Source organism: Sus scrofa, chromosome 9, assembly GCF_000003025.6.
Source record: "Sus scrofa isolate TJ Tabasco breed Duroc chromosome 9, Sscrofa11.1, whole genome shotgun sequence".
NCBI classification, from domain to species: domain Eukaryota; kingdom Metazoa; phylum Chordata; class Mammalia; order Artiodactyla; family Suidae; genus Sus; species Sus scrofa.
The window spans coordinates 45306841-45591932 of NC_010451.4; the positions used below are offsets into that span (position 1 = coordinate 45306841).

At 47.9% G+C, this 285092-nt stretch overlaps 7 protein-coding genes and 1 long non-coding RNA gene across 29 annotated transcripts; 2 read left to right on the forward strand and 6 right to left on the reverse strand.

Annotated features, from left to right (window-relative positions):
• IL10RA (interleukin 10 receptor subunit alpha) lies at positions 3687–17717 on the forward strand. 2 transcript variants are annotated; one of them, XM_005656637.3, is made up of 7 exons: positions 3687–3846; positions 5902–6016; positions 6691–6875; positions 8042–8211; positions 8825–8972; positions 11135–11256; positions 15198–17717. In XM_005656637.3, exons 1-7 carry the CDS (start codon positions 3780–3782, stop codon positions 16119–16121), a joined length of 1731 nt encoding a protein of 576 aa, XP_005656694.1. In that variant the 5' UTR covers positions 3687–3779; the 3' UTR covers positions 16122–17717. The 2 variants fall into 2 exon arrangements, with proteins under 2 accessions (XP_005656694.1, XP_020918566.1); XM_021062907.1 differs by lacking the exons at positions 3687–3846; positions 5902–6016; positions 6691–6875 and adding an exon at positions 7322–7615.
• LOC100622439 lies at positions 18901–142710 on the reverse strand. 6 transcript variants are annotated; one of them, XR_002335662.1, is made up of 6 exons: positions 86092–86373; positions 33085–33201; positions 31529–31562; positions 30682–30819; positions 21926–30048; positions 18901–21557 (listed from the first exon to the last, which is right to left on the reverse strand). It is a non-coding gene; the product is annotated as an uncharacterized LOC100622439 (long non-coding RNA). The 6 variants fall into 6 exon arrangements; XR_002335661.1 differs by having other exon boundaries at positions 18901–20615; positions 21275–30048; XR_002335659.1 differs by having other exon boundaries at positions 18901–30048; positions 86092–86364.
• TMPRSS4 (transmembrane protease, serine 4) lies at positions 93423–130096 on the forward strand. 4 transcript variants are annotated; one of them, XM_005653708.3, is made up of 13 exons: positions 93597–93992; positions 107382–107415; positions 111758–111871; positions 114704–114856; positions 116449–116578; positions 119263–119364; positions 120311–120351; positions 122814–122973; positions 124004–124170; positions 124887–124985; positions 125172–125314; positions 126667–126816; positions 127690–130096. In XM_005653708.3, exons 1-13 carry the CDS (start codon positions 93990–93992, stop codon positions 127699–127701), a joined length of 1308 nt encoding a protein of 435 aa, XP_005653765.1. In that variant the 5' UTR covers positions 93597–93989; the 3' UTR covers positions 127702–130096. The 4 variants fall into 4 exon arrangements, with proteins under 4 accessions (XP_020918568.1, XP_005653765.1, XP_013832933.1 ...); XM_021062909.1 differs by lacking the exon at positions 127690–130096 and having other exon boundaries at positions 93423–93992; positions 126642–126775; XM_013977479.2 differs by lacking the exon at positions 107382–107415 and having other exon boundaries at positions 116481–116578.
• On the reverse strand, positions 144633–168766 carry SCN4B (sodium voltage-gated channel beta subunit 4). Of its 3 annotated transcripts, XM_013977487.2 has the most exons (6): positions 168537–168766; positions 168194–168288; positions 159724–159896; positions 158484–158712; positions 156669–156798; positions 144633–148439 (listed from the first exon to the last, which is right to left on the reverse strand). In XM_013977487.2, the coding sequence occupies exons 2-6, from the start codon at positions 168216–168218 to the stop codon at positions 148346–148348; spliced, it is 651 nt and encodes a 216-aa protein (XP_013832941.1). In that variant the 5' UTR covers positions 168219–168288; positions 168537–168766; the 3' UTR covers positions 144633–148345. The 3 variants fall into 3 exon arrangements, 2 of the variants coding, with proteins under 2 accessions (XP_013832941.1, XP_003129950.1); XM_003129902.4 differs by lacking the exon at positions 168194–168288 and having other exon boundaries at positions 168537–168765; XR_002335656.1 differs by lacking the exons at positions 168194–168288; positions 168537–168766 and adding an exon at positions 160767–161032 and having other exon boundaries at positions 147818–148439.
• SCN2B (sodium voltage-gated channel beta subunit 2) lies at positions 178154–195738 on the reverse strand. 2 transcript variants are annotated; one of them, XM_013977493.2, is made up of 4 exons: positions 195617–195738; positions 183283–183449; positions 182777–182987; positions 178154–182098 (listed from the first exon to the last, which is right to left on the reverse strand). In XM_013977493.2, exons 2-4 carry the CDS (start codon positions 183430–183432, stop codon positions 181899–181901), a joined length of 561 nt encoding a protein of 186 aa, XP_013832947.1. In that variant the 5' UTR covers positions 183433–183449; positions 195617–195738; the 3' UTR covers positions 178154–181898. The 2 variants fall into 2 exon arrangements, with proteins under 2 accessions (XP_013832947.1, XP_003129961.1); XM_003129913.5 differs by lacking the exon at positions 195617–195738 and adding an exon at positions 191348–191637.
• On the reverse strand, positions 199656–230464 carry JAML (junction adhesion molecule like). Of its 10 annotated transcripts, none has more exons than XM_013977439.2 (11): positions 227911–228050; positions 222890–222952; positions 222709–222793; positions 219332–219486; positions 217768–217993; positions 212763–212875; positions 211032–211269; positions 207011–207149; positions 204598–204658; positions 202690–202776; positions 199656–200160 (listed from the first exon to the last, which is right to left on the reverse strand). In XM_013977439.2, exons 4-11 carry the CDS (start codon positions 219410–219412, stop codon positions 200068–200070), a joined length of 1038 nt encoding a protein of 345 aa, XP_013832893.1. In that variant the 5' UTR covers positions 219413–219486; positions 222709–222793; positions 222890–222952; positions 227911–228050; the 3' UTR covers positions 199656–200067. The 10 variants fall into 10 exon arrangements, with proteins under 10 accessions (XP_013832893.1, XP_013832895.1, XP_005653755.1 ...); XM_013977441.1 differs by lacking the exon at positions 227911–228050 and adding an exon at positions 227749–227898; XM_005653698.3 differs by lacking the exons at positions 222709–222793; positions 227911–228050 and adding an exon at positions 228148–230464.
• Positions 229184–257370, reverse strand: MPZL3 (myelin protein zero like 3). Its single transcript, XM_003129905.4, has 6 exons — positions 257230–257370; positions 245858–246024; positions 241296–241506; positions 239066–239231; positions 237538–237601; positions 229184–232078 (listed from the first exon to the last, which is right to left on the reverse strand). The coding sequence occupies exons 1-6, from the start codon at positions 257300–257302 to the stop codon at positions 232052–232054; spliced, it is 708 nt and encodes a 235-aa protein (XP_003129953.1). The 5' UTR covers positions 257303–257370; the 3' UTR covers positions 229184–232051.
• Positions 259525–271328, reverse strand: MPZL2 (myelin protein zero like 2). Its single transcript, NM_001244821.1, is given in 6 exon segments — positions 259525–260750; positions 263223–263298; positions 266341–266488; positions 269243–269453; positions 269727–269893; positions 271142–271328. Coding segments are annotated over 5 exon segments (648 nt in total). The 5' UTR covers positions 271200–271328; the 3' UTR covers positions 259525–260750; positions 263223–263234.

Consider the following 285092-nt stretch of genomic DNA (forward strand, 5'->3'; position numbering starts at 1 on the left):
CTGTGCCTTCCAAGCTCTTTTATTCTCAGCCAGGAAAGAGGCAGGCAGACAGTGAAGGCACGTGGATGCTAATTAGGTTATGTAACCAACGGCACGAAGGCTCCTCTGGAGCTGGGCTGGCTCTTGGTGGCTCCTTCCCCTTACATCCATCGTTCTCCTTGACCCAATGACTACCAAGTGGCCCTAGGTAGCTTCCTTTTCTCTGATTTCTTCTCAGGATTGGTGCTGCTGAGGTCTCTCTCCCTGTTGTGTGTGTAACTGACACAGTGATCACAAGGTCTGGAACTTCCCTAATCACCACCAGAGACAGAAACTGCAAGCCGTGTCTGTTACCACAGTCGAGCAGCTGGATTTCCTACTGCTCAGATGCCCACCCTACCCCACTGTGATGTCCCAGCAGAAGCATCATCTGAAGACCAAGATGAAGTAGAGTGAAAAGGGAACCATCCAAAGCTCAAAATTTGTCCTAAAAATTTCCCAGTGTGGCCATGGGGGCAAGTGTCTACCTAGCCCTGCCCACATGTCCTCTGCTCCCACCCTCCCTCTTTCCGCAAACTTGGCCCTGAACTGTTCCTCCTCTCCAACTCCCACTGGCTCAACTCATTAGACACTTATCTTTCCAAGATCTCTTCCAAGATGGGAAAGGGCATTGTTTATAGGGTAGTAAAAGCATGAGCTCTGAAGTCCAACAGACCTGAGCTACAATTTTAGCTCTGCCATTCACTGGCTGAGTGATGCAGACAAGTGATGTAGGCCCCAACCTCACTCCCCCATAATCATAAAACATTAATAATTATATCAATCTCACCAGGGTAATAATAAGGTTAAATGAGACATTGTTTGCATGCTAATCAGGGTGGTTAGCACAGCTGCTATAACAAAAATTCCCAAATCTCAGAGGCTAGATACAACAAGAGTTCCCTCCTCCGAGTTCCCTCATGGTGCAGTGGATTGAGGATCTGGCACTGCCACAGCTGTGGTATCGGCTGTGGCTGCAGCGGGATTCACTTCCTGGCCCCGGGAACTTTCATACACCTCGAGTAGCTGCCTCCCTCCAAAAAAAGAGTTCTCTTCACTCAAGTCATAAGTTGATGCAGATTGGGTGTCTCTCCTGCATAGCTCCTCTCTAAGAGGTGATTCAGGGTCCCCGGCTCCTTCCATCCCCGTGGAGTCCTACACGGGGCTCCCTCCACTGGCTGACAGAATAGCAAAGACAGAGTCAGAGGCTGGGCGGGAAGTGGCACCCAGCAATTCAACTTCACTTTGGCTAAAACCCAGTCACATACTCCACATAATTGCAAGACAAGCTGGGAAATACGGTTGTCCTGGGTACCCAGGAAAAGGAAATAGAATTGCTCACCATCTAGCAGGTCTCCGCTACAATATTTAAGCATTTAGCACAATGACTGATACACAGCAAAAGTTTAATAAACAAAAGATACTGTTATAATTACTTCCTCCTATTACTTATCCTGATACTGGTATGAATACTAGAAACCACTGAACCTTAGGTGGACTTTTCAGAACACTAAGAATGAATAACTGCATACAAACCAAAACAATGTATTAATTTCTTTTTTAAAAAAAAAAGAGAGATGGTAATCATAGATGTGACAAAGCTCCTGTTCTAGGTGCTTTCTTTTAAAGATACACTAGAATAGGCCACATCCAAATGCTGACTCTGCCCTTAGCAAAACAGTCACCTATGTCAGCCATGGTGGTTTTCTCTTCTAATACAGGAGTGCTGATTTCGCCACTTTACAGGGTTCTTCAAAAAATAGATTCCCTCATGTCTAAACATATACTTCCCTCAGTCTGGAACACTCTCCCTATCCACTCTTCACCCAGCTACCTCCTATTCACTCCTCAGGTCTCAGCTTGATGTCACCTTCCCCAGGAAGCCTTCTTTATCCTTGACCCCATGTTTCCTGTCCCTGCGTTAGCCTGTACTTCCCTTCCCAGAGCACTTACCACAACATGTTAAAAGTCTCTGTTCACTTTCTCTGTCTAGCTGAGTGTGCATTTCTTGAGGGAAGGGGCCTTGTATTCATCACCATTTCATCCCCAGCCTCAATAATGTGCAGGCACATAATATCCCCAAGCTCATAATGATTTACAGTAAATGTATGTCCTATGAATAAATTAAGGATCCTGACCCTTCTTCAAATTGGTAAGTCAGGAGTTCCCACTGTGGCTCAGCAGAAACAAATCTGACTAGTATCCACAAGGAGGTGGTTTCAACCCCTGGCCTCGCTCGGTGGGTTAAGGATCCAGTATTGCTGTGAGTTGCGATGTAGGTCACAGACACAGCTGGATCTGGTGCCGCTGTGGCTGTGGCGTAGGCCAGCAGCACAGCTCTGATTCAACCCCTAGTCTGGGAACCTCCATATGCCACGAGTGCGGCCCTAAAAAAGGACAAAAATAAAAATTAATTAAAATAGTTTAAAAAATGGTAAGGCAGTATAGACTTGTAAACACAACTCAACATTAAACTAGAAGTAAAGACAAATTCAGATACAGTGCAGTGTACGCCTCCTTATAAAGGTCAAAGGGAACTAAAAAGTCATTTCAGAGAGTAGCCACACCCTGGGTCATGCCTGGGTACTTCTGAGCAATTTGCTACCTCTTAATCTCTCAGATGAGCAACAGAGGATGCAAAAAAGTATCCTCATGCATTAAAAACCCTGGGACTCTTCCTCTGGGCCAGGGTGAGAGTGTGGCAACAAGAGCTGACCACTGAGGGTGGCCACGACTGACCATGCATCCTGCTGGGTTTGCATATACTTCCCCACTATCCATGCAGCTGGTGTATCCCTAACCTTCACCCACCACCATCAAAAAACAAGGTCTTTCTAGTTCCACTGTAGACCCTCAGACACAGGATGGGACTGGGAGGCTTCCCCATATACACAGTCTGAATCATGTCACCACCCAACAAAGGTGAAGCAGCAGTTTGTCTGGGTGCCCTGATATCTCCTGATATCTCCTGGGTGCACCTGGAGTGAAGTCAAGCTGAGCCAGTTGACAGAGGTGATGAGTGACTGCTGAGGTTTACCCAGTTTTCCCTGAGTGCTATTACCCAGCAAGGAAAAAAAAAAAAAGCTCTAAACATGGGATTTCAGGCAAATGAGAGAAACCAAAAAAGGCTGGAAGATGTCATAGGCGCCCCTTCCAGAACATTAAGCAGGTAGAGGACTGCCTATTTTACTGCTGGTTTAGCTCAGAGCTCTATACCAAATACTCTGGCAACACCAAAACTCACATGTGTCCTCTCACACTTCGCCGAGCGCCTGGGATAATCTCCTTCCCCAACTCCAAGCGGCCATGGATCCTAAACCTACTTGTCCTTACCTTACCGTCTGTTCTGACACCCTCACCCCACTTTCTGCGCCCACAGGGGCAAGGCAGTCCCGAACCCCCTGCGCTCAACACACACACACACCCCTCCGGGCTACCCAGACTGCTTTCGCCCGCTGGCACTGGTCGTTCCCAGGGGGTGAGCGTTGTCCCGCACCCGCCCCAGGACAGCAGGCACCCGCCCTGCCCCTGTTTCCTCTCCACTGGCCTGAGTTGTCCTCGCTCGGCTGCTGCTCTGGCTCCCGGACGCCGCGGCTCGTGGGCGTGGCTCTCGAGGCCCCGCCCTTCTGACGTCAGCCCCGCGGGGGGCGGGCGGGGCTGGTGACCCGAGCTTTCAGTCTCAGCTCAGCAGAGCAGCGGCAGGAGGCGCGCATCCCGGCTCCGGCTTCTGCTCCCGCTCCGGAGGATGAGGCGCTCTCAGGATGCTGCCGCTCCTGGTAGTGCCGCTGGCGATGTTCCTGTGCCTGCTTCTAGGCTCCTGCGCGCACGGTAAGGATCCAGGGTCTAGCCCGGCCCTGCCCTCTCTGCGCCCGCCACGCTCCTTCTCCCACCCGTCGTCAGTCACCCCTACGTTGAAGTTCTGTGTACCACGGAGAACCCCGTCTGGCTGGCCCTTGCCGGAGAGGGGCTCCCATTTTCTCCCGCCTCCCCTGATCTCCCTCATTCTGGCCAGCCTGGGTCTCAGGCTCGCCCGTTGTGGAAGTGGAAGAGGCTGAGATTGATGGGGGAGTGGGGAAGTGTAGGTAGAGAAGTTAAATAACCCCACCACCACCACCGTCCACCCACCTCCCTGTGAGTCATAAATTTATCCTCGACTTTTTTCTGCTTAAAATGCTGGGACCGTTTCTCCCTCTGGGGAATTACTTTGATTCAGCCTGAGTTTACCTTCCCTTAGCTCTCTGATTAACCCCTTGCTGCTCCATGCCATCTCACCCCCATCTCAGCTCTTATCTCCCACTATCCCTGTCACCTCCATCGGATCATCCATTCTCCTTCTTTAGCCTCTAATGCTCTGGCCCTGACATCTGCCTCCCTCCTCCCTACTGCTACCCCTTAGCTGTCCTAACCCAGCCAGAAAGTTTCTGCAACTGAGAAGAGCAAACCCTGGAGAGAGAGAAAGAGAATGAAAGGGTGGGGAGTTGGAGGGACCAGGAGCAGAGGCAGGGAGAGCAGGGCCTGAAAGCACTTCTACAGTGACGCCAGAATACAAAGTAAGATATGTGGTCACCAGTCACATGACCGAGAGCTGGAGTCGGGGACATGCAGCCCAAACACCACAAAGACCCACTGCATTTTTTCACTTTCCATCTAGTGTTTTGAAATCGAGACATAGACTTGAAGATCAAAGACAGTACAGGAAAGAAAGCAAGGGACAGGAACAGATGTGCTTACTAAGTGAGAATGACAGAAAAAAAAAAAAAGCAAGCATTATTAGAAAGATGAGAAGCTGGAGTACAAGGGAAGCCTGGGAATCACTGTCAGATGAAGAGACAGTAAGGGATCAGGGAGGAGAGAAGAAGAACTGACTGTGGGTATTGGCCTAGACCTTCATTGCACTTGATCGGCAAGACTCTTAAAGTAGATGTACTTATCACACATTCTTAAAATGAGAGCACAGGTTCAGCGAGGTTAAATAATGTCCCAAGTCACACTGGCAAGTACTAGTTTGAGGTTCTTGAAGTTAGAACTTCCCGTGGGGAATGGTGTGGGGGTGGGAGGGGAAGACAGGAGATGGAGGTGGGCATTGGTATTTAGTATCTCACCTTGGAGCCAAGGGTGTCAGCTCTTTGCAGGAACATCCTCAGCCCAGTCTAGAACCAGGACTGCCTGTCCTCACATGCCCTGCGGCTGGGCATCTGGCTCTGGTAAAGCCCTCCTCAAAGCTGGCGAATGGGGCAAGCCCTCAGCTTGGGGTTCCGTGAAGAGCAACAGATAGATGCCAAGACACAGGGTATCTGTGTACCCAAAGAACTCCAGAGAAGAGGGCCTGGGGTTAGGGCAGGGGCTGAGGCCAGGATGGGGCCAGGTGTGGGGCTGGATCAGACACAGGCATTGGGCAGAGCCAGGGACTCTCTCATCTGAGAGCTCATGGTGAGCCTGCCTTAGCCCTTAGCCCCTGCCCTCTTGCCTGGGATGTATCTTACCTTGCTTGGCTCTCCTCACCCAGCAGCACTTCTGCTTCTGACCACAGACAGCACAGGACAGTGATTAAAGGACATGCACTAGCTCTGGGATCAGACACCTTTGGCTTCAAGGGCCCACTTTACCCCTTACTATCCCCATTGGGCCTGGGCAAGTCACTTGACCCTCTGAGCCTTCATTTCTTCTCTGGTAAAATTGGGGTGATCAATGTCTTCCTAGTAGGACTATTGTAATAATTAAATGAGACAATATATGTAAAGTCCTTAGCTGAGTGCTTAGCTCAAGGTCAAGTGCTCAGTAAAGGGGAGCTATGAGAATGCTTGCCATCATCATCAACTCCTCCCTGAGGGAGGGAGTGGGCTCTGCTGGCTCCAGTACTGACACTCTTCTCCCTGCGGACAGAACTGCCCAAGCCTCCATCTGTGTGGTTTGAAGCAGAATTTTTCCACCACGTCCTCCATTGGACACCCAGCCCGAATCAGTCTGAAAGTACCTACTATGAAGTGGAGCTCCAGAGGTAAGCAGAGGGGACGATGGGGAAAGGAGAGAGGTGGGTGAGGGAGTGGGTGAGTCCAGCCCCTTCTACCCGCTTGTTACTGAAGTGCCACCAGGAAGGACCCTGGCACATACCCATCAGTTGACAAGTACTGATTGAGTCTCGTATGTCCTGAGCAGTGTGCTGGGAGCTCTGGGGTGAGAAAGCCAAGGTGTTGCCTTTACCCTCAAGATTTTTCCATCTTATTGGGAAAACAGGAAAAAAGCATCCATAAACAGTTGGAGAACAAGGAAACCCTGAGGACTGCAGATGAAGCTGGGAGAAGGGAGGAAATGGGCTGTGTTGCAGGGGGTCGCAAATCTTCCTGGAGGAGCTGGGATGTGAGCTACTCATGTTCCAATATAAGGAACGAGGACCCCTTTTTTGTTTTTTCAAAGGGGTATTAAATCATGTATTGGTTACCCATGGTTATGGATGATAAGTAAACTTCATTCCTGTCTGTAACTTTATCTGGTACCATAATTCAGTTTAGATACATTGCATAGGCTATGCCAACAATTGGGATGCCCTGGGCTAGAGGGAATACCCTGAGTGCTGTACCATAAGAGCTCTCCCCTGGCCTCTTGCTTCCCTCCTGAAGGAGGTATGTCTGAGCATAAGTTCCCCTCCTAATACTTCCCCTAATACCTCCCCAGGTATGGAGATAAGCCCTGGAAGCCCATCCCCCATTGTAGCCAGACCCTAATGCTGTCCTGTGATCTCACCATGGAGACCCTGGATCTGTATCATAGCAATGGTTACCGAGCCAGAGTCCGGGCCGTGGACAAAAGCCAGCACTCCAACTGGACCTCTTCCAACACCCGCTTCTCTGTGGATGAAGGTGCTTCTCCTCCTCTGGGCCTAGAACATGGTCTCTTCCAGCCAGAAGCTCTAGTCTGGAACTTATCTCTCTGTTCCCATAGCTTGCCATGTCTGCCAGGCTTCCTGGCCGGAGACCTAGTTGCCCAAACAAGCTTGAATCAGGATTTTGCAGGTTTAGATGAAAATAGCCAAGTCGTTCAAGATTTAAAAGGGGGAGTTTCCATCGTGGCTCAGCAGTTAATGAATATGACTGGCATCCATAAGGACACGGGTTCAATCCCTGGCCTCGCTCAGTGGGTTAAGTATCTGGCTATGCCGTCAGCTGTGGTGCAGGTCAAAGATTCAGCTCAGACCCTCTGTTGCTGTGGCTGTGGTATAGGCTGGCAGCTATAGCTACAGCTCCGATTCGACCCCTGGCCTGGGAACCTCCATATGCCATGGATGCGGCTGTAAAAAGCAAAAAAAAAAAAAAAAAAAAAAAAAAAAAATTAAAAGGGAACTGGAGTTGTTTATCCTCCAGAAGAGAAGTCTTGGGGTGAGTTGGGGGTGCATAATCACGAGGTCAGTCTATGCACTTTTAGGGTTCTATGAGAGGAAGTGAATCCCTAAGCGCTCAGCATAGGACAGCAAGCAGTAGGCAGAATTTGGACCAGATCCTCCCCACTTTAGGACTGAAACTCGGCAGTCAGGGTGTGAGGCTTTGGAGCAGGGAGGTGCTCCTGAAGCAACGTTGGGAGTTTCTCTCTGCAGAGACTGAAGGCAAGGCTAAGCCCCAAACTTGCTGGGATTCTCTGATTTTGCAGATCAGGACTGATCAGCTTTATTCGTGGGGCAGGCCTGCTCTGCAGAACGCAGGATCAGAACAATGCTCTTGGAGGTCACTGGCTCCCAAACGGCGGCCCACAGGCCACTCCTCCACTGGCTGCAGAACCAGTACCTGAGGAGTGTGTTTAAAATAGTTATTTCCAGGGCCCAGCTTCTAAAATTCAGGTTCACTCTGCCTCGTGTGGGCCCAGGCATCTGTGTTTTTAACCTGCTCCCCGGAAATCCTTAGGCTCTGCTAGGTTGGGAAACCTGTGGTCCAGGTTTCAGGGTGGATAAAGCTTGACCCTGGAGGCCAGGCATGGATGGGGCGCCCAGGCCCTCCCCAGCCTGCAGGCCTCATGGTTCTGTCTCTCCACTCAGTGACTCTGACGGTTGACAGCGTGACGCTCGAGGTGCACAACGGCATCATCCTGGGAACGATCAAGCCCCCCAGGCCCAAGATTGCCCCCGCAGGTGATACATATGAGACCATCTTCCACGACTTCCGGGAGTATGAGATTGAGGTTCGCAAGGTACCAGGACCCTATAAGGTATGGGATTTCCCAGGGCCACGCCTCCCCGTCCCCTGGGCTGGAAGTGCTTTTTTTGTGCACCCCTGGGGACCTCTTCCCACAGAGTCGAGAGAGGTTGGGAGGGGAGAGGAGATGGCCTCAGCCTGCAAACCTGTGTTTCTGCCAGGTGGCAGGGAAGACAGTGCCTACTAGGTGTAGGGCAGCACAGGAAACATTTTATAACAATTGTTTCCAATCCCCTTGCTGGTAGAAGTGTTGTTCCATTTTATAGGTGGGGAAGTGAGGCTCCAAGAAGCAACGTAAATGCCCAGCACACCCCCCTAAGTGGGGGGATCTGGATTCTGCAAACTCCCCCCTCTTTCCCTGCCACTACAGTTGAGTCCAGCCCCTCTTCTGGGAAGGTCCTCCATATCTATAAACCCCCTCCTTTTCTCTTTTAGTACAAAATAAATCATAGTGACCACAGAGATCTTAGGCTGCGCTGATAACTCAGGGTTTGTTATCTTAGAAAAAAAAGGGCATTGAACGGGTGGGCCTGGAGCATCTCTAAAGGCCCCTCCAGCTCCCGCTTCCCATGCCAGGGACCAAGGCATTAACATTGTGTTCATTGTGATGGCTGTGTTCGTTTCAGTTCAAAGAGAAGGTACAACATGAAAACTTCAGCCTCCCCATCCTGAGAGGGCTGGGAGAATTGTGTGTCAGGGTGAAGCCGTCCATCATCTCCCGAACGAACAAGAAGGTCTGGTCCAAGGAGGAGTGCATCGTGCTCGCCCCCCAGTGTGAGTCTCGGCAGGGCTGCTGTCTGGGTGGGAGGGAGGCAGGAAGGGCTGCTCACCCCCAAAAAGCACCTGTCTTGAGGGCTGCTTGCTGATGACACAGGGCATTGTGCTAGGCGCACATAGCTCTCCATCCTTTTGTGCCCATTTTAAAGGTGAGGAAACTGAGGCTCAGTACCTATGAGCAACTTCCAGGGTATGGCCACAGATCCAGATCTCCCAGTCCCGCAGGCACTTTCACTGGAGCCCAGCTGCGCTCCTAGGACCCCACCCCCACCCCACTCCAGGCCCTACTCCCAGTCAGCTGTGGTGGTTCCTGTTTCTTACATTCCTCTGCTCTCTTTTTTTTTTTGGAGCTGAGGGCACCAAAGGCTTCTCAGAACTACCCTCCCCCACCTTGAGAGGAAGCAGAACTGAGCTGACTCCTCTCCATAGCTGCAAAAATCAACAAATACCAGGCCAGGCTCTCAGTCGAGTGCTGGGAAGGGGAGGGAGGGAAAGGGATATGGTTGGTGAAGGCTGTGGTCCTGGCCACAAGGATCTTACAGGAAGGAGTGTACCCGGCAAAAGCTGCATCTAGCAACTTAGCACAGTGTCTATCAAGTGCCCAGAGAATCATGGGAGTGCCCTCACAATGTGGGCAGCGTCCAGCAAAGACCAGAGGAATTCCTTCCATTTCTACAGTATGTTTCAGTTTATGGCAGACACTCACAAGCTCATTGTTGTTAAAGCCTCACTCACCTTGAAGCAGAGTAAAGCACTATCCATGTGCCAGGAGGCCTTAAAAGCATTTTCAGGAGTTCCTGCTGTGGTGCCGTAGGTTAAGAATCCGGCCGCAGAGGCTCAGGTCTCTCCAGAAGTGCCAGTTCAATCCCCTGCCCTGCACAGTGGGTTAAAGGATCCTGCATTGCCACAGAAGCTGTGGCACAGGATGCAGCTGTGGTTCTGATTCAATCCCCATATGCCACAGGTGTGGCCATTTAAAAAAAAAAAAAAGATTTTTAGCATTCACTCACTGTTATGGCAATAGATTTGTGTATAGGTCTGGGTTCAAATGTCAGCCACTTTACCTCTTATGAAATATATCTCATTGGGCAACTTAACCTTTCTGGGCCTCAAGATGCTAATCTATAAAAATAGGGACGATAATAGTATTTGCCTCCTATGGTTGTTATAAGGATCAGATGCCATATAAGTACAGTTGTCCCCTTCCCCAATCAGAGGGGCCTACGTTCCAAGATCCCCAGTGAATGTGTGAAAGCATAGATATATTCTGTTTTTTCCTATGCGTATGTACCTATGATAAAGTTTAATATATAAATTAAAGAGAATTTTAAGAAAATGTCCAAATGGCCAACATCGCTATTCATAACACGTTGGGACCATTAAGAAGTGAAATAAAGTTTACTTGAACAGAAGCATCAGATATCACGACGGTCCATCTGATAACTGAGATAGCCACTAAGTGACTCAGGGGCAGGATCCGCTGGACAAAGGGATGATTCACGTCCCGGGCAGAGGCGGGTAGACACAGCGGGACAGTGGGAGATTTCATCACGCTACACAGGATGGAACACAGTTTCACGTATGAATTATTTCTGGAGTTCTTCCATTTGCTATTTTGGGGCAGGTAACTCAAACTGCGGAAAGCAAAACCACAGACGAGGGGTGACTGTCACAAAGGGCTTGGTAGCTGAGAGGTACTGCCTACTTCCTGACCATCTATGAGGCAGGCACCATCATTGTGCCCATTTTATAGCTGGTAAAACCGAGGCCCAGAGAGGCTGAGTCATTTGTCCATAGCCTCCCAGCTCATAAGTGGCGGATCTGGGATTTGAACCCAGGTCTGGCTGCTCCCAGGACCTCCCATCTTACCTGTTTTATCATCCTGGCTCACTGCTCTATATGCCATTGTGTGAGGTATGTGCAGAGAGCTGGAAGCTCTCTCGTGTGTCTAGCGAGGGAATCCTTCAGGGAAGGAAGGCCAGCAGGGATTCCCAAGAACCCAGACATGGCCTCAGAGTTGTGGCCTCCGTGTTGCCTGGGGGATTGGGGTCACTCAGTCACTCACTGAGAGGCTCCTGAGAGTGGCCATGGGATCCCTGGGGACCGCCACTCCATGGACCACAGATCACAGAGACAAACCCGTCTCTCTGGGCCTGCAGATTTCACTGTGACCAACCTCAGCATCTTCTTCACCTTTGTCCTGCTGCTGTACGGAGCCCTGGCCTACTGCCTGGCCCTCCAGCTGTACGTGCGGCGCCGGGGGAAGCTGCCCACCGTCCTGGTGAGTCTCACAGAGAAGCCACTGCTACATCCTTCCTGGCCCCCCCCAGGACTCTGTGGGAGTCAGGGACTGCCCTCCTGACATTCTCAGAGGCAGCTTGGGGGTGGAGGGAGGACTTTGCTTGCCAAGCTCAGTGCCAAGAATGTTGCCTTCTAGTGGTCCAGATAAGACACTGGGTACGGAGTCATTGCACACACCCCCACATCATTCTTTCACTGTTAGCTAATAATTGGCTGTGGACCAGCCCCTTGGAGTCAGGTACAGTTATTATCTTCACTTTGCAACCAAGGAGACTGAGGCTTAGAGAGACTGTTCCGTGCAGGGGAGCCCACAGCCAGGAAGAGTCAGGGCCAGAGCCCAGCTTTTCCCAACCCTAGAGGCTGGTGATGGGTGCTCTGGGAGAGGACGACAGAGGGCTGGTGTCAGGGTGGGAGGGAGCAGAGTGGAGAGGTGATGCTGAGGAGGGCTTCTCAGAGAAGGCCAGCACCTCCGGCCCATCCTAGAGGGTCTCCTTTTACCACCCAGGGCTGACGAATACTGCGTTTATTCAGCCAGCTTCCTAAATGCAGTTTGCGACATTGAGCAGCATTTCCAAACCTCAGCCCATCCATGGCCCGAGATTCAGACTGGACCAAAGATGGCCCCACAGCTGACATTCCTGTGCTGGTCCAGGACTTGGCAGGAAGGGTGAGCTCTGTCAGGGAGTAGGGGCCCAGGGAAGCTCACAGCTGGAAGGAGTCCCTCCACAGAGACCCCAGGATCTCCAGGAAAAATGAGAGAGGAGTTCCCATTGTGGCTCAGCAGCAACAAACCTGACTAGTATCCATGAGGACGCTGGTTCAATCCCTGGCCTCACTGGTGGGTTAAGGATCCAGAGTTGCTATGAGCTGTGGTGTAGGTCACAGATACAGCTCCAATCTTGTGTTGCTGTGGCTGTGGCGTGGGCTGGCAGCTGCAGCTCCGATTCAACCCCTAGCCTAGGAACTTCCATATGCCACAGATACAGCCCTAAAAAAAAAAAGCAAAAATAAATGTAAATAAATAAGTAGGTAAGTAAGTAAATAAATAAAGGGGAGAGACAAAGACCCTCTGAAATGATTTTGAATAAGAACTCCCAGGATGGGGATGCAGGGGAGAGGTGAGGGGTGGGGCTGCCTGGTGAGTGCACCCCAGGGCCTACCCTCAGGGGTCGGTAACAAGAAGGGGGGGTAGTTCCCATCGTGGCTCAGCAGCTAACAAACCCGTCTAGGATCCATGAGGATGAGGGTTCAATCCCTGGCCTCGCTCAATGGGTTAAGGATCCGGCATTGCCATGAGCTGTGGTGTAGGTCACAGACAAGCCTCAGATCTGGCATTGCTGTGACTGCGGCATAGGCCAACAGCTGCAGCTCCAATTCAACCCCTAGCCTGGGAACTTCCATATGCCATGGGTGTGGCCCTAAAAAAAATAAAGAAAGCAAGCAAGCAAGCAGAGGGGGTGGGAGAGGGCTGGTCCTGGTACTCTGGATGGGAGAGTCTTGCTTGGGCTGGAGGAAAGGTATCTGGAAGAGTGAGGTGGCAACTGAGCTGCCGTCACTAAGCCCCTACAACATGCAAACTGTTGTGTGGAAAGCAGCTGAGTAGTGTGGCCACTGGCCCCAAAGGGCTTGATTCCTGTCTGGTGGGGCGGCCCACATATGAACTATTAACTTTAATGCAGGCCAGTGAAATAGACATAGACGAGATGATAAGCAGCCTCTGAGGGTTTTGCTTGCTTCTGTATGTTTGGATTACAGAACTGAGTTGTCCGTGGGAGTTTTCTCCTCCTCAGGATAAATCCAGCTCAGTTTCTTTCCTCTGATGATCATGGTCATAATTAACTCTATACGTAATTGTGCACAAGGACTTTCACAGGCACTGGCTTCTTCTCATCCATTAGCTGCTTTGATTTTTCAATAGTATGTATATCTGTATAACTATAAATAGAGTAAAATCCGTTGAATTATTTTAAAAAATGTATCAAAGGAAGCATTATTGAACAAGTGGGGGTTACACATTAGGACAGTTAAGGACCAGTCCCAGGTTTGTTCTTTGCTGCTGTGTGACTGCAGGCAAATCATTTAACTTCTCTAAAGTTCAGTTTTCTCCTCTAGGAAATAGAAATAATGGTTATTCTTTAGAGAATGATTGGAGAGTAAAATTCAACTCACCAAGTGTGTCTGAGTGCTTTCTCTGTACCAGGCACTGTTCTAAGTACATTACGTGCATGAACCACAACACGAGGAGGCGGTACTGTCATCATTTCTATTTTAAGGAGGAGGCGCTAAAGGACAGAGAGGATAGGTAATTCGGCCAAGGTGACACAGCTGATAAGAGGCAGAGCTGGGATTTGAACCCAGGAAGTCTGGTTCCAAGATACATAATCACAACCTATGTGATATCAATAGAAAGTGAACCAGTAAGAGCTGCCTTAGAATCATCACGTCCAAAGGGAATCAGGACTCATGTGCAACAGTGAGTCAGTTAAGTCTGTCAACAAACCTTAGGAGTGCTTACCTTGTGCCAGCTCAGTTTAAGCTCTGGGAACAAAGTGGCCAACAAGACCAGATGGCTCCTGCCCTCCAGAAGCTTCTCTCCTGTTGGGGGTGGGAAGTGAATATATGTATATGTGCACATGGGGGCACAGAAGACAAACAAAAATAACTCCTGAAACTAAGTGCTAGGAAAAAATAAACTAGGCTGATGGGAAGAGAGTGTCTAGAGCACTGCTTTAGCAGGGGTGATTGGGAGAGCCTCTCTAAGGAGAGGATATCTGAGCCAAACCTGAATAATAAGGATATAGCCATACAAAGGCTAAGAAAAGAGTATTCTAGCCAGAAGAAGCAGCCTGTGCAAAGGCCCTGCAACGGTGCTGCACTGATGTGTTCTGGAGCAGAAGGAACACCAGTGTGGCTGGTGCAGAAGAGCAAGGAGGAGAGGGGTGCCAACTTCCCTGGGACTGTTGACAGTTAATGGGGAGCAGGGCCTCCTCCACTGCTAGTTCTGTGCTTGTTGTGCTGTCTCATGCTGCAGCCATGCTGTGTTGTATGGGTCACACTCAGGGAGTGGAGAAATGAACTTGGTGTCTCACATCAGGCATTTTAAAAGACAAAGTGGGAGTTCCCATCGTGGCTCAAGGGTTAACAAATCCGACTAGGAACCACGAGGTTGCGGGTTCGATCCCTGGCCTTGCTCAGTGGGTTAAGGATCCGGCGTTGCGTGAGCTGTGGTGTAAGTTGCAGACGTGGCTCGGATCCCGCGTTGCTGTGGCTGTGGCATAGGCCAGCGGCTACAGCTCCGATTCGACCCCTAGCCTGGGAACCTCCACATGCCACGGGAGCAGCCCAAGAAATGGCAAAAAGACCAAAAAAAAAAAAAATTTAAAAAGACAAGTGAACAGAATGGGACAGGACAGAAGGTGATAGATCATGGTGCACAGGTTCTAACAGTAAATACTATTTTGTGAAATTGGTTTTAGCTATGTATTAGTTATATATTTATGGGCTATTTCTATGCAGGTTATTACGGAACACATTTCCTACTGGGGGGGAGCACATTTCTAGATCCCGATGGGGTCCAGCCTGCTCTCAGGTTTGAGAAGCACAACTGATGGAGCCACCTAAGGCGAGTCACCTTGCCCTGCGGTCCCTCTGTCTGTCTGTCATTCTCCCTGAGCTCCGAGAACACAGGTTCTTCGGTATCTGGCCTGAGTCAAACCGAGAATTGGCAATCGGAGGAGAACTCAATTCTGAAACAAAACAAAACAAAACAAAAAAAAAAACAAGGGTTCCTCAGTTCATCCAGGCTCCGCAGTAACCCCCTCTGTCGGAGCAGTGCCTCCTGGACCTGTGTACCTGGTCACCCTGGGGTGGCTTCCTGCAAGTGGCCCTCCTGCCTCTCTCACTCTGCTCTCTCCTCCTCAGGTCTTCAACGATCCCAGTCCCTTCAGCCTCACCGGCCGGCTTGCCCCCTCGGAGACTCAGGATATCATCCACCCCCTTGACGAGGAGGCCTTCCCCAAGGTGTCCCCAGAGCTGAGGAACTCGGAACTGCACGGCAGCACGGACAGTGGATTTGGCAGTGCCAAGCCATCCCTGCAGGCGGATGAGCCCCAGTTCCTCCTCTCTGCCCCCAACCCCCAGGCCGAGGAGACTCTGGGAACGGAGGCGCCCCTGTCGCCAGAGAACAGCTGCAGCAGTGGTGGCGGCAGCAGTACTGACAGCGGGATCTGCTTGCAGGAGCCCAGCCCGAGTCCTGGCACAGAGCCCAGCTGGGAGCTGCCAGCAGGGAGCAACAGCCGGAACCAGGATGACAGTGGCATTGGCCTGGTCCAGAACTCTGAGGGGAAGCCTGAGGATGCTCGGGGTGGCTCAGCTGTGGGCCACACTAGTCCCCTGGGACCTGAGATGCCGGCAGAAGACCCAGCCGCAGAGGCCTTCCGGGGCTACCTGAAGCAGACCCAGTGCACAGAGGAGAAGGCAGCCAGTGCCAGCGGCCTGGAAGAAGAGTCTTCCTCAACAGATGGCCTCGGTCCCAAATTCAGGACATGCCTGGAGGCTGAGGAAGGCTGGCCTCTACCAGCCTTGGCCAAGGGCTACTTGAAACAGGACCCCTCAGAAATCTCTCTCACTCCCTCAGGGGCTCCAGCTGGACAGTGGAACCAACCAGCTGAGGATTGGCCACTCCTGCACCTGACCAGCTGTGGTGACCTCGGAACATCTGGCTGGAGCTTTGCCCATGAACTTGCCCCTCTGGACTGCGTGGAAGCCCCGGGTGGTCTTGTGGGCAGCTTTGACTCAGACCTGGTCACCCTGCCACTGATCTCCAGCCTGCACTCGAATGAGTGACACAGGCTGAGGGGCTGCTTTCGATCTCAGCCATACCCTGCCTGGACCCAGAGGGGGGGCCCCAGGAGACAGAAGGGAGGCACCAGGCTTTCCTGCAAGCCCAGCAGGGCTAAGCGCTAGCCAGGCCCCACAGGGGTCCAGGCGGGAGGACACTATCCCACTAACCCAGCACAGGGTACGTGGGTGGCATTGGCACGATTTGCAGACGGGGCCCTGCAGACTCTGGCAGAGGCGAGACAGGCAGGACAGAGGCCTCCTGCTCCTTGGGACTCTTTCTGTATTGCAAAGGATTATTCGTGCGGGGAATCATGGGGTTTTTTGGAGTTGTGGTGAGGCCACTGGGCTGAAGTCAGCTCAGAGAGCCAGGCCTCCTCGCCTAAGCCAGCCATGTGTCAGGGCCTCCAGCAGCATGGAGGTGGGAGGATGGAGGCTTCAGGACCTGGCTGCAGGGGCTGTTTCCAGGGGGAAAGGAAAGAGCAGGGGCCCAATGGGAGCTGAGCTCTAGAAGGGGGCTTCTGGCCCAGAACCCGTCTCTCTGGAAGCACCCTCCTTCCAGCAAACAGAGCGGCATCTCCAGGGGCCCTTACCTCACTCTGCTGCCCCTGCCCCCATCTTGCTGACAGTACCAGAGAGAACACAGGTGTTTGAATGGGTCAAAACTCAGCCCTCCAAGTGATCTCTGGGCTCAGGCAACACCTCATCCACCCAAGACGGTGAGAGTTGGGACCAGCACTTGTGTTTGTTGCTGATGTCCAGCTCGAGGACAGGGCACTGAGCTGGGACCTCTGTTCTCCCAGTGGTCAGTTGTGTGACCTTGGGCCAGCCTCTTCTCAGGGGGCCTCAGTTATCCTATCTGTGAAAGGGGGACACAGTCTATGGGGTGGCCTCCATGCTGGATATTTACCAAGCTGGCTGCTGGGGTAACATCTCCAACCCCGTCTGACCGTGGGCTGGGAGGAAGCAGACTGTGGAACCCACGTCTTCACACAGCCGGCTTCTTTCCCCTGCCGAGAGCTCCGATCTAGCAGGAGTCCATGGCATCCCGCTGAGAGAACTGCCCGACCCTGGCCCGGAAAGGGGGCAGGTGAGAGCTCTCCCTCTCCACAGTTTGGAATCTGTCTTCGAAGCCAGTTTACAGTGCCTAGGCAGGGAAGCTGGGAACGGTGACACGGGTTCTGTCCCCCCAGTTATCCTTGGCCTTGCATTCTCCACGGCATTCTGGGACTAGACATCAGGCCCAGGGAATCCAGCCAGGAGCCCCTCCACTCTGCCAAGAAGCTCATTGGTGCCAGGCTCAACTCCCTCAGTATTTTCTTGCAAGGTTTATTTATTGATTTTGTTCATTTATTTATTGAAGAGGCAGCATATTTCAGGAACCCAGGCAGTCTCATTCCAACTTCACTCTTTCTAGCCGTGCAACCTTGGGAAAAGCACTTTTCCTCATCTCTTTCTTCATCTGTGAAACCGGAAGATGTTACCTGGCTCGTTTCATTCATAGGAACGTAGATGTGAATATAACTTGAACCCAAAGCTCTGTAATTGAGTGATGTGTGTTTTTTCTTCTAATAAATTGTCAGGGGAGTTCTCTGAGGGCCGGGTAGGTTAAGGCTCCTGAGTTTTCACCCTGTGTCTCTCATAAGTGCTGCAGCACCGTTCGATCCCTGGCCTGGGAACTTCTGCATGTTACAGGTGTGGCAAAAAAGAGACAAGCGGGAAAAATGAGAGAGAACCTGAAATAAACATTGCAACTCTCATTTGAAAAAACAAATCGTCAGGACCGCAATAATCTCGGGAAACCAGTCAGGTTTCTGATGACTGCAGCAGTGGCTAGTTGGAGGCCTCAAGTTTTTGATGATGGAAAATGATAGTGCGTTAGATGTGTGATGTCACTTTAAGGTCCCAGGACTGAGAATTCAGCCTCAATCCAGGTGTAAGTCCTCATGCAAACATTTGTCGATGACCTTTGGCAAACTTTTCATCTTCTCTAAGTTCCGGTTTCCTCATCTATAAAATGGGAATAATAATTCCTCCTGGGGATGTCAGGAGGTTTAAATGGGATCACACATCAAGAACTTAATTCGCCGAGTGTGTGGTGGTCTGTGCATAGGTAGCTGTCATTGGCTTTTAAAGCTGTAAAAGGAAACAGTTTTTCTTGGAAACTGGGATGAAAATGAAAGTGATCGTGAAAATATATGTAAGTATATAACACAATTGCTGAAATGGTATGTAAGGCAAGATAACGAATGCAACGTAATGAGGATGTAATGTAACGAAAGAGAGTGAAAATGAGAGTAGGCAGAGGGTTCTTTAAGAAGATCGAAAAGGAAAGAGTCGAACGTAAAACAGTGTTTGGGATGTGAATTCTGACAACCTGCAAGGAGACCTCGACCGTCCCTTCCTTCCAGGAAGACAGCAAACCAGGTGTCCCAGAAGCCCGGCCAGCTGCTCCCCTCAACCTGGAAGCATGTCCTAGGGGTGCTTCTCATAAGCGCGGAAGCCATTGACATGCAGTTCTGAAAGCAGCCTGCTCCTTCCACGAAAAGCCACACGTGGGTTTGGTGCTCTCCCCAAGCTCAGCCCAGTGGGTGGAACAGACCCAGGGCTTGTGGTCTGAGTCTGGGGGAGACCTTGTGCTTTGCTGCAGCCTGGATCCTCCAGGTGGTGGCCGGGAACGCAGCGTCTCCTTCCCCCATCCCCTCGCCCTGTGGTCTCCAACGCTGCCTCTCCCCTTTGACGCGGAGAAAATAACCCCTTCTGGGGAAGCGCTGATTCTATCATCTTCAGAGAACTTGACTAATCTCATGCCATTTTTTTTTTTTTTGGGACCTGCTCAGACTTTTGCCCCGAAGGCCCCCTTGTCAGATTGGTAAGGGGGGTGACGTTGGTCGCTTTCTCCTGGAAATGAGTGTTGGAGCGGCTCCCGCCACAAGGCAAAAGCCTGGAGGCGGGTTGGAGGAAGGCTGGCTGAGACGTGGACCTGAAGATTCAGACAGTAAGAGGACTCCTCCTCCAGGAACCGGGGCCAGTTTGGGTGGAAGAGAGCAAGCAGGGAGTAGCCGAAAGGAGAAATTGGAGTCCAGGGACCTAGCTCTGGCCGCGGGCCTCCCTTCTGTGGGATGAGTGTGCGTTTGGTCTGGGTCTCCTCTACTTTCAGGCTGCTTTCCAACTGCCCAGCACAGCCAGGGCCTTGGGGGAGACAAAGGGTTCCTCCAAACAGTGGCAGGACACTGCCAGGCTTCTTGGGAATTCCGCTTAAAGTCCCCCAGAGAAGGCCCCGCTCGTCTTAGACTGAGGAACCTCCTTCAAGGGCTTTTCCAGGCTGAGGAATGTGTGATTCTGCCTTTCTGTGAGCTAACGGAACTTCCTCTTAGTAAGGAGGGAGGGGAAATGGGCCAACATCGACTGAAGAGGAAATTCTATTGAACTGTGTTTTCCCAAGTTTGTAAATAGCTATAGTCAAAGAGTCTGCCTGGTCTTCCCCCAGAGATCTCTATCCCACCCACCCCACCCCACTCCCAAAGGCACATGGTCACAGAACACACACGACCCCCTGAAACAGTCCCACCCATTGCACTGAATGGAGCCCACAGGACAGTGCAGAGGGAGGGTCTCTGAGCCCCAAATGCACATGGCAGAGATGCACATGGCTGTTGCCCTGCCCACCTGGGCACACTGGTAACCCTGTGAGGTAGTTCAAGCAGTTAGGGTTGATTTCATCAAACCCCAATCTAGAGGACACTAGGTACTGGAAGGCGTGACTCATCCATTTCCTGTAGTGCTTGTGGCTTTGGGGTTTTCTTTTAAGGCAACTCCACAAAGTTTTTATTAATCACATTATCATTTTTATTAGTGACCCACCACACCTTTCCTCACTATCAGCTTGATCTTCACCTCAGCTCCCATAAACATTGGAAAACGGTAAACACTGACAAAGAAGGGTTGGGCGAGGTGAAGTTTGTTTTCGTTTGTTAACTCTGGTCAATGCACAAGGCATGAGTCAGAAGGGACCAGGCAGAATGCAGGGAGAAGTGGTTAGAAACATTCATTGTCAGCATTTCATTTCTCCAAGAAACATATTATTGAGCATGTACTATGTGCCCAACATGGCACTCAGTCCTGGGCCCAGAATGGTGAACAAAAGGTGCACAGCTTCGAGGAGGGTGCCGTCTGATCCTGAAGATCATCACTGAGTTAATTAACAGACTAACAAATCTACTTTTATAATCAGTGGTAAGTGCCATGAAAGAAACAGACATTCCACACAAGGGATGGAGGCAAGAGGCTGAGAAATCGAACAGGAGGTAGTATTAGTCAGCTCAGGCTGCTGTAACAAAATGTCGTAGGCTGGTTGGTTTCAAAAACACCCAATGATTTCTCACTGTTCTGGAGGCTGGGACGTCCAAGGCAGTGCTGGCAGATTCGGTTCTTGGTGAAGGCTCTCTTCCTGACTTGCTGATGAGGCGAAAGACCTCACGTCGGCCCCTTCTCGGGCTCCTTACATGGTGGGATGGGACCGGGGGAGGGTTGGTAAACGAGCTCCGGTTTCTCTTCCTCTTCTTATAAGGACACTTTTTCCACTTATAAGGGCTCCACTCTCACAACCTCATCTAACCCTAATCACATCCCAAAGGTCCCACCTCCTAATACCAGCACATTAGGGGTAACATATGGGGTCAGGGGTGGGGGGACAGACACAAATATTCAGGTCATAACACAGGCATAAATGATAATCCAATCAAAATGACAATATTGAGCAGGGACAGTGGGAAGGGAGAAGAAGCTACCGATTCAAAATATTTTGAAAGGAGAAATGGCAAGACTTGATTGCAAGCTGGAGTAAGAGAACAGGAATCAGAGGTGCTAATCAAACTTGAAAGTGGATGATGGGAAAAGTGAAATATAGCCTTGGAGGGGAGACATGGGCATGGGGGAAGAGAGCTGGTGAGTTCTGGCATCAATATGACAAGTCAGCCAAGGAAAAGTTCTCCAGCAGTTGGCAAGGCAGGCCTGGCACAGAGTGACAGCTTAGAGCTAAGGATGAAGATGTAAGAGGCTTTGTGCTGTGACCCATAGCCCAAGGTGTGGAGTTGAGGACACAGGGGTAGAGAAGACCCCCCAGCTCCCAGCAGCCAACATACAGTTAGAACGCTCACCTGATGACCTATCTCGAAGAAAAGCAGGCTGCCGTTCCTTTGCTCTCAGTCATGCCTGTGCTTGGTACATGACTCACAGACTTCAACCAGGAGCCTCCCTGGTGCCATGTTGTTCCTAGGACAATTGCAGCCCATCACCAGCGTGCAGTTGATCCGTAAAGCTGGTTAGCACTGGAGTAGGCACGGAGAGTGCTGGTGAAGACTGGTACATGACACCACACCTATATACCTCTACCTGCACAGGGAAGGAGGGGCTGGTGGAGATTGAGGCCTCATCATGGCCCTGAAGAGAACAGAAACATTCTTCAGGATCCTGCTACCTAGCCACGCCAACCCTGGCAGTATTCTCTACCCTCCCCTTCCGACCTTCCCCTCTACTCATCCCCCAGGGCAGTTTCTCAACATATTACCTGCATTCAAACCACCTGGGGGTACTTGTCTTCCTAAGCTTCTCCCTGAAGCTCAGAATTTCTAAGACTAGTTCCCAGGGCCTGCTTACTAAACAAGCTAAAAGTGATCAAGTTGCAGGTGGTTCCCATATACATTAAAGTTTGAGTCACTCCTTTGGAGAATAACTTGATTTGCTGCTTGTTCTATCAAACTCCACCCTTCTCTCCCCACTGCCACTAGATGGTGTCACCCAGTCCATACCTTGAAATGCCTTCTGGATGCTGATGACTTCCAAATGCCGCAGCAGGACTTCCCCCTATAGCTCCATTTGGATGTCTAGCATGCATCTCAAAATTATAATGTCAGCAACAGAACTCGACTCCCTCCCACACTCATTCCTTCCCCAATCTTCCCCTCCTGAGTAAATGGCATCACCCTTTACCCAGTTGTGCACAGTAAAAACCAATAGTCAGCCCTTCACAACCCACAGGTAGGTCCTATCAACTCTACCTTCCAAAGAGATAGTGAATCCAACACTTGGCACCACTCCCACATGATCGTCCCAATCAAAGCCTCACTTGGACCACCGTTTATCCCCTTACTGTTCCTGTTTCTACTCCTGCTCCCTTAACCTAATCCAGCGTGATTCACACAGAGTACCTAGTCTAGTAGTACAGTAGCCCACATGATATTTATGAAATTACGACTCAGGTGATGTTATTGCCCTGCTGGAAGCCCTCCCCTTTGCTCTTGGTCCAAATGATAGATGAAATCCACATGAGCTGGTATCTGCCCACTCTCCCCCTCTCCTCGGCTTCAAGCTAATTTCCATCTCAGGGTAGTGGTCTTCATTCCCTTCTAGGTCTTCTGCATTCCCCCCTCATTTTATTCAAGTGTCTCCTCAACTGGAGCCTCCTGGGAGAAGTCTTCGCTGAGCACCCTGTAAGCATCCTCCCATCTCTAGTCCGTCCCTCCATCCCCAGCTTTTTTCTTTCAGAGCACTTATTGTTATCTGAAAGAGTATGATCTATTTATATATTTATTCGCTCATAGTCTGTCTCTCCCAGTAAAAGATCTGGGAAGGCGGAGACTTTACCTCTCTTGTTCACCCCTACATCCCCACAACCTAGAGCACAGAGTAGACAGACACTCTGTATTTGCTGAAGAAATGAATGAGCAAGTAAATAAATCAATCTACACTTAACAATGTAAGGTGATAAGTGCTGCCATAGCCTTGATTGTCCCATCCAGAAGCAAAGCCTGATTCAAGGACTTGTGGGCAGGTGGTTTATTTGGAAGGTGATCACAGGGAACAAGACTGAGATACGAGGAGAAGGAAAAGCCAAAATGAAAACACGTGGCCACGCTGGTCGTGCTGGTCCCACTGGGATGTTCCTCAGAGTATATAGAGGCCTCTTCCAACTGTCCCCTGAGCATTGACAGGAGAAGTCCTGATCCGTCAGCTCTTTAACTCCACTGGTTGAAGCTCCTCCAGAGATGTTGACCCCTCTGAACCCTCGCACTGTGTGGGACCCCCCACCCCCACTCCCAGGACAGAAGGAGCCAGGAAAGCAAGTGACGTGTGGTGGGCACTGGAGAAGAGAGCTGTCCGGCACAACATAGGTTGGAGCCCAGTCAGAACTGGCTGGAATCCGAGGTGGATCCAAGAGGACATAAGGGGTCAAAGAGGCATCAGCTGAACGTGCTGTGAGGGAGATCGCACAGGGGTCGTAGCGGGGACATTTGGTCCAGCTAGAGTGTTCAATGCACATTTGCTGGACTGAATTGAAAGGAGTAAGATTTATTAAATTATGCACACTGAGATTGAGAGACTCTCCCCAAACTTGAGATATTGTAAGATCTGGGCCCACAATTCAAACCCGGGGCAAAGAAACCATACATGTCGCAGAACAAGCACTGTGTGGCATGATGCAACAGAGTGAAGGAAGCGAGACACTCGGGGGAGGCAGTGTCTATCAGCCCACTCAGGCTGAATGGACCGGTCCATGGACAGGCTTCCAAGGCAAGGTGGTTGGTCTGGAGATGCCCCCAAGGGCAAACGGGAAGAGCCAACAGACCTAGGCAGTGGAAAGAATGCTCAAGAGGAGAACAGAACTCAGGAGACCTGCCGTCTACCCTCACCCAGCTCAATCATATCATGTCAACCCTGGGACTCAGTTTTCCCATCTGCCAAATGGAGAGAGTAATCTTCAGTCAGACTCTTCTCATGAATGCGCTGTCACTGAATGGATTATATTCAGTACTCATTTGCTATGAGCTCTCAGAGAGCAGAAACTCCTCCCGATTTCTCTCTGTAGTGTTCACACCCAACCAATGGCAAAGGTACGGCGTAGGTGCTCAGTACATTTTTTTTTTTTTTTTTTTTTGTCTTTTTGCCATTTCTTGGGCTGCTCCCGCGGCATATGGAAGTTCCCAGGCTAGGGGTCTAATCGGAGCTGAAGCCACTGGCCTACATCAGGGCCACAGCAACGCTGGATCTGAGCCGTGTCTGCAACCTACACCACAGCTCACGGCAACACCGGATCGTTAACCCACTGAGCAAGTGCAGGGATCGAACCCGCAACCTCATGGTTCCTCATCGGATTCGTTAACCACTGCGCCACGACGGGAACTCCCCTCAGTACATTTTTGATGGATAAACGGAGACATGAACGAAATGAATTTCCTCACAGGGAAAAGCATATGATCGAGGTTGAGGAAGTATACTATTCAAACATGACATGGCCCTGGTGATAACAGTAGCCTGAGGCTGAACAGATATTTGGGAGACATTAGACTGAGCCAAAAAGAAAGCAGGCTGCATGTGAATTTTATTGTATTCTCAGGCTTGTCATCTTCTTGGTTTAGGCACATTATACCGTGATTATTCCCTTCTCTGCTGTTTTCACCCTATGGCTCTTAGGTGTTGGAGGGACTAGGGGCTGCAGACTAAACAGGAAGCCTAGATCGAGGGGATGTGGTCAGGAAGCAAGGCAAAGGGCCATGGAAACTTTGAATATGCAGCCATTCACCCCTTCTGCAAGCATTCATTGAGCACCTGTCATGGGCAGGCCCTCTGGGAATACAGCCAGCAACAAGACACGATCCCTCTCTTCCTTGGCTCACCTCTGCAACACACACACCATGCTCAGAGGCGTCTCTGCCTACCTCCTCCCCTCCCCCAGCACTGTGGAACTGAAGTCACCCACACTCTGAAATAGCCTTGCAGGAGGAAGGGACCTCAGAGTCCTCAAGTCCAATGGCAGCCCAATACAAGCAAGGCACCTGGGGCCCACCAGCTACTGGGACCAGAAGAGAAGATGAGGCTTCTTCCATTTTCTACCCCTCTCCCGCCCCGTGGCTCCCTGCTCAAGTATGAGAGAACTCCTCCTAGGCTTTGGGGAGAGGGAGACAAGCCCCATGACTCTGCAGGAAAAATCCAAGAGGCGGAGTCCACCAAGGTCTCTGGCGCTGCTCCACCTGTTGTTTTGTTGGCCTGCTGCTGCTCTGGGCAGACAGAACATTCTCACTTCTGGTCCTCAAGTGTGAGAATTCACCAGGCCACCAGCTTCCTGTTTTGTACCAGATCTTCTTAAATATCACGCTTCTAGATGTTTTTGATCACTAAGCAGTTTAAAAAAATATAGCAATGAGAGTCCCATCTGCCCCCACTATGAGGTTCTAAGAACCCTGAGAGGGAGGGGCACCGTAGATGCTGGCCCCTCCATGGCCACAGCACGAAGCAAAGTCATTACCCCTTAAGGGAAGCTGCAGGAGTGCAGAGCCCCCTCCTCACCAGCCAAGCCTCTTCCTGGGTTTGGCCATCCCTTAGGTTGGCCTAGAGAAAAGTCTCTGTGTGTGCGCTTTCTGCAGATCTGTATCGGCTGATGATCAAAGGGTGGAACATGACTGAGGATGGGAAGGAAAAATCAAAATCTTTGGATCTTCAGAACGCACAGACCTGGACTCTGGAGGAGGCAACACCCAAGATTCCCTGAAGAATCCTTCAACATACTTTCCTGAGAAGTTCCTGGCTATGGCCAGAGCCTGCAAGCCACCGTAAAGAACTCAGAAAAGGTCTAAGATCTGAATTTTGCCTGAAAGAAGTACCCATCAAATAGGAGAGAGTGAGGTTAATCTCAAGAGGCACTGGATTACCTCTGGGTGCCTAGAACAGTTCCTGGCCTATTATAGAAGCTATGTGAATGAATAAGTACAAGAGAATGATCAAGAATTAAATTATGGGAGCCAGAGTATTTGTAATAAAAAAAAAATCAGAAGACAAGAAGATCCATAGATCTCCAGAAGTCTCTCTGGAGAAGTGAAAATTGAGCTGACATAAAGAAAGGGCAGAATTTGATAACCTGGAAGTTAAAGGGGATAGAAAAAAATACAAGGAGGAAAGAAGAATGGGTTAGTGGGAAACTCTGAGCTGAGGGCAGGGCATGGAGAGCCCAGGCTTCCGACAGTCTCTCCCCCACCCCGCAACCCACCCCCTCCCCGCTGCCCCGGGTGGACCAGGGGACCTGGAAAAGAGATTAGAGACCAGGGGGAGGGGCCTGCTTCCTTGGGGGCCCCGGAGCTCGGGAGCTGCTAGCTTGGGCAGAGGCTAAAAGTGATGGAGGCTTATAAAGAAAATATGATCTTGCCTGGCCTTAAGCAAATCATTTCGCCAGACTCTGAGCCTCTGTTTCCTCACCAGTGACAGCATTTGCACTGATCTGTGTTTAGCAAATGTTAGCATCCGTCTTCCTGCTCAAGAAAGGTTCAATCAGGAATGGTCCAGTCTTGGATGCTGGTCAGATTCTGCCAACATCAGAGAAAGACTGAGTAATAGGATCCTAAACCATTAGGGCCTAAAGGAACTTTCAGCTGCCACTTGCTGAGTTAGAGTTATAACTACACTTTGTACTTGCTTCTTTTGTTTACCAAATGCCTCCTAAGCACAGGGTCTTATGCTAAATACTAAGAGTAAAGGGATTAAAAAAAAACAAAAAGCAAAAAACTAAAAAAACCCCAAAAGGTAAGACTCTTTCAAGTAAGAGAGGAGTCTCGGAGAAGCAGTCCAATGCCTTGATTGCCAGATGCTGAGATAGAAGCCCAGGGTGCTGAAGTGACAGCGTAGACGTACCGCATGGCAGGACCAGTGAAGGCCAGGCCCTGTTCTACAGTTTTCAACCCTCCTCCCCTCAAGTCCTGAGTTCAGGCTGCATCTGTGAGGCCTCAGACGCTACTCAGGCTCAAGTGCAGTCAGTGGCTGGCTGTGCAACCTCTCTGGGTGGCCACCTCTACGAGCCTCTGTCTCTCCACATGTCAAATGAGACCAATAATCATCTCATGTCACAGGGCTGCTATGAGGCTCAAGGATGCAGTAATGGGCATGGAAATGCCTTGTACTCTGTAGACTGCATACGGCATCAGCAGTTCCTGCCCTTCCTCATGTCACCTGGGCATCTTCCTCTAGGACAAGGCAGCCTCCACGGCCACACTGGGTGTTTCTCCTCCACTCAGCAGGATATTATGAAGCACCTCCTATGGACTTCACTTTGAATGGTTACTAAAAACCTTTGCAGTATGCCCACTATGGCTCAGCGGTAATGAACCCAACTGGTATCCATGAAGACACGGGTTGGATCCCTGGCCTCGGTCAGTGGGTTAAGGACCCAGCGCTGCCGTGAGCTGTGGTGTAGGTCGCAGATGCAGCTAGGATCTTGTGTTGCTGTGGCTGTGGTGCAGGCCAGCAGCTGCAGCTCCAATTCAACCCCTAGCCTGGGAACTTCTGTATGCCTTGGGTGCAGCCCTAAAAAAGATAGATAGATAGATAATAGATAGATAGATAGATAGATAGATAGATAGATAGATAGATAATATATAGACAGACAGATAGATAGATAATAGATAATAAATAGATAGATAGACTGACCAACAAACCAACCCACCCATGGGATGTAACCCCCTGTCCCCAAGGGCTCATCCTGGTTGGGTGGCAGCAAGTCTAAGTCCTGAGGGAAGCCACAGGGCAGATGAGACTTGAGCCAGCCCTGGAGAGTAGATGTGGCTCGGAGGGGTTGGGGTGGGGGGTGAAGCCATCCCAGGCAGAACAGCCCTGGCAGAGATGCCAAAGAGCACCAGGGTGGCAGTGGGGCTGGGAACGGCCGGCTCAGGGAACTGCTGGCTTTCATGACCGCCTCCTGGCTCCTGGGGCCAGTGAAGTGAAGAACAGTTAAGAGGAGGGGGAGGTTCCAGGAGGTCCCCCAGCTCACCATGGTTTGGGAGCCCAGCCAGTCCCAGACCAACTAGACCTGTAGCCAGACTTCTAGGCCTATGTTCCCTCACCATTTCTGACGGAGCTGGAATCTGCCCCCCAACAACAGCCTTGGAGTCCTAGGGTAGGGCCTGGGGCCCAGGGCGAATGAAGAAAGCTGTGCTGGCCAGTCAGACAACGGAAGTCAGGAAAGCAAGGGGGAGGAAGAGGAACGAGGGGGGGACAGGGACACGTCAGAGGACCCTAAAAGAGGAAGTGGCCCAGTCTCAGTTCCGCTCCCAAGGGTAGGAAATACCCTCCATTCTCCCAGCCCCTTGGCAGCTGTCCCTGTCTCCTCACCTGAAGCCACCAAACCAGGGGCTAAGACCACCTCGACCCAGGACCCCATCCTTTCAGCTTTCCCCAAGGGCGCTGAGTTCTGAGCACTTTCAGGGCCTAGGGCAGCCCGGCCTGGGGTGTGGACCCAGGATCCATGCTGAGCAGGGCTCAAGGTAGAGTTTATGGAGGCTGGACCCCCCTGGGTTAAGAAATGGCGCTCAGCCCTCTGAACTTTGAAATCCAAGGAAGGACACCAAAGTCAGCCCATGTCCCCTCCCCTCTCCTCTCCTAACAGGTCTTCAAGGAAGGGAGGGATCTAGAGCCACTGGGAGCTCTTCCTCCACCACCACCACCCGACGACCTACTCAGGAATGGAAGGCTGGGGCCTTCCAGGTGAAGCCCCAGTTTATTAAATTTGAGTCTGGTTCTGTTGGGAGCAAGGCCCCCAGACCCTGGGGGAAAGTAAGGGGATAGGAACTGGTTAAGGCCTTTCCTTCGCTCCTTCCTTGGCAACCGGCTAGAACCCAAAGCGAGAAAGAGAGGCTAAGATGACAAAGGATAGGACATCTCTGCCCTTGGCCTATCACTGCCCCGGGCCTCTGCAGCTTGTCGGCCTTGTTACTGGGACCTCAGCAGGAAGACCCGTGGCTGGTGGTTCTTAGTGCAGTTTGCAGCAGGGGCAGGGCTCCTCTCAGGCCCTGCTCCATCGGTCGGAGACGAAGAGTTCGGAGACTAAGACCTCAGTCTCTCTGCACTGAACAGCTCTGCAGTAAGCACCCACCAAGCTGACATCCAGTTTGGGGCCCCACCTCGGGTCCAGCAGGGCACAGACCAGAGGAAGAAGTGATGACTCATGGGCAAACTCTTCTGCTGTCCACCAAGCTATACTTGGTTCTTGATTTCCCATGGACATTAACTGGCTGTTGTTTTTTTTGGGTTTTTTTTTTTTTTTTTCTTTTTTTTAGCCTAATCTAGGTTCCTCTTCCCCACTCTCACCACTTCTAGTCCACTTTCCACATCACAAGGCAGGCCTTGCCCAGGAAACGCAGAACTCTGGAGACGGAGGTCTCCACAAATGCCCACCCATCGCAAAACCTGGAAACAAGAAGGTGACTCTAGACCGTTCTCAGCCTTGCCCTGAGTTACTTGGGAGGCATAGAGGCTGGTCAGCAGCAGGGAGAACAGACCCAGGTGGGGGACAAGTGTGTGTGAGGGCACGGAGCGGGGAGGGGCCGGACTGATGAAAGTGCCACAAGTGCAGTGGGGGGCAGGGCAGAGTAAAGGCCTAAGCTCAGCCCTCGGCTCTTAGGGGAGGCTAGCTTCTGGTAGGAAGGTTAAAAAGCATCTGGAAACACCTCCCTCCCACACGACTTTGTCTGCTGAGGATATGACAGGTTTTCTGGCCCCGGTGTCAGCCCTGCAGGGGAAGTGAGAGGGGACACCCCCATGTAGAGCCCCCCTTTGGAGTCTCCAGGCCCTGCCCACATGGAGCAGAGTTGGGAGGGCTCTGCTTTCCAGGGTCCCTGGAACTCCTCCCACAGGCTCAGGGGCCTCCTGGGAATCAGCCCCTCCTCCCTGGGGAATGGCCGACTCATTTTTTCCGTAAGAAAGCCACTGTGACTCCACCAGACTTGGTCCCCAGAGGCCTGCCTCTCCTGAGGGCTCTGATGCCACAGGCTGGTGCTGTCCCCAGAGAAGACTCCTCAGTGTCCACAGGAGGGGTCCAGGCCAGGCCTTGAAAACCCAGGAGGTGAAAGCGGGGGAGCCCGCGAGGGGCAGGTGCTGAGCCGGGAGCTTCCTCCTGCAGAAAAAGAAAGGAGAACGTGACAGAGAGCAGAGGGAGGAGGCTGGGGAGGTGCTGAGTGTGGGGTCCCCAGGGGAGGAGATGAGGGTGAGAACCCGGGGTCCATGTGCGACTGCAGGAGGGAGGAAGTGTTTTGAGGGAGAAGCAGCTGTGATGTGAAGAGATGGGCTTGAGGACAGAGGAGGAAAGGTGTGGCCCAGCCGGCCTGGAAGCAGGGTGGCTCCTATGCTTCGAAAGTTCAGAAGCTCTAAAGTGATGCTTCTTGGAGAGGGTGGCCATCTGGAACCTCCATCTCAGAGCAAAGGGTTGAGATAAAAACTCTATTCTAGAAGTTTCCATCTGATTAAAAATAGCGCTTTCTCAGGAAAGAATAACAGGGCATGGATCAGGTGGATGAATGGAAAAGGAGCAACCCAGGGCTAGCAGGAGGTGGGGACAGCATGACCCTGGACCTTCGTCCCTGAGATCACCTCCTAGAGCTCAACAGCACCCACTCCCCAGAAGGTGGGGGAGAAACTGAATTAGCTCTGGGTTCCATGCAGTCCTTGGTGCTAGGCTTGGTGCCAGGACCATCTGAGGACCACACTAGGACATTGAAGTCACACACGAGCTCACTAACCTTCCACTCACCTCACTGGGGCTCCAGAAAGCTGACACTCCCCCTGCCATCAGACTAGCCTGTCGGAGAACTTCATGTAGCTGCCACCTGGACTGCTGATGTGGCCACTGATGGTGTAGGGTGGCCCCACCTCCAGATCCTTCAGGTTCCTGAGAAAGATGACCCAATCAAGTTATTGGGGCTGAGAATGCGGCCTCTTCCTGGGACCGGAGCATGGGAAGAACTTCCTGGCAGTGACTCTCTGACTCACTGACATCCCTTCCCAAATCGGAGTTACCCCATCTCTTGGGCCAGACGAGGAACAGGCCCGTGTGGCAGAGAGCAGATGAGATGCCTTGTAGCACCAGTGGACTTTCAACCCCTACTCCCTGGATCCCCGACAGTTTTCATTTGCTCTTCTCTTTTGACACCATGTTATGGCCAGGCATGATTTGTAAATCAGGCGTGTGTCCACCACCAACAGTGAAATGCTTGAAGTCAGAGGCTCCGCCAAGTAATCTTTGGACCCTTAGAAGGTAATACCATAATACCTGCCGGAACAGATCCTTACCAAATAAATGATGAGCGGATGTACAAATGAATGAGTGGGGATGGATGGAAGGTGCCTGCCCCGGGGGTTGAATGTTAAGAGGATCGTTGTCACCAAGATCTTTACATGGCCCTGTCCCTGTTCAAGTTCTCCTTCATGGAACTCTAAATGGACTCTGGCTCCTTCCTTTTCTCTCATTTGCTTAGGGGCATGCAGAGGAGACGGGGAAGGGAAGCAGAAGGTTTGAAACGAATCCGTCTTTGATTCTTTCTCAAGCATATCTAAATTCTCACCCCCATCCCACCCAGATCTGCGCTGAACATACTCACCGGATTTGGTACAAGTTGAAGACAAAGTTAGGCCCTGGAAGACAATCAGAAAAGAGAAGGTTAGGACCTCCAGGGAGAGTGGCCCATCACTCTTCTGGAAGCGCATGGTACTCCCTCACCCCTGTCTGGGAGGTGTGGGGTGGCTGTGCTGGGCCTCAGGATGCCGTGGGAGGGTCCAGGTGCCTTCAGTGTCTGTTTCCCGCCCCACAGCTATGAGGCATCTTCCCAGAGAGAACACCAGCTTTTCGAGGGTAGATCCAGCAATGAGGGACCTCTCCATCATGGACACAGATTACCCTGGAAAGGAGGCAATCCCAGCTTGGGGCCCCAAAGAAGCAGACTTTGGCTTGACTTCTGGCTCTGCCACTTTCCAACCCTGTGACTTTATTTATTTATTTATTATTATTATTATTATTATTTTTGTCTTTTTGCTATTTCTTTGGGCCGCTCCCACGGCATATGGAGGTTCCCAGGCTAGGGGTCGAATCGGAGCTGTAGCCACTGGCCTCCGCCAGAGCCACAGCAACGCGGGATCCGAGCCACGTCTGCAATCTACACCCCAGCTCACGGCAACGCCGGATCCTTAACCCAATGAGCAAGGGCAGGGACCAAACCCACAACCTCATGGTTCCTACTTGGATTCGTTAACCACTGCACCACGACGGGAATTCCCCAACCCTGTGACTTTAGCCTCATATCCTCATCTATTAAAAAATAGAGATGAAGGAGTTCCCACAGTGGCGCAACGGGATTGGCAGTGTCGCTGGAGCATTGGGACACAGGTTCAATCCCTGGCCCAAAAGAGGAGGATAAGAGTCGCACCTGCGGCTTGGATCTGATCCCAGGCCCGGGATCTGATCCACATGGCCGCCAAAAAAGAAAAAAAGAAAAAGAAAAAAATGGAGACTAAGAATTTCATCCCTGCCTGGAAATTTTTTGAAAAATCATATTAGGCAAACGTGCAATGGCACAGAGTAGGTGCTCAACAAACATCTGTGGAAGCTGGTGAAGTTAATTGCAGATCCAGGAAATGTTCTCTGCCTCTCGGCCCTCCAGCACGCCCTCCCGGCTCTCCCAGGTCCTGTGGGAAGTGCAGATGTGGGCCAGAGTCAGGAGTGCCACAGCGCATTCCAGAAGACACCCAGAGGGGCTGAAGCAGCAGCAAGCTTAGGGGAGGGCCCCACGACCCCAGGCAGGGGAAGGGAGGCACCAGGAGCCAGAGGATGGACACCAGGAGCTTGGCCCGGTCTAGCCCATCGCCCTTTGCCTTGAGGCCCACATAGGCCCAGGGGGGTGGATTTCTCTGAGCTATGAGGAAGAGGAACCTGACTGCTAGCTGGGGTAGGAAGAGCCCCCAAAAAAGGCCTGAGCACCCCACCCCCAACACCTCAAGTACTCAGCCACCCACTCAAGTCTTCAACCACCGTGGCCACCGCAGGAAATATTTTTGCATGACGCCATTCTGAAGAGTTTGCCGCCCCAGCTGGCCTGGCCAAATGCTACAGGAGAAGCGGGGCTGGGCAGAGCTGGGGCCACAGGGTCCAGTGCTCACTCACCCTCCCAGCAGTACCCACGCTGGTACCACTTGGCCAGGCTGTAGCCCAGGATGGACACAAGCAGCAGCGAGAGCCCCACGCAGAGGATCAGGCCCAAGGTGCTGATGGAGTCGTCACCTGCAGAGAGACACACATCCTTTGCCCAGCTGCCCAGAGCCCTCTCGCGGCCTGGTACAGGCCAAGTGACCTGCGCCAGTTTCCAAATTTCCTCCCCTCCCTCCGCACCGCCATCAACACGGCTGCCCCTAGGAATGTGGATCTGGGCTCAGTAGTTCAGCTACGCTCCTCTAAGATGTGCTGGTGCAGCTCTGCCACCCAGTGTTTTGGAGTTAGCTTGTTTCTCCAAAGTGACACTCCTCTGCCAATAGACATGGGTTGGAGCTGGGAGGCCTTCCCGAAGCTACAGGGCTTCTACCTGTTGAAAAGGACTGCGCCGTTTGGGGAGGAGCCCGGGAGGTCTCTCCTCTGCAGGAAGCAGGAAGGGCAGCCTGGAGGACCCCCCGACCCCGCCCCAGAGCAGAGACACCCAGACCCTAGCCCTCGCTCCTCAAGGTTGTCATATGCGGTGACAGGGTGTTAACCCTTGGGTTCTGTTTGCTGCTTAGACTCATCACTTCTTCCCTTTTTGTGGTGCGAGCTCTTAGCTAAATTTATATTTTATTTGTAAAGCCAAACCGAGAAAAATAGAAAGAGAGGGAGGGAGGGAGTTTTAAAAACCTGCTGAAGCCAAAGCAGAGCCGAAAACTAGTTTCTCAGGGAGCAGGCAGAGACAACCCACCCGTGCCGGGGCAGGGGAGGAAGGGGAAGGGCCACCCCACTTCCGCTAGATGAGGGGCCAGGAGTGCAGAAGAGTAAGCTGACTCCCCAGCTACATGGCTTGGTGTCTTGAGGCTCCAGGGGTGTTGCCAAGAAGCCAGGAGGTGCAGTGCTGTGCACAGCCTTTGATAAGGGAAGGCTTACATCTGAAGCCCATGCCCATCATTTGCATAATATGCGACCTGAGCAAATCCCTTTCCTGTTGCTAGACTTCAATTTGCTCTTATGAAAAATAAGCTTAAGGAAAAATACACATGGAGCTCTTGTGGCGATTCATGGAGATGCCCCTTAGAAAGCACTTCTGCAGAGGACCTGGCACACATGAAGTGTTGAATAGATGTTAATTACATCATTACTCTTGCCATTATCATCACATGATGTGATTGTTTTTTTCTTAATGTCTTCACCTGCGACATATGGAAGTACCTGGGCCAGGGATTGAATCCAAGCTGCAGCTGTGACTTACATTCCAGCTGTGGCAATGCCAGATCCTTTAACCCACTGTGCTGGGCTGGGGATAGATCCCATGCCTCAGCAGTGACTCAAGCCACTGCAGTCAGATTCTTAACCTACTGGGCCACAGCGGGAATGCCTGTGCTCTTAAATATTTCACAGTTCCCCCTACCCAAGCCTTTCCCTCTCATACCTCTTGGCCTGTCTTCCCATTAAAGCAGCAAGGTTATTCTCTGAGAGAATATGACCTCCAAATACAGAAAGAAAGGGTCTCTCACCTACATTTAGATTCCAAAAGCCCAGGCTCTTAGCGAAATGGAAGGGATTCCCAACAGAGGCAAGAAATGAACAAAAGCAAGATGAACCTGCTGGCTATAGCACGGAAAAAACTCCAGCCTGGGGGAGGGGGAGGGAGAGGAAGAAAGTCAGGGAAGAGAGATGGGAAATGAGCACTGGAAAACATTGAAAAGATATGAGTGGGCCCCAGAGAGAAAGTCCTTGTTCCTAATCCAAAGTCCCATCGGGGCTCAGTGGTAATGAACCCGACCAGTATTCAGGAAGATGCAGATTCGATCCCTGGCCCCACTCTGGGTTAAGGATCAGGCGCTGCCATGAGCTGTGGTGTAGGTTGAAGATGAGGCTCGGATCCCAATTTGTATGTGGCTGTGGAGTAGGCTGGCAGCTGCAGCTCCGATGTGACCCCTAGCCTGGAAACTTCCATATGCTGCAGGTGCAGCCCTAAAAAGAAAAAAAAAAAATGTAAAGCCCCAGGGAGCCAACACAATTCCCAGATGGAGCCGTGGGATCCAAGAGCTGGACTGAGCCCCATAAAGACAGCAAGGGCCCAATAAGGAGAGTGCCATGGAATATCTTGGCAGATGGAGCTTGGGGCAAACTTGAAGAGTTGCTGTACCCTCTCATGCATGGAGCAACCAAATGATTTCTGGTCCCCGAGAGAGATGGGGAAGTCACAGAGAGGGTCCCCAGACCTGAAGGACCCATACAGCTGTGATCTAGGGCCATCTCTGCAGCACCCTGTCTGGCTGATGCTCAAAGCCCACTCCAAGTAAGTGATCACCATCACCATAGGGGTCAGTGTGGGAGCATTAGGGACTATGCACCTCTCCCCCACTCTTTAGGTCCCCAAGAAAAGGGGGAAGCGGGGATCCCCAAAGCCACAAACAGCATCTTTTCTGTGCCAGGCAATTGTCTTACAGCAAGAAATAAAAGATAAAAATCCTTATCTTCATGAGGATTATATTCCAGTGGAGGGATTCAGACAATAAATTTTTTTAAATTATATAATATATTGGGAGGCAACACAGGCTAGGGAGAAAGAAATAAAGCAGAAGAGATAGACACTGTATGGATAAGCATTATCTTCAATAAAGCAGTCAGGAAAGGCCTCCTGTACACTGTAAAAATTGAGGAGAAGCCATACTGTAGATGAAAAAATGAACAAGGAAGGTAGATAACCAGGTGAAAATGTTCTAAGCAGAGGGAGCCACAGGTAGGAATGAGGCAAGAGCAGCCAAGCAGGTTCTGGGAGCATGGGGTAGCGGGTGGGGGAGAGCAGCAAGAGGTGGGAGGAAGGAGCCAGATAATGCAGTGCTTTGGAGGCAATCAGGGGAGTTTGATTTTTTCCTCTGAGCGAGATGGGGAGTCGTGAGAGGACTTTAAGCAGAAAAGTGCATGATCTGAATTTTTTTTTTTTTTTATGGCCACACCTGGGGCATATGGAAGTTCCCAGGCTAGGGGTCAAATTGGAGCTACAGCTGCCAGCCTACACCATAGCCATAGCAACTTAGGATCCAAGCCACATCTGCAACTAACACCACAGCTCACAGCAATGCCAGATCCCTGACCCACCAAGCGAGGCCAGGGATCAAACCCGCATCCTCATGGATACTAGTCGAATTCACTCCTGCTGCGCTACAACAGGAACTCCATGATCTGATGTTTTAAAGGACCACTCCAGCAGTGAGCATGTTGTTAAGAATAGATGCAATGGGGGGTGGGGTGGGGGATGATGAAGGGAGACCAGTCATGAGGCTACTGGAAAGATCCATTGGAGGCAAGTAGTGCAAGCAACTAAGAGGCCAAAGTCAGAAAGAGTTCAGCTATGAGGATAAGAGAGAGCACAACAGTGACCCAAGGGCTCAGGTTTTGGGTTAGTGACCACAGGTACGTGGACACATGACTCAGTAAAGGCATGAGTAATATTCATGGTGTTTGTGGAAGCTGGGGTTTTGAAAGATTTCATCAAAGTCTGTCTAGGAGTACCCTCAGGAAAGCACCAGCAGGGAAATCACAGCCTTCTGGAGACCCAGCTGGCAAGGGAAGGAGATGCACTCTCTCTGCTACCATTTTGTCCCCACCCCTAATAGCTCCATCTATTAGGTGCCATCTATTAGGTAGCTTGCAGACACATTTAATTACTATCCTATTTTAACTTCTTTATCTTTCTAGGATGCTCCTTTAACTGACACTCTTCATTTATTCTCCCTTTTGCATAAATTTAAGATTTTATTGTAAAATACTTCATGCACACAGGAAGTACACAGAAAAACATGATGGACATCCATGTGCATACTACTAATCTTCAAAGAAGTCTAAAATTTTGCCATTCTTGCTTAGTAGTTATCTCAGTTTCAGGATAGTCTTCTTTTACCTCCCCCTCTAAGTAACTTTTCTCCCAAATTTAGTATTTAGCTTCCCTATGCATGGTTTTTATACTATTATTTCATGTTTCCCCATTAAAAAATTATATATGGCAGGAGGTGGGACCCAAAGAGAGCCCAGCATTCCAGGTTGAGGAGAAAGCATTTGGCACCCAGGAGACCAATGCAGCTTGAATTTATGGAACAAAATACCAAAGAGGAAGGGCTGTGTAGAGAGATTTCCAGACATCTGCAAAGAGGGCCCCTGAAGGCTCTGGCTGTGGCTTGTCCTTTCATTTTGCTTATGGTGTGTCTTTTTTGAGCAGAATTTTAACTTCCATTATAATTAAATTTATCCGTAACTGTGGTTTTAAAAATCTTACTTAAGAAATCCATCTCTACTCCCAGATATACTTCTTAATTTTCTTCTAAAAGTTTTAAAGTTTTGTTTTTTCACAGTTACAAAAGTAATCTAACTGGAATTCATTATTGAATACATTATAAGATAATGATCTAATTTTCATGTGGAAAATTAACTTTTTGTTCCTTCCCCAATGAGCTTCATTGCCAGCACTTTCATATATCAGGTTTTACATATATGTATGTTTCTTTTTCTGGACTCAATGGTCTTCCCTTGGCCTAAGTGTCTATCATTATACCACTCCTACATTATCTTAATTACTATAGCCTCATAATAATCTTGATAGTTGATAAAATAAACACTCCTCTTTAGTCTCTTTCAAAAACATATTAGTTATATTCTGGATACTTTACTCTTCCTCGCAAATTTTATAATCAGTTTTTTAAGGTAAGTGGAAACCCTCTTAGAATTTAGATTGGGATTGCCGTAGATTTATAGGTTCATTTGGGTAAAACTGATAGTCTTCAGATTTATAAATATGACATATATTTTCATTTATTTGTGTCATCTTTTATAGGCTATCATATGTTTCCCCCCTTGAAGTTTTTTACTTTTAGGTTTATTACTTACTGTTAACTTTACTCTTAGAAACTGTATAGTGTTGTTGCTACTGGAAGTGTGAGCTTGTTTTGTATGTATTGATCTTATGTCCAGCAATGTTGCTAAACATTTTCTTTTTTTCTTTTTTTTTTTTTAACATTTTCATTCTAATAGTTTTCTTGTCTAGGTATTTAGGCTATCATATTGTCTGCAAATTAGGACAATTTGTTCTCCTACTCATATTTTTAAATGTATTTTTCTTGTCATATTTCATTGGTTAGAACTTCCAGTGTAATAAATAATAAATAATGTTCTAAATTTACTCCTAAGTATCACTTTCACTTCATTCTGTAATATTTTTACCTATGTTTGATCTAAATGTTTTGTAATTTCAACCGGGATTTTCTCTTTAAACTAGGGATTTTTTGGCAGTGCTCTTTTAGTTTCCAAATATATGGAATGAGGCCTTTGTCTTTTTACTGGTCATGAAAACAGATGTTGATTATAGCACTATGGCTGATATACTCTTTATAAGAAAAGAGAGTAATAGTTAAATTACTTAAATAATGGCTCAATGTTTTCATTTAATTCATGAAATCAAAATAGAGCTTTTGGAAACTCATTCTTTTTTTTTTTTTTTTTTTTTTTTGTCTTTTCTAGGGCTGCACCCACGGCATTGGGAGGTTCCCAGGCTAGGGGCTGAATTGGAGCTAAAGCTGCCGGCCTACACCACAGCCACAGCAACTCAGGATTCGAGCCACATCTGTGACCTACACCACAGCTCACAGCAACCCCAGATCCTTAACCCACTGAGCGAGGCCAGGGATCGAACCTACAACATCAAGGTTCCTAATTGGATTCGTTTACCACTGAGCCATGATGGGAACTCCAACTCATTCTTTATAAGGTAAAACATCTGAGATTATTGTGAATGCTATTGAAAATTCAGTTTAAAAGTCTAATGTTAACCATAAAGTTGTTTTTGCATTTTTCATACTTTTTTTCATTATGGGTTTCAATCTTCAATATTGTTTCTGACCTATTTCCTATTCAACTAATTCTCTCTCTCTCTTTTTTTTTTGTTTTTGTTTTTGTTTTTGTCTTTTGTCTTTTTAGGGCCTCACATGGATGTTCCCAGGCCAGGGGTCCAATCGGAGCTGCTGCTGCCAGCCTACGCCAGAGCCACAGCAATGCCAAATCTGAGATGCGTCCATGACCCACACCACAGCTCACGGCAACACCGGATCCTCAACCCACTGAGTAAAGCCAGGGATCGAACCTAAACTTCATTGTTCCTAGTTGGATTTGTTTCCACTGCACCATGACAGGAACTCCCTTAACTCACTCTTAAGCTGCGTCTAATTTGCTATTAAGCTGTCCTTTGTATTCTTAATTTCTGTTATATTGTTCATGTCCAAAATTTTGATTTAATTATTTTGATAACTTCTAATTATTTGGTAAAGTTTTTCATCAAGTCATTTAATTCTATATTATTTGCTACAACACTTTCCTTTATTTTTTATTGGTTGTTCCAAGGGCTCATATGAATCTATAACTTGTTACAGTCACAGATAAGTTAAAAGTAAAAGAATAAAGATACATCATGCAAAAACTAATCAAAAGAAAGCTGAAATGGCTAAATTTATATCAGACAAAATAGACTTCAGAACAGGAAATATTAACAAGGATAAAGGACATTTCATAATGATAAAAGGGCTGATTCATCAAAAGGACATAGCAATCTTAAATGTGCCTACATCGTCATTATACAGCTTTAAAAGAAAAAAGAAAGAAATGGATAGAACTGAAAGAAAAGCTAGACAAATCCACAGTAATCATTAGATAACACTTTTCTCTCAATGATTGATGGATCATGAAATCAGCAAGGATATTGAAAACATGAACAAGACCACCAGCCAAACTGACCTGGTAGACATTTATAGAACACTATATCCAACATCTGTTAAGTACACATTTTTTTCAAGTATACATGGAACATTCATCAAAATAGATCATATACTAAACTATAAAATAGTCTTAATAAATTTTTCAAAATTGAAATCATATGGAGTATATTCACTGGTCACAGAATTATGTGGAAATGAAAACAAAAACAACAGGAAAACTTCTCACTATTTGGAAATTAATACACATGTAAACATCTCATGGGTAAAAGAAGATATCACAAGAGAAAATAGGAAATACTTAGAACCAAATAAGAGTGAAAACATATCAAAAAATATGGATACAGTCCAGGAAGAGCAAGACAGTGGAGTTCACAGGAGGAATGTGAGAGCTACAAAGAGCAAGAACCCCAGAGATGTGCACAGGGTACCCCTCAAGTATTCAGTAAGGCATGGATTAGTGTTTGTGTGTGAATGACTACCTAAAGCTGGAGAGAGAACCATCTGAAAAGATTAGTGGTAACAGTATCTAGCTTCCAAATAGGACTGATAATAGTGTTTGTTCCCATAATCCAGACTGGAAAAACCCATCATTCACAAGGCATTGTCTAGAGAAGTGAGGAAGGTCTGACCTCAATAGTGGGACATAATCAGCCCTAGACTGAGCACTGCTCTGGACATACCAAACAAATCATAACATAAGACCAGAAGGGACTGAACTGCTTCCAAGTAACTTAACTGCTTCCTGGAATATTTACAGGAAAACAATACTATCTGCATTCAACATGGTAAAATTCACAATGTCTAGAATCCAAGCAAAGATTACCAGACATATAGAGAAGCAAAGAAACATGACCCATAATGAAGAGGATAATTAATCAATTGAAACCAACCCAGAACTGACAGGATATTAGAATCGGTAATCAAGGACATTATAACTCTACTCCACATGTTCAAAATTTAGAGACATTCAAGATATCAGAGTACCCAAGCCATGAAAACCACAGTATCTAAGATAAAAAATACAAATAGATGCAATTAATAGAAGATCAGATATTACAGGAGAAAAAAACAGTGCACTTAAAGACATAACAAGTTCTAAAATGAAACAGAGAGAGAAAAAAAGAATACGACAAATGAAAACACTATCAGTGAGGTGTGGGACAACTTCGAGCGACCTAATATATGTATAATTAGAGTCCTTGAGGGAGAAAAGGACACTAGAAAAAAAATTTGAAGAGATGTGGCCAAAAATGTTCCAAACTTCAAGAACATATCAAATTGTTTATTCAAGCAATATGTTTTCTTCCCTGCAAGGAATTCTGGTACCCATGGTTGATATTCATTATATTGGGGAAAGCCTAGACTATCCTTACAAAAGGAAGGATTACATTTCCTTCCAACCAACTCTCCATAAGGACATTCTTTTCAACTAGAGTGTTTGTGTTAAGGTGGAAGGTATGTAGCACAAGGTTATAGTTTTGGGTAAGAGCTAGGGGTGCATGTTTTCTGCATGGCTCATAAATGGCACAGCCAAGGAGTTCTCATAGTAGTGCAGTGGGTTAAGAATCTGACTGCAGTGGCTTGGGTCACTGCAGAGGTGCGGGTTCAATCCCCGGCCCAGCACAGTGGGTTAAAGGATCCAGTGTTGCTGCAGCTGCAGTATGGGGTCGCAGCAACAGTGTAGTTCCCAGCTGCAGCTCAGATTCAATCCCTGGCTCAAAAACTTCTGTATGCCAAGAGTGCAGCCATCAATTTTTTTTAAGTGGCAAAGCCAAATATTTAGAACTAAACAAAGTAGATGCCTAAGTTGGGTGTATTTCCTTGGTAGAAATTGAGAAGCTTGACCCTTTCTCTCTTTTGCACCATCAATGCCTGTGCTAAGGTGGGAAAATCTTCAGGCATAGCCAGAGATTTCCTCACAAATAGTTTTATGAAATCTCTTTTATATAAGTAATTACAGATGAATACAGACTCCTTTCCTGAGATTTTACAGATAAATCATATTTCTACCAATCCTGATACATACTATTAAAATGCAGGTTTTATATAAGCCTTGGTAACTATGAAATGAACATAGTAAAAGTTATTTCCTCTCCACAAAGTCTAAGTTTAAGGAAAGGTCAATAAAGCGAATTTATTTTCAAAAATGTTGGTACAGATGAAAATTCTCTCAGATTTTTCAAACAGGCCATCAGATAGGTGGAAAAATCCAACATAACTTTTTTTGCTTAAGTTAGTTTTTACTTTCTTAGGCTGCAATATTATTGCTACTATTATACCATTTAAGGAAACTGTAAGTAGAGCTCATAGATGTTAAATAATAATCCACATTTGCAGAGCTCTACATTCCAGAGCCACAGCAAGAACCCAGCTCCTCCTGGCTCCAAAGCCCATGCCCATTCCACTATCCTTTATTGTGTAAAATTACTTGCTCTGGGGTGTTCCCCTCATGACTCAGTGGTAATGAACCCAACTAGCATCCATGAGGATTCGGGTTTGATCCCTGGCCTCACTCAGTGGTTTAAGGATCCGGTATTATCATGAGCTGTGGGGTGTAGGTTGCAGACACAGCTTGGATCCCTCATGGCTGTGGCTGTGGCATAGGTCAGTGGCTACAGCTCTGATTTGACCCCTAGCCTGGGAATTTCCATATGCTGCAGGTGCAGCCCTAAAAAAATAAAAAGAATTACTTGCTGTGTAAAATTATTAGATAGAAATTGAATAAGTTTTAGGTGACATCTCCAAAATTATATTGCTTTTGGAATATTTTATATGAAATTTCTTTGTGTCAGTAGTTAGATAACAGAATTCACCGATGATGGAAGCCACCCCTAAATCAATACACCCATTACCATCAGCTTACAAAAGGATTCATACCTCCATTATATACGGCAGGGAGGTACAAATCCACATTGCCCAAAAACAGTTTCAAATCACAAAGGTATTTGTTTAAAATGAGATTATTCAAAGTGGGAGTCTTATTTTGTACCACTCATCATTGTTTTTTGATGGAGGTGGGGCACTTCCCTCCATTTTCACCCTTACCATTAAAATGCAGATCTTGTTATAGCTCAGTAGCCATGTGGTCAAAGGCTAAAGAGGAGTCAACATAATTGTGATTCTTTTATTAGTCCTGATCCCACAAGGACCATGGGGTTCTAGGAGAAGAGATGCATTCAAGGCAACACTTTCCTTCCCTTTCCACATGCTGATTGGCCCAAGTTGGCTAGTGGGCTGGTCAATGTCTGTTAAAAGTCATAGTTATGGTTCTCGTACTCCACTTCCCCTCCCTCTATATGTCTGGAGCAGTAGGGAACCAGTCTAGCCATCATCCCTCTTCAATTATGCCCAGGCACTCTCATTATGACAGTTCCCTGCCCTTACAGGCCAGAGTGTGGTAAGGTTCAGGATTTGGATTGGGGCCAGGAAGGAGAAAAAAATGTCCCCAAAGTCTTCAGCCCTCATCATCAAGCCAGCCAAGTTTGCAAGACAGGTCTGCATAGACTTGACACATAAGACCTCTGATATAATGCCACTTTGTTTTTCTTTAACATGTGTCTACTGTTTCTCCATATCTCCCTCAGGGATTTTCTGTAATCTATGGTACAATTTCAGCATTCCTGGGTGTAACCAATATGTCATCTTAATTCATCAAAACCCCTTTAAAAAAGAAATGTAGGAGTTCCTGTCATGGCTCAGTGGTTAACGAATCCGACTAGGAACCAGGAGGTTGTGGATTCGATCCCTGGCCTTGCTCAGTGGGTTAAGGATCCAGTGTTGCTGTGAGCTGTGGTGTACGTTGAAGACACGGCTCAGATCTGGTGTTTCTGTGGCTCTGGCGTAGGCTGGCAGCTGTAGCTCTGATTCAACCCCTAGCCTGGGAACCTCCATACACCACGGGTATGGCCCTAAAAAGACAAAAAGACCAAAAAAAAGAAAAGAAAAAAGAAAGAAACCTGTATATACTCATTTTACAAACAACCCTAAGCTTATCCTTATGTAAAATCTTGACCTAGGAAACTCAGGCTTGTAGTTTGTAAAAAGGAAAATTGGCGGAGTTCCCGTCGTGGAGCAGTGGTTAATGAATCTGACTAGGAACCATGAGGTTGCGGGTTCTGTCCCTGCCCTTGCTCAGTGGGTTAACGATCTGGCGTTACCGTGAGCTGTGGTGTAGGTCGCAGACGAGGCTCGGATCCCGCGTTGCTGTGGCTCTGGCGTAGGTCGGCGGCTACAGCTCCGATTCGACCCCTAGCCTGGGAACCTCCATATGCCACGGGAGCGGCCCAAGAAATGGCAAAAAGACCAAAAAAAAAAAAAAAAAAAAAGGAAAATTGGCATTATGTTTACTTAGAATGATGGAGAAAGAGGATAAGATATAAGAGGAAAAGAAGGCACTGAGAACAAAGTCAGATAAAGAGATAAGTTAGGAGGTGGGGAGGGAGAAGGAGGAACTGAGAGAAAAAGAAGAAGAAAGAGGAGGAGAAGGGGAAAGGGGTGGGGAGGACGAGTGGGAGAAGAAGGGGGGGAGAGGGAGGAGGAGTGGGTGGGGGGAGAAATTAGTGGATATGTAGCTTGGGATACATATAGTAATTTCCCTTTTTGAAAACAGAAGCAAGACACAGGAGAATATAATCAATCAATATGACAGACAAATAGAATATAAATGGCATAGCAACCACACAAGCAAAGTGCAGTATAAGCATAGATAAAATCAAATGAACAAAAGAGGCCCAAAGGCCCTCACCAAGAACAAAACATCACTCAAAAAATAGAAATTCTTCAAAACTGCTTCATTCTTTAGAATCACTTCCTTAAAACATGCACTAAAATAAAGGAAGTTTATAGAAAAAGAAAGATTAAGAAAACAAACTGAAGAACACAATATTATTGTAGAGATAATACATTCAATAGAAAGAGCAAGTAATAGAATAGAAATCATTAAAAACTAAATGACTGACAGAGAAAAAGCTTGAGAAAAGCACAGAGGATGGAAAGAAAAACACAAAGAGATTAAAGCAATAAGAGGAAAAGTTAGTATTTATGAAAGACAAAGATAATCCAACTAAGGAAAATGGGTAACCCTGAGGTAGAGAACCCAATAAATTAAGTAGAAAATATTTTCAAAGATATAATATAAGAGAATTTCCCTAAAATGGGGATGGGAGTGGGAAATGGCATCTGCAGATTAAGTATATACCAGGTGCTAGGAAAAACTGATTCAGAAGACTCAAGATCAAGGTACATTCCAATTAACATGTTGTTCCACTTTCACCTATTATTTCTCAACTTCGAGCCCATCCTCTAGACTCAGTTTTGTGATGCTGTAGCTGGGACTCTGCAGACCACATTTCTCCTTTGCCAACTGGGGAGGTTCTGCCAATGGAGGATGACAGAAGGAGACCGAAAACCTGGAGGAAAAAGAAGGACTTGCCTGGTTCTGTCTGCTTCCCATTGTTTTCCTATGGGTTTCATACAACTGTCAGCATCACCTATTGCTGCTTTTTTACCCCAGTAGTTTCTTCTACAAGCAGTTGGGTCTAGTTTTCCGGGGTTTTTTGTTTGTTTTGTTTTGTCTTTTGGGGGCCACACCCACAGCATATGGAAGTTCCCAGGCTAGGGGTCCAATTGGAGCTGTAGCCACCGGCCTATGCCAGAGCCACAGCAACTCGAAATCCGAGCCGCATCTGTGACCTACACCATAGCTCACGGCAATGCCAGATCCTTAACCCACTGGATGAGGCCAGGGATCAAACATGCATCCTCATGGACACTAGTAGGATTCGTTAACTGCTGAGCCATGACAGGAACTCCCCTAGTTTTCAGTTTTTTTCTGAATTCATAAAACCAGTCTCATTACTCCCTGCCCTCCACTCCAGAAGCATGAGCACCAGGCTGCCAAAGCCCCTTTCTGAAGTCTGAGGTTCTCCTCCACACTCTGTGTTATAATACTTCCAAGTTCTTCCCTTTGTGTTCCCAGTCCTAGGGTAACAGCTCTTCTTACAATTGCTACCTCCAGGGGACCTTAGTGTTCTCTAGCTGCCTTTTCAGTTACCTAGTTAGCAATTCTCTATAATACATTCTCTCTGTTAAAAATACCTGGTGAGCAGGGTGGTGTAACATAATTTAGGCTGACATCAGATTTCTTCACAGCAACCTAATGCCAGGAGACAATGGATCCATGTCTATACATTGACTAAGAGGGGAAAAGTGAAACCTCCAAAATATTTTATCCAGCAAGGATATTGTTCAAATATAAAGGCAATAGGCAGACATCCTCAAATACAAAAGAACTTGAGGAACAGAATATCTACATGCTGTTTTTGGTCCCAACTGCAGTCAGTGGGGGGAGTGGCACCATGGTGGCCCTGAGCAGCATGAAGAGGGTGTCTGTGGAGGAGAGCTGCTTGATGCAAGGTGTCTGATTCCAAGTGGGGTGAGGAGGGTGTCCATGAGGAGTCAGGGATAAGTGGAGAGAGAAGGGAATCAACATAGAGGTGAAGGTAGTTAAACATAGGGTAGCAGACCCCAAGCAAGATGATAAGGGCATCAGTGCTGGAGAGGGGAGCAGTAGAGTTAGGAATTGATTATAATAGGGGATTGATCAAAAAAGTCAATATATTGAAAATAATGGAAGCCAGGTTTCTCACTGTTGGCAAATGCAAAAATGGAGAAACCTAGAATAAGGCTTGTGATATTATATTGGATTGGAGTTATTGATGTGAATACAAGTTTTTCTACATGTATAAATAGATACGGAAATACACGTTGATGTGCATGCAAGCAGCTCTGTCTTCTCAGGGGGCTTGGGAGCAATAATGCTCAATAGCAATGCACACATCTACCACCAAAATCTTGGCTTCTAAATACCATTTTTTTCACTCTAAGAAACCAGGGCTTCTTGGATAAAGGGCTGATTTCAAGAAGGACAGGGAAAATACAAGATGAACCTGAAAATCTTCTTGTGCCTCCCGCTTCTAAAAAAGAAAGACCTAAAGAATATTGAGGACATGTTAAAAGGACATATAAGCCAGGTTCTATTGACCAAATCATGACAGGTTAAATACCAAGATAAATAATTTCCGTTACAATCCACTGAGTAAAATAGAAACCATAAATCTATGCAGAAATCAATTAATTGTAAGTTTAGAGCCTAATGGGATATTTACATGGTTTCAGAGTCCCTTCCCGCAACATGCTTTTTAATTACAAAGAGAAAGAAAAGTAACTTTACAGAAGGGAAGCCTGGCAAACATCACAATAATGAAGTGATCAAAGTAAACGTCATCAACATGAGACCAAAACAAAGGGTGGTCCCCCCGTTTGGATGCACTATGAAGGGCACAGCATCACTCCTATGACATTGTTACCAAATATACAGAACCTGAGTCCAGGAGTAAAGAGACATCACACAAACCCAAACTGAGGGCTTTTTATGAAATAGCTTGCCTGTGATCTTCCAGTGTAAAGGTCATAAAAATCAAAAGAAGATTAAGGAAATATTCCAGACTGAAGCAGGCTAGAAAGACATGAGAACTAAAGGCAGCCTGTGGTTCTGAACTGGGTTCTCCTGCTATAAGAGCCATTATTGGGGCAATTGACAAAACTCAAATAATCTGAGGATTAAATGGAAGTAATACATTAATTTTCTGATTTTAATCATCGTATCATGGTTAAGCAGGGAAATATCTTTGTAAGGAACAGACTCTAGAGTAATTGGGTATCATGGGGCACTAGGTCAATAACTTTCAAATCATTCAGGGAAAAAAGTTTTGGTTTACTTTTTTTTTTTCTTTTTAGGGCTGTAACTGCAGCATATGGAAGTTCACAGGCTAGGGGTCTAATCAGAGGTACAGCTGTCAGCCTACACCACAGCCACAGCAACCTGATCTGTATCTGCCAACTACATCACTGCTCGTGGCCACACCAGATCCTTCACCCACTGAGTGAGGCCAGGGACCCAACCTGCATCCTCATGGATACTAATTGGGTTCTTAATCAGCTGAGCCATAATGAGAACTCCAAAAGTTTTTGGGTTTACTTTTTTAAACATATAGTTCCAACTTTTCTGCAGATACGTAATCATTTCAAAATAAAATGTGATGATTTTAAAAATATGGTTACTGATTTACAAACTCTCTAAGAATTTTATAAATGTAAAAGCAAGATTTAAATGAATACAATATAATGCCTTTTGGTACACTTTTCAAGAGAATATATATTTCTCTTTTTTTTTTTTTTTTTTTGTCTTTTGTATTTTTAGGGCCACACCCGCGGCATATGGAGGTTCCCAGGCTAGGGGTCGAATCGGAGCTGTTGCTGCCGGCCACAGCCACAGCCACCGCAATGCCAGATCTGAGCCACATCTGCGACCTATACCACAGCTCACGGCAACGCCGGATCCTTAACCCACTGAGCGAGGCCAGGGATCAAACCCTCAACCTCATGGTTCCAAGTCAGATTTGTTTCGGCTGCACCACGATGGGAACTCCAGACTATACATTTCATTAAATGCACATATACAATTTTTCTGAATAGATGCAGAAGTAAGATTCTGTGATGATCTGGGAGAGGATGATAGTGGGAAGGAGCTTTAACTTTTCATTTTATATCTTCCTGCATGATTTAAATTTTATTACCAGGTACATATATTAGTCTAATTTAAAAAACAACAAGAGTTTTCTGGAGAAACTCATGGACTTGGAGAACAGACTTGTGGCTGCCAAGGGGGAGGGGAAGGGAATGGGATGGACTGGGAATCTGGGGCTAACAGATGCAAACTACTGCCTTTGGAATGGATAAGCAATGAGATCCTGTTGTGTCGCACTGGGAACTATATGTAGTCACTTATGATGGAGCATGATGGAGGATAATGCAAGAAAAAGAATGTATATATGTATTGTGACTGGGTCAATTTTCTGTATAGTAGAAAATTGACAGAACACTATAAACCAGCCATAATGGAAAGAATAAACATTTTTAAAAAATTTTCTGGAAAACGGGATTATGTGCTGTTTTTGTTTTTCTTTATATTCTCAAGCAATCAAAAATTAATAGATAATATATAATGTTAAACATTTGCAAAAACACATTATAAAACATACTTTCCTATTATAATTAGGGCAAAAGTTTAACAAAGATAGATATCAACGGTTAAGTTGTTTCGAATAATTTTGGTGGCAGAAAGTCTATACCTGTTATTTAAAGCTTTTTAACTTAAAAATCTGTATGAGGAATTGTTCTTGGCTACCGCTTAGCAAGGATCCTATTTTTTTTTATTATACTTAATTTATAACATTGCATTAGTTTCTGGTATACAGCAAGGTGATTCCTTTAAACAAATATATATAATATTTTTCATATTCTTTTCCATTACAGTTTTATTGCAAGAAATTGACTATAGTTCCTTGTGCTATTGAGTAGAACCTTGTTGTTTATCTATGTTATATATAGTAGTTTCTATCTACTAATCCTAAATTCCTAATTTATCCCTCCCCCACCCCTTTTCCCTTTTGGTAACGGTACGTTTGTTTTCTCTGTCTATGAGGCTGTCTCTGTTTCACAAATAAGTTCATTTGTGTCATACTTTAGAGTCCTTGTAGAAATGTGATATTTGTCTTTCTCATTTTGATTTATTTCACTTAGCATGATAATTTCTAGGTCCATCAAATGGCATTATTTCATTCTTTTTATGGCTTTGTAATACTCCATTGTATACGAACCACATCTTTTTTTTTTTTCTTTTTTTCCTGTCTTTTGTCTTTTTAGGGCTGCGCCTGCAGCATATGGAGGTTCCCAGGCTAGGGGTCGAATGGGACCTGTAGCTGCCAGCTTATACCACAGCCACAGCAACGCAGGATCTGAGCTGAATCTTTGACCTACACCACAGCTCATGGCAATGCGGGATCCTTAACTCACTGAGTGAGGCCAAGGATCGAACCCGCAACCTCATGGCTCCTAGTTGGATTCATTTCTGCTGCACCACGACGAGAACTCCTAAACCACATCTTTATCCATCTGTCGATGGACCTTTAGGTTGCTCCGTGTCTTGGCTATCCAACTAGCAAGGATCCTAGAACACACAGACTTCAAGGCAGTTATCTCAGGTCCATGTTGCTGAGAAAAGAAGCTTCTTGTTACTTTAGGTGCACGCTTCCATTACTTCGCTCACCACAATCTCATCCTGGGTGATATGTTTTAAAATCTACTCTCCTGCTTAGTTCTAAGACCTTTGACAAGCATTGTCTAATGATTTTGGAGGTAATAAACTTAAATAGGATTTAGACTTGATACACTCCTGTGTGTCTTCTTCCATATTCCTTCATGTGCTGCCTCATTAACAAAGTCCAGGGGCTGTTCCTATTGCTGTTGCCTTGACTTCCCGATAATGTCCTTGTAAAATCAAGAAAGTCTGGAGCAAGACTCACACTTACTCAAATATGGAATAGTTAAAATAGATTTTAGTTTTTAGCCGTCTCTTGATAAGAGATGAAGGGAGAAGCCTCCCTCTCTCAGGGCACTTAAAGATGAAAGTTTCAAAAGGCACCTCAGAGGAAAGTTTACATGAAGTTTCAGAAGACTTTCAGACAGCAAGAAATTGCTTGCAGAATTCTAGAATTACTTGGCAATATAGAACAGCGATTAAGAGTCTGGGTGCTGGTGCCAAATACACATGGGTTTGAATCTCAGCTTTACTATTTACTTACAGTGTGTCCTTGAGCACGATATATAATCTCTCCAAAACTCAGTTGAATTATCTATGAAATGGAATTAAATTAGCTACTGCCTGAAATTACTGTAGATTTTTTTGGGAAATAATATAATGTCTACCACAAAGAAAGCACATAAGTATTAATAGTAAAAATTGTTCTTGTTGACTACTTTTGAAAAAATAATTGCTCTCTCAATCTATATTTCTAGTCTCATGATTCCAAATACAGATTAAAACAGACTCACAGACTGTAATGTCATGGGTAACAATAAAAGGGAGACAGAGGTTTTCTAAATGTACCATGACATTCATCATAAAAATCTTAGGAAGGAGGACCAGGTACCTTATCACAACACTAGCCCAAGGATGGAGCTGTCCGTGAAACTTCCCATGGGACATGTGTCGCCCCCCAACACGCTGCCTGTTACTAAAGACTGGATCGTAGTTGTAAGTGGTAAGGAGTTTCTTCTGAAATTTGAAACTTTTCCTCTGGTTCCATATCGGCTCTAAGCAGACCCCTCGGGCTACCCACACATTCTACGCTCCACAGAGCACTGTCCCCATACTCAACCAGTGTTGATGGAGTCTCTGCTTCTGTGTCAAGTCCTGTGCTAAACACAGAGTGGCCAAGGCAGATAGGAGCCCTGCCTTCCTGAGCTCACGCTCTATGGGGAGAGGTATGTTAAACAAGTAATCAACCTAAGTTGATCAAAAACGCACATTCTAGGAAGAAGTACATGTGGGTTTGCCCTTAGCACCAGGGGACCTGAACTGTTCTGGGACATGTGGAAGGCTTCCCAGGAGAGGTGGCATTTAAGGAAAACCCAAATTGGGAAAAGAGAATAGCATTGAAGGCAGAAAAAGGAGAAAGAAAAGATCATGGGATATGCACAACAAAATTTGAAAGACTAGTGTGAGATTAGAGAACATGCTGGGGGGTGGGCAGCGGGGAAGGGAGGGGTGAAGCAGGAAGTGGGGCAGAGAGAGAGAGCAGCATGAGAAGAAGTGAAAAAGATGAAGGGGGTCTTGGAGTCTGTGTTAAGAACTTTGTGCTTTATTGTAAGAACAATGGAAAATTATTCAAGCATTTAAGCCGTACAGTGTTAGGACCACATGTGCTCTTTCTAAAAACCACTCACTCTGACTACCACGTGCAGAATAAATTAGAAGAGAGCAAAAACAGAGGTCAGGGTGACCAGTTGGAAGCAAGAGAACCTGGGTAATTATTATCCTTGCCAAGGAACACATATGATATATAATCCAAACATCCAGACATCTGAACAGGTAGCTTTAGTAGAAGGGATATAGTATTAAGACTTACACTCAGTTAATTAAAAAACTAGATAGGATTTCGTTGCCTCAGACCAGGAGCTCTGCAGCAGTCTCTTTAAGGTTGCTCTAGAATAAAGGAGCTACAGAGGTAAGATTCTAGCCTGAGAGCATGAAGGGATCTACTGACCCACTCCCAGGGAAACTGGTGAAAAATACTTTGAAGAAAAACGATCTTTTAAAACTCTGGGAGCTCCTGTTGTGGCTTAGTGGAAAGGAACCCAACTAGTATCCATGAGGATGCAGGTTCGATCCCTGGCCTGGCTCAGTGAGTTAAAGATTTGGGGTTGCCATGAGCTGTGGTGTAGGTCAAAGACACGGCTCGGATCCTGTGGTGTTGCTGTGGCTGTGGTGTAGGCCAGCAGCTACAGCTTCCATTTGACCCCTAGCCTTGGAACCTCCATATGCCGTGGGTGCAAGCCAAAAAAAAAAAAAAGACAAAAAAAAATAAAAAATAAAAACTCTGGAAACAGTTCCAAAGTTTCAATTGCTATTTAGCAAAGGAAGAAACATCTATTCAAGAAAATTTATGGAAGCTTGGTAAGAAAAGCAAGAATCTACGGTATTTGAACCAAGACCATGGCCTCCCTCCACGCTCTCAGCTCAGCAAGGTAGAAACTCCCCTGCAGACTGCTGTTTTCCATAACACAGGTCTCCCTCTACCCCACAGTAACCAGTTAGAGGGCTTGTTTTCCCCAGAAGGAACAGGACTTCAGCATTTCTCAATCTGTCCCCAGATACTGTTGCTGAGGCCAAGTTCCAGGCAAATGCAGTTGAGAAGTGGGGTCTCGCTCTTTTGCCCACTCTCTTCTCATGAGATGGCGGCTCTACCTTGGGTATGGCAGGCTGAGAATATTGGGGCCCCGACTGCCCTTGACTTAGCTCAGGAGGCAAGGGTTTCACACAAGGAGAGGCGAACCAGGAGGATCTCAGACTGCTGCCCACACCTACGGATTGTTCAGCCCCTAGAGAAGTAGCCTTACCCTAACCCTAACCCTAACCCTGACCCTAGGAAAAAGATTTGCCATTGTTCCCATCCCCAGCTCCAGAGCTCCAGAGATTTTTCCTGGGGGGAAAATGGGCCACAAAACAGGGAGCTCATCATATCTTCCCAAAGAAACTGACTTTCTTTGCAACAGAGCATGGAAAAGTTCAAACCTAATGTTTGCTCTCAAGACAGTGGAGGTTGTAGAGAAAAGGAAATGGAGAGATATTCATGGATTTAATGAAGACGTAGCCCAGACTATAGGCTGGATAGTTAATAGGAGAGAATCAGGGAATAAAACAGCTGAGAGGAACCCCCCCCCAAATCAGAACAAATCTCAAACACATACTTCAAAAACTATTCCTTCAAAGGAGTCACAATTTGATCGGATTCACTTACAGAACAGTTTATGCCCCCAGAGCACTGTTGAAACCATTAGAGTGACCAACCAGCAATTAGTGAAATTTAACAGATGGGTAGGGTCAAGAAAAGCAAGAAAGAGAGTCCTGCAAATACCACTGCATCCAAGGGTCTGCAGGCATCCTCACAGCTACATATCTCTAAGGAGCAGCATCAGGGGCCAAATACTGGTGGAGAGAAACAGACTAAAGTAATCCAGCCAATCACACACACCAAAATAAATAAATAAATGACTAAGAAATAACAAGTCTGGAAGGGGAGGGACTAGGACCCAGAATTGCTAAAATATATCATCTAAAATGTCAAGCTTTCAACAAAAATAAATATATGAGGCAAGAAAAGAAATAAGAAAATATAAACCATACAGCAGAGGTGGGGGGGAAACAGCAGCAACATGAACTGCCTGGGAGAGCAAATAGATTTTGGATAACAGAGAAAGATTTCAAAATTGTCATTATAAGGACTTCCTGTTGTTGGATAACAGATTAAGGACCCAGTGTTGTCTCTGTGAGGATGTAGGTTCAATTCTTGGCATCACTTAGTGGGTCAAGGATCGGGTTGCCATAAGCTGCAGCATAGGTCACAGATGCAGTTCGGATCTGGTGCTGCAGTGACTGTGGTGCAGGCCCCAGCTGCAGCTCCAATTTAGCCCCTGGCCCAGGAACTTCCATATGCCACAGATGCAGCCATAAAAAGAAAAAAAAAAAAGAAAGAAAGAAAGGTCATTATAAATATGTTCAGAGAACTAAAGGGAAGCATGTTAAAGAAGTAAAGGAAGGTATGATAACAATATCACATCAGATAAAGAATATCAATAAAACAATAGAAATTATTTGGAAAAACAAATTCAAATTCTGGAATTGAAAAATATAATAACTGAAACAAATATAATAACCTTAGACGGTTCAACAGTAGATTTGAACTGGCAGAAGAATTAAAGAACTTGAACCACTAGAGCAATATTGATTATGCAAACCAAAGAGAGAGAGCCAGAGAGAGAAAATGAAGAGTAATGAATTAAGCCCAGAGAATTGTGCAATAACATACACGTCATCAGAGAACCAGAAAGAGAGGATAGCGAGAAAAGACCAGAGAAAATATTCCAAAAAACACAGTGGCAAAAAATCTTCCCAAATTTATTGAAAAATAACATACACATTCAGGAAACGTAATGAACTTCAGATGGGATCACCACAGAGAGATCCGCAAATACACATCAGAGTAAAATATGCCAAAAAAAAAAAAAAAATACAAGGAAAACAGCCTGAAAGCATCAAGAGAAAAACAGTTCCTTGATTACAAGGAATCCCAATAACATTCGCAGCTAGCTTCATAGCAGAAACAACATAGGCCAGAAGGAGTGCTCAAATTTAAAAAACCGTCAGCCAAGAATCCTACATTCAGCAAAGCTATCTATCAAAAATGAAGGTGAAATAAGGACTTTCCCAGATTGAGGAAAAAAAAAAAAAGCCAAAAGAATTTGTTGCTAGCAAACCTACTTTACAAGAAACACTAAAATGTATTCTTTGGGCTTGAAAGCAAATAATTCCAGATGATCACATGAACACACACACACACACACACACACACAGAGTAATCATGTACCAATAAAGGTAATATTTCTTAAATTATAAATGCATATGTTTATCCTTCTTTCTCATAAGTGATTAAAAAGCAATTATATAACATACATATAATGTAATGTTAGATCTATAACATATAGAAATGTAATAAATTTGTCAATAGCAACATAAGGGAAGTGGGTAGGAACGAAGCTATTTGGGGCTAAGGAAATAAATGCAGTTAGCAAAGTAATAAGTATAACACTGTATTTTGGGTTTGTAACATTAGTAGAGGTGATATACATAACAATAATACACAAAAGAGGGAAAGAGAATAGAGCTACATAGAAGTAATACTTCTATACATCACGGGAATTAAGCTAGTATAATTCTGAAGCTAATTCTGATAAGCTAAGATGTATATGGTAAGCCCTAAAGTAGCCAACACAAAGTGAAACAGTAAAGAAACTAAAATGCTATATTAGAAAATATCTACTTAATGCAAAAGAAAGCAGCAAAAGAAGATCAGAGGGGAAAAAATACATGGGTCATGTAGAAAACAAAAAGTAAAATGGCAGGTGTAAATTCACTTACAGCAATAATAACATTAAATATAAATGGATTAAACAATCAAATTTTAAAAGGGCAAATATTGTCATACTAGATTAAAAAGAACAACATGGCCCAACCACATGCTGTCTACAAACTTAGTTGTATCTCCCCTGTAGAATATTTATAGCTAAAGCAGTGATTAGAGGGGAATTTATAGCTGTAAATGCATATTTTAAGAAAGAATAAATATCTCAAATCAATAGCCAAATTTTCCACATTAATCACTGAAAAAAAAAAAGGGAAGAAAAACTAAACCTAGAGCAAGCACAAGAAAAGAAATAGTAAAGACTAGAATGGGGGAGTTCTCTTGCGGCACAGCAGGTTAAGGATCTGGTGTTGTCACTGCAGCGGCTCAGGTCACTGCAGTGACATAAGTTTGATCCCTGGCCCAGGAACTTTCACATGCCATAGGTGTGGCAAAAAAAAAAAAAAAAGAGGAGTTCCCATCGTGGCTCAGCAGTTAACAAATCCCACTAGGAACTATGTGGTTGCTGGTTCGGTCCCTGGCCTTGCTCAGGGGGTTAAGGGTCTGGCATTGCCGTGAGCTGTGGTATAGGTTGCAGACATGGCTTGGATCCTGCGTTGCTGTGGCTCTGGTGTAGGCCAGTGGCTACAGCTCCGACTGGACCCCTAGCCTGGGACCCACCATATGCTGCGGGAGCGGCCCTAGAAAAGGCAAAAAGACAAAAAAAAAAAAAAAAAAAAAGAGAGAGAGAGAGAGATTAGAGTGGACAATAATGAAATAGAAACTAGAAAAACAATAGAGAACATAAAGGAAAATAGAAGTTGGTTTTTTGAAAAAAGCAACAAAATTGACAACCTTTAGTTAGACTGACCAGGAAAAAAGAAAGAAAAGACTCAAATTACCAAAATCAGAGATGAATGAGAGAACATTATTACCAACCTTACAAAAATCAAAAGGATTATAAAGGAATATTGTGAACAATCAAACACCAACAAATTATATAACTTAGATGAAAGAAACAAATTCCTAGAAAGACACAAACTTCTAAAACTGGCTCAATTAGTAGATGCAAACACTTACATTTAGAATAGCTAAGCAAGAAGTCCCACTGCATAGCATAGGGAACTACATCCAATTTCTTGGAATAGACCATGATGGAAGATAAGACAAGAAAAAGAATATATGTATATGTGTGTGATTGGGTCACTTTGCTGTGCAGCAGAAATTGGCACAACATTGTAAATAAACTATAATTTAAAATGTAAAAAAATAGGAGTTCCCATCATGGCTCCATGGTTAATGAATCTGACTAGGAACCACGAGGTTGCAGGTTCAATCCCTGGCCTCACTCAGTGGGTTAACGATCCAGCGTTGCTGTGAGCTGTGGTGCAGGCTGCAGATGCGGCTCAGATCCCTCGTTGCTATGGCTCTGGCGTAGGCCGGCAGCTACAGCTCCAATTAGACCCCTAGCCTGGGAACCACCATATGCCATGAGTGTGGCCCTAGAAAAGACAAAATAAAAATAAAAAAATAAAATAAAAATAAAATTGATTCAGGAAGAAATAAGACAACTTAAGTAAATGTAACAAATGAAGAGACTGAATTAGTAATCAAAAATCCACAAAGAGGAGTTCCCGTTGTGGCGCAGTGGTTAACGAATCCGACTAGGAACCATGAGGTTGCGGGTTCGGTCCCTGCCCTTGCTCAGTGGGTCAACGATCCGGCGTTGCCGTGAGCTGTGGTGTAGGTTGCAGACGCGGCTCGGATCCCGAGTTGCTGTGGCTCTGGCGTAGGCTGGTGGCTACAGCTCCGATTGGACCCCTAGCCTGGGAACCTCCATGTGCCGCGGGAGCGGCCCAAGAAATAGCAACAACAACAAAAGACAAAAAGACAAAAAAAGAAAAAGAAAAAAAAAATCCACAAAGAAAAACCTAAGCCTAGATAGCTTGACTACTGAATTCTACCAAGGATTTAAAGAAGAATTAATACCAATTCTCCATAAACTCTCCAAAAAAAAAAAAAAATAGAAGGGAAGGGAACACTCCCCAACTCATTTTTACAGGGCCAGTATTATTCTAATACCAAGACCAGACAAAGAAATCACAAGAAAAGAAAATTATAAGCAAAATATCTCTTATGAATATGGACACAAAATTTCTCTACAAAAGACTAACAAACTTAATCCGGCAACATATAGAAAGAATTATACACCCATGTCCAAGTGGGATTTATTTCAGATGCAAAATTGTTTCAACATCTGAACTATCAATTAATATAATACATTATATCAAAAGAATAAAAAACAAAAATCACATGATCATCTCATTAAATACAGAAAACACATTTGACAAAATCCAACATGCTTTCTCGATAAAAAAAAACTCAGAAAACTAGAGAACTTCCTCAAACTTGATAAAAGTCCTTCATAAGAAACCCACAGCTAACATCAGAACTAATGATAAAAAGATTGGATGGTTTCCTTATGAAATCAGGAACAAGACAATGATATCCATTCTTGCCACCTTTATTCCACATTGTACTAGAGGTTCTAGCCAGGCAGTTAAGACAATAAAAAGAAATAAATGGCATCTACATTGCAAAGGAAGAAACAAAACTATTTCTACACACAGATTGTATCTTATACATTAAAAATCCTGAGAGTTCCTGTTGTGGTTCAGAAGGTTAAGAATCCAGCTAGTATCCATGAGGATGTGGGTTCCATCCCTGGCCTTACTCAGTGGGTTAAGGATCCAGAGTTACCATGAACTGTGGTGTAGGTCACAGATGTGGCTTGGATCTGGCATGGCTGTGGCTGTGGCCGGCAGCTGCAGCTCTAATTCCACCCTTAGCCTGGGAACTTCCATATGTCACATGTGCAGGCTTAAAAAGACAACAACAAAAAAATCCTAAGAAACTTACTAAAAAACTGCTAGAACTAATAAACAAGTTCAGCAAGTTGCAGGTTAGAAGACAAAATATACAATGTACAAAACTGCTGTCTCGGAGTTCCCGTTGTGGCTCAGTGGTTAACGAATCCAACTAGGAACCATGAGGTTGTGGGTTCAAGCCCTGGCCTTGCTCAGTGGGTTAAGGATCTGGCATTGCCGTGAGCTGTGGTGTAGGTTGCAGACGTGGCTCAGATCCCGCGTTGCTGTGGCTCTGGCATAGGCCAGGGGCTGCAGCTCCGATTAGACCCCTAGCCTGGGAACCTCCATTGCTGTGGAAGCAGCCCTAGAAAAGGCAAAAAGACAAAAAAAAAAAAAAAAAAGCTGCTGTCTCTTCATACACTTGCAATGAACAATCCAAAAATGAAATTAAGAAAACATTAATTCACCATAGCATCAAAAAATAAAATGCTTAGAAATAAATTAAAGAAAATGCGTAAAATGAATATTACAAGTCATAGATGACAAAAAAAATAAATAAGACCTAAATAGATGACAGATACTCCATGTTTATGGATCAGAAGACTTAACCCTGTTAGGATGGCAGTTTTTCCCAAACTGATCTACAGAATCAATGAATCCCAATCAGAATCCCTAAGACCTCCTTGTAGAAATTTACATAGAATTGCAAGGGACTTGGAATACTTAAAACAATCCTGGAGTTCCCATCGTGGCTCAGTATTTAATGAATCCGACTAGGAACCATGAGGTTTCGGGTTTGATCCCTGGCCTCACTCAATGGGTTAAGGATCCAGCGTTGCCGTGAGCTGTGGTGTAGGTCACAGACCTGATTCGGATCTGGCGTTGCTGTGGCATAGGCCGGTGGCTACAGCTCCAATTAGACCCCTAGCCTGGGAACCTCCATATGCCGTGGGTGCAGCCCTAGAAAAGACAAAAAGAGAAAAACAAAACAAAACCAAACCAACCAAACAAACAAAAAATCCTGAAAAATAAGGAAGAAGCAGAAGGACACATACCTCCCAATTTCAAAACTTACTACAAAGCAATGGAAATCAAGACAGTGTGGTAAACATCTAGATCAGTGGAATAGAATTGAGAATCCAGAAACCAACCCAGGCATCTATAACCAACTGATTTTTAACAAAGATGCCCAAACTATTCAATGGAAAAAGAATGATCTTTTCAATGAATGATGCTGAGAAACTGGATATCCATGTGCAAAAGAATGAAGCAGGGACACTTACCCCTCAGATCATATAGAAAAGTTAACTCAGATGGGTCTACTTTTGAGTCTCTCTCTTTCTCTCTCTCTCCTTTTTTTTTTTTTTTTTTGGCTGCACCCACAGCAGATGGAAATTCCTGGGCCAGGGGATCAAACCCACACCACAGCAATAACCAGAGCCACACCAGTGATGACACCAGATCCTTAACCCAGTGATCTATCAGGGAACTCCCCAAATGGGTCTACTTTTGAACCCTAATGCAAGAATTAGAGTGGGTAGAAATGGTCTCCTGAGAGAATGCCATTTCTCAGGACATAAAATAAAAATGAGTGTTGGGCCATTTTCTCTTTAAGTGATGCCACCTGATCAGAAACCATTTTTAAAAGGGATGGATATGTGGTCTCCTTTGAAGCACACAGGAAGATAAGCATCACCCTTATACTAATGGTGGGGTTTATGAAGAACCAGGAGGAGACCACAATGTCAGAGTTACAACTATTAAGCTCTTAGAACAAAACATAGGAATAAGTCTGTATGACCTTGGATTTGACAAATAATTCTTAAATAACGCACTTAAAGCATAAGCAATGAAAGAGAAATAGATAAATCAAACTTCATTAAAATTTAAAACTTTAGTGCTTCAAAAGACATCATCAATAAAGCGAAAGATACCCTACACAGAAAGGACAGAAATATTTGCAAATGATGTATCTGATAAGACCTCTTATAACTCAATAATAAAAAAATTTAATGAGCAAAAGATGTGACTAGATATTTCTGTAAGGAAGATATATACAAGTTCATAAGCCTTGAAAAGCCATGAAAAGATATTCTTAATATCACTAGTCATTAGGGAAATAAAAATCAAAACCACCATGAGATACCACTTCACATTCACTAGGACGCCAGATTCCAAAAATCAAACAATAGGTGTCAGTGAGGGTGTGGAGAAGCCAGAACCCTCATACAGTGCGAATGGAAATATAAAATGGTACAGCCTCTTTGGAAGACAATCTGGCAGTTCCTCAAACATAGTGTTACTGCATGATCCAGCAATTCCACTCCTAGATATACACCCAGAGAGATAAAAATATACACCTACACAAAAGTTTGTACACAAATGTTTATAGCAGCATTATTCATACTACTTTAAAGGCAAAAATAACCCAAACATCATAGAGATAAATAAATAGATAAACAAATAGATAAACAAACAAACAAATAGATAAAATTTGGCATGTCTCTACAATGGAATGTTATTTGGTCATAAAGGAGTTCCCATCATGGCGCAGTGGTTAACGAATCTGACTAGGAACCATGAGGTTGCCGGTTCGATCCCTGGCCTCACTCAGTGGGTTAAGGATGGGTTAAGGATCCGGCGTTGCCGTGAGCTGTGGTATAGGTTGCAGACGCAGCTCGGATCCTGAGTTGCTGTGGCTCTGGTGTAGGCCAGCAGCTACAGCTCCCATTAGACCCCTAGCCTGGGAACGTCCATATGCTGCGGGAGTGGCCCTAGAAAAGGCAAAAAGACAAAAAAAAAAAAAAGTTATTCGGTCATGAAAAAGAATGAAGTACTGATACACGCTACAACTTGGATGAACCTTGAAAATATTACGCCAAGTGAAAGAAGCCAGTCACAAAAGTCCATATATGATATGATTCCATTCATGTGAAAGTCTTGAATAAGAAAATCTATAGAAACAGAAAGTAGATTATCATTTGCCTAGGAAGAAGAGATGGAAGGGAAGGGAAAGAGGTTTAGAGCTTAAGGGGTTTTTTTTGGGGGGAGGGGGTGTGATGAAAATGTTCTAAAATCGATTGACTGTGTCCTAAATTGTGTTGAGAGTGAAGTAGTGGTAGGAGTAAAGAGAGATTTTCCATTTTTCACCTTAGTACGAAATTGAACCACCCTTTGTGGGTCAATGGTAATGAAACCTGACTAGTATCCATGAGGACACAAGTTTGATCCCTGGTCTTCCTCAGTGGGTTAAGGATCTGGCATTGCCATGGGCTGTGGTGTAGGTCACAGACATGGCTTGGATCTGGCGTTGCTGTGGCTGTGGCATAGGCCAGCAGCTACAGCTCTGACTCAGCCCCTAGCCTGGGAATCTCCTAAAGCTCCTAATGCCTCTGGTGCAGCCCTAAAAAGACGGATAGTCAGACAGACAGACAGAAAGAAAAGAAGAAAGAAAGAGAGAGAGAGAGAGAGAGGGAGGGAGGGAGGGAGGGAGGAAGGAAGGAAGGGGAAGGGAAGGGAAGAGAAGGAAAGGAAAGAAGGAAGGAAGGAAAGGAAAGGAAGAAAAGGAAAAGAAAAGAAAGAATTAAACCACATATAATTGTCATTTTTCTAAGTCAAGTACAGATATTATCAGAGATTCCCCTGTGGTGCAGTGGGTTTAGAATCTAACTGCATCGTCTCTGGTCGCTATGGAGGTGTGGATTTGATCCCCAGCCCTGTGCAGTGGATTAAAGGATCCCGCATTGCTAGAACTGTGGCTTGGTTGCAGCTATGGCTTGGATTCAGTCCCTGACCTGGGAAATTCCATATGCTGCAAGTGTGGCCATAAAATTTTAAAATAGAACTGATGTCATAAATTTCATACCACTCTAATTTTCTGCAACAGGAATATTTGTATAATAAAAATATTACTGAAGAAAACTAACCAATCACATAATAACAAGAAAAGAACCAGTATCTCCTTTTTCAAAACACAGGGGTTGGGAAGGGATGAGTAGATGAAACACAGAGGATTTTTAAGGCAGTGAAAATACTCCATATGACACTGTAAGATTAGATACATGTCATTATATATCTGTCAAAACCCAGAGAATGTACAACACCCAGAGGGAACCCTAATGTACACAATGTGATTTTGACATGGCAACATAGGTTTATCAGTTGTAACAAATGTACCCCTCTATCACAACAGCCAAGATATGGAAACAACCATATCTGTCCATTGACAGATGAATGGATTAAGAAGATGTGGTCCATATATACAGTGGAATACTACTCAGCCATAACAAAGAATGAAATAATGCCATTTGCAGCAACACGGATGCAACTAGAGATTCTAATACCAAGTGAAGCAAGTCAGAAAGAGAAATATAAACACATGAGATATCACTTATATGTGGAATCTAAAATACAGCACAAGTGAACCTACCCACAGAATAGAAACAGACTCACAGACATGGAGAACAGACTTGTGGTTGCCAAGGGGGAGGAGGGAGGCAGCAGGATGGACTGGGAGTTTGGGGTTAGTAGATGCAAACTATGATATTTAGAATGGATAAGCAGCGAGGTCCTACTATACAGCACAGGGAACTGAGTCCAATCTCTTGGGATAGAACATGATGGGCAATGATAAAAGAAAATGTGTACTTATGTATGACAAAGCCACTAGGTTGTATAGCAGAAATTGATACAACATTGTAAGTCAACTATACTTAAATTAAAAAAAAAAAAGTACCCGTCTAGTGGTACATGTTGATAATGAGGGAGGCTATGCATACATGGGGTCGGGGATAGATACGGAATTTCTGTACCTTCCCTTCAATTTGTTGTGAAGCTAAAAACTTCTCTAAAACGGTAAATTCTCGGAGTTTCCGTCGTGGCACGGCGGAAATGAATCCAACTAGGAACCATGAGGTTGTGAGTTCAATCCCTGGCCTCGCTCAGTGGGTGAAGGATCTGGCGTTGCTGTGGCTGTGGCAATGGCCAGCAGCCATAGCTCCAATTCCACCCCTAGCCTGGGAACTTCCAAATGCCACAGCTGCACTCTAAAACAACACAAAACAAAAAGTAAATTCTCAATTCAAAAAAAACCAAACAAACAAACAAACAAAAACACTAGAGAAGTTAGTCTGCTTACTGCCCTTCCCCCACAAACCTTAACCTCACTTTTCCCTGTCAATCAATCCAGTTCATGAATGAGCTGACAGCGGACCTCAGGCAGACCTTCCTAACCCCTGGCCACAAGAACACTCGCTTTAGTCGTGTGGGATCATGGAATGAGACTCAGAGTCGAGCTGTCTGGAGGGTGACATGTTGTTACTTTGGGCAAGATCAAGTTTCAATCCTCACCAGTGTCGAAGTGGAGCTAGAAATAGTACCTTCGCATGGTTATTGTGGGGAAAAGTGAGATATATGTGCAAAGAGGGGGGGTAGGAGGGTCCCCAACACGTAGTAGACATTCAATAAGTTACTTTCATTCCTGAAGATGAGATTTTCTAGAGCAGCATCAGAGGGGTAGCAGCTTTGTTTCTATCTAACCATTACCTTGGACCCCCCTAGGACAGAAATCAGCTGGACACCAAGCCACATGAGCCCACACAGATCTCCACCTACCAAAGTTGTTCGAAAGTCTACTTTTGAACAATAATGCAAGAATGAAGGTGAGCAGGAGTCCCCTGGTGGCTCGGCAGGTTGAGGATCCAGTGTTGTCACTGCTGTGGCACAGGTTCTATCCCAGACCCAGTAACTTCCATATGCCACAGACCAAGCTTCAGAAAAAAAAAAAAAAAAAAGAACAAGCGTGGGCAGAAAGAATCTCCTAAGAGATCATCATCTCCCATGACATAAAATGGGGCTGAGTGTTGAGCCTTTTTCTCTTTAAGTGATGCGCCACATGATCTGATACCACTTTAAATGAAGTGGATATGCGGTCTTTCAAGCACACAGAAAGATAAGCATCACCCTTTGCGCCGATGATAGGGTTTATGAAGAACCAGGAGAAAGAAATTCTAAGCGCTGGTCCCCACCCCTGCAGAAATATAATCTTAACATCAGTGGTTCCCTGCCTACGAAGCCCTGGGCCTACCCCTGTGTATCTTTGACCTCAGCTTGAGGCTGAGCCAAGTGCTCCTTACGATTTAGGTGAGTCAGGGCAGGTGGAGAGAAGGTGTTCCCAAATGCATCAGAGTCCACTATGGATCTTGCAAAAAATGAAGGTTCTCCAGACCTGTCTGGTCCAACTCTGCAGAGGGGGAGTCCCAAATCTGTCATTCTCAGTAAGCTCCCCGCAATCCCATGCCCAGGGAATTCTCTTGCAGCCAGGCTGCCACCGTTAGGGTCTGAAGAACCAAGAGATGGGTCACTCAAAGTCTATGATAGGAGAGTTGGTACAGGGAGTTTCCCAAAGAAAATAGTTCTGGTTAGCTCACGTTGAAGAGGAAGAAAGTGAGACTCATATTGAATATACTTAAGATTAGACACAAGGCTGCTCGGATTTGGAAGTGTATGGTTTTGAGTAAGAGTTTAAGATAAATAAACACTTTAGATTTCCTGGTAGAAGCCAGTCCCAAGAATACTGAGTTTTAGTACTTCCCTGAGCAAGATAAAGTCAATGAGAAAATTAGAAATGAGCCTCATCCCTAATCAGTGAGCCTTGAGAGCAAACGGAGGACTGAGAGTCAGTCCCCACTCCCAACAGGGTGATCTTGAGAGATGGGATCCAACAGGTGTTTGACAACAGAGAGAAAGAGACAGGGAGGGAGAGAACTGACTGAGCCGGGCTGCAAACTGGGCTGCCGAGGTTGGCAACCTAGTGCCTTCCGGATGGATGGAAACTCAACTCTCATTTCCTTGCTCTTCCGGAATGGAGTCTCAGTGGTGTCCCCATAAAGCCAAGATGCCAGCCAGGGGGAAGCATTCATAGCACATCTGCAGCCAGGGGACCCCAGACCTTAGACTTTCCTGCCCAGAGACTGAGGGTTGGGAGAGATGGGGGAGACTGCCTCTGCTTGAAGAGTCTGGCCCCCATGAAAGGGAGAAACGAATACAAGAGTTCAGCCTCCCCCAGTTCGGAGTGTAAGCTGTGGTCCCTCAACTTGGGGGAGTCAAGGCAAAGGCATCATTGCCTTAAGCAAATGATACTGTGAGCTGGGGATCACTACAGCCCTACACCCTTACCCAAGACACCAGTTTTGTTTTGTTCTGTTTTTTTTTTTTACAGCCACACCCATGGCATATGGAAGTTCCCAGGCTAGCGGTTGAATCGGAGCTACAGATGCCAGGCTACACCACAGCCACAGCAACGTGGGATCTGAGCCACATCCGCAACCCACACCACAGCTCACAGCAATGCCGGATTCTTCACCCATTGAGCAAGGCCAGGGATTGAACCCACAACCTCAAGGACACTGTTGGGTTCTTAACCCACTGAGACACAACAGGAACTCTGAGAGTGCCAGTTTCAGTGCCTAAGCTTTGCTGAAAAGAATCGGTATCTTGGGAAATGTGGGATGCAAAAAACAATTTCTGAGTGTTTCAAGGCCTGTCAACGGTCCCTTAGAAGGTGGCCACTCAGGCTCAGATGGAACCTGGCCAAGGACCTCCCCCCTCCCTCCACATCAGTGCTCCCCAGAGTATAAGTGCACCCACTGGTAATATAGGAGGTGATTATGGTGGTTCCTGGGACCATTTTTAATCATAATTATACATTTACAGGTTCAGTGTGTTTCAGAAGAGAAATTAGGACATCAAATCTGAATTTTATGGGAGTTCCCGTTGTGGCTCAGCAGCAATGAAACCAACTAGTATCCATGAGGATACGGGTTTGATCCCCTGGCCCCACTCAGTGTGTTAGGGATCTGGCGTGGCCGTGAGCTGTGGTGTAGGTTGAAGAAAGGGCTCAGATCTGGTGTTGCTGTGGCTGTGGCGTAGGCCAGGGGCTACAGCTCTGATTCGATTCCTAGCCTGGGAACTTCCACATGTCGTGGGTGGGGCCCTAAAAGGAAAAAAAAAAAAAAAATCTGGTTTTTGTGGATTTAACTGCTGAGGACAAGGTTAAAGGAGGTATTTAATTTTAAAAAATAAGTTGGGTTTAAGAAAAATGTTAATAATGGTACAAGTGCTTTGGGGAGGAGGCAAAGGTCATATATTAAGTGGCTGAGGAAACACTGCTCTGGATGAAACATAAGAGTAACAGCCAAACACCAGCCCATCTCAGAGGAGGAGATGCCTTCTGGGAAGGAATGTGTCCCAAAGGAATAAAATGTCACAAGCCCTGGGCCAAGGCAGGAGAAGGGGAACCTGCCCCTCTTATTTCCTTCCACCTACAGCCATGGCTGAATAGCTACAAAAAAGAACAAGAAAAAAAAGTAACGGTTTGGTTAATAATCAAAATGCACCATTTTATAAGCAAAATATATTTTTAACTCAAGAAAGTGTTATTTCACTAACCATCCCACAGGGTGTTGCAAGCATGACCTGAAGCTGCAACAGGAAATGGCCCCTTGATGTGGCCCACAGGCCTGGACAGCAAGCAGCGGCAGGGTGAGGGCCCATCACCAATCTCAGCAGGGGGGCCACTGCCCTGGCCCTGGCAGCAACAGGGAGCCATGCCATAGCGGGCCAGCAAAGGGGGATAGGGGGATAGTTCTGCAAGAGGTGGCCAGGAGGGCTGGTCCAAATAGGGAACCAGAGATGCCATCTGGGAATATTTCAAAGGGAAGCTGTAAATCTTGAATGTTTTTTCCACCTTTTTTTTTTTTTTTTCTGGCCCAACCTGTGGCACATGGGAGTTCCCAGGCCAGGGATCAAACCCAAGGCACAGGCGCAACCTATGCCACAGCTGCGTGGCAACACCAGCTCCTTAACCCACTGAGCGGGACTGGGGATTGAACATGTGCCACCAGAGAAACAACGCTGGATCCTTAACCTACCGAGCCACAGAGGGAACTCCCTCATATTTCTTATTTTTAATTTCTATTTCTTCGGTGTGTTTTATAACATTCATATATACTAGAGTAGAAGTATAAATATAATTTATAAATACATAAATACCAGAGTGAACACTCAAAATTGTTTATGGATAGGAGGCAGGATCAAAAATTTGGCTGCTGTACGTCTACATTCCTCCCTAACTGCCGCTGCCTGGGTTGCTGTCAATAGTTTCTCCACGTAAACTGTACCTCCCACACTGGATGCTGGGGGAGAGGGGGTTGGGGAGCTGGTGGGGGCACCTGTGCCATTGAGTTCAAACCACTTCATGCGTAGTGGGGTCTCTGGGGCCTGGAGGGTTCTGAGGGGCCCAGGCTCCTTGGAGGAGCGGGTATGGGAAGCTCTGTAAAGTCTAAAGTCCTGGAAATAACACAGGGTCTGCCTTCAGAGGGACCTTCACTAGAGCCCACGTCCTAGCACAGGCTGGCTGTGCAATCTGGAGTGCCTACTCTGAACAGCAAGTTTGTCTTCTGTCCAATGAAGAGCTCAAGAGTGATACATAAGGAGTTCCCGTCGTGGCGCAGTGGTTAACGAATCCGACTAGGAACCACGAGGTTGCGGGTTCGGTCCCTGCCCTTGCTCAGTGGGTTAACAATCTGGCGTTGCCGTGAGCTGTGGTGTAGGTTGCAGACGCCCAAGAAATAGCAACAACAACAACAAAAAAGACAAAAGACAAAATAAATAAATAAATAAATAAATAATTTAAAAATAAATAAATAAATAAAAACTGCATTAAAAAAAAAAAAAAAGAGTGATACATAAGTCGTGGCCTCTTTGCAAGGCTCCCAAGAAGTAAGAGGAAAGGGGGCTTGGGGAATCCTAGAGCACCTTCCTTTCCAGAACACAGAGCGTCCCTGGCATGGGGTGGCCCCAGAGGCTCCCAGGTACAAAGTCTGTGAGGAGGGGGTGCAACAGGGCCAGCGAGGGGAACCTGACAAAGCCAGGTCTCTGCCCAAACAGGCCAGAAGTCATGCACAGCCCAGGTGAGCTGGGGCACCGGCACCCAGCCGCCCACACCAACCATCAGCCACCCCTGCCATCTCCAGGTTCCTGTAGCTGCTGAGAAAGTTCAAGGGTAAGTTGGCTTTCACTCTTTGACTCTTCTTATTCATCTCAGCCAGACCTTTGGGGGTAGGGGGAGAGGTGAGGAAGACAGCTGACATGCAGTCATTCTGAGCACCCCTGGGGTCCTCCTGCTCACAGCCTCCCTTTCCCCCAAGCCTCCACCGGCCCTCCTGACTCTTGTTTCCTAAGAAACAAGCACAGGCTGATTCATGCAGGTTGCAGAAAACAGGATAAACCCAGGCTGCTTTGTAGGGTTACAAGTTCAGAGGCTTTGGGGTTTTCTGGATCTAATCTTGAAGCATCGAGACACATCTGAATACTTGGATGATTCCCAGCTTCTCTTCCTCTTGTCACCCTGGTCACGCTGATGTGCACTGAACCCCAGACCAGAGGCTCCCAGCCCTTCATGCACCATTTGAAGGAAATGGATCCACTGACCTCCCCTAGTCCGTTCCCATCCCATCCGATTCCTCTGAGTCCCTGCAAAAGAACTTCTCTGGGAGGAGAACCAGGCTGTGGCTCGTTCCATTCTCGCATTTCTGACTTTTGCCATTTGGGGAAGCCAGAGAGCAGGTTCTGCTATGCACTTTTGCGGGGAGACACGAGGAGGGTAGAAGCAGGCTCCGTGCCACGTCCAGGGCCATGAAGGCATCAGTGGAGATCAAGGCCCGGCCTTCCACTCTAGCTTGGGGCACCAAAGCAGAGAAAGCATCCTTTCTGATTTTGAACAGACAAGGTCCTGCCTTTTACCACTCTCTGCTGAGACCCTGAAACAGACTGTGAGCTTCCCACACACAGGTGCACAGCTGCTCATCTATCTCTGTGTCTCCCTGCACAGCTCAGTGTCTGGCACAGGCAGCTGCTGAAGGGACAAGGGCGTAGCTGATTCAGCTCAGTCCTGCTGGGGCTAGCACAGTACTGCTTGATACAAGCTGCTATTGTAAAAGTTGCTGTCGTGGCTAAGCGGGTTAAGGACCTGCACGTTCCATCTCTGGCCTCAATCAGTGGGTTAAGGATCCAGCTTTGCCCCAAGCAGCATAGGTCACAGATGTGGCTCAATTCCAGTGTTGCTGTGGCTATGGTACAGGCTGGCAGCTGAAGCTCCAATTCAACCCGTAGCCTGGGAACTTTCATATGCGACAGGTATGGCTCGTAAAAAGAAAAAAATAAAATAAACAAATAAAGCTGCTGGGATTAGCTAGCACCTCTCTCCTCCCACTGCACTGGCTGAGATGCCCAGATTAAACGCGGGGCTTCAGAACCCTCAGAAGATCTTGCAAATCAGTGCTGAGTCTCAGAGCTCCATTTCCTGGGTAACAGCCTCAGATCAAGGTTTTACCCAGGTGTGAGCTCTCCCAACAGCCCAGGAAAGGGGTAAAGGTGAGAACCCTCGCTCACCACAGTGCAGATAGACAGGGTCAAAAAAAAAAAAAAAAAAAAAAAAAAACAACCTGTCAGCTCCACCCTACCTGTGTGAGCCCTCACCATGGGAGCAGAGGCAGGAGGGGAGAACACCACAGCCAGCCAGGTCATCTGTGGTTTCACTTCTCTGGTGAATCAGTTCCCTGTGCAGGAGCCCAGAAGAGCAACCTTGAGTTGAAATATTGTTGAGCCAATTGCAAATGAAGGCACAGGGTAGTGGGGCCGGGAGCAGGGTGTGAAGTCACACCTGCCATTGGTTCAGCCACGCCACATGTCCTTTGGCCCAACCAGCGAGCCTCCGAGGAGGGAACGGTGTACCTGCCTTGCAGGGATGGATGCAGAATGACTCAGAGCTGAAAGCGCTGGGCCAATGGGAAAAGCCTCCACACCTGTGCATTACTTAGAGCGTTAACTAACGGGAGCTATGGTCAGATTCAAGGCATCGCTTGGAACAATTTGGGGGCACTATTTGCATAGACTCAATATGAAAAGTCATCCCACCCACCTCCCCCTCCTCAGCAGAGCGGATCTGCCTCCCTTCCTCCAGAGAAGACCCCAGACTCTGATTTCCTGAATCCAATCTTGAATAGCTCCTCCGGGGTCCAGGGCCCCCCAGAAGGGAAGGAGAAAGGAGGGAGAACCAGAAACAGTCTGCTGCCAGGATTTTCCGCGAAGCTAATAAGCTTAGGTGTCAGGACCCTCACCTGCACGGACCCTTCCCAGCCTCTCGGCTTAATTCTGTGTTCCTGTTTTAAAGAAAGTCTCCAAAACCTTTTAAACTCCAGGCCCCCAAAAAACGGGTCTGCTCTGGCTCCCCAGTAGGACTCTTCTCTCCTCAGAAATAAGCTCTCATCATCCCCCATATGACAGCCAACATCCTCCACCAGCCAGCCTCCTCCCCCTGGATATCCACCCATCTTGCCAACTCGGACAGGCTGACAGGTTCCTGCTTCCACCACTCGGCTCAGGACACCCCCAGCCAGGACTGCATTTTTCCTAACTTTTTGGCCTATTGCACTGGCTGCTCATCCTTCCAGACCCACAGCAAATACTACCGACAGTAGGAAGCTGTCCCCAAGTCCCAGTGCCCTCCGCCCCTGGACTCAGCATGTCCCTCTGTCACAGTATTAACCCATAACATGGAAACTTCAGTTGGAGAGTCCACTTCCCCAACCAGGCTGTGTGCTCCTCTGGGATCCAGGCACATTTATCTGATTCAGATCCTCAGAGCCTACCAGCTCAGAGCTGGCTCCTCCCAGGTGCTGAGCAAATATTTCTCGAATGAATGGATCAATGAATGGCACTGCAATGACAGAATGATTTTAAAAGGTCAAGTTCAGTCTGGTTCCCACCTGCAGTCACTGCGCTCACTCTCACCACTCTCTTCCTGAGATCTTATTCTGCATCTTTGGGAAGTGAAGCCCTGAGAAACCATTTCTGGAGCCTTTGCGCCCCCTAGTGGTTGAATGGCCACCAGCCTCTTCCCGAAGAACCAGAGGCAACAGGCAGGGCGCAGTCCTTGGAAGTCCTGCACAAATGTTTGACCGCCTCCACCACTGACACACGCCTCCCCGCCCCTCCCGAAACAATGTGTCCACCAGGTTTTTATTCAGGTGGAGGAGGCTCAGGTCCTACAATTTCTGTAAGTCTTTGACCTTTAAGGTGCTATGACGACTATGGTCCAAAGACCTCACCCAGGACCCAGTTGCCCTGACAGTGTTGTGGCCACCACATCTCCCCAGGAGATCTCAGAAAAGGGAATGCCATCCTGCTTCCTGTGTCTCTGGTCTGGCATTCTTGCCTGTTGCTTTCAAGGGCCTCCACCTGGGATGTGTGCCTGGGCCAGGATGAGCCATGGAGCCCCAGTCCCACAGAAAGCGAGCACAGCAAAGTCCTGCTCTATTTCCTGGCTTCTGAGGAGCCCATCAGCTACTTTATTCCAACAGCCTTCCTCACTCTGTACCACATCTTGCTGCCACCAACCCCAGCCTTGCCACCTGGAATTGGGACTGAAAACTTTGTTTTGTCCGGGCCATGCAGTGTTGTATTCATACTTGAATGCAATGCCTTTCAATGACAGATGCCTTCTGCTGGTGTCTCCCTGCCCTCTGTTAAATATATCTGCAGATCTTTTTGACTTACAATGGAGTTACATCCTGATAAACACATCACAGTTGAAAATACGTCAAAAATGCATTTTTTAATTTTTTTTTTTTTTTTTTTGGCTGTGCCCTCTGCATGCAAAAGTTCCCAGGCCAAGGATCAAACCTGCACCACAGAAGTGACCCAAGCCACAGCAGTGACAACACCAGATCCTTAACTGCTAGGGCACCAACAAATTCCAAAAATGCATTTACTATACCCAACCTAACAAACATCATAGCTTAGCCTAGCCTACTTTAAACATGCTCAAAACAATCACATTAGCCCATGGGTGGGCAGAATCATCTAACACAAAGCCTAGTTTATAATCAAGTATTGAATAATTCATGTAATTTATTAAGTACTGTACTGAGAGTGAAAAACAGGCCAGTTGTCTGGGAAAGAATGGTCATTTCCTCTTGTGATCCCCTGGCTGATTGGGAGCTGTGGTGGCTGCCACTGCCCAGCATCATGAGAGAGTATCACACAGCCCATCACTAGCCAGGAAAAGACTGAAATTCAAAATTCCAAGTTCCTACTGAATGGGTATCATTTTGTACCATCAAAAAGTTGAAAATCAGAGTCTCCACTGTGGCTCAGCAGTAATGAACCCAAGTAATATCCATGAGGATGCAGGTTCAATCCCTGGCCTTACTCCGTGGGTTAAGGATCCAGTGGTGCTGCGAGCTGTGGCGTGGGTCTCAGACATGGCTCAGATCTGGCATTGCTGTGGCTGTGAGGTAAGCTGGCAGCTGTGGCTCCAATTCAGCCCTGAGCCTGGGAACTTCCATACACTGCTGGTGCAGCCCTAAAAAAAAAAAAATGTTGACAATCTTAAGTTGCAGCTTTGTTAGGTCAGGGACCATCTGTCATCTGTCATCCTCCCCGTCCTCCGTCCCAGCGTCTCAGCCCCTGAAGGATCTGAGTTAGAGACTCCTGCCCCGTACAGTTCATTCGCATCCTCCTCTTCACACCATTTCCTGTCTGCCTACAAAATCCTACTTAATTCTTTGCTTTGCTTTTTTTTAGGGCCGCACCTGCAGCATATGGAGGTTCCCAGGGTAGAGGGAGAATCGGAGCTACAGCTGCCAGCCTACACCACAGCCACAGCAACGCCAGATCAGAGCCACATCTGCAACCTACACCACAGCTCATGGCAAAGCCGGATCCTTTAACCCCCTGGGCAAGGCCAGGGACTGAACCTGCATCCTCATGGATCCTAGTTGGGTTCGTTAACCACTGAACAACGAAGGGAACTCCCAAATACTACTTAATAATTGCCTCTTCTAGGAAGGCCTCTCTGATTATTCAATAATCATGTACCATTGTTTGGACAAACAGTCCCTGCATATGGAAATAAGAGCTATGGCCCCAGACCTCAGGTGGGGAGGACAGAGGAGTTGAAATATCATCAGTCATTATTAGGGAATAAGTGCTTGATAGGTAAGCAAGGGGCTCTGAGAGCACCAGGGGCCATCACAGAGCCCTGACTGGGGAAGTGTCAAAGAAAAGGGGACAGGTTGGGGAAGGGGTGGGCTAAGGGTTTGGTGCTGGCATATGCACACTGCAGTACATGGAATGACTGGCCAGAGGGGACCGGCTGTATAGCGCAGAGAACTTTCCCAACATTCGGTGATGATCTGTATGGGGAAAGAATCTGAAGGAGAATGGATGTGTGTACATGTATAACCAAATCACTTTGCTGTACAGCAGAAATGACCGCGACATTGTAAAGCAACTGTACTGCAATACGACTTGAAAAAATAAAAAAAAAAAAAAAGAAAGTGTTCCTGGATGAGGTGAGGTGCCATCTGCACTGAGTTGTAAAGAAGGACCCAGGAGTCAGGTGCCAAGCAGAGGAGGTGATGAAGGAAGAAGGTGTCCAAGCTGAGAGGCTGGAGAGACCGTGGGGCACTGAGGGTTCAGTGTGGCCAGTCCAAGCCTCTGACAAGACAGGTCACAGGTCCTTGCTGCTCCATCAGATAGAGGTATGATTATACTGGCTCCTAGAAGGTCACTCAGCCACTGTGTGAGGAGGTTTTCTGCGAGGAGCAAGACCAAGCGAAGGGGACCCTTCAGGCAGCCATCAGTGGCAGCCAGGAGGGAGAGGATGGGAGCCTGATGGAGGCGGGGACACTGGAGGGAGATCGGCTGGGTCAGTGACCTAGGAAGAGCGGGGTGTTGCTGTAGGCAACAGGATGGGGGCAGGGGTCACTATCAAAACGAACAGACAGGAGGAGGCAATTTCATTTTGCCCGTTGGGTTGAGTTCCTTGCAGGACCTCCAGAGGACAGGGCCCCTGGGTGGTGGGGACAGAGACTCGTTGCTTAAGCCAGTTCTCTGAACGAGAAAGCTTAAGGGGAGAGCTATCAGCACCCAGGTGATAGGTGCAAACTTGGACTTGGAGGACATCCCCGGGGAGAGAATCGAAACAAGAAGAGAGGGCCCAGAGGGAGCCCAAGGGACAATGACATGGGAAGGTCCAGCCAAAAGGAGGAGGGCAATCGAGGGAGGAGGAAGGCTCCAGAAGACAGGCAGACCATGCAGTCATGGCACACCGCTGGCAGAGGTCACAATACACCGGTCAACAGGGACCTTGGCCAAAGCAGTCTGGAGGGATGAAGGGGGCAGGGACCAGATCACCCCGGGGGTGGGGGGTGAACACAGGGTGCCATGAGAAGGCGGGTGACAGGGGTCGGCCAGCCCCCCGCCCCCAAACTGAGCAGAGAGGGGAAGGGAAGCAGCCTGGCAGCAGAGCTGGGGCACGGCGGGGAGAAGAGTTGGGGGAGATGTGTTTGCAAGAAGGGAGGTTCCGCAGACCTGCGTGTGTGGGAAGGGAGGTGGGGAAGATGCAGAAGGAGCGGCTAAGGAATGCTCGCGTAGGGGACAGAGGGGTTCAGAAGGCTTTGAGGGTGTGAAGAACAAAGCTTCCATCATCGCAGCTGAAGGACAATCAGGGAGGGCTCGGATCTAGATGTGTCTGTGGTTGTGGGAGGGGTGAGGAGAGGACGGAAATTGAAGATGCTCCTGTCTGAGGGTCCCTGCTTCCTCTGAGCTGAGGGAGGTCAGCGTGTCTGTTGAAGAACCGGGGGCAGCATGAGAGACAACCTGAGGAGAGCCCTGGAGTCTGAAGGAGCCACTGCCGCTGCCACTGCCGCCACCACCACCACACCACTGGGAGGGACCTGACCATGGACACAGAGAGGTGGCCGCGGTGGGGAGCGCCCAGCTGGGAGCTGGAGATGGTGCTATTGCTGTGGTTACATCCGTGAGCCTAAAGGAGTTTTTTCAGCATCCCAGGTGCAGGACAGGTGCAGGTGGTTGTTGGCTTGCTCCAGGGCTGGCTTTTCGCTGGCCAGCACGCACACGGCGCGTGTAGACACACGTACACTATACTAAATTTGCTTGGCACTAACCTCCCCCCACCTCCATCCCTCCCAGCAGTCTGAAGGGGATTCTCTCACTAGGAAGGTGGGTAATAACAAGAGAAAAAGATAATGTGCATTCACCATGGCCAAGTTCAGGGCCAAGGCTCACACTGGTACTTGCCCCCAGGCACAGAGATCTGCAGCATCTGCATCTTAAAGGCCAGGCCTATAGGAGCAGGGATGGGTCTGCCTGGAAACCAAAGGCCACTGGAAGAACTCAACCTATGGAATGTGAGTCAAATGTGAATAAGGCCCAAAGTCACCCCTATTTTCCTTTCCCCAAGAAATCCCCCATGATGTCAGCTTTGTGGCGTAATTCTTGTGGAATTAAACAGGAACCGCTTCAACATAAATCATTACACTTCCATCTTCAGTTGATCTAAGCCTAGAATTTGATACTTGGCTGGAAGAGTAGGGTAACCATAGGTGCGGGATTAAACTCTATTGACCTAGCAGGGAGTGGGTCCTCCCTAATAAGAACAAATTTTATAATTGTTTCTTAAAAATATCTCAGGCACCATGCCTTGGGCCAGCCACCCTATTATGGGGGCTGTTATATTGAGGCCAGGAGGGCAGTGACCCTGAAGTGGAGTCCCTTCTCCTTCTGGGCTCGCTTTGGCTGCTAAGTTCCCCCCACTCTTAGGTGGAAACTCTGAACAACAAACCAGCTATGAAAGTGTCATCATGAGCTATAGGTCCTCTCCAGCCCACACTTGCCACCACCTCAGAACATTAGCGGATGTTTCTGTTTAAACTTTGGCCAGCTAATGGAGTTCCCATCATGGCTCAGTGGAAATGAATCTGTCTAGCATCCATGAGGACACAGGTTCGATCCCTGGCCTCACCCAGTGGGTTAAGGATCTGGCCTTGCCATGAGCTGTGGTGTAGGCTGGCAGCTACAGCTCCGATTGAACTCCTAGCCTGGGAAGCTCCATATGCTGTGGAAAAAAATATATATATGCCAGCTAAAAATGAAAACTTCTACCTGCACCAGATCCCCAGCACCATCCCATGACGACATGACTCAGACCCTGCCCTATAAAACTTAGCTCTCCCTAAAGGCCCATCTCTCTGGTCAGTAAAACTTGCTTGGGGCCTCACTGCTCCAGGTGGCTGTCTTAGCGTCTCTCCTGCATGCTAACACCCATCAGGGCTTCCCCAAAGCCCCCAGAATGGTCCACAGTCCCCCTTCCGGGGTCACCCCTCATTCCTTTGAGGTTTCCCTCCTCCTAGCCCACGCTCAAGTTCAGTATTCAGCCCAGGACCAGGCTTTGGGGGGTAGGATCAGACCCAAGGCGGGGAGGGGCAGGCCTGGACAGCTGGGGCAGCCGCGGGCAGGGGACCAACAGGTAGCCATGGCCTGGGCACAAGGAGAAATGACAGATGTCAGGATGGGATGCCCAACAGGTGGGTGAGAGGCAAGTACCAGGGATCAGGGCAGCCTGAGTGCAAAATCCCAGAACAAGGGCTTGCAACAGAAACCAAAAACCAGAAAACCACTTCTAAGAACACGAGAAAACTCAGAACGTGGGGAAACAGTGCGGGTTGGGCGCCCATCTGTAAAGAAGTAGCAGAGTCGAGAGCCAGTGGGGCCCCCCCAGATCCACCCATCCCTCAAAGCTTGAAGTATCGAGGATGTCCTGCCTCCAGGCCCAGTATTGGACTAAGAGCCCAAGTTTAAGGACCTGGGGAAGACAGGTGGAGGGTCCTTCTGCAGAAGAGGCAGCAACAGGTTCAGGGCCTCTCCCCCACCTTCCTGTCCCTAACACAGAGCACTGTGCTTCTGAGAGTTTGCTGGTAATTTTATAAAGGAAGCCAAGAGAGAGGTCAAGAGAGGACAAATAGGGCAGGTTACAAATTGAGCAGAAATGTTACTAAAGGCCCTGGGAGCCTCTCTCCCAGCCCAGGCCTCCATCCCCTCTTCTCACCAGGCAGAACCTTATCTGGGGAGGCGGGGGCCCCCTGGTTCCTCCACATGCACACGGTGTCCGTCCCAAGGCATGGACTCAGTCCAGGCCACGGGTGGGGCATTAAAACCTCTGGGAGACCAGCCATCCTGAAACGGTGCTAGAACCCAAGAGGGTCATGGGACTTCTTCAGAGGAATTGTCATCCCATCACAGAAAGGACATGAGGAGCGAGGAGATGAAGAGCCCTGCAGCCTGTGACGGCGGGGGCACGTGCACAGTGGGCCTCGGTCTGGGGAGGGGGTGAGGTTTTCTAACAAATGTGCCAAAGGAAGGGCAAAGCCCCCAGCGTGTAGCCCACACACCTGTCTGGGTCCTGGCTCAGCCACTTACTGAGGGGTCACCACCCTGGTTTGGAACAAGCAGCAGACTTAAGGTGTGAATGAGAACATGAGTGAAAGAACCTTTGCCACTATTGTTAAAAATACAAAAATAGGAGTTCCCACTGTGGCTCAGTGGGTTATGAACCCAACTAGTATCCATGAGGATACAGGTTTGATCCCTGGCCTGGCTCAGTGGGTTAAGGATCTGGCATTGCCAGGAACTGTGGCGTAGGTCACAGATTCGGCTCGGATCGGCGTTGCTGTGGCTGTGGTATAGGCTGGCAGGTGTAGTAGCTCCAATTCGACCCCCAGCATGGGAACCTCCATATGCTGTGGCTGAGGCCCTAAGAAAAAGGGGAAAAAAACGCAAAAATATGTCATGGGAGCTCTGTTGCCAAGAAGAGCAAACTGACAGGTCCTGGGGTGCACTGGGGCCTACAATGTCCCCCCCACCTCTGGGTCCCAGGCCCTGTGGATGTGGCTCCACCTCCATTCCTCTGCTGCCTCCTCTGGAAAAACACTCTGGGCTCCCCCACACTCTGCCTCACTCTGGGCCAGGTGAGACCTTGGAGCGCCGTCAGGAGCCCCCAGGTCTGGCGCACAGGGTGAGGCTCTCAGCCCCTGCTGGATGAATTGAACAGAACTGAGGTCCCACCCAGAGCGGCAGGGGCCCTGTTGCCGATCGCCACCTCCCACTCCACCTGTGACAGGGAAAGTGGAAAGAGCATTCTCACTGGCCAGGGCAAGCGAAGAAGAACGTGGGGGTCGGGAGGAATTTGATTAGCATTTTATCTCCTCGCCCTGAGCTTGGGGCACTGCCCGGGCAGACACACCTGCACGGGACAAGTAGGCAGGGCCGCTGGGAGGCGCCAGGGCCCTGAGCTGCCGACCCAATTCCCACGCTCAGGGGGCTCTCCTGAATCTCGCCCACTCTCGGGCACCTCCCCTGGGAAGCCTGCCTGGAGCCTCCACCCGGAGCCCAGGTGTCCCCTCACCTCACCACCACCCCGGTCATCAGGGATGCAGGGAGAGGCTGAGGTCTCCCTCCACCAGCAGCTCAGCCCCTTTCCGCACTCAGTTCCCTCACCTCTTCCACAGCCCTCTTGCAATGTACTCTCGGTGCTGATGGAAGAGCTGTAACATGCTAAAATAAGATCTTTTGGCTTTGGAAGGCATGAGTCAGGGTTTTCTGTTTTGCTGCAGCCAACTCTATAACCAATTTGCTGTCCCGGGCTGGCAGAGGAGGGGGCGGCTAGCAGCCCTGGGAAGCATTTCTGGTAGAAATCCAGACGTGGGAGTCTTGCTCTCCTGAGAGATTGTCCTTGACCTCCTTTCCCTTCCAAGTTTAGGATCCTGCATGCTCCTGGGTCCCAGATGGGGAGCAAATAGCTGCCATTGCTCAGCTGGAGCTCATTCTATGGAACAGGAGGGCGAAAAGGCCCCCTTTCTTTACTCCTAGCAATCTCCTTCTCCCCTCTCTTCCTCTAGTTGCTTGCCAGCTCCGGGCCCCCTGGAGGGCCAGTTCCTACCTGGCTTGTGAATCTCTTCCTCCGCCTGAAGGACAGGCACAAGGCCTCCTATTCCTGCCCCCTGCTTAGCTGCCCTCATCCTTTGCAGCCCCAGGCAGAACCCTGCTGGCCTCCTTTTAATCTTCCCTGATTGATCCAAAAGGGAGGGACGGAGGAGTTTGCTTGTGGCGCAACAGGTTAAAGATCCAGCATTGTCACTGACGCAGATTTGATCCCAGGCCCTGGGGGAAATTCCATGTGCCTTGAGCATGGCCAAAAAAACAAAACAAAACAAAAAAGAGAGGGAGGGAGGGAGGGAGGGAGAAAGCACCTCCACACTGCTGCTCCAGCTCTGTGTCCTCCCATCACATGCTCCTGGTTACAGGTTTGGGGGACCCCAGTGGGGAGACCCCAGGCCACCCCAGAAGCACCTTTTCTGCTGAGCCACCCATTCTAGCATCCGATCCCAGCCCTGCTTGTCCAGAGATGGGACCGCTTGCACCACCATCTCAGCGGCAGGCTCAGCCCGCCCACACTCAGGGGGCTGGAGGGGGCCTGGCTCTGAGCCCACATCGCCCCCATGCCCAGGTGGCCCAAGAAGGGAGAGGTCAAGAGACCAGACTTTGGTCTTTGGGAGTGGCCTGCAGACCTCAGATCTGGGCCTGTTTTTCCATCTGCTTACAGAAAATTGGAAAAAAATTGGAAAAAAATTACTTCACACCATCCCTGGCAGCACAGGATGACATGGTCCCGTAAAGCATTTAGCAGAACCTGAGAAGTACTCGCTCAATAAGCAGCATTTCTTGCTACGATTAAGTAAATGAATTTTTTTTTTTTTTTTTAACTAGCAAATTACTCCAGGGACTAGTGTGACAAGTCCTCACCTCAGGTTATCTTCTTCCTGCCATCAATGTCCTGGGGAAGTTGAATCAGTGACGAGTAGATGAACACACACTCTGAGCAAGGCAAGGGGGGAATTTCACCCACGCTCTGGGAAGGCACCCCCGGCTTCCACTGAGGGTTCTTCTCTGCTAGTGCCCCCCATTCCCAGGCCCCGCTCCCACCCTGGGTGGTTTGGATCCTCCATACTCTGGGGTCCCCGTTTTGACCTTTTCTTTCTCTAGATGTGTGAGTGTCACTGACTAAGCCAAAGTCACCTCAGTGCCCTGGGCCTCCAAGATGGCATTTCTCTTCCTGTTATGAGCTGACTTCACAAACGCTGCCCTCCCTGGTCAGGGGCTTCCTGCCTTCGCAGCCCACAGCCCGGCTGCAGATGCAAAAGTAACAGTGCCGGTCACCACACTCGGGGCGTGACTGTCACCATGTGCTCTCACCCCGCGCACCACCTGGGTCCCAGTTCCTCACGACTCAGTCCCCCCTTGGAACAATTCCATCCCATCGACTTAAAATTCTGCTGCATCCCAAAGAAAAAGCAAGTCCAGGGAAGCGCCCAGAGCTAATACATCAAATTGGGTACCCTTTCAGTTCACAGGGGCCAGGACCACAAGTCAGCCTGGCTCCCATCCAAACCCTCCAGAGGGCCCCCCTCCAGCAGAAGCAAAGCAGACAGCTGCCTCGGACCTCTTCCCACAGCTCTGCCGGGTGTCAGGAATGGAAACTGATCCTTCACTGGGGCTCTGGCTCTTTTGATTTTGTGACTGAGAACCAGGCAGATGGGCAAGGAAGAAAAAAAGACGGAGCACAGGGGCTTCATTCAGGCAGGCCTCTCTCCATCCCTCCCCCTCTGTGTGCCTGACCCCTGCCCTCAGTCTCCTCCTGCCCCTGAGCTTCTGCCACTTCAATGGCCTCCATCTCTTTCCCTGTCCATCCCCCTCTCTGTCTGTCTTCGGGCTTTTGTTGTTGTTGTTGTTGTTGTTGTTGTTGTTGCTGTTTAGGGCCACACCCTCAGCATATGGAGGTTCCCAGGCTAGGGGTGGAATCGGAGCTATAGCCACCGGCCTACGCCAGAGCCACAGCAACATCAGATCTGAGGCTTGTCTGCAACCTACGCCACAGCTCACGGCAAAGCTGGATCCTTAACTCACTGAGCAAGGCCTGGGATCAAACCCACAACCTCATGGTTCCTAGTCAGATTCGTTTCCGCTGCACCACGATGGGAACATCTATCTTCTGTCTTAATTCCACTCTCCTTTCTGTTCCTCTAGTTGGTAATCATCTGTGTATCTTTCTGCTCTCCTTCCTGTTTTCTCTGTCTCTCTCTCATCTCCACTTTTATTTTTAAATCTACTTTAATTACTCAATCTTTTTTGCCTATCTAGATCTCCTTTCTTTCCCCTTCCAAAGAAAAATACTAACGCAATTCCTCAGAAAACTAAACATAGAACTACCATTTGATCCAGCAATCCCACTCCTGGGCATCTATCCAGAGAAAACCACAACTCGCAAAGACACATGTACTCCCATGTTCATTGCAGCACTACTTGCAATAGCCAAGACATGGAAACAACCTAAATGTCCATCGACAGAGGAGTAGATCAAGAAGATGTGGTACATATACACAATGGAATATTACTCAGCCATTAAAATGAAGGAAATCCCGGCATTTTTAGCAACACGGATGGACCTAGAAATTATCATGCCTAGTGAAGTCAGCCATACAATGAGACACCAACATCAAATGCTTTCACTGACATGTGGAATCTGAAAAAAGGACAGACGGAACTTCTTTACAGAACAGATACTGACTCACAGACTTTGAAAAACTTATGGTCTCCGGAGGAGACAGTTTGGGGGGTGGGGGGATGTGCTTGGGTTGTGGGATGGAAAGCCTGTGAAACTGGATTGTGATGATCATTATACAACTACAGATGTGATAAAAAAAAATTTAAAAAGAAAAAAGAAAATTAAAAAAAAAGAAAAATACTAACGTGTGAGATAAGATAGCCAGCAACCTTCCATCAACCTTCCATACCCCACCTCCTTACATACAGACCCCAAGGTCCTGCCAGAGGTTCAAGGTGGTGGTTCCAGTGGCTCATCTTCAAAGTCATCACTGATAAAAACTCTAACTTGGAGTTCTCATCATGGCTCAGTGGTTAACAAACCTGACTAGTATCCATGAGGACTCAGGTTTGATCCCTGGCCTCACTCAGCAAGTTAAGGATCTGGCGTTGCCATGAGCTGTGGTATAGGTGGCAGACGTGGCTCCGATCCCAAATTGCTGTGGTTGAGGTGTAGGCGGGCAGCTACAGCTCTGATTTGACTCCTAGCCTGGGAACCTCCATATGCCATGGGCACGGCCCTAAAAAAAGACAAAAGACAAAAAAAAAAAAAAAAAAAAAAAACTGCTAACCTTCTCCATGTTGAGCCCCAGGTGGGCTCTTGGTCAAGCACACTGAGCAGGGGCAGCCCAGATTACAGTACCCATTCAGGAATGACCAGACCGGGTTGGAATGAAATCTCTCTCTTTGAAAGCAAGACCCCCAGTGGAGCCCTTATCAGTGGTGCCACACCTGTTCTACCAGGGAACTGCAGGGCACTCACAGCCCACCCCACCCAGCCCCTTTCCCGCCCTTTACTTTGCTTATCTTAGCTCCAGAAGGTGACAACAGGGACACACCCAGCCTAAACAGCCCTTCCCAATAACTTTGGCCAGGAATCCCGTGGGTAAGTAGCCTACTCGTCATCCAAGATGGCTGAGAGGAGGAAGGCTTTGGGGGGGGGGGTGCAGTCCCAGAAGTGAAATGTGGGGGCTGGTCTGGGTCTGATCCCTGGGCAGTGGTCTGGCTGGAATCATGAAGGCTGGACAGGAGTCACCATTACTGCCTGACTCTGTGTGTGTGTGTGTGTGTGCGTGCGTGTGCGTGTGCGTGTGCGTGTGTGTGTCTTTTTAGGGCCATAACCTCCTGCACATGGAGGTTCCCAGGCTAGGGGTCGAATTGGAGCTGTGGCTGTCGGTCTAACCACAGCCACAGCAAGGTGGGATCTGAGCCACGTCTGTGACCTATACCACAACTCATGGCAACACTGGATCCTTAACCCACTGAGTGAGGCCAGGGATCAAACCTTCCTCCTCAAGGATGCTAATCAGATTCATTAACCACTGAGCCACGATGGGAACTCCAAACATATGTATATTAATTTATGTGTAGATCCGGTTTACCTCTGCGCCCCCCATTAGCCAATATCTGAAGGACAACCAACCTTTAGAAAAAGAGTATTGCTAAAGTTCTCGGTGTGGTTTGTGGTAAAGAACCCAACTAGTATCCATGAGGATGTGGGCCTGCTCCATGGCCTCACTCAGCAGGTTAAGGATCCAGTATTACCATGAGCTATGGTGTAGGTCAAAGACATGACTCGGATCTGGAGTGGCTGTGGCTGTGGCTGTGGCAGCAGCTATGGCTCTGCTACGACCCCTAGCCTGGGAACTTCCATATGCCTCAGGTGCAGCCCTAAAAAGCAAAAAAAAAAAAAAACAAAACAAAAAGGAAAAAAAAAGAAAATATTACTAACATCAAGAGATTTGAATCAATATTTCAAATTATCCTGATAATTTTGAATAGTTTTAATTAGCTTCCATCCATAATGATTAGATTATTAGAGTTGTGGGGGGATTTTGTTTGGTGGGTTTTTTTGTTTTGTCTTGGGGTTTTTGAGCTTTTTTTTTAGGGCCATGCCTATGGCATGTGGAAGTTCCCAGACTAGGGGTTGAATCAGAGCTGCAGCCGCTGGCCTACGCCACAACCACAGCATCGTGGGATCCAAGCCACATCTGCAACCTACACCACAACTTACGGCAACGCTGGATCCTTAACCCACTGAGCGAGGCCAGGAATCAAACTTGTATCCTCTTGAGTACTAGTCAGGTTCATAACCCACTGAGCCACAACAGGAACTCCAGGTTTTGGCGGCGGTGGTAGGGAGTTGGCCCTGCCCATGGTGTATGGAAGGTCCCAGGCCAGGGATCAAACCCACACCAGAGCAGCAACCCAAGCCACTGCAGCGATAACACCAGATCCTTAACCCACTATGCCACAAGGAAACTCCTGAACCACTTCTCCTCTCAACAGCAGTAGCTAAGGAACTCCTCTAGATTGTTAGAGTTTTAACTCAAGACAAAAGATATCAAGGCCCCCCCTCGAAGGGTGGGGAGCAACGGCCTTGCCCTTTCCTTGCCATCTGCCTGTGCCTGGACCTACCGGCCTTCTCCCCAACTCCCAGTGTCATTTCAGGAAATTGCTGAACACTTGGTCCATTGTGCGAGGGCAAGTGTATAGTTAAAACTAAGTGAGTTCACCCATAAATCCACTTCGTGAACATGAGTAAGCGTGTCACAATATGCTAAAAAGGAGCAGAGATGGAAGGACCCCTCTGCCCATTGTCATGGAACTCCCCATCCCCCACTTCCCTCAGACCCCCCGCACCCTCCGCTCAGACATACACAACATGCCTGACGTAAGGGCTAAATGCAGGCGCCAGGGTCCCACAAAGCAAATATTAGAAAAGCTCAAATGTTTTCTCGGTGTTTAGCTGAAAAATACACGTAAATAGAAGTTTCAATCATTTTGTCTCCTATCCCAATGGATCCTCTTGTATAACCCCTGGGTTTAAGACCCCTAGTTTTGGGAACTTCCATTCTGGAAGGCATAGGCCTGTATCCAAATTCCTCATTTTGTGGACAGGTTTTGCAAAAGAAGATGTCCTGTGAGTTTCTCATCTTTGAGGCCATGTATTATGTATCTTCCCAGCCCCAGCCCCAGGCTGGCGGAGAGAAGACGCTCAGGAACTATTTACAGAATTAACAGCACACTCCCCAAGTGCACAGCCTCCCCTCTGCGCTGCGAATGCTTGCCTTCCCTTCGGCCCCTGCTCTCCCACCCCACCAAGTCCTGTTCATCCCCATAAGCTCAGCTCAGATGTTACCTCCTCTAGAGTAGCTGCCCACCTCCAGCTCTGTTTGCTCTTTCAGCGCGCCCTCCCTGCCTTCCCCATTTGAGAACCAGGAGGGCAGGGAAGGTGTCCAATTCACCTGCGTGCCCCGTGCCTGGCACACAACATGCGCTCAGTAAATGGCTGATGAATGAGAGACTCCCACAGAGCCAAGGGTGAGATCAAGGGACAGTCTGGACCAGAGACTTTCGGGTTCAAGAACTTCAGTTCTGGGTAATCAGCATGCAGAGGCTGAAGGCCAAGGGACACTGTGTGAGGGACATCCAGGACCCAGTCTGCATGTTGAACCTCAGAGGGGCTGCTCACTGAAGGCCTTTCAGGTAGGAGATGAATCTACCCAAAGAGGCAGGCAACCCCAGGGTGTGGGACTGAGCTTCCACCAGCTGGTGGCACTGTGTCTGCGTCTGCCAACCCCACTGAAGCAGAGCAGCTTCCCGGAGCCAAGCAACCTCTCCCAAGCATCGCTCTGCAGCCAAAAGCACTGAGTCAAGCCAGAAGCACCAGCATTATCAATAAGTGATCATCTGCGGGACTTGGCAAGGCCCGGACGCGGACAATCTAAAAGCATCCCATCTTCCAACAGGGTCAGCCCAAGGAACGCAGTTGTTAATGGCCCACCATCAACTCCATCACCCACAAAGAAACCTCAGAATCATCCCTAATCACCCCCGCAGCTGGTGCCTTGGAGTCTGCGTCAGCAATGTCTCTCAATCCCGGCAGCCCAGCATCTGCGCCAATCTTGTGCTTTGGGTCCGCCCGCCAAGCTGTGTGCTGTTGGGTCAGTTACTGCTGTTCCCTCAGCCATAAAATAAGAACATTGAGACTGGGTTCGCAAGGTTCTTAGGGCAAAATCACTTCTCTTACACACAGCACAGAGCAGGGGACACAACACAGAGTAAAATGTTAATAAAGAATATCTCTTCTTTTCTTCCTCTTCTCCATCCCCGTGGACCACACCTTAACGCGGGGCTTTCTCCATCTTTCCCTGAACTGTTGCAACTGCCTCTTACCTGTTCTCCCGACGCCTCCCCTACACGGCTGCCAAGAAGTATCTTCCTCTGAGGCAAGAGTTATACTTTAAACTTACTCAAGCAACTTTTAAGTACCTTGTGTGCCAGGCACTGCGCTGGTGCTGCAGATATAAAAATAAATGCGCTCTCTCCCAGGGAGCCCAGCACAGGGGCCCACAAATACTTGTGACTGTTTTAGCTAGAAGGTCCCTAAGCAGGGACTTGAACTGATCTGATGTTCTTTCGAATTTGCCTCTCCTCTCCATCACCCCTCCCCTGCCTTCCTTCCAGCCCTCCCCCACCCACCTTCAGCACAAGGACAAGTAGCAGGAAGTCTCAACATAAAGAGACTGTCCAGGCACAGCGACAGAAAGAATAAACAGGCAAAGATGATGATTCAAACAGCTGCAAGAACGTGGCTCGGTAGCTCTGGTGGAGGAAACGTTTTTGTTTTGTTTTGTTTTGTTTTGTTTTGTTTTGTTTGAGGGGGAAGGGGACAGAGGGTCATTTCCCACTCAATATTTCCCTTTATGTGGCAACCTGAGCAAAATCATATCCTCGAGCAGTATTGGTCCAGTCTGTGCTTGAAGGCCAAGGGAAAGCTCCAGCATAAGCTCTCAGCCTCAGCCTGAGACCTCCAGTCCCAGGCAAATGGACTCAGGGATTCTTGGAGGGGCCTGTTGCCAAGGGGTGATGGCCACATCGCCACCTACCTCTGCTCCCAGACACTATCACATCCACAAACGCAGACAGGCACACTCTTCGTGTAGCTGAGACGGTAGAAGCTACACAGAATAAAAGCCAGGGAGTTTCCGTCAGGGCACAGTGGTTAACGGAACCGACTAGGAACCATGAGGTTGCAGGTTCGATCCCTGCCCTTGCTCAGTGGGTTGACAATCCGCCGTTGCCGTGAGCTGTGGTGTAGGTCGCAGACGCAGCTCGGATCCCGTGCTGCTGTGGCTCTGGCGTAGGCTGGCAGCTACAGCTCCGATTAGACCCCTAGCCTGGGAACCTCTCATATGCTGCGGGAGTGGCCCAAGAAATAGCAAAAAAAAAAAAAGAGAGAGAGAAAAAGAAAGAAAAAGAATAAAAGCCAGACCCAAATAGGATTAGACAGGTGAATTTGCAACAAAACATCTAATCCGGGTCAAGGATCAAAACCCTTGTTATAACCCTTGTTAAACAGGGCAGGAGCAGCCAGGATTTAGCTGCTCTGTGTGTATAACCACTCAGGAGGGGAAAGGACACAGCAAGCCTAAAGGAAACAGGAAGGAGCACAAGGAAGAATAAGGCACAACCCCTGCGGTGGGCCCTGTATCACAGCAACAGAGTACCACAAACGAGGCAGCAAAAACAACAGAAACTACTGTCTCACAGTTCTAGAGACCACAAGTCTGAGATCAGGGTGTTGCTGGGGGGCCATGCCTCCTCTAAAGCCTCTAGGGAAGCATCCTTCCTTGCCTCTTCCAGCTTCTGGTGGTCCCAGGTGATCCCTGGCCTGGGGCAGCACCCTGTGAATCTCTTGCCTCTGTCTTCACCTGGCCGTCTTCCCTGTGTCTGCACATCATCCTCCCTCTGCGTGGGCTTGTCTGTGTGTCTCTTCTCACTGCTCATACTGTGCTAAGCATCCATTCTACTCCAGCATGACCCAACCTTAACTCATTACCTCTACGACTGACCCTCTTTCCAAAAACGATCTCACTCTGAGGATCTGGGTGGAATGAATTCTTGAAGGGTTACTGACTTGGGTCCTTGGACACTTTCATCAATAGAAATTCAGAAGAGGCCACATGACACATTCAGGCAAGGTTTAGCAGGATTTGTGCTGCAGCAGGAGGGAGCAAAAACAAGTAACAGGTGCCCTTGCTCCCTCCCTGAGGGATGGTAAGCTGGTCCCTTAAATGGGGGAGGGGAGGGAGGAACCAGCCCGGTAGATCAGGCAGAGGGGTGGCTTAGGTGGTTTTCCCCACCCCCTTGGTAGCAATGCATGCAGGGGTGGTGTGCAGTGCCCTGCTCTTATCCCTGGAACCTCAGCAAAGGCAGTTGGGCTTTGGCCTTTTTGTATCTTATTGTTCATACATTGACCAGCTGCATATATGTGCTGTTATTTTCAGTTCCTTGTGGTTTCTTTGTATTCTACTGTTGGAGGAGACATTTATCCAGGTGCAAGCACTCAGGTAAAGGGCCCCAGGTCCCAGTCTGTCTCAGGGGCACACCATTCCACCCAGTACAGGCATCTCCAATCCAGCAGGTGGATATACTACCAAATGCCAATAAAAATTAGGAGTTCCTGTTGTGGCGCAGTGGAAAGGAATCCGACTAGGAACCGTGAGGTTGTGGGTTCGATCCCTGGCCTCGTTCGGTGGGTTAAGGATCCGGCATTGCCGTGAGCTGTGGTGTAGGTGACAGACGCAGCTCGGATCTGGCATTCCTGTGGCTGTGATATAGGCCAGCAGCTGTAGCTCCAATTCGACCCCTAGCCTGGGAACCTCCATATGCAGAGTGTGCAACCAAAAAAAAGCAAAAAAAGAAAAAAAAAACAATTTAGAATAAAAGACCATGTGAAGGGGCTTGGGCTGAGACATTGTAGCAGCTGTGTCCCTTAGCAGCTGGGACAAGCTGCTCAACTTCTCTGAGCCTCAGTTCTCTGGTCAATGGCACAGGGTTGTTCTGAAGGTCACATGAGAAAAGATGCTTTGTTGCCATAAAGCCCTGTGCACAGACATGTGCAATGTTTTTTCACCAATCCCTGTACCTTCTCCCTCAACAATGCCTGAGAGGACACTGATACTCACTGCCTTTTTTCTGGATCCACTGCCTCTGGCATAACAGCACCCCCGCCACCCCCAGGCCCGTTAGCCTGCCTCACTGGCTTCCTGAATGAACTGGGCTGTCCTGATCTCATCAGCAAGCATTTGCCAAGGTACCTCCACAGAAAGTCGAAGTGGGCTCACTTTATGATTCAGGACTTGAGGAGGCCTCCTTTAATAGCTGGGCCAGAGTGAATTGTTGTGTTGTCTTAAGCCCCTGACCAGCTCGCCCTCTCCTCTGGTCCAGGCTCCTCCTTGCACCCAGCAATGAGCTTTTGCGCCTCTTTGGAGATCTGTTTGCAATTCCATCACTGGAGAGGTGCAAAAGCAGAGTACGGGGAAAGGAGAAACGTGGGCACTGGACCTTCCCGGCAAGGTAGGGAGATGCAGGATGAGCCAAGCACATGACAAAGCAAAGTCAGACTGCACCTGCAGCATGGTGCAGCCCTTCCCAGAGCGGTGCGTGGACGACATCAGGGTCTCCGAAATTCTCACAGATCCCACCTCTGCAGGGAACGGGTCCCTTACACTGAGAGGGCCCTGCACGGCGGACAGAGCCCTCACACAAGCCTTCTCCCCGCCCATCCTCACAAGCAGTTATTTTAACCCCACAGGTAAGTGAGGCCAAGCAGTAAGGGTCCTGCCCTCACCCCCACAACTGGCAAAAGATGGGGCTGGAAGAAAAAACCAGCATCATGTATGAAGCAGTAAATAAAACCAATGGCGTGTGGAGACAACAGGCACACAGTGATCAAAACATACATTCTGGGGGTTCCTGTCGTGGCTCAGTGGTTAACAAATCCGACTAGGCACCATGAGGTTGCAGGTTCGATCCCTGGCCTCGCTCAGTGGGTTAAGGATCCGGCGTTGCTGTGAGCTGTGGTGCAGGTGGCTGACTTGGCTCAGATCCTGCATTGCTGTGGCTGTGGCTGTGGTATAGGCCAGCAGCTGTAGCTCCAAGTCAACCCCTAGCCCGGGAATTTCCATATGGCACAGATTCGGCCCTAAAAAGCAAAAAAAAATTACACTGGCAAAGTGGAAACTGCCTCCTGGGACCCAGGCAGTCCGGCTCAGAACTTGAGCGAGAAAGCTCCCAGACTGTTGCCAGCACGTGCCCACGGGCAGCACCCGACTCCACTCTATTTCCTAGAAGAAGCTGAAACAAAGGTGTCTGTCACTGAAACTGATCTCACATGACTTGGGCTCAGAGGACCCCTCTTCCTTCTGCTAGCTGGAAGGAATCTCGAGGATGCCTGGATGTCAAGCTCCAGTCTCTGAACTCAGCTCTGACCAGAAATAACAGCCTCCCCACTCCCGAGTGTGGGGAGAGACCTAGAACAGAATTTCTCAGACTCGAAGGTGCATCTGAATCACCCAGGGACCTTATAATACAGATTCTGACTAGGTTGATCGATCTAGAGGGCCTGTTACCTTCAGAAGCTCCTGCTTTCGCTGGGGGTTGCAGCATGTGGGCAGGCTGAACGCTCCAGGGCAGGAGTTTTTTATTTTCCCCAACCATGTGTCTAACACCACAGGAGTGCCTGTCATGGCACAGAAAACATTTAGGATGGATGGGTGGATGGACAGATGGACGGACGGATGGACAGATGGGTGGATGGATGGATGGAGGCTGATGTTAAGATCAAATGTACAATCAGAAAGAACTGGCAACTGACATACTGTGCTATATATAAATTACATATCTAGGTAAAAACGTCCTTGGGGGAGAAGGAAGGAAGGAAGGAGGGAAGGAAGGAAAGAATGGAGGAAGAAAAGAAGGGAGGGAGGGAAGGAAGAGAAGGATGAAGGGGAGAGAGGGAGGGGAGAGGGATGGAGGAAGGAAGGAAAGGAGGGAGGGGGAGAAAAGAGAGGACAGTGGAATATGAAGAACTCTCCAAAACCCCAAAGAGTTTTCTTTTTACCTCTACTGGAACATCTTTTTAACTCCGTATGTGTCATATCCCCTCCAGTAGACTATGAGGGGCGTGTGCAGGGCTGTCTTTTATCTCCTAATCCCCAGTGCCTGGCTCTAGCAGGAGCTCCATAAATACACATTTTGTGAAATGAATAGGGATAAGAGCGCCATTCACAAAATCGCAATCGCTTTTAGGTGCCAGACACAGATATCTCATTTAATCCTCGTCACAGCCTTATGAGGTCAGTCCTATTATCCCCGCTTTACAGACGAGGAATGTGAAGTTTAGGAGGATTACATAAAATGCCCACAGTCATACAGTCAGTGGTTGGGATTAGGACTCCAGGCTACTGGAACCCACGCTCTTGACCAAGGGAGAGCCAGGTTTTGTGAGACCTGAAGCTAGTACTTTTTTTTTTTTTTTTTTTTTTTAAGGACCATACTCATGGCATATGGAGGTTCCTAGGTCAGGGGTCAAATCAGAGCTACAGCCACAGCCACAGCCACAGCCACACGGGATCTGAGCCATGTCTGTGACCTACACCACAGCTCACGGCAACGCTGGATGCTTAACCCACTGAGGAGGCCAGGGATCGAACCCATGTCCTCATGGATGCTAGGTGGGTTCTTAACCCTCTGAGCCACGATTGGAACTCCTAAAGCTAATATGTTTTGAAGGACTCTCTCTAAGAAAAAACATACCCCCAAAACCTGTGGCAAAATTTATGAAACAGTATGACCAGGTGAACACATCATTGGGCCCCTTCCCAGCCTTGGGCTCAGCAGCTCAGGCTGCATCAGCTTTGGGGCAAAACTGCCTCTGATCTTGACCCATAGGCTGGACACAAGAGCGAAAGGAAGGAGGGAGAGGAGAAAATGTTGGAGAAGGAGAGGAAGAGACAAAAGGGGAGCCAAAGGAAAGAGAGGAGGGAGAAAAAAGAGGGAAATCTAAAGAGATGGTTGGGGAGTTCCCAGGTGCACAGCAGGTAAAGGATCTGGCACTGTCACTGCCGTGGCTCGGGTCTGATCCCTGGCCCAGGAACTTCTGCATGCCATGGGAACGGCCAAAAATAAATAAAAAAAGAGATGGTTGGAGAAGAGAAAGAGTGGTCAGAGGCAGGACAGGAAGGGGCTGAGGGGGAGCCAAGGCTGCCTCTGGATGAACGGGGCGGAGGGAGGTCACCAGCCAGCTGTTCCCACCTGCACCTGGGAGGGGGGCCTCTGCTCTCTCCAGGCATCTCTGCCTCCACCTGCACACTGTGCAGCCTCCTCCCCCGATAACACCACCAGCCCTGCCTCGTCCTGCCCACATGTCCCCTTCCCAGGCCTCTGCTCAGGCTCGCAGACCCACCCGGGAGCTGGGCCCAGAGCTGGAGCCAGGAAGGCTGAGTAATCATGCCCCCAGCAAGCCGCACCCAGGAGTCTTCTTGCCCAGGCAGCTACCTCTTTCCTGGTTCATCACCTGAGCACCTGGCGAGGAGACGCAAACCCAGGGCCCGATGCTTAGCCTGGCACAGAGAGGCAGCAGGGCCAGGGAAAACCTGGCCCAGGATGGCCTGCGGCCTCCCACTGCCCAACTGCCAAGTCCTCCGGAAACGGAGCCTGCCTGCCTGGATCTTCACAGCCTGCCCCCCCGCCCCCAGTCACCTGGCAGAGAGCACAAGCACTTGACTTTGCCCCCAACTTGTGGTTCTAAAGGCCACCACCCTAGAGTGAGGAAGGGCTGCAGCCACGTTGACACAAGAGGCCCTCCAGACCTGCTCAGCTCTCTGCTGCCCAGAGCCAAGTCCAAGGCCCCACGTCTTGGAGCAGCCAAGATTAGGCCAAGAGGCAGGTAAACCCAGCCAACGTAGCTCCTTCCGCTCAGAGGCCACTGTCTTCCAGGCACCCTACCTCCCCAGGCCATTTCCCGGGGCTTTCTGACCCTTGTGATACATTCAGGCCGGAACTGGGCTCAAGCCCCACCTCTGCCAAATACCCACTTGATTTGGGGGCCAGTCACTTCCTCTCCACGAGCCACGATTTCTTCTACTCTCAAATGGAAACAAAATATTCCTCAGGAGTTGCAGTGAGGATTAAAGAAGGAGCTCATCCATGGAAGGATCAAAACACATGTCAAACTGCGCTGATCTCTAGGGAGGGTCAAGGCTGAGAAATGGAAGATCTGGATTTGTTCAGATATGGATACTAATTTCCAGGATGATCTCGGGTACTTGGACTTTAGTTTCCTGACCCACAGAGGGGATGGGAGAAGACAGTTGCCCAAATCCCTTCCAGCCCTGTGGGTCCGTGGTTCCAAGGTATCACCTTGCACACCCGCCGGCCAGCCCTGAGGATGAGGCAGGATGGGAAGCACAAGGGACCCTGCGAGGACGCAAGACCTATGTCCCAGCCACAGCACCAAGGGTAACATTCAAAATATTAACACTGGTGAGGCAGGGCACGGAACGCTCAGAAAGGATGCTCCTGGACCCTGAGCGGGAGAGATTTACTCCGAGGTCCAGAGAAAGGAGAAGAAACCCTTTCTCCGTGGACTCTCCAATCCTGTTGCTCCACTCAGGGCCCCAATCCAAGTCCACTGAGCAGTACATTCTCTCATCCCACTCTCCAAACTCCTCCACCTCCCACAACCGCAAACAAAAAGCCCACACAGTGAGTAAGAAGTCACTTAACTGGAAGCGAGATTGAAAGGGAGAGATGGGGGGAGGTGCCTTCTGACATCACCCACAGCCAACACCCGGTTGGGTGGAAGTCATTCAGGCGGGAAGGATTTTGCGACATCTAGGTGTGCCACCTGCTCTGAGGCCAAAGGGCCTGTGAATGACTCCAGGTGTTGTTCCAGCCCCTGAGATGGGTGTCAGGTTACAAGACGCATAATCATTCCAGTTTGGCAACTTCACCTGTGGGGCTGTTTTAATCGACCTGCCCCACAGTCCCCAAACCACTCCTGGAAGACAGATAGCAGTGGGACACGGCCAGCTCCCCAGGGGGAGAGAGATGCTGGACGCAAGGGACCGAGGCCCACCCTCCACTTAAGCCTCCTCCGACCAGTACAAGCTGGGCATCGCTGACCTGCACGCCAGCCAGGGCCCCATTCTGGGGCCCTGCTCCTGACTTGGGCTGCTGACCTCAGCTCCAGGCTATAGAAAATTCAGGAAGATCACAGAGCTGGCATGGTGAGTGTGGGACCCTCTGCTCCGAAGAGGTGGGAAAGGGAGGGTCTCCCCATAGAGGAACCTTCAGGCAGCCTGAGAGGACATCAGCTGAGAATTTTGCAACACCATCCAGGTTAAAAAGGAGGTCACATCTGACTCGTGCCCATACTCCAGACCCTTATAGATGTCGGTAGCCACCTGCCCTCCTTGCCAACAGCCCTAGCACCAGCACCGCGGTTGCTGAGAGGCAGGGGCCAGGGCTACACTGCCTGTTCTCCCCACCTAAATCCTGCTACTGTCTTGCCCAGTGTTTCCTGGTCTGTTGGCTGGAGACTGGCACCATTTTTCCAAGGGCAAGAGGCTATTTTGACACAAGGTGGCCCTCTGCTACCTCTCTTAGGAAACTGACTCCTTTTCTTTAAAAAAAAAAAAAAAGAGAGAGAGAGAAAGAAAAGGAGTTCCTGTTGTGGCTCAGTAGGTTAAGAACCAGACATAGTGTCCATGAGGACACAGGTGTGGTCCCTGGCCTCACTCAGTGGGCTAAGGATCCGGCATTGCCGTGAGCTGTGATATAGGTTGCAGACCCAACTCGGATCCCGAGTTGCTGGGGCTGTGGTGTAGACAGGCTGTCGCTGTAGCTCTCTTTCTACCCCTAGCCTGGGAACTTCCGTATGCTGAGGGTACAGCCCTAAAAAGAAAAAAAAAAAAAAAAAGGAAAAAAATTAAACCATGGCAAGCTGCCTCAGGGGGTCATGGAAAGCACGTCTCTCCTTTGGGCTCTGCCTCCCTTCCGCCTCTGATACCCAGAGCTTCTCCACTGTCTTGGGACAAAGAGAAGCAACCCCATCTCTCAGAGAGGACAGCTGAGGACAGGGAGGGGAGAAGAAGAGAGCTGGGCCTGAGGCGGAACCCAGGGAATCTTCCTTCCCCAATTGCTGGCCAAGATGCTGCAGGTGCCCAAGAATCAACATGAAAACAAAAGAGGAGGGAAGGAAGGGGAGGTGGGGTGGAGGGGACATTCTCTTCAGCAGGGAGATGGGTGACTGCTGGGGCCCCTCTGGGGATGGTCTCCTGATTCCCACGTACTTTCTGTGACACTTGCCTGAACAGTCTAGCAAACCTCTAGCTCCAGGGCTGGGGTCAGAGAGGGGAAGGGGCTGGCCTGCTTTCCTCTGCAATTCAGCCAGGACAGAGTAGCATCAGCCTCCCAGGTCCCATCCCAGTGCCCTGGAAGCACAAAGAAGCTCCATCCCGCCAGGGCCCTCAGGAAAGAAGAGGGAGCAGTGCCAGCCTGCCTGGCTGTCAGTGGCTTCTTGATGGCACTTAGAACAACACAGCAGCAGGTAATTTCTAGGGCCAATCACTAGAACAGTCTCTGTACAATCAAAAGGTCACATGGCCAATTCCCTTGTTAGCTTATTAGTCTTGAGACTTTACTCTTTCTGAGACTCACTGTCTCCCTCTATAAAATAGAAACACCCACCCCACCCCCTTTGCACACACACATAGGGTTGGTGGGAAGATCGAATGGGGGAGTGATATCCGTGAATAGCCTCTATAAACCAGGGAACCCTGGAGTTCCCACTGTGGCTCAGTGGTAACAAACAAGACTAGTATCCATGAGGATGCAGGTTTGATCCCTGGGTTTGCTCAGTAGGTTAAGGATCTGGCATTGTCATGAGCTGCGGTGCAGATGCGGCTCGGATATGACATTGCTGTGGCTACAGCTCTGATTTGTCCCCTAGCCTGGGAACTTCCATATGCCAAAAATGTGGCCTTAAAAAAACCAAAAAAAAAAAAAAAAAAAAAAAAAAGTACTAATCCAGGGAGCCCAGTACAGCTCTGTCAGGATTTGTGACTAAAGGAGAATCTGCTCCAGGGAGGCAGGGGCGGGAGGCGGCCAGCACTGACCCTCCACTGGCCAGGGAAGGAGCCGGGCACTGCTGAATGTGTGAGCGAGGGCAGGTAGGCACGCTGGGGAGGAGGAGCCGGGCAGCAACACGGACACAGTCTAGGCTGGGACCCAAGGAACTTCTGGCCCTGGAGCTAACATTTAAGCCACCCGTGCCTGACAACCCTGTTATTTCTAAAGAGGCCCAGACAACTACAGCTCCCAGCCCCGGGAGAGATGGGACAGCCCTCCCCTCCCCTTCCCCTCCTTGTCCCCTCCCACACCTGCGGGCCACTCTCTGGACAAAGAGTCCAGCACCGTGGCTCTTTCTTAATAATGGTTCTCCTTTGACTCTATCCCACGGGTGTGCCTGGGAGGGCTCCGGGCAGTGTCTGAGCCCAGTCTCCCCTCCAGGGAAATGTGTCCTTTGATATCTGATACCTAGAGCTGAGCCCTGGAGGGAAGCTGGGGACCCTGGGACTGGCCAGCCTTGCCTTAACTCCTCACTGCCCAGGAGGCCCAGCACCACCAGAGTAGAGTGTTCAATGCCTGAGGTCTACCCAACCCTTAGGCTGTCCTGGAGGAAGCAGGTCCTCCCCGCCCTCGCCTCCTTGACCTGCCAGCTGGTGCAGACCAAAGGGCCCCCGGGCTTGGCCAGGGCTCAGGAATATGGCAGGTCAGCAGGCCAGCCTGCTGGCCGCGGGGGTCCAGAGGCATGGGCAGGGTCCACCTCTGACAGAGGCCAAGTCCAGGAGTCCACTCAGCCCTGGTGGCACCTTCCTGGGTTCACAGAGAAAAGAGATGAGCAGTCGAAAGACCCAAGAGTACAAGACAGGCAAAGAAGGGCTAGGCCCCCTCCTGTGCTCTGGGCCCCCTCAGAACTCACTGTGACCCCCAGACTAGCTCCATTCTTCCAATCACCATTCAATCTGCCCCTCCTACTGGAAGGGGGCACAAGAGGGTACAATGCCTAGGTTCTGTCCTGGAGGAGCTCAACATCCAGAGGCAGGACATCTTCTTAAGCAAAGAAGCCTAAGGGGTTGTGAAGAATCCAACACCAGAGCCAAGAGAAGGCAGTAAATTCCCTGTGGGGTGGCTGGGGAGTTATACCAGCAGAGAAAGTACTTGCGCTAGACCTTGAAGGATGAGCAGCCTTCCTCAGGCAGAGAAGGTGGGAAGGGCTTCCCAGGCAGAGGAAAGTGCGTGTGAACAGCAAGAAATAGTGAGAGTGGGGAATGAGGGAAGGGGGCTGTGGCTGGAGCAACGGGCACAGAGGGCACAGCTGAGGCCTGAGCCACATGGGGCTGTCATACAGGCTCTACATGGAGCCTGGGTTCAAGGTCCTCACCCTGCTAGGGAGCTCAGGGGGGCCAGGCCTGGTACAGCTCGCCATACCCCTGAGGCAGAGCTGTAGGGATCCAGCTCCTTTTATTCATTCACCCCAAGAAACGGGCAGCACGCCTCCTCTGTGTCCACACTAGATGTGCCAGGGTGAGAAAGCAGATGGGGGGCCTGTGCACGTGGAGCTCAGAGACTAGAGGAAGTGGAGGGCGGGAGGGGTAGATGGTTATCAAACACACAAACCCATGTTTCAGTAACAACTGAGTTACGGGGCTGTGATGAAACACGGAGGGCACTGTGAGAGCCGGACCAGGGTGTAGCCTTGGTGGAGGTCAGCGGAGGCTGAGGACTGCACAGGAGCTGGGATGCAGGGAGAAGGGCCAGGCCAGGTGGAGGAACCGTATGTGAGAAGGCAGATGTGCATCCCCCAGGCCCTCTTCCAGGGCTCTTCCCCTGCCCTTGGGGTAGAGGTCTGTGCCTCCTGCTTTGGAGAAGTGGCTTAGGAGCCAGGCCCCGTCCATGCCCTCAAGTGCTTCCTCAACCTCTCCACCTTCCCTCCCCACAGCCAGGAACCCAGAGGTTGTCTGTAACAAACGCCCTTCTCCCCCCAGCCTGTCCCCTTGACAAAGAATCTCAAGAGCTGAAAGTGGGGACGTGAGGAGAGAGGCTAGTCCAGGGCAGAGGGGGAACACAGCAGAAAGAGATCAAAAATGGCTCAGGGACTCTGCACAGACTTTCCAAAGCCCTGGAACCAACCCAGGATGGCCAGAGACAAATGGTCTCAGGTCTGAAACTCCCTCAGCGGGCCTCTCAGATTTGCAGGCAGCTCTCCTCCCATCAGGCTGTTTTCTTGCTCAGATGAAAACATTTGCCTCTATGAAACACCTCAAATGCCCAAGCCATGATTTCTCAAGACAATGATTCCCTAAAACCGAAAATGCGTTCATCTGCCACATTCCCTTATAAATCTGTTGCTACCAGACTGTGAGCTTCTTAAGGAAGGTCTGAGTCGCTATTTTTTTAGCCTCAAACCTACAGCACAGGGCCTGGCAGAGAGCAGGCACTTGATGCATGTTTGTGAATGAAGGACAAATAAATTGACCAAAGACTGAAACCCCTAGAATGAGTGCCTCTGATTTATCTCACCGAAAACAAGATTAGCCAAGTCCGATTGGAAAAGATGCCAGATGCTGCCGGAAGTGTTACCCAGCAGGATTCATCCCAGATGGGGCCGGGGTGAGGGAGGGGCCCGCCTGAGTCCAACCAGAAACCCCCACGATGGGGAGGAGAGAGAATCTGAGCAAAGCCAATGTGGCAATCCCCCTGCAATTGTGCTCAGCTCCACCTCGAAGCCTGCAGCCCTAACTGTTGCAATTGCAGCAGAGAAATTTGTCAACAAGCCTCAAAACCGCAAGACGTCGCCCCTTCCTCTCCCGCCCAGAGCAGCTGCCAACTTCCTGGCATAATCCACAAGCAACCGGAAACTCTCACAGGGCCACGGGTGAAAGAACACTGGAGGAAGAGGCTGAGAGACTCAGATGGCACCTGTCCAGGGGCGGCAGCAGTGTCTTCTGTCACAAAATGTTGTGCACATCCATCTGGCCGGGCTCTGCCTGCTGGCGTGCCTGAGCCCACAAATGCTTTCAGCATTTCCTGCAGTCTCAGTTTCTTCCTTGAGAATGTGCATTCATTCATTCGGCGCGTTTTCCTGAGCATACACCACATGCTCCGCGCTGGCAAGACATAGCAGATCAGAGAACACCCCAAGCTGAGGTTTTGGGTATACTCCATGGATGGAAGAGAGGCAGGGGAAACTACTTCCCCCACCCCGGGCAGAGCAGATGTGACAGAAAGGGAGTGACGAAGCTGAGGTCACCTTGCCCACCTTCATCCTTTTCCCACCCACCCTGCCACTGGGGACTTGACGCATGATCACACCTCTGACCCACAGAGAAGAGGGTCCTGCCAGGCAGTCGGGAGGACCTACCTGGTGAGCAGGAACCACTGGCACCCTAAAAAGAATAATACCAGCAGTCACCTCTCATCTCTACCCAAACACAGAAAGGGCAGCATTTTGTGGCTTGCAAAGCACATTCACAGCCAGAATCTCCCTGAGTCTTAGCTCCTGCTTGCCTCCCACCCCCTGAGCAACCTCTGGGGGCTCCGCCAAATGCCCCAGGAGGCCGCAGAGCCCTGAGCTGGCCTTGCTTTTGTCTACTGTGGAAATTTCCTTCACTGCCCAGCTTCTACTCAAAGACCTTCTGCTGCTTCAAACAACTTCCCCTTTGCCAAGAGAAAGCCATCTTTCTGGAACCTCCCCGTTCATCTTCAGCATCCTCTTTGCCTCTACCTTGAGGTGGCCTTACACATTTTAAAGGACCATGTCTGTGCCACCCTGAGTCTTGATGTCTCTGGCCTGCATCCTCCACCCTTTGTTCATAGAGAGATCATACAGGTCACATGACACCATTTCAGGTGCCCTCAATGCCCTGCTCACTCTCCGCCAGGGCACCCTAGTCCTCCAATTCTGCTGAAGTCAGAACCCTTGCCCTAATGAAACCACTAAAATAGCTACCCTTTGCTGAGCTCCTATTACACACATGTCAGGCCTCTACTAGGCTCTTCCTCATTAATAATTAATGATTTTTCAGTATCTATTATGTCAAGCACTTGCTAGGTTCTACATAAATATTGTTATTAATTATTAATAAAAAATAAGACAATATATATTCCTATGGGCACATAAGCCTTTGCCTCCTTGTTCATTGCTGAAACTTCAGCCCCGGAACAATGCCTTACTAAATGGATAAAGCAGTATCATTACTGCTGTTGTTGTTATTAATATTTATTGCATTCGTACTATATACTAGGCAATGTGCTATATGCTATGCATATTTGGGTCTTAAGAGGAAAACTTTTTTTTTCTTTTTTTGGCCACCCGGAGGCATGAGGAGTTCCCAGGCCAGGGATCAGATCTGAGCCCTAGCTGCAACCTAAGCGGCCACTTCGGCAATGTGGGATCCTTAACCCACTGTGCCAGGCCGGGAATTGAATTTATGACCCAGCACTCCCAAGATGCTGCCAATCCCATTGCACCGCATCGGGAACTCCAAAGGAAGACTTATTGACTCACCCTCTCTGTCTTTCTCCCATACACACACACACACAAACACGCACAACTGAAACTCCCAGGGGTTAAATAACTTGCCTGAAGTCTGTGCTCCATCCGCTATAAAACACAACCTCCCCTAGCAAATGGCAGCCCAGCAAGAAGAAACTTCACCGAGCGCTCCCACAGTTATGTGAGTGGGCGGGAAAGGGGGAAAGGCGCTTCAGGTTATGCAACTGCAAAGTAACAGGGGCAGAGCAGTCAGCGCAGCAGCACCAAAGCACTATTTATAGGATCACGCTTTCAGGGTTCACCGGCAGAGATCCGGGAATCACTACAGACTTTGGCCAGGAGATGGCAGCTCTTCGTTGCAGCAGCCAAACCGGCCCACCGGAGGCTGGTTCTCTGGCAGCATCTAGAACAAGGGAGAAGGCTCAGTCCTGCCCTGTGCAGAGCCGACACGCAGACCCTCCTCCAGTGCTGTGGGGAGTCCTGCTCACAAGCCTCCAGGGCATTGGAGCCAAGGGAAAAAGACTCCTCTGTAAGTCAAAGCACTGAGCCCCGTGCATCTTCTCAGTTCATCCTCACCGACAACCCTGTGAAACTGATCACATTCTCCCGTTTCACAGGTGAGGAAACTGAGACTCAGGCAAACGAACTTGCCCAGGACCAGGCTCAGTCCAGAGCTGACTCAGAGCTCAGGAGGTTACAGAATCAGGGACAGCTCCCCCCTCCCCACGACTAAAGTGATTGCGCCCCCCTCAGACTGCAAACACCAACCACAGAGAACCATGAGCAAGTCTATGATGATGATGAGAGGACCAGATGGGCTTAAAAGGTGCATCATAACTAGCAGGTGACAACCCTCTCAGTCTGATCACACCTGAGTTCCAAAGGAGGCAACCGGGCCCAGGAGATGTTAAATGATTCACCTAAGGTGAACAGTAGCTCAAAAAATAGCGCAGCAGGTAAACAGGAGGGGCAGTCTTTATCACACCAAAGTCCACCTTCCCTCCCTGCCATTTCTCTCCCTGTTAAGGTTTAAAAGGACAATTCAGAACAGGCAAAAGATAATGTGGTTTTTCAAAGGCAATATAAACTTTATAGGGTTCTTTTATAAACCTCAGCCAGCATCCGGCTGTTCTATAGTTCAGGTCAATTGCAAGATTTAGGGAGTCCTGCCAAGCTTTAAGATCCATTAGCCCTTCCCAAAGGCAAAGCCCTAAGGGTCCCTGCCAGTCCAAGTGGCCTGACTCCGGAGGGCTCTCATGTATAGCTTCGTCTCCCGATCCCCAGCCCTCACTTCATGTCCCCTCTGGCATCACAGCCAGGATCTTCTCAGGAAACTCATAGCTTCATCTCCCGATCCCCCAACCCTCACTTCATGTCCCCTCTCCAAACCTTACCTGTCATAGCTGAGGCACCCCAGAGGCAGGGTACCCTTTCCGGCTTGGCAAAGGCATCAAAGTGCAGGTGGCGAAGACACAGCTGCTTGCCGTTAGGCTGGGGGTGGGATGCAGGTTCAGGGGTCAGAGAACAGGGCACCTGAGCGAGCCAATGGTCAAGGCCACTCTGTGAGCTGACTCTGCACAGCTTCTGGGTCCCCTGGCTCACTCAAAGAACTTTCCCTTCCCCTTCCCCTGGGATCCCCCCACCCCAGCACTGTGTCATCAGCCTTAGCAACTTAGCTGCCACCTGCCAGAGCCACAGAGGACCTGTATATTCCATCGCCTGGCAACAGCAGCATCCCTGCTGTAGGTGTTCCCCGAGAGACCAAGGGAAGCTGGGGCTTTAGACCCCATGGGAGCTTAAAGCTGCCACAAATCAGATCAGTGCCAGAAAGCCCGTTCCTCTAGGCCCCTGCTTTTCTCCCTTCTTCTACACCCCAAATCACCCCAGTTCTGCCCCTACCGCCTTCTTTCCAAAACAAGGAAATGCAGAGTCGGCTTTATGGAAAGGAGGAGAGAAATAATGCCCAGGGGCAATCTGCTTGGCAAGGAAAGCAGACAGAGGAACTGGCCAGGCTTTTTGTTCCTTTGGCCTCTGTGAACTGTTGTCTCTCTTTGCCTCATCATTAGCCTGGTGGTGCCTGTTTCGGTGTGTTGTGAGTAACACTCTTATCTGCTTCACCATCTCTGAGTTCCCAATTACCCAAAGGAACCTCGAGGTTCAGAGAGGTTGAGGAGCAGGCCTAAGGCCGCCCAGCAAATCCAAAGAAGGGCAAGACGAGAACTCATACTCCTCCCTGGCTGGGTCTCTGTGGCTTCTCTACAGTACACTTAATCCTCACCCCAAAACAGGAGCTGCCTTGTGTTTGGGTTCATCATCTCTGAGAGCGTCGTCTGTGATTTGGAGCTGAGCTAAACCTAACCAGGAGTTTCTCCAGGATCAAAAACAACAGGGGCTAATTGGGAAATAAAGGAAGGAGAGAAGCAGGTGAGAAAGGTGCCACGCCAATGGAGGAGAGGAAAGGAGAGAACTAATATCAATAAAGCCCCTACTAGGCACCAGGCCCTGCAATAGGCCCTTTCCTCAATACAATCTGGGAGGAAGTTCTCCTTACCCCAGTTCATGGATGAGCTAGCAGAGTCAGGAACCAGGGGAGGTGGGTGTGCTTTCAGCCTGAGACATGCTGGGCATCATCTCTGCCGTTGATTGCTTGCTAATTATATGCAACCAGACTTCCTTGCAAGGGAGTAAAGAATCAGAAGGACCCAGCACCAGCTGATGACTCCCGGAGAGGTTCCTGAAATGGTGGGGAAATTAAAATAATGGTCCACCGAGTCCAAAACTTGTCCCCAAGGGCTGGATTTGTTACTTGCTCTGAGGCCATAGCGACCACTGCATCTACAGGAGTCTTGGTTTTTCTCTTCTGTGAAACGGGGATCATTTCTCAGAGTTGTTGTGAGGGTATTTAATCCTCACAGCATTTATGAAAGAGATACAACAATACCCAACTGCAGAATTAATTGTCTGGGTCTTGGATTAATGTCTTTCTGCCTCCAGTGACCAACTGAGAAGCAGAGAAGGAAGATTCTCTGAGCAAATCAGGTGATGGGCGGGTGTTTTTCAGTCCTCTAATTTCCACCCACCCCTGTCTCCTCCAGCTCGGGCCCTTCTGGGTATTCCTGTCCTCCTACTGCACTCCAGACAGCAGGGGCCTCCTTCCCATAGGATCCTGGGGTCAGACACTGGTTGGGCTGGACCCGTGAGTCAGGGCTCTGCAGCAGCCTGGATCAGCAGAGCAGCCAGGCCTGACCCAGCCAATGCCCCCAAACGAAAGGGGAAGGACCGTGCCTTGGCGTGGGCTGGGCAGGGCCTGGGGCTGTGGCAGTTGCAATTGCAGCATTTGAACAGGGGATAAACAGAGACGCCTCCAGCAAAGCAGAAGGAAGCACAGCTGGTCTTTGGTGGACTCTCAGCCCCTTCCCTCTATCAATTCCAGGGCAAGACACTTCCTGTCTGGCCGGTTTTCTCATCAGAAAACAGTGACGTTGCCTGTGATGGTCTCCAGAGCCCTTGGCATCCTGTGATCATGCAGGGACTCACTATAGTGTGGGGGGCGGGCTGGATCCCGAGGACTTACCTGGTTCCCACATCTCTCAGCCCCCCTTGCCTCCTTTCTCCAGCTCAGGATTGATTCTGGACTGAAAGGCAAGGCAGCTGCCCTGAGTCTTCATCGCCATCCTTCTCAGGAAAGTCATTGACATGGATGTTCCTTAGCTGCCACTCAACTAAAACGCACCCACCTCCCTGCCCATTATCCCCGATACCCCTGACCTTCAGAAGTTCCCCTTCCTAGCAGTTTAGCAACCCATCACCTCTGATCTCTTCGTGCTGGAGATGTTTGCCAGAGAGGCTTCAAGAAAAGCCACAGAGTGAGCCACTAGATGGAAGAACTTGGGCAGCATAAGAGTCAGCAGAACCGGCCAGCCTGCCTTTTTATCTTCTTTTTGACCCTCAGGTACACGGCCCTGGGTAAATCATAATCTTTGATGCATGGCACTGTTCACTGTTGGTCCATGCAGGGCTCCCTGCAACTCACCACCTAGTTCCATGGTTTCAGCAATGAAATAAGCCTCCAGGAGTTCCCACTGTGGCCAAGTGGGTTAAGGATCCAGGGTTGTCACTGCAGCGGCTCAGTGCTGCTGATGTGCAATGGGTTCAATCCCTGGCCTGGGAACTTTCACATGCCATGGGGTGCAGCCAAAAAACAACCAACCAACCAAAACAATGTAATAAGCCTCCAGAGAGCCACCACCCAAAACAAAAGCTAGGATTTAACAATAACCTACATCTAACCGGGGGAGCCCCCTGCTGGGGGAGGTTGGCAAGTCTTTTTTGTTTACTAGTTTAACAAATCTTGATTGTACATTTTGATAGACCAGAGACAGTGCTAGAATCATCCTGAATCCCATGCTCATCATTTCCTTATTCTTTATGAAAAAGATTCTGTGCCATATGAAAACTTTTGGGACTTAATTTTTCCTTTAATTTGAAATTGCTTAGGCTATTCATATTACTTTGTGGCACCATAGATCATGTGTTTTGAGTGTAGCATAACATTCCGTTATGTGTCTATACCACAGTCAGTCAGCCTGAGACTGAGCCTGTGATATTTTCCTCAATGCTTTCATTCAATAAATTTTGATTAAATACCTGCTATTATAGGAGATACCAGGAATGCAGTAATGACCAAGATAATCACAGCCTCTATAATTTTAGCTTTCAGGGTTTTTTTCCTCTTTCTCTTTTGTTTTGAAAAGCTATGGATTTTTCTCCCTATAATTAACCACTATGCAGTTGATAGCGATTGAAAAACGTATTAGCCAAGGAGTTCCCATCCCGGCTCAGCGGTAACGAACATGACTAGTATCCATGAGGACTGGGGTTCAATCCCTGGCCTTGCTCAGTGGGTTAAGGATCCAGCGTTGCTGTGAGCTGTAGTGTAGGTCACAGACACTGCTCAGATCCTCTGTTGCTGTGGCTGTGGTGTAGGCGGGCAGCTGTAGCTCTGATTAGACCCCTAGCCTGGGAATTTCCATATGCCATGGGTGAGGCCCTAAAAAGACCGGGAAAAAAAAAAAAAAAAAAAGGAAGAAAGAAACAAGGGTACTAAGGTCACTTTAGTTCAGAGATGAGGAATTCAAGAAAATAGACCAAAGCCTCTTTTGTTTCCTCTCTCGGCTTCTAGCACAATTCCACAGGCATCAAAGACATACAGTCAATATTTGTTGAAATAGTAAACCAAAGAAACTTGCCCTGTCTCCTTTAACCAATGCAGGCATGTGTGTGCAGGCAGACTCCATGAAAAGGAATGATTTGATGGGGGAAGGGCCACCGATTGGATGTCCCTGATACCCCTCCAACCTGCCCCTCCTGCAGCCTTCGGCATCCCAGCAGATACCCTCTCACCTGCTCACTAAAAACCCAAGAGCATCCAGTTTGTTGGCAAAGCCTATTGCCTTTATCATCCACACACAGGTGGAATCTTTGCACCAGCCGTCATTTCTCCCTCCCTGCTGTAGCCACGCTGAGCTCCATTCTGTTTCTCCAACGCCATTCTGACTCCTGCCTGCCTGGCTGCTTCCTGTCACTCAAGTCTCAGGCCAGAGGCCCTCCCTAACCTGACCCCTTCCTAGACCTCCCACTCTATGAATCCAGCCAGGCGCTGTCTCCTGTTATCCTGTTACTCTCTGTCTAGCCCCATCACTCTCTGGGTTTATCTGTTGACGTCCGTCTTCCTCTATTCTCCCCCGCAACCCCCACCTCCCCCACCCCAGGGATACAAGCTTCTTGAGGCCATGGTGTCACCTAACTTCTTTGACTCTTCTCCCAGCCTGCTATTTCTCATTTGTCTTTGAATCCACAACTCCTAGAACAGTTCCTGGTACAAGGCAGACGCTCCACAAGTATTTGCTTAATACTTAGACCTAGGGGATGCTACCCACTCTGCTTATTAGACAAGTTATCAATTCTTTTCACTTTTGAATTCGAGTTCGGCAAAAGGACTGTGTAAACTGCTATGTGCTGACTGTGTATAGATGACTGTGGGTAAGATTCTCACCCAAATCTGTAGCTACCGCAATGGGAACCTGCAAGTAGTTCCGGGCCCTGGGAATGGTGGAGGAGAGACGGCCAGGGAGGAACTACAGTGCAGAGCCAGGTTCAGTTTAGTTTATCAGTCCTTTACTGAGCCTCTGCTAGGTACGAGGTGGATGCAAAGCACTGAGGACACAAAGGCAATAAGAAATAGAGGAGTTCCCGTCATGGCACAGCAGAAACAATCCGAGTAGGAACCGTGAGGTTGCGGGTTCGATCCCTGGCCTCGCTCAGTGGATTAAGGATACAACGTTGCCGAGAGCTGTGGTGTAGGTCGTAGACACGGCTCGGATCTGGTGTGGCTGTGGCTGTAGTATAGGCCGGCAGCTATAGCTCCAATTAGACCCCTAGCCTGGGAACCTCCACAGGCCGCAGGTGCAACCCTAAAAAGACAAAGGACCAAAAAACAAACAAACAAACAAAAAAAAACACCTAAAAAGAGAAGAAGAAATAGAGACCACTGAGCACTTAGTGTCATCGGGCCTTTTAATGGAGATAAATAGAGAGAGCTCATTGTGGTTTAAATTTATACTGGCCTGATGAATGATGAAATCAGGTATCTTCTGGCATTTATTGGCCATGGAAGCACCCCTTTTGCGAAGTGTCCATTCAAATTTTTACAGAACTACAACACCACCTTTAAAAGTTGACAAATGATTGCCAAAAACACCCCATGGATCAGAATCATCTTAAGAAACTCAGCGATACCCACAACAGCCCAGCTGCCAGTCATTCTTACAATTGCTAACTAGTTACTGCAGCTAGTAACCCTGTTGTGCCGGGTCGTTGAGATGCATAACTGAATTTTCTATTTTGAACCAATTATTTAGACATCATAGAGTCCCATCCCACCCCCAGCTTAGACTCAGCAGGGAGAGGGAAAGCCAGATAAGAGCCCCGCCCTGAGCTCCTAGCCCCAGCCTGAGAGGCTCCCTCACTCCACTCACTGTTTTTCTTTCAATTACAGGATCCCGCCAGTGATCAACCCCTGAACAGCCTTGGTAAGCTCAGGTCCGGCTTTCCTCTGTTTACCTCAGCCCAGTCTGAGTTTCAATCAGTTACTCACTCCTGGGGGTGAGGAGTAGGTACTAAACTCCTCACCCCCACCTCCAAGTGCTAAATGCTATGGGTGCTAGAAGAGCATAGGTCCTACTGTGCAGCACAGGAAACTATATTCAGTACCCTGTCATAGACCATAACGGAAAAGACTATGAAAAAGAATATATATATATACACATATGTGTGTGTGTATAAAACTGAATCACTTAGCTATATACCAGAAACTAATACAACATTGTAAATCACTATGTTTCAATTAAAAATAATAATAAAAATAAGTAGGAAGTTCCCTTGTGGCACAGTGGGTTAAGGACCTGGCATTCCCCCAGCTGTGGCACAGGTCACAACTGTGGCACAGTTTTGATCCCTGGCCTGGGAACTTCCACATGCCATGCGTGCAGCCAAAAAAAAAAAAAAAAAATCGTAAGTGGGGGAAAAAGTAGGAACCTTAAAAAGTACCTTAAAAATGCTATGAGATACATTCATCCATCATTCAACACATATTTATTGAGCAGTGTGTGTAAGCTCCGGGATTCGCTCTAGAAGTGGAAGGCAGGGTCTCTGGGGAAACAGGACCATCAAACCTAAAACCCCAACAGCAGTGATTCTCTAATCCATTTATCGAGTTATCCACTCTGTCATTCACTCAACAATACTGTGAGGGCCTGCCATGGGCCAGGCCCTGGGCTGGACATGGGGCTGCAGCAGTAAGTACAACAGTCCAAGCCCCTGCCCTCGAGGAGTTTCCCGCACTGACCAGGCTGCCAAGGAACGAGCTGGACAAAGGCGTTTTCACTGGTAGCATAGAAAATGGTAGTGTTTGCCCGATTTACACAAGAAACATAAGTTAATAAAGTATTCCCAAATGCAGGGTGTCTTCCCTTCAAGCATTTTCTTAAGCCATTGATAACCAACACCTGATAGCCCGGCTCCGCAAAACAGTGAGCAAAGAACAGGTTGCTCACTGACAGGTTGATAAGGAAACCACCGACCTCACTTACGTTGACAGCTTATTCATTTCAGGGTCACAAGTTAATTAGGATCACAAACAATATAATGTCCAGCAGGTAAAACGATGCCTAGTTTATACTTTGGAATTGAATATGTCACTCTTCCGTGGTGTCCCCAAAGAATACCAGACATACAAGTGCTCTACCCCTGAGTAAACCTGGGACCTGCCAAACAGGAAAACAACTAAGGCCTCTCCGGAGGGAGGGGTCAGTGCCACGTGATCAGGAAAAACAGGGGGGTCAGGCACGCTTTGACAAAGCCCCCCCCCACCCCCACCCCCCGGGAGAACTGCCACAAAGCAGAAGGAAGTGAGGAGGGTCTCAGTGGTGGAGGGAAGAGCAAGAGCAAAGATTCCCAGGTTAAGAATGATCATGGGTTGAGCAAGGCCTGGGGAGTGAACCTGCCCGCGTGCAACTGAGGCTGGCGGGCACCAGCGATGGCAAGTCCATTTGGCTAGGAGAGGGAGGCCCCATCACACTGGCTTTGAAAGCCTAGGAAAGAGTGTGGTCCAGATACGGACCATGGGGCGCCCTTGAGGATTCAGGAGCGAGAACGTGATGGGATGAAAGCAGTGTGTTGGGAAGCTTTGTCCAGCAGGACAGGCTGGAGGAAGGACCAGGGGCGGGCAGGGAGCCCACGCAGAGCTCAGCGGGCTGTTAACTTTCCGTGGGAAACAACAAACCAGGAAAACCTTTCCCTTCATGGTGAACGCTCTCCCTGAGAACCTCTGGGGCGCAGAGACATTGGGTCCCGGACGGGGGAACTTCATCCAGGGACTCCCGATAAGTCATTCGCTTCTGAGAAAACAAGCCAACCTTGTACACTGCCCCCAAAGCAGGTGCTCGGTGAACAGATCGAGCATGAACGAATGAACAGAATGTCTCCCTGTCCACAGCCACAGCAAAGAGGACAGCTCTGAACACTCACGGCTGACACTTTAAAAACAGCAGACACCAACATTATTAACTTACGCTGTCGCCAAGTCCTGATAAGAGCAGGCAACCCAAGCCCACATCCCCAGGGCCTGAGCTCCGTGTGGGAAGTTTCGGCTCTCCCTTTTGAGGAAATAGACTGTCCCGAGCTTCCCATCAACAGACCCAATGAGATCAGCACTTACCGCGCACCAGGCTCCAGCAAGGTCTCATTCTCTGCTTTTGAAGTGCTGAGAAAAGATGTAGAGACGGACACACAACCAGCCTTCACTCCCGGCAGAATAAAATGAGGCCTGTAAGAAAGATAGAAGGGGTGTGCTGAAGAGAACAAGCAAAGAATAATTCATTTATTCTTTCAACCCATGTTTATTGAGAGCCTACTGCAGTACGGACCAGGCACTGTTCTAGGCACCAGGGACTCAGCAGTGAGCTTAAGACAGATAAAATATCCCCACATTCATGGAGACTTCATCTCAGGTAGGGATGGGAAAGGATAGGTGATATGCAAGATTTGTAAAATATGGAGTACATTAGAGGTGACCTATGCTCTGCAAGAAATGAAAGAGGGAAGGGGGATAGAAAATGCTGGAAGACGGAGTTCCCATTGCAGCTCAGCAGTAACGAACCCAACTAGTATCCATGAGGATGTGGGTTGGATCCCTGGCCTCACTCAGTGGGTTAAGGATCTGGCATTGCCGTGAGCCGCTGTGTAGGTCACAGACCCAACTCGGATCTGGCATTGCTATGGCTCTAGCGGAGGCGGGCAGCTGCAGCTCCAGTTCAGCTCCTAGCCTGGGAACCTCCATATGCCTCAGGTGTGGCCCTAAAAAGCAAAAAAAAAAGAAAGAGAGAGGAAAAAGAAAATGTTGGAAAACTGCATTTTAAGTAGGGTGGTGAAGGAAGGCCTCAGTAAGGAAGTGCCATTTGAAGAACAATGTGATGCAGGTCAGGGAGCAAGCCGGGGTGCAGGTGAGGGGAAGGGAGCTGGCCTACTGGTCTCCAGGGATATTCAGGGTCATTATAATTCCTGCCTTGGTTCTCCATGGAGAAGTCCCCGTGGCACCTTGCCAGATTATTGCCTGCAAGGAGAGGGGACCCCAAAGCACTGACCTCTGATACTTTAGGAGAATTTAACTTTCCAAAGCCTTGCTGTGTTCCATCTCCTTGGATAGCCACATGAAACAGACAGCAGAGCTATTATTACCTCGGGTTTAGACATAGGCCCCTCTCAGTCTCCCTGGCCCCAGGCCCTTTCATTCCAGTCCCTTGCCACCCTGATGAGGGCGTCCTCGTCCTCAATAGTAATGTGATTGTGTCTATCTGCTGCTCAAAAGCTTCCCATGGCTCACTGGCTGTAGGATAAAATCCAAACCCCTGAGGAGTTCCTGCTGTGGTGCAGTGGTTGAGGAGCGAGCATTGTCTCTGTGTCAGGCGCTGGTGATTGCTGAGGCGCAGGGTGGATCCCCAGCCCAGCACAGTGGGTTAAGGATCTGGTTGCAGCTTGGATCCGCTCCCTGGCCCAGGAGCTTCCATATGCTTCGGATGCAGCCAGAAAACAAAAACAAACAAATCCAAACCTTTAGCATGGTGGTCCAGACTCTACAAACTGCCAGCCCTGCCCCCACGACATGCTTCACCCACCTTCCGTCGCAGACACACCAGCAACTCACAGCTCCCCACGCCCAGGCTTCACCCAGTTGGGCCAGCTCCTCCCTCTCCCGTCGCCACCTACAGAGGTACATTTAAGTGCCTTCATGGTGTCTGGTTGTACTGGCAACTGTGTCCTTGTTTGCCTCTTCCCTCAAAGTGTAATCGCCTCCGAAGACAGGACTGGCTGATGCTGAACTCACTTGGAGATGGAGGCTGTCAGGACACCTTTGTTCACTAAGGTTTATTAAGCTTCTACCAAGCACAGCCTGTGCTGGCAGCCCCTGCCCTCCTGAAGCTTATAGTTTAATCAAAATACAAGTCAAGAAAGAGGATAAAAGACAGTAAAAGGGAAAGGGTCCGTGCCTCTTTCAGAGCAGACGCAGGTCAGACTGGACAGGGCGAAACATCCTAGAACAGGCTGTCAAGACAGGGGAAGGCGCCATGGGCTCGAGGGACACCAGTGAGAGATGGACAAGCCTGGGCAAGTGAAAGGCAGTGGCAGGGCCTGGGGATGCACATGCCAAGAAAGCTAAGCCTAGACTGCAGGAATAACCCCCCAGCACCAACCAAAACTGCTCCCAAAGTTTCCTCAAGGCTCAGCACCACAGGCCAGAGTCAGGGGAGGCTGTGGGCCTTGGCAGGGGTGGTGTCCGAGTACTGACTGTAAACTCTTGCCCCCCCCACGTCACAGATGTCGCCCCCCAGCGCAAACCCCGCACCCCCCTGCAGACCTTCAAAAAGGTGGGGATCCCCATCATCGCGGCACTGCTGGGCCTGGCAGCCATCGTCGTCGTGGCTATTCTCAGTAAGTAGCAGCCCCACTCCCCACCCCCCACGGCACGTGGCAGCTCCCACCCACCCCTCCCCCTCTGCCGCCTCAGAGCACCTCCCCACCACTCCCACCCCAGCAGAGTCAAGGGCAGGTGATCTGCATCCCGCTCTGTATCCACCCCTGCTCTGAAGGGGGACTTCCTCTGAGAGAGAACAGGAGGAGAACTCAGCCCCACCCATCGCAGGCGGCTTCTGTCCCAGGTGATTTCTGGGGAGAGCAGTTTGCACTGTGTCCAAACCCACACAGGCAATTTGCAAGCAGCCGCTCCTGCTGCCTCCTCCTCCCAAGTCTGCAGGCTGAGAGCTGAGAGGATGCTGGCAGCCCTGCAGGCTGGAGAAGCAGGGGCATGGCTGCCCCCAGGGCAGGGTCAGAGATGAGGCAGGAGGAAGACGGCCAGGCAGACAGCGCCCCTCCCCGCCTTTAGCTCTGTCTTCCCCAGGGCCTGAGACTCTGTGTGATCCTGGGCCAGCCCCTCTGAGACAAAGAAGAGTAAAGTGAGGAGTTCCCATTGTGGCGCTTCGGAAACAAGTCCGACTAGGAACCATGTGGTTGCTGGTTCGATCCCTGGCCTGGCGCAGTGGGTTAAGGATCCGGCGTTGCTGTGGCTGTGGTGTAGGCCAGCAGCTGCAGCTCCAATTAGACCCTTAGCCTGGGAACCTCCATATCCAGGTGCGGACCTAAAAACTAAAAAACAAACAAAAAAAAAGTGAGTGAGCCCTGACTCCCACAATCCCTCTCTTTCAGTCCCCACATCCTGAGACTGAGTCCTCACCTTCACCTCCAGAGTCACTGCAGGCAACTGACCACAGCTTTCACCCAGGGAGTAGGGCAAAGGGGACCAGACTAGGAATCGGGATACCTGGGACGGGGATCCCAGCACTGCCCCTTGCTGCTGTGTGACCTTAATTAAGTCCCTCAACCTCTCTTAACCTCCATCTTCTCACTTGTAAAACATTCTGCCTCCCTCAGAGGGATATTAGAGAACCAATGAGGTAAGATGTGCAAAGTTCCTGGATAAAGATCAAGTTGTGCAAAAGTGGAGGTGGTGACACAGCATGTAGGGATGTTTGCACACCAGGCCAGGACGGCCTTCCAGGAGCCCTCGGCACCCTCCGCCTCAGCCAAGATGCTCAAAGCTCACCTGGTCCAACCCTCACTCTCCACTTGAGTGCTGAGGCAGAGAAAGGAGGCGTGGCAGTCGGGCGCGTCCATTTCCACCTGCTGGTGATGGAGATGCGGATCCAGAACCCAAACACCACCCAGATCCCTGAGCGCCCCACTGGGGTGTGAGATGCAGATAACCCCAAATCATTCCTCTTGACCTTGGCTGGCCCACAGGGGTGATGGGTGTACAGCGGTGTCAGCAGATTTGTCATCCTAAGCCCGTTTTGCTCAGACTAAAATTCAGATGAGCTTGCCTTTTTGAAGCACGTGTCTTGCCATAGTGGCGAGAGAAAATGGGACCAAGTTCAGGGTGAGCCAGGACAGGTACCAGCACATAATTTAGAGCTGGGCTCTCCCTGGCCTAGAAGGCGCCACGTGGCTTCCAGCCTGGGGCCTCTAGTTTCTGCAACCAGAAGAGGGAACGTGAACTTCCATCCTGGCCTGGCCTCCCTCAACCATCTGACTTCTGCAAGCTCAACCACAAGTGACCTTGTGTCTTGGCTTCACCCCAGGACGCAGAAGTGACCCTTCCTCACCCTGCCTCCTGACCACGAACCAAACTCTGAAAGTCTGGCAAACATCCGGCCTGCTCCCTTCTCCCTGGCTTCTCAAATCAGGAACATAAGGGCCAGCAGGTCACATCCTGAGCTCCCCCAGGGAAGGCATGGAGAGGCCACAAAGAGCTTTGGAGCCAGACAGACTCCAACTAAAATCCTGGTTCTGCTGCTTGAGTGCTGTGTGGCCTTGGGAAAGAAAACCTAGCTCTCCAAGCCTCAGCTTCCTTCTTTGCAATGTGCGTTCCTCCTGGTCCCTGCCTCCTAAGGTTGTCAGGATTCCATGCAGCACTGCGTGGAAAGCTCTTAGCAGTGATAAGCAGGGCTGTCATCAGACTTGTTACCGCAGCTCTTAGGGCCAGCCAGGGATGACGCTGGGCTGCGGAGGGGAGTGACAAGCTAAGGGAGAGTTCTCTTGGGCAGGAAGAGTCAGGACAGTTTAGAAAAGTGTTGAAATATCTGTTCCCTTGGGATTTAAAAATACTCTCTCATTCCCATCATCTAAGACAGCAAAGGTGCAATAGTAGCTGCAGGCAGGAGGCAGGAGGCAGAAGGCAAAACGAAGCAAAACTCCAACTTCTTAATGGGGCTTTCACTCCCAGATAAAAACATCTAACTCCAGAACTGCACTTGCCAGCTCTGAGAAACTTTCTCAACCACCAGCTCACCAAATTTTCTCCACAACCCCGTGAGGCCCAGAGAGGGGAAGCAACGGGTCTAAAGTCACACAGCAGGTGGCAGAGCCCGTGCTCAGGTCTTTGGACTCCAGGCCCAGGGTTGTCTCCTCTGTCCCCAGACACACTTGGGGTTAAGAAGCTAGTGTTTCTAAATCGCTCCCCACACATTATCTTGATTGACTCCTCAGCCACCTTTAGGGATGGGACAGGTGTTATTATGCTATGTTACAGATGAGGAAACTGAGGCTCAGAACCACGTACACCAGCTATTAAGTGGCAGAACTGGGCCTAAAACCCACATTTGCCTGTCCCCAGGCCCAGGGTGTTCTCAGGGAAACACAACCTCTCCTGCCCTTGGCCACCTGCTTGACCATCAACCGTCTCTGTCCTGCCCCGCCCTTGCCTTCCAGTCAAGGTGATTCTGGACAAATACTACTTCCTCTGCTGGCAGCCCCTCCACTTCATCCCGAGAGAGCAGCTGTGTGACGGCCAGCAGGACTGTGCCTCAGGGGAGGATGAGCAGCTCTGTGTCAAGAAATTCCCCGATGGGCCCCCAGTGGCAGGTGAGTCCAGGGGCAGCCGGGCCAGGGGAGTGGGCACAGCAGGAAGTCGGCCCAGGTCCCCTTGGTTCTCTGTATAGTACCTGCCACCTGACTAGTCAGTTTCCGTCCCTGTTGGAAGGTTCTTAAAAACAGGATCACAGGAGTTCCCGTCGTAGTGCAGTGGTTAACGAATCCGACTAGGAACCATGAGGTTGCGGGTTTGGTCCCTGCCCTTGCTCAGTGGGTTAAGGATCCGGCATTGTCGTGAGCTGTGGTGTAGGTTGCAGACAAAGCTCAGATCCTGCATTGCTGTGGCTCTGGTGTAGGCCAGGGCTACAGCTCTGATTCGACCCCTAGCCTGGGAACCTCCACATGCCACGGGAGTGGCCCAAGAAATGGCAAAAAAAAAGACACACACACACACACAAAAACAACAACAGGATCACAGCTTGTCTAGTCTACTAGAGCTCCAGTCCTTAACATGTTGCAAACACTCAGTAAATTCTGATCAACAAATGTTGGCTGGGGGACAGGAAATTGTAACCGAGCCTGCTCCATTCCTGCTGTACCTGGATGACCTTGGGGAGTGCCCTCCTTTCTGTGGAATCTATTACTGCAAGGACCACAAAGCCTTTAACCAACTATGGATCTTTCTATTCATTAAATAAGTGTTTATTATAACATGTTGTGTAATAAGACTGAGTTGGGTCTTTCAATAGGATATTGAGATGTTTCAAACGTAAAAAGCCAGTTTCCTTCTTGGACCGGGCTATCCCAGCTTGATCCACCCACCTAGTAGTTGGGCTCTGAAATGAAAAGCCAGCCTAGGACATGGGTGATGAGGGCTTTTGTGGGGCAGGGCTGAGTGGTTTCCTGTGTATTTTCTCTTTTTTTGATCAGAAGTCAAGTGCCTATGGACCCTGCTACCCTATTTCCAATAGTATTTCTTTTTTTTTTTTTTTTTTTTTTTTTTTAGGGCCGCACCCTCAGCATATGGAGGTTCCCAGGCTAGGGGTCGATAAGAGCTAGAGCTGCTGGCCTACACCACAGCCACAGCAATGCAGGATCCAAGCCACGTCTGCGACCTATACCACAGCTCATGGCAACGCCAGGTCCTTAACCCACTGAGCAAGGCCAGAGATGGAACCCAAATCCTCATGGATGCTAGTTGGGTTCGTTAACCACTGAGCCACGAGGGGAACTCCTCCGATAGTATTTCTCGCTCTGACCTTCCATGGTGAAGGAACTAGGTCCCTCATTGAGAAGTTTTCCCTGACTAGGCAAGCCGTGTAGACCAGGGGTAGGGCAGCCATGTGATACATCATCAAAACGTATACATGAGACAAGCAAAAAGGGGAGCTATTAATAATTGTGCCAGGGCCAAGGTCAAAATGGAGATTGTCCCCAGGACATCCACATTAGCAGCCTTCAGAATGAGGCTCAGTCAAGCAAAGCTCAATGGAGGAACTTCCCTTGAGGTTGAAAGGGCTGGTGTTCCATGATGTTCACCAGTTCCGGGGAGGGGGAGCTTGGGCTGGTCACATGATGAGTTCTGTGGAAGGTGCATCAGATGGGTCCCTGCCCTGAGCTGACCCAGGTCCCTCCTCTCCCAGTCCGCCTCTCCAGGGACCGATCTACCCTGCAGGTGCTGCACCCAGCCACACAGACCTGGGCCTCTGCCTGTTTCGACAACTTCACGGAAGCTCTGGCCAAGACAGCCTGTGGGCAGATGGGCTATGACAGGTACCCAGCCCAAGGCTCTGGAGGCTGTTATCTCACTCCTCCTTCTCTCTCTCCTCCTTCCTTTCCCCCTTTCCTCCTTTCCATCCCTCCTTCCTCCCTCTTTCCTAAAAGTACAGATATTAGGGTCAGACAGAATGGCTTGGAAGCCCTTTCCCTTATAAGCAGCATGAACTTAAATCTGCTTAGCCTCGGTTTGTTCAAGAGCTAAGGGGGGAGTTCCCCTTGGGGCTCAGCGGGTTAAGAATCCCACAAGTAGCCAAGAGTTAATGAGGAAAACATGACAACCTCATAGGATGGTTATAATATACTAGGGAGAGTCTCTCGCCCCTCCCCACCCCACCCCCACCCACAGTTCCAGCCCCTTTGCAATCCTTCCCTTTTCTTTCCTCCTCAATCCTCACTCATTCTTGGCTTTGCAAGACACCGTCCTTGCCCCAGAATACAAAAGTCTTATTTACTTCTTCAAAGTCCCATTGGTTAAAATTTAGTTCAAGTGAATCTGATATCATTGGGGCTTCTTCAGCAGTTGAGCTCTCTCAGCAAATTTCTAAAGCAATTGTAAATCTTTGGTGGATGAAAAAGTATATAATTATAAGAAGGGTAATTAGCATTACAAATTGATATTCATTTGATCTTGGCAAAAGCCAAAAAGGTAGTTATTATTCTATTTTAGAAGGAGGTTCAGAGAAGGTAAGTAATTTGCTTAGGTAGTAGCTGGGAGCAAGAGGGCTGGAATTCATGAGCAAGGCCTTCTAATTCCTGGGTATCAGAAGTTTTAGAAGCGTCTCTGTTTCTAGGTTGGGTAATTCTCTCTTCTCTGGAGGTTTCATCTATAAGGGGTTGGGGGGGAGACAGTTGCCCACTCAGAGCCTAACTGAAGAGGATGGAAAAATACCCATATATTCAGTTGCAGAAGGATAATCTCTTCCTGGCAGGCCCCAAACTTCAGGATTCTAAACTGGACCCGGAGAGTAGGCAGAAATGATCAATTCTAGGCAGACATCATCCATCCATCACAGAACCCTTCCCATCAATCCCTAAAGCAAGGTCCCTTTTCAATAAGTGTTCGGAACAGCCATTATTGATCCATCAGACCTATTTGCCCCTTCTGCTCTCTGGTTATCAGGCTTCTGCAGCTCTCTGCCGTCCACCGGGGTGCAATTCCCAGTACCCTCTGGAGAGGACAGCCTGCCCCCCTCCATTTTCCAGGAGAGCTGGGAAGGCATGCCCTGCCCCTGCCAGCTCCCCTCCCCCAGCAGCCACCCCAGCCCAGCCTCCTCCCCACAGCCGGCCCTGCCTCCATACTGCAGAGCAGCCCTGCAGCGCCAGCTGGACCCAGCCTAGCAGGCTGCAGCTTGGTTACGAAACCAGGGTGTCTCCGGGGGTTCTTAAGGTAAAAGGCTCCTGGAATCTCTGTCCTTCTGGAGTTCTTTAAGGCACCAAGCCACCTCGCTCTTGAGTCTGCAAGACGAGAGCTGGTCAGAACTACTCATCAGGATGTAACTCTGAACGGACACTAACTCCCCTGGGACCGACCATTTCCCACATAGTCCTTCCGTCTGGGTCCCTGATTTCCTGGAAAGGAGGCCCTTCTTGTCCCAGGACCACAAAACCCTAGATGGTTCAAGGTGGGAAGGACTCTAGAGATGCATCTGATCATTTTATAGAGGGGAAAACTGAGGCTTAGAGAAACCCAGAGACAGAATGTGACCTTCCAAGGGTACACACCAAGCTAATATCAGGGCCGGGACAAGAACCTTGGTCTCAATTGAGGGCACGCAGCACAAAATCCAGCACTGCTAGACTCCCATCCTCCAGGTGCCGTGCCTGGATCATCCAGGAAGTACCAGATTGCCGGCTGGGGAGGTGAGAATGTGCCAGGCAGCTGGTGCCTCAGGGTGACCCAAGTCCTGCACACAGAGCTTGTACTAGCATGGCTGGATGGGGGAGGACAGGAGAATGGCCAAGAGGCAGATTCAGTACAGGAACAATCAGAAAGATGGGATTAATCAGGGAAGCCTTCCTGGAAGAGGGAAGACATGCCCAAGGTTTGAAGGAAGACAAACGTGGATTATTGGAGAGAGAGAGGGAGAGTGGTCAAAATGAGAGAAATGCTTGTCTAGATGCATGTGAAGTTTGATCTTGGCCTGTCCTATCTCCAAAAGGACCATAAATGTAGCTCACCACCAAATTCAGTGCAGTTGCCTTGTTTGGAGAACCAAATATCCACAGCCAGTTCACTCCAAGGTGAGGGGGAAGCTAAGCTGCCTCCTTTGCTGCCTTGTCCCCTCATCAGGAACCAGAAGAAACCGCTGGGACATTTGGAATAGGGACAGAGCTGGGAGTTACGAAAAGCCATCTGTAACATTTCTCCAGAGCTCTGAGTTTGGGACCAGGCTTCCCTGCCCAAGAAAGCAAGGCCACATCCACACTATGCCCAGGACTCAGCCCCGGGATGCCAAGGGATGTCATCTAGCAAGGCAGACACCACCCTCACTAACCAAGACCATGTCCATGCCCCAGCCGTGCCCCACCCGGCCTCCACTGCCACCCACGCTCTTGGGACTGGGTGCCACTCCCACCAACGTGTTCTTAACTCCTGTCCCACCTCACTCCTCTCTCCCCCCCCTCCTCCTCTCGCTCCCCCTCAATCTCTCTCGATCTCTCTCTCACAACACGAGCAGCAAACCCACCTTCAGAGCTGTGAGGATTGGCCCAGACCAAGATCTGGATGTTGTGAAAATCACAGAGAATGACCAGGAGCTTCGGGTGCAAAACTCAAGCGGGTAAGTGAGAGGACACGCCTGGCCCACAGAGGTGCACACGTGGGCCCTGCTATGAGGGCTGCGGCCAGCCCATGCTGGACAGACACAGCAAGGGAGACATAAGCCAAACAAGGGGAAGAACTGGCCAGGCAGACTGTCATCCACCAAGAGCTAGAGCATCCTATTTCTAAGAGGTTTTCTGAGTAGACTCTTTGTGTTCATACAAGAGGCAGCCGGACAAAGCATGCTGTCCACATGTCGGTGGCCTTTCGGTCAAAAAGGAAAAGCACATTTGTTTCCTACAGCCTTATATTCCCTATAAAGCCCAACAGGCAAGATTCCAAAGGCCACTTTGTCCTTCCTGCCACTCACCCAGGCCAGAGTAAGCCCTCCCACATTTCCAGCTCTCCAGAGGACAAACCGCATGGCCTTTGTCAATGGCCTGTCCCCATGCCTACCACCTCGCAGCTGAGCCTGGCACCTAAAGGAAAACTGTCACCCTGCAGCAGAGTGACTCAGAGAGAATGCAGGTTTCTTAGCATTCAGGGAGGCTGCCGAGGGCTGCTTCTTCACCAAAGAGTAAGTCTTGAAAAGGACAGGACTGAGAGCAAAATGATCGTTTGCCTGGAATTTCATCGAAAACGCATTCCTCTTCTGCGTGGAGAGCCCACAGTGCAACAGACACTGTCCCAGCCTCTGCTCTCTTCTGTCTGGGGCTGCCAAGAGCCCAGGCTGGGCTGTGACTGGGGCAGGGCCAAGCACATAGCAGCGGGGATGGAATCGCATCGAATTAAATCACACTGAACTGGGTGGTAGCGCAATGCCTGTAACAGCCCCCAGCATGCAGGTTCCATATTTCCCGGGTACTGGGAGGGGACCTGAATCAATGGTGCGAGGGGAACTGGGGTCCCTGCCTCCCAGCCAAGGGACAAGCAGAAACCACAGGCCGCCTCTGTCTCCCTTCCAGCCCCTGTCTCTCAGGCTCCCTGGTTTCGCTGCACTGCCTTGGTGAGTACACTCCATCTCCAAGGGTTTGGGTCCTGGGCCAGCAATAAGCAGGGAGGAAGACCTTCCCCCTCAGTCCCTAAATCTCTCAGATTCCTGGTGTCACTCTGTTTTGTCCCAACTTTCCTCCCTTGGCCTTGAGCTTGTAGGTCAAAACTCCTTCAAGGGGTTGATGTTAAGAAGTCCCTCCCAGAGTTCCCGTCGTGGCGCAGTGGTTAACGAATCCGACTAGGAACCATGAAGTTGCGGGTTCGGTCCCTGCCCTTGCTCAGTGGGTTAACGATCAGGCGTTGCCGTGAGCTGTGATGTAGGTTGCAGACACGGCTCCAGTCCCGAGTTGCTGTGGCTCTGGTGTAGGCCGGCGGCTACAGCTCTGATTTGACCCCTAGCCTGGGAACCTCCATATGCCGCAGGAGCGGCCCAAGAAATAGCAAAAAGACAAAAAAAAAAAAAAAAAAAAAAAAAGTCCCTCCCACTGTCCACACACTGCCCCACAACCAAGGTGGGGCTCCAGGAGGGAGGGTAGGAAAGCCAGAAAGGGCAAGACTGGGCCCCCACCCCCTCCCACCTCGGGTCACAATCAGCTCATCTATCCACAATCTGATCACCCACATCCTGCTTAGCAAAGATGCATCAAACAGTTACAATGTGTCAGCACCAGAGTTTCCTGGGGGCTTAGCAGTTAAGGATCCAGTGTTGTCACTGCCATGTCACAGGTTCAATCCCTGGCCCAGGAACTTCCACATGCTGTGGGCATGGCCAAAAAAATATATGAAATAAGAATGTGTTAGGACTGCCAATGATGAGTAGAAGATCCCAGACAAGTAAGAGAATTGGTCCCTGTCTTCAGGAACTAGTGGTGAAGCAAAGACATGCTTCAGAGAGAGGGACACAGGGGGTCAGGAATCCTGGGCATCAGTCCCACTGGCTTCCAGTGTGACCTTGGATAATTCAGTCCAAATGCCCCAGAGGATCCTGGGAGACCCCCTGGCTCTGAGAGGCGATCAGAAGGAAAAACACACACTGTGGCCCCACTCATTCCACCAGCCTGGTGGGAGAACCGAGCAGAGCCTGGCAGGATGGCCAGAAACCGGGCAACCTGAGAGAAGGAAGGTCATCGTGGCTCCCTCTGCAGTTGCCCTGTTGGGATAAGACTCTTAGTCATTATCATGTGACCCCCGCAATACCTAGTGAGTGGGGGCTGACACTGGTGGCTGGTCAGTGAATGAATGGTCACATCACCTGATGTGCTGTGCTGGACGGCACCGAAGACACAAAGAGGCTTAAGCCCCAGACCCTCCCTTGAGGAGCCTTCGGGCTCCCTGAGAAGACAAGACCAAACCACAAGGGCATGGAAGGCAGGCCAACGCCCAGGCAGCCTGTGGAAATGACGAGAGAGGGAAATCTCCACGGACTGGGCGGCCCGGAGGTGGGGGCCAGGATGAACATCTCAGAATGAACTGCAGGCTCTGGGAGGGGAGGGACCACGTCTGCCTCTCCGGGCTGTCCACCCGTCTCCTCCCAGAACCCCAGAGACACAGTAGGCGCACAACTCAAATCTGCTGAGTGATCAGTAATTTTGATAAACAAGAGAGGAGACAGCATCTCCGGGACAGGGCCTTCCTGGAGCAAAAATAGAAAGATTTTTTAGGGAGCTGCCTGCAGATCGATTTGGCTGGACAGCAACTTTATATAAGGACAGCAGGTGGCTGCCAGGAGGGAGAGTTTCGACTCTACCATATAGACAAAGGGGGTGCGGAGGGGTGTGAGTGGGGGAGGGAGGTGACAGGTAGAAAGTGAATGTGATGGTGTTTGAAAAGCTCCTGCCAGGCATGGTCCCAGAGAGGGTGGTAGCCTTTCCCCCTTAAAACCACCACTGTGGCCGCCACTGACAGGCTCGGAGAGGCTGAGAACAGAGCCGGGAGGGGGAACTGGAGATGTTTATACACTTGCAAGTCAGATGTAGGTGCCAGGAGACGGGGATGTGGAAGAGGGCACAGGATGTCGGATTGGGAGACTCTCTGGATGGGGGGAAGGGACTTGGAGAAAGGTGAATTCGGGATGGGAAGATCCATATCTGGAACTGTCTTCCCACTCTCCAGGCCCAAAGCAGCCTGTGGGCGTCTGTTTACTGCTACGCAGCGGGAGCAGAATTCTGTGTCCCTGTTGAGTTTGAAGGCCATGAATTCCCAGCACAACGGACATGCCTATGTTCACAACATAAACTCTTAAATGTGTCCAAAACTAGAAGAAGAAAAAAAAAAAAAAAAAGGAGCGGGAGATTGGGGGAGAGCCGGAGACCCTCAGTCTCTCCTGGAATAATTCATCATTGCCCTGGTCGCTCCCCTCCCTGGGTCCCAGTCAGAAGGGCCCTGCGCAGGATGCATCTGGGGCTCTAAGGGGAGGCAGCCCCAGCCCCCCCAGAGCCTGACCCCTGCTTTCTCCCTCCTTCCCACCGAGCCCAGCCTGCGGGGAGAGCCTGAAGGCCCCTCGGGTGGTGGGCGGGGAGAAGGCCTCTGTGGATTCCTGGCCCTGGCAGGTCAGCATCCAGTACAACAAACAGCACATCTGTGGAGGGAGCATCCTGGACCCCCACTGGATCCTCACGGCAGCCCACTGCTTCTGGTAAGGCCCACCGGGGAGGAGGTCTCGGGGGTCAAGTCCGTGGAAGGGCCTGAGTTGTTTTCTGATGCCCTCTCCCCTCCCCCACCCCAAAGACCAGGCACCAGGGTGTGGCCACCCCAGTGGGCCAGTGGATGTGATGTCCTTTGTTAGGCCTTGGGGGTCTAAGCAGAGGGTGCTGGTCACCAAGCCTGACGTCTCCCCTTCGAGGTAGGAAGCCATCGGTACCCAGTGTCCTCAGTCCACCTCCATGTCCTTCACTAAACAAGAGCTCTTCCCATCGCCTGGCATCCTGAGAACCCTCTCCCTCTGTGCCAGTCTTCTACGAAGTGGTTCTGGTCCAGGGTCCCTGCCACCCTCCCATTATACCCAGAAACAATAACAACAACCAAACATAGAGACTCTCTTACAGGCCAGCAGAGAAAAGCCTGCCCAAACCTCTGGGGAAGGACCACTCCAGGGCCTCTTCGTTTTAGTCACTCATTCAGCAATTATGAGCACCTGCTAGGTACCAAGCACTGTATTACCTGCCCACCTGCATTAAACTCCATCTCTGGCTTAGAGGAGCGCACAGTGTAGACAAGGGATTTGTAACTGTTTTTGAGACTTTGACAAAAGCTATAAATATTTCCCTGGAAAACCATCCCTGCACACCCAGCTGTGTCCAATGCTGGGAGGAAGCAGTATGGAATGGAACCAACCACAACGAAAGCACCACGGGAGGAACATGGCCAAGAAAAAGCCTTGGAGGAGAGAGTGTCAGGACCCGGAGCTCAGGCCTTGGGAACAGCCCCTTCCCCAGGCCACCAGTTAGAAGTTTCCTTGGGCAGGTTTCACCAGGGAAAAGGATCAGATTGCCCTTTAGAATCTGACCTGAGGTCGGGCATTCCTCAGACTGCCCTTCTCCACCAGCCCCACCCCCACCATCCTCACCTCCAAAGGCAGGGCCATCTGGCACCCCAAGCCCCAGGGCCCTGCGCACCCAGCCTCCTCATCTTGCCTCAGACCTGAACCCCACTGTCTCTGCCCCCAGGAAGCATCTCGATGTGCCCAACTGGAAGGTGAGGGCCGGCTCAGACAAACTGGGCAACTTCCCATCCCTGCCTGTGGCCAAGATCTTCATCACTGAGCCCAACAGCACGTCCCCCAAAGAGAAAGACATTGCCCTTGTGAAGCTGCAGCTCCCGCTCACGTTCTCCGGTGAGAGACGGCCTCCCTGCCGTCAGGGAGGGCTCAGGCCCTGGGCATATCCACTTTTCAAGTCCTCAGTTTGCCCCCTGTTTCCAGCAAATATGTCAGCCTCACATCACTGAAGGCAGGAAGCCCCTCAAGCTGTCAGCTGACCCCCCATCCTGAGGTCTGTTTTCCCCACGTGGAGCCCCTCGGGTGAGAATCACAGATCACCCATTCCTGGAGTTTGTGAGGGACCTGAAAGATGGTCTGACCCATCCTCCACCCGACCAATGGCAAGAGCCTGCTCAGTCTCCCTGCCCAGGGGTCCTGGGGCCCCTTTGCCCTCCTCAGGGGGCAGGGAAATCTTCCGTTAGGGCAGCCCGCAGAATCTCTGTACAGCTCTGCTCAGTAACTCATGCTTATCTTGGGTTGTACTTGGATCAGCATGTCTCATGGTGGGTTGCATAGGACATGGGTTCCTTGGAGAAAAGAGAAAGTTTGGGAAAGATTTTTATACTACAGCTCTTTTCTTGGAGCGCATTAGTATATCAATGATATGAGAGGTCTTTTAAAAATTTTGAACAGTTCGTTGTGTTCAAGTCATGATTTGATAAACTTATCTGAGCACAGACACTTTTTCTTGTGCCGCTTCTATTAACAACCCCTGGAACGTGTGCTATAGAGAGCTTAGCTGCCAGGCTCTCCTCAACCTCGGGTCCCCTCTTCCTCTCTGCTCCTGATAGGCACAGTCAGGCCCATCTGCCTGCCCTTCTCTGACGAGGAACTCACTCCAGGCACCCCAGTCTGGGTCATCGGCTGGGGCTTTACGGAACCTAATGGAGGTAAGTCCCAGGCTCAGGACCACAGCACTGAGTGAGCAGCTCCCAGAGGTGATGGCAAGGAGGACCGTCCTTCAGAAAAACCCATCCTGGAGGTGCAAGCACCCAGGTGCCAGGCAACCCGGAGAATTTTCCTGGGCTGGGGGCAGAGGGCAAGAATGGGAGTGTGAGTGTGTTTTCACCCTCCAGGGAAGATGTCTGATCATCTGCTGCAGGCGTCCGTCCAGGTCATTAACCGCACTCGGTGCAACGCGGAGGATGCGTACCAGGGGGAAGTCACGGAGAAGATGCTGTGTGCAGGCCTCCTGGAGGGCGGTGTGGACACCTGCCAGGTAGGGCCTCCAAGGATCGTGAGGGAATTACAGAGAGAGGGCTGTCTGCCCTGAAGAGATGAGAGAGTTCAGGGGCCAAATGCCCCACAGGAAGTCTTCTTGCATCACACTCCAGTGTGTGATGGAGGGAGGAAGGGAGAGGAAAGGAAGGAAGGACACTAGTCAGATAAAGATCTAAGAATGGATGGATGATGGATGCCTGGATGGATAGATAGATAGACAGACAGACAGACAGACAGACAGATAGATGCAGGAACATTTCACACATAAACTTGATGGTTCCCCCCCACACACACACCTTGCTCTTACTTCCATCATCTGCAGCAGTGTGAGCCCACAAAGGGGAGGAATCCCAGGTCTGTTTTCTCCATAACAGTCCTAAGCTGCTGAACTAAACTAGAGAAAACCCATCTCCCACAGGCCGATCCCTGGTGCACTACCCCTCACGCCATCCCCAGTGGCTAAACATTGAAAATATTCTCACACACACACCCCCCCCAGGATCTCCTGAACCATTTCCAAGAAAACCACAAACCCTACTCCCACCCCCACCCCCATCTGCCGTCATCAAATTCCTTTACCTAGGAGGCATCTGCTGATGACTTGATCTCTGATGTCAGGTAAATGCTGGATTTGGGGGACAGTATCTTCCCTCAGGGAGCTCACGGTAGTGAGGGTGGGGTTGCAAACAAAACAAAACAAAACAAACAGGCAGTTCCGCTATAGTGTTATTAGGTTCTGAGGGCGGGAGCCCCAGGGGCTGTAATTGTTGGTAAGAAGGACACGCAAACACGCACGCTCTTCACTGTCTGACGTCTTTTTTTTTTTAATTTGGTTGTTTACTTGTCTCCTCTCCCCCACCGTACTTTCTCTCTCACTCACTCTCCCTCTCTGTCTCTCCCCCCACTCCTGCCCCATTTGATTCTAAGCTTTTTTTTTTTTTTTAATTGATTCCCGCTTGTCTAGAACAGAGGCTGGCATGATACAGGCCCTCCTGAAATGGGACTTACGGTACATTTGGGACCTATTAGGTTAAGCAAAGACAAGCCGGCTTCCTTAGTGCAGGACCCTGTACAGCCCTCACCGCTAGCGTGAGCTGTGGATTTCTGGCAGAGGGCTAACTGCATGCCCACAACCTACTTAACCGCAGGCAGAACCCTTTGGACCCAGAAGGGAAGGATGTTCCAGGCGGCAGGGAAGAGCATAAGCAGAGGAATGAGGGTAGAGCAGCAGAGAGTGACGGAGAGCAAGGAACGGATGGGCCTGTGCAGGGAGGGGAGGGAAGAAAAGCACCCCCCTCCACCACACTTCTGCCCACCCTCCCCAGCAGCCCCTGCTCTGGCCTCCCACAGGGTGACAGTGGTGGGCCTCTGATGTATCACTCTGGCCGGTGGCAAGCAGTAGGCATCGTGAGCTGGGGCTATGGCTGTGGGGGGCCGAGTACCCCTGGAGTATACACCAAGGTCACAGCCTACCTCGACTGGATCTACAATGTTCGGAAGGTGAGCCTGTTTGCCCTCCCTGCTGTGCCCTCCCTCTGTTCTGCTCCCCTGAGGGTACCAAAGCATCCTTAGGTTTTATTTAACTGGCTCTGAGAAACCCCTTTCCATCCCAAATAATCTTCCCTCCCAGCAAGTGATAACCTGGGATTCCACCATTAAGAGCTGAAATTCCTTAAATCAGAGATTCACGTTAAATGCAAATACCTTCTGGCATGGAACACCCCCAGCTTTACCACGCTCTCTTCTCTGGCACTTTCCTGGAGTTTCCCCATGGCTCCGCAGGTTAAGGATCTGGCATTGTCACTGCTGTGGCTCAGGTCACTACTGGCATACCCATTCGATCCGCGGCCCAGGAATTTCCACATGCTGCAGGCAGGGCCGGAAAAAAAGGACACGTTCCAGAGAACATATTCTGATAAGAAGGAAGATAGAAAGGCTTACGAGGTTTTCTGGCAGCAAAGAGACAGCAAAGAGCTTCAGAAAAGGAAGATTAGGAGTTCCCGTCGTGGCGCAGTGGTTAACGAATCCGACTAGGAACCATGAGGTTGCGGGTTCGGTCCCTGCCCTTGCTCAGTGGGTTAACGATCCAGCGTTGCCGTGAGCTGTGGTGTAGGTCGCAGACGCGGCTCGGATCCCGCGTTGCTGTGGCTCTGGCGTAGGCCGGTGGCTACAGCTCTGATTCAACCCCTAGCCTGGGAACCTCCATACGCCGCGGGAGCGGCCCAAGAAATAGCAACAACAGCAACAACAACAACAACAGACAAAAAGACAAAAGACAAAAAAAAAAAAAAGAAAAGGAAGATTAATTTTACACGCCACCATTTTGTCCCATTTCAAGTCATCTGATTTCTTTGTTGGTCTCTTTGATTCTAGTCTGATCCATGATGCTGCTGCCCACCTGCAGTGCTGGAAACTGCTTCCCTCCTGCCCTGCCCACCTGGGGATCCACCAGAAGTCAGGCACAGAGCAAGAGCCCCCTTGGGCCCATCTCTCTGCAATCTCGGCATTCCTTGGCACAGCAAAGGACCTCCACTCCTGTAAGAGACCCCACAGCCCACAGGCACCCAGGAGAAAGTCAGCAGCCCCAGCTCAGATACCCTGACGCTTCCAGCATCCCAAGGAAGGAGAGACACAGCCCACAAGCCAGCCTCCAGGCCAAGGTCTTGGAAGACATTGCTAGGCCAAAAAGGAAATTTCTACTGAAGAAAAGAATGGACATAGATGCTCTTCTCAGAGCCCAGATCACCACGAGCTAGAGTGGAGGGAGGAAAGGGTGTGTGCCAGCCCTCTCCTTCCCTACCCATCCCCAAGCCCACCCAAACGAGGAAGCATTTAGAATGTAAAATGCACTGTCCTGCTGTTTGCACTATCATTTCTTACTATTGTTATTACTGCTACCTCTATGGCCACTGTTTATTATACTGGTGGGTGAGCTCCTTGAGGCTGCATGGTGAGAGCTGAGCTCAAACTACTGACGCATGATCTGTACTTTGGCCTGGGTAGGAAAAGGTCTTGGGGAGATGATTGACACTCAAAGCAGAAGAAGAGGAAAAATGGAGACCAGATCTGATGGGTAGAAGCAACAGTGACCAGCCAACTGGTAAAGCCAGCATCAGTCAGTAAGTCTCCTTTGCACACACGTCTCATCCCACTGTCCTTCTCTCCTTCCTCCCTGCCGTGATATACCCTCAACTTGGGAGGAAGAGAATTTGGACCTTCAAGGCTGACATTACATCCTGGCTCCCCAAGTGGCTAGAAGGAGGTATTGCACCTCTAAGTCACAACCTGGAAAGCCCTGGCTGTGGTTTTTATCTTTCGCTTTTTAAAAAAGTCATTTATGGGGTTCCTTAGTAGCCCAGTGGTTAAGTATTCAGCATTGTCACTGCTGTGGCTTGGGTTCAATCCCTGGCCTGGAAACTTCCACATGCAGCCAAAATTAAATAAATAAAAACCAAAAATAAAAACAAATAAACAGGAGTTCCCGTCGTGGCGCAGTGGTTAACGAATCCGACTAGGAACCATGAGGTTGCAGGTTCGATCCCTGCCGTTGCTCAGTGGGTTAACGATCCGGTGTTGCGGTGAGCTGTGGTGTAGGTCACAGACACGGCTCGAATCCCGAGTTGCTGTGGTTCTGGCATAGGCTGGCAGCTACGGCTCCGATTAGACCCCTAGGCTGGGAACCTCCATGTGCCGCGGGAGTGGCCCAAGAAATGGCAAAAAAAAATAAAAATAAAAATAAAATAAACAAAATATTTATCATCTGCCAGGTATGAGATAGTCTCCATGCTGGGTTCTGAGGATATAAACATGAATAAATTCCTACACTCAAAATGGCCAGAGAAGTTAGCCCAGTTGGTAGCTTGATGAAGGCCCAGGTATTCTGAAGACCCTCTTGCTACAGCTGGGTCAAATCCTGGATAAAATAGACTTGTTAGGGAGTTCCCATTGTGGTACAGCAGAAACTAATCTGACTAGTATCCATGAGGATGCGAGTTTGATCCCTGGCCTCGCTCAGTGGTCAAGGATCCGGCGTTGCTGTGAGTTGTGGTTGTAGGTGGCAGACACAGCTTGGCTTCTGAGTTGCTGTGGCTGTGGTATAGGCCAGCAGCTGCAGTTCCAATTGGGCCCCTAGCCTGGGAACCTCCATATGCCGCACATGCAGCCCTAAAAAGCCAAAAAAAAAAAAAAAAAAAAAAGACTTGTTAATGGTGTATTAGGTTCTTAGTAAATAATATAAATCCTCAAAGGCAAAAAAAAAATCAAAATACAATAAAACTGTCAGAATCATGAGCTGAAACTAAGGTGGAGATCTGGGAGCAGCTAACTATAATCTTGGGGTCCCCTAGGGACAAAGACTTACATGAAGGCTGAGATCAGAACTAAACCCAGACTCACTGCAGGTAGGGAAGCTGAACCTGGGACTCTCACATGCACCAGAGACAATCAAAGGAGGCATATGTGGTCCCAGATGGCAGATCAAATGCAGGAGGAAAACATCCCAAATTTAGAGCCTTGGGATACCCCAAGATCCTCCAAATAGAAGCTCACAATCAAAGATCAGTCAAGATTTTAAACAAGAAAAACCACCGTATGCCGCATATGAAAATCATCAAAACCAGAAAATAGAACCTCAAGGATTTCAGATGTTAGAATTATCAGGTAATTACAATAATAACTAATAAAGTATTTCTATGTCCTGGGCACTATTCTAAGTATTTCATCATCCCCCAGCACAGGAGCTTTCTTCTGACACAGGCACAGCCCCCTCCAAAAAAAAAAACAAGTGCTTCATCAGGTACTGATTCATTTAATAATCACTCAAACCTATGAAATAGGTACTGTTCTTATCTCCATTTTATGGCTAAGAAGACTAAGGCATGATGAGGTTAACCACCTTGCCCGAGGTTACATACTCATAAGTTGAACATGACCATTCTGACTTCAGAGTTCATGCCATAAACTATCACAATAATGATATACTGTGAAATATATCCAATATGAAATGTTTACATTAATTAAAAATGACTATTTTCCCATATTTTAAAAATTATTTTTAACCGTGGTAAAAACCCATATAACATAAAATTTATCATCCTAACCACTGTTAAGTATACACTTTAATGGTATGGGGAACATTCACATTGTTGAGAAAACATCACCACCATTCATCTCCAGAACTTTTTTCACCGTGTGAAACTAACACTCTGTACCTATTAAAGAATCATTCCCCCCCCCCGCCCCCTGCTTTCCCCCTCCCCCCAGCCTCTGGCAGCCACCATTCTACTTTCGGTTTCTATGAACCTGACCTCACATGACTCAAGATATCTCATATAAATGGAATTATATGGCATTTGCCCTTTTGTGCCTGGCTTATTTCCCTTAGCAAAGTGCCTTCAAGATTCATCTATGTTGTAGCATGTGTCAGAATTTCCTACCTTTTTAAAGATGAATGATATCTCACTGTTTATACCACATTTTTTTTGGTCTACTGTCAAAAATTGGGCTGCTTTCACCTTTTGGAAATTGTGAATAATGAACATGAGTGTACAAAACCTTGTTTTCAATTCTTTTGAGTATATGCCCAGAAGTGAAATTTATGGATTATACGATAATTCTATTTTTAATTTTTTATTGTTTCCCATAACAGCTGCATCATTGACATTCTGATCAACAGTGAATAAGGGTTCCAATTTCTTCACATTCTCACCAACACTTGACATGTTCTGATAAAAAGTGTTTTAATAATCAAACAAAAATGATAGGCAGATTTGAAGAAGAACCAACCAAATAGAGCTCTTAGAGATAAAAAGTGTCCTGGAAGGAACTAAGCTTCTAAGTTTCTGGGCTCCCCTTGGACCACCCGCTGCCTGGCCTAAAGGGGGGCCCTAGGCCTGGTTAGAGCAGCCACATTATGACTTCATGGGCATGGCATCTGCATGCCCAGAGGACACTGAAGGGAGTTAGAGGAGGAGGAGGCTGAGTCCAAGGGCATCTTAGAGCTGCTGCACCTTCCTTGCCTCCTTCCCCACCTCCCTCCCCAGATGCCTCATTGGGTGAGAAAAATAAACTTTAACTTGTCTAAACACAGAGAAAAAGAAAAGAAAAAACAAGTATAATTATAAATAAAAAAAACTGAAGGTTTGGGGTAAATAGCATTTAAGACACAGATTGAGAGAATTCATGAACTGGAAGATAGATTGAAGAAGGTACTAAGTTTGCAGGAATTCCTGTTGTGGCTCAGCAGGTTAAGAACCTGACTAGTATCCTTAAGGATGCAGGTTCAATCCCTAGCCTCACTCAGTGGGTTAAGGATCTGGCATTGCCACAAGCTGTGGTATAGGTTACAGATATGGTTCTGCTCTGGTATTGCTATAGCATAAGCCTGCAGCTACAGCTCCAATTCTACCCTTAGCCCAGGAACTCCCTTATGCTGCAGGTACAGCCCTAGAAACAAACAAACAAAAAAGAAATTACTAAGTTTGTAGCAGAAAGAAACAAGAAAATTTTAAAATAGAAAACAAGGCTATGAACAAGAGAGCCTGGAAAAATAAGGTCTAATACATCCAGCGAGAGACTCCAGAGAGAGAGAGAATGGAAAGAATGAAAGAGAAGCAATATCCAAAAATTTAACAGCTGAGTCTATCCAGAACTGATTAAAATTAAAAATTCTTTGGGAAAGAGCACACTTTATTGGGAAGAGAGTGCACATGTGACCAGCACAAAGGCTGCCCGAGGCATCCTACAAGTCACGCTCACAAGGCACACAGGACATTTTGTTCATAAAGATCAACTGGAACATAGACTCCTCTGGGCAACTTCCCTGACCTCACCCCTCTGAGGGGTCACAACATTCTCACCGTTTTCTGGAAGGCAGCTGTGATCTGCTAGAGATATGCCGTATGCCACCATAGTTTATATTTATACAACCAAGGAGGAAACATTAAAGTAAATCTTCACTCCTAGGCCCAGTAGAGTGAATCTGCATAATAGCAAAGAAGAAGAGAAACACTTTAAAGCAGGTAAAGAGAAAAGCCAGATCCCCAATAGTATCACAAATGTACCACAATTAGACGAACAGCAGACTTCCTCACAGCGACAAAGGCACAGGAAGACCGTGGAATTGTATTTCAGTGTGCCAAGAGATAACAGTCAATCCAAAAATTGTGAACCCTACAAAACTATCATTTTAAGGAAAAAGGAATTTTTAGGAAAACAAACTCTGAGAGTTTACTACCAACAGATCTTCTCTAAAGAAACATATAAAGTATATACTTTAGGGAGCAGGAAAACGATACTGAAAAGAACTGAGATGCAAGAAAGACTAGCAAAGGATGCAATTGGTAAAAAAAAAAAAAAGTAGATGAATCTAAAACTCTGTTAACAAGAAATAACAATAACATCTATTTTGTGGCTTAATTTTTTTCCTTTTTTTTTTTTTTTTTCTTTTTAGGGCCGCACCCATGGCATATGGAGGTTCCCAGGCTAGGGGTCTAATCGGAGCTATAGCTGCCGGCCTACACCACAGCCACAGCAACACAGAATCCAAGCCATGTCTGTGACTACACCATAGCTCACGGCAACGCCGGATCTTTACCCCAAGGAGCGAGGCCAGGGATCCAACTCACAACCTCATGGTTACTAGTGGGATTTGTTTCCACTGAGCCACTATGGGAACTCCTATTTTGTGGCTTAATTTAAAAAGTCTAATTAAAATACACAATAGCAACAGCGTGTAAGTCAGGAGGGGTTAGTTGGAGTTAAAGTATTCCAAAGTTCTTAACGTTTTCAAGAGGGAGTTTTTTGGTTTTTGGTTGTTTTTTTGTTTTGTTTTGTTTTGTTTTGTTTGTCTTTTTGCAATTTCTTGGGCTGCTCCCAAGGCATATGGAGTTTCCCAGGCTAGGGGTCTAATGGGAGCTGTAGCCACCAGCCTACGCCAGAGCCACAGCAACGCAGGATCCGAGCCACGTCTGCAACCTACACACAGCTCACAGCAATGCCGGATCCTTAACCCACTGAGCAAGACCAGGGACCGAACCTGCAACCTCATGGTTCCTAGTCGGATTCATTAACCACTGCGCCATGACGGGAACTCCCAAGAGGGAGTTTTTAATATTAAGTTATGTTACATAAAGTATATGTATGATATTCTTTTTTCTTTGGAGTGCTTTATTTTTATCTTTTTTTTCCAATCAACAGTTGCACCGCTTTTATTGGCAATCAGTACTCTGACAGGAACACTGATGGCCAGAGGCCTGGCAGTGGTTTGGAGGGGTTGGCTCTTAGACAGCGAGTGAGCAGGCTGATGTGAGGAGGATGGGCAGAAGAGGAGGCTCCCCACTCCCCCATTTCAGGAGGCTCCCCACTCCCCCATTTCAGGAGGCTAAGGAGAGCCAAGGCCTGTGGGCCTGCCAGGTCAGGAACCTGGAGAGTGGAGTGGGGCCAGAGGGACTGCCTCAGCATCCGTCCTCTTCCCAGGTCCCCGAGTCTCAGGCCATCATGGCCTCAGTAGTGACTCAGATCTCCCAATGTTCAGCAGCCAGGTGATGTTTCCAGAATGACTCCTGTTCTCTCTCCTGTGTTGGGTAAGTTCATTAGCATGTGCTCACCACCTCCTGAGATGGAGCCCATGCAGGTCGGGAGACCTGAATTCACTGCGGAGAATCAGCTGCTCTTACACATCCCTCTCCCATCTTGGATGCTGGTGTATGTACTGTATTCTAAGTGGCCAAAAGAATAACCATCAAAAGAATGGAAATAACATGCTTAACTTCAAAACAATAAGAACAAGAAATAGATTAAGAAAAAACAAACAAAATATCCAACAATCTCAAAAGAAGGAAGAGGAAGAGAGCTAAAAGAGAAGAAAGCATAGAAAGTGGACCAAATAGAATGCAAAAAATAGGGTGCTTAAAATAAAAATATCGTAATCGCAATAAATGTTAAATTCACCAACCAGTACTTAGAGAGAGGTACAACGGATTAAAAATGTAAAATCAGGCTACATGTTATTTATAACAGACCCACCCAGAATATTACATTATAAACCATTAAAACAAAAAAGATGAAAAAAGATATAGAAACTTGGACAGATTTAAGCTGGGGATCTGATACTTTTTAAAACAGGGATTTAGGACAAAAAGGAGAAACTGACTTTAGGATAAAAAGAGTCACTACATAATCATAAAAGCTTCAATTCACCAGGAAGATATGGTAAGTTAAAACTTCTCAACAAAAAGAAGAAAAAAATGCAGTCCCTTTGTCACCACTAGGAGTTGGCCATCACACCAAGTCTTTGTTCTGAAATGGTATATAAAGAGAAAAGAAATAAGCATTTTTCTGTTTTGCCATAGAAATCTACTTCCAGGTAATAAGATGGCTCAAGATGGTGAGGGGAAGCTCTTCTTTACAGAAAAATATAGCTAACTGATGTAGATGCTGATAGAAAACAACTTTTTGCATCTTCTAGTGAAATAACTGATCAGCAAAGATCAGCAATGGATGCTAAAAACCACTAAGCGACAGGTTGATGGAGAACAGGACATTTACATAATGTTCAAGTCACACCCTCAGAGCTTTCTTGCTAATCTCAAGAGGAAGACCTAACTTCAAAATCAAGGGATCAGGCTGTTAGCACCTCACCCACTGATAGTAGAATAACAAGATTTTGCCTCCCAACATTAAGATGAAGTACATCTCATATTGCATCGCCTAAAGGCAACCTATCAAAAATGCTAACCCAAACCTTTGCATCCAGTTTCCAATTTTTAGGAGATGTAAGATTTAGAGGATTAAGTTAAATGACACCACTTAAAAACTAACAGACAAATCCAGAAGGTGGGACATTCTACCACACAAATGACTCAATCTCTTCAGTAAGTCAATGTCATGAAAAACTCTTGAGAGATATAACAACCAAATACAGGGTGTGGGCCTTAATCAGATCCTGACTTGAACCAAGTAGCCCCAAAAAACATTTGGGTGAAAGGGTAACTGAGGAAATACAAATACAATCTGGGTATTGGATGATAATAAGGAATTGTTAATGTAACTATGACATTACACTTAAGAAAAAGATCCTTAATTTTTAGAGATGCATGCAGAAGTTTGGGGTACAATGACGCAATGTGCAATTCAAGAGGAAAAAATTGAAACAAATATGGCAAAATGTCAACAGGTGCAAAATCTAGGCAATAGATATTCTTTCTACTTTTGTGTATATCTGAAATTTTTCTCAGTAGTTTCAAATTATAGAAACACAAGATAAAAATAGCCTCAAAAACTGAGAGAGAGTTCCCGTCGTGGCGCAGTGGTTAACAAATCCGACTAGGAACCATGAGGTTGCGGGTTCGGTCCCTGCCCTTGCTCAGTGGGTTAACGATCCGGCGTTGCCGTGAGCTGTGGTGTAGGTTGCAGACGTGGCTCGGATCCCGCGTTGCTGTGGCTCTGGTGTAGGCCGGCAGCTACAGCTCCGATTTGACCCCTAGCCTGGGAACCTCCATATGCCGCGGGAGCGGCCCAAGAAATAGCAACAACAACAACAAAAAAAAAAAACTGAGAGAGGGAGTCCCCACTGTGGTGCAGCAGAAACAAATCTGCCTAGTATCCATGAGGATGAGGGTTCGATCCCTGGCCTCCTCGCTCAGTGGATCAGGGATCCTGATGTTGCCCTGAGCTGTGGTGTAGGTCACAGACACGGCTTCAATCCAGCATTGCTGTGGCTGTGGTATAGGCTGGGAGCTGTAGCTCCAATTCCAATAGAGCTGTAGCTCTAGCCTGGAATATCCATATGCCACGGTGACAGCCCTAAAAAAAAAAAAAAAAAAAAAAAAAAAACTGATAGAACTACAAGGAGATATTGACAAATCCACCATCACAGAGAAAATTTTCAACATCTCTCAAGTTATTGTTAGATCAAACAGATGAAATGAGTAAAGCATAGATGATTAAACAATCCAAGTAATAAGCTTGAATAATAGACACGTGTAGAACCTTGCACTCAATGCTTTGAACATAAGCATCCTTCTCAAGCACGTTTGTGGGGAAAAAAAAAAATACAGCACATACTAGCCCATAAAGTAAGTCTCAATCCCTAGTTCAAAAGCAGTATGGACACCCACCACACCCAATTTTGTGCTCCCATCAATTTCCATTCAGCCTTGCCTGCATCCCTCATCCTCTCACCTCTAGGATGTAGTTACTGGCCTGGCTTCCTGCCCTGGGCAGGGTCGAGGGGGGAGGAAGTGTCTCAGCTTTGGCCCCTTTCATTCCCCTGCTTCTAAAGCCCTGGCAACTGTCACCACCTCTTCTCCTAATGCCACCATGGTCTCCACCTCCCCTGGGGCCAAGGCTGGGCTTTGGCTTGGGTGGTCTTCCTCATACCCTCCAGCACCCAGAGCCAGCACACTGTACCCATGGCTGCCTGGAAAGGCTGAGTAACCAAACATGGGAATTATTGTCAGTGGGATAAATGTTGAATAACGGAAAACAGGAGACAGGAGGGAGCCAGCAGATAAATTATACCACCTTCTTCCCCAGGATAAAACTATTCAGAGAAGCCCTGGTTCCCCAGAGAGTCCCTGTGATTCAGCAACCATCTGCATGTTGCTTATGGAGCTTGGGTCAGCTCAGTAACACATCACCTGAAGTTGGCTTCTCTTTCCCTGCCTCACAGCCCTTTCCCACAACACCCGCTTCCCTGGAATTGAACCCCAGAATAAGTGTTAAGATGAATTTACATTTCTAAGAAAACTGGTCAAAGACTATCAAACAGCTAAGTTCTCTGAGTGCAGTGCGGTTACCCAGCAGGACCCCTTTCTGGGGCAGACCCTTCCCCCACACCCTCCACTTTAGGCCCCTCTGAAGCGTCATGATCTGACCTCTGGGCACAGCGGCAAGAACAAAGGATTTCTGCACCAAGAAGTTTGTAACAACTAATCACACCCGTCCCCTCACCTTGCCTTTAAAAATGCATTGCAATTTTGGTTCCAGGAGTTCGGGATATTTGGGGGACATGAGCCACCCATCTCCTTGCGTGGCCCTGCAATAAACCTTTCTCTGCTCTGGAACTCCTACATCTCAGTTTGTGTGGCCTCACTGTGTGTCGGGCACGCAGACTTGCAGGCTCACGCTAACAATGCTATTAAGTTATGAGACAACAACAAACAACAATCTTTGAAATTAAAAAGCATCTGTGATATTAAAAGCACTTCTAAGTAATTCATAGGTCAAAGCAGAAATTACAAGGAAAAATTTTACATAAAAGAGAAAGATACTGAAAAATAGGAGTTCCCGTCATGGCGCAGTGGTTAACGAATCCGACTAGGAACCATGAGGTTGCAGGTTCGGTCCCTGCCCTTGCTCAGTGGGTTAACGATCTGGTGTTGCCGTGAGCTGTGGTGTAGGTTGCAGACGTGGCTCGGATCCTGCGTTGCTGTGGCTCTGGCGTAGGCTGGTGGCTACGGCTCCGATTAGACCCCTAGCCTGGGAACCTCCATATGCCGCAGGAGCGGCCCAAGAAATAGCAAAAAGCCAAAAAAAAAAAAAAGAAAGAAAAATATATAGTATATATATTCTATGCATACACAGACACAACGCACATATACATGGAATGTTTTAGAGGGACATTCAGCAGCTAACCTGAAAGTGCTTGTGCTCCTTCTGATCTGGATTTGTGCTGAGATGGGCTGACCTTTGCACTCGACACTCCTGAGTCTCAGTAGTTCCACAGGGAGAACAAGAGGGCAGCAGGATATTGTCACGGGACTAACACGGAGACTCTCACAGCTGACCCGCATCGTCTCTGGAAGGGAGGGTGTGGTGAGGAGGCTGGGGGCAGGGAGACGATCGGCCCCCTTTCTACAAGGAAGAAAGAGAGCCGTATCCCAGAAAGACCCGCCTGACACCAGAGCTCAGACCTGGTCCAGAGCCATCTCTACAAGAAAGTCCCCACCCAAAAGCAAGCCATTGCAGGGACCAAGATGGAGCCCTGAGTGCAAACGTGGGCTGGGAACCTGGAGAGGCGTGAGGAAGGGGAGGGGAGGACACAGCCCAGCCCATTGGCATGGGAGCGGGGCTCAGGGGAGAATTTTCGGATGAAGTGGGCAGCACTGTGATACAGGTGTGTGCACGTGCCATGGGTAAGGGATGTCTGAAACAGAGCTGCAGACGGAATAAGCTGTACCCATTCCTGAAGGCGAGCGTTGCTAGAGGGAAAAGCAAGCACAAAGGAACGGGGGCAGGGGAGCGGAAGAAGCTCTATGTTCAGAGAACAGTGTGAGAAAGGACAGAACAGGAAGTTTAAGGGAGAGATTTGGGGTGACATTGTAGTGGAAAGTACCTGAGCTTTAGAGGCAAACACACCTTAACTCAAAACTGTGTACGTGTGTGTGCAGGTGTGTATGTTTATCATAAAGGTATTGCATAATTACAAAAATTCCAGCAACACTGAAGGTTTCAAGTAAACAGTTAAAGTTCCGTCTTCCATTCCCACCCCAATCCCTGATCCCCCTCTGCAGAGGCAATCTCGGTCTCAGTTGTATAGGTATCTTTTCAGACTCATTTCCTATGCAAATACTCAACTTCCCTGTCTCTACTTCCTTATCTGTGAAATGGGACGAAAAACAATGGCTCCTCCCTCATTGCTGTAGGGGTTAAACTGTTACCACTGGGCCCTGGGACTCCTTAGTAGATAGAAATTGATGAGATCAGATGAGGAATTCAGGCTTTATTGGAACTTGTGCTGCAACAGGAGGGATGGAAAACAAGTAACAGCTGCCTTTCCTCCGGGGAAAGGGGGTGGGGAGCCAGTCCCTTAAATGGGGTGAGGGTGGGAGCAGATCCATGGGGGGCTTAGGTGGTCGGCCCGCCGCCTTGGTGGTGCTGTGTGCAGGAATCATGCGCAGTACCCTGCTTTTGCTCCAGCATCTCAAAAGGAACAGTTGGGTTTTGACTTTTTTCTATCTTATTATTCATACTTTGCCCCAACTGTGCAATTATTTTTAGTCCCTTATAATTTCTTTGTATTCTGTTGCTCAAGGAGGCCTTTATCCAGGTATAAGCACTGCAGCAAAGAGTCCTAGGTCCCAGGTCCCAGCCTGTCTCAAAAGGACCAAATATATGCAAAGTACTCAGGATATGTTAGTGATTATCATTATTATTACTATTTAAAAACATCTATAAATCATTAACTATTTTGTTTGCTTTTCAAAATGCACTGGGGTTAATTGTTACCTAATAGTTATATGTTTTGGGGAAATTTTTTTTAGATTCTCAATGCTTTAGTTTGTTTTTGTTTTTTTCTTTTTAGGGCCACACCCATGACATATGGAAATTGCCAGGCTAGGGACTGAATTGGAGCTGCAGCGGCCGGCCTACACCACAGCCATGCCAGATCCAAGCTGTGACCTACATCACAGCTCATGGCCACACTGGATCATTTAACCCACTGAGTGAGGCCAAGGATGGAGCCCACATCCTCATGGATACTAGTCAGGTTCTTAACCCACAGAGCCACACTGGGAACTCCAATCAATGCTTTGGCTTTATCATTGGTAAAAGGGAGATAATTATCCCTGCCTTCTAGGAGTGAAATGAGATATAAATATGTACATGTGTTGTAGGAAGGTGGCTGGCAACGCTAAGAACTGGATGAGCACCTGCCTTAGTCATGACTACACAGAGCTTGGGTCTCCATCTCTTGCTTCCACAGGCCTCCATACTCACTGCTTAAGGCCCTTTTATAGCCAAAACAAGAGGGGATCGAGAGCAGGACAAATCCCAGATTTTCTCCCCCTCTGGTAAAAAATGCCTAGGGAAAGGATGGGGTTTGGGCCCGGGACCCACAGGTGTAGTTTTAGGCTATGACTTCTTGAACTTGCAGAAAAATCACCTGGGAAACTTGTTACAATGCAAATTCTGATTCAGTCAATGGGGGGGTAGGGCCTGAAATTCTGTGTTTTTTTGTTTTTTTGTTTTGACAGTGCCTATAACATGCAGAAGTTCCCAGGCCAAGGACTGAACCTAAGCCACAGCAGTGACCTACAGCAGTGACAATGCCAAATTCTTAATTACTAGGACATCAGAAAACTCCACATCTGCATTTCTAACAAGCTCTCTGGCGATGAGAGAGAATGAACCTTGTGGATACCTGGGAGAAGAGCATCATAGTAGAAGAACAGCATGTGCAAAGGTCCTGAGACAGGATGAGGCTGACGTTCGGAGGAACAGCAGAACAATGAGGCTAGAACAGGGTGAGTCAGCAGAAAGAGAGGGTTAAAAGAAGATCTCAAAGAGGCAACAGGGGCCAGAGCAGTAGAGCCTTCTGGACAATTGTGAGGAATGAGTAAGACAAATTAGAAGGTTCTGAGCAAAATAGTGACATTATGTAATTTTTTTGTAATTTTGAAAGATATCAACATAAATGTCGCCATTTTTAATGTAGAGTTCCGCCAATTTTGACAAATATGCACAAGCAAGCAACCGCAACTCTGTCACCCCTCAAAGTCTCCCTTGCCCTTTGTAGCCTTCCCCACCCCCCATGGCTAATAGCAACCACTTATCTATTTTCTGTCCCTATAGCTTTGCTTCTTCCAGGATGTCACTTAAATGGAGCTAAATAGTAGGTGCTTTCTTGTCTGAATTCTTTCACTTAGCATAATGCTTTTGTGATTCATCCATATTGGCATGTGAAATTTTTTTTTCGTTTTATGGCCACACCTGCAACATACGGAAGTTCCCAGGCTAGGAGTCAAATCAGAGCTGCAGCAGCCAGCCTACGCCACCACCACATCCACCCAGCATCCAAGCGCATCTGTGACCTACACCACGGCTCAGGGCAACACCAGATCCTTAACCCACTGAGCAAGGCTATGGATCAAATCTACATCCTCACGGACACTATGTTGGGTTCGTAACCCGATGAGCCACAAGGGGAACTCCTAAAACTTTTTATTACGGAAGAGCTTTCCACTGTATGGATGTACGACCGTTTGTTCATTCACTCATCAGGTGAAGGACATTTAGATTGTTCCTTGCTGATGGCAACAACAAAGTAAAATCTCTATAAACATCCATGTACAAATTTTTGTGTGATCATACGTTTTCATGAACTCCTTCTGACAAAGATGGAATAACAGGAAATGGATTTATTCTCCCACTGTATATAACTATACAACTGGGGGTGGGGGTTATGCAAAATGGGTTTCAGACAAAAAACGCCAGACAGCACAGGACAGTGATCCCAGAAAGAGAAGAAAGATGAAGTGAGGCTTACAGCTGCTGAGTAGAGCGAGGCGGACGCAGGCAGAGTCCGGCAACCTCCTGCAATCAAAGGGATGAATGGAGGGTCAGGGAGGCCAAAGCAGACGGGGTTCCCCTTGCAAAGTCCTGGAAAAGAGAGAGCTGCAAAGGGTCCCTGGGTCTTGGGCTTCTGAGCCACACATGAGTGTGAGGAGGCCACCTAACACTGAGGACGACCACCAGAAAGGACTGGTGAGAACCCTCCCTGGAGCCCTCGCAGGGTCGGGAGGAGAAATGTCACCGCCAAGTAGAACGGAAAACTTCCTAAGTTGTGGGGGACGAGGAAGGGTCTCCAAAGGGCATGGCCTCCGTGGTGGGGCGAGGTTAAAAGCCGCCCTCTGCCAGCTCCAGCCAGGGTTCCCCTCGCCCTTCCTGGCAGTCCTCTCCCTGGCCTCAGGTAGCTCCCTCCCACGCCCAACTATCAACCCTCATCTGAAGACAGGAAGACCTCCCCACCACAGACAACCCGCAGGTCTCAGGCCTCACGAATGCCAACCTCCTTAGCCTTCCCTGACTCTCAGCTCCTCTCATCACCTCAGGGACAAGGCTGGCCTTAGCCCGGGCCCCCCTCCCTGCACAGCAGCCTGGACGTTCTCTCCAGGCGGTAAGTCCTTCACCTTTTTTACAGGCACACTTGCCTTCATCCCCTTTCTGCTGTCATCTCTTGCCTGGGCAACCATACCAGCTCGACAACCCTCACAGTCTCCTATCTGGCCCTCTCCAACTCCGTCCTGTCTCTCCCCTGCTAAAATCTTCCAAGGGCTCCCCATTGCCTCCAAAATAAAACATGAAACTTCCAGCATGGCCTACAGGCCCCGCACCATCTGGGCCCTACCTACCCTGCCTGCTGTCCAATGTCCCTGGCTCCATTCCCCACCACACCATGGAGACTTCAGCCACCACTGACCCCCTTGCAGCTACTTGCACCCCTGTCATTTCACAGGCTGCTCTGTGTTCCCCCAAACACATTTCACTTTCTCCCAGCTACGTTTCCCAGCCTCCGTCTGGGGGAGCCTGTGGACGGGATGTGGTCCTTCCAGGCCTGGCCTGTAAAACTTCCAACACACCATCTCCATGCTCTCCTTCCCCAGCCACCAGCCGCACGGAAAGGGCTTCAAGGACCCAGAGTCACAAAGTAAGATGTAACGCCTCCAGATGAGATGCGGAAAGCAGCCTGGACGTGAAACCCACAAGGGAGGAACATCATATTAGAAAATTTCAAAAGACAAAAAAAAAAAAAAAAAAAAAAAAGGAGTTCCCGTCGTGGCGCAGTGGTTAACGAATCCGACTAGGAACCATGAGGTTGCGGGTTCAGTCCCTGCCCTTGCTCAGTGGGTTAACGATCCGGCGTTGCCATGAGCTGTGGTATAGGTTGCAGACGCGGCTCGGATGCCGCGTTGCTGTGGCTCTGGCGTAGGCTGGTGGCTACAGCTCCGATTGGACCCCTAACCTGGGAACCTCCATATGCCGCGGGAGCAGCCCAAGAAATGGCAACAACAACAACAACAACAACAAAAAGACAAAAGACAAAAAAAAAAAAAAAGAAAATTTCAATTTTAGTCACAAGAAACTGTAACTCCCTGAAGAATATGGTCCATATTTAGCCCATTTTAGTGACACCAGCATCTAACAGAGCATCTAGATCAGAATAGTCCATCTTGTCTGTGTACCTGCTACCAACTCAAATTAGGAACCCTTAATTTATGTGTATTTTTATTCGGTTGAGTCAGCGTGGCCTTAACAGGGTAACCCTATGTCCAGGTTTGCCCAGAACAATGTCGGTTCCTAATTTGGTTTTGACACATTGGTTTATCTATCCGCTATGATGGCTACTGACTGGAGAAAGGAAGGAGGAGTGAAACAGCAATGATGGGGACCCACCAGGCCTTGTGATGGGGATCCTTACAGGGGGAACTTAAAGTCCAATGCACAGTATTCCAGTTACAAACTCAGGCACGGACCAGGAAGCTTCAATACCCACCAAGTAGCTGATAGGAAGGTGGCAGGAGGTCCCAGGCAACAAGCAGTACCTGAAGACGGGTCATCCAGGTTCGCGCAGGAATCCCGGTGATGAGTCCATTCAGGGTGGGAGCACAGAGCAGTTCCTATAGCTGCGGGCTGAGAAAAGAGTGCTGTCAGGGACACGTGCTGAAACTGAGGAGCTCACAGACCTCTGCCTTGCTGGGGTCCTGAGGGAGGAAGAAGACTCTTAACAAGATCTTTTGAGGACTTAGGTGTTTGACGCCCTTTAAGATGCAGTCTAAGGTAAATCCATTAAAGAATGGGACATGGTATGGTGAGAAAGCGTGGTAAGGTAAAATCATAAAATCCAAGAATATAAACAGATACACACACACACACACACACACACACACACACGCACGCATGTGTGCACATGTGTCTTCCCCATTCCTTCCCAACCTGGCCTTGTGCCCAGAGCTGCAAAGACATGAGGGCTTGGTTAGTCTATGCTCAAATAATTTAAGATACACAATACAAAATGTACATGGGTAGAGTCTTTCCTGGGATATAAGCCTAAGCTTCCTCCCTCCCCTCCCCCCAGATAGTCTGTCCCCTAGAAAAGCAAGATGGAGGGACCAGCCAAGCAGGCCCAGGGTGGCCATGTACCCCACACTGTTTTGTGTTTTTCCTTCTTAAGATTGACCTTGTACATTTGAAACAGATTTCACCTGAATATAAATGTTACCCTGGGATGGAGGGGTCTGGGGAAGGGGATGTCACGACATTTAGTGGTACCAACATCCTTGCCAAGGTCATCAGTCCAGGGAGGGCCCTGGCAATGATTCCAGTATTAAAGGCCCACTTTTGCTACTTCTCCAGAGAAAGTATCTGCACTTATACAGTCTGAGTGCTTGTAAATATGCAGACGTTCTTCGATTTTTACATCAGTTATTTCACCGAGGTGGGACTGTTTCAGACACAAGGAGACCAAGGCTCAGCTGGCAAGTAACGACCCTAGAACCCAACTCCCATTGAGCCAAAAATCAAAACCTCAAGCCTTTCTATTAAACATAATTTTTATTTCATCCAAGGCAAAGCCAAATAAAATTCTACAATGCAAAATGTGTTATCAAGGCAAAACAGTCTGATCACATTCATTCTGTGCTTGAACGCAAGTCAGTGCTGGGTGTGCACATCTGCGCCTCCCAGAGGCACCTGCAGATCTGAGGCCTCCCCAGGCCCGTTTGTGCTGCGTTGTTTTGATCTATAGTTACAGAGGCAGTTGACTATGAGTATTGTTGCCATCCAAGCCAGAGGAATAAACCATGCATAAGAGGGTCAAAAGCACTGCGTATTGGGTGGGAGGTGGGAGGGTGGGGACTCCAACCTGGGACAAGTGAAGTGAAGCAAGCTGTAGGATTTTCCCAAGAGGAGTGGCCCCTCCTGGAACCCCTCCCCCCCCACACTCCGATGGCAGCTGTCTGTGACATGAGATGGAGTCGTGGCATGTGGAGCTCAGGGGCCCGGCTAGTCTCCCCTTCTGCCTCCTACCCTTTCTCAGCCTCCAGGTGCCCCAAGAGGTATAGCTCAGGCCAGGAAAGATGGCTCCTGAGATGTGCAGAATCTCCTCCCACATCTTGGGCACCCACAGCCTTCACACCTCCATACACCCCCACGTCTGTGCACAGCCCACCCACCCCATGGTTGTGCATCTCTACCCAAGCACACCCTCAGCCGCCACCAGCTAGGGAGCTCATCCTCACACCCCTCCCTTCCCGTCCAGCTGTGGGCAGCCAGCCAGATGCGGAAAGTCTGAGCTCCACCGGCCCCTCTTCCTGACTTCTCCAGTACCACAGGTTTGTTCTGGCTGCCTTCTGCTCAATTCCTACACGAGGCAAAACAGAAGGCCTGGAATGCTGAGGTCTTACTTTGAGGTCAAAGATGGGGAGCCAGGAAAGCCTTGATCTATGGTCTCCTGACTTTACCGTCAGTGCAGCTGCCTGTGTCCCGGGTTCCCAAGTGCAAATTTACGAATGGTTCTCTCTCGCCCACAAGCCCTGAAAACTCCTTCACCAGCCCCTGGAGATCACCCTCCAGGGGTGCCCGCGTTGAGGGTCTGCGAATCCATACCAGGGTTTCCCCATCAGTAAATCCCAGCTTGGAGCAAGACATTCTTTGTCACGGGCACTAAGCGTGGCAGCCTCAGTCCTCACTCACTAAGTGCTGGTAGAGGAGTTCTCTGGTAGCTCAGCGGGTCACGGGCTGGGCGTTGTCACTGCTATGGCTCTAGTTGCTGCTACGGTGCGGGTTCAATCCCTGGCCCTGGAAGTTCTGGAGGCCCTGGGTGTGGCCAAAAAAATAAATAAAAATAAATGCCAGTAGAGCCCTCAGGCATGGGGGCAATCAAAAGTGTCTCTCTATAGTTCCAATCCCCTCTACTGAAAACCACCAAACATAAGCCACGGCGCAGAAGCTTTAAGCATCAGAGCCAGGGTTTCTAACGTTATAAAGACCAGAACAATCCCAAGGGGGAGGGGTGGGAAGAGAAAGAGAAGACAGAAGATGCGTGTGCTTGCATGCACTTTGTGTGTGCATGTGTGTGTGCACTGGTGTGTGTGTGCTATGGAGATGGACCACAGAGATGAGGACAGGACAGACTGGGACAGTCCCTCCCATTATAACACCTAGAATCCCAGATCCCTTTCCAAGCCAAAAAAGATTTTTTAAAACCAAAATTGCCAAGCCTCACAACAGTCCTGTGAGGTAGGTATTATTACACCCATTTTATAGATGGGGAAAACTGAGCCCAGAGAAGGTGCATGACCCACCTACTCATCAGCAGTAGACCCAGAAGTGAAGAGGAGGAGGACTTCCTTCCTTTCCCCCCTGCTCTACGCCTTGGCCTCCTCTCAAGGGAGTGAGAGAAGCCCAAGACACAGGGCCTGTCGCAATGGCAAAGCTGAGAGAGGAGAAGAAAGCAGTTTTGCCTGAAGGCAGCTATAAGAAGTTTCCCGAATGATTGGTGGCTCTAGTCCATCTGCTCCCAAAGCTGGGAAAATCTGAACCTCAGCCCAGGACGTGTGGAGGAGGACACAAGGGACAGGAGCAGATCAGAGTGGGACCCTGCAAGCCCATCAGGTAGGGCACCCTGCAGGCGCTCCTGTTCCTCCTCCCCCAGCCCGGACCCCTGGGGCAGCTCGCTGCTGCTTTTTGGCAGGGAGAGTCCTCAGGCAGTCCCAACACACTTTGGGAAGGGGCTCCTCCCCTCTCATCCCTCCCAGGGGCCCAGAGGATAGAGTGTCGGCGACTCAACAAGAGAGCAAGGGGGTGGGAGCATCACAGCCCTATTTCCTCATTTCCAACGTGCAGGGACACCACATGACATGGCCTGTCAGGGCTCCCACAGGAGCACTGGGCAGGGGCCTCCAAGACCTGGTCACTGGCCAAGGAGCTGTTGGTGACACAACTCCAGGTCTGCCTGACCCTGGGACAGAGCGGGGGCGGAGGTAGGGGGTGGCGGTGGTGGTGGTGGTGCAGCTGGGGACCCCTCACCGGTGCCCCACTGGAGCTGGCTGTTAGTATGGGCTGAAGCGGGTAGGGACGGTATGAGCCAGGACTTGGGAGCTAAGGCACAGTCTAGCCCCACACACAAGGGGTGTGCAAACCAGTGCTCGGAAAAGCAAAGGAGCCGTGTGGGCACTCTCTCCCTGCTCCTCCCCAACCCTGCGGCGGGAGGGCCAGCTGAGCAGGAAGCAGCTGGAAAACCCCAGGGCCCTCTTATCCAGAGCAAGAGGATCCCTGAGGTGAAGGCAAGCCTTGACCCGGGGGGTGGAAAGGAACAACCCTGCCTGGGCCAGGGAGAGGCAGCCGGAACCAGGAGGAGTGGTGGAGGAGCAGCCCCTCAAGCAAGATGGCGCCACCTGCTGCTTCGACGGAGGAGGAGCTGGGCCGGGCGGGCTGGGGGCTCCCGGGAGTGGCCGTGGTCCTGCCAGGCCGAGAGGGAGCAGCCAGCATCAGCAGGGCTGGGGTAGCCAAGAGGCCCACCTCTGCAGCCCTGACACTCCAAGGAGAAAAGCTAGGAAAGGGGTAGGTGGCACCCCAGTGCTCGGGGCAGGCCCTCAGGGAGCCAGAGGTCAGAGGAGCAGACTAAGTGGGCCAGGACCCCCAAAGACCAAGGCGGCTGCCCTAGTTGAGAGGGTTCAGAGACTCTGAGCAGCAAGGGGTGGGGGAGGAGAACCAAGACCGGCACCCGGGGGGGGGGGGGGGGGAGGGAAGATCCTCACTAGAGGCATGTGGGGGAGCAGGTATCCAACAGAGCCGCTCACTGAAGGCCCCTCCAGTAGCCTCCCACCCCCAGATCCTCAGGCCCCAACACACAGGGGAGCCTTCTCAGATCCCCCGAGTCGCTCCCAAAGAGATGTCAGGAGGGAAACCAAGGCATTCTCTGTCCAGGGTGGGGACACCGAAGAAGACCATCTACCCGGGTGTCGAGGGACCGGCCCCCCACACCACCCCACCCCCTCCTTCCTTTTCCAGAACCTTCCACAGGCCTCCTCCACTGGCCAGCCCTCATCCCTGGGGTTCCCTGGTGGGCAAGGGGCTGGAGCAGGCTGGCCGGGACCCGTTTCTCCCCGCCCAGAAAGACTACAGGTTGAGCCAAGCAGCAGATGTCTCAGGCACGTGGGTTCACGGACACGGCTCAAGCATCATCAGTCTCAGCATCAGAAAGTGAGGCTCCCCGGGCAGGCAGCTGCTTGGCCCCAAGCAGGGCTCACACTTTTGTGGGTGGTTTCTCTTCTGCCTTGGAGCCAGGCAAGCCATTCTCTGTGTTATCGTTCCCTGAGGAACTCACGAGGCACTCCTTCCTGAGAGGGAGAGAGGAGAGAGGGGGCCAAGGTGAGAGGAGGAGCCAAAGCTAAATTGTGGAAAGGGAGCCTCGGCCCCCTGTGCCAGCCCCGGCCCCTCTGCCTGGCCTTCTGTGGAGTTACTGTAGCCAGAGGCCAGATTGCCCAACCTCTCGGCCTCCGTTTCCTCATGTGCAGAACCGCTGGAACGATGGTTCCTGGGAGGAGCCATGAGCACTTGGAACAGTGTCTGACCCCACAGGAAGTACTCTGTAAGTCCAGCATCGCCCGGTCATCTCAGCATGGCAGAAGGGTACCAGGCACAGTTCCCCGGGGTCAGTATTGAGGGGAAGCCAAATCAAGGTAACTGCCAGGCTGTGCCAGCCTTGGGGGGAAGGGTCCGGGTCAGCGGGAAGTATGGCGAGGACAAAGAGCTGCTGCCCTGGTGCCCTACAGGCCTGTCTTCCTGAAGTTCCCTGTGACCAGAGACAGACGAGCGAGATGGAAGGGGCAGGGCAGGTGTGGGCAGAGGGTGGCGGGATGGGGCAGAAAGCCGCTGGAGGAGAGAGGGTTAGATGGGAAGACACACCCCAGGAGCCTCAGCACCCTGGCCGCCCTGCACAGCACGTGCTCCAGTTTAACGCCCCCGACGGCAGGGCCCAGGCTGCACAGGGTTCTCCAGTGCAGACCCAACTGCCACATCCCTCCCACCTTCCAGCTGATGAAAACTTCCAAGGCTTTTTTACGCTGCTGTCGCTAAACTACCTCTTAGCCTCACCCTGGGCTTGCGTAGCTGGATTTGAGACCCTTGGGAAGGATTTAACATTTTGTCCTCAGCCATCTCATCCTGCAGGATTTAGTCCATAGCTACAGCCTATCAAGAGCCTCCTAGATCCAGAAAAGGGAAGCCTCCTACACTGTTGGTGGGAATGTAAATTGGTGCAGCCCCTGTGGAAAACAGTATGGAGGTTCCTTCAAAAACTAAAAATAGAGTTACCACATGACCCAGCAATCCCACTCATGGGCATATATCCAGAGACAACTCTAACTGGAAAGATATATGCACCCCAATGCTCATAGCAGCACTATTTATAACAGTCAAGACATGGAAGTGACCCAAGTGTCCATCCACAGATGAATGGATATAAAAGATATGGGAGGGGAGTTCCCTAGGGTCTAGCGGTTAAGACTCAGGGCTTTTACCACTGCGGCCTGGTTCAATTCCTGGTCTAGAAACTGAGATACCACATTAAACCACTTTATGCCACAGCCAACCATACAAATATTTTCTTAGGTCGGTCTCCCAAGGCAACAAAAATAAAAGCAAAAATAGACCAATGGGACCTAATCAAACTGACAAGCTTTTGCACAGCAAAGGAAACCATGACTGAAACAAAAAGACAACCTACAGGAGGAAATCGTTTCAAACAAAACAACTGACAAGGGCTTAATCTCTAAAATATACAAACAATTCATACAACTCCACAGCAAAAAAACTGACAACCCAATTGAAAAAGGGGCAGAAGACCTGAATAGACATTCCTCCAAAGAAGATACACAGATAGCCAACAGGCACATGAAAAAATGCTCAACATCACTCATTATTAGAGAAATGCAAATCAAAACTACAATGAGGTACCACCTCACATGGGTCAGAATGCCCGTCATTAACAAATCAACAAATAACAAATGCTGGAGAGGGTGTGGAGAATGGGTAACCCTCCTTCATTGTTGGTGGGAATGTAAACTGGTACAACCACTATGGAAAACAGTATGGAGGTTAACTTAGAAAACTATACATAGAACTACCATATGATCCAGCAATCCCACTCCTGGGTATATATTCAGACAAAACTTTCATTGAAAAAGATACATGTACCCCTATGTTCACTGCAGCACTATTCACAATAGCCAAGTCATGGAAACAATCTAAACGTCCATCCACAGATGAATGGACTGAGAAGATGTGAGATATTTTTTTCCTATATATATATATATTGGAATACTACCCAGCCACAAAAAGGAACAACATGATACCATTTGCAGCAACATGGATGGAACTAGAGATTCTCATACTAAGTGAAGTCAGAAAGAGAAAGAAAATACCATATGATATCACTTATGTGTGGAATCTAAAAGATGGCAAAAAATGAACCAACCTACAAAACAGAAACAGACTCACAGACAAAAGATCAGACTTGTGGTTGCCAAGGGGGAGGGGGAAAGAGTGGGGTGGACAGGCAATTTGGGGTTAGTAGATGTAAACTATTACATTTAGAATGGATAAGCAATGAGGCCCTACGGTAGTACACAGGGAACTATATCCAATCTCTTGGGATAGAACATGATGGAAGATAATATAAGAAAGGGAATGTACTATGTGTACAACTGGGTCACTTTGCTGTATAGGGGAAACTGGCATGACACTGTAAATCAACTATAATAAACAAATTTTTTAAATAAATAAAAGCCAAAGGCAGAGGGTGGGGGGAGAATGAAATAATGCCATTCACAGCAACATGGATGGACCTAGAGATTATCATACTAAATGAATTAAGTCAGACAGAGAAAGACAAATACCATATGACATTCCCTATATGTGGAATCTAAAACATGATACAGGAGTTCCCGTTGTGGCTCAGTGGAAACAAATCTAACTAGTATCCATGAAGACACAGGTTCAATCCCTGGCCTTGCTCAGTGGGTTAAGGATCCAGCGCTGCTGTGAGTTGTGGTAGAGGCTGCAGAAGTGGCTTGGATCTGGTGTTGTGGCTGTGTGAAGGCCAGCAGCTACAGCTCCAATTTGACCCCTAGCCCAGGAACCTCCACACGCCATGGATGTGGCTCTAAAAAGACAAAAAATTAAAAAAATAAAATGTGATACAAATGAACTTATTTACAAAACAGAAACAGACTCATAGGCATAGAAAAATTATGGTTATCAAAAGAGAAGGGATAAATTAGGGGCTTGTGATTAGCAGATACAAACTACTATATATAAAACAAGCAACAAGGTCCTTCTGTAAGCATAGAGAGCTATATTCAATATCTTGTAATTAACCATAATGGAAAAGAATCTGGAAAAGAATATATATGTATGTATAACTAAATCACTTTGAGAAAAGATATCCCATTCAATAAGTGGTTCTAGGAAAACAGGACAGCCACATGTAAGAGAATGAAATTAGATCACTTCCTAACACCATAGGCAAAAAAATGAACTCAAAATGGATTAAAGACCTAGATGTAAGACCAGACACTATTAAACTCTTAGAGGAAAACATAAGCCAAACACTCTCTGACATAAATGACAGAAACATCTTCTCAGAACCACCTCTTAGAGAATTGACAACAAAAACAAAAATAAACAAATGGGACTTAATTAAACTTAAAAGTTTCTTTTCCATTATGGTTAATTACAAAGGAAACACTAAACAAAACAAAAAGACAACCCACAGAATGGGAGAAAATATTTGCAAATGAAGCGACTGACGAGGGATTAATCTCCAAAATTTATAAACACCTTCTGCAGCTCCATACCAAAAAAAGAACCCCATCAAAAAATGGGCAGAAGATCTAAACAGACAATCCTCCAAAGAAGACATACAGTTGGCCAAAAACACATGAAAAGATGTTCAACATCACTCATTATTAGAGAAATGCAAATCAAAACCTCTATGAAGTATCACTTTACACCAGCCAGAATGGCCATCATCAAAGTCTACAAACAGTAAGTGCTAGAGATGGTGTGGAGAAAAAGGAACCCTATTACACTGTTGGTGGGAATGTAAATTGGTGCAACCACTTAGGAAAACAGTATGGAGATTCCTCATAAAACTAAAAATAAAATTACCATTTGATACAGTAATCCCACTCCTGGACATCTACCCAGAGAAAATCATGACTTGAAAAGACACAGGTACTCCAATGTTCATTGCAGCACTCTATACAATAGCCAAGACATGGAAACAATGTAATGACCATTGACAGAGGAGTGGATAAAGAAAATGTGGTACATATACACAATGGAATATTACTCAGCCATTAAAAGGAAAGAAATAATGGCATTTGCAGCAACATGGATGGACCTAGAAATTATCATGCTAAGTGAAGTCAGTCAGACAATGAGACACCAACATCAAATGCTATCACTTACATGTGGAATTTAAAAAAAAGACACAATGAACTTCTTTGCAGAACAGATACAGACTTTGAAAAATATATGGTTTCCAAATGAGACAGGTTGGGGGGTGGGGAGATGCGCTGAGGGTTTGGGATGGAAATGCTATAAAATTTGGTTGTGATGATTGTTGTCCACCTATAAATGTAATAAAATTCATTGAGTAATTAAAAATAAATAAATAAATCACTTTACTGTACACCAGAAACTAACACACTGTATGTAAATCAACTGTACTTCAATTTTTTAAAAATCCTCCTAGATCCCAATTTTGTTCTCCATCCAACATAGTTAATAGGTTTCTGGAAACTTGATAAATATATCACTCCTAGTGTAGTTCAAATAATAACAATGAATAAGCACAGCCCTGTGGCATACCACTAAAGAGCTCTATTCAGATGGGTCTGTCTATCATCCATCCATCTATCTATCTAGTGTCTATCTCAATACCTAAGATATAGTCAACTTAGCCAATTCCTATCCACCTAACTTCCCATATTACTTTACTGAGAACCTACTGGCTACCAGGCACTGTATCAGACTAGAAGGATGTCCAATTTGCATGGTGCCTGCTCTTCAGAAACTTGTCCTCTTCCAGGGGATACGCTATTAAATGAGTAACTGCAATACAATGTGGTAAATGATAGGATGTGGGGAGCATACCAGGAAGGGCCTCAACCTAGACAGTCTCCTCCTAGGGCCATAGAAGCCTCTTTGGAAATGTCCTTTAAGCTGAGGCCAAGAAGGATAAGAAGGTAAAGAGGGAGGAGACGCTCCAGACAGAGGGAACCGCACTCACATGCGAAAGCCCAGAATTGATGGTGAGATGCTGCCCCGCACCCCACTACTTGGGCGGAAGCTGCCACATCTCTGCTGTTATACAGGCCTTCCTCGATGCTCAGAGGACCCCCTCAGGCTTCCCCATAGCCTGTCCCCCCACCCCAGCCTCTCTCTAGCCAGTCCCTGGGCCACCAAGGCCAGACCCTTTCTTTCTCCTCTGATGGAGCCAGGCCTGGCAAGCCCTCCCCAGCTCCCCGCAATCAGAGGAAAGCCAATCTCGGCCTGGACTCCCAGGTTCCCAAGGACCTGTCACCACCCCCCTTGGCAGGCTTTTTCTCCCCTTCCTCCCTACCATACCCCCTTCTCCCAACACCACCACTGCACCAATAAATGCCTCGTTCTTCAGAACAAACCCATTTCCCAGACTCTCTGTCTTTGCTCTCAGTGCTTCCCCATCGGGAATACCTTTCTCTGCCCCCTCCCCAAGGATTCTGCCCTAGTATTCTTTGGCGAGAAGTCCTGCCCTGGTACCCCACCCCCTCCTGAACCCCTGCGGCTTTCCATCATATTCTATGCTGGCCCTCATCCCTCTACCTCATATGACACTGATTCGTGTACACATCGTCTTTACTTAAGGGCAGAATCTCATTCCTTCCATAATTTCCTGCACAACCTAGCACAGAGCCCACACACGTACCTCAAAAATAGGCACCAAATGAAAGAATGACTGACTGAACTCTAGATATGCCCCATGAATCAAGGGGGTAGGGTAACAGTGGTATAAGCCTCTAAGCAAACAAATCAGGGCTCAAAACCCAGCTCTACCACTTATTGGCTTGAGCGGTCTTGAGCAAGTCACTTAACCACTCTGAGCCTCACTTTGCTCAAATTCAAAATAAAATTATAGATATTTTATAAAAATGCCTGGTGGAGTACCCAACACATGATAGGCATGTGATGAATCACAGGAGGCATTATTATCTATAGCAAACCCCTGATGCACCAGTGGCCTACCAAGGAAATGTTAGCCTGCCTTGTTTTCAATGAACCTATGGTAGCTCCCAGGGATCACTGTTTTCTTTACTAAGTGCTTCTTTTTTTTGTTTTTTTTTTGGTTTTTTTGGCCACCCCCGCAGCTTATGGAAGTTCCTGGCCAAAGACTGAATCTGAGCAACACTAGATCCTTAACCCAATGGGCCAGGGATTGAACCAGAGCCTCCAGAGAGACAAGCCAGATCATTAACCCATTGTACCACAGCGGGAACTCCTTTCCTAAGGGTTTTTAAACCATATGTTGACTCTATGTTCTCCAAATTTGCTCACCATCAAAAGTAAGACTGATTATTAAAAAGAGGAATTTGGAGTTCCCATCGTGGCACAGTGGTTAATGAATCCGACTAGGAACCATGAGGTTGCGGGTTCGATCCCTGCCCTTGCTCAGTGGGCTAACGATCCAGCATTGCCATGAGCTGTGGTGTAGGTTGCAGAGGCGGCCTGGATCCCGTGTTGCTGTGGCTCTGGCATAGGTCGGCAGCTACAGCTCTGATTCGACTCCTAGCCTGGGAACCTCCATATGCCGCGGGAGTGGCCCAAGAAATGGCAAAAATACAAAAAAAAAGAAAAGAAAAAGAAAAAACGGAATTTGGTCTGGCTCCATGCTCCTGGCTCCTCTCAAGATCTTCAAAGCCCTCTCAGCCTCTGGGTGCAAGGCAGGCAGACAGCCCAAGAGTTCTCCATCTTGGCCAATGCCTCCCTGCTCCCCATTCCTTCTGCTGTTCCCTAAGATACCATCCCTGCCTTCAGCTGCCTTCCCTTCCTACCAGTGCGATCTCTGCCCTTTCCAGCCTAATTCCTTCTTCTCAACAGAGCAGAATGAAGCCAACACCAACGGCATGTCTGTCCCTTCTCTCTTGCCTCTTCTTGTTACTATCATCCTCTCTGCTCCAATGGCAGGCCTGCCTCATCTCATCTCTCTTGCGAAGAACACAACTTTCAAATGCTTTTTCCCTGCTCTGGTTTTGCAACATTCACCACCTGCTGTGGAGCCTGCCTGTTCTAGCAGTTCTGGGCCTGGGCTGCCTCCTTGGTACCACCCCCGTCTTTCCTCCTCTTCCCCTTATAGATGTCTGTTTTTATACCTGAATTTATCCTAGGGCTTCCTGGGGGGCCATAGCAGCCTATTAGATTGGTTTTCTGTGCCTCATTTGAATTTTCAGAATTTCACAATAAGACACCTCCATCCCCCTAGAAAGATCTTCTGACTTTAGAGTGTCTGTACATGGAATCTTATGTTTTCCCCAATCTGAAAAATAGAAGGCTTCTTAAGTCTTTTGGTGGGGCTTTAGACTGGGGTGGTACAGATAGAAAGAGAGGCTAAGGGGTTGGACAGGAAGACGGGAATGAGGAAAAACAAGTGGGTTGTATTTCTGCACCCAGTGAATTCAACACCCACAGGGAGGATGGAGAAGAGAGAGTGGGGTTAGGAATGGGGCTGGAAGATGGGAGGAGGGTTGCAGGGATAGGAAAGAAAGTGGGATTGCAGCAACATGGATGGACCCTGAAATTATCATGCTAAGTAAAGTCAGTCAGACAGGGAGACACCAACATCAAATGCTATCACTTACCTGGGGCATTTTTTAAAAAGGACACAATGAATTTCTTTGCAGAACAGATACGGACTTATAGACTTTGAAAAACTTATCATTTCCAGGAGTTCCCGTCGTGGCGCAGTGGTTAACGAATCCGACTAGGAACCATGAGGTTGCGGGTTCGATCCTTGCCCTTGCTCAGTGGGTTAAGGATCCGGCGTTGCCGTGAGCTGTGGTGTAGGTCGCAGATGCGGCTCGGATCCTGCGTTGCTGTGGCTCTGGCGTAGGCTGGCAGCTACAGCTCCGATTCCACCCCTAGCCCGGGAACCTCCATATGCCGCAGGAGCGGCCCAAGAAATGGCAAAAAGACAGAAAAAAAAAGAAAAACTTCTCATTTCCAAATGAGACAGGTTGGGGGGGTGGGAGGATGCCCTGAGGGTTTGGGTTGGAAATGCTGTAAAATTTGGTTGTCTTGATGGTTGTACACCTATAAATGTAACTGAGTCATAAAAAATGCTATAAGAAAAACAAAACAAAAAAAAAAGGAAAGAAAGTGGGAGAATTAGGAAGAGAAGCCGGGATTAGAGATAGATGGAAGGATGAAGGCAGGTGGAGGCCGATGACTGTGGATGAGAAGGTGCTGGGAACACCCACGAGATGAGAGTGGAGGGTGGACTGGGGGGAGGGCAGGAGTCAACTCACTTCTTCTCCTGCGTCTTCTTGATGATGAAGGCGATGAACTTCTTAACCAACAGGATGAAGATGAGGAGCCCAATGACCCCGCCCACAACGGCCAGAATGATGAGTGTCACCGTGTTGTCCACTTCTTCCACTTCACGGCCAGGGCGGGGAGAGCAGGGAGGGGAGAAGGGGAGCAGGGGTCAGCCGGAGCACCACGGCAGCCCGAGCCTCCAACCCCAGCAGCTGGGACACGCCCTCCCAGGCAGGGAGCAGGAGAAGCTACAATATGGCAGCCGTCAGGCTAAGGCATAACAGGCAAAGGACACCCCCACCCCCGCACACCTGCCCTCCCACAGACACCCACACAGGTTCTGGAATAACCGAGACTCAGGGCCCACAGCCCCCAGCTTTGAACAAGAGACTTTCATTGCCTCTTTCGAGGTCTCCTTTTGCCCCTGCAGAAAAAAACGGAGAATCTCCCTATGACATCTCTCAGGTGGCCAGTAGACTCTGGAGCCAGATGATCTGAATTTCAATGCCAGCATTTCCACAGTCATTAATGACCCGGTAACCTAGAGCGGGTCACATAACCCTTCTAGCCTCAGTCCCTCATCTGAGAACTGAACTTCTGCTTTCCCAGACCTCCTCTGGTCACAGTGTCCCCCAGCTCTGTTGAGAAAGCTCCAGCTTTCTAGGTGCCCTGGCCCAGATCCCTGGAGTCACTCCTCCACTCCTCTTTTTTGCTAACCCCCCCCCCCCCCGTCCAATGCCCCTGAGGCTCGTAAGGGACCTAAATTCAAAAAATTCCAGAATAATGAGCATCTGCTCTATAAAAATTCCACATCATCCAGGAGAGCACTGGACCCCCAGGCACACGAGAAAAAGCATAATCAGGATCCTTGAGCAAGCTTCCTTCTTTTTTTTCTCTGCTTCTGCACCTCCCAAGCCTTCCAGGGTCCCCACTCCGTGATGCACGCACACCCAGCCTAACTCCTATAGCCCTTTCTCCAACCACCTCCAGAGTCTGGGGTCATGTGACCGCCTCATCACGTGCTTCCTCGTCATCTAATTGTCCTACCTGTGTCAGAGTGGATTCCCCCCCAAGCTGGGACATGCATTCCAGAGGGGAGAGACCATTCTTATCCATCTCTGTTGCCCGTGCCTCTGCATGCTTTGCCCCTATTTCAGTTACATATGTCCCTGCCTTCTATCCTGACTTGTCAATTCCTCGAGAAGAACACTCTGCATCATGTATAGCACTTTTGGGTTCAGTACCTGGCATTCAATCAGCTGTCACTCATAGAATACACAAGAGTAGGAATAATCGGTACATATGGAGAATTTTACCCATCACAAAATACTGCCATGTAACGTCTTTAACAATCTCACAACGGCCCTAGAAGAAGGTACATTTTACAGATGAGGGAGTTCCCTAGTGGTCTAGTGGTTAGGATTCTGTGCTTTCACCGCTGCAGCCTAGGTTCAATCCCTGGCCTGGGAACTGAAATTCCCACATCAAGCTGCTGCCCGCTGCAGCCAAAAAAAAATCACAGATTTTGCAGGTAAGTAAAACAAAGCTCAGAGGATCCAAGTGTATATTACAAGCTATTCAGCAGCAGAATAAGTATTCAAGCTAAGTTTTCGAGCGTCCAGATGTAACTCCAGTAGCTCTTGAAAGCATAAAGTGAAGGGAAACACCAACACAATCCATTTCGCCATTTCACAGAGTTGGGTACCCACCCCTGTCCTTCCAACTGTGTACCCCCCCTGCGCCCCCTCCCCCCCCCAGCCCCGTCCTTCCAACTGCACTGCCCTGTCCCAGCCCCCACTGCGTACGTTTGTCAACAACTTGGAGGGTAATGGTGGCCTGGTGCTGAAGATGATTCTCCTTGGGGTTCTTCACGTGGCAGGTGTATCTGCCTGAGTCACTGAACTCCAGGTTCCTCAGCAGAATGGATATATTGTTCACCTTCTCCTTCGTGGTGCCCTCCAGAGTGATGCGGTCGTCATCTTTCAACTTCACCTTGGGGTCGGACTTCTCATTCTTCACAGTCCCATCTATGAGCTGTGGGGGGAAGCGAGGGGGAGAGGAGGTGGCCAAAGAATCAGGGTCCCTTCGAGAGCATCATGACATCACTCCAGCCCACTCCCTGGGCACCTCCTTGACCAGGTCCAGGAAGAGCATTTCCCCTTGGTTTCCTTCTAGTATTGATAGCTCTGCCTGTCTAACCTGGATTTGACTTGCTTTGGATCAAGCCCATTTTCTGTCATTCAGGTCTCCCCAGAATGTCGTATGGCTTTTACTGCTTTCTTCATAAAAGACTTTTAAGTAACGACTTTTACAAATACCACACTCGTGTCCCTCTGTCACCGCCACCCCCAGCCTTTGCTGACGCCACATCCCTGTCTGCCTGAATTCTGGCCCTCCATCAAGACATGGATCAACCCCACAGCCCTGTGCATCAGCACCCACTGAGTTCAGCATTTAACTTCATCCAGAGCGGATCTCTTGTCACTTCCCCATGTTTTCTGCCATTCTTCTGCTAGATTGCAGAGTGAGTACTCAGTGAACACCTGCTGAGGGCTCCATCCCATCCCGGGCCACAGCCCTGCCCGCCTCTCTTCTCCAGCTTCCCCTCCCTTCCTTCCAAGGACTGTCTCCCATTTGGACTCTTCTCATTCCTCCTCTCCAAGTCTCCCAAAAGTCTTTCTCCTGTTCTCTCTCTCTCTCTCTCTCTCTCCCTCTCTCTCTCTCTCTCTCTCTCTCTCTCTGTCTCTCTCTGTGTTTACACAAGCTAACCAAGTTTCAGCTATTTCTTCAGATCAGATGGAGGACTCTAGCCAAAGAAGTTCAACAGACCCAAAATTCTGGCAACACAACCTAAGCATCCTTCCCACTTAGATCCTTCTAGACAGGCTCCAGAAAGAATACTGGGAGAAAGGGTGACAAAAGGTTCTGGGGACCATCACCATGGGATCAGTCCACAAAGGGCTAGAGCTTGGGATGGGATGCAGGGGTGAGGTGACAGGGGAAGGAGAGGGATTTGAGCTGTCCTGTCCCTTCCTTGCTACTTACAATCTTGAATGTATCGGTGCTGTTGTAGGACCACCAGAAGCGTAGGTTCTCGAAGCCAAAGCAGCTGGAGAAGGTGCAGGGCAGCAGGATCTCCGTGCCATTGACGGCATAGATGGTGGTGGCCTTCCCCACAGACACCTCCAGCGACAGGGACACAGGGAGCAGGAAGAGACCTGTGTGGGGGGCACCACCTCCCTTAATGAAACCCCACCAGAACCTCCAGGCTGGAGCCCTGGAATGGAACTCACGGGCAAGATGGAGTGGCTTGGTCAGGCAGGAAGGTCTCTGTCACCCTAGGTGCCAATATCAGGAAGATGGTTCTTTTTACCTTAATTAACACCGCCTGGGCCACTGCCTGTGATTCAGTCTCTGCCTTGACCCGGGACAGGATAGACTTCTGAGCCACTTAGCAGCCCTTGTGGCACTCTAGGTGACCACCAGGGGTCACCCCAACCCAGGAAAACCAGGCCCCTGCCGCCCTGACGCGCCCCTGTCATCTGGGGACGTGGTCCCTGCATGGCCCCAAGGGCAGGACCTGCTCCTTCCCTTCGCACTGGAAAGCCCCCCAGGACAGTGCGAGGCCCTCTCGTTACAACACAGCCCAGTGGCCACTCATCACGGACCCTGGCAGCTCCCATCGGCCCCAAAGGGCAGAGAGGCAGAGGGAGGCTTCCCGCTGGACATTGCTTGGCCACCGAGCTGGACCCCGAGAAGAGAAGGGAGATAGGGCAGGCATCGGGAGCCGCGGAGTGAAATGGGACTCGTCTTGCCATGGGGCCGCAGCGAGCGTAAAGCCACTACCGCAGAGAAGTGACAGGGCGGAAGACACTTCATGGAGGTCGACTCGGGGCACCCGGATGCACACAAGCCGGGTGGCTGGAGAGGGTGCTGCCCCCGCGGTCTCCTCCCAACCGGAGTAACCCGTCCGCCCCGCTCCCCTCCTGACACCCTGCGACCCCCCTACGGCCTTTCTTTTGTCCGGAGAACAAGCCCCGAGCGCCTCCTCTCCCCTCCCCCTACCACCCGGTAGAAATTCTTCTCACCGCCCCTGGGTCACGCCGCCGCGGGAGCTCTTGTAAAGAGCTCCTGGTCCTCCTGTCTTGCAACGTCCTTGAGGAAACCCCACTGTACCCCCAAGGTCATGGGGAGGAGGGGCTCCGAATTAGAGACTCGCTCTCCCTGCCCCTAGATGAACTGGTCACCCAGGGTCATCCTGGGTGAGAACTCAGAGGGAGTCCTTCTCAGGTTCCCAGTGATCTTGAGACTAATGACCTTTTCCTGGGCCGAGCTGCTTGCTGACGCTGCCCGTGAGGATTCATTGTCAGGGCAGGCTCACCTCACACCTGTGAGGCGGGGTTATTCATCCCACTTTACAGGTGGGAAAAATGAAGCTTAGAAAAGCCAAGTGCCTTGTGCCTTGGTCAAAGTTGTGCAATTTCCGGAGTTGAAATCTGAACTGGGCTCTGACTCCAGGGCCAGTGGGCAGTTGAGAGCAGCCACTTGCACTAAATCCTATGTCGGAGTTGCCCTGGTATCTCTTCTCAGACGGTAGCTTCTCTCAACTGCTTGGACCTCCAGCTTGGCATCCCCAGAATGTCAGGGTTAAGGACCCAGACAGACCCATGTTAGAGACTCTACATTGCCATGGCCTGATTTTAGGAACAGGACAACCAAGACCCAAAATGGGAGGAGACTTGGCTGCACCGATTTGGGTTTAGTGGTTGAGCCATTTGAGAATGCCTCCCAGCCCAGGTCAGCTCCCAGCTCTGCAGCCAATTCCCAAGACAGCCGGGGTCAGTCCTTGTTTGAAAGGTCATCGACCTTGCTCTTTCTCCCATCCTCACTCTCAGATGAAGGACCTCTTCTGTCAAACTTATTTCCCTCACAGTGCAGCATAAACCAGTTTCCTCTACTTTTGCCCTCACGAAGATCATGAGGCCTGGTGCCACCTGGGTGATGCTTTTTAAATAAGAAGAGGAGCTCCAAGGACAGGTGGCAGGCTGACTCTGCTCTCAGGGCCCCCCCTCAGCTTCTTCACACCCCCTTAGTTTCTGAAGGCAAAGTGGAGGGCTCTGACTGAAGCTCAGAAACGATACCCCATGGTCCAGGAACCCAATCATGAACCCTGCCACTGTCGACAAGAGCTGATGGTTATTACTGTATGGCAGGTACTTTCAGCCCTCACATCTATGCTCTGAGTGACATGCTGTAGTAGCTCCATGGTACAGAAGTGGCACCTGAGCAGAGAGAGGTTAGGAGACTTGCCGAAGGTCAACAGGAGACATTTCCAGTACCCCCAAGCCCCAAGGCAAGAACACCCTTGTTTACATCCTAAAATAACAGAGTTTGCCCACCAGGGTTCCAATTAGGGCTGAGAGGTGATTTCAATTAGCCCGAATTCCTTGATCAGCTGCTACGTGGCAGGAATTGTTCTAGGGCAGTGGCTTTTAAATTTGAGAGAACATCGGAGTTACCTGGAGGCAACTACAGCCCGCTCAGCCCCAGCTGGGGAGTTTCTGATTCAGTAGGTCTAGAATGGAGCCTGACTCTTGCCTTTTCTAAAAAGTTCCCAGGGAATGTTGTGGTCAAGGATGACACTTGGAGAAGCAGGGTGCTGGAGGATTTCTACCTATAAACGTCTACTTTTTTATTAGAATGCCAAAAGATAGGTATCTTTGTTTCTCATTTTACGGATGATGAAATTGAGGCTCAGAGAGATTCAGTAACTTGCCCAAGGCCACACACTAAATGCTGAAACAGAAGTGAGCACTTGCTGTAAAAGAAGACAGGCACGTTGTATGCACCGTCTCATTTAATCCTCTTCATAAGCCTGGGCAGTGGTTATCATTTTTATCCCCAGTATACAAGTGAAACAGGCTCAGAGAGATTAACTTGCTCAAGGCCACACAACTGATGAGTGGAATAAGCGGTGTACGGACATAGCTCTACTTTCTATCACTCCGCCGGGCCCTCTCCAAGAGAACAAAGCTGTCAGGGCCAGCTCTCCTTAGTACTCCCGGGTTTTTTTTGTCTTTTTTTTTTTTTTTCTTTTTAAGGCAGCATATGGGACTTCCCGGACTCGGGGTCAAATCAGAGTTGCAGCTGCCAGCCTACACAGCAGCTTGCGGCAACACCGGATCCTCAATCCACCGAGTGAGGCCAGGGATCGAACCCACATCCTCACAATACTATGTTGGGTTTTTAACCCACTACCCACAACAGGAACTCTCTGGTTTTCTTATGATCTCTCTTCCCAGAAGTCTAGGGACAGAAGCTAGACGTGAGATTCCGCCCTCCAGCCTAGAAGATGACCTTCTGATGGGTGCTCCCCAGCTTGGTTTCTCATCCCTCTCATCCCTCTTGGGTTCTCTCGCCCCCACAAACTAAGGAACAGAGTGCAGAGCTATGAGAGGGAAGCTCCCAGGAGTGGGCAGCTTCCTGATGGTGACAATGCTCCCTCAGGGCCTGAGCACGTGCTCCAAGGAGCTCCAGAGTGCCAGCCTCCCGTGCTGGGGATCCTGGAGAAGGTGGGGGGATGCACATCAGGGGCCCGATCCCTCTTCCCAACCTCGCCCGGAATGGGCTGTCCAAGAGCACCAAAGACTCACATCAAAAGTGAAATCTTTTTGACTGCTTTTAATAGAAGCTTAAAAAAAGAGGGGGGAAAAAAAGGCCAGAACAGAGGTGGAAACTATTTCTTTAAGGTCTGGCTCACAACAGTGCACGCTTCTGCCTGACTGGTGTGCGCCTCCATGGATGACTGAACGCTAAGGCACTCAGGACTCCCAGACTCCCAGAGTGGAGCGTTGCCATTCCTACCGTAGCCTGGAGGGGACAAAGGGAAGGCAGAGATGTTTCCATGGAGAGGTTCAGAGCCCTGCCCGAATCAAGGCATCAGACTTGCATTGGCTTCTGCACTGCACGCCCTCCCAGCGGGCAGAGGTCCTGCGGGCTGTCTGGAAAGCTTGGGCACAGGGAAGCCCAGGGCCTGCCTCCTGTGCCTTCTCCCCTGTGAGCCTGTGCTGGGGGGAGAGGGGAGGGACAGGCAGGTCCCAGTCCACAAGAGGACCCCGAGAGGTACTTCAGCAGGATGGCCAAGCCAGGATGGACTGCCTCGAGAAAGTCAGAGGTGCCACATCACCAAAGCAGGGGTGACCGTCTTCTCTTCCCCCCAAGCTTGGTAGAAGGCTTATAAAACACAAGGAAGGCTTCCATGAGTCCAGCCCTCTGAGCTGGGCACGCTGCAGGGACAGGAGGATAGTATTTAAAAGGAGGGAGGGGACACAGCTGGCCCCCATCACAGGTCTAGACAGAACCAGGCCCCCTACTTAATAGCCAATGTCAGCCATTCACATACTGTTTTACACTTTCGCCCTGCATTGCTTCTTGGAGGTAATTATTTCCATGTGGCTATTTCCCTGGCTAGAGAAGGACTTTCTTGGCTTTGTCCCAAACTAAACTCTTCAGAATTTCAAGGTGTGCATGTGTGTGCTTTGGATTGGGGGCCTCCCGGGATTGATGACCAAAGCCTCCTATTCATGATCCTGTGGAATTCAATCCTAAGCCCCTAAGCCTTGCCTTAACTCCGTGGAAGACCCTAACCATTGAGCCACTCTCAGAGCAGCCATTTTCTGATCGGACCCCTCCCATCTCATCTGGGTGCTGTGGTTTTATCTAAGGATTGACTTGGGCCTCCCAAGTTTTATTAAAGTGAAAAAGTATATGGGAGTTCCCTGGTGGCCTAGCAGCTAAGGACTTGGCATTGTCTCTACTATGACTCAGGTTGCTGCTGTGGCTCTGGTTCCACCCCTGGCCCAGGAATTTCCGCATGCTGCAGGCACAGCCAAAAAAAAAAAAAAAAAAAAAAAAAACGAAAAACCAAAAAAATCTGGTACATGCAAATATTATCAAATACACCGACAAGGATCTTATGGCTACCATCAGATATTCCAAGGCAAATGCCAAGGCAGAAACATTCTGTCTGTCACCTTTTCCCACATCCGGGGATCGTGACACCCATGTTGGGGTGGAGGGAGGAAAGAGGCACAGCGTGGTACCCACTCTAAGTTTAGCTTCCGGGGCTTGCCTGGCATGGCCGGTGGAATCACAGCTGACTTTAGTAGGGAAGCTGATACACTCTGGCCCCGGGGGAGTCAGACAGAACTGGGAGGTGGAAAGTGGGCCGAGGCCAGCAGGACAAGACCCCTACTGTGGTGCGGGCCCTGGGGGCTGGGGGAGGCTGGGCTGGGCCAGGCAAGGCCCCTGGGCCCAGAGACAGAGGAAAGATCGCAGCTCCCTCTCCCTAGGCAACCTGCCTGCTTCCTGCCCACCCCCAGGAGCTTTGCCAGGATAGAAGCATGCCCCGGAGACAGCATTGAATGCTCAACAAAACCAGCTTTGCAAACAGGTCTAAGCACTGGGCCTGTCCCTCCCCTTGCAGGCCATGGAATAGGTGCGTGGGCATGGCCAGCCCATGGCTTACACAGAGATCCCTAAACCCTCAGCAACAGGGCAAGGTGGGAGAGCCTGTGCCAAGGGTCTACCTAGCATGCTGATCCCGCCAGCAGCGGCAGGCTTAGGGCTTCGGATACCCCCCGGGCCCACATCTCCAGGAAAAGAACAAATGTCAGGATTCAAGCCTAGGCTCTCCCTCCCCCCTTTTCCATCCTCTCCTCCGTGAACCACTTACTTACCCTCTCTTTTTCCCTCCTCTGAGTGGGACTGAGCACCCTCTCCTTAACTGCCTTCTCATTAAACAAGCCCTTAATAAACACATACCAAGGGAAAGAGCGTTAGGCAACAAAGCACCCTCACAAGTGGTAATTACACAGAGATCACAGCAATTAAGCAAATGGGGGAACAAGGAAGGGGTGGGTAGGACAGATGTATTACCAGTTACATGCTTAGGAAGGGGCTGGCACCCACTTCCACCTCAACTGCAATGCTACAGCCTTGGTAACTGCGTCGCAATTTTTTAAAAAGGGGTGTCTGGTCCAGTTATCAAAAATTGCTTTCATCTCAGTCTATGAGACTGAGTTTGATGTGGGGAGAGGGAGTGGGGGGTGAGGACTCCTGGGAGCTGACTGCTCTGAACCCCGTTTCCATGTAGTGGGGAGGGGGAAGGGCCCTCCCAGAACAAAGGGATGGCAACTTGCAATGCCAACATCTGTGTGCCCACAGGTGCAGTTCTGCAACAATGTAGCATAACCTGTATCCATGAGCCCAAGCATAGAGGGGTATCTATAGCCGTCTGCTCAAAATTTATAGAACACCTTCTAAGGGGAACAAAGGAATTTAGATGTAGCGGGAAAAACTAACAGGGTATATAAGGCGACACCCCGCTGTGTTCAGGGCTCAGCCTTTGGATACGAATCCACTGAGCCAGTGCCAGCACGAATAAATGCTGCTTCCCAGTAAAAAGCCTCGGGGTATCATTTCTCTGTACCTAAGTCCTTCAATATCCATAGTTGTGAGAACAACAGCTCTGGGCCCCTAGGCCTCTGTCCTTCTATGCCCGGCCCCAGAGCCTCGCTCCTTCAGCCCATCAGCATAATCCCTGCTGACCTTGCCCGCCAACAGATTTTGGTTAACTAGGAGGCCAGTTGGTGTGAGGGGCCCAAGAGACCTGGATTCTGGCCCACTTGGCCATCAACTGGCCATGCACCTGGGCAAGTCACTTTCCCCCTCTGGACCATGGTTTCCTCATCCTTAGGGGAGCTCTGTACAATGGTTTGCAAAGTTCCTGCCAGGGAAGCACCTCCAGTTGGCTGCCCAATCGTCTCCACACCTCCCCTGTTGGACCGAGAGCAAGGATGGCATCTGTGTCCCAAGCTCAAAGCAATGCCACTGTGAGGGCTTAGCAGCAAGGTCCAGGGAGGGACCCTGGTTGTATTTCCTTTGCAGACCCAAGGGGCAGGGGGCAGAGCAGGTGGGCCCGGTTCTAGGGCCTGCTGGTCCTCCCACTTACAGCTCACTCTGCTCTGCAGATAGCTCAGGGAATCTTCCAAACCTGCTCCAACAGGCCCCTGGCCCTCCCTGGGCTACCAGCTAAACAGCCTTGGAAGATGTGGGGGGCTTCCAGCTGGAGAAAAGTACCAAGAATCTGCCTACAATACATAAAACCCCCCCCACACACACAGAATGTGTAGTGTGGTTTCCCATAAAGTAGTCTATGAATATTCTTTTTTTTTTTTTCTATCTTTTTAGGGCTGGCATATGGACCCGCACCAGGCTAGGAGTCAAATCGGAATTGTAGCTGCCGTCCTACATCATGGCCACAGCAACGCCAGATCCTTAACCCACTGAGCGAGCGAGCCCAGGGATCGAACCCACATCCTTATGGATACTAGTTGGATTTGTTACTGCTGAGCCACAACAAGAACTCCCTCTATCAATATTCTAATAGCCAGGCACTGGCATTCCACCAGCCAACCAGGCAGCAGGAGGAAGGGAAGCCAGAGGTGTTGATAAGCCGGCTAGTTTAATGATCATGTGTGTTTGAATTCCCCAATGACCACCCACCCCTGCCATGGTCACAGTGGGAACTCGGGCTGATTAGAGATAGGCTGAGTGGCAGCTAGTGTAGACTGGCACTGTAACCGCCTCAGAAAGAGGCGCCTCCAGGCCTCAGAGAGACCCACTTCCTAGGGTCACTGTGAAACCAGCACATGTGCGCCTAAGGCACAAGTGAGAACACTGGTGTCTTCTCTCCAGCTGTAAGGCTATAGCAGAATTGGTGGCTCCTGAGTGAAAGATGTACTCTCACCCCCCTCCGCCACCAGGTGCCAACATGACAGGCCTGCACACAGTTTACATTTGCAGAAACAGCAGTGATCGCCCTTAAAGACTTCTGCCTCCCTGCTTTCAGCCCAAATGCCTACGTCGCGTGCCTACCCCATGCAGGGAGCTGCCAAAAGCCACATCTGACAAATACAAACAGGAAGAGGTGCGGGTGCCAGAGATGGAGTTGGCTTACATTTGAAAGCCAGCTCTGAGTTATGAGGAGATAATGTTCTGGACAAATAAATATCATTCCCTAATCTCTTAGAGTTTGATGCTCAAAACTATCATGTGCATATTAATAGATATCGATAATCTGTTCTTTCTGTGTCCTCTGGCCGGGCCTCCTCAGTCTTCATATTCATCCCAAAATGAAGAGCCAGGAGCAGGTGAAACAGGTCCTCCCCATTCCCCCAGGGAATCTCTTCCTAGGAAGAGAGAAAATATCTTTCCTAAAAGGGGGCTTAAATGATCCTCCAAGTCCCTCCAACACATCCAGTCTGCAGGGAAGGCAGTGGACACCAGAGGAAGTAGAGGGCAGAGGAGGCAAACAGAACAAGGATCAGTAGGAAAGGGAGCTCCCCAACCCCCAACTGGTGCATGCCGGTGCCTGGACAACCAGCTTCCAAGTAGCAAAGAGCTCTGAGCAGGGGTAGAAACTAGCATCTCAACAATCACACTTGCAACCCACCTGGCATCCCCTCCACCCAAGGCATTAGCCGCTCTCCCCCAGCAGCTTAAACGTCTCAACTCGGGTCCCCAAGATCCAGCTCCAGAAGTGCGGGGCTGAAGGCACCAGAAACAGCAAAAAAAAAAAAAAACTAATCGCGAGGCTGGCGGGCCGATGGGGCGGGGGACGGCGCACTGTCCCCGGGGAGCTCAGCCCTCCCAGCTAGAGTCTCAAGCCAGTAGCCCCGCTCCAAAGCCTTCCCCCCGTCCAAGGCACTGCTCTTCGAAGTGACCCCTGCTCTGGGGGGAGATGGGGGAGGAGGGGGGAAGAGGCAGGAGAAGAAACCGAGCTGGGGCTGCCTTACCCAAAAGCCCAGTGCCCAGCCATCTCGCCCTGGGTGCGCCTCGGTCCCCGGCCCCGAGCATCGTTCTTTTCTCTCCGGAGCGCGCCAGGGGCGCGGGGACAGGATACAGGGCGCAGCCGCGCTCGCAGCCCGCGGTCTGCAGTGGGCCTGGAGGCTGCCGGGGAGCTCTGCGCCGCCGGCTGAGCTTGGGAAAGTTAGCGGGGATGGCAGGAGAGGAGGGGGAGGGAGGGAGAGGAGGAGCCGACTGCGGGAGCGGCCGCTGAGGGCACGGGGAGAAGGAGGAGGAGCACGAAGAGGAGGAACAGGAGCAGGAGGACCGCCGAGCTAGTGCAGAGGCGAGCGACGCTGCGCCTCTGCTCTGGAAGCGCTCCAGCCGCAGGAGGGGCGGTGGCCGCCGCGGTGCCTGGGGCGCCCCCGCCTCGTGGTCCCCGAGCCCCGGGAGCGTGCCGGGCCCCCCGCTTCCCCTCCGGCTTGGGCAGGGCTGCTGCGGCTTGGCACTGCAGGGCCACCCGCAGCCGCCCGCATCATCCCATGCGCTGAGCTGCCAATTAGGAGGATAGTTTGGGGAGGAGTAGAGGTGGAGCTTTTCGGGTGTTCTACTTTGGGAAACACGAGTGGGGACCACGAGGGGACCGCTTGGATGGCCGACACTGGCGCAGCCGGTGGGCGTGTGCGGGCTTCCCCACTGCACCCCACTGATTCTGACTCGCGTGCAGCCTCTGAGCCCCGCGCCCCGCCTTTGCTCCGCTGGGCAGGGTCCCGGGGACCGGCTTCCAACTGCAAACTGCCCCCGCCACCGCCCATCCACCTCGGCCATTGCTTCATGAGCTGGGAAATCATGATGCCCCTGGTTGGGGAATCCGGCCAGACACTACCAATCCGATTGGGGCTCCTTCTTCACCTTCCTGCAGCACCTCTATTCTCATTTTTCCTACCTAGGCACTCCCCGCCCCTCCCCTTTCACCCTCCTCCAATGGTTTCCTCTGTCCTTCAGAAACCTGAAGTCTTCATGGCCTCACCTCCCTTTGGGGATGGAGGAGCCCAGGTCAGCCCTCCCAGGCTTGGGGGTCACAGCCAGGGCCAAGGTGAAACTGCCAACAAAGGAGCCTTTTCTCAGACACTCTGGAGTTACCAGTGAATAGTGCAGTTTGGGGTGTGGTTTGGTAACTAATGTCTGCTGTCCTCCCCTCGGCACCCCACTGCTAACCTCCCAGCCCCCTCCCTCCATCCCAGGCCCCTTGTTCCTGACCCTCCATCCTTTGCCTCTCTGGGCACTAGTTCAGACTTGGAAACCTGCTCCCACTTCATGGCCTGACCCCTGCTACAGTCCCACCACCACCCACCTTTTTAGCCAGGGGGCTTCAGAGGAATCTTGGGCCCCTTGTGGTTGTATGGGAAAGCCTGAATGTCTATTTGGGTTTTTTCCAGGAGCTGTGACAGTGGTACAGTGGCTCTGTAGTGAGCTGTGATAGTGGTACAGTAGCTCTGGGGAATCTAGTCCTAGCTCCAGCATTTATTGGCGTGTGACCTTGAGCAAGTTATGCAATCTTCTGCAGAAGCCTGTCTGTACTACAGTGAAAGCGAAGATATTTACCTCTTGCAATTGTTAAGAGCAATGCCACCCTTAGGCCTCAGCAGCAGAGGCCTCAGCCTGGGCTCCTCACTCTGGCCCTACCCCTCCTCATTGGAAAAGTAGTTCCTGGGACAAGAGGGACCATATACGTCCTCTTCTAGACCACATGCTGGACATCCAGGACCCTGGAATTCTCTGTTCAAATGACCTGATTCTGAGCAGGTCTCTTCCCTGGGTCCATCCTCACAGAAGCCGCCCAGGCTGGATGTCCGCCCATGGGCCCAGGGAATGAGTAGAGGGCAGCTGTTTGCAGAGAGTGGGCAGTGGATGGAACTTGACATGCAGGTAGAGTGTTCCCAGGCCTGCCTGAGATCCTTCATCCCTGCAGAACTGGACATGAGTGGGCCATGCAATGGCTTTTGGACTTGCCTTAAAATTAAGACCAAGAAAAGGTAATCAAAGGCGGAGGATAATAGGTAAGTTTTAACACTTTGTTCTCTTGATTCATCACTTTAATTTAGACATATATGGAATTTGCATGTGTGCCCTTGGCCCAGGCCTCACAAACGTCAGAAGTGGACCTGACTCCGAAGACTGGATAAGATATTATCGCATGTGAAAGTGCTGAGAGAGTTCTGGGCATAGGGTCAGCCTGCAATACATTTTAGCTCTTATTATCTTCAAAGAGGGCTATGGCCCTAAAATGCTGAGCTCTTCCTGTCTCCAAGTTTGCACATTCACCGTGTCCTCACTCAATAGGTCCCAGACACTAGATCAACTGGGCCAGGCATCCACACTGCCCACTTTATTTTTACAGCAGGGGTCATGTTTCTCAGAGCAGGAGGCTGAGGTGAGACAAGAGGTGAGCCAAAGGGAAGGAAAGTGACCCCGGCCCAGAGAAGGGGGAGGGAAGAAGGCTGAGCTCCCCGGATATCTTTAGATCCTGGTGACAAGAAAAGGTGCCAGTTTCCTTCATTCCCTCCACATTTCCCAGCTGCCTCCTTGCTACTTCAATTCTTAGAGGGGGAAGGAAGGGTCCTTAGGAAACCCACACCCCACCCCTCGCTGCCCCAAAAGAAGAAACAGGCCCAGAGAGGTCAAACTCTTGGCCCAAGATCACAGAGAAAGTGATTCTTAAAACTGGGATCAGAACCTCCCCCATTATTTGATTCCCTCCCCCACCCCCCCAGCTTTTCTCTAAGGAACATCAGGAGGGCTCCACCGCTGGCAGGAAAAGTGCTCCGAGATGCATTAGCAGCTGGAGGAATGTTACATTTAGAGAGCACTTTCCTCAAAAAATTTCAAAACCCTAGTTTATCGATTGAGCCTGGAGGATCCTGGGGGGGGAGGGCAACCAAAGGTCGGAGTTCCTCCATCTTGCCTCAAAAAAAAATTGCTTCTTTGAGGAGCCCGCCCTGATTTAACCCCCCCCCCCTTCACCCAACACAGGAGCCCCAGGCTCTGAGGGTGGAGGGTGCGGGATGGGTAGAAATGCGCAGGAACCCTGGCCCTTTCTTCTCCTCCTGCAGCTGGAAGGCCCTTGAGGGCAGGAGGCCCCCGGCTGTGCCCGGGTGGCTGGATTCTTGGTGGTGGGGTCGTGCACACTCAGATCTTAGGCGGCCTGGCTCAGAAATACCTTGAAGAGTGAGTTTGCAGGGATGCAGAGGGGGACTGGGCTGGTGCCAAGGAGCTGTCAGGAAGCTGCTCTTAGGTGCGGGGGGAGATGGGGCCTAGATTTAAGGATTTGGAGATTTTCCAGGGCAGGGGGAGAGGGAGGTTCACGCGGTTCTTTGAAGCAGTTGGCCCAACAGTCCTGAGACCAGGCGAGCCCCTCGAGCCTCTGGGCTCCTCTGCCTGCACCCGGGCCCTCCAGGGAGCAGGATGGAGCGAGGAGGACAGCAGGGAGGAGGGTCGGTGGAGGAAGGGGCATAGGCAGGAGTGAGGGCTGGGCCCCAGCTCCCACGCTGCTCCGGGAGAGGCTCTTAGGCGGGAAGGCACTCAGCCCTGGGGGCAGACCCACCTTCTACCGGGGCGGGTAGATGGAAGATTCCATCCCCTGTCAGTTCTCAGAAAGCTAGCCAAGACCCTGGCGAGAGAGGAAGGGAGCGCTCGGGTGAGGTCTCCTCCAGAGCTATTTTGAGAGGAGTTCCTTCTAAGTGACAGGAGCCTGGCGGGGAGCCTCCCCCCCCCACCTCCGGCTCCCCCATTGCCCTTGCCTGCCGCTCCCCCCTCCCCCTCCCCCACAAGCCCTCGCGGCTCCGGGCGCGGGCACTGCAGGTAAAGGAGCTGGGCGCGGCGGCGCTGACCTGGCGCTTAGAGGCAGAGAACAGGGGGCTCTGCGGGGAGACCCCACGCCCGCACCTCACAGCCCCTCTCCCTCTGGCCTCGGACCACTGGGGTCAACGCCGGGAGCTTATAACCTGGTGATAAACAGGGCCCCGACTTTAGGACTGTGGAACGGCAGGCAACGGAGATGCTCTGTACGCATTGACTTAAATCCTTCTGCCTCTGGGGTTGGGGTCGAGTGGATGCTACCTGGACAGACGTTGGGGAGCCTCCCTCTAGTGCACCTCGGTCTATTTCCTGCTCATTCCTACTCACCACGCCTGTCCTCCTTTCCCATGCCTCCTGCCCCCAGCTGCAGTCTCAGTATCCACTGAAGTTTAGCAGGTGCTGAGGGGGTTAATAGGACAGCATGCACCAAACCAACCCGCAGGCACGTGGCTCCGCAGGCCAGCAAGGAGCCAGTACTGGCCACCTTGCCCGCCCGCTGCCCACCTTGCATCAGAGCTGGAGTAAACTGTTCCTGAACCTCCTGACCCATCTCCACTTCCTAAGGGCTCTGGGCACAGGCAGGTAGGGAGCCACCTCCTCCATCCCTCCCTTCCCCTTTCTCTGTTTTCTGCCAGGTTCTTTCCAAACACCCTTTCAGGCAAAGGGAGGATGGGGGTAGGGAGCCCCAGACAGATGAGCTCATTGGGAGAAGGAGGGCAGAGGAAGGAGGGAGCTGAAACATCCTTCCCAGGGAGAAGCTCACCGGACAGTCCCAAGCTGGAGAGGGGCGTGTGCCCTCTTCTAGGAGCAAGCGTCTGCTTCCCTCACTGCAGCTCAGAGATGGGGTGAGTCCTGGGCATCCTTTATTCTCAGCCACATTTGGGGTTGGGTGTGAAGCCCCAGGGCAGGGTCTCAGCCACCCTACCCAGCACCCCCAGAGCTGTGTTTACCTCTCTGCTTCATGGGTTATCACATGCCCCCCTGCCCTCCCATCAAGGGAGGATGGGGGCTCGGAGGGCTAGGGGCTGGAGGCATCGGGAAGGTTTATCACTCATGGCAGGGCGAGCCTTGTCAGCTGCATGGCCGGGTGTTCTTTGGAACCCTAGACCTGGGCCTGTCTCTGCACTGGGCACTGGAACAGACTGACCAAACCAGGAGCATAAAATGGTGTGGAGTGCCAGGCAGGGCTCCCTGAACTTTCTGGTCCCGTCTGCTATGAATGTTTTAGTGCTCAAGCAGTAGATCTTGCCAAGTCGGAGAGGAGATATGGGAGGAGCAGAAGAGTGGGTGGAGATGGCCGAGATGAAGGGAGGAAGCCTGGGAGCGGAGGAGAGTCTGCCCGGAGTGAAGGGTAACTTGGGGAAGTTGGAGTGAGACACAGGCCCAGGAGGAGGGGTAGGGACATGGAGACGACTGGCCAGCAAGTGAAAGAAGAGGTTTTTACAGGTTTTCAGGAGCCACGAGAGAAGAAGGTGGCCAGCGGAGGCCAAAGCCCTTTATATGGAGCCAAGGAGTCAAGAGCCAGGCCATGCAGGGGGTGGGATGGAAGGGCCCCCTGGGAAGGCTTCCCCTCTGCTTCTAAGCTCTTTTGCCCTTTCCTTTTTGTTTACCGTTATTTTGAGGTTGGCTCCAAGCCCCCTTCCCCACCCATTCCTACATCTTTGGGCTGCAGGAGGCCCGTCCACTGCCTGTTCTCACAGTGTGATGTGATGATGACTTTGGCCTTGCACCTCCCTGGGTTTGAATGCTCTGCTATTTTCTAGCTGTGTCACCTTGAGTGTGCACGTGCTTAGTCGAGCAGAACTTGGTCTCCTCCTCTGTAAAAGTGAGAGAAGAATACACATTTGGGGAGTTGTCCTGAGGATTAAGTCAGCTCAATACAGAGCAGCTACTCAATCAGCTGAGTTTAGCCTTCTTAGTCTAACCAGCTGTCACTCATCCTGCCACCCCCACCCCCACCCACCCCACCTTCCAGATCCTTTCAGGCTGGATATGCACCCACCCATCACCGCAGCCCTTCCCAAGAGCGGCAGCTCCTGGGAAGGGCCCACACATGTGAGTGTGCTATGGGCCCAGGATGGGGTGGTTGAAGACCTTGGCAGAGCTGGGAGGGTAAAGGGAGGAGGTGGCTGAAAGGATTGTCACCATTTTCTACCTCTTAGTTGAAGGGCAGAGAAAGCTTCACCCCAGCTGGAGGGCCAAGGATGCACGTTAGACTCAGCCTGATCTTTGGAAAGGAGTTCCCAAGGGTACCTGGCTCCAAATTCCCACCTTCTCCTGGCCTATTTCTCACTGTAATTAGGGGCTCGCCACCTCCCCTCTCCCACCAATGATAAATCAGGTAAAGCTGTCCAGAGACAGCCTGGGGAAGAGCATGGCTGAGTGAAAAGGCAGAGGGACAGGAGTTTGCCCGTGTTTATCTTTAGTGTGTATCTTCAGGCAACCACGTCTATCCTTGGAATCCCAAAATGAGCGCTGCAGAGGGCCACTGTCAGTAAACTCAGACAGCATCTAAAAGTGTGCCCTGATCTATGAATCTTCTCAACACCACCACCAAACTATGCTTGAATACCTTCTGGGATGGGGATCTCATTACCTCAGAGAAACCCAACCCTCTGCACAGCTCGGACTTACACTGGGTCAATATTGGCCTCTGCCCACCAGTTGTAACGTTTGGCCCTGGGACAGAACAGGACAAGACCAATCCCTCTCTCCTGTGGCCACAGCCCCAACCCCTGCATTGGCCACCAGCGGTGACACACACTTCCCCTTCCCGTGAAAGACTCCCTCTTCATTTGCCCACGTATCCACAGGGGAAGGCTCTCAAGCGGTTGAGGCCAACACTTCCCAGTCCCTATGCCACCTGTTCACAGAGAAATTTGTGCCAGTTGAGAAGCAGGGGCAGCTGTGGCCGGGATAACGTGACTTTGTCAAGGCTGTAAGAGAAAGCCCCTCCCATAGAATTCCAAGTAGCCAAGCTGAGTGCGCAGTGTCCACCCGTCCCCCTCACCCAGCGCCTCATGGACGCTCAAGGTCATCACTGCCAGAGACAAGGAACAGCGGTTTTACGCAGCTACTCGCACCCACCTCATCTGTTCCCCCCTCCCCCGACCCACAGTCTTTCTCCTTTTTCTAGACAGAGGCCTCCTTGAGCCCTGCAGAGGAGTGGAATCCTGGGCTAGCCTCATCTGTTTCAGGACCAAATGTATGTGCCAGGTCAAGATGCCAGGATAGTCCTAAGATGAGCTTCCTCCCCCGTGCCCCTCTGGAGCACTCGACCTCTGGGTGGCCAGAGCCTGTCCTAAAAGGTGGTTGGCACAAGAGCAAGCCTCAGCACGATAGCAAGCAGGGGGAATGACTCGAACCTGCTGGGATTCAGGATGAGAGGTCAGTGGGGGGCCGGGCCCCCAGGCCTGTCTGAGAAGAGTGGCAGTAGAACCCTGCCAGCAAAGACCTTCTGAGCCTCCAGAGCTAATGCAGGAAAGCAGAGACCTAGTGGGGGCCTCTGTGTTCCTCTGCACATGGCCGCCCAGCCCACAGCCCCCCAGGCACTGCCCCAGCTTCCTCTCACCCCAAGTTTTTTAGAGACTACCCCCAAACCCACAGGCTAGGAAGGAGATGAGTGGCTGAAGCGGGACCTTACATAAACCAGCAGGAGGAAGAATCATGCTCTGGGGTGTGGATTAGAACTCTAAGTGGAACGAAAGCCCAGGCTCTGCCATTAGCCTACTGTGTGACTTTAGGAAAATTGCTTTCCCACTCTGAACCTCAGCTTAAAAAACTGAGCCCTGACAAGAAGCCTGGCGGGGCCTCTTCTTGTTCAACTGGAGCTTGCAGGGGAGGGGCAGGGAGAAGCCTGGGTGGGTATAGGCTGCCAGGCTGTGCTCAGCACCAGGCCCAGACTGGGTGTGGGCTGTGGAAGAACAGGAGACCTGCAGCCGCCCAAGAGATCCTGTCTTTGTCCTTGACTCATCATGTGGCCTTAAGCAAGTCACTCCTCTGATCTAGTCCTCATTTCCCCTTCAGGATAGTCAGGAGACTTGGCCAAGTTGTTCCCGGGACCCCTCTCGCCTCTGATATTGTAAAGATCTCCCCTCCCCCCGCCCCTCCCCTTGGCCCTCAAGACCTGTTCTAGGGGCCCGGATAGCCTTGGCCTAGAGACTCCTATTCTTTGGCAGCAGGCCCTGGGCAGGCTGTGCTTGAGCCCTGCAGGGGGCTCCAGTGGGAAGTGAGGAGCAGGAATTGAGAGGCTCTTGTCCAGGCACTTACACCTCAGCTGGGGGACATGGGAAGATAGGGAACAACTCTGAGCACCAGGGTGGGTGCTAGCCCTGCCTCCACAAGCCCTGCCTTCCGCAATCAGAACTACCCCACCAGGGAGTTCTTCAGTAGCCTACATTTTAAGGATCTGATGTTGTCACTGCTGTGGCTCATGTCCCTGCTACGGTGGGAGTTCGATCCCTGGCCCGGAAACCTCCGTATGCCACAAGCGCAGCCAAAAAAAAAAAAAAAAAAAAGAACTATCCCACCAGGCCCCAAGGAGGCGGAGCCAAAAAACATCAATCTGGAAGGGTCTCCTGAGCCAAATCCAACCCTCCCAGAAGCCAGGCCCAACTCCAAAGTATTCCCCAAGTGTTCTGGGAAAAAGCCCTGTCCACTCAGAAGGAACCGGCCAGAATCCCCAGTGCCTCCTCCTCCTGAGTTCACATCCCCTGCCTGTTTCCTTATCTGTTAAGCAGAGAAGCATCCTCTCCGACATCCCAGTCTTAGAACTCGAGCTCTGAGGGCGGACCTCCTCTAAAACCAAGGTCCCTTTGGTTCTCTCCAATACCAGCCACCTCTGTTTAAAGCTGCCACCATCTATTGGGTGTCTTTCTTGGGTAGCCACTGTAATCCTTGCAGGCATAAGGACGACAGATGTTAGGATCCTCCGGGAAGATTCTAAAGTGCATCTGACTACTGACCACTGGGTTATCAGGGAGTAGGCAGAAATGACAGCAAAACCAGGAGAAAGGAACCAACCCCTTCAGGATTTCCATGCAAAAGTTGAAGCTTTTCTTATCTGGTGAGCCTCCTAGGCAAGTGTGTGCATGTGTCTGTCTAAGAGAGAGAAAAATGCAAAGGGGGAAGAATAGGACGCAAGAGAGAAAAGGCCTGTGCCTGGAATAGCAGACCCCCTGGGCCAGGTGGTTGCCTTTGGTCCTGAATTTAGGGCTGATTCAGCAGCCACGTAAATAGGATACAGCCGTTCTCAAATGAGAACCTGACTCTTCCCCTCCCCAGCCACCCTCACCCGTGAAGTCTCATGAAAGCAGACGCTGCACCAGCTGTCGTATCTTTTTCTTGAATCCAGAGCAGGCAGAAGAGATGTCTGCCTACTCAGACACAGCTTAGAAACAGGGGGCAGGAAGGACGGCCCATCCAGCCATGGAAAGAGTAGACAACATAGGCACAACAGTTAGCCTCGAAGGCTTCAAGAGTGGGCATCTCCCAGAAATAACCAAGAGCCCTCCAAGACGTGGTGTTTAGCCGCTCTGTCCCCAGAGTGCTTTCAAGGTGGATGGAGGCCTCCAGGATTCTGGGAAGGCAGAGGGGAAAGATGAGGGCATCTGATGAGAAGGGAACGAGCAGAAGGACCTCATGCATGATGAGATCTGGCAGTGTCAGTAGCATCCCCGGGAAAGGAACCGCAGGAACTCCTGTGGTAATTCTGGCCCCGCCTCCACTTGCCCCACTCTGCACCCCTGAAAAAAGTCACACTCGAAGGATGTTCAGGGGAGATGATCTGTTTATTGCAGCCAGTAAATCCAAGCAAGGAGACAAACTGCAAAAGCAACTCGGTCTGCTCCCAAAAGCAGACACATCACAGCAGTTGGGCCACAGAGGACCATCCAAGTGTCTCTCCCCACCACCTCTCCCAACCACCGTGTAGCACATACGTCCTAGAAAGTGCATCAGTAGTTGTGTTTTCCCCTCCAAGTGCACAAAGAGCAATAAGAACATTCCATAATTTGCCTTTGGTGAATCAACTCAAAACATTGAGAAAAGATTGTTTTCCCCCCCGCCACCACCACAGTGTAACTTTGGGGGTGGATGTAGTGAGATGTTTTATATTTGGAGATATATCTCTACTTATATATAGACTATGTACAAATGCATCAGCAAGCTTCAATAAAGGAAGACATCAGCAAGAGGCACAGCAAGAGACACAGGCTTTCTATCCTTAAGACATAAGTAAGAAGAAAAAGTTCTTGATTCATCACCCGTTCCAATTGCACCAAGCCCTTCCCATGGCCTGGGACTATCCTTTTGGACCTGGCCATTATTTTCAGTTGTCCATCTGCTTAACCTGACCTTGCAAATACTTACCAGCCCAGCCTCGCCGAGGGGACTCACACGGAGAAGCGTGGATCCAGTCGGCTTTTCCTTTTTATAAATCAGGAATAACTGGTGATTGGTCCACAGCTAAGGGGGCAGATAGCTATTTCCAAAGCCAGTTCCAAGGCACCTCAAGGCATTTCAGTCCTGAAAAAGTGTGCTTTGTTCCGATAAGCTGAATCCCATGGGTTGGCCAGCCCATCTCTCTTTACAGTGGCCCTTAACTAGAAGGAAGAGACAGACAGGGCTTCCAAGAGAGCAGGAGAAGCAGGGGGCAGTTGAGAAAACCAGCAGACTGAACCCAGCAGAGCACAGTGACTGACGGGAACATGCGGCCGGAAGTAGGGCTTGAGGCGCACGGTACAGGAAGAGGAAGAGCTTGCTGGTGTACAGAGCAAGCAGGGTGCCATGGAAACATCTCACCGGTTTCCCACCTCAACTCACAGAAGCCCCCCACTTTGTTCCCAACCTCATTGCCCTGGGGGAGGCAGCTCTATGACATCTCTGGAAGAGACTCTAAGAGGCTCGGGAAGAAAGTGCCTACAGGGGTGGGCAAAGGTGGTTCCTGGCCCATCCCAGTCTGCTCGGGCGCCTGAGGCCCCTGGAGAGGTAGTGCTCTCCATTGGACCCTCTAGGTCAGGGCAGAGAAAGGAAGGAACCCAGAAGTCTTGGGCTTCTTTATGGAGAGTTAGGATTCCTTAGAATAAACCTAGGGAATCTTGCACATCATTCCCCTAAATGTTATGAGTCCTGGAAAAAAAAGATAAGCTCCCAGCATCCGCACAGCTCCTCACTCCTCCTGGAAGACGAGAGCACTGAGGAAGTTGCCAAAAAGTGAAATCTGCGAGCTGCAGACGTGTTATTACAACCACCCTCGGTCTCAGCTGGAGTGAGGGTGCCCACCACTCTCCTCTCCCCTCTGCTGGTTGGCTCCAAGGATGGGCAATGTCCACCAGCCCCAGGTATCCTGGGGGCTTAGCCCACCCCCATTGGCAGTGTGTTGATTGGCAGTTAGGTACTGATGAGTTAGAATCTCCGGATGAGCTGGACTCATCCCACCCAGGAGCCACCGGGCTGGTTGCCCATCCCCTGCCCTGTGCCCACTCTGCCCGGCCTCTCACCCTCTTCCCTACTGGGTCTTCCCTCTCTCCTTTCTTTCTTCCCTTCCCAGGACCCAGATTCTGGAATCTCTTCCTTCTCCTACTCCAGCCCTGGAAGCAGTGGCTGCAGAGGTGGAAATAGATGCACCAAAAAAAAAAATTCATCTTGGTCCCCACGGTGCTGACTTTGCAGTTCCCCACTCTGTTATGGCTTTGTGTGCATCCCCAGCACCTGGCACCGTGCCTGGCACACAGGAGATGCTCAATAAATGGATGTTGGATTGAAGTGAATTAAACTGAATCACCCAGATGCTATCGCTCTTTCCCCAAACTGGCCACCTTCTGGGTAGAGACAGAGAACGGTCCCTGAGGCTGTCAAAGTCCTGTCTCCACCCTCTTTCCCCAGACTTGGTCCTGCCCTGGGCACAGACGCCCTGAGCCCGGGCAGGGCCTGAGCTCCAAGGAAGGCTGGGAAGTGCTACAAGAGTCAGCCTGGGTGGGGGCAGGCGGTGCCATACCAGCAGCTCTACCCCCCACCCCCACCACCCCATCCCTGCCTCAGTCACAGCCTGGAGGGGCTGGGCTCCCAGACATGAATCAGGCTGGAGGAGCCCACCTCCCTCTCCTCACCTCCCTCGTCTCGGTCCCCCTGCCCCTGCCCTTCCCGTGGGGCAAATGTGGCTCCACTGATTCCAACTGGATACTGAGGAACCAGGGGAGAAGCAGGCCCCTTGGTTCTGCGAGTTTAAACCAGTTTCCCCATCATCTGTAGTATGAGGGACTTGGCTTAGTTGATCTCTGAGCATTTTCCAAGGCAGTTTCTCTCCGACTCTCTCCCTCTCCTGAGGCTTAAGCAATCCCGTCTTCATGCGAGTGAAATGGCAGTGAACGGTGGCTCCCCACTCACGCTACTTTCGTCCCCACAGAGGGAGCTGTCGGGGCAGGGGAGGGGTAACGTGGCTCCAGATGTGACACGGCCATGGGGCCTCAGAGGCTCCAAGGCTCCCCTCATGCGTCCCTCAGGGACAAGAGCCAGATGAAACCCTGTGAGGGTAACGGGAAAGTTTGAGCAGAAGCCCCAGGGAAGCCCCCCTCTGCCCACCAGCTCCTCACCTCCACACCTCGGCTGTTCCGGCCCAGGCAAGGGCGGCCACCCTGTGGGAGAAGGCAGGCGGCCTTGAACTCCAAAACAGAGCGCCCCCATCCCTAGGCTAACTTTGCCACCTGTCTCCTATTAGCGGGTAACTTAGATGAAAAACGATCACCACCTGGAGAGACATGACCCAGCCACGGCCCAGCTCAATACAATAGCCCTTCGGTACTTTTCTCGCCCCAGAGATCCCAAGGAGTCAGGAGCCAGGAGAAACCCTGAGGCTTCTGTGGGGGCGACTATCAATGGAGAAGGGGGGGAAGCAGAGCTCCCTGGGCCAAGGCTTGTCTCCAGTTGCCTCCGGCCCGGGCTTCCCTTCATTGTCCAAGAAATGCAATCATCCTCTCGACACACGCCCAAGTCAGAGGGACCCACAAGCAACCCCATGACAAAGCTGCCCAGGGCTGGGAACAGCTCAGGGAGCAGAGCAATGCCACACCTTCTAAGGGCAGCACAGCAGAGCCCCTCCCACCTGCGGGTCCCTCTGAAACCACCCCCAGAGCAGTCCACGCCCCGGGCAAGCCGGACAGCTGGCCTCCTCCACCACAGCCCACCCTCCCCGTCCGTGTCTGTGTCCCCAGCCCCACGGGCCTCCGGGCCTCCTGCCTCCTCTCAGGGGCTGGCAGTTCTGAGCCCGCCTCTCCCTCCCCTCAGGGCCCACACATCCCAGACGCCACAGGGGCAGGTTTCTCGAATGAAAGAGAGGTGGGTCACTCTTGGTGCAAGGGTGGGAGATACGAAGGGAGGGGTTCAGGAGGCCCCAGGTGGGCCCTGGGAACCTGGATCGAGAGAAGCACACCAAGAGAGGGCAGGCAGGGGCACGCTGTGCGGGCAGAGGGCGGGAGGGAGACAGGACACGAGGGAGGGGCTGCAGGGCCGCCCGCCGGTTACTTGGTGCCATCGTCCGCGTTGCCCTCTCCATCCGTCTTGCCCTCCTCCTCCGTCTTCAGGTCATCCGTGCTCAGTTTCTGCTCTTTTTTCCTCCTCACGCACTTGACTACCATCAGCACCAAGATGACCACAGCCAGAAAGCCCCCGACGGAGGCGCCCACGATCACCGCCACCGTGGAATCCCGCTCAGGGGGCTCTGGAGAAGGGGGTGGGGGGAACACGGACCGACTGAGCATTAGGGCTGGAAAAGGGAGCCTCGTCCACTGGCCCCTGCTCCCTGCAGTACGTGTGGGGTGGTCCTGACTTGACCCTCCTCCGTGGAAATCACTTTGGTCAAAGCCCCAAATCAACCCCAGCCATTGACCTCTAAGCAGCCCACCCCAGAATCCCAGGACACCTAAAAGCCCCAAGGGAGGGCAGTATGATGCTGTACCTAGGAGTACGGACCTGGAGGTCAAATAGACCCAGTGTGAGTCCTGACTGTACAATTTATGAACGGCGTGATCTTAGGTAATGTACTTAGGTGATGGCCTTAGCCTCTAGAAGCCTCAGTTTCCTCATCTGAAAAATCGGGATAATAACTGTACCTCCCTCACAGGGTTTTATGATGATGAAATGAGATCATGGACATAGAGAACTTAGTCCTTTCTGTACCTGAGACACAGTAAGTGGCCAAAACCTGAAAGCTGCTCTCAGGCTTCATGATGGGCTCCCTGAGACCTGGTCCCAGGTCCTCAAGGACTGGGAGGAGTAAACCAGATGCCTTCCATGGGCACACACTCTTGCTCCCCGCCTTGCGGGGGGTGGATCCCCAGCTAACCCTGCTGGGGCGCGGCTGGGTGGGAGCGGCCAGGGCCCCCCAGCAGCCCCTCACCTTCCATGAGGACCTGCAGGTAGATCTTGCCGTGGCCGCGGTGGCGGTCGGGCGGGTTCATGATGTAGCAGTTGTAGGTGCCCTCGTCCTCCAGCTGCACGTTTCTCAGTGTGACCGACACATCGTACTTGCTGGGGTTCCCCGAGAACTCCACGCGGTCCCGGAACCGCTCCAACTTCAGGTTAATGATCTTCATGCGGAACTGGAGGAACTGAGGGAGGGGCGAGGGGCAGGAAGCTCCGCATGAGCAAGGAGCTGAGAGGACAGCAGGGTGGGCCTCCTCCCAGCCCCCCTTTTCCTTGGAAGAGAGGCCGTCACCCCCAGATCTCTGCCACCCCCCTCCTCCAGGGCCACCCAGATGTGATAACACACCTGCGGCCAATGCCCCCTGGAGCAGACAGCACACCAGGGTCCTCTGGGGACCTGGTCTGGAGCAGGGGCAGGAGGTGGGAAAGGTGGGCTTCATTCTGCCTCCTTCCCCATCCCGCCTCCTTCCCAGGACTCACCATCTCCTCGGAGCAGTTATTACACTCCTGGTAAGTCCAGTTCAGGGAGAACTGCTTGTGGTTCACGGTGTAGCAGGAGTTGAAGGTGCAGGACAGACGGGCATCGGAGCCATTGAGGACGTTGAGGGTGGTAGGTACTGTGACTTCCATGCTCTGCCCTGGTGGCACTGCGGACAAAGCCACAAGCTGGTGAGGATTCCAGCTGGCCGATAGGGCCAGGGAGGGGACAAGCCTTCTGTGCCTGGTGGGGAGCGGAGCAGGGCTATGGCAGCTGGCTGGGTCCCTTAGAGCTGAAATTAGTCGGTGGGGGGTTGGGTGGAGTGGGCTGGCCCAAGCTCGGAAGGAGTACCTGATGTGGCCCTGGGGGTAACGTGGGGAGCAGAACAAGGCTGGGGTAGAGAGAGACCAAATCATCTGTCAAGCCAGCGACAGACAGATGGGCCTCAAGCCTTTTTCAGCGCTGCATCTGTGTAAGCCCCTTTACCCAGCTGTCCTGCTCCAGGCCTGTCACGGCCACCGGCCCTGCTGGCTAAAGACTTTGGACAAGGGATTGTGCTTCTTCCTCACTACTTCTAACCATCTCTGTGGAGCCAAAGCCCTTCCAGCTGTAATTACAGTGTCCCCAGGGGGCAGGCAGCCTTGAGGACAGATGGGGATTCAGAAAGCCTCCCTCTCTATATGCAGGGCAGAGCAAAGCCATGTGCCCAGCCCAGCTCCCTTCTGTTCCCTAAGCTCCCGGCAGGGACTGCAGATGAGCAATGGGAGGGCGAGATGCCCCAGAAGGACAGGCACAATTCCAAGGGATCCACGGATGGGTCTACAAGGACAGGAGTCCCTTTTGGAGACGCCAAGGCTGGACACGCTACGTGAGGAGCTAGTACAGGCTGCGGGGCGTGGGGGGCGGGGGCAGGGGTGGCGGGTGGGAACAGCAGGTTTCTGCAGAATCCTCTGGGGAGCATCAGACCTGGTCCAGGAGCCCTGGGTGCTGAGGCTGGGTGTCACCCCACCCTGACAGTCCAAGTAGGGCAGGGTCTAGGGTGAGGAGAGTGAGCCAAAGCCCTTCTTCAGCCAAAGCTAAAGATGCAGTGCCCCTCCCCCAAGAGGGCAGAAATTGAGGAGAGGGTACTCCTTCTCAGGGTCATGTAAATACCTCCCCAAATTTTACACCCTAGGCAACTCACTTGCCTCACCCTTGTCCTGGTCTGAATTCTGAGATTCGCTGCCAATATCGTCAAAACCTCATCCCCACAGATTAATATTCTTTTTTAAAAAAATAATTTCTTTTTAATTTTTTTTGGGGGGGACCGCCCCACAGCACATGAAGTTCCAGGGCCAGGGATCAGATCTGAGCCACAGCTGTTACCTACACTGCAGCTGCGGCAACGCCGGATCCTTAACCCACTGTCCTGGGCCGGGAAACGAACCTGCATCCCAGCAGTACAGAGATGCCTCCATCCCTTTGCGCCACAATGGGAACCCCAAGATTAATATCCTTTGAAGAGGATGAACAGTAATGCTCAGCACCAATCATTCATTCACTCATTTACCAAATATTTATCAATCATCCACTATGGCCCAGGCACTCAGTCTAGACCCTGGGGATTATTGCTGAGATGGAGGCAGGCAGAGGTGCTGCAATAGGGAGCTTATGTTCTAGGGTGGGAGACAGATATCAGAGAAAAGATATGGAACTTTAAGGAGTGATGCATGGCAAGGGCTGTAAAAAATAAGGCCAGGAGCAGGGTGCTGCCTGACCCGTGGGGCTTGGGGAGGGCTGCTCGGAACAGGGCCCTGTAGGCAGCCCCAGCTAAAGTGAGTGAGTGAGCCATTTGAAATTTTGAAGAAGCCAAGGTCCCAGGCAGCAGACTATCAAGAGGAAAGCCTCAGTGCTTGAAATAAGGTTCACGTGTCTGGGGCACAACCAGCAGAGTGATGAAAGGGGCAAGTGGAGAGGCCTGGGGTCCCAGAGTTAGGCAGGGAGAGAACGCCCCTCTTCTGAGTGAGATGGGAAGCCACTAGGGGGCAGACGGTCAGGGAAGCAGCTCGGACGAGAGCCAGGGCTGTCCACACAGGAATCGCACAGACACGGAGATCCCATTAGACCAGGTTCAATCCCAGCTCTGCCTTCAATCAGCTGGGAGACTGTGGGCAAGTTCCTTCACCTTCAGAGCCTCGGGCCCTCTCCTCTGCAAAACGCAGCTGAGGACACTGACCTCCCAGGGTAGTTATGACAATTAAGTAATAAAATATACAAAGCAAACAGTAGCCTAAATTCTCAAGTTCTGCCCCCTAAGCAGGAAGGGCTTTGGGGGGCAGTCCTCTGGCAGGGGCATCTTGGAACCTGATCCCCAGGCAACCCCTGGGAATTTCCTGGGATCAGGGCCCAGTGGGGGGCGGGACAGGTCGATTCCCCGCAGGGCTCTCTTCTGCAGATGGTTTGGTTGTGCAAAGCTGCCAGGCCCCACACCAGGGGCAGCCGCACCCTCAGCCTGGAAGCAGGGATGTCAAGGTCCTTCTGCTCAGCCTGTCCCTTGGGATGAGTAGGCAGGGTCAGTAGGCAGGACTTAAGGACAGGAGATGCTCTGAACTGCTGGCCCTGGAGGTCAGGACCCAGCCCTAGACAGAGGGATGGGCATGCAACCCCGCCTGCAAGGCCAGGCTTCCAGTGTGCCCAGGTGCTCATCAGGGGCACATGAACTGGGGTCGGGGAGGGGGGCAGTTGCCGAGGGGGCCTTCAAGAAGAACGCAGCTCGGTCCCTCCCTCTCCGCTCTCCTCGCCATTATGAAAGCACCTAGCACAGCGCCAGGCTAGGAGGAGGTGTGCGGAAAATGCTATCTCCGCCCCCGCTCTGCAGAGGCAGAGGAATCTGCAGGGAAGGAGTCTTGCAGGGCCCTGTCCTGAGCTTACCTCAGATCCCAGGAACACCCTACTTTTCTAGCATCTTCCCTGGGAAGAGGCTGCAACCTTCCTAGGCGCCCTTGAGCAAAAGGAGCCTCCGAGTGGCATTCAGTAGGTCCCAGGAATCTGGCTGACCCAGCCCTCCCTCTGTCCCATCCCAGCCCACAATATCCCTTTGATCAGAACTTGAACCCCACCAGGAAGCTCCCTCCACCTGAAAGGAGCTAGCGCTTTGCCCTGAGGGAAGGCACAGGCCTGGGGAGCAAAGGGCCTTTTCTGGCCGGCTGAGGGGAGCCAAGAGGTGCATTTTGAGTCCCCCCACACACACATCCTTACAGAGCCTCCTGGAGGAGGCACCAGGCTGACATGTGTGCCCTTTAGTGGTCACAGAGGTCAAATGCCAACTGCAGAGAGGAGAACAAAGAGTCACCAACCACATCTGAGGAACCTCAGAAATTGTAGATCCAGCCCCATCCTCTTACCAGTGAGGAAGGTGAAGCCACAGAGAGAGACAGCCAGCAGTTAGGGACAAGAATCATGGTTCCTGACTCCTGGCCACTACCTACATCCACCTGAGTCTCACCAGGATCCCAGCTTGAGGAAAGGGCCTGAGGTCTTTCACCAATCCAGGCCCTCACTAAGATGAGAAAATCTGGAGGTCCCATTGTGGCGCAGCGGAAACAAATCCGACTAGGAATCTTGAGGTTGCGGGTTCGATCCCTGGTCTCGTTCAGTGGGTTAAGGATCTGGCGTTGCCATGAGCTCTGATGTAGGTCACAGATGGCGGCTCGGATCTGGCATTGCTATGGCTGTGGCGTAGACACGCAGCTGTAGCTCTGATAAGACCCCTAGCCTGGGAACCTCCCTATGCCGTGGGTGCAGCCCTCAAAAGACAAAAAAGGAGTTCCCGTCGTGGCGCAGTGGTTCATGAATCTGACTAGGAACCATGAGGTTGCAGGTTCGGTCCCTGCCCTTGCTCAGTGGGTTAACGATCCAGCGTTGCCGTGGGTGAGCTGTGGTGTAGGTTGCAGACGCAGCTCGGATCCCGCACTGCTGTGGCTCTGGAGTAGGACAGCGGCTACAGCTCCAATTAGACCCCTAGCCTGGGAACCTCCATATGCCGTGGGAGCGGCCCAAAGAAATAGCAAAAAGACAAAAAAAAAAAAAAAAAAAGATGAGAAAACCATCCTGTTAGGAGGGCAAATCTGTGGGCAAAATTCCAGGCTCCTAGCAAATTCTGCTGCTTCAGGAAATTAGCCAAATCCACAGCGTGGGCCACAAAAGGACTTCCAAACAACAGAGTGCTCACCGCGCATCGGCGCTGTTAAGCACCTACAGATGGTAGCTCAGGTAACACAACAACCCCAACATCACCGCCACTCTCCAGGTAAGGAGTTGGAGCAGAGCTTGAGTTCACAGCTAGAATTGAACCCAGCCTGGCAGGCCCCAGACAGAGGGTTGGGGCGGGGGGGCCCGTGGTGAGCCCAAATGAGGGCGTGATTTTCACTCCAAAGGCTCCAGGGACCAGGCCTCCTACTGTCTACACAGCAGGTCCGGGCAGGCTGGCCAGAGGGGAATGGTCCTCTCTAAAGGCACCTCCATACAAGGGGGGCCCAGTCTTCCTGGTTGTCCCATTTGGGACCAGGTCTAGAGCCTGGGTCTCCTGGTTTCCAACTCACAGAAAAGAAATGATCAACAGGGATACCGTCAGGATGTGGCTTTCGAACTTCGTACTAAAACATCACCAGTGCCCAGGCCCCTCATTTTCCCAGGCCCCTCATTTTCTTCAAGATGCATCAGGGCACCTTGGCCCCCATGTCATATGCTGTTCTAACTGGCCCATCTTGCAGGAATCACAAATACTTGCTCATCTCCTGTCAAACCTTATGTCCTGCAGAGACTGGAAGTTAATGCTCTTGACGCCTCTTTCCAGCCCTATAGCAACCTATGAGGTAGGTTTATTTCTTCGCGGTTTAAAAAAAAAAAGTTTGTCTAAGTAGAGAAATTACTTTCCTCCCTTCTCCAGCACGCTGTCTCTGGGGCAGCCCCGCCTTCAGGGCAAATGGCACACCCAGCATGTCTCCCCACCCTCCACCCTGCCTCCACTCCAGTGACCCCGGAGTTCTTACTTTTTCGAAAATACCGCCTTCTTTCATGCCTCTGTGCCTCTGCACCTGTTTTTGCTCTCGGTTGGGAAGCTCGTTCTCCTTGCTGCACCTGAGCCCTCCTACGTTATCCGCAGATCCCAGCTAACAAGGCATCGCCTCCGTGCCAGACGCCCCAGCACCTGCACCCTTTCCCAGCCTGTTTCCATTGCTTCCAGACTGGGAGCCAGAATGACAAAGTGGCCAAAATGGCCCTCTAGCACTCTGGTCAGGCGAGAGGGTTAACCTCCCAGCACCTCAGTTTCTTCATCTGTGAAATGGGAGATGACAGGAGATAACCTCCTAGGGCCGTGGTGAGGAATGAACGGCTTACAGAAACATAAAGCTCACAGCAGTGTGTGGCACATAGTCAGTCAGCCCTCAACAAAGCTTAGCTGCTAGTGTTATTATTATTACTACTGTTCTTTTGACAGCGCCGCTGATGCTCAGAAAACTCTGGGGAGCTGATTCTTATTTATCCTGGCATCCCTGGACCCAGGAGTCTATGGCACACAGAGGGCACTCGATAAAATCTGTAAATGGAGGGGAAAGCGTTTCCCTCCACATGTCTGTGTGCAGGGGCCTTGAAGAAAGACCAGATTCCACTTTCTAGGCCTCCCCTGACATAAGCCCTCCCCTGGGTTATCATAACCCAGATTCTGATAACCGTAACCATGAAGCCAACAGTCCTGAGAAAAACTCTAGGGAAGACCAAAGGTTGGGATTGTTTCTAGGTGGAAACTAGTCTTACGCGCTTCTATCGTGTATAAGGCAGTTTTCCCAGCTTTCCCCTTTCCCTCTGTCAGCTCGATAGCCATCGTCACAAACCCAGTCCCTGTCACAGTCCCCTCCCTTGTCACTCGTGGTATCTCTCCACCTTGGGGACTGACGCTACTACAACCACCCAAGTCCCATTGACCACCTGAGTCCTTAGCCTTGGAGTCCCAGGGCCTGCGTCATCACAGCCTCAGTCAAGTTCAAGGTCCATCCTCCTGCATCGCCGCCCTCCCCCCCCCCAGGTTTGCAGAGGCTTTAGCTTCCTCTCACCATCACCTCAGAGCCCCCATGCCCTGACCTCTTTACCCTAGACTCCATCACCTTGGTCCTGGTCCCTGGTCCCTTCTTTCTTCACTTAAATAAGGCTCTCACAAGGCTGCCTCTCCCTCCACAGGAACTCTCCCTAACTCCCAAAAGGGGTCACCTGTACTCTGCCCCCATCGCCTTACATACTGGTCACTCAACCCAACCAACTTGAGACTGATCAAAATTACTGTTAGTATAGCAGTACCACTTCTCCAACACTAGGGGCAGTAGAGTTCAATGGTTAAGAAAGGGCTGGGGAGTTCCCCTTGTGGTTCAGCGGGTTAAGAACCCAGCATAGTGTCTGTGAGGATGTAGGTTCAATCCCTGGCCTCGCTCAGGGGGTTAAGGATCCGGCGTTGCTACGCAAGCTGTGGCGAGGTCGCAGATGCAGCTTGGATCCCGCATTGCTGTGGCTGTGGCTTAGACTGGCAGCTGCAGCTCTGATTCGACCCCTAGCCTGGGAACTTCCATATGTGGCAAGTGTAGCCATAAAAAGAACAACAACAACAAAATAAAGGGCTGAGGTCAGGCAACCAGGAGTTCAAATCTCAGCTCCCTTTAAACCAGTCCTGTGACCTTATTGGGCCAGTTACTGAATTTCTCTGTGCCTGTTACCGTATCAGTAACTTGAGGATCATAACATATCCATCCCACATGATCCCCGATTGCCGTGAGGACTAAACAAGATACATACTACCTGCGCACGTGAAAATCGTTCAAAAAGGTTAGCTATTATTGAGCATCTGCTATGTACCAGACTCACCAAAAACCCAGACAGTAGGTATTCTCCAGTTCACCCACGAAACAGCTCAGAGGGGTTGAGTAACTTGCTAATGGTATGGTGTAAATGACAGAGGTGGCTTTAAACCCAGAACGATTCCAGGGTTCATGCTCTTTCTGCTGCCTGAGCTTCTATAACCCTCCTGCTCTGTGATTAATACATCCGATAATTCAGCAAAGCTAATAGGCCTTATCACGCAGGCTACCTGGGACCCTGCATTCTCTCTGTTTAGCGCTCCTGCCCTACATCCAGCACAGCAAGCCAGTGAAGGAGAGAGAAAGAGGGAGAAAGGGAGTGAAAGAGAGACGGTGTGATGGGTACTACGCCCACTGACAACCCATGGACTGGGTCCTCAATTGCTAGGCCAGCAACGAGTAACTTTAGGAGCAAGAAATGAAGCTACCTGGTCAGTTCTGAGACATGGTCTAAAGAGCCGCAACAACAGGCAGACCCAGGAGTTCCCTTTCCCTTTTTTCTTTTCTTTTTTTTTCTTTCTTTTTTTTTTTTTTTTTTCTGATTCCTTCACCTGACCCTTCTTCTGCCCTATCTGGTCCAAGCCAGAGACCTTCTCCATCAGCGGCTGCTTCAGCAGTTTTCCTCCCAAATGCAGAAGTCATTCCTCTAGCCTGCTTGCCTCCTACTCCCCCACACATTGCAACAAAATCAGCAGTACAGATTTCCAGGAAGCCAGACCTGGAACTCCCCCTTAAATCCACTGGATGCTAAAGAGCAAGGTTCAGAAAAGAAGCCCCTTAAGGAAGCATGAAGTCCCAGGACCCCACATTTGCAGCAACTTAAAAAAAAAAAATCCATAAAGAGGCTCTGCAGATCAGCCTACCCTCCACCCCCATCCCCACATGGGTCCATCACAGGGAAATGCAGAGGAAAATCCCCTCCCTTGACAAGTGACGTCCCCCACCCCCACCCCCACCCCCTGCAAGGAACACTCAGATCCCCTGACCCAATGTTGCTGTGACCAAGTGGTCCCAGCATTATGCAGTCCCCGCAACGTCTCCCCCAGTCCCCGCTCCTCCCTTCCCAAGGACACGAAGGGAAGCTCAAGCAAGGTCTCCTTCCCTGCCCCCGGCCCCCATCCTCCTCCTGTTGCAGCTGCACTTCTGGACCCACAGGAGCATGCAGATGTGCAGACTAACTTACCCAAAGAGAAAAAGAGACTGAGCCCCGTGAGACCGAAGGCAGGGCGAGGTAGCCAGGCATCTTTGTGCATTTTCAGAGACTGAGATGGGAGATGTTGGTCGGGTGGGGTACGGGAGAGGGTGATTTGAGGGCCGAGGGCTACAGGGGAGGAAGAGTTAGATGCTAAAAAAAAAATGCACGGATGTACTTCAAAGACACATACAACATTAAGGAAGCTTTATTTCCATCTCTCTAATATGGCGGGCTCGTATCTAGCTGCTAAAAAAGAGAGAGGGAGTGTGGAAGGGAGAGAGAAAAAAGGGGATGGAGTAAATTTTGTGGTTGGTGGATTTCGAACGGCAAGTAGGAGGGCATAAAAAAGTCTTTCTGCAAAGAGCAAAGTTCCTTGGAAATTGTTACCCTCTAAAACAAGAACTGAAGCGTGTACTCCCTTCTTTACTTGGTTATTGCTGGGGTTTGAAAATTGTCTGAGGAGCCCATTTATTTCAAAGCTACAGTGAGGAGGTGAATCCCTCTTTCTCATTTAAAAACACCCAAAAAAGGAGAATTTTTTGTTATTTTGGAAAGGGTTCAAGGAAGTGAGTTGGGAGATTTGGGGGAAGTAAGAACTTCCCCATTTTTCTAGCATTTCCACTGAAAACAGAACATATCAAAGCAGGCCGGTGTAAAAATACTGAACAGATATTACAGTCAAATGTAATATGATAAATCAACTATGCTCTAATAAAAATAAAATTCAAAACTTTTTTTTAAAATATAATATGGACCTGTGGTGAATCCTGTTTCAATAAAGTCAATTACATTAAATCCTGCTTCAGTTAATCTACAGTAAAAAGACATTATTGAGATAACCTGGAAAAAAATATGGACTGAGTGTTAGATTATATTAATGAATAATTTTTAATTTTGTTGGGTGTGATAAAAATATTGCGGTTATGTTCTTTAACACCTTTTTTTTTTTTTTTTGTCTTTTTGCCTTTTCTAGGGCCACTCCCATGGCATATGGAGGTTCCCAGGCTAGGGGTCTAATTGGAGCTGTAGCCACCGGCCTACACCAGGGCCACAGCAACGCAGGATCCAAGCCATGTCTTCAACCTACACCACAGCTCATGGCAATGCCAGATCCTTAACCCACTGAGCAAGGCCAGGGATCGAACCTGAAACCTCATGGTTCCTAGTCGGATTCATTAACCACTGTGCCACGACAGAAACTCCAGTTCTTTAACATCTTTATCTATTATACACACTGGAGTGCTTATAGGTGAAATGATGGGATGGCTGGAATTTGCTTTCAAATATGCCAGGAAAAAAAAAAAAAAAAAAAAAGACATTGGGGTGGTAGGTGACACAGGACCAGATATTGTTGTTGGTTGTTGAAACCGGTGATAGGTACAAAGTGTTCACTATATGTTCTCTCTTCTGATTTCTGGGGGTGGGGGGGTGTATGTGTATATATATATACATACACATATACACACACACACATATATATACACACACACACATATATATACACACACACACACATATATATACACACACACATATATATATACACACACATATATATATATATACACACATACATACACATATAAGTATTTTTTTTTTAGGGCTGCACCTGCAGCATATGGAAATTCCCAGGCTAGGGGTCAAATCAGAGCTACAGCTGCCAGACTATGTCACAGCCACAGCAATGCCAGATATGCGCCACATCTGTGACCTAAGCCGAAGCTTGCACAGCAACGCCAGATCCTTAATCCACTGAGTGAGGCCAGAGATGGACCCCGAATCCCCATGGATACTAGTCAGGTTCTTAACCCTCTGAGCCACAATGGGAACTCCCTGTTGTATATTTGAAAATATTTTCTTTGAAAAGGGAAGAAGAAATAGGCTCATATCACAAGAAGGAGAACGTGGGGTGAGTGCCAAGAGTGCCCTAAGCAAGACAGTGACCTTCGCTCCACTCTTCCAGGGAGGCATTTGAATAGAACAAAGGTTCTCCTGCAGCAATCACACGCATTTGTGGCGGGCCACTGATGCACCAAACAGGTGCCCCTCACATCTTATAGCATTAACCCTGGGCCAAGTCTTTACAAAGGGTATCTCTACTTAATTGTAAGCTGGGAATGGGTGATTACCGCTCTTTTTTAAAAAAATGGCAATGAGGACACAGAGGCTGACAAGGCCTAACCCACTCAGGTTACGTGTGATAGTTAAGGGCAGAGTCAGAGCCAGGACCCAAACTGAGGTCTGGTGGGAAACACTGGGTACTTCCAAAATTCCGCATTGCCTGTTACCAAGGGGAGGAGATGTGGGAGCTTCCCTCGGATCATTTAGAGACACACGGAAGAGAAGACTGGAATAGATGAAGCAAGGGGCCTCTGCATGCGTGTGTGTGTGTGTGTGTGTGTGTGTGTGTAAAAAGGTGGTATGAGGCAGGGCATGGAGGAAGCACTAGCACAGTGCTTGGTTCAGAGCAGACACTCCATAAACAGGTGCTGCATAGCAGCACAGGGCCAGGACCCCCTGAATGAATGAATGAGCTTGGAGCAGGACTTTCGCGGAAGGCAGGGAACTCTAGCCAAGGCTGCTGAAGCTGTTCTTGGCTGGGGAGAAGTGAAATGGGTCAGATTTAGGTGGTGGTTGCTGAAGTCAGAGGGGTGGAAAGGAGACCTCTGGGGTTCTCCACACCCGAGGTGTGGTCCATGCCCAAATCCTGGACAGACTCTGTAGCCAAAGTTGCCTCTGTCACTTCACCAGAGTCTGGGCAGCTGGCCCATTCCCAGAGCTCACAGACCCTAGGAAGGAAAATCAGAGATGGGGCAGCCTAGGGAGAAAAGTGTCTTCCAGTGGCCCCAACCCTCAGGCCCCAGGCTGCCTCCACTGCCAACAGTGGCCTGGCTCGCAGGTGTGCCAGGAGGGAGAGACCAGCTCCAGCTCTGGCACAGCCCCCCAGCCAGGTCCCAGCTCGCTGCACAGTCACCCAAGCTGCCGCAGGTACATGTCAGCCAGAGAGTTTTGGTTTGACGTAGCCGGCCTCCTCCTTTTTTCTTAATGTAGCTAAGCATGCCTGTGAGGCCCCAGAAGCTGCTTACCAGGCTCTCTTGGTCTCAAGACCGACCAGAAACTTCTATTTGGGGGACATCTGAGATACAAAATAAATCCTAAAGTTCCTTTGCCTCTAGCCAGAATTTGGCTCAGAGAAACCAGGTATATGACTCAGCCTTTGGCCAACTCAGCCCTGCAGGAACAAAGGTTGGAAGGCGCCAAACGGGGGAGAGGAGGAGGTACCCAGGAGGGGGGAGTCAGCAGGGGAGCTACCCCAGACCCTCCCCATCGCTCACCTGGGCCTCCAGATGCCCATTTGATCCAAAAGAGCACATCTTTCCCCAGGAGCCAGTAAACGCCTGGGAAGCAGAAACTCAAAGAGGTACTGAGTGAAGAAGACACCAGTATTGAAGATGGGCTATTTGGGGAAGGAAGCCCTGTGTTTGGCATTTCGTCATGCCATTTATCCCTGGAGATTTTATTAGACAACACTCAATTGTCTACCTTACTGGAGGAAGCCGTCACACAGAACCCAAAGGAAAGTCGTTTCCTTTTGCCTTTGAAATTCTTAGTGGAGGCTATGGGGAGCCTCCCTGCTTACCTTTGCCTCACTAGACCAGCATCATCAGCATCACAGGAGCTCCTAGAAATGCAGAGTCACAGGCCCCACCTCCAACCTAAAGAATCAGAATCTGCTTTTTTGGAGGGGGCGGGGGGGCGGTGCTGCACCCACAGCATATGGAAGTTCCCAGGCTAGGGGTAGAATTGGACCTACAGCTGCCAGCCTACACCACAGCCACAGCCACTCAGGATCTGAACCACATCTGTGATCTACACCACAGCTCACGGCAATCGGCTCCTTAACCCACTGAGTAAGGCCAGGGATTGAACCCGCATCCTCATGGATACTAGTAGGATTCATTTCTGCTGAGACACAACGGGAAGCCCCTCAGAATCTGCATTTTTAACAAGCTCTTTAGGTGTTTCTTGAGAAGTAACACCCTCAGCTAATATTAAAAGGTTTGCATTCTAGGAGCTCGGAGCAATGAGAGGCTAGGTTTGGGGGTTTGGCGAGAAGGGACTGGCGAGCAGGGACAAGCTTAGGATTAAATACTTCAGAGCACCTGGCGGCCTGCTTGGGTAGAACAATTTCACTCCCCTCTCTTCTCTGCCCAGACCCTTCCCAAGCTGCTCCACACCAGGCTGGCTTTATCTTACCCCACAGAGGGCTTCACATCACGGGTCTCTGCCTTCGCAGTTTCCTCTTCTAAGAATGCCCTTCCTCTCTCGTCTGCTCCACAAGCTCCTAGTTCTTCAAAAATCTGCTACAAAGTAACTCCCTCCTTACCACCCCTTCCTTGTCATCTATGTACCTCTTCTCTCCATGCAGCTGTGACCCTGGGTCCATTTACTCGTTTATAATTCCCTCATTCAACAAACTGTTTTTGTTTTAAGCCACACTTGCAACATGCACAAGTTCCCAGGCCAGAGATCAAACTTGAACCACAGCAGCAACAAGGCTGAATCCTTAACCACTGGGACACCAGGGAACTCCTCAAATATCTGTTTAATGTCCTCTATGTGCCAGACACTAGGCTAGAAACCTAGAGGCCCAGAAATGAATAAGATATAGCTCACCCTTTGAGAGCTTACGTTCTAGATAAGGAGACAAATATATCAACTCCCATCTACAGGTAACCCTGGGATTACTTGAGAGTATTGTCATTTTGTTTATATGTCTTACCTCCCCAACTAGATTGCAGCTCTTTAAAGACAGGGGTTGTGTCTTAGTCTTCTGAGTTTGTGCTAGGCCACTACTGGTCCCTGAGCAGATGAGAATAAATCAATGATTGTCTATTTTATACCTGGGGAAAGAGCAGAAACTCTATCAGCCTGATCTGACCCAGCAAAAGTGTGGTAGAACCAGGACTGGGAGCCAGGTCCAGCCCATCCCTGCATGTGCTATTCTACTCCACTCCCTAGGAATTCCATTCAACATGGGATTGTCCCATATGGGGTTATAGAAAAAAAACTAAAGCAGGATCTCTAAACGTCTAAGATCTCCTGGAGAAAATAAGGCCTCATACCCATGAAACAATCAAAGAACATCAGAAGACGAAATCTGTTAAGTGTAGAGACATCTAGGAGATCATCCAGGCAGGACCCAAGCAGGGCCTTAAAGGAATGTTGATTTGGGCAGGCAAGATGGAAAGGGAATTCCAGGCAGGGGAATACCAAGAGCAAAGGTGCAGAAGCACAAAAAACAAAGGTCTATGGAACATAGGGTTCCTGTCATGAAAAAAAAGGGAGGTGTGTTGGGTAGACAAGATGGCGCCCAATCTCCAAAGGGCAGGAACAGACGGACAACGTGGAGTTCAGACAAGGGCTTTGAAAGTTCTGGGACAAGTAAACCACTATTGGTCTCCCCCCATCTATGAAATAAGAAAGGTCTTCATTTTCTGTGAAAACTCTAAGTTCCTTTATTTTGATTTAAAAAAAAAAAAAAAAAAAAAAAGGATGCTTTCAGAGTTGGGTTTTACAGAAGTGGTAATGGATTGCCTGATCTCTCTTGAGGAAGTCCAAACCACATTTGCAAGCCAGCTGGTCAGGACAGGCTAGGAGTCCTGAGAATCTCGTGTTTATTCTTTGTAAGAAGATAACTGGTCTGATAGAGAACAGACTTGTGGTTGCCGAGGGTGAAGGGGTTGGGGAAGGAATGGATTGGGAATTGAGGACTAGCCCATGCAAACCATTATCTATAATACGGATAAACAACAAGGTCCTATTGTAGAACACAGGGAACTATATTTAATATCCTGTGGTAAGCCATAATGAAAAAGAATATGAAAAAATAATATATATATGTATCATTGAATCACTTTGCTGTACAGCAGAAATTAACACTGCTGTAAATCAATTCTACTTCAATAAAATAATTTTTTACAAAAAGAAGATAACTGGTCTGTGTTAGGATATAACTTTTCAACCTAGGGTTTTTGGGGTCTAAGTAACTGAGCCAAATCAATGGCAACATGACCTCTTCTGAACATAGACACACACACACACTTTTAGTGTTTTACAAAAGAAAATTGCCAATAGAGACAGGTAAGCATACTGACTAACCAAAAGGAGAGTTGTGATGGCTATAAAGACATAAAAACAAAAGGGCTGTCGGAAGGCTACAGCCTTTTAAAGGAGGCACATCTTTTATGAATCCCCAGTGGACAGGGTGAATTGTTTTCAACTCCAGTAGCCAAACTCTGCTGGTGCCAGATTCTCCATTATTCCTGGGTGGCTCCACCTCCTCTACCCGTAGGCTGCTTTCTGTTGGGAAAAGTCTGCTTGCTTCTGGAAGCCTTTGAATATGGGAGCATCTGGTGTTCTAGAGATTAAAATACTGCAAATTCAAGCAGCAAAACTGCTTGGATCTACAAGGAGCTTGTTCCATCTCCAGCAGACACCCTGCCCTTGAGAATGTCACTCCTCAGAGCTATGCAAAGTCCTCCCCTAAACTCAGTGTCTTAATCTTTCTTTGGGTGGGAAGAGGGACTTGAGTATTTTGAGTTATATGGCTTCCTGTCCACAAAAAATAAAAATTAATGAGAAATGGGGACGGAATCATCAGAAGACAAATCCACTGGGGAAAACACACTGGAAGAGAATGGAGGACTCAGACCAGGCTGTAGGCCCTAAGGGGCCTTATTTAGTCCCCACAATCCTGTGCATCTCCACGCATAAAGGACCATATAAGGGAAATAGCCTCAAAGAATTGAGGTAAACATTGCAGTCTTGAAGAGACAGTAAGACGCCTTGAAGCCATTCCCTACACCCTATCCCTTCATGGTCCTGGATTTAGTGGACAACCACCCTTAGAAGAAGGGCCCAAGGCAGGAAATAGGTCTTGTCTATGGTCCCCAGCAGGGCTATTTTGGTTTAGGGCACAATGAATATTTGACAGCTGCAGACTTGCCCTCTCCACCTCTTCTCCACGCCCGCGTGTAAAAGGAAGATCTGCAGAGAGGCAGAGTTGGGGAACAGAGGTGGGCTTCTTCCTCCTCCTCAGAACAAAAGCCAAACCTTGGATGAATCAAATACACATTTGACGTGGGCGAGCCAAACTCTGGAGGGGCGTGCCCGCACTTCCGGGGTGGAAGCGCCCTCTGCAGGAGCGTGTGAAGAAGCTGCGCCGCGGACCCTCCGGCTCTAATCCCAAGTATCCCCTTCCACCCAGAACATCCATCTCCCTCGGGATCTTGAAGGCTGTCATCCTATGAAAACAATATTTGAGCGAGTGAAAGGGGCCCCTTAGCCCAAGAAAGCATGTTACCTAATAGCCCAGAGGCAGAACCATTGCCTCTCCACGAACTCTTAAGATATGAAAGAATCCTCCCCCGGCCCTCACCTCTGTCCCCTTATCATGTCAACATGTGTCCCCTGTCTGGTATACTTTGGACAGGATATTGGCTTCACCCTTGTCAATTATTGACAGAGTCCTCATTTAGAGCTAATGGGTAAGAAGGAAACATTTAATGGCCTTTGCCCACCACTGATCAAGAACAAAAAGAAGCCTCCACATGGAGACAGAGAAGACTTGGTAGGAGAAAAAGTTATTATGAGGGGGTCAGGGGAGGGTCCTGGGTGTTTGGAGAGTTAGGGGAATCCCTCGAAATTCAGCTCCCCTTGAGACTGAACCAGAAATCAGAGAACCACAAGAGACTTCCTCTGTATCCATGCCCTGAAGGCCTAAGAGGGAAAATGGGGTGCAGAGAATGGGCAAGGCCCTGTGGGACAAAAGAAGAGGAGAGCTGAGCCCAGACTAGAAACAGGAGTTCAGAACCCAAGGATTTTTAAAACTAACCTCACTAAATCTTACACTAAAAACCCACCAGGTATAGGAACCACATATTTCAGACAAGAGTTAAATCAGTGGCTCTCCACTTTGGCGACCCATGACTGTCACTTCTGAAAAAGACAAGTGCCCCAGCTCCACCTGGGAATTCCAAACCAGGACACCTCTGGTGGGGCTCAACAAGGAGCCACCGGCCACTCTGATACCAGCCAGAATGGAGCAGCACAAGTCGAAGCGTAGTATTCATACCCACTTCCAACCCGTTCACCCCCTAAAACTTTCCCAGGCCCCAAACCAGTCCCCTGTGTGTGACTCTCAGCAGGGGTTTCCTCTGGTCACTTCAGTTGTGTCAGGACTCCCATACTACAGATTTCTCACCCAGAAATCGTCCAGGATAGAAACATAGGATGATTTCCACAAACCACATTTATTTTTGGATAATTTGCCACAGGAATCATTTGGGTTGGTTTTTATCTCTGTGATTCTTCCCTCCAACCAGCCACACAAAGCACCATCCAAGCAGAGGGTCTGACCCAATGGAGTGCTTGAGGCCACTGCCAGCTCAGCCAGGGTCCCCAGGGCCAGTCCCACTTCAGAGGGACCAAGTCCACACTCCCCCTAATCAGGGCCTGTTCCTCCAGCGCTGTCCTGTCCCTCTGCCAGGCTTCAAACCTCCATTTCAGCCCTTCGCCCAAGCAGGGGGGTGCGGGAGGATGACTGGGAGGGCAGGGGGATCCGAAATAACTGGTACATGGACTCAGGACACAGAGGAAGGAGCGTCTCTGTCAGGGACAAGAACAAAGGAAACTCCCCTTTCTTCTCAAAAGGCGTGCTCAGTTTTTGGCATTCCCCCAGCTGACTTTCTGTCAAGTGGGCTGCCTGGTGCTGACCTCAGGGAAGGCCAAACTGGGTGCTGTGGGGAGAGAGAACAAAACACCTTTGTAAGAAGCATCTCAATCATAATAGTCACCATTTACAGAGCCCTTTCCATCTGCCTGGACCGATTCTGAATTTCACGGGCACTATCTCAGTGGGTCCTTACCACCTGGGAAGTAGGCTTTATTCTTTCAGTTAAGGATGAGGAAACTGAGGCTCGAGGCAAAGCTACGGGCCCAAGATGATCTAGTTTTGAAGTCTGTCTGGGTCTCTCCAACTCCAAAGCTTGGCATCTTAACCAGGGTGCTCTACAGCCTCAGAAAGGGGGCACAGAGTGGCGACCCCTTCATTTAGGTAAATTTAATCAAAAATCAAATGCTCTTTGGAGTCCCCATCGTGGCCCAGCAGTAACAAACCCAACAAAGATCCATGAGGACACAGGTTCGATCCCTGGCCTTGCTCAGAGAGTTAGGGATCTGGCGTTGCCATGAGCCATGGTGTATCTTGCAGACATGGCTCGGATCTGGTGTTGCTGTGGCTGTGGTATAGACTGGCTGCTGCAGCTCTGATTTAACACCTAGCCTAGGAACTTCCATATGCTGTGGGTGCAGCCTTAAAAAGACACACACACACACAAAAAAATCAAAGGCTCTCTGTTGCCCCTGCCCCCTATCAGATAACACCTCCATACCCAAGGTATGCAGGCCAGAATTCACCCATAGGCTTGTTTAAGTTGGCATATACTGTTTTAAAATAACTTGACCAGCAGGAGTTCCCTGGTGGTCTAGTAGTTAGGATTCAGCACTTTCACCACTGCAGCCTGGGGTTCAATCCCTGGTCTGGGAGTTGAGATCCCACCTCAAGCCACTACACACCACAGCCAAAAAGTAAAATAAAATAGAACAAATAACATGACCAGTCCCTGAAGGGCTTTGAGTTTGTGGCCTGGGCCTCTCATCACACTTGCTCTATTGGATCTGTTTCAAGAGGACAGGGGTGCTATTTTCCGCAGAGTGTAAATCCCAAGCCCCTAGCACTGAGCCCGGGGAGGCTGGCTTTGAAAATGACTCACTCCTGCATCACCTCTGCCCCACAGACTGTCTGCCAACAGTACTGCCCAGGTGGGTGACACATTCAGCAGCAGCCACTGTGCAGCTGTATCAGCAGGTCTCTGAGAGGCAGGACGAGGTTCTGGCAGTTCCTGTGCATCACATGGCACTAACAGGAGAAGGATGGGGGCGGGGGTGACTATATTCAACTGCGGCTTCAGAGTGGCGCTCATATTTCCCCTGGTGGAACCAGGCCAGGTCTCTGATCTCACACTTTGCTAGCAGAACCTTCCTCTGCGGCCATCAGCCAGGAGTCACGTGTCCTTAGCGCTGGTGCAACAGGAACAAATACAAGCCATCATCCCATAAACAGAGGAGGCCAGTCTTCCTGACAGACCCCAGCAGAACACTGCTCGCTTCATGGCCGGGGCGTCTATCATTAGTCCACAAATAGCACTATGTGGCCGGCTCACTCCTTTTGTCCTTACCCTCCTCACTACACAGCCAGTGCCTCTTCTAGGTGCTGGACTTCCCGGGAGAGTTGAGCAGAAAAAAAGCAGGAATCGGACTCTGTGCTATCACAGGAAGGTCGGCATGCAGCCTTCCTGGCAGTTAGACTATACTTATTAGGTGTAATAAGTCACAGAACTTTTTAAAAATCTTAGGGTTGGAGGGGTCCCTGGTAGCTAGGTGGGTTAAGGATCTGGTGTTGTCACTGCTGTGGCTTGGGTCACTACTATGGCACAGGTTCAATCCCTGGCATCGGAACTTCTACATGCTGCAGGTATGGCCAAAAAATAAAATCTGAGAGTTGGAAGGGATATTTTAAACAGAAGGAAAACAGTCCCTTGTGACACAATATTTATGCAAGGATCTAACAGCACCCTCGGCACCCTCTTTTCTATGCTGTGTTTAGCCAGTGTTGTGCTGACAGGCAGAGATGCTCTGTCTACCCCGCAGGCAACCGCTTCCTTTCACCCTGAAATCAATCATCTCCAGCCCGAGAAACACTCATAATACTCAAAATTACTTGATATTGGGTATGAGGGCAAGTTTCTAGCTTTTGTTTTTTCCTTTTAGGGCCACACCTGCAGCATATGGAATTTCCCAGGCTAGGGGTCCAACTGAAGCTGAAGCTGCTGGCCTACACCACAGCCACAGCAACTCGGGGATCTGAGCCGCATCTGTGACCTATGCCACAGCTCAGGTCAACATAGATCCTTAACCCACTGAGCGAGACCAGGGATGGAACCTGCATCCTCAAGGATACTAGTCAGGTTCTTAACCCACTGAACCACAACAGGAACTCTCAGGGCAAGTTTGATATTAGTCTTCTATCCAGCAGAGCTTCTGCTTCTCACAATTTCCTGCTCCTTGGGAAAATCTCTGCCCTCAGCAGAGTGGCCTCCCCAGGGGGCCTAGCAATGTCGCTCCCGCATGACTTTGCCATACCCTCCCTCCCGCTCCTTCTCCTGCCTCCAGACACCTGGCTTAGCTGGGCCCAGAATATGTCTCACCATGGTCATGTAGGTGGCTTCTGATTTCCCACCTGATTCTGCTTCGTCGATCACGTCTTGTGTGGTTATTGAGGAGTAGATATGTTTCTAGAGGAGGGAAAATTGCATGAAAGTTCCTAAACTCCGTAAGTCTTAGGACACGCCAGAGAAAAGACCATCTACCACTGTTCATGGGGCATCAACCACTAACACCAGTGGGTTCAGAGGGTTACTGAGAGCTAGAGAATTATCAAGGATCAGGAGAATCCAGTCCTCCGTTGCCCTGAACATTAAGAAAATTAACTCATCAGCAAAGAGCACTGTCTCAAGGACCAAATTCTTTGGTTCAAAAGATAAACATTGGCATTCCCGTTGTGGCTCAGTGGTTAGCGAATCCAGCTAGGAACCATGAGGTTGCAGGTTCGATCCCTGCCCTTGCTCAGTGGGTTAAGGATCCGGCATTGATGTGAGCTGTGGTGTAGGTTGCAGATGCAGCTCGGATCCCGCGTTGCTGTGGCTGTGGTGTAGACCAGCGGCTACAGCTCTGATTCGACCCCTAGCCCGGGAACCTCCATATGCCATGGGAGCGGCCCTAAAAATGGCAAAAAGCCAAAAAAAAAAAAAAAGACAAACATCTTTGTTTGGATGGGCACTGAGGTAGCAGCAAAGAATCCTTATGTTGCCAAATTATTTGTCCTTTGTGATTATTTCCTCCTAATTAGAGTCGTTGCAGGATGACATTACTCAGCAGCTAATTGTCATCGTCTCTTCCAGAAGGCAGGAACAGCGGAGCTGAACTGCAGGTCTACGGGGCCAGGGGTACTTTGTAACTCCCACTCCTGTCTACCTGGGGAAGCAATGTCATCTTGGACTTCTAGAGTCCCCTGCATCACATGGAGAGAAAATTCTACTCTGGGGTCATAAACAGCCCAAAAGATAGAAATGTAAGTATTCCAGAAGGAGCTTTTGAAGGTGAAAAAAGGAATGAAGGAAAAAAAGGAAGGGAGGGAGGATGGGAGAGGAGGAAGGGGGGGAAGCAGAAACAAATAAGGAAACAAAGAAAGAAACCATGAAAAAAGAGGTCAGGAGTTCCCGTCGTGGCACAGTGGTTAACGAATCCGACTAGGAACCATGAGGTTTCAGGTTCGATCCCTGGCCTTGCTCCGTGGGTTAAGGATCCGGCGTTGCCGTGAGCTGTGGTGTAGGTCCCACGTTGCTGTGGCTCTGACGTAGGCTGGTGGCTACAGCTCTGATTCGACCCCTAGCCTGGGAAACTCCATATGCCGCAGGAGCGGCCCAAGAAGTGGCAAAGAGACAAAAAAAAAAGAGTTGAAGGAAATGAATCCATTTCTCAGTCCTTAGTAGCAATTATTTATAGCTCCATTATAAACCGATATGGCAACGTTATTGATCCTCTCTTTCTAAAGGTCCCCAAATATTTAATCTGAACCATGAACTCCTTCACTTAATTCCAGAATGTATCATAATCATTCCTTGTATCAAAACAGTGCCTCACAGATGACAAAGCCCTTGCATATCATCCTATTATGTGAACCTTACAACAGGGCAGATAATGTCTACCCTTATCCTCATTTTGCTGATGAGAAAATTGAGGCTCAGGGAGGTGGCTGCTGGGACCTGACCTGGGACTTTCTGATTCCAAGTCCAGAGCTCTTTCCTAGGGCCCTCCAAGGATGTGCTGGGCTGGCCCTGCCGCCCCACCCCCCTCACTCCTCCAGGGACAGGGATGCTCACTGCAGTGATGGAGACTTCCTGAGCCCCAGCCTGTGCCAGGCACTAGACTTCCAGAGACAGAAGGAGGAGTGAGACACGGCTCACAGAGGAATGATAAGGACACCACCTTGATACTGGAGCAGCCTCCACCTGGCTCTCCCTGGGCACAGCAGCAAAGTGGCAGAGTTCTCTTACCTCTAGATGAGCCGTCTCCTTGTTCTCCAGGCTTTTGACCAGGGCCATGGATGTCGCTGAACTGCAGAGGCATGGAAAGCATATGGAATTAGCTGTATGTTCAAGGGTGGGGACCTAAGACCACACAGAGCTTTGTGAAGCGAGAGGCGCCAGGGGTGGAACCCCTCTCTGCTCAGCTCCAAGTCTGAGAAGTGCATCTGCTCGATGGAGATCAAAAAGGCATCTGGAAATAGTTTGAGCTGAACAACAGCTTCAACCTCTCTGTTGTCACCCTAACAACTTTCTGTCCACAACAATTTTAAGCGAATGAATAGAGAGGAGCCTTAGGATTTGATTGTATCACTTCCGAGGACTAGGGAGATGGAGCTGAACCAGCAGGGGGCAGCAGAAGCTCAGCGAGACACCCGTTCAAAGGCTCCCAGCTGCCTCTGGGGGAGGCCAAGAAGAATTATCCCCTCCAAGACCTGGGGCTAGGAGGGCTGGCCCTCCCCTGCCCTTGGCCTTGGATCTCTTAACCACCTGCCCTCTGCATCTGACACCGAATATCCTCCTTTTCTATCTTGGCCTAAGTTAGAGCTGGGAAAAAACCAAAATTAAACCTGGAAAAGAAACCATATTTTTTTGGTCTCAAAATGGAAATATTTTAATTGTATTTTCTGATTATAAAGTTATATGTTCTCATTGTAAAATAATACAAATAATACAGAAATGTAAACAGTTTGAAGTTCCAGGAAACACCCCACCCTCACAGGACCCATCTTTTTTTTTTTTTTTTTTTTTTTTGGCCACACCCACGGCATATGGAAGTTCCAGGGCCAGGGATGGAACCTGAGCCACAGCTGCGGCACCACCAGATCCTTAACCTGCCATGCCACAGCGGGAACTCCCAGCTCACCTTTTCTTTTATCTCAACACCACTATTAATAGTTTAGAATCATCCTTCCAAACCTCTCTCAATGCACAAAATACATTTAGTACATTTGCTGCTAAAGTGAGTATAATTTCTCTCTTATTTGAATGAGATCACACTATATATTGCATAATACTCCTCCGTGGACATCACTCCTCATCATTACATACTGGGGTGTGGCATTTCATTGAATGGAATAGCGAGTCATTGAATCACTACCTTCCTGACAGACCCTGAGAATGATTCCAGTTTTTAACTACAATCATTGCTACAGTGACCATATTTCTGCACAAATCTCAGCACATCCATCTGATTATCTCTTCAGAATAAACTAGAAGACATGGGAGTGTTCCGGTTCATTTCAAGGGAAACTGAGGCCCAGAGCAGGAAAGTGAGCTGACAGGGAACCCAAGTTGTCTAACTCCTGGTTCAGTGGTATCTGAGTGCCCAGAGCAAAGACTCTCAAGTTCAAAACCCCCTGGCAAGTCAAGTGCAAAGCAAGCAGGCACCTGCACTTTCTGTACAATCCATCTTCTATGGGGAAAGGAGACCCCAAAGCCAGCACGTCAGTATTACTCAGTCTTAACGGGGGTTCTTGCCCACTGACCCCATTTCAGTGAGAGAATCAATTTCCCGTAGCAACCCATTTCATCCACAGTTGGGTTAACTGAAGGATGGACCTGCCAGCAACCAGTAAAACACTGGTACCCATGCCAGGGCATCTGGGCATTTCTGAGCTACTGGGAGAACTACTGGTGAAATTCAAGCCTTTGAAAACCCATTTCAACAATAAATAATTTAGGACCTGAGGCCAGCCATTCAAAGGTAGCTTCTCATAATTAAAATGTGGTCCTTTAAAAACCACTTCAAAAATCTGAGTTTCTCTATGAAGTGTATACTGACTAAATAATTCAAAAATCATTTCTCTCAGACACTGAATGGCAGCATGACAGTTCTTGCATAAGATTTATGCTCTTAATGATGCTCTACTTAGACCAGCATTTGTAAAAGCCTTTGTAATCTTTGTAAAATGAGGATGGCGAGGGAATGCCCATGACCTTTCGGGGCAGCAGTGAGCAAAGGGGGTGAGGTCGCTAGACAGATGACATCTAAAGTGACAACCAGAGATGATTCTCATTAAAATACCCTCTTCTGGGAGTTCCCATTGTGTCTCAGCGGTAAGGAACCTGACTAGCATCCATGAGGACAAGGGTTCAATCCCTGGCCTCACTCAGTGAGTTAAGGATCCGGCGTTGCCACGAGATGTGGTATAGGCCACAGACGTGGCTCAGATCTGGTGTTGCTGTGTCTGTGGCGCAGGCCAGCAGCTGCAGTTCTAATTCAACCCCTTGCCTGGTAACTTCCATACGCCACAGGTACAGCCCTAAAAAAAAACCCCTCTGTGAAAATGGCATCTTAGGGCCCAGGGCCCCATTGCTCTCTTCCACTTCTGCTATAGGCACCTCCAGCCTCCCAGCCCAAGAGATGGGAGCAGCCCTGTACCTCTTATTCCCATGGGTCCTCTTCACAATCATTATCAGAACGGGAAGCAGCAGGATAGTGGCACAAATAATCCCCACAATGATCACCAGCTGATTACCGCCCAGGATCTCTGATCCGAGGTTGACTGGGGCCACCGACGCTTGGGAGAGGAGAGGAGAGGAGAAACGTCAGAGCTTCAGTATTCCAGAAAAGAGTTGAGAGCTCACCGGTTCTTTTCCAAGTAGCAACAGCCAGCTCGGGAAGTTGGGGCAGGGCCCAGACTCCACTCCACGTTGAAACACTGGGACTCCAGCAGCCCCCATTAGATTGAGGGCCAAAGTCTGCCGACCCCCTTGCTCACCCCTAAAATGAAGAGTAAGGTGAGTGGGAGAAATCAGCCCACCTACAGTCGGGTTTTCTTTCACATTAACAATTCTCTCTTAGGGAGTTCCCGTGGTGGCGCAGCAGAAACAAATCCAACTGGTATCCACGAGGACTCAGGTTCCATCCCTGGGCTCACTCAGTGGGTTAAAGATCCCACATGCTGTGAGCTGTGGTTCAGGTTGCAGACACGGCTGGATCTGGTGCTGCTGTGGCTATGGTGTAGGCCAGTGGCTACAGCTGCAATTCGACCCCTCACTTGGAAACCTCCATATGTCACAGGTGTGACCCTAAAAAGACCAAAAAAAAAAAAAAAAAAAAAAAAGATTTTATCTTAAAACGAGGTTCACCAAATGACATAGACATCACAGACAGTTTAGAGGCTGCTGCTCTCCCTTTGGAAAAGTGATGGTTTTACAGAGGATCTAAGCTATAACCCTCAGCCCATAGTCCTGATATCAATAAGGCAATCCCGCCCATTCGGTATCACTCACTAATTTCCCCATTTCACTCTCAACGCATACATCAAACACCTCCTGAATGCCAGATATCACTAGGCACTGGAGATACAAAGACAAATTATGCATGGTCCCTGCCTTGAGGGGAGAAGGATAAACATAAACAGAAAACCACAGACTGCTATAGTGGCTAGGAGAGCAGTCCATATGCAGTACAGAGGGGCACAGAGAAATGGGTGCCCAGCTCTATGGGGAGCAGAACCTGAGAATTTGTCAGCCAAAGTTTTAAAGTTTAAGTCTTTTCTTTTTTTTTTTTTTTTTTTTTTTTTTTTGGTCTTTTTGGGGCCACACTCACAGCACATGGAGGTTCCCAGGCTAAGGGTTGAATCGAGCTGTAGCCACTGACCTACAATGCAAGATCCAGCTGTGTCTGTGACCTACACCACAGCTCATGGCAATGCTGGATCCCAGACCCACTGATCGAAGCCAGGGATTGAGCCTGGGTCCTCGTGGACACTAGTCAGATTCGTTTCCGCTGAGCCATGATAGGAACTCCTAAGCCAAGTCTTAAAAGACACATCATTGGCGTGGAGTTCCCATTGTGGCTCAGTGGGTTAAGAACCTGACTAGAATCCATGAGGATGCACATTCAATCCCTGGCCTCACTCAGTGGGTTAAAGGATCTGGTGTTGCCGTGAGCTGCAGTGTAGGTTGCAAATGCAGCTCAAATCTGGTGTTGCTATGGCTTTGGCTGGCAGCTGCAGCTCCAATTAAAAAAAAAAAAAAAAAAAAGGTTCTTTGTCAAACAATATGGGGGAGGATGGAGGGGACATTATGCATAAGGTCTGCAGGCCTGATGGGAAACTTGCAAGAGTTCCATGGGTCTGGCTCAGGGGTAGTGTGTGGGGGTGTGGTGGGGAAGGAGGCTGGCTAGATAATAGGATCTAAGTCTTGAAGGACCTTGATTATCTCAACTGAGTTTAGCTTTTTTCTCTGTAGGCAATGAAGGAGACACTGAGAGACTAAACAGTTCAGGTTTGTGATTTAGAAAGATGGCACTGAGCTGCATGAAAAATGAGAGGCAATGACTGCGAATGAAAGCAGAGTCGGGTTAGAGGCCTACAGTCCAAGACAGAGATGACGACAGCCAGGATAAGGTAATGGTGATGGACTGGAAAGAAGGCAGCTCCAAAGTCAGCAGGAGAAACGACAGGACTTGTCAACCTGTCGACTTTGGGGTCATAGGACAGGGAAGAATCAAGTGCAACTCCCAGGCATCCCGTGGGCTAACTGTGTAGGTGGTGGTGGCATTAACTGCATTGAAGAGGTGGGCTGGGGAGAGGTGAGCAGGGGTGGATTTGGACGTGCTATATTTGAAGTATTTGCGAAATATTTGGGTGGAATTCATATACATAGAGGTAGGTAGGTAAGTAGATGGATGGATGGATGGATAGACAGACGGACAAGTTGTGTCTAACATAGAACATACTGAATATATGTAGAGCATGGGGTTCAATAATACTACTGAGAAGGCTGAGGCTGAGTACCATTAGAGTATCACTGGAAATCATGCGACAGTGGAGGTAGAAGCAGAAGTAGGAATGTGATGCACTATGAGTTAATGGGAGAGGAGATAGGAGACGCTGGGTACAGCCCTTTAGCAAGCAAGCTACTTGGCTGTGTCAGGAAAGAACTCTATAATGATTGTGATGAAGGTTGCACAACTTGGAATACACTAAAAACCAGAGTTGTACATGGGTGAACTGTACGGTATGTGAGTTGTAACTCAATAAATCTGTTCTAAGAAAAAGAAAAACCAGAGTTCCACCATGGTGCAGCGGATTAAGAATCCACCTGCAGCAGTTCGCCATGGAGGCATGGGTTCGATCCCTGGCTGGGTGCAGTGGGTTAAAGGATCCAGTGTTGCCACAGCTGTGGCATAGGTCGCAGCTGCAGCTCAAATTCAATCCCTGGCCCAAGAACTTCCATATGCCATGGGTGTAGCCGCTTTAAAAAAAGAAAAAAAAGAGATAGATGAGTTAAAGCAGCCAAGGACACAGGTTAGAGGAAGAATTGAGTATATGTGTACGCTGAATGGTAGAATCCCATGGAAAGCACGAGCTTAAAGCTCCATGTTGTGAGGTTCCTGAGAGGGAGGGAGCCCCAGCTGAGCACAGGGGCTCAGATAAGCCCCAGGCGGAGGCGGAAAGGAGCAGAGGATGGCGGGACAGAGATAAGGATGGGGGCAGACATGGGTACGTTTGTGGGCAGGAAGGGAGGGCTTGGAAGTTGAGTGCGTTCCCGCCAATGGCTTCTATTTTTTCTGCGAAGTGGAGATAGAACTTCTGAGAATGAGGAAAGCCATCTGTCCTACTGCCCTCTCCAGCTAGGACCCTGCTATTAACAAGAAGGTACCTCCATCGACTTAAGTCTCTGGCCAGAGGTACTGAGGTGTGTTCCACCCTCCCCCCATCCCACCCCCAACCAACCACAGCCAACCCCTGGGGCCCTAGCAAAAGGCAAAGTCCACAGGCCACATCCTGACTGCGAAGTGGGTTATGGTTTAACTTTAACCCCTCACTTATCAAACTCTCTCAGTCAACACGATTGAGTCTTTATTCTCTTACAAACCACTGGCCTTAATGCACAGTGTTTGCCAGGATACAGAATCTTTGATCAGAAAACCCCTCTATTTTTGGTCCTGGCCCCCTTCCTGTTTCCTCTCTGTTCTTTGCTGTCTCTCACCAGCTCAGGATCACCTTCCCTTCCACTACAGAGCATAGAGCATAACCCTTGAAGCCAAGTAAATATAACTCCAATCCATTTCCCAGCTCCTGTATCTTTAAATTGGTATATTATACCAACGACGAGTGAGGTCTGGCAGAGGCCTGGTATTCACAAAATACTAGCCCTTTTTTCCCTGACCCACCAGCAGGGAAGAACGAGGGTGAGGCAAAAAAGGTGCCAGGGGCACCAAATTTATGGAGGTATCACTCTCAAAGGTCATGCAATCACAGGGTACAAACACTTGAGAAGTACTAACCCTGGGCTTATCAGGGTCACGTAAGTACAACACCTGAGAGAGATGCGCCTTAAATGTTGCACCTTCAAGCCAATGTTGCACCTCTCCAGCCTCACCCTGGTCCTAGCCATGCCTACCAGCTATGAGGTCCCTCCTCCCTCCCCACCCAAATGTTAAATACTTCGGGGCTCTTTCAGGATCACATGCAGCACAATGGTCTTCCTGAATGTCAGGTTCCCCAGGTGGATACTGCAGGTATAGCTTCCTCCATCAGACTTCTTCACTCTTCGGAGCATAATGGAGCCATCATTGCGGGAAATGTCGCCCACCAGGTTCACACGGTTTTGGAAGCGGTCCCAGTTCCGAGGGGACCCCATGGGCACGTTGAGTTTGGGGTCATAGGACAACACAATCTCCTCCTGGAAAGGTAAGGCAAGACATTTGAGATGAAAGAACTGGGGTAGAGGGGTGCAGGGAAGGTGGACAGGGGAGCTCTCAGGACTCACAAGGAAGCAGTAAAGGTATTATCAGAGAGTACTGGGTAACACAAAGTCATGTCCGAACGTGTGTCTGCATACACATAGTTGTGATGGATGTCACCAAACCATGACAACTCTTTTATCTCAAGAGGAGGATGAAGAAAGTGGGAATGAGGGACTTCCTGGGTTTTGTACTTCTTCAGTTAAGTACCTTATTTCCTTATTTCCTATTGGAAATCCAACCGGAAATACCATAAAAAGTAAAGGGTTTTTTTTATGGTATTTACTTTTTATGGTATTTCCAGTTGGATTTCCAATAGGTACCTGAAATGTGTCTAAAACTGAACTCTGGGGAGTTCCTCTGTGGCTCAGCAGAAATGAATTGGACTAGTATCCATGAGGATTCAGGTTCGATCCCTGACATTGGTTAAGGATCTGATGTTGCCATGAGCTGCGATGTAGGTTGCAGATGCCATTCGTATCCCACATTGCTGTGGCTGTGGCATAGGCCGGTAGCTACAGCTCCAATTTGACCCCTAGCCTGGGAACTTCCATATGCCACGGTGCCACCATAAAAAGAAAAGACAAAAAAAAGAAAAGAAAATCCCATAACTGGGGCAACAGGGCACAGAAGAAAACTCAAAGAATAACCAAATGAGAATAAGAATGAAAAAAAGAAGAGGCATTCTCATCATGGCTCAGTGGAAACAAATCTGACTAGAATCTGTGAGGATGCAGGTTTGATCCCTGGCCTTGCTCAGTGGGTTAAGATCCGGCGTTGCCATGAGCTGTGGTGTAGGTCGCAGACATGGCTAGGATCCTGCATTGCTGTGGCTGTGGTGTAGGACAGCGGCTACAACTCTGATTTGACCCCTAGCCTGGGAACCTCCATATGCCGCAGGTATGGCCCTAAAAAGACTAAAAAAAAAAAAAAAAAAAAAAAAAAAAAAAAGAAGAATAAGAAGAAAAATAAGCTCTTTAAATCTTTAAAAAAAAGAAAAAGAAAAAGAAGAAGAATGCACTCTCATGTCTGGCCCATGGCTTTCCTGGCAAGGCCACAAAAATCATCCCCTTCGTTATTCCAATGACCCTACAAAGAGGAGAAGAGGAAAGAAACTAAAAGGCAGTGGCCAAGCCATGTACAAACGCTCTACGTAGACTGCTCCTACTTGCATTTTGACAACCCGAAAAGTTGAGCAATAACAGCTCAACTTCTTCTTCATCATCTTCATTAGAGTCAGTTTTCCCAGCAGGAAGCTGAAACTGCCCAGCTAAGTGGCTGAGCCAAGAAGCCCAGTTAGGACAAGCTCCAAAGTCCAAACCTTTGCAATACCACCACATGGCACCTGGTGCCTAGATTCCTCCTATCCCACTCTGTCCTGACACCGTCGGCCAGGGGCTGCTTCTACACCGTGATGGTTTCTCCTCCTTACCTGGGCGTGCTCTCCTGATGAGAACATCCATTCTATCCTGGTCACATGCTTCTCTTCTGTGCTCTGGAAAACACATCCCATCTTGATCGAATCACCCACCTGAACCATGAGCTCTGGGGATAAAATGGTAAATCAAGTCAAACTCAAGATAATATCTATAGGGAGTTCCCATTGTGGCACAGCAGAAATGAATCCACCTGGTATTCATGAGTATGAGGGTTCGATCCCTGGCCTCAATCAGTGGGTTGGGGATCTGGTGCTGCTGTGAGCTGTGGTATAGGCTGGCAGCTGCAGCTCCGATTTGACCCCTAGCCTGGGAACTTCCATATGCTTCAGGTTTGGCCCCCAAAAGCAAAAATAATAATAACAATATCTCTAGAAGCTATAGAAGCCAAAGAACAGCTAGAGAAGAAAATGTTTAGCCAAAGATACTCGGTAAAATCAATGTCACCACCAAATACTGTATACATTCCCTCCACAGACAATCCAGATGATTCTGTGTGGTCCAAGTACTCAGAGGCCTCTCACTTAAATCAACCTGATACCCCAAGGGTAAGAAAATACTCTCTAGCTACCCACATACATCAAGTCTGAGGGGTCCCACGCTGACTTCATAATGCAATCAACACTTTCTGGTTTTCTTTCTTGCCTTTCCAGAACTTCTCCCACAAGCCCCGACTCCACTTCAAGCTTGTAATAAAGTACAGAAAACCTTGAAGCCCCCCACTTTCTGTTCACCAATTTAGATACCCACATCTGCTTAACATAAACAGGAAGCGGAAAGTTATAGAACTCTCATTCTTATAAATAACTCACTGGCTCTCCTGGCTGAAAAAGTGAATCATGAGTGACTCTCTTCAATTTCTTTTATTCTTTTACAAGTTGTCTTAGGACTTGCTGAGGACAATTCTGGCTAGAGCACAGGTCACAGGACTGCTTGCTACTTAGGCCAAGACAACAGACAGCTTTCCTCCTGACTTTTCTTTCTGTTTTAGTCCCTGCCCCCACTTCCCCACCTGCTCCCCCTCCCTCTGCTCCTGGCTTTCCAATTCATAGGCTCTTCCTCTTACTCATTTGAATAAGCAGCTGACCCCATCATGTGTTTACTGCCAAGTCATTTCAAGAAGTCCCTGAAAAAAAAATTAGAAAGATGCTTCTGATTTTTCAGTCGTGCTCTATACAAATCAACTACAAAGTCAATTAAGAAATGAAAAGCAGGGAGTTTCCGCTATGGCACAGTGGATCCAGCATTGCTGCAGCTGTGGCAGAGGCCAAAGCTGCTGTTCAGGCCAAAGCTGCCGCTTGGATTCAATCCCTGGCCCAGGAACTTCCATATGCCATGCCACAGGTGTGGCCAATAAAAAAAGAAAGAAGAAATGAAAGGCAGGACAGTATTTATGGGAGACACGAGCCTAGGCCTTAACTGGACAGAGTTCCTTCAAAAGAGCTTTAAGCAAAGTTCATAACGCAATCTGATACCAAGCTAAACTTTTCATCCAAATTGTGTTCCTGGAAGAACATTAACTTCCTGCCCAGCGGGAAAGAGGCACAATGGGAAAAAAGCAAAAGAAAATATTATGAACTTGAAATACTTTGAAGGGAATTATTTTGGAGGTAATACCGATAGGGAAGAAAACGCCCTCTCAATCTATGAGCATGTTAAGAACCGAGTCCTTTCAACCCACCAGGCCTGTGCTAGATACCTCGTACCTAGGATAGCACCTAGTCATTACAATATTTGTAATGAGATATGCATTTTTACTCTCCCATTTCACAGAGGACCAAAGTGAAAGAGGCCAGAGCTTTATGACAAGCGAAAGACAGAGCCAGCGCTCAAACCCAGGCCTGAGTGAAAACGAGACCTTGCTTTCTCACTCACTCTACTATTACCACCTCACATAAGTAGAAAAATGGCTGATTCTGGGGCAAAAATACAAGAAGTTAATATTATTTTTATTTGTAAGAATATTGTCTACAGAGAGTTCCCTTCATGGCTCCGCGGTTAACGAACCCAACTAGGAAGCATGAGGATGAGGGTTAAATCCCTGGCCTCGCTCAGTGGGTTAAGGATCCAGCATTGCCATGAGCTGTGGTGTAAGTCGGATCCCGCATGGCTGTGGCTGCGGCTGTGACTGGCAGCTGTAGCTCCAATTAGACCCCTAGCCTGGGAACTCCCATAGGCTGTGGATGCACCCTGAAAAGCAAAAAAGAAAGAAAGAAAAGAAAAGAAAAGAAATAATATTGGCTACAATCTTTAAAATAAGAACTGTGAATAAAAGGGTTGAAGTAGCAGAAAGACAGAAAACAATTACAAACTGAAGGGTAAACTTTGTGGAGGAAGTCGTAGATGAGTTTTCACATGGGAGGAGATGGCCACCAGGCAGATGGTTAGGAGTTAGATCTAGTCCCACTCTGGCTGGAAGGGAAAAGTAAATACTTTGTTCCACTGGCTACTGGGAAATATCTGACTACCCCTAAAATTATCCTGGTCGGCTTCCATGGACTCAGTGCCTGGAATTGCCTCCCTTGGGTTTGTTCCTTCTATGTCATTTCCAAGCAGGAAAGGGTATCCATTTTGCAGGCCATGCTTGAATGGATGAGTTTGGGCATAGAAGGCATCAGAGGCCAAAGCAGAAGGGGGTAGCCCCAAGATAATCCTTGGGGAACACAGGCAGCTAGTTTGTTTCCTCTTCCTGGAGAGCCACAGCTTTGGAATCAAAAGAAAAACGTAATTGGAAAAAAGTAGGAAAAATCAGAAGAGAGGCCAGAGGCACCTTCTACAACTCCATTTTTTAGAAGTCAGATTCATGGGAGATTTAAGAATTTCATTCATTCAAAATGTCTACTGAATGCTGACTCTGGGCCTGCGGCTGGTCATCATAGGACAAAGAACACAGATCCGGGTGAACAGGGGGGACACAACTGAACAGGTGTGATGGATATCACCAAAGAGGGTGCTCCAAAGGACAGTTTGTTGAAAGAATGGATCTAGGAGTTCCCATTGTGGTGCAGTGGAAACAAATTTGACCAGGAACCATGAGTTTGTGGCCTCGCTCAGTGGGTTAAGGATCCAGCGTTGCCGTGAGCTGTGGTGTAGGTCACAGACAGGGCTCAGATCCTGCGTTGCTGTGGCTGTGGTATAGGCTGGCAGCTGCAGCTCCAATTGGACCCCCAGCCTGGGAACCTCCATATGCTGAGGGTGCAGCCCTAAAAAAATAAAAAATAAAAAAAGGAATGACCTAAACTAGCTGACAGGAAGAGAGGGGAGGAGCACAGACTCTAGCTCCCAACTAGACAGAAAGCTCTCCCCAGGCCATGGACTGTTCCTTCTATCTCACACTTTTAAAGAATGACTCTAACTCTATGGCTTTCAAACTTTTTAAAGCAGAAGAATTCTTTCTTTAAAGTCTTCCCTGGCAGCTCAATGAATATAACAGGAAAAAGGGAAAGGACTTTGGTTGTAGTGGAAGTGGAAGCCTGGGGTCCTACCTGACCGGGTTCCCTATGAACCCCCTGCCCTATTCTCACTCCTGTGGGCTACCAGCTTTCTTGGACCTTGAGAGTTCTACAGAACATGTTTTGTTTTTTTTTTTAAACCCAATACCTACTGAAGCCACTTATTTATTTATTTTATTATTTATTTTATTTATTTATTTATTTTTTTTTTTTTTTTTTTTTTGTCTTTTTGCCTTTTCTAGGGCCGCTCCTGCGGCACATGGAGATTCCCAGGCTAGGGGTCCAATTGGAGCTGTAGCCGCCGGCCTACACCAGAGCCACAGCAACTCGGGATCCAAGCCGCATCTGCGACCTACACCACAGCTCATGGCAACGCCAGATCCTTAACCCACTGAGCGAGACCAAGGATTGAACTCGCAACCTCATGGTTCCTAGTCGGATTTGTTAACCACTGCGCCACAACAGGAACTCCAGAAGCCCGTTATAAATGGGAAAATGAGGTCCTAGGGAGTTAGTGAGACCTGCTCATTTCTTTTATGTCCCCCAGAACACCTAACACAGTTACCTACAAAACATGGACACAGCGTCAATGTGGATAACTGATGGAAAGAATTGGAGTATATAAAAAAGGACTTACTTTGCTGACTAGGTGCCAGGGTCCAAGTAGTGGATATGCCATTTAATAAATATTTATTCTTGGAGTTCCCACTATGGCTCAGCAGAAATAAATCTGACTAGTATCCATGAGGATGCAGGTTCAATCCCTGCCCTCACTCAGTGGGTCGGGGATCCAGCATTGCCATGAGTTGTGGTATAGGTCACAAACGCAGCTTGGCTGTGGCTGTGGCTGGCAGCTGTATCTCCAATTTGACCCCTAGGCTGGGAACTTCCATATGCTGCAGATGTGGCCCAAAAAGCAAAGGAAGGAAGGAAAGAAGGAAGGAAAGGGGAGGGGAGGAGAGGGGAGGGGAAGAAAGAAAGAGAGGAAGGAAGGAAGGAAGGAAGGAAGGAGGGAAGGAGGGAGGGAGGGAGGGAGGGAAGGAAGGAAAGTAGGTAGATTAGGCAAGTCCCTTCACCTCTGTAAGCCTCAGTTAACTCATCTGTAAAATGAAAAGAAGAATAAAGGGCCTCCTTCACAGCAATTTCATGAGAATCGGAGTTCCTGTTGTGGCACAGCAGAAACGAATCCAACTAGGAGCCATGAGACTGCAGGTTTGATCCCCAGCTTCACTCTGTGGGTTAAGGATCCAGCGTTGCTGTGGCTGTGGTGTAGGCTGGCAGCTACAGCTCTGATTAGACCCCTAGCCTGAGAACCTCCATGTGCCGCAGGTGTGGCCCTAAAAAAGGACAAAAGACCAAAAAAAAAAAAAAGTAATAGTGAAATAATGTGTCATTATTTTTATTTCAAGAGCACCACATATTAAGGACTCACTCCATGGTAAGTACCCAGCCCAGTGACTGGCATCTGCCAAACAAAATCAGTTCCCTTCCCTCTTTGTACACCAAGTCTCTTGCCCCTCCACCCTTCTCTGAGTAAGAACTTATGTACCTTTGGGTTCCTCTGGTAGTACATGCAGCACCACTGCTTTTTTGAACACCAGGCTCTCCATTTGGAAGCGGATTTCACAGGTATAGTTTCCCTGGTCAGCTTCTTCCACATTTTGGAGCAGGAGAGAACCATCATGGTGTAAGATGTCCCCCACCAAGTGCACACGATTCTGGAAGCGCCCCACAGGCACGCTGATGTTGGCATAATGGAACAGCACATAATCATCCTGGAGGGCAACACGACATCAGAGAAAATCTAAAGTCAATGGCACGGGACCCTGGAGTGTGGATCCAAGACTCTGTTCTGTGGAAGCAGCATAGTCATCATCACTATTGTCATCCCCAAGTACTTGGTACCCAGTTAATAATAATCATAATAATATTGCGCCAGACAATACTCTAACCTGCACCAGGCTCTAGGGCTCATTTCACATGAAGACAATTGGAGAAATAGGTCAAGGCATTTTCATTTCTTACAGTTTAAGGTAAAATGTAATACCCACTCTGAAGATCTCTCTGGGGATCCAAACTCACAACTTTTGAAAAGCATCTCCCACCTTCACCCTGTTTTCTGCCATGGCCCCCAGATTCGATGGCATTCAAAGGCATGACATAATCCCACAGACTGGACGTTGTGAGAATCTCCAGCATGTCGGCTGTTGCCCCTCTCCTTTCCGCCCTTCTCCTGGCACCATATTATACAGCATGAGAAGGAGTCATCAACAGGGAATGGTTTACAGGCTGGGAGGGAGAGCCCTGGGGGATTCTTAGTTTCACCTAGACCATGGGTCTACCCCTCTCATAATAAGAACCAGTAATGAAAATTTGAGTGATGGCAGCAGTACAGGGATAACATGCTCTGAGCTACAAAAACAAGTATTTCATTTGCAAATGTTGGGACTTGATTGTTAGTAATACATTACTTGGGATATATTTCACAAAGGATCCTGACATAAAGTATCTCTGCAGAATCTCTGATGAGGCTGAACACACTATTTCCTAATCCACAGGACTCCCTCACTCAGCCATGCTGAACCTGCTAATCCCAACACTTTAAGCAGCCTTGAAGGAGAAAGAGATGATCCCCAGCACATAAATGAGTCAGTGGGATGCTGAAACGATCTGCACCCTCCCCCCAAAAAAGGTCACGGGACATCATTCCTATGCTTGCACCATAACTCTTCTGCTTAGACCAATGCATCTTCACTCTTCTCACCCCTCCCACCCATCTATACTATTCTAAAAACAGGAGAAATGGAGGAAAGAAACTAAAAGAATTTTATGTACTTGTCTCCCATTAGCTTCTCGTTGACTTGAAAAGTAAGCATTACCCTTGTGAGAATCACCTTCGTCTTCACAGATGGGGAAGCTGAAGCTCAGAAAGGTTAAGTAACGTGCCCGGCTGATTACACAGCCAGGAGCCCAGACTAGGAGAAGACCCAGTTCTGACAAGCTCCCGCAACCCCACCTCCTCTCGCAGGATGACCTGGTCCTCCTTCTCCCACACTCTTCTGACACCGTTGGCCAGGGGCTTCTAGTACACAGCAGTGTCTCCTCCTTGTTACCTGGATGTGCTTTCCTGATGAGAACATCCAGTCCACCTTTGTCACACGTTTCTCTTCTGTGCTCCGGAAGACACATCCCATCAAGGCTGAATCACCCACGTGGACTGTCAGCTCCACAGAGGAAACAGTCAAGTCATTCAGGCCCAAGGAATAACCTGTAGAGGTCAAAAGGCAAGAGGAGGCATTGTTCAGACAAATACACTTAACAACAAAAAATTAATGTTACTCACCAAGTTCTATGCATTTTTCCCTCCACAGATGACCCAACGTGGACAAAGTATTCAGAGGCCCCTCATTCAAACCAGCATGGCATTCCCAAGGGTAAGAGAAATACCCTCTAGTTACCCCCACATGGCTCAAGTCAGAGAGGTTTCATAGTCTTCATACTGTATAAATACTAACTAACCCTGTGCTCCTCACTAGTCCCTTCTTTTCTAGAATTCCCCCTTGCAATCTCCTTTCTAAAGCAAGAAGAGAACCCCTGCAGCCTCTGCTGTCAGGTCATGGATTTAGACACCCCAAAAACAGAAAATGGGATGTCTCTGGCTCCTAGTTTTCCACCAGTTCCCCAACTCAGAAGCCATTTCACAGATTTTTGCTTCCCTCTGCTTTTCTCCTTCTTTAGTTCCTTTACAAAAGCTTGTCTCTGAATTTGCTGGCTGATTCTGCTGCAGTGCAGGTCCTTGTAATTAGGCCAACACAGAGCACATCTCTCCCCTTGCATTTCCTTTGTATTTGCCTCCTCCCCACCTCCCCCCGACACCCCAGCTCTGCTCTCAGGCTTGACTTTCCAGCCTCTAGGTGTTAGCCCATGTGGTACCACCCCACTGTCTGTCCATTGCTCAAGAAATTTCCCTTTTCACTTAAAGAGAAAACCATGACATGCATATTTCTGTCTTCCCAAGATACACTATGCAAAGAGACAACAACAGCCAGAAAGACACATTCAGAGGCTGGCCAGTTCCTACCAAAGAAGAGCCAAGTGAACACATATGGGAATAAACAGAAAATGTGCCAGCCTTGTCATCCAAGCTGCTGCCCCCAGAGAAGAAATTTCCTGCGCAACAGCAGGCATACACAGTGGGGAAGAAGTGAGAGAAAACATGAACTCTCCACCCTTTGGAGGGGATTATTTTGAGAGAAATCAAAAGTACCTAGGAAAACAATTTGGAATTGTCCTGCAAGGAAGAACCGAGCAGCTCTAAGTGTGGGTAAAGATATAAGGAGCTAATTTAGCTGTACAGCAGAAATTGACAGAACATTGTAAATCAACTAAAATGATTTTTTTTTTTTGGCTTTTTGCCATTTTCTTGGGCCGTTCCCAAGGCACATGGAGGTTCCCAGGCTAGGGGTGGAACTGGAGCTATAGCCGCCAACCTACGCCAGAGCCACAGCAACGCAGGATCCGAGCCGCGTCTGCGACCTACACCACAGTTCACGTCAACGTTGGATCCTTAACCCACTGAACAAGGCCAGGGATCGAGCCCGCAACGTCATGGTTCCTAGTCAGATTCATTAACCACTGAGCCACGATGGGAACTCCATAAAAAAATTTTTTAAGAAGCTAATTTAATGTAATATTAAGAGTGCTGTAGGAGTTCCTATTGTGGCTCAGCAGTAACAAACTCAACTAGTATCCATGAGGATGTGGGTTCGATCCCTGGCCTCGATCAGTGGGTTAAGGATCCCTCGCTGCCATGGCTGGGGTGTAGGCCTGCAGCTGTAGCTCCAATTTGATCTCTAGCCTGGGAACTTCCATATGCCACAGGTGCGGCCCTAATAAGACAACAACAGCAACAACAACAACCAAAAGAGTGTTGTGACCGTTCCCTTGTGGTGCAGCAGGTTAAGGATCAGTGTTGTTAACTGCAGAGCCTGGGGTGGCTGCTGGGGTGCAGGTTCGATCGCTGGCCTGGGAACTTTCACATGCTGCAGGCGCAGCCAAAAAAAAAGAAAAGAGAGAGAGTGCTGTATGTAGAATGAAATGCAAGTTTACCAGGAAGCAAGAGCAGCAACCAAATCAAAGAAAAACTTACACCTGATGGGTAGCCTTTGTAGAGAAGTAACTGGAGAAAATAAGACTTTCTACAGAGGAGGAAAACCTCTCCGCTAAGAAGTACAAAGTCCCTTGGTGCCACCATGCACTCCATACAGGGTTGGGTTGTTAACTCTCTGGATAGAAGGGCAAAAACCTGCAGGCTGCTTTACACATTTCTAGAGAAATGTCTAAATAGCCTCTGAAATCACTACAACCCTGATTCCATGAAAAAAATTCTCTACTACATACTGTTTTCTTGTGTGTGCCATGTGTGTGTGTGTTTCTGCATGTTTGTGCACACACTGTGTTGCCTGGAATCAGAGCAAAGGCAATTCTTTTGTGTACTTTGCTGAGTCAGTGTTTAGGTCACCAGGCACAATTCAAAAAACTAATAATAAAGAAAAATATAGAATGGATAAAAACAAGGTCCTACTCAATAGCACAGGGAACTATATCCAATATCATGTGATAAACCAAAATGGAAAAGAATATGAAAAAGAATACATATTTGTATAACTGAATCACCTTGCTGTACAGCAGAAATCAACATGACATTGTAAATCAACTATACTTCAATAAAAAATTTTTTTAAAGAGAAAAGTGATGAGTTCCCACTCTGGCACAGCAGGTTAAAGATCTGGCATTGTCTCTACAGCAGCTTGGGTTGCTCCTGAGACGCAGGTTTGATCCCTGACCAGAGAACTTTCATAAGCAGAAAGTGTGGCCAAAAAAAGAGAGAGAGAGATGAAAGGCTATAACAGCAAAGCACCTAATTAATTTATTCTCCCTACAGAGCTACATCCACAGGATAAAGAGAAAGACAAGGGGACTAAAAGGATACAAATGTGAGAAAGAAATGGGATGAGCAAGAAGATGCAGCCCTGAGCGCTCAGGTCACATAGGAGCAAGAGAATCCAAGCTGGTCTGAGGAAGCAGCCAGAGCAGGCTTTTTAGAAGAAAGTGGAGCTTAAGGAGAAGCCTGAGGATAAAGAAGGCTTAGGCAGGCTTGCTCAGGTGAGGTGGGGAGAGAAGGTTCCAGGCAAAAGAAACCATCCAAAATTAGGAAGGAGCTCAGTGCATTTGAGGAACCACAAGAAGGCTGGCGTGGCTAAAGCATGAAAAAAGTTACAGGGATTCTGGAACTCTCTTGGGTAATTTCATTTCCTAATCTGAGACTAGCTGTGATTTTAAAAACAACATCTTAAAGTGCAGGAATGCCAGCAAGAAACTTTTTTTGGATCCCACAGGAAGGTCCTGGAACACCCAGTAAGGACCCTAAGGCATTCTGTTTCTAATAGAAAGAGAGGAATATATAGCTTTCCAAGAAAAAGTCTGCTACCTGGCCTCTAAAACAGCTGCTTCAGCAAAGCATCTGTTTCAACAAAACTATGAAGTTCCAGGCTGGGGTTTCCGTTTTCAGCACACTAAGGGGAAATGAAAATACATAAAACTAGCTTTTTAAAATGCATGAGACTTATGAGAAATCAAATACCATCCTTGGTCCAGTGGCTTCTACTTACCCAGTAACACTGGCATCAGGATGATTTTCAGTGGGTAAAACATGCTGCTCTCAACTTTTCAATCTGAAGATACAAGAAAAAAAAATCAGAAAATAGTGTCAAGAGAAGTTCATTAATTTAACAAATCAACAGTGAGTGCCTCTGTGAAGCAGCCTGGGTCTGAGGCACTGCGATGTGGCAGTGAACAAGGAAGACAAGGTCGCCGCTCAAGTGCAGTCTGCATGTAGGGGGAGACAGAGAGAAAAAAGCAGCAAATGAATGAATAAGGAACAGTGGATGCTGGTGACCATCACGATGAATCAAAACAAAGTGGTGTTTGGAGAGTCACTTGGGGGTTGCCTCAGACTGGCTGTAAGGGAAGATTAAAGTTGATTTTCAACTGAAAAAAAGCAAATAATTCCAGGATACCTTGAGATGACAACCCTATTCAATCCACAACTTCAAGTTTCATGTAAACAAAAGATTACAGGATACTCAGCCTGAAATTTTTACCTCTCTCTCCAACTAAATTAAAATGACTACTTTTAGACATATAAACAACATTTCAGACATGGAGGAAAGGCGGTACACAAATAAGGGGAAATTTTGTAAGCTCAGTTGAGGCATTCACCAAGTCATTTGACAAAGAAACCACATGATGGTTGAGTCTTTGGTTTTTTTGTTTTTTTGTTTTTCACTTTTTTAGGTAGGATAGAACAAGACTTGGGCTGAGTATGGGCAAGTGTACTTTTAAAATACCCATATTATCTCTGTGGTATTTATTTCATCTTTTTTTTTTTTTTTTTTTTTTTTTTGTCTTTTTGCTATTTCTTGGGCCGCTCCCTCGGCATATGGAGGTTCCCAGGCTAGGGGTCTAATTGGAGCTGTAGCCACCGGCCTATGCCAGAGCCACAGCAACGCAGGATCTGAGCCACGTCTGCAACCTACACCACAGCTCACGGCAACGCCGGATCGTTAACCCACTGAGCAAGGGCAGGGACCGAACCCGCAACCTCATGGTTCCCAGTCGGATTCGTTAACCACTGCGCCACGACGGGAACTCCTATTTCGTCTATTTTATATATTAGCTCTTGGGAAAAGATTTGCTGTTCTGCACAATGCCCCACAATTTTCTTAAAACAGAAGAGCTCTAAATCCAAAGAGTTACAATTCAACCAGCCTTGGATTCCTACCTTCTACTGTGGCTGGTCTCAGGAGAAGATGATCCCTGCACCCATAATACTCTGGAGTAATTTGACCTCAGAATCTGCTAGGAGGAAAGGTCTCTTTTTTTTTTTTTTTTTTTTGCATTAACATCATAGTACCCTACCCGGCTCTGGTGGGAAGTCCAGCATGTGTGGCAGCCATTTTAATTTATAAAAACTGATTACCTAAGAGAATCCTTCCCTGTATTCTAATCAACAAAATTCTCCCTCCGGAAAATTAGGATCAAACTGTTCAAGGCAGCCCAACCTAGGTCTTACTTATGCTGTAAATCAGTTGCCCTTGCTGAACCTCAGTTTCCCCACCCATAACATGGGAATAACAATGCAAGGATCGAATATGACAACGTAGGTAACAGTGCTTTGACAACCAGAAAGCATTACCACATAACAACCTAGGTGTTATAGCCTAAAAGTCAGATAGGAAATAGAGTTTGTAGCCTTAGGGGAGATTTGACGTTCTGAGCACCTACCTTTACAAGAATGGCAAATGATGAATCAGAACAAACTGGAAACTTTTTAAGTTTCAGTTCTTGAATCCCATCACGACAACGACAACGGAGATAATAATTACACTGACTCAGATATACCAAAAGTCACACTAAGTTTCCTCAAACATGAGTATTTTTAATGAAAATACAGACCTCTCTCAAAACAGCCACAGCATTATACCTGCTCCACAACACTCACCTCACTCCATGCGTACAGGGGTGAGCATGATTAAGGGCTTCCTTTATATCGTAACTTTAATTCATCGCATCTGGGACATCAAACTCACTGCCGTGTTCTGGATGAATTCTTCTCCAGAGAGTTAATTGTGCTCCCTTCACTGCCCAGCAAATAGCTCTCATATATTCCCCAAAGCAGTGCACCATTTGCATGGAGAGTAAGAACTGATTTACAGTGTAGACTTATCTACCCTCTCAAGGGCAGGATCATATGCATCTCATTTATGAGTGTCCCGTGCCCGTGCTACAGCATCGGTGAAGTGCCTGGCATATACTGGATAAGGGCTAATAGCTGCCAATACAACCAACTGAAATCAACTTAGACATCCTGCCAATGCACTACTCTATTCTAAGAAGAAACCAGTGACCCCAAAAAGATTTTAAATCTCGTCGCCAAACTGAAGACACACAGAGCCACACCCAAACCATTTTCCAACAAGTTCTAAGAAATGTGCCAACGATATGATAAATAAAAGATACCCATTTTCAGTCCTAAGTACTCAAATGCACCATTAGAACTCTGGGTGAATGAATAGAGAAGCAATGATTTGACAGAAAAAGTGTTAAATTTTTTAAAAATTCTCTTCCCAGAACAGCCCTTCCGTTAACTACTTCTTTCATCTTTGGTAAGCCACTCACTCTCCCCAGGACTCATTCTTAATATTAAAGGATCAGATTACACCCACCCACCTACCCACCCCAGTTAACATGGCACCACATTAGAAATCAGTAGTTGATATTCAATAAACTAGAGAAAGTTATATTCTCTACACACCAATCAATTTAATTTTCACAACCTCCTGTGAGGTTTTATAGATGAGGAAACTAAGGCACAGATTGGTGAAGTGACTCGCCTAAAACACAAAGCAAGTGGCAGGGCGAAGATTCGAGCCCAGGCACTGTGGATCAGAGCCTGTCCCCTTACCACACTGCACTGCTCCTCCGTGTGTGTAAAAGTCATCAATGTTTTAGAACGGAGTTTCCCTGATCTTCATTTATCAGAGCAAAATTAATCTGCTCCCCTGACTGAATCCTCTTCCCACCCTCTTCCCCTAGTTAACTCCTGTTCATCTTTCAGTTCCCAAGTGAAATGCAGTTTCCTCGCGGAAACCTCTCCTGAACCATTCTTCCCAGGTCAAATCCTTAGGCCACATGTTTCAATAGTATTATTTTACTTTCCTTGAGGGCATTTGTCACAACTTTTTTTTTTTTTTTTTTTTTTTTTTTTTGGTCTTTTTGCTATTTCTTGGGCCACTCCCTCGGCATATAGAGGTTCCCAGGCTAGGGGTCTAATCAGAGCTGTAGCCACCGGCCTATGCCAGAGCCACAGCAACTCGGGATCCGAGCCGCGTCTGCAAGCTACACCACAGCTCACGGCAACGCTGGATCCTTAACCCACTGAGCAAGGGCAGGGACCGAACCCGCAACCTCATGGTTCCTAGTCGGATTTGTTAACCACTGCGCCACGACGGGAACTCCACAACTAATTATCTATTTACTTATGTGCTTCTTCGATTCAAGTTTTTCTCTCTACCTTCATCCCCAAGACTATAAGCTTCATGAGGCCAAGAGCTGTGCCTATGGGCCAGTGCATCTCCAGCACCAGCACAGAGTAAGAGCACCAGGCAGGGAGCCCAGTCACCACCCATCAGATGAATTAACACCTAACAGGGCCAAGAACACTCTAGTCAAGTTCTAAGTTTTCCACTTAGTTGGCAAATATTTAGAAATTCCTACCATATAGATAGAAACTAGATAGATAGATAACATATTTTTTCAGAATTTTATTATTCAGATATACAATTCAGAAATCTATGAATCTCAGTGTAAAAATCTAACCAAAGCATTCATTAAAGGCACCTTAAGCATCTCGATAGATGCTAATTGAATTCTCAACTGAACTTGCTTCTTTTTCCAGATCCTGATTTACCAGCATGTTCTTGAGATAACTCTGTATAGTAAGTTATTTCACATGTTGACCAAATGTTTGGACCTGCACTTGTGGTTCTTTCACAATGTAACTCTTGACAAATATCTTCTATCATTCCTGGGGAGTTGTAACTACCGGGACCCCTTTTTCTATGATTAATAGTGTAGGGGAATTGTTGTCCTTGACATAATTATAACAGAAAAAAAAAATCTTAGAAAAGAAACTCATGACAATGAGACTACCACACAGGATGTGGATATGACCCTCAAATGCTACGATACTACAAGAGAGAATAAGGGAGAGGCGCTCTCTCTGAGTCAGGGTTTGCCCCTAGCAAGGACAAGCAACCCCTGAGCACACAGACAACTACACTGCCTTTCCTCACCCAGGCGGCCCGGTCCACCCGCAATGCTAGGTCCCCTCGAGTTATACATGGCTGTGTACCTCCAGGCTCTTGGATGTTTGCGGTATATGAGTCCCCATAATGAATCTTTTAAAATGCATCTTCATTTTTCCTTCCAAGTCCATTTAATACAAACTGGTAGGTTGCAAGGCTCCTTATAATACTGGCTAGGTTACACTGGTCAACCCTCTACCTGAAGGGGACCTTAGGAGTCATTACTCCTGCTGTCTTCTTTAGACCAGGTTACACCTGAACCATCCTACTTCAACTTTCCTGTGATCAGGACTATGGAGAGGGTATGCTAAGTAGGGACAACTGCCTAGCTCTCCTGAGAGATTTAAGTTCCTGACTCCTTAAGGTTAAATATTGGCCTGTCTAGGCTTGGGAGAAGAGAAACAGTTCAGGAAGAGTTCTGTGGCAAGTTCAAGGACAGCTAGTCACAGTTCCATCTAAAGCCACAGGCGAGCAACTTAAAAGCGAGAGCTTTGTCACCATCATCATCATTTACACTTTTATTAAGAGCAAACCTTACTCCTCTTTTTCTGAGGATCTTAACATAAGTTATTCTACGCTACAGAAAGGAAAACTGTACCTACCAGACTACCTTACGACAGTCCTCCGGCAGAGGCTGACAGTTTCATGATTATGGCCTCACAATCCAAAAGAGTTACCATTAAATGAAAACCTCCAGTACCAGCCCCCTTCCAAGGGAGAAAAGTTCAAGTCTACTGCTTAAGAAGTAGAAAACAAATGCTTACCTAAGATGAGGCGAAGCAATGCACTGAACCCTCCCACAGCTGCAGTTCCCCAAATCCGACTGAAGACACTTCTGTCTGTACAGAAGGTCAGACTCAGAACAAACCAGATGCGTGCATTCTGAGGTGGTTGCAGAGATACAAACAGGAACCTCTGAATCAAGGTTCTTGTTTCAGTCATCTGGCCTATTACCCAATTTTTATTTACACTCTCATCCTAAAATGAGGTAATAAATTCACCTTAGTGAGGAGAGCCTCATGTTCCAGACCCCTGCAGGTGTCATCTCCCCTCCCAGATTACAAACTCTCCTGGGGTGGGATCTTGAATGGTCCCAGGCAAACTCCCGCTGAGAAAGAAATCAGCCTCCTGTAAACAAAATACAATAAACTGCAGATTAACACAAAACGTTTTGCTCTGTATCTAAAATGTCACAGCCTCTCATTTTTTCCCCCTCTTATCACAGAGGGACAATAGAGCCAGGTAATCACCCAATCCCTACCACCAAAGATACACCTGCTCAGCCCTCCAACTCACCACCCTGACACAACGATTACGAGTCAATTTCCTCTGATGGCTGTGAGAGCAGAATTTCTAGAATACAAACAGCATTATATTCCCCCCAGAGAATCCCTCGGGCAACCTGGACATCCTAGAAAAGGACTCAAAGCTTCTATACTTCAAGGTATCATTTGCTTTGAAGTCACCACTTCAAAATAAGTGTTCTCAGGGGTTCCCTGGTGGCTCAGCAGCTTAAGGATCCAGCATTGTCACTGCTGTGGTTCAAGCCGCAGCTGTGGTGCGGATTCCATCCCTGGTCCGGGCACTTCCACATGCCATGGGCACAGCCAAAAAAAAAGGGTTCAGTGCACATGGCTTCAACCTTACCTGCACTGGCTTGACTTACACATGGGCAGACATTTTGGGGGGAACCTGTCCTGTATCATTTGAAAAGTTGTTGAATGCTTGCTCTTCTCCAGGACAATGTTGCATGGTTCTTAAGACTTGGTGGGCTGGTAAGACAGCAATTGAGTAAATACTTCCATCATGGCCTATTTCAAGCCACCAACAGGTTAACAACTAGCTTGCAAAATCCCTAAAAATTTAACTATCAGCTCCTATGGTGTGAGCTGGCTCCAGCATACCCCTGAATCTATGCAGGTTCTCACTGGTGTACAATTCAGAGATGAATGTTTGCTTGATGCTGAAAATCACGAGCCACCCCATTTCTGTTTAACAAGACAGCTCTCATCTCATATGTAGATATACACCAAAAAGTAGCCAGAAAGTGCAAAGAAGTTTATTAATTATGATGCGGTAAAGATCTCAAGAGTTACAATGTCTGTGCACATGACCCAGTAGTGCATACCCTGTTACAAAAACAAACAAGTAAACAAAAAGTGCACTGAAATGCAGCACTTAGAGTCCAACACTGAAGTCTAAGGGTGGAGCCGCCTTTTCTGGTAGCAAAGTTTTAAACTGTGCAATTAAATGAGAGTCTTGGTCCACACCTCCTCGGTCTTCTTACAGCTCCCCTTTTGGAACCATAAATGAGTGACACACAAGAACATTCTGATTCAGGATTTCGGCTGCCAGAATTTTTTCTAAACAAGAATATGCAACATTCTTTCATGAAGCACCAGAGCCCCGTCAGAGCTGAAGAAAACTAAGATGTTCCCCCAAGAAGCTTGAGGTTAACAGGCCACATGGGAAACGCAAAAGAATTTTCTAAGTTCACATTTGGTAACAGAATTAAGAGCTCAATGCATAAAACTCATAAGGCAATGTAACCACAAGTAAAGACCTCAGCAGTCAAAGAAAAATTCTGAAAGGTTTTTAACCCCCTCTGAAGCTTTCAGAATTCAATTCCCTTTCTAGACAAGGGTGGTCTCCATACAGTGTAATAAGAACTCATGGAGCAGCACAAAGGAAAAAGAGAGAGCAGCACCTTAGAGATATTAAAACAGCAAGTTTAAAATAACACTTTATTTTCCTTCCATCCAAACACTGCATTATGCCCCTTTGGAGGAAAAAAGCTGTCACCCAGACCCCAACATAATGGATGAAGAAGGAAACTGACAGCAAGCAGCCTTGAGACTGTGATACAATTACAAAGCCATGGAGCAGACTAAATGATCAATTCACTCTCCTACTGTGAAACACTCTATCATTCAGTCATTTAAAAAGGAAGGAAAGGATTGGTTCAAACCCTGATCAAGGCTAAAAATAATATAACCAAGCATTCTCGCAGCACCATTTATCTAAAGTGATAAATACGTCCCACTGGATTAATCCTCAGACATGCCTGAAAGGAAATTACAAGAAAACCTAGCCGAAACTGGTTTTCCATTTAATGGGATGTGGGGTTCCTGTAATATTGTCTCTTTCTCAGATAAATGAAGACCCGCAAAAAGTCTACCTCACAATTGGATCTCTGTCTTCAAATGTCCTAAAACCCAAATTATTCACTCAAACTGTCTTCCTTTTTGTGTTGAGGTATCAGATTATCTCACTAGATTGGCCCCAGACAACCACATGCTGAATAAGTTGCCCAAGACTATGAGATTTAACCACTGGAAAGTAAACTGTTGATCTTTTTTTTTTTTCCTTTTTTTTCTTATTACTCAATGAATTTATCACACCTGTAGTTGTACAATGATCATCACAATCCAATAAACTGCCAATCTTGCCTTTGCCTCTTCTTCCTTATGTGACCAGAGGTAAATCACAACATCTAGTAACTAACCAGACTCTCTAATCAATGGACTAGGTTAACAAAAGAGGCCTGGTGAAATCTATGAAACAGAACTAATAACTCAAATTTTAAAAACATATCTTGGCAAAAAAATATAAAAGTGATTTTTTTTTTTTTTGCAGCATATAGTATATTATGCTAAAATAGGGAAACGTCTTGAGCTACCTACCAAAGAATCGTGGGATGGGACTAGCCTGTTGAAAAATCGAAGATAGGAGAGGATAATTTTTGTCTCTCAGAATTAAGAAGCGAATGTTAACATGCTATTATAGAGGACTACACAGCCAGCCTTTCTGATGTGTCATACATATTTCTTAATGGCTTACAGAAAATCCCACGTAAATTAAAATTGGAAATAGGCTGCTGCAGGAAGGAATGGGGGAAGCTGACAGGAGGGATCAAGAGAACTGAAGGAGGAAGCATAGGTTATTCACACCCTCACTTCCTTATCTCAAATATTGCGTAAATACCTTAGTGGCACAATAAGAAATCAAACAAGTTTTGAAGAATGCCATAGGTTAAATGGTGATTTCATTGCAAATAACTGATAAAATGGTCTATGCATTCCCACTAAAAACTTTTTGAAGAGTTTTTCTTGCCTCTGATCTGAAAAGTCAAGAAGGAAACCATACATCAGTCAGTTGTGAGAAAGCAAAATAACAAATTACACCTCATAAGACAAAAGAAAGGAATCCTTCTACCTTGTCATTTCTCTCCTTGATTGCAAATTAACAACACTTTCTTTAATACTTTAAAAACACAAAGTAAACCACGGAGTCCTGATCCTACCAACTCTAAAAAAGTTGGAGTTATGCATTCCAAGCCACCCAAACACAACTGATGATAATTAAACCAATGAGTATATGCTGTATGCTAACTCACAGCTGAAAATGTTCACAGAGCAAAAAAAACAGAGAATACTTATCCTAAACAAACATGTTGCCTGGGGGCACATCAGAAAGCTCAAGCTCCATTTCATTAAGTGTGCGCACGTGTGTGTGTGTGTTTACACACATACATATTATTGGCATCAACAGTATGGCCAACATCTAGGATTCTCCTTCAAAAAACTGGAAGAAAACATGTGATACATTCAAGAACAAAAGCATAATAAAAAGTATCTTTCTATTCAGGAAAAGAATACCTTCATTCAGTTAAAGTTATTAAAAGGGGGTAGTTATGAGTCTCTTCTGAGAGTTTCTGAATAGTTTATAAATACAAAAAGAACATTTTTGCAATAAATAAATGGTTTCTAAAGTCTTTACTGATGACTTCCAGAATCCTCCACCACTACTGTCCAGGCTGGCTCCACATCTCTGAGGCTTTAGCTGCCAGTGAAACAGGACATTGGCTGTTGCTAGGTGACTCTTCTTGTATCACGTAGACTTTCATCAGTATGTCTCTTCATAGTCTGAATCCTGGAGGGGAAAGAGCAGTAGTTGTGGTAATGCCACAGTTAGAATTCTGGCAAAGACTACATGTTAGGGCCCCCCAAATGGAACCTGGCTAGGGGGGTGACATCAACAGTGAAATGTCACTGACTCAACCCACCTAAATTCCCAAGAAGTATCTCAGGACCTCATTAAAACTGGTATCTATTGGACTAATTTCTACTTCAAAACCCTAAGGGCTCCCATTTCCTTGGCAAATATATTTTTTTAAAAACCTCAGTACATAGGAAAAAGTGCCTGTCTGCAGCAAAAAGTGCGGGACTCTGGTTAGGAGTTTAGGCTGAGGAGTCAATCTACCTCTGGATTCTAGTCCCAGCTCTGCCCCTTGCTGGCTGTGTGACCTTGAGTAAAGTTATTTAACTTCTTTAAACCTCTGTTTCCATCACTGTGCCTGGCACTTTATAAGGGCTCTTTCAAGATTAGATACTATCACTATTATTCTTATTTTTATTATTCAAACTTGCATTCATTACTTCTACCCTCAAGTGGGCCATTAGTACTAATTTGGTACCACAGTCCACATTTCTCTCGTCCGTTCATTCTCTCCTCCTAGATGACTATTTTCATACCTTTCTCCAAATCGCTAACACCTTCTGCTCACTTCCTTCTCAGCTGATGACCTTGCTTTTCTCCCATGACGGGGAACAGAGGAATAGTCAGGAGGGAACTTCCCCCGATGCCCATCATCATATGTACCCACCCATCTGCATCTGGGCCCTCCACCTGGCCTGCCTTACTCTTCTTATGGATACATTCTCACTGCCTTTGTCTAAAGCCAACATCTCCACTGGTGCACTAGATCCTGAAGTCACTCCAGGAATCCTCTTCTCCTGCAGCATCAATGTTTCCTTTTCCAGTGGATCACTCCCATCAGCATACAAATGTATTATAATGCCTCCCGTCTTAAAAAGAAAAGCAACTCTTGACACATCTCTCTACCTACTGCCCTATTGCTCAGCATTCCCCCACAGCAAAACTCCTTGAAAGCATTGCTTATACCCACTCTCACCAATACATCTGTCCGTATTCTTTCTCCACCCCTACCTAGGTCAGGCTTTCATCTCCACTGTTCCACTGAAGCTGCTTTTGCCAAGACCACCAAGGACCTCCATGTTACCAGATCATCCAACAATCAGCTCTGGTTCTCACTCTAACTGACCTGACTCGAGAACAACTGACACAGTTAATCACTTTCTTTTTCTTGAGATGTACCTTCTTCACTTGACTCCCAGGATATTGAACTCACCAGGTTTCCTCCCACCTCACTGGACATTGCTTCTCAGCTTCCATTGCTAATTCCTCCTCACCTCCCTGTCTGTCAGCCTCTGAGCGCTCCAGAGCTCAATCCTTTGAGTTCCCCTCTGTCTACACTCATTTCCCTGGTATATCTCTTCCAGTCTCTATGTGCTAAGGATGCCTAAATTTACATCTCCAGTCTAGACCTCTCTTCCAAACTCCATCCTATATAACCAATTGCTGACTCCATATCTCCACTCAGATATTTAATAAGTACTTCAAATTTAATATACCCAAACCCAGCTCCTGATCTTCCCCCTAAAACTTTTTCTACCCACAGACTTGTACACATTAGAAAATGGCAACTTCTACTAGTTGCTCAAATCAAGATTTTTTTTTTTTTTTTTAGGGCCGCACCCGAGGCATATGGAGATTCCCAGACTTGGGGTCATATCAGAGCTTTAGCCACTGGCCTACACCACAGCCACAGCAACACCAGATCCAAGCTGAGTCTGCGACCTATACCACAGCTCACAGCAACACCGGATCCTTAACCCACAGAGCGAGGCCAGGGATTGAACCTGCGTCCTCATGGATGCTAGTCAGATTCATTTCCGCTGAGCCACGACAGGAACTCCAAGAACTTTGAGATTATCCTTAACTCCTCTCATTCTTTCATATACACATGCAACCCATTAGAAAATCCTTCTGACTTTACCTACCAACTATAACCAGAAAACAACCACTTCTCACCATCTTCACCTCCACCACTCTGGTCCAAGTAAACACCATATTCCCTCACCTACATTACTACTAAAGTCTCCTTTGTTTGTTCGGGTTTTGTTTTTTGTTTTGTTTTTTTTTTTTTTTTGTCTTTTTAGGGCCGCACCCAAGGCATATGGGGGTTCCCAGGCTAGGGGTCTAATTAGAACTGTTGCTGCCAGCCTACACCAGGGCCACATCAATGCCAGATCCGAGCCACATCTGCGACCCACACCACAGCTCACAGCAACGCCAGATCCTTAACCCACTGAGCGAGGCTAGGGATCGAACCCGAAACCTCATGGTTCCTGGTTGGATTCGTTTCCGCTGCACCACAACGGGAACTCCATTGCTAAAGTCTCCTAACTGAGCTCTATTTCTCACATGGTCCCTTACCACCTATTCTTAACACAGAAGCCTTCAGAATGATCCTTTTAAAACATATAACAGTTCATAGTGTTCTTCCCTCAAAAACCTCCAGTGGATTCTATTTCATTAAGAATAGAAGTCTAGGAGTTCTCGTCATGGCTCAGTGGTTAACAAATCCGACTAGGAACCTCGAGGTTGTAGGTTCAATCCCTGGCCTTGCTCAGTGGGTTAAGGATCCAGCATTGCCGTGAGCTGTGGTGTGGATCGCAGACGTGGCTCAGATCCCGCGTTGCTGTGGCTCCATATGCCGCGGGAGTGGCCCAAGCAATGGCAAAAAAGACCAAAAAAAAAAAAAAAGAATAAAAGCCTAGGGAGTACACATTGTGGCTCAGCAGGTGAAGAATCCTACTAATATCCATGAAGACACAGGTTCAATCCCTGGCCTGGCTCAGTGGGTTAAAGATCCAGTGTTGCCCTGAGCTGTGGTGTAGGTCACAGACACAGCTTGGATCCGGTGTTGCTGTGGCTGTAGTGTAGGCCATCAGCTGCAGCTCCAATTCGACCCCTAGCCTGAGAACTTCCATATGCCACAGATGCAGCCCTAAAAAGTAAAACAAAACAAAACAAAAGTTTAGGTCATTACAATCACTACAATGTTCTATCAGATATGACATTACCCTCTGAAGAAATACTACTCTTTGCCTTGCTCATTTCACTTCTGCCACACTGGCCTCTGTGCTGTTCCTTGAACATACCAATCACGGCCACTCCCCAGGAGTCTTCACACCCACAGTTTCCTCTGCCTGGAATGCTCCATGCTAGCCATATCTCTTGCTTCTACTTTTAGGTGTTTGCTCAAATGTCATTTCAGTGACTATGTCCCCAAACATTCTATCAGCATCATACCTCCTTATCCAGCCAGGCGGTCCCCCTTTCCTATTTTATTTTTCCTCTATAGCATAAGCATAGGCACTATCTGATATTCGACATATTTTATTAATTTTAAAAAGATTTAGTTAGTTATTGTTTGTACCTCAATTTAAGAGGTGACTTTTTTTTTAGGGCCACGCCTACAGCATATGGAGGGTCCCAGACTAGGGGTGGAATTGGAGCAGCGGCCGCCAGGCTATACCACAGCCACAGCAAGGACAGATCTGAGCCACGTCTGTGACCTACACCATAGCTCATGGCAACGCCAGATCCTAACCCAATGAGTGAGGCCAGGAATTGAACCCACATCCTCACCGATACTAGTTGGGTTTGTTAACCACTGAGCCATGACAGGAACTCTAAGAAGTGACATTTCAACTGTGTCTTGAAGGATGAGAGTTTCCTAAGCAGGAAAAAAAATGTAATTTCTTTGAGGGCAGGGATTTTTAGCCAGTTTTGTTCATTGCTGTTTCCTAAGTACCTAAAATTGTAGCTAGCACATGTCAGATACATGTTCAAAGAATAAATGTTGAATAAATCATTATCTTAAATGTGGACCATAATCTTGTGGACATTAGCTTATTTTGTTATCAAAACATTCAAACCCAGGGAGTTCCCGTCGTGGCGCAGTGGTTAACGAATCCAACTAGGAACCATGAGGTTGCGGGTTCGGTCCCTGCCCTTGCTCAGTGGGTTAACGATCCGGTGTTGCCGTGAGCTGTGGTGTAGGTAGCAGACTCGGCTCGGATCCCGCGTTGCTGTGGCTCTGGTATAGACCGGTGGCTACAGCTCCGATTCGACCCCTAGCCTGGGAACCTCCATATGCCGCAGGAGCGGCCCAAAGAAATAGCAAAAAGACAAAAAAAAAAAAAAAAAAAAAGAAGAAAAAAGACAAAAAAAAAAAAACATTCAAACCCAAAGGCTGGAATTAGACCCTATCCATTGGCACGAGCAACCTTTCTCTCAGTGTACCTGCTACCCTCAAGTACACGCGAGAAAGAGGAAAAGGAGGGCTGTGATGAGTAAGTGGGCTGTGGTCATCGGGCCAAGTGCTGAGCTTGGCGGTAAAGTACAAAGAAAGCTCAAGTTTCAACCCTTCCATGACAGGTATGCTTCATGTGAGATCATCAGTTGCTTTTGACCTGTCTCCAACTGTACCACATCACAGCATCTCTCCTCCTCCTAGGATCCTGGGACAGCCACTTAAGCCTACCAGTCACAGCAGTGCTCAAAGGGTGAAGGATGACAGCTTTTTGAAATTCAAATAAAAACTCAAGCCTTTGGAGTTCCCGTCGTGGTGCAGTGGTTAACGAATCCGACTAGGAACCATGAGGTTGCGGGTTTGGTCTCTGCCCTTGCTCAGTGGGTTAAGGATCCGGCGTTGTCGTGAGCTGTGGTGTAGGTAGCAGACACAGCTCGGATCCCGCGTTGCTGTGGCTCTGGTGTAGGCCGTTGGCTACAGCTCCAATTTGACCCCTAGCCTGGGAACCTCCATATGCCGTGGGAGCAGCCCAAGAAATAGCTAAAAAAAAAAACCTCAAGCCTTCCAACATGGGTATTTCTTACTGACAAGGCCAGCAAGTCACCTAAAAGTTTATATCACTCTAATTCCCTGGATAAAACTAAGGACACCATTCTGTGCTCATGAGATAGAAAATAAAATAGTTGTTTGGGAGTTCCTGTTGTGGCTCAGTGGGTTACTAACCCAAGTAATAGCATGAGGATGTGGGTTCAATCCCTGCCCTTGCTCAGTGGGTCGGGGATCCGACGTTGCCATGAGCTATGATGTAGGTCACAGATGCGGCTTGGATCCCACAGTGTTGCTGTGACTGTGGCATAGGCCGGCAGCTGCAGCTCTGATTCAACCCCTAGCCTGGGAACTTCCATATGCCGTGGGTACAGTCCCAAAAAGCAAAAGAAAAGAAAGAAAGAAAAGGAATGAAAGAAAAGAAAAGAATTGTTACAATTGGTAAGCGTCTCCTGAGACCAAAATGCTTTGGGGAAAGACTTTCATACTTTGCTTTAGACCTACCTGCATATCCTCTGCTGCTTCTGAGGGCAAAGGATCCCTTTAATTAAGCAGGAAAATGAAACATGAACAGTGAACAGCAGAAATGGCCTGGGCTTACCAGACACTCAGCACAGCGGACACAAAGCTTCATCATGCAGTTGTTCTCCTCCTCTTGGTCAGTACTATAGAAAGAGGACAAGTCAAATCCTAACAATCACGATCCTCGGTAGAGCAGAGCACTGAAGTCAGGTCTGGTTTTAAATTCCAGTTCTGCCACTTACTAGCAGGGTGGCTGGGAAAATTACGTAAGCTCCAGGAGCCCGTTTCCTCATCTAAAATGCCGATGTTACCAGCTACACTCAAGGGAGAGGGGTTAGGTGTAAATGCAAAATAAGCACGTGGCAAACATGTACCACAGTGCTTGGCACATAGTAAGTGCTCAATAATTAGGAGCTACTCACAGTCCTCCATTTAGACATGTACTGAGCCCCAACCATGTCCGAGGCATTGGGCTGAGCTGGGGGGATAAAGACATAAATAAAACAGGCCCCTGAAGAGCGCACAATTTCATGGGGCGAGAGACCTGTTAAAAACATAGCAAGTATGTTACGATAGAAGGTGATAATGTCTCCTAGAGCTAAGGTCAAACCTGTGTGGCCGCAAAGAGGACAGAGTGATTGGTTTTCCCTGCAAGCCTCAGGGAAACTCAAGAGGAGCAGGCATTTCAACAGTGTCTTGGAAGGTAGGAGAGAGTTTTCCAGGCACAGAGGGAAGAGGTGAGGGGATTCCAGGTGAGAGAAAAACATACTGAAAAAAGTTTTAAAGATGTAAATGAGAGTATGTTTGCAGAAGGAAACAGCTCTCTGTAGCCGAAATGTGGAATAAACAAGAAATGGCAGGAAAAAATGTGACTTAGGGATAGATCATAAGGGGTCTTGTGACACAAATAGGCATTTTAGTATTTTTACCAAGCGTTCTTTGCCTTTTGTGGCGGGCGGGGGGCAATAAATTCCTTGAAAGGGGCTTCCTCATTCCCATTAAATAAATGTGCACATGTGCACACAGAGAAAGATTTTCGACTTCTCTTCCTAGGTAAGAGTCTCTGATAGAAACAATGGAGGATCAACAGGTTTTATTGCAGATCAACAAAAGTAGACTTTTGTTACTTTTTTTTAGTGGATTTGTTCTTAGGAAAAATACTAGATCACACCTGCTCACTGGCAAATGCTTTTGATAACCACAATCCAGTCAGCTGAACAAGAACAGATCTCACTTATTCCAACTGTTTTGCCCTCCAGGGCTGTTCAGGCATTTCTATCAGGAGACATCAGCTCTGTGCCAAAACAAGGAAAAGGGAAAAATAACTGAATTGTTGGAATTTCTTGTCCATTTTGAAGGAATAAGAGATTCACTTCAGAATTTATATTCAGAAGCATAGCACTGTATAATCTCATCTCTAAAACAAGAGCCTAGGACCATATTATCAGCCCCTTCATCTCTCTCCAAATTAATATCCACAAGTTTTCCCTTTCAGGAGAACTAAATTAGGCCTGGAAGAAGGAAGGCAAGGATGCAAGGGTCTGGGTAGTGTCCACAAAGCAGGGCTCTGAAGAGGGCTGACTGCTCAGGGCTGCGGCTGGACTTACTCATCTGAAACTTCAATAGATGACTTCTTATAGCCAGACTTGCTCCTCTTCTTCAGTCCCGCAGACTTCCTCGCCATTCTCACCAGCAGCAGAACCACCACCACAGCTGAGGGAATGAAGACGAGGATGGAAAGAAGAGCCACAGAGGAGAGCATGGTGCCAAAACCTAGAGCAAGAAAAAGAGAGGGACAGGCGAAGTGCTTCCTTTGACATGAAACAGGGTTTACTTTTGCTCTTGAATTTCTTCTGATTGCAAAAGGAATGAATTCGTTGTAGAAGGAGTAGAAAGTACACAAAAGTACAAAGAAGAATCAAAATTGACTCATAATCCCACTACCGAGGATCAACATAATATCTACCTGTTCTGTCTTCTTTCTAGGAGCATGTGGGTGTGAGTGTCAACATAGGGAGGAGACTATTTCTCAGAAGTATGGATCATAATTCTCCATACTATTTCTAACCTCCTTTTTATTATATAATAAATATTTTCCATAAATATCCCTTCCAGGTAGGGGGGGCTTTTTTAATGGCTGCATAGTAATCTACCATATTGAATAATTTGTTCAATCAATCTTCTAATGCTGGACCTTCAAATTGTTTCTAAATCTTTGAATCCATGAGTTATACAATGATAATCATCCTTGTACATAAAGATTCATATTTAGCTCTATTTTTCAAAATAAATGTTTAATGGAATTACTGGATCAAAGAGTAATTTTAAGGTATCTGATTTATACTACACCAAACTGTCTTCCAGAAAAATTACACCAGTTTCTACTCCTACCAGCAGTATGAACACATCCACGTCTTTGAAATTTATGAGTTGTCTTTTAAAAAATAAAGAAAAAGAAAGAGAAAAGGAAGACAGACATACAGAAAGATTTGAGAAATGACAAGGAATCTATAATGAAGCATAATGCAGTTCTATATCTTTATAAATCTTCAGTTCAAGTTCCCTGGTGGCCTAGTGGGTAAGGATCTGGCATTGTCACTGCTATGGCACAAGTCTGATCCCTAGCCTGGGAATTTCTGCATGCCTAGGCTAGGTGCAGCCAACGATCAATCAATCAGTCAATCTTTGGTTCAAATCCAAATAAAGACTTTAATGACCACTCAACAGTCACCACAGAATAAGATAGAAAAAAAATCAGTCTTTAACCCATTCCCCTCATATTTCACATTAAAAGGAACTAGCCACTCTTTGCAACATAAAAGAAATATGTTGTGCGAGTTCCCTTGTAATGCAGCAGGTTAAGGATCCATCATTGTCACTGCATCAGCTTGGGTCACTGCTGTGGCACAAGTTCAATCCCTTGCCCAGGAACTTCCATATACTGCAGGTGCAGCCAAAAAAAAGAAATGTACTGCCTCCATCTTTAGAGGAGGTACTCTTTCAAGACACAGGCAAGCACATGGTCTCAAAACTGAGAGTATGAATGTAATAGGGAAACCAGAACAATTTCTATTTCACATAGATAGCAACCTCCATTTATTTACGGTTTTGCCATACATTCCACAAGACCTCCTTTTATTTTATTTTATTTTTACTTATTTATTTATTTTTGCTTTTTAGGGCTACACCTGTGGCATATGGAGGTTTCCAGGCTAGGGGTCAAATTACAGCTGCAGTTGCCAGCTACACCACAGCCAGAGCAATGCAGGATCCAAGCCACATCTGTAATCTACATCACAGCTCATGGCAACACCAGATCCTTTAACCCACTGAGCAAGGCCAAGGATCAAACATGCATCCTCATGGATACTGGTCAGGTTCATTATCTCTGAGCCACAACGGGAACTCTAAGACTTCCTTTTAAAATGTAAAAAGATAATGGAGAAACTATAATGATATTTGAAAAAAAAAATTCAACTTGCAAAATAAAGATAAAAAATTCAGGAGTTCCTGCTGTGGTGCAGTGGGTTAATGATCCAGTTTGTCTCTGTGGAGGCACTGGTTCAATCCCAGCCCAGTGCAGCAGGTTAAGGATCCAGCTGTGGTGTAGGTCACAGCTCCAGCTTAGATTTGATCCCTGGCCTGGGAATGTCCACATGCCTCGGGTGTGGCCAAAAAAGAAAAAAATTCATCCTCATAGACAATTCACGATGGCGGAATATTCCAATGACCAACCAGGTTACAAAGATAGGCAGCCTTGCTTATTCCTATCTCCCCACAAACCACCACAGTAGTCCCAGAGCCCTCACTACAGAAGGTTGGGGGCAGTTAGCTTACCCCTTTCTGTGACTGTTAACTCTGTCACTGGAATATTATGGTGCACGTCTGGGGGATTCTTCACAGCACAGCTGAATGTCCCATTGTCCTTTATAGTAGGGTTCTTTATGCTTATGGATGCATCCCCTTTGTATACATCTCCAACCCAGGAAATTCGATCCCGAAATGTGCCCGATGTGGTTGGGTACTGGAAAGACTGATAATGAAAAATCTGAGAAAGCAACACCACAAGAAAAAATTAATTTGGAAAATGTAATGAAAATGTAGAGCTAAGTAGGTTGAAAGTAAAATACAAGTGTATAATGAGTTTTCTGAGTTGGCCAATTTATTTATTTATTTATTGTCTCTTTGCCTTTTCTAGGGCTGCTCCCACGGCATATGTAGGTTCCCAGGCTAGGGGTCCAATTGGAGCTACAGCTGCCATCCTACACCAGAGCCACAGCAACTCGAGATCCGAGCCTCGTCTGCAACCTATACCACAGCTCACAGCAACGCTGAATCCTTAACCCACTGAGCAAGGCCAGGGATCGAACCCACAACCTCATGGTTCCTAGTCGGATTTGGTAACCACTGAGCCATGATGGGAATTCCTTTTTTTTTTTTTTTTTTTTTTTGTCTTTTGTCTTTTGTCTTTTTAGGCCCTCACTCTTGGCATATGGAGATTCCCAGGCTAGGGGTCTAATCAGAGCTGTAGCCACCAGCCTACATACACCACAGCCACAGCAACAGTGGTTCCAAGCCAAGTCTGCAACCTACACCACAGCTCACAGCAATGCCGGATCCTTAACCCATTGAGTGAGGCCAGGGATCAAACTCGCAACTTCATGGTTCCTAGTTGGATTCGTTTCTGCTGTGCCACTATGGTAACTCCCAGTTGGACAATTTTTTAAATTTTATTTATTTATCTATTTGCTTTTTAGAGCCACACCTGCAGTATATGGAGGCTAGGGGTTGAAACCAAGCTATAGCTACCGGCCTACACCACAGGCACAGTAACACCAGATCCCTGACCCACTAAGGGAGACCAGGGATCGAACCCACATCCTCATAGATACTAGTCGGATTCATTTCCACTGCACCACAAGGGTAACTCCTGGACAATTTTTTTTATGCATTGCTTACTTCCATCTTATGGATTAAAAGACACGTTAATAAAACTTATCAAGAAAAAAAAAAGCCTGATGAAAGAATCCCAGGATCTTAAACCTCTTCTAAAATCTCCCTCAAGTCCTAATGTAGCAGTTCTCAACCAGGGACAATTCTGAACTCCAGGAGACATTCAGCAATCTCTGGAGATGTCTTTAGTCATCACAGCTGGGGTGAGTGCTACTGGCATCTGGTGGGTAGAGCCCAGGGACATTGCTCAAAATCCTGCAGTTCATAGGAGAGCCCCCCACAGCAAAGAATTGTTTGGCTCAAAATGCCAACAGTGCCAAAGTTGAGAAACCCTATTCTAAAGTGGCTTCTAATATTCATATAGTATTTTATTTTTTCCATTTTTTAAAGTTTTATTGAAGTACTGCTGATTGACAGTGTTGTCATGTAGTACTTTATAGTGTACACACAATTTCTACACATTTACTCATTTGAGCATCACAACAAAAATGAACCACACGTGGGGCAGGTAGAAGGGGAGGCAAGGCCAAAAATGAACAGTCAAATGAGTTGCTCAAAGACACATGCCTAATCGGTGGGAAAGGACAGATTTTTTTGTTTCTTCTCAAAATCACCAGGAGGATAAAATATAAGCTTTCTCTCAGGTTATGTATTTGGGCGATTGATAAAAACCCCAAGTCAGATGTATGATTGGTACTCAGTGAATGCACGCCGAATTAAAACAATACTGCTTCGGAGTTCCCATCGTGGCACAGCAGAAGTGAATCTGACTAGGAACCATAAGGTTGCAGGTTGGATCCCTGGCCTCACTCAGTGGGTTAAGGATCTGGCGTTGCCGTGAGCTCTGGTGTTGGTTGCAGATGCGGCTCAGATCTGGCATTGCTGTGGCTGTGGCATAGGCCGGCAGCTGTAGCTCTGATTCAACGTCTAGCCTGGGAACCTCCATATGCCACGTGTGTGGCCCTCAAAAGACAAAAGACAAAAAATAAAAACTACTGCTTCACTCTGGTGGTTGGCTACTTCACCACCAAAAGCACCTAATCACATCTGGTGGCACGCTGGACAGGCACTACAATACAATACGACCTCTCTCTCTTACGCAAGATTCAAGTCTTTCTTCTTTCTTACTTGATATCTCCCCACTTAGGAACCCAGGCTCTTACAAACACTGAGTTGCCCAATTTTGAAGAACAACTTCCTAGAGAAGATGCTGAATCACTTACTGGTTCATTTGTTCGTGCATTCATTTGAAAACTATTTACCATACACCTACTCCAGGCAGGGGACTGTGTTCATCAAAATGGTGCAGTGGGAGCCAATCAGGCACAGGCCCTGCTCTCATGGAATTTACTGTCTAGTGGGAAATGCAGATATGAATAAATAATAAAGTGCGTAATACATGTTTCAAATAGGGAGTTAAAGAATGCCTATCACTGATTGTCAGCATAAATATAAAAGCATTTAAAACTCCTTACTGACAAAACAAAGCCTGTTGTGAATTGTCAAGATTAATTCAACCTAGAAGTTCCAAGTTAAATTAGTGGTACTCAAATCCTGCTGTTAGTTTGACAGAAGTCTGACTGACAAAACATAACTGCAACACAGTGTTAAGTGACTTTAAGGATCCACTGATAGCAGCTTGGGTGAGTCTGCTGATTTCCTGACTAGCCTCACAGAGAACTGCCGTTTGCATTTGAGGTTTCTGCCCTGCAAAGATCCCCATTGTTTGCTCTGTCCTACTTTTGGCCAAGGAAGAAGAGCCATATAAAGCCAACGATAGTTTCCTGACCACTCAAAACAAAGTGACCTATTTTAAGTCTAAAAAAAAGGGATGGTGAATACAGCTAGCTTCCCTCGCTGGAGCTGCCTCCAATAGGACAACTGGAGCTCGTACTGTATCTGCTGGGAGGTACTACGTGGCATTCAATAATGGCTCCTAAAAGAAAGTCCAAAGCTTATACTGTAAAATCAAAGAGAAAGTACTTCTAATGAAGGAAACAGGACAAACGAATGAAGATACTTTCAAAACTACAAACTTGGAGTTCCTGCCGTGGCTCAACGCTAATGAACCTGACTAGCATCCATGAGGACCACAGTTCAATCCCTGGCCTTGCTGAGTGGGTTAAGGATCTGGCGTTGCCATGAGCTATAGCGTAGATTGCAGACACAGCTCATTTCTGGCGTGGCTGTGGCTGTGGCTGTGGCTGTGGTGTAGGCTGGCAGCTGTAGCTCTGATTCAACACCTAGCCTGGGAACTTACATGTGCTGTGGTGTGGCCCTTTCTTTCTTTCTTTCTTTCTTTTTTTGTCGATGCCCATGGCATGCAGACATTCCTGGACTAGGGATTGAACCTGCACCACAGAGGCAATCCAAGCCACTGCAATGACAACACCGGATCCTTAACCCACTGGGCCACAACAGAATTCCAACATTCACATTCCTGATAAAATGTATCCTGACCTAGGATAATGATAGCCTTTCATACAGAGAAAGGGTTTTTTTAATAGCATTGCAATCTTCAATTAGACATCCACAATGGGATTTGAGCCATAAACATGTTTTATATGTGTGATTAAAATATATTGCTTCTAATATTGCAAGACCATCTGTCACCAACAGCATCTGTCATCAACATAAGGTGCCACCATTTCCTTCAAAGGGAGCTATATAAATCAATGCAGATGTTTATACACTGGGAGAAGACGCCAAGATAAATCTACAGAGTACCGAAATACAAACAGATACACCCACTGAGACAACTTCACATGACGGAAATAAGCAGCTTTAGGAGAAAAGATGTCTGTGACTGGGAACTCTAGAATTTTTCTATTCAGTAGCCCTGGAGGTACCCCTTTTAGTACATCAACTCAAGCTACAAGCCAAGAAAAAGAAACAACAAAGGGGAAACAAAATTAAACCACATTTCCTCCGAGTTTCTGACTTTTTTTTTCCTATAGCTTATCTTCAAGATTCTTACATAGAAGAAAAAGTCCTAGGTGACCAAGGGAATGTCACATAGGGTAGGAGCTCATCTCCTTCTATTTATTTTATTTTATTTTATTGTCTTTTTTGTCTTTTGAGGGCAACACCCACAGAATATGGAGGTTCCCAGGCTAGGGGTCTAATCGGAGCTGTAGCCGCTGGCCTCCGCCACAGCCACAGCAACACCAGATCCAAGCCACGTCTGCCACCTACACCACAGCTCACAGCAACACCAGATCCTTAACCCACTGAGTGAGGCCAGGGATCAAACCCACAACCTCATGGTTTCTAGTCGGATTCATTTCCACTGCGCCTTGACAGGAACTCCTCCTTCTATTTGTTAGAAGCTCATCATCCATTCTAAGAAGAGAAGGCCTAAGGTGTGACTGTGACTTAGGATAAAAGGATTCCAGAGCCATTGACCCTGAAGGCTCAAAGATACATCCTTAAAGACACACACTTACTGATTCTGTGCGACTGCTGCTGGGAGGTCGATATGTCCAGTCTATGGTGAGTTTGTCAGTGATGGATGAACTTGACTTGAAGGTGCATTTCAACTTGATACTTTCTCCAACATAACCCTGGACATGGGCATCTGCTTTAATCTCCAGGGAAAGGACGATGTAAACACCTAGTCAAAGCAAGCCCAAACATTCAAAATGTGTTCATTTGGGTGGAACATATAGATATGAGTGAACAATATAGAGACACTGTTTATCATTTTTAGAGTTCTCATCAGAAAACCATACCAGGGAGTTCCTGTCGTGGCACAGCAGAAATGATTCCAACTAGTATCCGTGAGGATATGGGTTCGATCCCTGGCCTTGCTCAGTGGGTTAAGGATCTGGCATTGCCATGAGCTGTGGTGTAGGTTGCAGACATGGCTTGGACCCTGCGTTGCTGTCGATGTGGTGTAGGCTGGCAGCTGTAGCTCCAATTTGACCCCCCCTAGCCTGGGAACTTCCATACGGCACATCTGCACCTGTGGCCCTAAAAAAAAAAAAAAGGACAAGAAAGCCATAGCAATAAATATCGTCTCAGGCCCAAAAGGATAAGGAGCAGATATCTGCATTAATCAAAGGTGGCAATTTTGTTATTTTACAACATTAAATCATAGAATGAATATTTTGGTAAAATGTTTAAACCTGGTCACACCAGCATTCTTCCAAATACAGACTCAAATTAATCACAACCAGGTAGATCAGCCCACAGCCGGCTAAAAAGCAACACTGCCCACTCCCCTGACATTTTACCCTCTGGCAATACAGCAGCTATTGTGTGGGCTGAGGGATTTATCCCAAGCACAGTTTGTAGCCGGAAACTATCACTACTTTAACCACCAGCAAAATAAGAATAAGAAGTCAGAATAGGAATTTTTTCAAAGAATTTTATAAATTTACCCCAAGGTTCTATCCAGTTTCATTTTGTTTTTCCCTTTCTTAAAGCTGGCTAATGATTCACACATTCATTAAAAGTAAACCATGGAGGGAGTTCCCATTGTGGCACAAAGAAAACAAATCTGACAAGTATCCATGAGGATGCAGATTCGATCACTGGCCTTGCTCAGCGGGTTAAGGATCCAAAGTTGCTGTGAGCTGTGGTGTAGGTCGAAGACATGGCTCGGATCCCATATTGCTGTGGCTGTGGTGTGGGCTGGCAGCTACAGCTCCGATTTGACCCCTAGCCTGGGAACTTCCAGGTGCCACAAGTGTGGCCCTAAAAAAAAGCAAAAAAAAAAAAAAAAAAAAGTAAACCATAGGGAGGGAAAAAAATGATTAAATTTGCAACCTAATGCGTTGTATATGTAAAAATAAAATATCATTTTAAGCCCTCTGGAGACTTCCTCTTTCCAAAACTACCTCATATGTCCAAATTTGACACCCCATCTCCCTGAAAAAAGTTGGCACTTTCTTCTGACCAAGCCCCTCTGCTTTCATAGAACAGTGAGTAGAAATTTACCTTCCCCCAGGAAGCCATTTTTTAGGAAGGTAAGCCACCAGCACTTTGCTTTTCCTTCTCCACCACAATCAGCCATGATTCATCTGGCAGGCCAAAGGCAGAGCAGCAAGCTTTCAGAAAAAGAACAAACCCACACACCATCCTCTGCTTGAGGCAGGAGGAAAATCCCAACTCTGCCACTTGCTGATTCTGTGGTCCTCACAAGTTTACTTGATTTCTTCCATTTCTCATTCTGTTAGCAATGATCATAATAACACTTACCTTAGAAGCTCACTGTGAGGAATAAATGAATTAAAACATGTGCCATGTGGAGTTCCTGTCGTGGCACAGTGGTAACGAATCCGATTAGTATCCATGAGGATGCAGGTTCAATCCCTGGCCTTGCTCAGTAGGTTGGTGTTGCCCACAGGCATTGCTGTGGCTGGGGTGTAGGCCAGCAGCTGTAACTCCAATTTGACCCCTAGCCTGGGAATTTCCATATGCCTCGTGTGTGGCCCTAAATAAAACCAAAAAAACAAAAAAAATGTGCCACACTAAGAAGCCTATCTACCCCGGAATAAGTGCTGGATACATGTTGGGCAGCTTCATCATCATTATTACCACCTCTTTAGTTCTGCCCATACTTTCTCAATCTTTCCCATCACAGACATATTTATGAGTCACCAATTCCATGACCTTTACCTCTGCTGCTTTGAATCATGTTTCTTGCTCCTCTCTAGACAATCTGGTCTGTTTACATTCTTCTTAAAAGAAGGAGACCAAGACTAGGCTCACAGCTCTACTAAGAAGCTGACCCGCCCCAAAGATGAGGCTTACTTCTGGTTCATCCAAAACATCCTCCCTGACTTTGCCATGCTACACGTGTCGTTCCTGTGCCTTTGCACATGCTGTTCCTCTGCCTGGAAAGCCTTCATCCCTCAACCCCGCCTCTCTCTGAAGGTCTCACTCCTGACCCACCCTTCTCATGACTCCAGAAGCAGCTCTAAAAGCTAAAAGGCAGGGAGTTCCTGTGGTAGCTCAGTGGTTAACAAATCCAACTAGGAACCATGAGGTTGAGGGTTCGATCCCTGGCCTCGCTCACTGGGTTAAGGATCTGGCGTTGCCTTGAGCTGTGGTGTAGGTTGCAGACGCAGCTGGAATCCCACATTGCTGTGGCTCTGGTGTAGGCTGGCGGCTACATCTTCAATTAGACCCCTAGTCTGGGAATCTCCATATGCCTCGGGAGCAGCCTTAGAAAAGGCAAAAGACAAAATACATTTTTTAATTTAAAAAATAAAAGCTAAAAGGCAGAAATGAATAATCTACATTCTCCCCATACCCTTAATATATCTTTGTCCTAAAACATAAGTATAGCAGAGAGATTTTAAAGTATGGATTTAGAATTAGACAGACCTGCACTTGAGTTCTAGCCCAGCTACTTTCTTGATCAAAGTTACCTAACCTGTTCAAGCTTCAATTTCCTCACTTGGTGAGTCAGAATAATAAAAATACCTACTTCATTGGGTCACTATGAGGATAAGGAAGGTAATACATGAAATGCTTAGCATAGAGCCTGAAATTGAAACATTCAATAAATGTTACCTATTACCATTAAAATTAACACCACAAACATTCAAAAACCTTCAGTAATTCTCTACTGGGCAATAAAATAAAATCTAAGGGGAGTTCCCATCATGGCCCAGCAGTAACTAACCCAACTAGTACCCATGAAGACCCGGGTTGGATCCCCAGCCTCGCTCAGTGGGTTGAGGTTCCACTGCTGCCTTGAGCTGTGATGTAGGTCACAGACGTGGCTTAGATCCCACATTGCTGTAGCTGTGGCACAGACTAGCAGCTACAGCTCTAGTTTAGCCCCTAGCCTTGGAACTTCCATATGCTGTGGGTGCAGCCCTAAAAAAAAAAATTAAAAATAAAAAATAAACTCGAAAAATAAAATTAAAAAATCAACAGCCCTCTGGTGATGCCTTCTCAAAATCTCTGACACAGTTCATTACCCTTTCTGCAATTTTCAGGTGACATTTAGTTTGTAATGCTACGTGAACACATACACCACTGCTTGCCTTCGATCAGTAAAGACTATTTCCTCCACTAAATGGAAGTACCTTGAGGGCAAAATTCAGAGAGAGGGGAGCAGGCAGAGAGAGAATGAGAGAAAGAGGTGGACAGGTCACCAAAAGTTCTATTACAGGAACAGAGTGTGCTTGTTAGCACCCACCCATTCTCTTCCTATCCCCATTTTTACAGCATTTTCAACATTCTTAAGTCCCCTAGACACCTACCTTTTCATTGCACTGATTCAGGAAAAGTTCAGCCCTAGATGACCACTTCTAGACTGTGTCTGGTGGACACTGGAGGAGAAAAATCATACCACTGCACAGATAGTTACCATAAGAAATTCATGAATTCCACCCACAGCTGAGCCCTTAAGGAGGCATGACCATTCTTTAATCAGCCTTGGTCAGCATCTCTGACTCCTCAAACTTTGCTATTCTCAGTTATCCTCTGTGCAACCTACAAACCCTTCATGCTCAGAAGGAAAGGTCTCCCCTTCCTCAAGAAGCTTGAAACCATACAAACTGCTCAGTCACATATTTTCCTGCATCTGCACCATCCTCACCTCCAATCTGAAAGGGTGTGTTTTCTTCTATGCAAAGTCAAGCCCCTCTCGTCTGCCTGGATCCCTCCCTTCCAAACCCTATTCCAGGAAAACAAAACAAAACACTCTGTCTACTATCTTCGACCTCTCCCTTTCAAGAGGGGTTCTTTCTTCCCTCAGTCTCTAAATACAGAGAAGTCTTTCCCACCTGTAAAAACAAATAACAATAAAATGGAACAATAACACATTTTCCTTAACCTTCTAATACTACCCGTTAGCAAGTACTGCCCTCTCTTTCTTTTCTAAGCCAAGTTTGTGAGAGTTGTCTGTATCGATGTCTCCCTTCCCTCTCTTTCCACCCGCTTTCAGACCCCTACAGCACAATCTTGACTCCACCACCACTTCTGGTAAAGGACAGAAGTGCGAAGTCCAAGGGATTAAAAACTCCAATAGGCATTTTTCTCTCCCGATTTTACTGGATACTTCCACAGCAGTGACTCCTTGCTCCTTGACCTTCTCTATCACACGGCTTCCAGGATAATATTCTCATTTATTCACTCATTCTTCAAACACAGACTTATGGAGCATCTGTTTTGTGCCACCCTCTGAATTTGGGGTTAAATATGAGCAAAATAATTACAGTCCCTGTTTTGGAGCTTAAAATGCAGAAGTTCCAATCACCATCAAGATGAATATATAATTAAAAACTATGAAAAGCACTATGAAAAAAAGACAGAGAGTGGCTATGAGAACTGTACCTTCTATGGTAGGAAAGCAGGGAGTGGCTACAGCAACCTTTGCAGAAAATATGTTTTTGAATTGAGTTCTGAAGGAAGGGTGAGGAGGAGGAATATTTCACACAGAGCCTATGCAAAGTCCTGTGCCAGGAAGGAGCATAGTAAGTCAAGGAACTGAAAGAAAGGCAGAATGGCAGCAACACAAAGAGCCTGAGAGAGAAGAATGAGATGTGGCTAGGAGGTGAGCAGAAACCCGATCATGAAGGACCTTAGAGGTTTGGGTCCTAATTCTTAGAGTAATGGGAAGCCATGGAAAATACTTAAAGACTTAAAATTTAACTATTTACTTAAAATTTTAACTATTTTCCAAGGACCGAATGAGAAGGGACATTATGTTTACATTTTTTTAATTTTTTTATTTTTTTTTTTACTTTTTAGGGCCACACCCATGGCATATGGAGGTTCCTAGGCTAGGGGTCTAATCGGAGCTACAGCTGCTGGCCTATGCCACAGCCACAGCAACGCCAGATCCAAGCCGTGTCTGCGACCTACACCACAGCTCACGGCAACACCGGATCCTTAACCCACTAAGCAAGGCCAGGGATCAAACCCGCAACCTCACAGTTCCTAGCTGGATTCATTTCCACTGCACCATGATGGGAACTCCTGATGTTTACATTTTCAAAACATCAGTCTAGGGAAGACACTTGGGAGGAGCCAAGAGTAAATATAAGATTACTTAGGAAGCTGGAGTTACCTTTGTAGCACAGCAGAAACGAATCCCACTAGGAACCATGAGGAATCATGCAGGTTCAAAACCTGGCCTCGGAGTTCCCATCATGGCTCAGTGGTTAACGAATCCGACAAGGAACCATGAGATTGAGGGTTCGATCCCTGGCCTTGCTCAATGGGTTAAGGATCTGGCATTGCTGTGAGCTGTGGTGTAGGTTGCAGATGCAGCTTGGATCCTGTGTTGCTGTGGCTGTGGAGGAGGCTGGAAGCTGTAGCTCCAATTCGACCCCTAGCCTGGTAATTTCCATATGCCGCAAGAGTGGCCCTAAAAAGCAAAAAAAAAAAAAAAAAAAAAAAAAAGATTACTTAGGAAGCTACCACAATACTCAAGTGAGACATAAGAGAAGTTTGAAATAAGTTGGATGTGGAGAGAACTAGGAAGACAGCAATACTTACAAGGTAAAATCAGCAAGAAGTGGAAATAGACTGTGGAATGTTAGGGAAAGAGGGTGTCAAAGATGACTTCCAGGTTTCTGACTTGGTGATACCTTTCACTGACAGAGGGAAGATTAGGAAAGTACCAGGCTTGGCAGGAAAGAACATGAGTCTGATTTTGGATAAGTTTAAGGTGCCTTTGAGATACCCAAGGGATAATGTCAAGGGGGCAGTTGGTTTAGGGCTAATATTTTAGCCTAAAATATTAATTCTCTGGCACTTTACAAAAGTTTGCTAACCCTGGTTTATAGCAAAGAAGAAATATGGTTTAGAGTTATAAAATCAGAACCTCATCAGTCTCCCTCCAACCAACCCTCCATATTGACTGTGACACACACACACACATCAAATCTCTGACAGTTTCTGTCAAATCTCTTTCTAGGACTACTCCCTTCCTACCTATCCCTTAAACACTGGTGTTCCTTAGAGTTCCACCCTGAGCCCACAGTCCTGCTTTCAACATGTTCTCCTTGGACAAGCCTATTCACTGTTACAGATTTCATAACCACAAATGGGTTAATGATTCCCCAGTCTGTATTGCTAGCCATGACCTGCCTCTGAGTGTCCAATATTACTGGATATGCCCACTTGACTGTTACGAGATCTCAGACTGAAGGGAGTGAACTCTCGTTTGTTACCAGCTCAATGTCTATTCCCCTCATCTCCTTTCCTAACAACACCCAGATTTTCTTTGGTTGTCCACTCTTTCTCATGCAGCCCATGAGCTTGAAGGAAGACGCCTCTCTCAGGGGCCAGGCAAAGAATAGTGGGCACAATTGGCTAAGATTCTAAAGAGTATATGGGCCACTTTTCAAAGGGACTTTTCAGGGTCAAGGAAGCCAACAAAGGCACAAAGCCTTTACCACCCCAGGCTCAAAAGGGCAAAGGGAGAAAAGGGTGTTACTGGAGCCTGGTAACAGCTGGAGCTGTGGGCCACCTGACAGACACTGTATCCATGAAAGAATACAGCCACTACAGACCATGGCACTACAACAGGGAGGGAGCAGGGAAGAGATACCCTGATGTCATTCAATTCCTGCCCTCCAATGCCTCCCATTGACCACACCTAATTGGAAGCCAAAGAAAGGGATAGATGGATGACACAGTTTCCAGGTCAGCTTTCTAAGGGGGTGGGGGAGGGGGGACAGAGACTAGAGTGAATGGATCTGGTGGGAGAGGAGCAAACTAAGAATAACTAGCAACTGACCCTACCCCCAGTTCTGGAAGATGACTCGGACTGGCCTAAACCAATCATTACATACAGAGGTGAGCAGGTAAACAGCTAAAAAGAGAAAACTCAGATATGCAGAGTTTGACAATTTCTGTGGTACAAATACTCCCATCATGGCTAATTTCAAGCTACAAAGGTAAAGTCTCTGAATGCTGAATTAGGAAGACATGCATAATCAGCTCTTGAGAACCAGTAGAGCAAGTTCTAGCACATCAGCCTCCTGACTACAGAGATATGGTTGGGGTCAACACGTGATTTAAGCTAACCCAATCAAAGTACTTTCAGAAAATTTGCTTGGAAAGTTATTTAGGACCTTCAAGTCCTGTTCATGTTCTTCTCTATGTTTGGAATTTTCCTCACTTCCTCTAACTCTTATTCTTTCAAGATTTAACCTAGGTGACACCTCCGGAAAGTCTTCCTTGTATCCTTTTGGCAGATTAAGGTCACCTCCCTGGTGACTGCCATGGTTTCTCATGCATTTCTCTTTTGGTACTAAATTCTAAAATGATCTGTTGACTTGTCTGTCTCTTCCAATAGACCCTGAGCTCATCAAAGTGGAACCTAGCACACTGTGGAGGTGCAGTAATAGTTATTCAACTGAACCAAACCAACAGCATTTCCTTTTATAAAACAAAAATTGTGGAGTTCCTATTGTGATGCAGCGGAAATGAATCTGAGTAGGAACCATGAGGTTGTGGGTTCAATCCCTGGCCTCACTCAGTGGGTTAGGGACCTGGCATTGCAGTGAGCTGTGGTGTAGGGCACAGACACAGCTCAGATCTTGCATTGCTATGGCTGTGGCGTAGGCCGGCAGCTATAGCTCCAACTGGACCCCTAGCCTGGGAACCTCCATATGCCATGGGTGCGGCCCTAAAAAGAAAAAAAAAAATTGTTACAAAATAGACATAAAAATTATAAGCTTTGAGCAAATTTTGGTTACTGAATTATAGTAAGTACATTTTTAATAATGCTACCTACCAGCAACTTCTTCCTTAAAATATGTGAACTCCATATTCATGAGCATAATTTTGCTATAAAGTTATTAATGTGTAAAGTCACTCTACTGAAATCTAAACATTGAATAAGCAGGCATGAAATGTACAGTTACAGAAAAGTAACAATAACATCCATAAATAAATCTGTACTACTAATCTACACATCAGGATATTGGTTCTCCCAATCAATAGAAGAAGAAGAAGGGACAGTGACTGAAAGGAATCACAAGGAAAGTTTCTGGAATAACAATATAGTCTATATCCTGATTTGGGTGCTGATTATCCAGGTGTATTCAGTTTCTGAAAATTCATTGAGCTGTATACTATGACATGTGCACTTTTCTCTATACATATTTTAGTGAAATCGAAAGTATCCTAGGAGAGTTCCCATTGTGGCTCAGTGGTAACAAACCCAACTAGTATTCATGAGGATGTGGGTTTGATCCCTGGCCTTGCTCAGTGGGTTAAGGATCCAGCATTGCTGTGAGTTGCAGTGTAGGTTGCACATGTGGTTCGGATCTGGCATTGCTGTGGCTGAGGTCTAGGCCAGCAGCTGCAGCTCAGATTCAACCCCTAGGCTGGGAACTTACATAAGCCACAGGTACGGCCCTAAAAAGCAAAAAAAAAAAAAAAAAAGTATTCTAAAAATCAGTGGATATAAAATAATTTATCTCTTCTATTCAAAAAATAAGAAGAAAAAAATATCCATTGAATGTTACACTCATTCATAAACTTTCATCCTAGGCCTAATATGCTAGTGGATGTATATTTTCCCCTGAGTTAAAAAAAAAAATCCTTGCCAGGTAAAAACAGCCAACGATAGAAATAATCATAATAATTTAAAAAATTTTTAATCTGGGAGAATATCACATTTGAGCATAAGTAATTTACACATAGAAGAAATGGAAAAAATGGCAAAAACTCCCAATTTTATTTATCAAATTTTCCAAGATACAAATCTGATTCATAAGATTGCATACTTAAATGGAAAAAAGTATATGCGCCCTAAGCTTCCTAATGTACTATTCCTACATACTTAGATAACTGATATAGTAGGACCATATTTATTACTTAGAGTTCAAACTAGCTAATAATTTAGTAGGTCTTTATATCTGAAGAGGAAAGACAAACATTGATATGAAACCAAAGTCAATTAGCTAAGAGATTCAAAACAAAAGACCCCTCCTCCAAAAAAGGATGAATCTTGAAAATATGATAAATGAAAAAAGCTAGTCACAAAGGAATATATATTGTATGATTTTGTTTATATGAAATGTCCAGAATAGGCAAGTTCACAGCAAAAAAAAAAGTAAATTTGTGTTTGCCAGGGGTTGGGTAAGGGAAGAATGAGGAGTAATTGTTAATGGCTACAGAACTTCTCTTTGGGGTGATTAAGATATTCTAAATTGATTGTTGTAATAATTGCATAACTGTGAATATACTAAAAACCATCGAATGGTACACTTTAAATGAGTAAACTTACATGTGAATTGTATCTCAATAAGCTGTTTTTTGTTTTAAAGGCAAAAGATAAATCAAGTACCTACATACCGAAAACTCAACTTTTTTTTTTTTGGTCTTTTGTCATTTTAGGGCTGCACCATGGCATATGGAGGTTCCCAGGCTAGAGGTCTAATCGGAGCTTTAGCTGCTGACCTATGCCACAGCCACGGTGACGCCAGATCTGTGCTGTGTCTGTGACCTACACCACAGCTCACAGCAACACTGGATCCTTAACCCACTGAGCAAGGGCAGGGATCAAACCCGAAATCTCATGGTTCCTAGTCGGATTCGTTAACCACCGAGCCACAACAGGAACTCCACAAACTCAACTTTTCAATGTTTGCTTAATTGATGGACACTTTTCAACATAAAATGACATCAAGTTTATTAAACCATCCATTATTGCTAGGGCTTTTTTCAATAGGAGAGTAATTGAACATTTCTGTGTCTATGTATGTAGGTGTGTGTGTGAGAGAAGGGCGCAGGGAGAGAGAAGGAACTAGAATTATTGGGAGTGACAGTAGATCAGCCTAAATAGTATATTTCAAAATAATTTAGCTGAAAAACTGGACACTTATGACACAGGCAGCTGGGAGGGATAAGGGAGTGTGCTGGCATGAATATTAGTCACCAAATAAAGAAAAACTCCCCAGCCTTAACTACTGAGATTCAGTACACCTGAAGCATTCATGCTAAAGGTCCCCTTCAGAAACTCCTATTACCCACAGGGAAATTTCATGAAGTTAACAATTCACTTTAATGCTAGCTCTACTAACATATGATTTCCTGGAGAAGACACACACACACAGGAGATAATTGCACCCTAAAATGAAGGTAATTAGGTTGACTGAAATTTATGCAACTCGAAAATCACATGAAAGCAAAACATCCATATTTTAAGAATATTTCATAGTGTGAATACTGTACTCCAGCTATCAGTTAATAAATTAAAATTTTAACAAAATTGATGTGCCCATCCCTGTATTTTTAAACTGTTATTGAAGCAGTTGCTTTTCCTCAACAAATGAAATGAAATCTTAAATTACAATAAAATCAAAGCACACCCTTTCTGTGACTAAAAAACGTTTTACTTCACAGGCTGACAATTACCCATCAAAAAAAAAAATATATATATATATATATATATATACCAACAATCATGATTGTCTTTTCCAAAATTACTGGGACAAACTACTGAAGACTAGAATTGTCCCATCCCAACCAGGATATACAGCCCACAAAACCACAGCCGAGTCAACCACTGATAATTCACCACAAGATAATATCGGGGTCCCCCAAAGCCAGAGCCCTCTGTGATTTTATCAAGTCGTGCCATCGCCACAACACAATACAGAGTCGCACAAGGTGATCGAGCTGCCAGGGTCGCCGGAAAGCACCGACAAGCCACCAACTCCCCTCAGTAGGGGGTGATTAGAAGAGAACACGTTCCCCACGCTCCCCCGCTTCCTCTCCTCTTTCCCAGAAGCGCGGTAGGGGCTTTCCGGGGACCCCCACCGGAACCGGAAAAGCGACCATCTTCCCTAAACCCCCAACCGGAAGTGTGGGGGAGCCCCCGGTGCGCACTCACCCTGGAAAAACAGAACGCCCAGCAGTGGGCATAGAACGCAGCCACGGCTTCCAGTGGCCCCACTGTGCCGCATCCCGACAGCTCTCCAGATGCTTGCACACCTTGTTTACAGCTCCCAGTAACCACACAGGTAACGCCGGAAGTGACGCGAGGACGGGAGCCCGAGAGAAGACCTAAAATGGCGATTGGGAGTTGCCATAGCAACGTGGCTTCTAGCCAGAACCACACCTGGACTTAATTATTTCAACTCAGAGATTCTTTAACTCTCAAGTAGGAGTTCATTATTCTGCTGAAAATGAAGTCAGGCAGGCTTTGGAGAATTTACTATTTATTTTTATGGAGTTTTGCAGGATCGAATAGTCTTGATGCTCTGACTCAGAATCAGTCTTTTTTTACTCCCTACAAATTTGGAGGGCTCTCAGAATAGATTCCTATAGTTTAGAGGGGCCTAGAGGATCATGCAGGACCAGTGAATAGATAACTGTGTATTAGGACTTTGTGGGCAGTTTGTGCCTCAAGACTGTTTGGTTTGTGTTCTTTTTTGTGTGTGGCTATTGCAGCATCCAACTCAGTACCTACGTTGAGTGTTTATTAAATTGCTGTTGACAGTGGCAATGATGAAATCTTTACAAAAAGGAATTAAGATTTGTGCCTTTTGGGGTTGGAAAATTGAGTTTTCACAGTGCTTGAAGTGAAATGGAGAGATGATATCACATTCTGCTGAAAATGAGATGGAATGGCACCCTGCTTTAATCATTAGTCAGCCTGTTCTCCTGGAATCTGTATATTTGTTGAAAGCAAGGGGGTAATAAAACTATGCTTCAGCTCTTGGGAATGATAATTTTCCATTTTTTAACTCCTATTCCTTTATTAGACTTGAAAGCTGGGAATTTTCTCTGATTTTTCTTGGCCGCACTCACTGGCATGTGGAAGTGGCCAGGCCAGGGATGGATACCTGGTATCGCCATACCAGGTCCTTAGTCTAATGCACCACAAGGAAACTTACAATAATTTTCTATTTTAAGAAGGTAATGCAAGAGTATCAGATGGATACTATTCATTTGAAGGAGTCTCCAAACTAAGTCGTTTTTTGGGGTTTTTTGTTTTTTCCCCTGCTTTTTAGAGTCACAGCCATGACATATGGAAATTCCCAGCTTAGGGGTTGAATTTGAGCTGCAGCTGCTGGCCTACACCATAACCACAGCAACACAGCGTCCGAGCCGCATCTTCAACCCACACCACAGCTCATGGCAACACTGGAACCCTGACCCACTGAGCAGGGCCAGGGATGGAACCTGAATTTTCATGGACACACCTTGAATTCATTCCTGCTGAGCCACGATGGGAACTCCAGCAAACTTTTCAATGGAAGTAAAATATATTCCCATCAGTTTTCTGTTACCTGCCAAGTAAAAATTTTAGATTTGCATATAAGCAAATTATATAATTGATAATGCTTTATTACTGAAGATTATTTACACGAATGTTTAAGGCACAATAAAAAATAAATTACAATACAAAAGTTCTCTTTAAGTGGAAGACACTTTACAAGGATGTATTTAACCCATGAATATGTAACCAAGACACAAAAGCTACAAGTTTTGCTGGAAAGACTTTCCATGAGTTTCTAACTACTTCTTATGGTTATGGAACATCAATCAGGCCATCTGTTTAAAAAAAATACAGTTACTATGTTTTGAAAGGTTGAATTATAGAGAAAAATAGAAAAAGTGAATGAAAGGTGATATGAACTTTAACTCTAATTTTTAGTTTCAAAACTGTCCTGAAACTTTACTCTTTTGGACAGCATAAGAGGCAAAATGAGACAGATATAGAATGTACTTCAGAATGAAGGTTCATATGTAAATTATAAATTTTTTTTGTATTGGAAAAATATAAAAGTTCAGCATCTTCAAATATAGAAAAACTGTTTGGAAAGTCCAGTTTGTTGAAAGAAATAATATCTTCAGCCTAGTTGGTTAAAACTGAAAATATCAAGCTGTAAAGATTTGAGGGGGGAAGTGGGTGGGGGTTACTAAACTTTTAGATGTTCTCTGAATAAATGCTGCTGTAGCTTAAGTTTGGAAAGACACTGGGAAACTAGACACATTTTAAAAAGCACTCTTCTTTCCATAACCCTCTTTTAAAGTTTGTCTCATCTACTAGTAGAAGAAAAAAAGAGAATAAAGTTGGTTTCATTCTGTTAGTTTTGGTATTTCTTTGCCCCCATACCAAATCCTTGCCCCCCCCCAAAATAAGAATATGAATTAAAACAAAAAGAAATGAGAGACAAAATTTAAACAATCTCTTCTTGTTCTCAGAGTTTTGTATAACATTACACAAAATTATCATCATTTAGGGTTGATTTTTATTCACCAGCCCTAAAGTTTTAATTTTTAATATACTGCTACAGAATCCTTCCATTTAACTGCTTAATGATTCCAGTCTACAAATGAGCATAGATTTTGTTATTATAAATAAATTGGGGGTATAGTAAGCCAAACAGTCATTCAGTGCTCATGAAAGATCTGTGCTATTGATTGCTTGTCACAGCACTGAACAAAAGGTGACAAGTAATCTTGAGGTGGCATTTGTCAATCTATTAGCATTTATGTAACCATCCTTGGTTACTCTGTGGTTTAGACTTGTGCTACTATAAACCTTGGATCCATTGTTCAAAAACAAAGAAACAAAAACTTGCCATCTAGGATATTGAAAGAAATTCAATAAAACAAGATTTGTCCCATAAGAGCCATAAAAATCAAACTGTTTGGATTTAGGTTTTTCTGTTAATCAGTCAAAAAGAGCTGGGAGGGGAGTTCCCATCATGGCACAGTGGAAATGAATCTGACTAGGAACCATGAGGTTGTGGATTCAATCCCTGGCCTTGCTTAGTGGATTAAGGATCTGGCATTGCTGTAAGCTGTGGGATAGGTCACAGACTTGGCTCAGATCCTGTGTGGTGTGGGCCGGCAGCTGTAGCTCCCATTGGACCCCTTGCCTGGGAACCAAGGTGTGGTTAGGGTGTGGCCCTAAAAAAAAAAAAAAAAAAACACAGCAGGGAGAATGATCTCACCTTTTAATTGAGAGTGTGAGAAGGAAAAAGAAGACATGTTAACTTTAGTAGCAAGAATGGTGCTCTAAGGAAATTAATATTAAAGGAAATGTTATGACAGACAAGTTGGCTTTTATCCCATTTGATGCCAAATTATGAGTATACAAGTTGTAATCCACAAGGAGTGTTTAAGGGCAAAAATACAGCCTCTTCATATGCAAAAACTAACAAACATTTGAAAAATATCTGCACTCTGAAATTAAATAAAACCTTAGTAATGGGGCTATGTGTGAGTCCAGTGCTATCTGCCTAAGGACCCTATGCTGGCTGCAGAGGAACGTTGACTTGTCTAGGTAGTTATATACTGCAGAACTGGTTGGAAGACAGGTCACAACTGGAAAAGCCAAAGAAAAGCTTCCATTAACTTCAGCTTAACCTAGGATTGTTCTTGGAAATCTTCAGCTTCCTGAAACACAAAACAAAAGTTTAAATGGATAATGCATTTGAGAAAAGTGCAATAGGAGTACCTGGCATTATGAATTACATGTATGTTATTAGATCTCTTCTCCATTATGAAGGAAAATATTCTTAAATGAGTTTGTCCTCCCCTAGTTAAACTTTTAAAAGAAATTTCTTGATCCTTATTACATAGTTTTCAGGGTCAGGGTCCTTAATTCATAGTCTCTGCCTTGCAAGGACGCTTGGATGATCCATAGCTCACACACATATATACTCTCTTTCTCTTTTGTCTCTTCTTGCCCCCCTGTCCTACCCCTAGCCAACCCTTTAGTTATAAAGGAAATCAAATATACAGAAAAGTGAAGAAGGGAGTATACAGGAGTTCCCATCATGGCTCAGTGGTTAACAAACCCAACTGGTAGCCATGAGGACACCAGTTCCTTGAATTCAGTGGGTTAAGGATCCCGAGTTGCCTTGAGCTGTGGTGTAGGTAGCAGACATGGCTCAGATCCCATGTTGCTGTGGTAGGCCAGCAGCTACAGCTCCGATTCAACCCCTAGCCCAGGAATCTCCAGATGCCTTGGGTGCGGCCCTAAAAAGGCAAAAGACAGGAAAAAAAAAAAAAAAGGGAGTGTATGGAATTCACTATCACTTAATTTTAAAGCTATATTTGCTTTAAATACATACATATTGGGGGGTAAAGTTTTTAAAACAAATTACTGACATTTTACACCTAAATACTCCCGTATGCATTTTTAAAATAGGGATATCTTCCTATGTAACCACAATATCCTAACTACACCCTAAATGAAAACAATTAATTCCCTAATATTATCCATATTGAAATTTTTCCTATTAAGTCTTCCTCAGTTGTCTCCCCAAATCTTTTTACTACTAGTTTATTCAAACTATTATCCATCCAGGAGAGACCACACACTGCATTTGATTGTGTAACTGCCTTAAATTTCTTTTAATCTTAAACATCCCACATCTTGATTTTAAAAATAGCTCTTGGTAGGAGTTCCCGTGGTGGCGCAGCAAAAGCAAATCCAACTGGGAACCATGAGGTTGCAGATTCCATCCCTGGCCTCACTCAGTGGGTTAAGGATCCAGCATTGCCATGAGCTGTGGTGTAGGTCGCAGACACAGCTCAGATCTGGCGTTGCTATGGCTGTGGTGTAGGCTGGTAGCTGTAGCTCCGATTAGACCCCTAGCCTGGGAACCTCCATATGCCGCTGGTGCGGCCCTAAAAGGGCAAAAGACAAAAAAAAAAAAGCTCTTGCTAAAATCTCTGATACCAAATTTGTTTTTCTAGGCTTACAATAGAATCATTTTTCTCCATATTCTATTTTGTAAATCCTTGAGATCTTTCACTGAAGCTTTAGGCTATAAAAATGTGGCTCTTTCTGCAAATGATAGGGGTGGACCTACTTCAGAGAATAGAAGAAATTCTGATCATATGAAAAATAAATTATTCTACCTTTTAAGCATAAACAGCCTAAAAACTGGAAAAACAGAATTACCCACCACTAAAATTGGGCTCATCGTCCCAATAACTAAATGAGGAGTTGAAATCAATTCCAAATAATGCAGAAGTTCTCCTGTCAAAATGTCAAGCATATCTATTGAGTCACTCTCTTAATGCCATGATTAGTTTACAATAAAACAAAAGAAAACAAGCAGATATTAATTTTTTTCACTTAAAAAAGATTTATTGGAGTTCCCGTCGTGGCGCAGTGGTTGACGAATCCGACTAGGAACCATGAGGTTGCGGGTTCGGTCCTTGCCCTTGCTCAGTGGGTTAACGATCCGGCGTTGCCGTGTGAGCTGCGGTGTAGGTCGCAGAAGCGGCTCGAATCCCGCGTTGCTGTGGCTCTGGCGTAGGCCGGTGGCTACAGCTCCGATTCGACTCCTAGCCGGGGAACCTCCATATGCCGCGGGAGCAGCCCAAAGAAATAGCAAAAAGACCAAAAAAAAAAAAAAAAAAAACCACAAAGATTTATTTAGGAGTGATGAGCAATGTCTTGGAAGCCCTGGGATGCAGGTTTGATCCTCCGCTCAACACAGTGGGTTAAGGATCAGGCAGTGCCGTAGCTAAGTCTTAGGCTGCAACTGAGGCTCAGACCTGATCCCTGGCTGGGGAACTCCGTATGCCGCAGGGGTGGCCAAAAAAAAAAAAAAATTATTTACATGTTTAAAATTATTATTCTTTGTGGTAGTAAATATAGCCCTGAAACCTCCAATCACCATAGAATTCCCTCAGCTTTAACAGTAGTAGAGCCTAGCTTCCCAATCCTTTGCACAAAATACACTCAAAGGGGCAGTCATCCATAACACTATGAAAAACTTTCCTCTCTGACCCAACTCCTTTAATTTCATAAAGAAAACACCTAACAATTATATAATCTGGGAGGTCGACATTAGAAATGGGCCACACAAGAAATTTAAGGAAAGAAATCAACCCATTTATGAACTTTACCATCTCAAGATGTTAGTCTGTATCTTCTAAATAAACAGAGACTTTTTTTTCTTGGTTGAGCCTTTCCTCTTCTTTTCTGTAATGTAGAAGCAGAAACCAATGTCAGGGGAACAGGAAGCAAGGGAGGCAAATCCTACAAAGCTTCAGGTGAGATATATTCCCCCAAATCCGGGCCTTTGTTTCTTTTTGGCCACACCCACATGTGGACGTTCCTGGGCCAAGGACCGAACCCACATCACAGCACCCAACCGAGCCACAGCAGTAACAGCCAGACCCTTAATCTGCTGCACCACCAGGGAAATCCTATTCCCCCAAATTTGGGAAGAATTATATGCACCTGGGAGTAGACCCAAGCTTACAGGGTGCTAAACTACTGGTGCTATCTAATAATACTCATGCTTCCACATGACCTGAGTATCTGAACTTAAACACTTTTCAGAATATTTCTAGAAGGGAATATAATTTGGGAGCTCTAGGTATTTCAAGCAGACACCTTAGTTTACCATTAGTATTCTACCCCTAACTCTACTCCTTATTCAAAAAAACAATAAAAATTTTGTATTAACCCAGAAGTCATCTTTTTGATTATATATTCAAATCAGCTAAGCATTGAATTCATTAGGCTCCTTAAAATCAATTCTATTTACCATAATAAATATTTATTGAGGAAATGAAACAAATGCTGCTGGGACAGCTGAAAAATTATAACTGCAAAAAAAGTGAATTTGTGCTATTTCGCACCATAGATAAGAACTGATTCAAATGACTCAAAAGACCTAAATGTAAGAACTAAACTGTAAAGTTCTCAGAAGAAAGCAGACATAAATTTTTTTTGACCATGGCTTAGTCAACAGTTTCTTAGATACGACATCAGCAACACAAGCAACAAAAGAAAAAAAAAAGGAGTTCCCGTCGTGGCGCAGTGGTTAACGAATCCGACTGGGAACCAAGAGGTTGCGGGTTCGGTCCCTGCCCTTGCTCAGTGGGTTAACGATCCGGCGTTGCCGTGTGAGCTGTGGTATAGATCGCAGACGCGGCTCGGATCCCGCGTTGTTGTGGCTCTGGCCTAGGCCGTAGGCCGGTGGCCACAGCTCCGATTCGACCCCTAGCCTGGGAACCTCCATATGCCGAGGGAGCGGCCCAAGAAATAGCAAAAAGACAATAAATAAATAAATAAATAAATAAATTGGACATCTTCAAAATTTAAAACTGTAGTGCTTCAAAGGACAGTTGATCGTAGAAAGGTAACCCACAGAATGGGAGAAAATAAATGCAAATTCTATAAATTAATTTGAATCCAAAATATATAAAGAACTCATAAAACTTAATAAAAAGACCAATAGCCTAATTTTTAAATGGGCAAAATATTTGAACAGCTTTATCTCCAAATTAGATATTTAAATAGCCAATAAACACATGGAAAGATGCTCAACATCATTAGTTATTAGGAACATGCAAATCAAAACCTCAATGAGGAGTTTCCATCATGACGCAGAAGAAACAAATCCAACTAGCTATAGTTCCCATTCGATCCCTGGTGTGGGAACCTCCATATGCTGCGGGTGCGACCCTTAAAAAAAACCTCAATGAGATAACTCTTCATACCCACTAGTATGGGTATGATCAGGACACACATCTGTTCTCAAGGATGTAGACAACCTGGAACCCTCTTACATTGCTGATGGGAATATAAAATGTTCCAGCTGTTTTGGAAAACAGTCTAACAATTCCTCCAGAAGGTAACATAGCATTACTACTTCCGAGTAATTCCACTCCTAGTTATATAGCCAGGAGAACTGAAAACACACCTAAACAGAAACTTGTAGATGAATGTTCATAGTAGCATTAATCATAGTATCCAAAAAGTGGGAAAAATCTAAATGTCCATCAAATGAATGGATAAACAAAACATGGTATAAGCATACAATGGAATATTATGCAGCCATTAAAATGAATGAAGTCCTATAACATGGATGATTTTGGAAGCATTATACTAAGTCAAAGAAGCCAGATATAAAAGGTCACATATTGTATGATTGCCTTTATATGAAATGTCCAGAATAGGCAAATCCAGAGACAGAAAGCAGATTAGTAGTTATCAGGGGTGGAGTTCCCACTGTGGCTCAGTGGGCTAAGAACCAGACTAGTATCCATGAGGATGCAGGTTTGATCCCTGGCCTTGCTCAGTGACTTAAGGATCTGGCACTGCCACAGCTGCCACATAGGTCACAGATGCAACTCTGATCTGGTGTTGCTGTTGCTGCGGCTATGGCATAGCCCAGCAGCAGCAGCTCCCATTTGACCCCTAGCCTGGTAACGTCCATGTGCCACAGGTGCGGCCATAAAAAGAAAAGAAAAAAAATAAGTTGTCAGGGGCATGTAGGAGAGGAAAATGCAGAGTAATGGCTAGAGAGTATGAAGTTTCTTTTGGAGCATGAAAATGGTAGTAGTGACATTTACACAACTTTGTGAACATTAAATAATGAATTTTATGATATGTAAAATTTATCTCAATTAAAATATATATATATTGAGCACCTTATTATACCAGCAAGCCTGACTTTCCTAGGCTCTGATTCACAGAGCCTCTGCTGACCGCCCAGTGGTTCTTAGAAATGTATGTTTTATATTAAAAGTAAGGAATATCCTAGAAAAGCTTTATGAAAGCAAATTTTTATATCAAATCCTATAAAGAAAGCCTATAATGAAATCTTGTGTGAAATTAAGAAACTAAAGTTACTAATTCACACCCTAATTTATTCATCCTGTGAATTTGAATTCTTTCATACAAGATTTACTCAAAAGGAAGAACATCTGTTCAACAACTTTTTTTTTTTTGCTTTTTTAGGGCCGCACCCTCGACATACAGAGGTTCCCAGGCTGGGGGTCCCATAGTAGCTGTAGCCACCAGCCTACGCCACAGCCACGCCAGATCTGAGCCTCATCTGCCACCTACACCACAGCTCACTGCAATGCTAGATCCTTAACCCAATGAGCGAGGCCAGGGATCAAACCTGCATCCTCATGGATGCTAGTTAGATGGTTTCCACTGAGCCACAACGGGAACTCCTGTTTAACAATTTTTTAGCCCCACCTTCCCAGAACTGCCCAGCCTTACGGTTTTATCTCCACCACTTTATGAGCTCTTTCAGCCCATCGCTTTTTCCGGAAATGCTGGAAGAGGACCACCACAATTACTATTATGACCATCAGCGCACAGGCGGAGCCAATGGCCAGAGCCAGAAAGTGGATCTCAGAGAAGCGCACTGGAAAGAGAAAAGATCAAGTTAGGATTCTGATAAGAGAAGGACTATGATGAAATCTAGAGATCTAACTGGGAGGTATTTTCATCCTTAGGTGGAATCTTCCTCTCTTCTACCCTATTAACCTTACATTCTGGCAGCAGTAGACAAGCCATACAGACTGCTTTTGTGGTTCTCAAACTATGGTCTTAGGAGTAGCAGCTGCAGAATTACTTCAGAACTTTGAAAAGGTGAGTTACATCAGGCCCCACCCCAGACCTACTGAATTACAGGTGAGGCCCAGAAATCTGTTTTAACTTGTCCTCCAGTGATTCTGATGCATGCTAAAATTTTGAGAACACTGGGCCTGTTGAACCTACCTAGCGGGATAAGATTATTGCTGACATAATCAAATCCAGTGTCCAAACCATTTCTCCCTGAATCCTTCTCACCTGTCATTCAGTCATTGATTCAGGTTTAAGGGCCTATTACATTCCAGGCACTTTGATGGAAATACAAAGCCAAAAAAAAAAAAAAAAAAAAAAAAAAAAAAAAAAAAAAAACGAAGGACATTACCTTCAAGGAACTCATGCCCACTGGAAAGACAAGCAAGTAAATCAGTAACTATAGTCTGGTGGATAAATGACGCAAGGGAAAACCCAGAGGGAAGTGTCCCTAAACCAAGCTAGTGTCTGTGAAGCCTGGGTCTCTTCATTTTTAGCTTGACTTTTTTTTTTTTTTTGTCTTTTTGCCATTTCTTGGACCGCTCCCGCGGCATATGGAGGTACCCAGGCTAGGGGTCAAATAGGAGCTGTAGCCGCCAGCCTACACCAGAGCCACAGCAATGTGGGATCTGAGCCGCATCTGCAACCTACACTACAGCTCACAGCAACACTGGATCCTTAACCCTCTGAGCAAGGGCAGGGATCGAACCCTCGACCTCATGGTTCCTAGTCGGATTCGTTAACCACTCAGCCACGATAGGAACTCCTTTAGCTTGACTTCTGATTTAAAACCCTCAAAGCCAGAAGAGACATTAGAGTCAAGGGATTCCCAGCCTGGAGTCTGTGAAAGAAGATGGGGGAGGGGAGGTGGGGCACAAGCCCAGGACATGGATGTCACGTTGTGTGTGGGCATGGTTTGTAGTAAGCAGGAGTCATGACTTTCACTAAGTTCCCAATGAGTAGTGATCCCATTTTGTTTTGTTTTTAGGGCCACACCTGTAGCATATGGAAGTTCCCGGGCTAGGGGGTCCAATCAGAGTGGCACCTGCCGGCCTACACCACAGCCATAGCAATGCGGGATCCCAGCCACATTTGTGACCCACACCACAGTTCACAGCTACACCAGATCCTTAACCAACTGAGTGAGGCCAAGGATCAAACCCACATCCTCATGGATACTAGTCAGGCTTGTTTCCATTTCGCCACGATGGGAACTCCTCAACAACGTGCTCTTATCTACCCGTTCATTTTGCAGAAGAAACTGAGGTCCAAAGACATTACATTACTTCTTTCAATACTGAAATGACTTCCCCAAGGTCACACAGCTCTCTGTTGATAGGGCCTTGAAGGACGGTACTAGGAATGAAAGGAGGAAATCATGCCATTTTATAGGCTTTTATGTTTGGGGTAATGGTATGTGTTGGTTAAGAGCATACACAAGAGACAGCCAAGTTAAAATACCAGCTCCTGTGTGATTTGGGGTAATTAACTTCTTTGAGCCTCAGTTTCCTCAGTGTATAAAATAGAGGTAACAATATTCTTTTCTTGAGTTATAAAAAATAAAATTGCTTATGTAAATTGTTCCATGCTGTGGCTGCACATAAGAAACATTCAAAATATGGTAGCTATTATCATTTTCAGTGCAATTCAGAGTTTGGGGGCTTTTTATATTTATTCCTTCATTTTATCCTCACCATAATCCTCACTCTATTATTCTCACTTTACAGGAGAAAAATTATTTACAGCTGGTAAACAGTAGCAGTGACTCAAACCCAAATTTACAACTCTGGAGTTTTATGGTCTTTGCTTTTTGTTATCCGGCAGTTTTCCAGGTTGTCCTTTATAGGACTGCAGGCAATACAGGGCATTAATTTGGAGAACGATTCTGAGACATGCTTGGGTTGGGTTCTGAGTGACCCCATTTATTAGCTACATGACTTTGGACAAGTGACTTAAACCTCTAGGAGCATCACTTTCCTCACTAGTAAAATGGGGGGAGCACTAAGAGCACAATAAATTGATATGATATGTAAAGACTAAATATGACATATAAAGCCCCTAGCACATGGGAAGTGCTCAATAAACAATAGCTACCATTACTGGTATCTGCCTCTGACAGTGGCTGTGAGGGTTAAATGAGATAGTACTGGTATCTGCCTCTGACAGTGGCTGTGAGGGTTAAATGAGATAGTACATCAAGCACTCTGGACGGTGCTTGATAGAGTAGCTACGCAATAGTATTTGTGAATAAATGAGTCCGTGAATGGACCTCTTGTTAGCCTTTTATCAGAGAGTTGCTTCCTCTCCCTTCCACGATCTCAATGCCATTTTTGTAACAGATTCCCTGGGTCCCTTTGCTTTATTTTCTGTTTCTTTCCACAGCCAAACAAAGCCTTTCTCTTTTTACCCCAGGACTCTTCTTCACTCTCCCTCTGTAATTTCCAGATGCAAAAGGTTGGTCCTTCTCTCTACTTTTAGTCACCACAAAAGATTGCCCCTCTCTTTGCTACAAGCTCTCACACTTGCCAAAACCATTTTTCTTTGCGTCACCTACCTGTTTGCACGACACTGAGACGGATCTCTCCTATCAGCCCATCAACATCAGGTGGGTTCTTCACCTGGCAGGTGTATGTCCCATTGTCATCAAACTGCAGCTTCCAGAGCATGATGGAGACATCATACCGCTCAGGGTTCCCATCCCAGACCACCCGGTCCTTGAAACGCCCACTCATGGGTTGGAAGGGCTCCATGTGGTAGTAGAAAACCTAGAGGGGAGACGTGCCAAAGGTCTTATTTGGTACCTGGCCAGGGAGGCTGAGATGCAGGAGCAGAAGAGAAATGCCAGCAAGCCTGACTGCCCTGTCTGCAGCTCTTCTGCAAGAACCTCTTGCCTTCCCCTTCACCGGCCTCTGAGTTTGGTCTGTCTTTGTCTCAAGAATTGTTTCCCTGCTTTATCCTGGGCTTGCTGCTAAGAAAAATACAGAAAGGGAAGGGAGAAATGGACTGGCATATTTTCCTAACCAAGGGCCCCTACTTACAAATTGCTCAGGGCCCCCATCTCGAGGACGGAAATTCCAGGTCACTGTTAGAGCATCACCCACCGGGGCAAAGCTGGAAAAAGTGCATTTTAACCGAATATCTGTCCCATTGACCGCCTCCAGCACACGAGAGGTGTAAATTTCCACAGCTGCTGTTGGCCAAAGAGCTGCAAGGGAAAAAGGAGAGGAAAGGGATTCACAGGAGGTATGTATTAAGACTTCTGCTGACACTACCACAATACAGGTCTGAGTAGGGCATTAAACAACGGAGAGAGGCAGCTCTCACTCAAACTCACTTCGCCCAGAGTCTACATACTCCTCCCTGCATGTAACCTTGACCTCCCATTCCTTAAACTAAGAACACCCCACAGTGAGCCTTTCCTTAGTGCTCTCACTTTCTCCAAAGCTTGATCCTCTAGCCTTGTGGTACCCACTTCAAAACTGCTGTAACAAACTATAAACATCAGCAAATAAAATTGTAAGCAGAAATAAATCAAGTCTAATCGGAATACCGATTAGATGTGTATTCAGATTAAGCATTACGTATTATGTGTATAATGATCCGCTAGGCAGGTAAATTTTCCAGAAAGGGCCCTTGTTATGTGAACTTCATCTCGTTTCTAATCTTTTGCAGAAACTGAATGCATCAGCCCCAGACAGCTCAGCCGGCCCACACAGCTGGAACCTTTATACCACATGGCATTATTTTCACCCTGATATTTACATTTATCATGCGCATGCTGGAACAGTTTCAAAACCACCAGGGGTGGGGGGGTAGTTCCTGTTGTGGCTCAGCGGAAAACGAATTTGACTGACTGGCATCCATGAGGACGCAGGTTCGATCCCTGGTCCTTGCTCGGTGGGTTAAGGGTCCAGCGTTGCCATGAGCTATGGTGTAGGTTGCAGACATGGCTTGGCTCTGGCACTGCTGTGGCTGTGGTATAGGCCAGTAGCTACAGCTCCAGTTTGACCCCTAGCCTGGGAACCTCCATGTACCACTGGCACAGCCCAAAAAACAAAAACAAAGTCACAGAGGGTCTCTCCTTAACAATCTCAGCTTTCCCAGTGCTGCCCTAGAGACCCAGGCGAGCCCAACACACAGAAATCCAAGTGCCAAGTCCTGCCCAAAGTGGGAGGTTGAGCGTAGCCACAAAAAAATGGTGTGTAACCTGAGATCAGAAAGCCCTCTCTGTGCCCAAACCACTGGCAGCTGGAGCACATCTAAACCTGTTTGTCCAAAAGCAGTTCCCCCCAAACAACACACCACCTCAGTTTCATTAAAGGCAAAACTAAAACAAAATGCAGCTGCGGCTCGGGCTCCCAAAAAAGCCTCTTGTGACTTTTTCAACAATTAGCTAACTTGATAGAAGAGGCAGTGAAGGAGGAAATGCTCGGAGAAGCCGGCCAGCTCTTACCTGTGAGCTGTACGCCAAGGAGAAAAAGCACAGCACGCGTAGGGCTCTTGCCATACATGAGGGAAACCCAGCCCTGGCCCCCAAGACCAGACCGGGCAGACCGAGCGCTCCAGCCCCCTGCCAAGGCTGCTCCAGGAGGAAAGATCGCTGCGCTTTTCCACAGAAAGAAGCCAGACCCTCACCTCTGGGAATCTGAGGGCCCGTGCCTGTGACTCATTCCTGCTTGGCGGTGCACTTTGCTGGAATGAAAGGTGGGGCCTCAGCTCCCAACGCCCTCCCTCCCCTCCTTCCCTCCCTCCAGCCCGCCCTCTACACCTCCCGCCCTTCTGCTCAAAGTCCCAAACTGCTGTCCTGCCTTTACTTTGCAGTTTATCTGGATTCTGGCCTCTAGATGGCCTCAGAGCAGGTGGTGACCATCTGAAATGTCCCAGGCTGCTGTGGGTCTGGCCCACACACACTCTTTTACAAACAGGTTTTGGGTTTTTTTTTTTAATTCTTAGGGCCGCACCCAGAGCATATAGAGGTTCCCAGGCTAGGGATCAAATCAAAGCTGTAGCCACTGGTCTACACCACAGCCACAGCAACACAAGATTCTGAGCCGTGTCTGTGACCTACACCACAACTCACGGCAACACCGGATCCTTAACCCACTGAGCAAGGCCAGTGATCGAACCTGCATCCTCATGGATGCTAGCCAGATTCGTTAACCACTGAGCCATGATGGGAACTCCCTATAAACAGGTTTTAGGTTTGCCTGAGCAGTGAATACTGAGCCTACTTGCAGTGCTTCCATTTCTCAGAGCACCACCCTGGGGCCACCGTAGCCTACACTGGATTCCCAACTTCAAACGTCAGAATTCTCAGGACCCTCTGAGTCCAAAAAGACCTACAATTTCTATCCTTAATTTTAGCCAAATGTTACAAAGATCTCTGTAGCTGGTAGCTTTCCCTGGGACCCACCTAAAATAGACGGACCAAAACAAATCTCAGTGTTCAATGACATTTTACCCTTGAAGGATTTAAAGAGGAATCCGGACCTCATCCCAGCTCATTTCCCCTGCTGTTTCAATAGCTGCGAAGTGCTATCTGCACAGCACTGTCATGAAGGGTTCCCATTTTGCCATGAGGATACAAAGAGCCCAGAGAAGGTAAGTGATTTGCACAGCCGATACGTAGCAAAACTGCCCTTGTCTAAGGCTCTTTCCACAAAAGAACAGCTAATGTCAACAAACAGGCAGAAAAGGTTTTCATAATAACTCTTTTTACCTCAGATTTCATCTGCCATTTTTAGGGCAGCCGTCTGTCTGAGAAATCTAAAGACTCGAGGGCTTTAAAAGAGATAAGGTGCTGCTTTGTCTGCAGAGAAGATGGGCAGTTGTTACAGTTTAATGAAGCAGCGTGGAAACAGCAATAGGAGGGAATGAAGATTACACACACAGTTAAGAGCTAGGCTTGAGCAGGCATCTAACCCCGAACAGAAATTGCCCTTATCCCTGGATAAGTGATCTAGAAACTCTTTAGTGATTCATAAAATCTCCTAGTGAAACTCTGGAACAAAGACGTTTCCAGGAGAGGGAGGAAGGAGTAGGCTGACTAGAAAAAATAAAAACATAAAGAGGGAAGAAAAGAGAAAATTCCACCAAAAGAGGCAGAGTACGGAAGAAAAAAGCAAAAAAGAAAAGATGCAGGAGAGGAGTTCCCACTGTAGCACAGTGGGTTAAGAACCCGACTGCGGCAGCTCAGGCCACTGCAGAGGCGAGGGTTCAATCCCCAGCCCAGCACAGTGGATCCAGGGTTGCCTCGGCAGCGGCTGGGATTCAGTCCCCGGACTGGGGAATTTTCATACGCTGTGGGTGCAGCCATTAAAAAAGAAGAAGAAGCAGGAGAAAGATGACATGATGATGGAGCAAAAACAAAAACAAAAACAACAAAAATTAGTCCCATTAGAACGGAGAAATCAGGACCCACCCCAAATGAAGATCACCGGTATCCCAGCAGGAGTGTCCGTGAAGGGAGTTTCTGCATAGAGAGTGTTTGGTTCCTTTGTCAGCTTCTAGGTCAGAAATCAACCTAAAATCAGAATGCTGGGAAACATTTTAAATGCCGATAGGATAAAAGAGAGCCTTTCTGGTAAGGCCAAAGAATTCAGCTGGAGTCTGAAAGAAAAGGAGTTAAGAAACCTGATCCTCTTCATTTTTTGGCTTTCAACTTGCAGGGAAATGCAGCTCTAAAGGAAGGATACAAAGCCTGAAGTTTTGAAGTCTACCATAAACTGCAAATTTTGGTGAAAGGTAGAGTTACCAAAGGGCTCAGGGATTCAGTGAAAAGCGGCAGGAGGAGAACTGCACAAACTGCCTTTGTCAGGAGCAGAACACTCTCCCCCCACAACCCCCCCACCCCGCCTCCCCGCAGGTAGCCAGACTGCTCTGAGAGTCAGCCGAGCCCAGATCCCATTCCTCAGCGGAGTTCAAGTTCCTGGCTTGGTGCCCAGCAACGCCCAATTCCTTCCAGTTAGCTGGAGAGTCACCCAGTTCCCCTTCCTGGGTGGGGAGGGGAGAGGCCAAGGGCTGGACTTGTTAAGCAGAGAAAACGCCAAGTAAAAAGGACGTTTATCCCCAAGTGTCCCCAGGATGCCAGTCAGCAGGACCTCAATCAAAGCTGGAGGCATCTAGGTAAGGCCTAAGTTACAGTCAGTATCTGCGCAAATGAGAGAAAAGGAAGAGATCTGGAGCTTGAAAAGGAAAAAAGTGAAGATTTCAGAGACATCTCTTTTTTTCTAAAATTTTTCCAGAGAAAAATTCTGATTGGCATTAAATTTTGTGGCACACTAAATTTTAAAAAGCAGCTCATCTGTTCCAATCCCCTCCATATTCCCTAAAAGTATTTCTTTCTTTTTTTTTCTCCTAAAAGTATTTCTGACGGACCCCCAGGCCTTGGCCAGCACTGGGGGCTCAGGGGACCAAAAGGACAACTGGCCAGGATCAATATTTGTAAAAATTGTTGTCTTAGCATCCTAGCCAAAAAATTTTTTTTCACCCCAAGGTGAAAATAGCATTCTGTGAAGCAAAGAAAGCAAATAATAAAGAATTTATTTACTCAGAAGACTTTCAATTCATGTCTTTTTTTTTTTTTTTTTTTTTTGTCTTTTTGCTATTTCTTGGGCAGCTCCCTCGGCATATGGAGGTTCCCAGGCTAGGGGTCTAATCGGAGCTGTAGCCACTGGCCTACACCAGAGCCACGGCAACGCCGGATCGTTAACCCACTGAGAAAGGGGCAGGGACTGAACCCGCAACCTCATGGTTCCTAGTGGATTTGTTAACCACTGCGCCACGACGGGAACTCCCAATTCATGTCTTTCTTACTGAAAAAGTTTTAGGAAAAATTTATTGGGCGTTCCCATTGTGGCTCAGCGATAACGAACCCAACTAGTATCCATGAGGATGTGGGTTCAATCCCTGGCCCCGCTCAGTGGGTTGGGGATCTGGCATTGCCATGAGCTGTGGTGTCAGTCACAGATGCCCACAGATTCGGCTCAGATCCTGAGTTGCTATGGCTGTGACGTAGGCCAGCTGCTGTGGCTCTGAATTGACCCCCAGCCTGGGAACTTTCATATGCTGTGGGCGTGGCCTTAAAAAGCAAAAAAAAAAAATTGTTATATGCTGGACTAGACATAAAAAGTAGACATTAGATTTCTTTTTTCTTTTTTTTTTTTTTTTTTTTTTTGCTGTGTCTGTGGATCAGACCCAAGCCACAGCAGCGATAACACGGATCCTTAACCACCAGGCCACCAAGGAATTCTGAGACCTTACTGCAGGGAGGGGTTGGAATAAGTCTAAAAAGGATTGGAGGAGTGTGTGTATGTCAACAAATAATTACCATTTTTGTGACTTTTGAACCAGTCCTAAAATGATGAAAAGAGAGGAGATAGGAGAAACAAATGCGTGGAATGTGGTTTCCACAGGGACCAGCAAGCAATTCCTCAAACCTAGCCTGCAGGGATGAAGGGCAGGTGAGGATGCTGGGAAGAGGCTGGGCCCAGATGTTGAGGGTCCTCAGCCACCAAACGAAGGTGTCTGGACTTAATCCTGACAAATATATCAGTTGGAAATAGCTAATGTGTGACCAGAGAAGAGAATTCGTTTGGTATTTCCCAGAACCATAAAAAAATAACAATGCATGGAGTTCCCTGGTGGTGAGGTGGGGTTAGGATCCAGCATTGTCACTGCGGCAGCTTGGGTCACTGCTGTAGTATGGGTTCGACCCCTGGTTTTTTTATGGGCTGAGGGAACAGCCAGAAGAAATGAAAAACAGGGATAACTATCACTTTGCTGTATACTTGAAACTAATACGACATTGTAAATTAACCATCCTTCAATTTTTAAAAGTGGTTTTAAAAAATGAAGGAAAGCCTTGCAACATCAACCGCCACATACTCTAGCAGCTTTCTCATAGGGCCCTGGCCTAGGAGCCAGAATGAAAGTGAAGTTGATAACACTTGAGACTTGAGCCCAGCCGGAACCCAGATTGGGACTTGAACCCATAGTTTTTAAATTAGAATCACTCGCCAGGTGTCTGGACTTACTGAACCTCAGCGCAGTGCCCGAGCCTCAGCCCAGAAGGAATTCAGGGAGAAACAAAGTGATAGGCAAGAAACAGATTTATTAAGATAAGATGCTTGTGGAGTTCCCATCGTGGTGCAGTGGTTAACAAATCCGACTAGGAACCATGAGGTTGCGGGTTCAGTCCCTGCCCCTTTCTCAGTGGGTTAACGATCCGGCGTTGCCGTGAGCTGTGGTGTAGGTTGCAGACGCAGCTCGGATCCCGAGTTGCTGTGGCTCTGGCGTAGGCCGGTGGCTACAGCTCCGATTCAACCCCTAGCCTGGGAACCTCCATATGCCGCGGGAGCGGCCGAAGAAATAGCAACAACAACAACAACAACAACAAAAAGACAAAAAAAAAAAAAAGATAAGATGCTTGTGAGAGATGCAAGCTGCCAGGCAAGGAGGCTCTGCCCTGAGGATTAGGTGGGCTACAATTTTATAATCCAAGGTTAGTGGGAGTGGGAAAAACCGTCTCTTCCTCTCTTTTCGAGTAGCAGCTCCACCTTCATATTCAGTAAGAGAGTATTTGACCCTATAAGGTCAAACAGGGACTGTCAAGGTGCTTATTCAAATCAGCAGAAGGGCGGTCCTTAACCTCCAGTCCTTGGTCCTGAGGGTAATGACCTGAGGCATATCTCTTGCTTTTATTTGTGGTTAAGCCTGCTTTGTTCTAATGGCTTTCCGGCCCTTCCAAAGTTCCCTCGGTTTTCCCCTCTATCTGTGGTCCCCTACTGGGACTCCTACAGCTCCCTCTGTAACTATCCTACTCCACCCCTATCAAAAGTCTATACACTTGACATCTGTTTGCAGACTCCCAGACTCCCCTAACCAGCATTTCCAACTTCCTCTGGTTTAGAGACCTTTTCAAAGATAAAAGAGGGAGGTCTGGAGTCAGAGTCCCAGATAAGAGGGGGGCTTTCAGCCCCAAAGAGGTATGTCCCCTGGGGTCCTCCTCCTCCTTGCTTCAAGTTTCCTAGACACAGTCCAAGGCAAGTCCGGATCTGAGACGGAGCTCCAAGAGCCCAGACAAACCGCAGGCAGGCGAGCCGGCCTGTCTCCCCGCCCCTTGGCTGCTGACCTGTACTCATCTCCAGGAAAGCCTCGGGCTCCTCTCCTAATTACAGGGCACAAGGCATCAGGATCTCATTAAGCAACCCCGGGAAGAGACTCTGAAGTTTAACCCTTCATATTCCAAAGAGAATTTAGATGGGTTTGCATAGAGTTGGAGAGATGGGGTAACTTCAAAGAGAAGCTTGACGAGTCTGCTAGGGGATAAAGAGACCTTGATGGATGTATTAGTCTATCGCCCTGTTCACCGCAACGCCACATCTAAGTAATGGGTGAGAATTTACATTTACGTAGTATTTATTGATGAACACATGACCAATTTTCCAGTTTCTTAGGAAATTATCTCATTTTGTGAGAAAAGAAATAGCCACTTTTTTTTTTTTTTTTTGGCTACTAGATACATGTAGGCATGAGGCATAGGAGCTGGAGTCTGACCTGCTTAGATCCAAATCCAAGCTTTTGGCCACTTACTGTTTGACTTTGGAGAGTTATTTAATTCTCTGTGATATCTGCCCCGTCATCTTTGTATCATATAAGAATCAGGTGAAATGCTATATTTCAATAAAGCACTATGCTCAGTGCCCATAGAAAACACTCAGGAAATGTACTTGTTTATGGTTATACTTAGTTAAGATACTGAGGAGTTCCTTGGTGGCTCGGGTGTTAAGGACCTGGCACTCTCACTGCAGTGGCTTGGGTCACTGCTGTGGTGCAGGTTCAACCCCCAGCCCAGAAACTTCTGCATGCCATGGGCATGACCAAAAAGAGAAAAAAATATATATTGAAAACCATTCGCATGACCACCTTACAAAAATATCTAGCTGTTTCTTATAAAGCTAAGTTTCATATACAGCTAACCACCTTAGCAATTCTACTCCTAGGTATTTATCCCAGAGAAATGAAGTCATATATCCACAAAAAGACTTGTATGAGAATATTTATAGAAGCTTTATTCATAATAGCCCCAAAACAGAGACAGCCCAAGGGTCCATCCACAGAAAAATGGATAAATACCCCACAGAATACTCATACAATGGGACACTAGTCAGCGATAAAAAGGAACAAACCACTAATACATACAACCTCATGGGTGACTCTCAAATACACTATGTTAAACAACATTAGCCAGGAGTTCCATAGCGGTGCAGTGGTTAACGAATCCGACCAAGAACCATGAGTCTGCGGGTTCGATCCCTGGCCTTGCTCAGCGGGTTAAGGATCCGGCGCTGCCGCTGCCGTGAGCTGTGGTGTGGGTTGCAGATGTAGCTCAGATCTTGCATTGCTGTGGCTCTGGCGTAGGCCGGTGGCTACAGCTCTGATTCGACCCCTAGCCTGGAAACCTCCATATGCCATGGAAGCGGCTCAAGAAAAGGCAAAAAGACAAAAAAATAAAATTAAATAAAATTAAAAAAACAACATTAGCCAGACGTGAAGTGGTACTCACTCTTTGATTCCACTTATATGAAGTTCTAAAACAGACAAAACTAATATTTGGTGGAAAAAATCGTAACACCGTAAGCTATCACTTATATACGGAATCTAAAATATGGCACAAATGATCCTATCCACAAAACAGAAGCAGATCATAGATACAGAGAGCAGACTTGTGTTTGCCAGGGCAGACGGAGAAGTGGACAAGGAGTCGGGGATTGGTAGATGCAAACTATTACATGGAGAACAGATGGGTAAAGGGATCCTACTGCACAGCACAGGGTACTGTGTGCAGGCGCTTGGGTTAGAACATGATGGAAGATAGTATGAAAAAAAGAGTGTGTTTCATGTGTGTGTGGGTATGACTGGATCAGCCTCACTGTACAGCGGAAACTGAAGGAACATTGTAAATCAATGATACTTTAATAAAAACATTTTTTAAAAAAAGAAAAAATTTGAAGTTCCCATTGTGGCTTGGCAGTAACGAACCTGACCAGTATCCACGAGGATGTCAGTTTGATCCCTGGCCCTGGTCAGTGGGTTTAAGATCTGGCGTGGCCGTGAGCTGTGGTGTAGGTCACAGACATGGCTTAGACCCCTCATTGCTGTGGCTATGGCATAGGCCGGCAGCTGTAGCTCCAATTCGACCCCTAGCCTAGGAATTTCCATATGCCACAGGCGTGGCCCTAAAAAGAAAAAAAGTGGAGCTCCCACTATGGCTCAGCAGTAATGGACCCGACTAGTATCCATGAGGACTTGGGTTTGACTCCTGACCCCAGTCAATGAGTTAAGGATCCAGAATTGCCAGGAGCTCTGGCATAGGTCTCGGACACAGCTTGGATCTGGCGGTGCTGTGGCTGTGGTGTAGGCCAGCAGATGCAGCTCCGATTTGGCCCCTAGCCTGAGAATTTCCATATGCTCCAGGTGCAGCCCTAAAGAGCAAAAATAATTAATAATAATAATGTGTTGGAATTCCTTGGTGGCTCAGCAGGTTAAGGATCCAGTGTTGCCACTACTGTGGCATGGGTTTGATCCCTAACCCTGGAACTTCGACATGCTGCAGGTGGGGCAAAAAAAAAAAAAAAAAAAAGTTAATGGATGGGTGAATAAAGGAACAAAAAGAGGAATGGATAGATATGTGATAAATTATGAATATAGTAAAATGTTAACTGAAGAACCTAGGTGGGGGAGTTCCCATGGTGGCTCAGCAGTAATGAACCCAACTAGTATCCATGAGGATGCAGGTTCAATCCCTGGCCTCACTCAGTGGGTTAAGGATCCAACATTGCTGTGAGCTCTGGTGTAGTTCAAAGACACAGCTCAGATCCTTCATTGCTGTGGCTGTGGCACAGGCTGGCAGCTGCAGCTCTGGTTGGACCCCTAGCCTGGGAACTTCCATATGCCACAGGTATGACCCTAAAAAGTCAAAAAAAAAAAAAAAAGGAAAAAAGGGAAGAAAAGAAGAACCTAGGAGGGGAATACAGGTGTTTACTGTAAAATTCTTCCAACTTTTCTGCATGTTTGAAAATCTTCATAATAACATGTTGGCAAAAATCTACTTCCTCATTTACCAAGTTTCCATAGCATGAAGTAAATGATGATACCAAACTTAGAAATAAAATTTTTGTTTGTTTGTTTTTTGTCTTTTGTGGGGCCACACTCTTGGCATATGGAGGTTCCCAAGCTAGAGGTCCAATCAGACCTATGCCACAGCCGCAGCAACGGAGAACCTGAGCCACATCTGTGACCTATACCACACAGCTTACGGCAACACCAGATCCTTAACCCACTGAGCAAGGCCAGGGATCAAACCAGCATCCACGTCCTCATGGATGTTAGTTGGGTTCACTAATGGCTGAGCCATGAAGGGAACTCCAGATGTCCTCATTTCACAAATGAGGGAACTGAAGTGCAATAAGGCTCATTCAAATACCTACTGAGCCCTACTGTGCATGGAGAAGTAAAGGGCAAAAAAGAGAATGAATGACCAGAGATCAGACTGAAAATCTAATCAGGGGTCAGCCCTTGAAGGCTTTTGATAAGGGTTAAGAAGTGTGGATTTTATCTTTTTTTTTTTTTCCATCTTTTGTCTTTTTAGGGCCGCATCCACGGCATATGGAGGTTCCCAGGCTAGGGGTTGAATCACAGCTGTAGCTGCCAGCCTACACCACAGCCACAGCAACACCAGATCCTTAACCCATGGATTGAGGCCAGGGATCAAACCCGCATCCTCATGGATACTGTCAGGTTTGTTAACCACTAAGCAATGACAGGAATCCCCTGGATTTTATCTTGAGGGAAATGGAGAGATACCAAAAACTTTTCAGCAGAAAGTGACCTGATCGGATTTATATATTAAAAAGACCATTCAGGAGTTCCTGTTGTGGCTCAGTGGTAATGAACCCAACTAGTATCCAGGGAGACACGGGTTCAATCACTGGCCCATTTCAGTGGAATCTGAAGTAGGTCTCAGATGTGGCTCAGATCTGGCACTGATGTGGCTCCAATTGAAATCCTAGCCTGGGAACTTCCATATGCTACAAGTTTGGTCCTAAAAAAAAGAAAAAAGTAAAGGAGTTCCCTGGTGACTTAGTGGGTTAAGGATCCAGTGTTGTCACTACTGTGGATCCAGTACAGTTTGGATACCTGAGCTTGGAACTTCCGCATGCTGCAGGTGTGGCAAAAAAAAAAAAAAAGAAAAAGATCACTCAACTAAAATTTGGATAAAGACAGTAGAGGAACAAGACTGAAAACAAGAAGCTGCTTCTCGGAATAGTAATCCAGGAGTTCCTGTCATGGCTCAGTGGTTAACAAATCCGACTAGGAACCATGAGGTCGAGGGTTCGATCCCTGGCCTTGCTCAGTGGGTTAAGGATCCGGCGTTGCCGTGAGCCGTGGTGTAGGTCACAGACACAGCTCGGATCCTGCATTGCTGTGGCTCTGGCATAGGCCAGTGGCTACAGCTCCAATTTGACCCCTAGCCTGGGAACCTCCATATGCCGCGGGAGCAGCCCCAGAAAAGACAAAAAAAAAGAAAAGAAAAGTAATCCAGGCAGATGATTTGAATGGAGCTGACACAAGGACAGAGGGAACGGAGAGAAGTTAGGATCTGAGCGATAGGAAGGCGGTAGAATGGATGGAGACGGGTACATGCTTGGAAGTGGAAGTAAGGGAAAAGGACTGGAGGATCATTCTCAGACTTCTACCGCAGGCGACTTGGTGGACGGTGGCTGCCTTTCTCTGCATAAGAGACGATGAGGAATTGTTGAGTTTGATGTTCCTGCGGGACAGCCCAGCAAAAACATTCAGGACAAAATGGGATGAGTGGGTCTGACCTGCAAAGAAAGCTCTAGGCTAGAGATGCCCAGTGCAAAGGTAACTCTCCAAGGTAATTGTGGAGCCACTGCAGAGTGAGAAAGGACCAGGTCCCAGGACAGAATCTACTGGCTGAACAACACCCAAGGAACAAGAGATCTCTGAAGCGATTGATTAAGTGTAAGGAAGCAAGAGAGACGAATAACAGGAGTGGGGTCCCAGAAGCTGAAGGGAGAAGGGTGTTTCCAAAAGAGCGGATATACAAAATACCAAATGTTGCTGAGAGTCAAGTAAAATAAGAACTGAAAGTTTTTCCTAGACAGACCCCCGCCCCAACTGGTGACCTTGGTGAAAGCAGTTTCACCAGAAAAGTCATCAAGGTAGAGGCCATTTTGCAGTCGATTGAGGGGTACATGGAAGTGAGGAAGCGGTTTGCTAAGGGCAGAGCTTAAGAGGGGAGCAGAACAGGTGGCTGGAAGGGAACGTGGGTAGAAAGTTTTTTGGCTGTGGGCTTATTTGTTGGCTTTCAGAAGGGAGCGTTTTAGCATGTTAAAATGCTTCTGGAAATGAGCTAGTAAACAGGAAGAGGTGTACCTCCCTCGTTGTTAACAAGAGGTTAGGCACGTTCAGGTGGCTCAGGTTTATACCTGCTGTCCTGCTGCAATAGTGAATAGTACACCTTTCACACTTTCACACTGTTGCAGTCTGGAAGATCATTCCCAAGGTCAACCTAGATAAGGGGGAACCCCCGGATGGGCTCAGACTTGACTAAATTTGAAGGTGAAAGAGTTGGAGCCAAAAATTGACGTTTTTCTTCTGTTTGTGTGAGTGTGTGTATTTATAAGAAAAAAAGTTTCCCCTCCTAATGTTCCTACTTTGTGTACTAGGAAAGAAAAGTCACTGTCCTAGGATGAGACAAGGAAATGGAGAGCAGAAGTCGGAAAGAGAGAGTAAGTCTGACACCGCTGGTGACAAGAATGACAGGAGATATTGGCCAAAGTCAAGTAGCTTTGCCAGCATCACCTACCTAGTGGCATGGTCAGAATACAAAACCAGGCCTGCCCAGCATTCAAGTCAACCCCAGTTTGAACTCTTTCTACAATATCAGTCTCCTCTCCTCATTAGAATGTTTCAAGGGGGAGGAGGATGGGGGAGGGATGGATTGAGAAGTTGGGGATTGGTAGGTGCAAACAAATATATGTAGGATGAATAAACAACAAGGTCGTACTGTATAGCACAGGGAACTATATTCAACAGCCTATGATAAACCATAACAGATAAGAATATGAAAATGTGTATATATATATATATATGTAAAGTGGAATCATTTTGCTTTATCAATATATATATATTTTGCTGAATCATTTAGAAATTAACACAACATTGTGAATCAACTATACTTCAAAAATTAATTTTAAAATTTCTTTTTAATTTTTAAAAATAAAAATAATTTTTATGGAAAAAATGTATCAAGCATGTCTACAGTCAGCCCTCAATTGTATGTTCAGGCTACTCTCTGACAAGCAGTGCCTTCCTTCCCTCTCCCACCTCCATCATTCTGGAGAACTTTTGAAGCACAAGTAAATGAAATAAACATTAGGCATCCTCTTCTCAGCATTTCTCCTTAAAAGAAAAGATTCGGTTGGAAAATACTTAGAGATTTTTCTCAAATGAGGTTTGGGTTACACCAAAATCTCACCACTTTGTTCCTTCTGTGTTCTACTACTCATTTTTTTTTTAATAGTTTTGAGCAACTACCAAGTGTCAGGCACTATCCTGAGGAATTCAAGGGTTAAAACAGAAAGAGAGAGTTCCCTTCGTGGGTGCAGCGGAAACGAATCCAACTAGGAACTATGAGGTTGAGGGTTCGATCCCTGGCCTTATTCAGTGGGTTAAGGATCTGGCGTTGCCATGAGCTGTGGTGTTGGTTGCACACGCGGATCCCGAGTTGCTGTGGCTGTGGTGTAGGCCAGCAGCTACAGCTCCAATTCAGTCCCTAGCCTGGGAACCTCCATATGCTATGGGTACAGCCCTTAAAAAAAAAGAAAGATAAGATCTTAGCCCTCAAGGCTTGATCAGGCTAACAATAACTAAAAAAAGTAGTCACAGCACAGGGTGATATGCAATATAAAAGTTCATACCAGGGAGTTCCCACTGTGGCTCAGCAGGTTAAGAACGCAACACAGTGTGAGGATGTGGGTTCAATCCCTGGCTTTGCTCAGTAGGTTAAGTATCTGGCATTGCAGAGAGCTGTGGTGTAGATCACAGACACAGCTCAGATCCTGAGTTGCTGTGGCTGTGGTTGGAGCTCCTATTCGACCCCTAGCCAGGGAACTTCCACATGCTGCAGGTACGGGCTGTAAAAAGAAAACAAAAACAAAAGTAAATAAATAAAAAAAAAAGTGCATATCAGGTATCAGTGATAACAGAAGAATAAGGACGAATTCTGCCTGGGAGAACTAGAGAAGTAGAGAACTTTCTCTGAAAGGGTTAAACATCCTAAAAAGCAAAACCAAGGGTTTTCACTGTGGTCCAATAGGTTAAGGATCCAGCATTGTCTCAGAAGTTCACAGCTGCAGCTCAGATTCAATCCTTGGCCTGGAAACTTCCATGTGCTGCAGGTATGGTCAAAAGAGGTGGGGAGTGGGGAGGAAGACCAGAGACCAGTTGACAAAAGAGGAGGACACTCCAGGTCATGCCTGGAGTTAGGGATGGAACAGTTTGTACAGGAACTCAAAGTAGGCAGTTCCCGCTATGGTGCAGTGGGTTAAGAATCCAACTGTAGTGGCTTGAGTCACTGTCACTGCGGAGATGTGGGTTCAAGCCCTGGCCTGAGAACGTCCATATTCCACCAGGGCAGCTATTTAAAAAAAAAAAAAAAGAACTCCAAGTAGGATGCTGGAGCTTGGACACAGTAATAACTGCCATTTGGTACAAAACTCACTTTGAATATCTTCACATCTCACAACCTTAGAAAGTACTTCCCGCCCCATTTTTCAAATGAATAAAATGAGGCTGGAGGATTTAGTAACGTGCCCAAGATCACATGGCTAAGAAATGGTATCGCTGCCTTTAATTCTAGACTCTATGATCCGTCCTCTATGAAACGAACCTAGGCTATAAGATGGAGAACAGCAGGAAAGGAGCTACTGAAGGTGAGACTCCTTTGTCTCCATTGTATTACAAGTGTGTCCAGTTAAATTCTAATAATGGGAGGGAAAAGTCTAACAAGTGATGAAATATTCCTTTTTTTTTTTTTTTTTTTTTTTTTTTTAGGGCCACACTTGAGGCATATGGAGGTTCCCAGGCTAAGGAATCAGAGCTGCAGCCGCCAGCCTATGCCACAGCCACAGCCGTGCCAGATCCTTAACCCACTGAGTGAGGCCAGGGATCAAACCCGCATCCTCGTGGATACTAATCAGGTTCATAACCCACTGAGCCACAATGGAAACTCCATGAAAGTTTTATTTTATTTATTTATTATTATTTCTTTTTGTTATTGTCTTTTTGCCTTTTTCTAGGGCCGCTTCCCACGG

Coding starts and splice junctions, on each gene's coding strand:
- IL10RA (XM_005656637.3), top strand. CDS start 3,780: ATGCTGCCGCTCCTGGTAGTGCCGCTGGCGATGTTCCTGTGCCTGCTT. Junction 8,212..8,824: donor AGGTACCAGGACCCTATAAG/GTATGGGATTTC, acceptor TGTTCGTTTCAG/TTCAAAGAGAAGGTACAACA. Junction 8,973..11,134: donor CATCGTGCTCGCCCCCCAGT/GTGAGTCTCGGC, acceptor CTGGGCCTGCAG/ATTTCACTGTGACCAACCTC.
- TMPRSS4 (XM_005653708.3), top strand. Junction 116,579..119,262: donor GGGCAGATGGGCTATGACAG/GTACCCAGCCCA, acceptor CAACACGAGCAG/CAAACCCACCTTCAGAGCTG. Junction 122,974..124,003: donor ACGGCAGCCCACTGCTTCTG/GTAAGGCCCACC, acceptor CTCTGCCCCCAG/GAAGCATCTCGATGTGCCCA.
- SCN4B (XM_003129902.4), bottom strand. CDS start 168,597: ATGCTCGGGGCCGGGGACCGAGGCGCACCCAGGGCGAGATGGCTGGGC. Junction 158,713..159,723: donor GCACCGATACATTCAAGATT/GTAAGTAGCAAG, acceptor TTCCCCCCACAG/CTCATAGATGGGACTGTGAA. Junction 156,799..158,483: donor CCTCCAAGTTGTTGACAAAC/GTACGCAGTGGG, acceptor CTGGCCGTGAAG/TGGAAGAAGTGGACAACACG.
- SCN2B (XM_003129913.5), bottom strand. CDS start 191,417: ATGCACAAAGATGCCTGGCTACCTCGCCCTGCCTTCGGTCTCACGGGG. Junction 183,450..191,347: donor CAGTCTCTTTTTCTCTTTGG/GTAAGTTAGTCT, acceptor CTTTGTCCGCAG/TGCCACCAGGGCAGAGCATG. Junction 182,099..182,776: donor CCTGCAGGTCCTCATGGAAG/GTGAGGGGCTGC, acceptor CCCCTTCTCCAG/AGCCCCCTGAGCGGGATTCC.
- JAML (XM_013977422.2), bottom strand. CDS start 220,055: ATGCAAGGGGAGAGATGTGCTCTGTGTTGGCCTAATTACAAGGACCTG. Junction 219,487..219,934: donor AAAGAAGGAGAAAAGCAGAG/GGAAGCAAAAAT, acceptor TGACCTCTACAG/GTTATTCCTTGGGCCTGAAT. Junction 211,270..212,762: donor CATCAGGAGAGCACGCCCAG/GTAAGGAGGAGA, acceptor TTACCTTTCCAG/GAGGAGATTGTGTTGTCCTA.
- MPZL3 (XM_003129905.4), bottom strand. CDS start 257,302: ATGCGGCACAGTGGGGCCACTGGAAGCCGTGGCTGCGTTCTATGCCCA. Junction 239,232..241,295: donor GTTAACAGTCACAGAAAGGG/GTAAGCTAACTG, acceptor TTCTTGCTCTAG/GTTTTGGCACCATGCTCTCC. Junction 232,079..237,537: donor TCCGCTGTGCTGAGTGTCTG/GTAAGCCCAGGC, acceptor TTTCCCCTCCAG/GATTCAGACTATGAAGAGAC.